At 35.4% G+C, this 286,751-nt stretch overlaps 33 protein-coding genes, 1 long non-coding RNA gene, 4 other non-coding genes and 2 pseudogenes across 42 annotated transcripts; 17 read left to right on the top strand and 23 right to left on the bottom strand.

The window, feature by feature from the left end:
* Positions 1 to 5,593: 5,593 nt before the first annotated feature.
* LOC133792819 (small nucleolar RNA R71) lies at positions 5,594 to 5,697 on the bottom strand. Its single transcript, XR_009874292.1, has one exon. It is a non-coding gene; the product is annotated as a small nucleolar RNA R71 (small nucleolar RNA).
* Positions 5,698 to 22,711: 17,014 nt separating this feature from the next.
* LOC133789680 (uncharacterized) lies at positions 22,712 to 23,749 on the bottom strand. Its single transcript, XM_062227457.1, has one exon. It carries the CDS (start codon positions 23,747 to 23,749, stop codon positions 22,712 to 22,714), a length of 1,038 nt encoding a protein of 345 aa, XP_062083441.1.
* Positions 23,750 to 34,979: 11,230 nt separating this feature from the next.
* On the bottom strand, positions 34,980 to 37,391 carry LOC133789679 (G-type lectin S-receptor-like serine/threonine-protein kinase LECRK3). The gene has a single exon (XM_062227456.1). The coding sequence runs from the start codon at positions 37,389 to 37,391 to the stop codon at positions 34,980 to 34,982; it is 2,412 nt and encodes an 803-aa protein (XP_062083440.1).
* Positions 37,392 to 48,350: 10,959 nt separating this feature from the next.
* Positions 48,351 to 48,457, bottom strand: LOC133793126 (small nucleolar RNA R71). The gene has a single exon (XR_009874586.1). It is a non-coding gene; the product is annotated as a small nucleolar RNA R71 (small nucleolar RNA).
* Positions 48,458 to 58,272: 9,815 nt separating this feature from the next.
* Positions 58,273 to 58,379, bottom strand: LOC133792890 (small nucleolar RNA R71). The gene has a single exon (XR_009874360.1). It is a non-coding gene; the product is annotated as a small nucleolar RNA R71 (small nucleolar RNA).
* An 18,612-nt stretch (positions 58,380 to 76,991) lies between these two features.
* LOC133789674 (G-type lectin S-receptor-like serine/threonine-protein kinase LECRK2) lies at positions 76,992 to 79,415 on the top strand. The gene has a single exon (XM_062227453.1). It carries the CDS (start codon positions 76,992 to 76,994, stop codon positions 79,413 to 79,415), a length of 2,424 nt encoding a protein of 807 aa, XP_062083437.1.
* A 3,753-nt stretch (positions 79,416 to 83,168) lies between these two features.
* On the bottom strand, positions 83,169 to 85,899 carry LOC133789672 (G-type lectin S-receptor-like serine/threonine-protein kinase LECRK3). Its single transcript, XM_062227452.1, has one exon. The coding sequence runs from the start codon at positions 85,897 to 85,899 to the stop codon at positions 83,422 to 83,424; it is 2,478 nt and encodes an 825-aa protein (XP_062083436.1). The 3' UTR covers positions 83,169 to 83,421.
* A 4,405-nt stretch (positions 85,900 to 90,304) lies between these two features.
* LOC133793173 (small nucleolar RNA R71) lies at positions 90,305 to 90,411 on the bottom strand. Its single transcript, XR_009874630.1, has one exon. It is a non-coding gene; the product is annotated as a small nucleolar RNA R71 (small nucleolar RNA).
* Positions 90,412 to 93,500: 3,089 nt separating this feature from the next.
* Positions 93,501 to 95,925, bottom strand: LOC133789670 (G-type lectin S-receptor-like serine/threonine-protein kinase LECRK3). Its single transcript, XM_062227450.1, has one exon. It carries the CDS (start codon positions 95,923 to 95,925, stop codon positions 93,550 to 93,552), a length of 2,376 nt encoding a protein of 791 aa, XP_062083434.1. The 3' UTR covers positions 93,501 to 93,549.
* Positions 95,926 to 102,926: 7,001 nt separating this feature from the next.
* LOC133789668 (G-type lectin S-receptor-like serine/threonine-protein kinase LECRK2) lies at positions 102,927 to 103,814 on the bottom strand. Its single transcript, XM_062227448.1, has one exon. The coding sequence runs from the start codon at positions 103,812 to 103,814 to the stop codon at positions 102,927 to 102,929; it is 888 nt and encodes a 295-aa protein (XP_062083432.1).
* A 14,970-nt stretch (positions 103,815 to 118,784) lies between these two features.
* Positions 118,785 to 121,882, bottom strand: LOC133790336 (G-type lectin S-receptor-like serine/threonine-protein kinase LECRK3). The gene has a single exon (XM_062227941.1). The coding sequence runs from the start codon at positions 121,643 to 121,645 to the stop codon at positions 119,204 to 119,206; it is 2,442 nt and encodes an 813-aa protein (XP_062083925.1). The 5' UTR covers positions 121,646 to 121,882; the 3' UTR covers positions 118,785 to 119,203.
* Positions 121,883 to 124,323: 2,441 nt separating this feature from the next.
* On the bottom strand, positions 124,324 to 127,216 carry LOC133790335 (G-type lectin S-receptor-like serine/threonine-protein kinase LECRK3). The gene has a single exon (XM_062227939.1). It carries the CDS (start codon positions 126,959 to 126,961, stop codon positions 124,541 to 124,543), a length of 2,421 nt encoding a protein of 806 aa, XP_062083923.1. The 5' UTR covers positions 126,962 to 127,216; the 3' UTR covers positions 124,324 to 124,540.
* A 1,725-nt stretch (positions 127,217 to 128,941) lies between these two features.
* On the bottom strand, positions 128,942 to 131,824 carry LOC133790334 (G-type lectin S-receptor-like serine/threonine-protein kinase LECRK3). Its single transcript, XM_062227938.1, has one exon. It carries the CDS (start codon positions 131,558 to 131,560, stop codon positions 129,161 to 129,163), a length of 2,400 nt encoding a protein of 799 aa, XP_062083922.1. The 5' UTR covers positions 131,561 to 131,824; the 3' UTR covers positions 128,942 to 129,160.
* Positions 131,825 to 132,147: 323 nt separating this feature from the next.
* Positions 132,148 to 132,525, top strand: LOC133789666 (G-type lectin S-receptor-like serine/threonine-protein kinase LECRK2). Its single transcript, XM_062227446.1, has one exon. The coding sequence runs from the start codon at positions 132,148 to 132,150 to the stop codon at positions 132,523 to 132,525; it is 378 nt and encodes a 125-aa protein (XP_062083430.1).
* Positions 132,526 to 133,042: 517 nt separating this feature from the next.
* On the bottom strand, positions 133,043 to 135,629 carry LOC133789665 (G-type lectin S-receptor-like serine/threonine-protein kinase LECRK3). The gene has a single exon (XM_062227445.1). It carries the CDS (start codon positions 135,627 to 135,629, stop codon positions 133,224 to 133,226), a length of 2,406 nt encoding a protein of 801 aa, XP_062083429.1. The 3' UTR covers positions 133,043 to 133,223.
* Positions 135,630 to 137,489: 1,860 nt separating this feature from the next.
* LOC133789664 (histone H3-like centromeric protein CENH3) lies at positions 137,490 to 141,096 on the bottom strand. The gene is made up of 2 exons (XM_062227444.1): positions 140,612 to 141,096; positions 137,490 to 138,050 (listed from the first exon to the last, which is right to left on the bottom strand). Exons 1-2 carry the CDS (start codon positions 141,017 to 141,019, stop codon positions 137,631 to 137,633), a joined length of 828 nt encoding a protein of 275 aa, XP_062083428.1. The 5' UTR covers positions 141,020 to 141,096; the 3' UTR covers positions 137,490 to 137,630.
* A 31,866-nt stretch (positions 141,097 to 172,962) lies between these two features.
* On the top strand, positions 172,963 to 173,631 carry LOC133790333 (histone H3.2). Its single transcript, XM_062227937.1, has one exon. The coding sequence runs from the start codon at positions 173,041 to 173,043 to the stop codon at positions 173,449 to 173,451; it is 411 nt and encodes a 136-aa protein (XP_062083921.1). The 5' UTR covers positions 172,963 to 173,040; the 3' UTR covers positions 173,452 to 173,631.
* Positions 173,632 to 174,269: 638 nt separating this feature from the next.
* LOC133790332 (putative pentatricopeptide repeat-containing protein At5g36300) lies at positions 174,270 to 179,311 on the top strand. Of its 2 annotated transcripts, none has more exons than XR_009873999.1 (2): positions 174,270 to 174,320; positions 177,343 to 177,633. XR_009873999.1 is itself a non-coding variant. In XM_062227936.1 (2 exons), exon 2 carries the CDS (start codon positions 178,484 to 178,486, stop codon positions 178,949 to 178,951), a length of 468 nt encoding a protein of 155 aa, XP_062083920.1. In that variant the 5' UTR covers positions 174,293 to 174,320; positions 178,348 to 178,483; the 3' UTR covers positions 178,952 to 179,311. The 2 variants fall into 2 exon arrangements, 1 of the variants encoding a protein (XP_062083920.1); XM_062227936.1 differs by lacking the exon at positions 177,343 to 177,633 and adding an exon at positions 178,348 to 179,311 and having other exon boundaries at positions 174,293 to 174,320.
* Positions 174,399 to 177,031, bottom strand: LOC133790331 (G-type lectin S-receptor-like serine/threonine-protein kinase RLK1). Its single transcript, XM_062227935.1, has one exon. It carries the CDS (start codon positions 176,974 to 176,976, stop codon positions 174,559 to 174,561), a length of 2,418 nt encoding a protein of 805 aa, XP_062083919.1. The 5' UTR covers positions 176,977 to 177,031; the 3' UTR covers positions 174,399 to 174,558.
* A 169-nt stretch (positions 179,312 to 179,480) lies between the features above and the next one.
* LOC133790330 (G-type lectin S-receptor-like serine/threonine-protein kinase RLK1) lies at positions 179,481 to 182,437 on the bottom strand. Its single transcript, XM_062227934.1, has one exon. The coding sequence runs from the start codon at positions 182,191 to 182,193 to the stop codon at positions 179,776 to 179,778; it is 2,418 nt and encodes an 805-aa protein (XP_062083918.1). The 5' UTR covers positions 182,194 to 182,437; the 3' UTR covers positions 179,481 to 179,775.
* A 4,159-nt stretch (positions 182,438 to 186,596) lies between these two features.
* Positions 186,597 to 190,439, top strand: LOC133790329 (pentatricopeptide repeat-containing protein CRP1, chloroplastic-like). The gene is made up of 4 exons (XM_062227932.1): positions 186,597 to 188,207; positions 188,602 to 188,754; positions 188,835 to 188,906; positions 189,037 to 190,439. The coding sequence occupies exons 1-4, from the start codon at positions 186,990 to 186,992 to the stop codon at positions 189,148 to 189,150; spliced, it is 1,557 nt and encodes a 518-aa protein (XP_062083916.1). The 5' UTR covers positions 186,597 to 186,989; the 3' UTR covers positions 189,151 to 190,439.
* A 217-nt stretch (positions 190,440 to 190,656) lies between these two features.
* On the bottom strand, positions 190,657 to 193,833 carry LOC133790328 (G-type lectin S-receptor-like serine/threonine-protein kinase RLK1). Its single transcript, XM_062227931.1, has 2 exons — positions 193,081 to 193,833; positions 190,657 to 192,493 (listed from the first exon to the last, which is right to left on the bottom strand). Exons 1-2 carry the CDS (start codon positions 193,778 to 193,780, stop codon positions 190,764 to 190,766), a joined length of 2,430 nt encoding a protein of 809 aa, XP_062083915.1. The 5' UTR covers positions 193,781 to 193,833; the 3' UTR covers positions 190,657 to 190,763.
* Positions 193,834 to 199,078: 5,245 nt separating this feature from the next.
* Positions 199,079 to 199,881, bottom strand: LOC133790327 (uncharacterized). The gene is made up of 2 exons (XR_009873998.1): positions 199,758 to 199,881; positions 199,079 to 199,587 (listed from the first exon to the last, which is right to left on the bottom strand). It is a non-coding gene; the product is annotated as an uncharacterized LOC133790327 (long non-coding RNA).
* Positions 199,882 to 202,799: 2,918 nt separating this feature from the next.
* On the bottom strand, positions 202,800 to 206,045 carry LOC133790326 (G-type lectin S-receptor-like serine/threonine-protein kinase RLK1). The gene has a single exon (XM_062227930.1). The coding sequence runs from the start codon at positions 205,692 to 205,694 to the stop codon at positions 203,199 to 203,201; it is 2,496 nt and encodes an 831-aa protein (XP_062083914.1). The 5' UTR covers positions 205,695 to 206,045; the 3' UTR covers positions 202,800 to 203,198.
* Positions 206,046 to 206,642: 597 nt separating this feature from the next.
* LOC133790325 (putative disease resistance protein At1g50180) lies at positions 206,643 to 210,094 on the bottom strand. 2 transcript variants are annotated; one of them, XM_062227929.1, is made up of 3 exons: positions 208,926 to 210,094; positions 206,982 to 208,724; positions 206,643 to 206,860 (listed from the first exon to the last, which is right to left on the bottom strand). In XM_062227929.1, exons 1-3 carry the CDS (start codon positions 209,971 to 209,973, stop codon positions 206,838 to 206,840), a joined length of 2,814 nt encoding a protein of 937 aa, XP_062083913.1. In that variant the 5' UTR covers positions 209,974 to 210,094; the 3' UTR covers positions 206,643 to 206,837. The 2 variants fall into 2 exon arrangements, with proteins under 2 accessions (XP_062083913.1, XP_062083912.1); XM_062227928.1 differs by having other exon boundaries at positions 208,911 to 210,093.
* Positions 210,095 to 216,292: 6,198 nt separating this feature from the next.
* Positions 216,293 to 218,710, top strand: LOC133789662 (G-type lectin S-receptor-like serine/threonine-protein kinase LECRK3). The gene has a single exon (XM_062227442.1). The coding sequence runs from the start codon at positions 216,293 to 216,295 to the stop codon at positions 218,708 to 218,710; it is 2,418 nt and encodes an 805-aa protein (XP_062083426.1).
* Positions 218,711 to 219,657: 947 nt separating this feature from the next.
* Positions 219,658 to 221,033, bottom strand: LOC133789660 (pentatricopeptide repeat-containing protein At1g77360, mitochondrial-like). The gene is made up of 2 exons (XM_062227440.1): positions 220,981 to 221,033; positions 219,658 to 220,857 (listed from the first exon to the last, which is right to left on the bottom strand). The coding sequence occupies exons 1-2, from the start codon at positions 221,031 to 221,033 to the stop codon at positions 219,666 to 219,668; spliced, it is 1,245 nt and encodes a 414-aa protein (XP_062083424.1). The 3' UTR covers positions 219,658 to 219,665.
* On the top strand, positions 220,924 to 227,474 carry LOC133790324 (putative disease resistance protein At1g50180). 2 transcript variants are annotated; one of them, XM_062227927.1, is made up of 4 exons: positions 220,924 to 221,052; positions 223,803 to 224,965; positions 225,255 to 227,030; positions 227,171 to 227,474. In XM_062227927.1, the coding sequence occupies exons 2-4, from the start codon at positions 223,906 to 223,908 to the stop codon at positions 227,191 to 227,193; spliced, it is 2,859 nt and encodes a 952-aa protein (XP_062083911.1). In that variant the 5' UTR covers positions 220,924 to 221,052; positions 223,803 to 223,905; the 3' UTR covers positions 227,194 to 227,474. The 2 variants fall into 2 exon arrangements, with proteins under 2 accessions (XP_062083911.1, XP_062083910.1); XM_062227926.1 differs by lacking the exon at positions 220,924 to 221,052 and having other exon boundaries at positions 223,140 to 224,965.
* A 10-nt stretch (positions 227,475 to 227,484) lies between these two features.
* On the bottom strand, positions 227,485 to 229,011 carry LOC133789659 (pentatricopeptide repeat-containing protein At1g77360, mitochondrial-like; annotated as a pseudogene).
* On the top strand, positions 228,553 to 240,468 carry LOC133790323 (putative disease resistance protein At1g50180). 2 transcript variants are annotated; one of them, XM_062227924.1, is made up of 4 exons: positions 228,553 to 229,030; positions 236,675 to 237,693; positions 238,036 to 239,780; positions 239,944 to 240,408. In XM_062227924.1, the coding sequence occupies exons 2-4, from the start codon at positions 236,760 to 236,762 to the stop codon at positions 240,049 to 240,051; spliced, it is 2,787 nt and encodes a 928-aa protein (XP_062083908.1). In that variant the 5' UTR covers positions 228,553 to 229,030; positions 236,675 to 236,759; the 3' UTR covers positions 240,052 to 240,408. The 2 variants fall into 2 exon arrangements, with proteins under 2 accessions (XP_062083908.1, XP_062083907.1); XM_062227923.1 differs by lacking the exon at positions 228,553 to 229,030 and having other exon boundaries at positions 236,112 to 237,693; positions 239,944 to 240,468.
* A 165-nt stretch (positions 240,469 to 240,633) lies between these two features.
* On the top strand, positions 240,634 to 242,160 carry LOC133789658 (G-type lectin S-receptor-like serine/threonine-protein kinase RLK1). The gene has a single exon (XM_062227439.1). The coding sequence runs from the start codon at positions 240,634 to 240,636 to the stop codon at positions 242,158 to 242,160; it is 1,527 nt and encodes a 508-aa protein (XP_062083423.1).
* An 8,421-nt stretch (positions 242,161 to 250,581) lies between these two features.
* Positions 250,582 to 252,830, top strand: LOC133789657 (putative disease resistance protein At1g50180). Its single transcript, XM_062227438.1, has 3 exons — positions 250,582 to 251,731; positions 251,894 to 252,687; positions 252,756 to 252,830. The coding sequence occupies exons 1-3, from the start codon at positions 250,669 to 250,671 to the stop codon at positions 252,828 to 252,830; spliced, it is 1,932 nt and encodes a 643-aa protein (XP_062083422.1). The 5' UTR covers positions 250,582 to 250,668.
* LOC133789358 (probable disease resistance RPP8-like protein 2) lies at positions 252,776 to 254,176 on the top strand. The gene is made up of 2 exons (XM_062227211.1): positions 252,776 to 253,648; positions 253,770 to 254,176. Exons 1-2 carry the CDS (start codon positions 252,847 to 252,849, stop codon positions 253,790 to 253,792), a joined length of 825 nt encoding a protein of 274 aa, XP_062083195.1. The 5' UTR covers positions 252,776 to 252,846; the 3' UTR covers positions 253,793 to 254,176.
* A 658-nt stretch (positions 254,177 to 254,834) lies between these two features.
* Positions 254,835 to 257,114, bottom strand: LOC133790321 (pentatricopeptide repeat-containing protein At1g77360, mitochondrial-like; annotated as a pseudogene).
* A 635-nt stretch (positions 257,115 to 257,749) lies between these two features.
* LOC133789654 (G-type lectin S-receptor-like serine/threonine-protein kinase RLK1) lies at positions 257,750 to 260,126 on the top strand. The gene is made up of 2 exons (XM_062227437.1): positions 257,750 to 259,173; positions 259,217 to 260,126. Exons 1-2 carry the CDS (start codon positions 257,750 to 257,752, stop codon positions 260,124 to 260,126), a joined length of 2,334 nt encoding a protein of 777 aa, XP_062083421.1.
* Positions 260,127 to 261,715: 1,589 nt separating this feature from the next.
* Positions 261,716 to 263,385, top strand: LOC133789652 (putative disease resistance protein At1g50180). The gene is made up of 3 exons (XM_062227434.1): positions 261,716 to 262,370; positions 262,660 to 263,255; positions 263,329 to 263,385. The coding sequence occupies exons 1-3, from the start codon at positions 261,716 to 261,718 to the stop codon at positions 263,383 to 263,385; spliced, it is 1,308 nt and encodes a 435-aa protein (XP_062083418.1).
* Positions 263,386 to 265,032: 1,647 nt separating this feature from the next.
* On the top strand, positions 265,033 to 267,775 carry LOC133789650 (putative disease resistance protein At1g50180). The gene is made up of 3 exons (XM_062227433.1): positions 265,033 to 266,089; positions 266,465 to 267,694; positions 267,759 to 267,775. Exons 1-3 carry the CDS (start codon positions 265,033 to 265,035, stop codon positions 267,773 to 267,775), a joined length of 2,304 nt encoding a protein of 767 aa, XP_062083417.1.
* On the top strand, positions 267,776 to 268,682 carry LOC133789357 (putative disease resistance protein At1g59780). Its single transcript, XM_062227210.1, has 2 exons — positions 267,776 to 268,222; positions 268,349 to 268,682. The coding sequence occupies exons 1-2, from the start codon at positions 267,856 to 267,858 to the stop codon at positions 268,351 to 268,353; spliced, it is 372 nt and encodes a 123-aa protein (XP_062083194.1). The 5' UTR covers positions 267,776 to 267,855; the 3' UTR covers positions 268,354 to 268,682.
* A 5,634-nt stretch (positions 268,683 to 274,316) lies between these two features.
* LOC133789356 (G-type lectin S-receptor-like serine/threonine-protein kinase LECRK4) lies at positions 274,317 to 276,147 on the top strand. Its single transcript, XM_062227209.1, has one exon. The coding sequence runs from the start codon at positions 274,753 to 274,755 to the stop codon at positions 276,046 to 276,048; it is 1,296 nt and encodes a 431-aa protein (XP_062083193.1). The 5' UTR covers positions 274,317 to 274,752; the 3' UTR covers positions 276,049 to 276,147.
* A 4,881-nt stretch (positions 276,148 to 281,028) lies between these two features.
* Positions 281,029 to 284,521, top strand: LOC133789647 (probable disease resistance RPP8-like protein 2). The gene is made up of 5 exons (XM_062227431.1): positions 281,029 to 282,091; positions 282,466 to 283,807; positions 283,951 to 284,145; positions 284,249 to 284,314; positions 284,422 to 284,521. Exons 1-5 carry the CDS (start codon positions 281,029 to 281,031, stop codon positions 284,519 to 284,521), a joined length of 2,766 nt encoding a protein of 921 aa, XP_062083415.1.
* The last annotated feature ends 2,230 nt before the right edge of the window (positions 284,522 to 286,751 follow it).

The following is a 286,751-nucleotide window of genomic DNA, read 5'->3' as shown; positions in this document are numbered from 1 at the left end:
CATTTTGTGGATTTTAGTATCTTAATAATCTTTTCTTTTAACACTTATTTTCAAATCATTATTGGTTTATTTTTATTCTCTTAAATAGCTTTATTTTTCAATCTTTTATTTTATGTTCATAACATTAAAACTCATCAATCTTTGGAGCTGGGTTAGAATTTATTACTTTTGATTTAAAATAGTTTTCTTTTTTATTTTAGACAACTCCTTTGGGCTCGATCTCGTGCTTACACGAACACTATATTCCATATACGATTCGTCCGCTTACGAGTATAAATATTTAAACATATCCGTTTTGGGTCCATCAAGTTTTTGGCGCCGTTGCCGGGGAGTTGCAAGAAAAAAGAAACGAAATTTATCTCAAGGTTAGTGAATTCTTCTACTAGTTATTTCAATTTTTTGCACTTAAGAAATCTGACATTTACCTACCAATTTCTTACCTACATATATATATTGGTAGGTAAAGTTACTTTTACCTACCAAAAATTTAATTGTCTGCACTATTGGTAGGTAAATATTGGTAATTATTAAAATTTTCTAGAATTATATTTTTTGTACCAATAATAATGGTAGGTAACGAGTTTTTCCTACGAATTTATTGGAGGGAAAATCTTCAGATTTTGGAGCTTATTTTTCCCACCAATTTTATTTAAAATTTTCTTTTTTTTTTAAGTTAAAATTAATGTTGATGTGGAGAACATTAACATTATAATACTCAATCTCTTTTCATAAAAACATAATCATATACATTTATATATAAAAAAAAAACACAAATATAATTATATAAAAATAAATATTATTTAATAAAAACATAAATAAATATTTTATAAACCTAAACCTAAAAACACTATCACTCAAAATCTCGAATCCCTCTTTCTCTTTAGCACTCGCCTCTCTTCTCTGCTATTCCCCATCGATGAACCAGGTTCATCCCAGCCGCCTCCCCATCGACGAACACTATCACTCCCAGTCGCCTCCCCATCGATGAACCCATCCGCCTCCCTATTCATCAGACCCAGTCACCTCCCTCTTTGTCGCACCCATTAACCATTGCTCTACGCCGCCTCGCTCTTCGTCAAATCCCTCTTGCTCTCTGTTGTCGCAGTTGTTGTAGTCTATGCAACAATACTTGCTATTGGTTTCGTCATCGTTCCTTGCCTTTACTTTGCTCGATGTAAGTCCATTGATTTTTTTCTTGTGATCTTCTCTGCTTCAGCCATTACCAATTTGTAAGTCCATTGATTTTATTTTTATTATGTTATCTGCCTCAAAATATTGTTGTATTTTACTATTGTTATTTTTTTTTCAGATGGTGTTGTTGCAAGAATAGGCTTACAACTGTTGGTAGCGGATTGATGAGGCTTGGTGGATTGAACAATTGGGTGGGTTGTTAGTTGAGGTATATTCATAATACTATTTATGAAAATCCCCTAAATCTGAATGATTAATGATGACTTGTAATTTTTGAGGCAATTTTTATGTGTTTGAGTATGTTTTGGTTCTGTTATTTGATCTGAGGCATATTTTTTCTATGTTTATGTACTGCCATATGTTTTGGATTTGAGATTTTTGAATTGTATTCTGATTCAGTGTTGCTCTTTAGTTGTAAGGTTTGGTTCTGTTCTGAGCAATGAATCTGTTTCAATGTCTATATATGAAGGGGTCTATTTTAGTAAGGATTTGATATAATATATTTTGTTTGGTACTTTGATTATGATATTTGTATTCAGATTTAGTGTTACTCTTTGATTTTAAGGTATGGTTCTGTTTTGAGCAATGAATATGTTTTAAATGGATCTCTTTTGAGAAAGGATTTGATTTAATTATTTTGTTTGGTACTTTGTTTATGATATTTGTATTCAAATTTATTGTGTGCAAGTGTTTGATCTGATGTAACAATTAGTTCGAGTGGTTCTGTTTACATCTTGCTATGTTGTTGGTTTTGGGCATTTTGCTTCTGACAATGGCATCACAACTTGGTACTGTTTTCTAGTGAAGCAATACTTCTTTCTCCTTAAATGTCTATTAGCTTGAATTTTTATATATGTGTGTCTATTAGCAATGCTTTATAGCTTGTGTCTTGGTTTATTTTAGATATGGTCTTTGATCTCTTTACGAGATTAAATTTTCAGTGCTTGATTATTTTTGGATATGATCTATCTTTTTTCAAAATATATTACCTTAATGTGTCATACTTTTTTAAGAACATATTACCTTCATAGTCAATGAAGTTTAAACAATATAATTAAAAGAGGACAACAAAAATTGAAACTAAGGAACATGTTTAAGGGACTTTAAATGATTTGTATTCAGATTAGGGACTCTGCTTTCTGGTTCGTATTTCTTCATTGTTGTCTTCATTTGGGCTTTGGATACTTCTTGTATTTATGAATTACAAGCTTGGTTGTGTTAAAATGAAAAGCTTTAAACGTCACAGTTTGTGGCTCTAGAATGTCTTGTATATCTTCATTTTTATCTTGTTTGAAAGCAATAGTTATTAATATTGATGAGTTTTTATTATCTGTGTAATATTGTCTACTGTGATGGTGAACATTTATCAGTTCTTTGCATTTTGTGTGATTTTGAAATTAAAAGTTTGGATTCAATGAATCAATGGGTGATATTTGTTAGTGAGAAATTAAATGTTTATTTTACTCTTATGTGGATTAATTGTTTCCTCATCCAAAGGGGGTTCAGTTAGTTTCTAATGAGAGTAACTCATTCATTACTGTCTTACTCTTTTCTCATTGTTGCTTATGATGTATTGTTTCTAATGAGAGTAGCACTATGGTTTTTTTTTAGTTTTTTCTATGGTTATTCAAATCTATTAAATGATTTATGTCAAATTATATTGTATGTTGTTGACTAATTGGCTTGAATGAAATATGAGATTTTGAGTATGGGTGAAAAATTGATTTTGGTGAGATTCTTTGATTGTAACATCATAATCTTTATGCTTGCTGAATTTGACATAATTCTGGATTTGTTTGAACTAACTTATATGCTTTCTATCTATATATGTAATTAAGAAACTTTATTTCTAATAAATATATGGCATATCCAAAGTCCAATGCCCCTTTTCAAATATGATTTAGATTTATAAAATTGGTATAGACTCAACAGCCCAATTTGGCTATGCTGATATATTAAGTACTTTAATGAGGTTTATGTGCTTTATTGGTTTGAGGTATTAAGTTGTGTTCTAGAGTTTTGTTTCATTGTCTGGATTATTGTTTCAAATGTTCGATGCATATTGCCTATTAAATGTAGTTTTGAATGCTGACTTTTTTTTTTTTTTTTCCGATTTGGATCATTATGCGACTTTGAATTTTTTTTTTTTTTTTTGCCTGTGATGTTGATAAATGATTTTATTCTATGTTGGTGATTATGGGACTTGATGTGCTCATATATTTGTTTTTTAATATATGCTGGTATATCAAGTGTCATAAATGCCCATAATAATAAGTCATATTTTCTGAAATCATTATGATGATTAAATTGGGAATAACTATTGTGTTGAGATTAATTATATTTTCCCATTGTTGCCAACCCGAACCCCACCTCCAACCATTGTCGTTGTCCACCTCACAAAGCCATCATCGACATTCACAAGTTCGAGAAAAAGGATGCTCTCGTGTAATAATCTCAAAGTGAAGAATAGACTTGTAATGGACTTGTTGATATTTTTTATGAAATGTAATTAGTTTAACACTCATCTTTAATAAGCAATGAATATTTTATAATATATGTTTATTTATTTTATTATTAATGTTAAATAATTTATTTGAGTTCGGTTCGGGAGTCACAAGATGATTGTATGGTTTTTTTCTAGTTTATTTCTAATATAGAACATTTATAAATAAATGTTATTATTTTTTACCTACACATAACCATTAAATTTGACCAAAATATAAATTGTGTAACAGACCAATAAAATCATGTTATGTGGGCTAATAAAATGACCCCACGTGGTCCAATAATATTGTGCCACGTAGACCAATAAAATGATGCCACGTGTATGCTAATATGGAAACCATGTCATCAGACACGTAGGATGACAAGTCATCAAACACGTCATCTGATGACTCATCAATTGATTTATAACTTAGTGGGGTCCACTGATTTTTTTACCTACCAGTATTAATAAGTGTAGGTAAAGACTATTTCCCCACTAACTTTTACCTACCAGTCTCTACCAATTCAATATTAGTAGGTAAACCATATTACACACCATTAGGCTAGTTTTACCTACACTTATAATTGGTAGGTAAAGACCCCATTTTCTTGTAATGTTAAAAAAAAACTAAAAAAATATATATCTATAAAAACTTTAAAAAAAAAAAAAAAGATAAAAAGAAAATTTGGGACGGTTCTACCACCCATAAAAAAAAAACTTACTTATATACATATATCTATCTTTTTAATTTTTTTTAGTCGATGGCACTTGTGCCTCCTAATTTTGTTATAATTTTGTTGTAATTTTTATTTCTTGTATATCTTTGTTAGTTGACGGTACTTGTGCCTCCTAACCTTTGTTATAATTTTCTTTATTTATCTTGTTGTAATTTTATTTTATTTTATTTCCGCAAGTTACTAGTTGATGGAAATTTTGCCTCCTAGCTAGTTGATGGCAATTTTGCCTCCTAGTCTTTTATCTTATGTTTTAGTTGATGGCATTTGTGCCTCCTAATTTTGTTATGGTTGATGGCATGTTATGCCTCCCTACTCTTGCTTAAATTTTAGTCTTATTTAATTTTGCCTTATTTTTCTTTACCTTTTATCATATTATTCTATAATTGTGAAAAAAACTTGAAAAAAAAAACCTAAATCTTGTCCTTTCACCATAAACATTTTTTTCTTAAAGGAAATTTGAAAAAAATTCTCAATCCGCCTCTACTAATTAACCTCGGGGTGTTGTTAGTAGTGCGCGAGTAAGTGGAATCAAATAGGCATGGGGACAAGTAAACCATAAGAATTATATTGTTGTGAAATCTCTAAAAATTATAAGTATGCTATGTGGTTGCGGTTTTAACTGATCTTCCACATCAGAAAATTGCTTGTTTGAGATTATCCTTGTTGCCTTGTTTGTGAAAATTGTATGCATCATTGGGAACGTAACTCTAAAAAGCGATTAGTAAAAAGAGATTTATCTTTGTTTGAAATTGAAAGTGTTAGTAAAAATTTGAGCAACATGGAACCTATTGCTAATCCTGTTGATGAAAATGTTGTGCCTGAAAAAACTTTGCTTGAATATTTTGCACCTATTTCATCTAATGCTCCTTCATGCTTTGTTTTTCCTACAACTTCTGCTACTCATTTTCAGCTTAAACCAGCAATCATTCAATTGTTTCCATATTTTTATGGGTTAGATAGAGAAGATTCTTACATGCATGTAAAAGATTTCTTAGAAATTTGCTCAACATTTAAATTTCAAAATTTTTCTGATGAGTCGGTCAAACTAAGATTGTTTCCTTTTTCATTAAAAGACAAATCAAAAGCTTGGTTAAATTCCCTTCCCACGGGGTCTATAACTACATGGGATCAACTTTATAATAAATTCTTGCTGAAATTTTTTCCTATGTCTAAAACTGATAGTCTAAGGAGAGAAATCTCCGAGTTTTTTCAAAAAGATAATGAAGAGTTTTATGAATGTTGGGAAAGATTTAAAGATTTATTATTAAAATGTCCTTGTTGAGTCTAGTTTTTGTCATGTTTAGATGGTGTTTTAAGTAGTCTTTTATCTCTTTTTTCTTTCATTTAGTGCGGGTTTATGTTGTGTTTGCTTGTCTTTGTGAATATCACGAAGAACTGAGTACTTGGAGGAAAATGTCAAAGAAAGGGAAGAAATAACCAAGTTTTATAACTTATTTCGAGAAAGGATGAATCTCAACATGATTTGGAGGTGTTGGTGAATTTTTGGGATAAAATCTTGAAGAATTGAGAAATTTCTTAAGAGCCGCGGCATGAGTAAAGTAGAGTCGCGGCTAGCTAGTGAAACAGAGCCATTGTTTTGAAGGAGAACTACGGGCTGCGGCATGGCTAAAGAGGGCCGCGGCATAGAAGGGCATCAACCCAGAAATCTTAGACACGGGCCGCGACATGGCTGAGTAGGGCCGTGGCATGAAAAGGACAAATCGCGAAGGAATTTAGACACGAGCCGCGGCATGGTGCATATAGAGCCGCGACCCGCCTCTTTAAAAACTGAATTTTAGGTTTTTATAAGGGGAAAAGAAAGAAGAAAAGGAACGTACGAATTTGGGGGTGAAGAAATTGCTTGAAGGCTGGAAGGCTTGGAGTATTCAATCTACATGTTTTTCTTCTACTTTCTGATGTTATCTTTAATTGTCTTTGTGATTAGCATTATGATTATGAACTAATTTTCTGTTTAGGATTTTTAATTGAATCACTTGAATCCCTATTATGAATTAATGCAATTTCAATTTTCTTCTTCTTCAATCTTCTTCAATCCCATATAACCTGTTCTTATTGATTGATTATCGATTGGCCATCTATAGTCATTATATATATGTTTTTAAATCAAAATCTGAGAAGTGAGATTTGAATTTGTTGTGGTTATATTGGACATAATTTTAATTTGGAACGAAAGTATCCATATTAATTGTGTAACTGTTTATTAAGTTGTCGAGATTAATGCTACCTTTGTGGTTCAATTTACCATAGAAATATAGGAAATTGTCACCTAGGTTGATTTTATAATTCATAGTATGATTATAGGCTGCTTTATCAACTTGTTAATTGAATTAGGCAGAAAGAAGAAGAATTTAGTATTTTGCATTAGGAAATGATAGGGAGGATAGTTGATGAGATTAAATATCCTAATTATTTCTTCAGTGTTTAAATCCAAGGTTTTTCTATTAGTTGTTATTTTATTTAATTTTTAATTATTGTTTCTGAATATTATAGTTTCTTTTGCTGTGTCTATAAGAATCAAGAATTCTAATTGATCAAATAGAAAGAGAAATTAACTGACTGGTAATTGAGAATTTAGTCCTTGAGGACGATACTTGGTTTTTACCATATTATTACAAATTGTGACTGTGTGCACTTGCATAGCATATAAATCCGCAACAGTCCTCATCATGGTTTTGAAAAATGGAGACTTGTAAAATATTTTTATGATGGTTTGACTCCTTCTAATCGTCAAATGATTCAATCTATGCATACTGGAAATTTTTTAAAATTTCAAGGACAAGAGGCGTGGGACGCCCTTGAAGATATATTTGTCAATTCACAACAATGGAATTATTTTAATCCTAGGTCTAGGTCAACTAATTCACCAAAAAGAGGAGGAAGGTATGAAGTAAAAGAAGAATTAGACTTAAGAACATCCTTAGACAAATTAGCGAGAAAAGTAGAAACTTTAGCCATAAGCCTAACTGTAAACTCTCCAATACAACCAAGAAAAGATGTTTGTCTTATATGTTCTAGTCCTTGCCATAATGCCCAATCATGTCCTTCCTACCAAGAAGCCTTTTCTGAGGAGGCCAATGCACTTCATGCTTATGGGAAACCAAATGATAGCCCATTTTCATCCACCTACAATCCAAATTGGAGAAACCATCCGAACTTTTCATGGAGACAAAACCAACCCCAAATGAATCAAGGGCACCAATACAACACACAAAACCAAGCTCATGCCTCACAAAATCAACCATATCCTCAACAAAGAAAACCTTCCTTAGAAGATACTTTACAACAATTTATGCAATCCACTCAACAAATCCTACAAAATCAATCTCAATCAATTACCAAACTCGAGACACAAGTAGGACAACTCGCCACTGCTTTAGCTGATAGAGAAAAAGGAACATTCCCTAGTCAACCTATCCCTAATCCAAAAGGTCAATATGAGATAGGAAAGTCTAGTCATAATGGAGAAGTCAAATCAATTTCAACTCTTAGATCCGGAAAGAACATTGTCAAACCCGATTACATACCCGAGGTTGAAAACGAAAAAGAAAAAGAAAAGAGTCAACCTTCTAGTTCTAATCCCAATGACTCTTCAAACAAGGAAACTCCAATCCATCCTTTCATTCCAAAAGCCCCATTCCCACAAAGATTACTTCCAATTAAAAAAGGCGGCCAATATAATGACATCTTAGAAGTTTTTAAACAAGTTAGTATCAGTATCCCTTTCTTAGATGCCATTAAACAAATTCCTGCCTACTCTAAATTTTTAAAGGATCTTTGTACTGTTAAAAGAAACACTAATGTTCCTAAAAATGTGTTTTTAACTGAACAAGCTAGTTCCATTATTCAATATAAGAGTCTTGTTAAATATAAAGATCCTGGGTGTCCCACAATTTCATGCATTATTGGTGATCATTTTATTAACAAGGCTTTACTTGATTTGGGTGCTAGTGTGAATTTATTGCCTTATTCTGTTTATTAGCAACTTGGTCTTGGTGAGCTAAAACCTACCTCTATAACTCTTCAATTAGTCGATTGTTCTGTGAAAATTCCTAGAGGCATTATAGAGGATGTTTTGATAAAAGTTGATCAATTTTATTTTCCTGTTGACTTCATTGTTCTTGATACTCAACCTGTGGAAAATATGCATGCTCAAATTCCTATCATTTTAGGTCGACCATTCTTAGCTACATCTAATGCAATCATAAATTGTCGTAATGGTGTTTTGAAATTATCTTTTGGAAATATGACTGTTGAATTGAATGTATTTAATGTGGTTAAATCTGTTGAGTGTGAGGAAGTGCATGAAGTTAACATGATAGATAGTATATGTGAAGATGATGGAAATGACTTACTTGATTTTTGTGAAAAATACTTTGGTATGAACTTGCATGTTGATGACTCTAATGATGATGTGAATGCTTTGCTAGAGCCTATACCCTTAAATGAAACCAAAGTTGAACCTTTTTCACCCTTAGATCATGTTCAATCAATCTCCGAGTCTCCAAAGTTAGACCTTAAACCTTTGCCAGAAAATTTAAAATATGCTTTTCAAGGAGAGTCTGAAACCTTACCTGTTATCATAGCATCCGCTTTAGATAAAGAACAAGAAGATAAATTGTTAGATGTCCTTAGAAAACATAAAGAAGCCATAGGTTGGACCATTGGAGACATTAAAGGAATTAGCCCATCCATATGTATGCATAGAATCCATCTAGAAGAGAATGCTAAAACCTCTCGGGAATGTCAAAGAAGGTTAAATACAAATATGAAAGAAGTAGTTAGAGAAGAGGTCATAAAATTGTTAGACGTAGTATCATTTACCCTATTTCTGATAGTCAATGGGTTATTCTACTTGCATGAAGAGTGCAACACCCAAATCATACACTGTGATATCAAGCCTCAAAACATCCTCCTAGATGACTCATACACAGCAAGAATTTCTGATTTTGGATTGGCCAAGATCTTGAAGACTGGCCAGACTCAAACCATGACTGGAATAAGAGGAACCAGAGGATATGTAGCCCCTGAATGGTTTAGAAACACGGCTGTAACAACAAAGGTGGATGTATACAGCTATGGCATTCTGCTGCTGGAGCTAATATGTTGCAGGAAAAATGTTGAAGAAAAGTTTGATGATGCTGCAAAAATATTGGCTGATTGGGCATGTGATTGCTATGAAGCTGGGAAAGTAGAGTTTCTCGTTGGGAATGATGAAGAGGCCATGATGGAGATGAAGATGGTTGAGAAGTATGTGATGGTTGCTATATGGTGCATCCAAGAGGACCCTTCACTACGACCGACTATGAAGAAGGTTACGCAGATGCTTGAAGGAAGTGTTAAGGTTTCCACTCCTCCACCCCCAAATTCATTTATTAGTTCATTATAGTTCTATATTTATATGCATATAGAAGACCAATCTGGGAGGAGATTTACATTGAGTGAGTGTGTATCATAAGTGGACTAATTGGTTTTGTATTGAAAATTTGAGACTAATCTTGGACTGTATTTGAGCGTAATAGTGAAGTGCTCATGATGATTCACAAATCACAAATTTCTACTTGAAGTTTGCTGTGATTGTATTAGTTTTGATTGTCATATTAGTTATCTTCAAGTGGTATTTACAATATTCTCTTCTCCGCCTCTTCTTTTAGAAATTGAATAGTTCTTATTATAGTTCATTTTGATTTTGCTCTGCTCTGCTAGAAGCACTATTGCTGATTGAATTCAAAGGAATTACATCGCTTTGTGTTCATCACTCCAAAATGGCTACCACCAAATCCAAAAAAATGGCTTCTTTCTTAACAAAAACACCTAGAATTAGAAAACCATTGTTTGGTCAGCCAACAGATATATTGTTGTCAATATAATGTGTTTGTTTCTTTTTTTTTTTAAAAATGAGAAAGAGGTCGAAGAAACCTCCTCTCAATAACAATATAAACCCTCACTTATGGCGGAGGAAAACCTTGGTAACAAGGGGAAAATGAAAACAAAGATTACAACCATAAATACACTCATTCCCTACGAAGGTCCAAAAAGAAAACATCCTCAAAATCTTTCGTTCTATACACCCACGTGGCTAACCAAAATCTTATCTTATCCCAAAGAGTATCCACTGAAGAAGAGGACGCGTCAAAGATCCTACTATTCCTCTCCAACCAGATTGCCCAAAATGTGGCTAGAACGGTACACTGGCACAAGCGCACCTGCCTCTTACCGCCCTCCATATGAGAGAGGAATAAGTGGGCGCAAGATGAGGGCAACACCAAGAGACTCTGAACTCATGTAGAACTTTACTCCAAAGAGCACTGGCAAACAAGCATCGAAGAAACAAATGACCCACTGACTCGTTATTCTTTTTACAGTTAACACACCAATTAGGCGATAAGTAATGGAAGGGTTTTCTCCTCTGCAAATTAACATGGACACTTAACTTGTCCAAGAATAATAACCATCCAAACACTTTAATTTTGGGAGGAACACCACATTTCCATAACCTCTTTGCCCACAGCCACTCTGGTCCCAACTGATCGTAAGCCAAACTATGAAAAGCCGACTGGCAACTAAAAACCTCGCTGCTATCTGGTTTCCAGATCCTTTTTGTAGAGTCCAAGAACTTTACTTAGCTAATTGTTTAGTAGTATTATAGTATGTTTAGTATTATCATTGTTACTTTGGATTTTTGGTTCAGACCGAGAGTTATTTGGACACTCATAGTAGTACTTATAGATTTTCTAAGTTTAACCTATAGTTTAAGAATATTAAGTATAACCTAAGGTTTGATTAATGTGTCTGATATTAAGGATTATATTATTATATTATAAGGTTTAGACATCAACCAATAGGATTTTAAGCACATGTTTTGAATGGTAATTAAGGATTAAGTATTTTTGAGGATTAAATTAAATAAGGGTAAAAGTTTGAATGTATAGGGTCAGTCAGCAGCTTTGAGCACGTTGAGGGCTTAGTCAAGGCTGTTTAATCCATTCAAACTTAGCTAAAAATGTGTAAATTCGTGTTTAAATATTCTGCGTATGCCGATATATCGCAGCTATAGGGGGCGATATGTCGCAGCACGTAGACACGGAAAACACGAATCGATGCACGGTCGCCTCGGGAACAAAGGTCCAGGCGATATATCGCCTATAGGGGGCGATATATCGCCTCCACCAGCATGAATTCAAATACATTTGAATTCTTTTCCCTTCAGCCATTCAAACTCCTTCAACAGTCCAGCATCTTCTGAACGAGTCTTCAGCCTCTGCTGAACGATTATTCAAATGATTTTCACCTAAAAAGCCATTATTTTTATTCAAGTGAAATCAAGATATTTTCATTCCCAAACTCTATAAATAGGACCTAGTACCCAGCCATTATTCACCATTTGCTCTAAGTTCAGAGGCTGCTAGTGTTAAGTGAGTGAGAGAGTGTAAACACTTGGTTTGGGGAAAAACTATAAGCTTAAACATCATAAGCTTATCAAACACTTGGGAAGTAAGTGAGTGCTATAGTATTTCGGTGGATGTTAGATTGATCTTGCAATCTTTGAGGTAAACCCAAAACTCTAGTCCTTTCTGTATTCTATGTTATTTCTTTTCTCAAAACCTTCTACTCAGTCCCCTAACCTTATTCTTATTTTTGGTTAGGGAATCCAAGTTCTTAAGCACTTAAGTGGTGGTAAGCATATTTTCGTTTAATGGTTTAGTCTTCCTATTCTCTTTCATTTCATCTCCTTTCTTTAGACTCACCCTTGTTCATTGTGGTTTTAGGAGTGTTCCAAAAGTCCTAACTCAGTCCATTTTGTCCCGGTAACTTTGGTAAGGAAAATAGGCTAGAATTAATATGTTATGTGCTTATGTTATCTATATGTTTATGTTATTAAAAGTGTTATGATATGTATATGTGTATGTAGGCTTGGGCATATGACCCATATGACTAACAAGACCCCAAATGGGTTATGGGCATATGACCTACTTAGCTAGTAGGACCCCATTAACCCCATGGGCATATGCTTGTTTAGTCTATGGGACCCCAAGTAATAATGGCCATTATAATAAGTGTATGTTATATGTATTATGTTAAGTCTTTATGTTTTCTTATGAAATTATGTATGTGACTTTGTGTTAGATTTTCCTTACTGGGCATTAGGCTCACTCCTTTCTGTTTATGTGCAGGAAAATAAGTTTAGAGGCGGAAAGATTCGTGACGCTTGGAGAATGTGTATCGATGATGAATGGAGTCAAGGATCCGAGCGTTATTCGATTCGAGGATATAGTCTCCTTTTATGTTTTTATGGTTTTTATGTGTATTTTCCGCATTATTATGAAATGTCTTTTATTTTAAATCTTGTTTTGTTTTAAAGACAATGGGATCCCAAAATCCTTCTTAGTATTCTGTTTCTTTGTAAATAACTCTTATTTTCAAGTTACTCAATAAATTATGGTATTTTCGTAAAAATGTAAGTTTTATGTATAGTTTCGATAATGGTCCAATTAGTCTAGATTAGTGGGTCATTACAGTTGGTATCAGAGCAAACGGTTCCTTCGCATGAAGTTCTCCTCGATACACATGCTCAAAGCTCCGAATCGGACCGCCAAGTAAGTGTTTAAGTTACAAGTTACAAGTTACTTTGTCTATGTGTATAGCTAACAACTTTAGTGTTTATGTTTCAGTTAAAAATGAATGGAGCTTTAACCTACCAAGATATCCGAGCCATTAAGGCCTTAAAAAGAATAAGGGAGCCAAGAAACACCGTAGGAGCCCTAGAAAGGATTACTCGAAGGTTGCTTTTGTTTCACCAAGCAATAGGTGGCCTTCAAGAGGCTAAACAAATAATGCTAAGATCAACGGAACAATATGTATTAGTGATTAGGTTGTTTAAAGATTTCCATCCTGTAATAGCAGCCTTAGAAGAAATATGGGAAGAAATGAATGATGAGGATGAATCACCATTAGCAATGAGATACTACTTCCTCTTAGTTAGGTTCACCGCAAAATTTGAATTTCAATTCACCAAGGAGCAAAAGAATAGGATTCTCACAAACCTTCCTAGAGGGCATTTTGATGCTCATGATAATGATGACTATGAGGCTATAGATGATGATATGTTAGATGACGGATCGGATGTAGAAGATCCCGATTTTTAGATTAGTAGTTTTTATTTGTTTTATTTACTTTTATGTTATGATTGTAATAAGTGAAATTGTTTTCCAAATGAATAAACATGCTATTTGAATATCATGTGTGAGTTTGAATTTTTTTTTTCAATCATAATAAATACTAAATAAAATGAATAATGACTGAGTTCGGTGAGGGTGGATACAAATCAATGAACCTGGTTTCCTTATTGAGAGTTAGGGGGCCTTAGTAGTGGGAACGATTTTACTGATCCCAGCCCTCCCTCAATATGGTTAACTTTGGAACAAAGATAAGTTTCGAGCCTGAGAATTAAGTCATATAGGATGATTAGAAACACACTTAGAAAATAAATATGACTTGTTTTTCTAAGTATAGAAACCCACTCTAATAATAAATAAAGACCTATATAATTTTTCATAAAAGTCATAATAAATAGGTCCGAGATATGTTTGTTTTAGAATAAGTTTTTGCCTTAGAGCCTATTAGGAAAAAGTTCTAACATGTTTCTTTTAACTGTTAGAACTCTGCTACGATGTCTCTCCGAAGATCTGCTCGCACCAACGGGAACGCTTCCAACGATGTTCCAGCGACCAATGCGGTCCCTACCGTTCGCCGAAGGAGAGTACGTGTTCCTGCTCGCCGCAACGCACCGGCACAGCCAGCTGACAACACTGCAGAGATTGCCAGACTACGACAGCGAGTCGAGGAACTTCTGCAGCAACAACGCCAACAGGCTCAATCTCAGCCTCAGCCTCCGCCACAGCCGCAGCCGCAGCCACAGCCAATGGCCCCAGCACCCCAACAAGTTGGTCCGTATGGGGGATGGCCTATGACGAACTACGCTCCTTATCCTGTTCAGCACATGGAGCCAGTGTACGAGAGGTTCCGCAAGCAGCACGCTCCGAACTTCGAAGGGACTACGGACCCCTTTGAAGCAGAAGAATGGCTAAGGAATGTGGAGCCAATCCTAGCCCACATGAACCTCAATAATGCTGACCGCATATCCTGCGTCTCATCTTTACTCAAGAAAGATGCCAGGATATGGTGGGATTTGGTCCAGCAATCCCACGATGCTGCCACTATGACGTGGACCCGATTTGTGGAGCTCTTCCACAAGAAGTACTACAATTCAGCAGTGCTTGCTACGAGAGTTGAGGAGTTCACCAATCTAAAGCAAGGGAATTTAACAGTGGCGGAATATGCTCGTCAGTTCGATCGCTTAGCGAAGTTCGCAGCAGAGTTGGTTCCAACCGACTATCTAAGGGTGAACAAGTTTGTTAGAGGACTTCGCCCGAAGATCGAGATGGGGGTTAAACTAGCAAACCCGGGAAACACTTCATATGCCGACGTTCTTGAGACGGCAATTGAAGTAGAAAGGTTGCAAGCCAACGTGAGCAAAGAAGAAGCCAGCAAGCCGGAACCTAGGCAGCAGAGCCAACCTCAGGCCAGTCGGAACAACAATCAGTCCAGCAACAGTCAGTCCAACAACAACGGTAACGGACAGAAGAGAAGGCATCCTGACAACAAGCAAGCCGACAACAATAAAAGGGCACGACCAAGTAATGGGGGAAATAGGTCGGGCTACGTGGAATACCCGCCATGTGCCAAATGTCAGAAGAAGCACCCCGGAGAATGCCGTGCCAACACCAAGGAGTGTTTCAACTGTGGTCAAGAAGGGCATCGTAAAAGAGACTGTCCTCAGCAAAAGCCGGAAGGAAAGAAGGACGAAAAGATGGTTCCTGCTCGGGTTTTTGCTTTAACCCAAGGAGAGGCGGATGCTAGCAACAAGGTGGTCACAGGTCAGGTTTCCATCCTCAATAAATTATGTCATGTATTATTTGATTCGGGAGCCACCCATTCGTATATTTCGTTAGGAATGATAGATAAACTAGACAAACCTAGTGAAAGATTTAGAACTAGGTTTGCAACCGAGTTGCCTTCGGGCAAAGTAGTTCTATCATCACGAATTGTACGAAGCGTACCAATCAAGATTGAGGACAAGGAACTAGAAGGAGACCTGATAGAGCTGGTGATCAAAGACTTCGACGTCATACTAGGCATGGATTGGCTAGCACGGCATGGCGCAACGATCGACTGCAGACGCAAGAAGGTGACATTCGATACTCCTGACGGCCAGAAACTGTGCTTCATGGGACAAGCTTCAGGACTACGCACACCGTTACTATCATCTCTCAAAGCTCAGAGAATGATGGAGAAAGGATGTCAAGCATTCTTAGCCAACATCACGAATGTGGAGAAGGAGACATCACTCAAAGTTGGAGATGTTCGAGTCATACAAGAATTTCCAAAAGTTTTCCCCGATGACTTGCCAGGATTGCCGCCAACTAGAGAAATAGACTTCACGATAGAATTAGTACCGGGCACCGAGCCTATCTCTAAGGCACCATACCGGATGGCACCTACGGAACTCAAGGAGTTAAAGACGCAGCTACAAGAACTCCTAGACTTGGGTTTCATTAGGCCAAGCCATTCACCGTGGGGAGCTCCGGTACTATTCGTGAAGAAGAAGGACGGAAGTATGCGCATGTGCATAGACTACCGTGAGCTGAATAAAGTAACAATTAAGAACAAATACCCGCTACCTCGGATTGATGATTTGTTTGATCAACTCCGAGGCGCGACTGTATTTTCTAAGATCGATCTACGGTCCGGGTATCATCAGCTCAAGGTAAAGGGAGAAGATATCCCCAAGACAGCCTTTAGGACTCGTTATGGACATTACGAGTTCTTGGTTATGTCTTTTGGTCTTACTAACGCGCCAGCCGCGTTTATGGACTTAATGAATAGGGTCTTCAAGGACTACTTGGATAAATTCGTCGTTGTGTTCATCGACGACATTTTAATTTACTCCAAGGATGAAGTGGTGCACGAGGAACACTTGAGGATGATTTTGACGCGATTGAAGGAGCACCAACTCTACGCGAAGTTCAAGAAATGCGAGTTTTGGCTCTCGCAAGTGGCGTTCCTCGGGCACATCATATCGAAAGACGGAGTTGCAGTAGATCCATCGAAGGTAGAGGCCGTGAAAGATTGGCCTAGACCAAAGAACGCGTCGGAAGTAAGAAGCTTCTTAGGGCTAGCAGGTTACTATAGAAAGTTTGTAGAGGGCTTTTCTAAAATAAGCCACTCCACTCACCAACCTGACCCGGAAGCAACAAAAGTTTAACTGGAATGATAAGTGTGAGGAAAGCTTCCAGTTGCTTAAGGATAAGCTTTGCTCAACACCAGTACTTAGTGTCCCAACACCCAACGACAAGTTCGTTGTCTACTGTGATGCATCAAAGTTAGGATTGGGATGCGTACTGATGCAAAATGACAAGGTGATAGCCTACGCGTCACGTCAGTTAAAGGAGTATGAACAACGCTATCCAACTCACGATATGGAGTTGGCAGCGGTGGTCTTTGCGTTAAAAATCTGGCGCCATTATCTTTACGGAGAACGGTGCGAGATTTATACGGACCACAAAAGTTTAAAATACTTCTTTACGCAGAAGGAGCTCAACATGAGGCAGCGCAGGTGGTTGGAATTAGTAAAGGATTACGACTGCGAAATCCTATACCACCCGGGGAAGGCAAACGTAGTTGCCGATGCACTTAGCCGAAAAAGTTATGGGAACTTAGCAGCCTTATCCGGAATAGAAAAGCCACTACAGCAGGAGCTTATCAGTGCCGGAATAGAAGTGGTTGTAGGCAAGTTGGCTAACTTGTCTATCCAATCGAATATGCTAGAAGACATACGGAATGGTCAGAGACATGATGATTCACTAGCAACGCACATGGATGCAGTCAGAGAAGGCAAGACTACAGATTTCTCAATATCCAGTCAAGGTTTATTGAGATATAAGGATCGGGTATGCGTGCCAGACGATCAAAGTATTAAGAAGACGATCCTAGAAGAAGCGCACAACACCCCATACTCGGTTCATCCAGGGTCTACCAAGATGACTCATGACATCAAGGCAGTCTATTGGTGGCCAGGGATGAAGAAGGACATAGCGGAATATGTATCTAAGTGTCTGGTATGCCAGCAAGTGAAGGCGGAGCATCAGCGGCCTGCAGGATTATTGCAACCGCTTAGCATACCGGAGTGGAAGTGGGACGATATAGCCATGGACTTCGTGACGGGTCTGCCAAAGACAAATAAGCAGCATGATTCTGCTTGGATAGTCATAGATAGACTAACCAAGTCGGCTCATTTTCTGCCTGTTAAGACTTCTTATACGGCAGACCAATATGCAGACATCTACATCCAAGAGATTGTACGATTGCATGGAATCCCCAAGACGATAGTATCAGATAGAGGATCAGTGTTTACGTCAAGATTTTGGAGAAGCTTACAGCAAGCCATGGGTACTAAGTTAAGTCTTAGTACAGCTTTCCATCCTCAGACAGATGGGCAGTCAGAGCGTACGATTCAGATTTTAGAGGATATGCTACGCGCATGTGTACTTGACTTCGGAGGATCGTGGAACAAGTACTTACCGCTGATCGAGTTCTCGTACAACAATAGCTACCAGTCGACGATCGAGATGGCACCTTATGAGTTGCTATATGGAAGAAGGTGCCGATCACCGTTGCACTGGGACGAGGTAGGAGAAAGGCAGCTTCTAGGGCCCGAAGCTGTTAGGCAAGCTCAAGAAGCAGTAACGCTTATTAGACAGCGTATGCTTGCTGCTCAAAGCCGACAGAAAAGCTATGCAGATACCAAGAGACGCGATGTGGAGTTCCAAGTTGGAGATCAAGTCTTCCTGAAGATATCTCCTATGAAGGGTGTCAAGCGGTTCGGGAAGAAAGGCAAGCTCAGTCCCCGATTCTTAGGTCCTTTTGAGATATTGGACAAAGTGGGACCAGTTGCGTATAGACTAGCCCTACCGCCAGCACTAGCCGATAGTCACAACGTCTTCCACATCTCGATGTTACGCAAGTATGTGTCAGACCCATCTCACGTCCTCAAGTACGATACCATAGCACTCCAGAAAGACTTAAGTTACGAGGAACGACCGGTTAGCATCCTAGATAGGGGGATGAAGCAGTTACGGTCCAAGAGCTTTCCTATAGTTAAAGTCCTATGGAGCAATAGTTCTGAACGCGAGGCAACGTGGGAGTTGGAAGAGGACATGCAGAGCCGGTATCCGGAGTTATTTGGTAAGTAAATTTCGAGGACGAAATTCTTTTTAGTAGGGGAGAATTGTAGAGTCCAAGAACTTTACTTAGCTAATTGTTTAGTAGTATTATAGTATGTTTAGTGTTATCATTGTTACTTTGGATTTTTGGTTCAGACCGAGAGTTATTTGGACACTCATAGTAGTACTTATAGATTTTCTAAGTTTAACCTATAGTTTAAGAATATTAAGTATAACCTAAGGTTTGATTAATGTGTCTGATATTAAGGATTATATTATTATATTATAAGGTTTAGACATCAACCAATAGGATTTTAAGCACATGTTTTGAATGGTAATTAAGGATTAAGTATTTTTGAGGATTAAATTAAATAAGGGTAAAAGTTTGAATGTATAGGGTCAGTCAGCAGCTTTGAGCACGTTGAGGGCTTAGTCAAGGCTGTTTAATCCATTCAAACTTAGCTAAAAATGTGTAAATTTGTGTTTAAATATTCTGCGTATGCCGATATATCGCAGCTATAGGGGGCGATATGTCGCAGCACGTAGATACGGAAAACACGAATCGATGCACGGTCGCCTCGGGAACAAAGGTCCAGGCGATATATCGCCTATAGGGGGCGATATATCGCCTCCACCAGCATGAATTCAAATACATTTGAATTCTTTTCCCTTCAGCCATTCAAACTCCTTCAACAGTCCAGCATCTTCTGAACGAGTCTTCAGCCTCTGCTGAACGATTATTCAAATGATTTTCACCTAAAAAGCCATTATTTTTATTCAAGTAAAATCAAGATATTTTCATTCCCAAACTCTATAAATAGGACCTAGTACCCAGCCATTATTCACCATTTGCTCTAAGTTCAGAGGCTGCTAGTGTTAAGTGAGTGAGAGAGTGTAAACACTTGGTTTGGGGAAAAACTATAAGCTTAAACATCATAAGCTTATCAAACACTTGGGAAGTAAGTGAGTGCTATAGTATTTCGGTGGATGTTAGATTGATCTTGCAATCTTTGAGGTAAACCCAAAACTCTAGTCCTTTCTGTATTCTATGTTATTTCTTTTCTCAAAACCTTCTACTCAGTCCCCTAACCTTATTCTTATTTTTGGTTAGGGAATCCAAGTTCTTAAGCACTTAAGTGGTGGTAAGCATATTTTCGTTTAATGGTTTAGTCTTCCTATTCTCTTTCATTTCATCTCCTTTCTTTAGACTCACCCTTGTTCATTGTGGTTTTAGGAGTGTTCCAAAAGTCCTAACTCAGTCCATTTTGTCCCGGTAACTTTGGTAAGGAAAATAGGCTAGAATTAATATGTTATGTGCTTATGTTATCTATATGTTTATGTTATTAAAAGTGTTATGATATGTATATGTGTATGTAGGCTTGGGCATATGACCCATATGACTAACAAGACCCCAAATGGGTTATGGGCATATGACCTACTTAGCTAGTAGGACCCCATTAACCCCATGGGCATATGCTTGTTTAGTCTATGGGACCCCAAGTAATAATGGCCATTATAATAAGTGTATGTTATATGTATTATGTTAAGTCTTTATGTTTTCTTATGAAATTATGTATGTGACTTTGTGTTAGATGTTCCTTACTGGGCATTAGGCTCACTCCTTTCTGTTTATGTGCAGGAAAATAAGTTTAGAGGCGGAAAGATTCGTGACGCTTGGAGAATGTGTATCGATGATGAATGGAGTCAAGGATCCGAGCGTTATTCGATTCGAGGATATAGTCTCCTTTTATGTTTTTATGGTTTTTATGTGTATTTTCCGCATTATTATGAAATGTCTTTTATTTTAAATCTTGTTTTGTTTTAAAGACAATGGGATCCCAAAATCCTTCTTAGTATTCTGTTTCTTTGTAAATAACTCTTATTTTCAAGTTACTCAATAAATTATGGTATTTTCGTAAAAATGTAAGTTTTATGTATAGTTTCGATAATGGTCCAATTAGTCTAGATTAGTGGGTCATTACACTTTTATCTTCCAAAATATCCGACAAATGCACATCTTTAATAAAATCTAACAATTCAATCAAGTTAGGGACCTCCCTCTGGAATAAGTTTCTTCTAAATTTGAAGTCCCAACCTTCTCCTCCTAAACTACTACCATCTTCTACCACTCTCATGTCTCTGATCGAAGCATTCAATGCCTCGGACACTCTGAATAAATCAGTGAAGCGCGACCTCAAGGAACAGTCACCAATCAACGTATCCTTCCAGAATCGAAGCCTATCACCCCTCCCTACTTTGAAGAAAACCCAGCGCCTGTACTCCTCATACAACGAAGATATGTCTTTCCACGGACCACGAACTGAAAATCTACCCCCACTATTTGTATCCCAGAAGCCTCCATCTCCACCATACCTACTTTTGACCACCCTATGCCATAGAGACAATTTTTCCAAGGGGAATCGCCACAACCACTTCATGAGGAAAGCCTTATTTCTCAAAACCAAATTTCCAATCCCCAAGCCCCCGTGATTACGAGACTTACAAACCTCGTTCCAAGAGACCAAATGATCGGCACAAGACTTGTCTGCACCTTCCCATAAAAAATCTCGCATCATCTTCTCCAATACCAAAGCCACATTCTTAGGAATACAAAAAAGCGACAAGTAGTAAACGGGAAGGGAAGACAAAACAGATTGAATCAGAGTCAACCTCCCACCTCTAGACAGAAAGGAGCTCTTCCAGGAGTCCAACTGGCTTGCACATTTAGAAATAACCGGACCTTTGGATCGAGGAGAAGCCCCCAAAGGAAGACCCAAGTACTGAACTGGCCACTAACCCACTTCACACCCAATCTCACTAGCTTTCTGATCAATCAACTCTTTCTGCAAATTGATCCCCAGAAGCTGACATTTTTGCAAATTGATAGATAACCCAGAAACTGCACCGAAAACCTTGAGAATGTCCAAGAGGATAACCAGGGACTCCTCATCATTTACAAAGAAAATCGTATCATCTGCAAACTGTAGGTGGCTCACGTCGATTTTGTCCTTGCCCACTGAAAAACCTCTCAATGCCGAGACCCTTTTTGCCTTATCTACCATTTTGCCCAAAACATCCGCTATCAAAGTGAACAATAAAGGAGACAAAGGATCCCCCTGACGAAGACCCCTATAACCTTTAAACTTTCCCCTAGGGCGCCCATTTACAAAGACAGAATAAGAAGTGGAAGATAAGCACCCACGCATCCACCTCCTCTAAACCTCACCAAATCCCTTCTTTTCCAAAACCAAATCCAAGAACCCCCAGTCCACACAATCATAAGCTTTAGTGAAATCTATTTTACGCACCCAACCTTTTCTTCCTTTACTTCTGTATTCCTCCACTGCCTCGTTTGCAATCAAAACTGTGTCCAGAATCTGTCTGCCTTCGACAAAAGCACCCTGAGTTTCTGCAATTGTGTCTGAAAGAACTCCTCGAAGTCTAAAAGCCAACACCTTAGAGATGACTTTGTACAGACTAGTGACAAGACTAATCGGCCTGTAGTCCCTAACTCGACAACTATTCAGTTTCTTCGGAATAAGGCAGATGAAAGTTTCATTGGTCATTTCGTGAATGACACCATCCTTGAAAAAATCCTTGAAGACGTCCATCAAATCCGTTTTCAAAACCTCCCAGTTCCTCTGATAAACTGCAATGGAAAATCCATCTGGCCCCGGGGCCTTAGAGCCCTCACACGCAAAAACTGCTTGTCTGATCTCGTCTTCTGTAAATGGACGCTCTAGGAAAGAAGCCATAACAGACGGAATTGGAGACCAGAAAATTCCATCCACCCCAGCCCAATCTCTCTCCATTGCCGAATACAAAGACGAATAAAAGCCCACAATAGCCCTTTCAATGTCAGGGTCTTTATCCCAAATAGTGTCATCCTCTTCCTCTATCCTAGAGATGAAATTCCTCTCTTTTCGAGCACTAAGAATGCTATGGAAAAGTTTGGAGTTAGCATCCCCTTCCTTAGCCCATCGGCATTTGACCTTAAACTAAACACTTCTTTCTTCCTCAAAAAGTATTTGTTGCCAATCCTCCTTCACCTTCGAGCGTTCCAAAAGAAGATTCTCATTCCACGAGCCCCCTTCCTCCAATCTATCCAACTCAAACAGTTTCCTTTCCAAGAAAAGTTTTCGCAGTTTCCTCTCCCCAAAGACCTGACGACTCCACTTCTTAATAAAATCGCGAGTATGAGCAAGCTTGGACATAAAATTCATGCCCGGCCAACCTTGCACCTTGGTTGAAGTCCACCACTCCTGGAAGTTACGAGAGAAATCCTTATGCTCCAACCAAGAATTATCAAATCTGAATGGAGAAGGACCCCAAGAAGGAGGGCTAGAATCCAACACTACCGGACTATGATCAGAAACTACTCGAACCCAGACTTCCTGACGAATGAAGGGATAAAAATTTGACCACGATGGAGAATGAAAAAACCTGTCCAGTCTACAGCAGATAGGCTTATGTCTAAAGTTTGACCAAGTATAGCGACCATTCTGAAGCTTTGGGTCAACCAATCTTAATTCTCTAATCAATGCGTCGAACAACTTCATGCTCCTAGTATTAGTAGTACTACTCAATTTCTCCTCAACTCTTCTGACCACATTGAAATCTCCCCCAACATACCATTTATCCTCACAAATAATACTTAACCTAGCCAATTCATCCCAAAAACTGTCTCTCTTACCATAGGCTACAGGACCGTAAACACCTGAGAACCACCAGGGGTCCTTCCCCTCAGCCTTCACGCAAATTGAAATTGAAAAATCCCCGACTAAAGAATCAATTACAGAAACACTCCTCGTATCCCAAACAACCAAGGTGCCTCCTGAACGACCTATCGGATGCTGATAAATCCACGCCTTAAACCTCGATCTCCAAATACTTCCTATGAAACTTCGGTCCACCAAGGCCCATTTTACCTCTTGAAGAACAATGATGTCTGGATTAACTTTACAGATCAATTCCTTAATCGCCTTTCGCTTGCCCTTATTGCCACAACCCCTCACATTCCAAGTAAGCATCCTCATAACTTATAACAGTGTCCCAAACCCTTCTTCTTCCTTTCATAGTCAACATTAAAACTCAGCTTGCGTAATTCTCGGTAGCTTCTCTGAGTAAGACCGACAGTGTCTCCTGAATTTTCCTTTCCCGAAACTGAATGAATCATCGAAATACCCAAGGAATCCATGGACTTAAGAAGTCTAGCTGTCTCGCTGAGCTTCTCCTCTTCCTTGCTTCTAAAAGTGTCGTGAGGCACTGGCTCTTCTTGTGGGGTACCTTCCTCTGACCACCCTTCTACACCCGCAACCCCATAACCTATCTCAGCCCGCCTACCTTCTTCAACTCTTCCTCCCTCCCACAAGTTCCTCACCTGCTCAACACATTCATCTTCGTCCACCTTTTCACCTTCACCAACCTCATCCACAAATTCATCTTCCGAACTACCTGAGTCAAGCTCTTCATCTATTGGAAGAACTAAATCCTCCTCCTCCCCTACAGAGTCAAAAGAAGTCTCACCCCCACCTTGCTCTTCTATAAACTGCTTGCTTTCTACGCCACTGTTATGTTGCCTGCGAGAATACACTTTCCATCCAGCCACCTTAACTTTAACCTCCGAGTCATTCTCCTCCAAATTCTCCAGCAGAACACTTTATTTTGAAGGGACCTCCTTCCGCTCCGCCCTATCCCAAAAGACGATAATCCCCTAAGAAAAGCAATGACGCTGCTTAGGAGAAATTTTTTTCGAATTTTTAAGCTTAGGAATTGAATCTGTCCAGCCCAAACCGTGGCCCAAATAATTTATAACACTAATTGGATTGAAGAGAGCCCTTGGCTTCACATTCAAATTAAAAAGACAAGGCCCATTTTCCAAATAAACTTAGATCCAGCCCAAATACTCTGCTGAAATAAACCAGCTTTTTTCCTTAATTTTCCACGTGATAGTGAGACATTGAATTTCCTTGTTTAAAAAAGAGCATGTGCTGGCCAGCCCACTGACTTTAGTAGATAAGTCTGACTTTATTCTATTAAAGATTATCTTTAATGGGCAGCAACAGTTACGGGACAAATACATATCCTCATTGAAGACGTTCTTGATTGGCGCTGTAACTCTCCATGCTGTCTGCAACCTCCGGCCGTGCTGGACCACCATGTCGCCGCCCCCAACTTCCTCGTCTTCCCCATACCTCTCATTCTTCTCCCCGTTGAGTCCCGATTTCTCCTCCATACCTGCTCCAGCAACGGGACCCGAAACAGTCAAAGGCTCCCTGGTTGATTTCCTCACCCACACTTTCCTGATCGGATTAAGTTTCTTCCCTCGGAGCTTAAACAGGCGCAGGGACAGCTGGTTGCCTTCATACGGGAGGCATATCAAGTTTGGAACAAAACCCGTGGCATCCCCAACCATTTTAATACAGGCACACAATAATTCCCTCCTTTCCAAAGTGTTCTTGTCAATGGCTAATAGCTCTCCACAGAGTGAACCAATCACCTTGAAAACATGGTGGTTCCAAATATTCAACGGAATTCCTTCGATACCAATCCAATCCTGTTTACAAGCTATTTTCCTATCCACTAGTTGATTTTTCCAACTCCATTTAGCAAAGGAGACTATTGACAAGCCGGGAATGGAAATTGAGCCCGTAGAGATTAACCACTCCTGCTCCCTCTCATTTGCACACCATATTAAAGCCCTATCGTCTGAAAAACTCGAAACACATAATTGTTTCCCCCACCATCTTTGAACTCCCTCATGAATAGCCGACCAAGGGGATCGGTTGTCCCTTCTAATCATGAACACAACCAACCGCCAATCGAAATGAGATTCATCCCATGTTACCAAAGATTGGCATGCCTCTAAAACCTTCTCTGGTGTGACTGCCCCTTCCTTCTCATCCATGATTACCACCTTTGAATTTCCTTTAACAATAGACGCCCAGGAGACTTTTTTATCCACCCTTCTTCCGGTTTCTCCTTGTGAGAAACAGCCTTTCTTCCTAACCAGATGATTCAAACAATCCGCTAACCCTTTCCACCCCTGAGCAAAATTCTCCTCCGGAATAATAATAGAATTGAAAGCACTGTTATTGAGGACAGAAATCTTCAAAAAGACTCCTCTAATGTTTTGAACGCAATCCAGAAACACCCTCATGGAATGATCCCTAAAAGATCTCCTCTGATGAACCCTAAGGTTAGCTTCAGCATCGATCAGCCACTCCACTTCTTCTAACAACCACCGAGATGCGTCTAAAGAGAGAGAAATCTCGTAACCGGAAAGCCTTGTTCTCTCGCAAATCCTTACTGAACCACCATCCCTAGAAAAGGTCAACATAAACACCTTGAAGGCAGTACGAAAGCTCCAATACCTCTGACCAGAGGACAAGAATGAATCCCCTGAACCAGAATTTTTTCCATATCCAGTGGGGATATGGGCATATTTCTTCCCATAACCAGTAGGGTTATGGTACGCTCTAGATCTGGACATGCACTCTCTCTCTCTCTCTCACTACACTCTCTCTCACAGGAAAATAATATTAATCATCCTTTGAGAATAGCGAATTGATACAATTAGAAGAATTGCCACATAAGGCAATTAGGCATACCAAGTACTTCAATAACATAAATAAAACAATTCGTGAAGGAAAAGCTTTAGTAGTTTCATTTGTATCATTCTCAAGGACATTTTCAAATATAATGTGTTTGTTTCAATTAATTATATATGTGAATGTGATATATATATATTTATATATATATATTTGAATTTCTAATCTATGGTAATATATGTCATCCTCCACATGAATACAGCAACAAATTCTACAATTTTCTTATCCAATCAGTCCAGGCTTGATGATTTATATATACATATAAATATATATATATATTATAAATATTGAAAAAATATACTCAAATAGAATAAAAGACAGTAAAGTACTTGTGAATTTAGACCAAAGTACAGCATGAACTAGAATTCAAAGAGCTATTTAAGAACGTTGTTAATTCAAACAGAAGGTTTTTCTTTTTCTTTTTTATCTAATTTTTTTCCCTTTCTTTACAATAGTAAAAAGTGAGAAAAAAAACTTGCAGTGCAAAACATAACAATAGAATGAACAGAACAACTTATGAAATTCCTTTTTTAGTAATTACCAAATTAATTAAACCATGAATTAATTAAAATGCGAAATGGTAATTAATTGTTTACACAGATAGAAGTTCTGTCGGAAAAGAATCCAAACTTGTCACGACAGAGTTGAACACAATAAATAGACAGTGCAAAAATTAAATAACACATCGAATTTTTACAAGATTCATAAACCCTTTCGGATAACCTACTCCTTGGGGCCACGCCCAGAGAATAAACCAATTAGTAAATAAACAAAGTGTACAAAAGCATTGACTTAAAAAATGTAAGACTCCCTCTTAAACTATTGCCGCAATCTTGTTGTACTCTTCTCTACGAATCTGGTTTGATGAAACGCTGATTCTCTTGAACTCCCTTCAAAGAACAGCGAGTGCACACTTCCTCCCGAAGTGAGACTTAGATCGAATCCTCTCCTGAAGATCCTTATGAACACGTTCACAATAGACACTATCTGATTACAATGGACTATATAGATATCCACAAGTACACTCAGCACTCTCACAAAGATTAAGGTGAACAAACTTAATCTCTACAAATAAAGACACTCTTCAAAATAACATAATGTTTACAAATATTGAAAATGGAAGAGGTGAAAATTCCAAAGGCCTTGGCAAGGTATTTATAGGCAGGGAAAACGTCCAAGGCCATCATATTCTGGTATCTTTGAAATCAATTTACGAATTCCTTTGATTAAGGAAATCAGCCAGCCAGATGCATTCTGTGTCGACGGAAAAGGAAACTGATGAGTCAGCAACGTAATCAGTTTTATCTGGCAGAACAAACATGTCATTTCTTTTGACCATGTTCATTTTCGACACCTTCTTTATTTCCAGAATAGACATAATCCCATATAATCCCTGAAAATAATCTCAAGATATTTGCACAATATATTTTTACCAAAAATTGATTATTTGAGATAAATAAGGCAACAAATATATTCACACTTAAAGATCTTTTCACATTACAAAACCAGCTGAAAATATTGCCAAATAAAATTGAAAATCAATATGGAGATATGCTACTGATTTTTCTTTAAACAATTAAAATATTTTGTCTAAATTAAAGTTTAGCCAAAAAAGGATTTTACAATCTCCCCCTTTGGCAACTTGATAGACAAGAATATTTTAAGTGTTTATTTTGAAAAGATCCTGCAAGACAAGACAGGTTAGAGCAAATAGCAAAATAGCAATGGATTGCTCCCCCTGCAAAAATTATCACAAATGTAACAAGGATAAAAAATTATAGCATGACTCCTCCTGCGAAAAACATCTCAAATGTAACAAGAATCAACAGCTTAAAACAATATAAACTGATCAAAATGAACCATCAAAATGAACCATTTACTCCCCCTTATTGTCTAGCAATAGGCCAAAGGAGTAACACCAACACAAAAAACAATCCAAAGAGTCAAACTACTACTCCCCCTCTTTGTCTATCAGAAAAAAACCAAAAGGCAATGACAACACAATTTTTCAAGCCTTTTTTGTGGTGACCGAGACGGTTGTTACCAATGGGAAATGTATGTACTCCACTACCTCGAGTTTTCACCATAGATGCAACAAGCAAAAACAAAGAGAATTTTTTTTTTTTAAAGAATGAGAAAATGAGTCTCTCTTTGACTGAATATAAAGAGAAGAAAATGACACTCAGGGATTTGATTTTATTCCTTTTCAAGACCAAATTAATGAATTGATATCCCAAAAAAAAAACTTTGCACAGATAAGGAAAATAAACCAAAAATAGAAACTTTTGATGTCAAATAATATAATAAGTGACAAAATAAAAAACAACATATTACCACAGTTTCCCTTTCTTGAACGCCACGGTCAAGTCTTTTTTTTTTAATTATTTTTTTTTTATATAATATAATATATAAACAAAAGTACCAAAAATATCCTATTCTGATTGTGCCCAATGTCTTCGTGCCTTGTCATTGGAGAAAGTAACAAACATTAATTCTCAATATATTTTTACTATAAGGTTAGAAAATATATTTAATATAAATCATGCTTTTATTTTTTTTTTAGAAAAAATCACAAAATATGTACTCCTGACACAAAAATATTTTATCCAAATTAATAAGTGTGTATGAGACTTACAAATTTTTCCAACAGTATATCTTAAGCATTTGTGTGTGATTGTGAAAGCAGAGATCATTGCCCTGTATGACAATTTTAGCCTTTTTCAGGGTCATTGCCCTATGTGGCAATTTTTAGCCTTTTTCTCAAAGAGTACCCAAATTAGACGCTTTCACACTATACTGAAGGCTGCAATTATCAATGGTAAAGTATCTTCTACATAATTTTTAGTTACATAGTTCCAACTTACTCAAAGATAGCATTTTACACAACAATGTAGGTAGCTCTATTCTAAGATGGAGCCTGAAAATACTTTTAAGGATCAAATGCTCATACACTACAAACACAGATTGATTTGGAAGAATATTAATTGGAATGACTATTTATTTTGATTATTTATTTTTTTTTAAAATGTGCATGATATATATTAACTATAAATTCTAACAAGTAGTAAAAATACATTTTGTCATAATGTTTGAGACTTTCTATTTGGACAAGAACAAGAAGACATCAAGCAACTCTTTCTAGCACATGGATATGGCACAACACAAACAATATTTAATTAGTACAAGCCCCCAAGGATTTCCTGAGGGAATAAAACCTGACCGTATCAAGGGCTTTTGTGAAAATATGCGCAATTTGTTTGTCACACTCAATATATTCTAAGACCAAAGTTTTATTTTCAACAAGATCCTCAGTGTGTCAAGACACATCATCAACACAAAAACATTTTTCATGAGAAATTTTCAAATGTTTTCCCAATCGACCTAGTTCACATTTACCAAAAGAATATTTACTTAAAATCGATAAATCATGAACATGACTCATACATCCAATTTTTCTCAAATTTTCACAATCCACATGATCATGTTTTTCATGACACAGATTAGTATCACTCCTTGTAATTGTGTGACAATTGTGTGATTGAGATAATGTGTAACAATTATCGACAGATTTATAACCCTTCAAAACACAATTTCCATCTTGGTCAAGCACAAAACAATTATCAAGAGAAAAATTTACAAACAAGTCTTGGTCACAAATTTGCCTTATACTAATTAGATTAGTATTAAGTCCATCAACCAAAATAACATTTTGCAACTTTGGTAGTCCTTCAGAATTTAGAGTGCCACTACCAAGTACCTTACAAGACTTACCATCTCCAAATGTGACTTCCCCATTTTTCAAAGTCTTGAAGTCAGTGAGTATGCTTTTGTTACCTGTCATATGCCTAGAACAACCACTATCAAAAAACCAAGAATTAGAAGCACAAGTTGTAAGACAAGAAAAGGCAGCAAGACATTTGAATTTATTTTTCTTCACCTAAACTTTCTTAGGTGGAGTCCTTTTCTTCAATGGCTTGTCTCAAATTACCATGATGATTAAAGTAATTTTTGTGAAGAAAATTCATCAAGGTAAAACATTTAGGTCGAATATGACCTTTCACTCCACAGAAATTGCAAATTGGAATAAAATGACCAGATTTTTTATTCTCGAGAACTTTGTTATTGTTTGCCATCAAACGATTATCTGAACATACTTTCAACCATTGATCATACATGTTTTTGTATGATTCTTTCAAAGAATCCTCATCCAAATCGAATTCATCTGAATCACCATGGGAACCCTCATCTGTTGAAATAGTATTATTTAAACAAACAAGGTTCTCATTCACTTGCACAGAAAGAGGTAAGTAAGAAAAAACAGAAGTTAAAGCAAGATTAGACTTTTCTTCCTCATCACTACTTTCAGAGTCCTGGTCACTCCAAGTGACTGCCATGACCTTCTTATTTTTCTTTAAGGTATTGGCACATTCAGCTTGAATATGTCCAAAACCTTCACACTCCCTGCATTGAATACCTTTTTTATTAGTAGATTCAAAAGGTTTTGAAAAATTATTACCTTTGGAGGATTTAGACATGGTTTTCTTGTTACCAATCTTTTTCATAAACTTCTTAAATTTTTCCGATAACAAGATCATTTCATCGTCATCTTCCTCATCTGAGCTTTCCATTTTCTCATTGGAAGATTTCAAGGTAATCGATTTCTCCTTCACGGCAATTGGTTTCTCTTGGCGGATCTTTTGATTAAGTTCAAAAGTTCGAAGAGATCCCATCAATTCCTAAACTTTCAAGGTGTCAAGGTTCTTTACCTCCTCAATGGCTGTGATCTTGGATTGAAACCTGTCAGGAAGAGATCTAACAATTTTCCTAACCAAAACAGAGTCAGAAAACTTTTCTCCTAAAGCAAAATATTCATTAGCAATGTCAGACAATTCTTCATAAAACTCAGTGAGGGTTTCTTTTTCAGACATGCGAAGGTTTTCAAATCTTGTGGTCAACATTACAAGCCTAGATCGCTTAACATCAGTGGTTCCTTCAAATTGAGTTCGAAGGATTTCCCAAGCATCTTTGGCAGACTCACAAGATAAAATCAATTTTATATAACTCTCACCAACACCATTAAAAATTGCATGTAAAGCTTTATTATTATAAATTGACAATTTATCTTCTTCATTAGACCATTCAAGTTCAGATTTTACCTGTGTCTTACCGGATTTTGAATTTATCTCAACAGGTGGTGTCCAACCAGATAATATTGATCTCCAAGCCCTTTCATCAAGGGATTTGATAAAAGCTTTCATCCTTACTTTCCAGTATGGATAATTTGTATCATTCAGCAAAGGAGGGCGAGTTACAGATCTACCTTCTGCAAAGATAGACATTTCACAAGGCACAAAACAAACGGAAAAATACAAGATCGCACTAAGAGTTTAGTGACCCGCTCTGATACCAATTGAAATTCCGTTTTTAGTAATTACCAAATTAATTAAAACATGAATTAATTAAAATGCGGAATGGTAATTAATTGTTCACACAAATAGAAGTTCTGTCGGAACAGAATCCGAACTTGTCACGACAGAACTGAACACAATAAATAGACAGTGCAAAAATTAAAGAACATAGCGAATTTTTACAAAGTTCAGAAACCCTTTCGGATAAACTACTCCTTGGGGCCACGCCCAGAGAATAAACCAATTAGTAAAGAAACAAAGTGTACAAAAGCATTGACTTAAACAATGTAAGACTCCCTCTTAAACTATTGCCGCAATCTTGTTGTACTCTTCTCTACGAATCTGGTTTGATGAAACGCTGATTCTCTTGAACTCCCTTCAAAGAACAGCGAGTGCACACTTCCTCCCGAAGTGAGACTTAGATCGAATCCTCTCCCGAAGATCCTTATGAACACGTTCACAATAGACACTATCTGATTACAATGGACTATATAGATATCCACAAGTACACTCAGCACTCTCACAAAGATTAAGGTGAACAAACTTAATCTCTACAAATAAAGACACTCTTCAAAATAATATAATGTTTACAAATATTGAAAATGGAAGAGGTGAAAATTCCAAAGGCCTTGGCAAGGTATTTATAGGCAGGGAAAACGTCCAAGGCCATCATATTCTGGTATCTTTGAAATCAATTTGCGAATTCCTTTGATTAAGGAAATCAGCCAGCCAGATGCATTCTGTGTCGACGGAAAAGGAAACTGATGAGTCAGCAACGTAATCATTTTATCTGGCAGAACGAACATGGTCATTTCTTTTGACCATGTTCATTTTCGACACCTTCTTTATTTCCAGAATAGACATAATCCCATATAATCCCTGAAAATAATCTCAAGATATTTGCACAATATATTTTTACCAAAAATTGATTATTTGAGATAAATAAGGCAACAAATATATTCACACTTAAAGATCTTTTCACATTACAAAACCAACTGAAAATATTGCCAAATAAAACCGAAAATCAATATGGAGATATGCTACTGATTTTTCTTTAAACAATTAAAATATTGTCTAAATTAAAGTTTAGCCAAAAAATGATTTTACAACTTATATCAGAGATCTTGCTTAAAAAGATACAAACCAAATTAAAAAGTCATTGGAACAGAGAAATTAAGAGTTTAGCTAAGTGGACTGCTGTTGTTTTGGTCTCATTGCTATTTTTGTCAAATCTAGAAGTTATATAGTATTAGTATTATTAAAATGTTTAGGTGGCTAGCTTGGAGTAAATGAAGTCTTCATTTTGAAAAAAGGCACAGGCAATGCTATACAGGTTGCCAAATGGCTGTGCTCATTCCGAGAATTGACAAACAACAAACGACTCAGGGAAATGAATGACTTAGTCAATAAGTCACAGAGTGTGACTGAACTTCAACGGTTGAGCAAGTCAATAAGAACATATTTAAAGATATAAAATGCTTCTTTGACATGATTGAGTATCAACACTGAGTTCTTCTAACACTAATCTATTGCTTGTTGCATAATTCTTTTCTTATGCATAATGACTTTATCTAGTGTTATTGTTATCTCTTCATGCCTTGTTTTGGTGATGCTGCTCTATTGCAAAACCACTCAAGCTCAAAAGAACATATCATTGGGTTCATCCCACACTGCACAAACTTATGGCACTGTCTCATGGGAATCACCATCTGGGGAATTCGCCTTTGGTTTCCAGCAAGTTCGAAAAGATGGCTTCCTTCTTGCCATCTGGTTCAACAAAATACCTCAGAAAACCATTGCTTGGTCAGCCAATGGAGATAATCTGGTGTCTTTCTCCATGGTCCAACAGGAGAAACCATATGGGACACTGAGGAAAAAACTAGCACTGAAGTTGCATACGCAGCCATACTCGACACTGGAAACTTTGTGATAGCTAAGAAGGATTCTACTATGATGTGGGAGAGTTTCAAGGTACCAAGTGACACATTGTTACCAACACAAACTTGGGATAAAGGTGTGAAACTTGTTGCTCGCTATTCTGAACACAATTTTTCATATGGAGGATTTCTTCTTAACATATCAGATCAAAATGTACAGCTTATAAAAAGAGCCTTTCCTCTTCAAATATAGATTAACTTTCAACATGTCTGGTTCTGGTTCTATTTATGTTGAAGCAGATAATGGCACTGTTCTTTTTGCTGCACAACAGACTAGTGTTTTTCCAATACAAGATTTCTACTGGAGAGCCATTCTTGAACATGATGGAGTTTTCAGGTAATATGTTTATCCCAAGAGAAATCTTTCCAGTCCCAGGCAGGAATGGGATATAGCATCATTAACATCCATACCATCCAATATTTGCTTCAATCTAACAGAAAACACAGGAAGTAGAGTTTGCAGGTTCAACAGCTACTGCAAATTGGGAGATCATCAAAGACCAAACTTTCATTGTCCAGAGGATTACACATACATTGATCCAAATGATAAAATCAAAGGCTGCAAACCTACATTTGAACCTCAAAGTTGCGATAAAGATTCGCAAGAGATGCTGAAATTTTTTAACTGTCTCCAACCGAATTAACAGTCTCATTTAGATTGGTTATGTGGTCTAATGGATACAGAGACAAGAATTGTACTTCAGTGAACTAGTTCTTTCATCAGGAAACACCTTACAAAATTTTGTATCATACAAACAAATTGTTGGGACAAGAGTTAGCTAGAGAAAAAAGCAAGAGCATCAATAGTAAGTTTAGAACCTCATAACTGTTTTTTATTTTTGTTTTACTAAGAAATAGGTGGCTTTCTGATAAGGATAGGGGAGTCATTTGGGTTCATTGTTAATATTTTTGTATGTATTCTTTTTCATTAATCTAGTTGAGGCTGAGCTAAGCAACATAGTATTTGATGCTTCTTCATATGTGATTTACACGTTTTGATCCAAGGAAATTAATAATAATAATAAAATAAAAACAATAACATTAGCCAAGCAAGCATACATAGCACTGGCGAGTACAACAAGAAACTCATTTGAACTTTATCACAATAATATGATGATAACAAAAACAACTGCATTTTGAGCTTTCTAAAAATGCTAGCTAGGGGCATTGGCCCCTTTAGTCCCTCTAGTTCTTTCATTGTAAGGACATAAGCAATATTTTTTATGTTTCAAATAAGAATAACTTATAGTCAAATACACTGTTCTTCTATGACTTTGTCATAATAAGATTTATATGAAAGTAGTGGTTGTTTCATGTGTTGGAAGAGGAAGAAGAGCAAGGAGAACTTGGGGGAGCTGAAACTACTACTATCCCTTCAAGCATCAACAAAACCTTCTTCATGGAAGGTCTTTCAGAGGGATCTTCTTGGAGGCACCAAAGAGCAACTTTCACAAACCTCTCCACCATCTCCATCTCAGCCATGGCATCTATGTCATTCTCAACAAGACCCTCAACTCTCTCATTGTTGTAACATTCATAAGCCCAGTCTATCAAAAAGCCTGTCTCTCCTCCTCCTCCACCACATTCATTCAAAACGTTGTCGTTTCTTCTACAGCTAACTATCTCAAGCAGCATTACTCCAAAGCTGTACACATCAACCTTGGCCGTGATTGGTGCTGCTGATCTAAACCACTCTGGTGCAATGTACCCTTTTGTTCCTCTTATGCTGGTATTGCAATAACTATGTGTTTGGCTTAGCCCAAGAATCTTTGCCATCCCAAAATCTGAAATTCTAGCATTGCAGCTATCATCAAGAAGTACATTTTGTGGCTTCATATCACAATGAATGATTTGGGTGCTGCAATCTTCGTGCAAGTACAACAACCCTCTGGCTATCCCAATGGCTATATCAGTCCTTCGGCTCCAACTTGGTCTAGGATTATTAGGACCCTTAAAGAGAAAGTTGGCTAAGGTGCCATTGCTCATGTACTCATACACCAGAAGCCTGTGCTTTCTCTCATTACAGTATCCAACTAACCTGACCAGATTCTTCTGATGGGTTTTGCCTATAATGTTCACTTCGACTTGGAACTCTTTGTCATTCTCTTGAAACAGTCTTTTCAGTAATTTGACAGCTACAAAACCAGAATTTATCTGGCCTTTAAAGACTACACCACAAGACCCTCTTCCTAACTCCTCTGTGAACCCATTTGTGGCCTCTGTGAGTTCTTTGTAGCTGAATTGGCGCAAATTAGCTATAACAGAATTTCCATGATATTTTCTATAACTTCTGATTAGCTTACGGCAGTTGAGTACAGAAGCCAAATACACCCTGGTCAACACAACAAAGTTGATGAGTAAAGAACCACCCAAGAGTATGAATAAAAGGGCCAGAATAATCTTATGTGCTTTGTTGGAAGATATGTGTGGTGGAGTTTTGACTATGAGAAACCCCATCAAGTGTTTGAGTTTCTTGCTCTCTCTACCATTGGATAGTGGGAGTCTCTTCTTCCAGCAACGGTTAGTGTTAAAGACAAAAGTGCCTCCTGCACAATAGCGATCAAGTAAGCAATTATTTTTGCATTCCTCAAGCCCAGAGGACTCAATAAACTCGTAATCAGATTCCGGCCAATCAGTTCTTGGAAGATCCACCACACTGATCTTCCCATCATTATTATCATCCCAGAGCTGTGGAAAATCTGGTATGCAGCCACTGTAGTTTCTAGTTTGGCTGAGTAACGAATACCCAGGTGGGCATTTGCACTGTGGAGTTCCATCTTCGAGTGTGCAGATACTGTTGTAGCCGCATGGTCCAGTTCCCATGTTTCCAGGCACAGTTAAATCATTGCAAATATCATCTGGTATGGCCTTTTTGACTTTCCATTCTGACTTTTCAGTATGCTTCTTTGGAAAATAATTCAAAACTAAAACTCCATGAAATTGGAGAGTAAGTTTGAGATAATACTTAGAAGGTGAGACTGCATCATCTGATTTTGCAATATATAGTTTTCTATGATCACTACTCGATAAGTACAAGCGGCCTTGTGCATCAAAGGTCACTTGATCAGCACCCCTAAAGCCCACTTTATAGTAGGTAATACGAGGAGAAGAATCTGGAAAATTTGTGAAATTGAGCACGACATGACCATCTTCATACAAGCCAAACTGGAATCGACCACGTGAGAAGTTGGTCGAGCTATGATGGGAATAAAGCATATCACCAATCACCATGGTCTGAGTGGGCAGTAACGTATTAGTAGGGTGTTTGAAACTCTCCCATATGGCTGTATTATTCTCATCGAGCAAAACAAAGTTACCCGTGTCCTTCATGAACCAACGGCTTGCATGGGCGTCTCCTTTTGAATCTGAACTACTCCATACTTGATCACCACCATGAGAGTTGGTAAGCACCAGGCCAGTCTGAGAGGTGAGCTCAAGGGTAGATCCTCTTGGTACACTGACTCCGTTCGCATGCCACACTATAGTTTGGTCAGCAAGTTTGTTGTACCATATGGCGAGCAAGTAAAGTTCATTATGATCATGATCATCGTTATTGAGTCTGTGAAATCCAAAGGCAAAATCTTTGGTTGGTGAAAGCCAAGCATCCTTATCCCCTGCAGTGAGAGAATCAATCACTGTCACTACTGTACCGGCTAAAACAACAGAAAAGGGTAGTAAGAGAAGAGTGATGGGTAGAAGACCCAAGTGAAAAACAACAGCCATTGCTACGTACCTACACTTGTGTGTGGAAGCTAATTAAGATCGACGTCACATATGTATACATATATATACATAAATGGACATGTACATGTATGATTATAGGTATCCACTTTTTTAACACTAGTGCAATCTTGTGTTTTCTACAGTTAGATAATTTCTTTTCTAATTGTTTTATATGACAGTATACGTTAATCATATAAGACACTTTACAAATCCAAGGTCAAAAACAAGTTCAAATAATTTGTTTTTACCTGCGTATACAAAAAAAAAAAATAAGCAAGCGTGCAACAAGCTATTGAATCTTGTTTTTGGTACTATAATTTATTTATAATTTCTTAAAAATTTATAAAATATTATAGATAGCTATAATATATCTATCTAGGTGCCGAAAATAGAAAAATGATACACCAATATTATCAAAAAATGAATGGATTCTAGTGGTTACCTGTGATTATATATTTCAATTTTGTTTGTTTTAGGATAAGGGTTTTTTTTAATAAGTTAATAATAAAGATGAGGTTGGTTGAACTCCTCGTCCACATAGATGCTAACCTCATATGATGACCATAAACATTGAGAACTAACTATATATGTTAATTGATGGTGCCTAATTTTTTGGTTTTTTTCATAGGTTCACACTTGTGTTTCCTAGGATTATGCTTTGTAAAAAAAGTTTATAGAAATACTTCGGATATTCGCAATAGCAATAAAAGTTGATTCAAAAGCATATTTTAGTTTAGTTGATTATTATTATTTGTTTTGGCACCAACTTAATACTTTATTGTTTAATCAATATCATTTCAATACCTTGCACACAGGTAAATTAGTTCAAATATCATTTCAATATCATGGCAAACTACTGTCACCAACTACAGTTTTTATTTATTAGTGGATTATTATTTGTTTTGGCATCAACTTAATACTTTATTGTTTAATCAATATCATTTTTTATATATTATTTTCACTAATTTTGGTAAATATCTTTTTCATAAAAAAGTTATAAATATGCTTAAACTTTAAAAAGAGTTTTAACAAACTATTGTCTTTAATCTCTAATAATAATATTTTGAAGGCTCTAACATACGAAAAATGCACTCTACATTTCATCTTCAAAAAACATGCGCCTGAAATTAAAATATATGCTTATATAATATATACATACATATTACTATATCAGCTATATATATCCAAGATAGCTAGCTGTATATAACTTTTCTAAACTTTGTAATAACCAAAAATGGAATATCAATATACCATTTCGTCGGCTGAGTTTATGGAAAATATCAAAGATGTCTCCTGGTTTTCATAAATATTAAAATGATACTATTTGTTTTGTTGTTTATACCAATATAGTACCCTAATCTTAATTTTAGTCAAAGTTATTTTTTTAAATACACTTTTATACCCTTCATTTATATATTTTATTAATAATTAAAATTATTTAATAAATTAAATAAACTTAGATAAAATGTAAATAATAATAATAATAAAACTTAAATAAATAATAATACTATAAATTTATTTAAGTTATAATCAAATATTAAATAATAATATTTGATTTTATTTATTTTATTATTTCTTTAAATTTATATGTTCTTAAAAACAAAGTTGAAATATTATTATTAATTTATTAAAAGAATTAAAACTAATTTTAATTATAGATAAAATGTATAGATAAGGGGTAGGGTCTTTGAAAAAATAAATTTAACTAAACAAGGTTAGGTTTTTAGTATTTGTGAAAACTGATTTGGTATTTTGTATAAACTCTGTAGACTAAAATAGTATATTCAAAACAAAAATATAGTATATTTTATTAGCAAGTTACAGTTGCTTTTGAGTAGTGGTGTTAGTGATGATTGATGTATTTATTTACCAAAAAAGGCTTCTGACAGTAGCAATAGCTATCATTGATAATTAAGGTAGTTAAAAAATAATATAGTGATAAGTGGCTCCTTTGCCACTCTAAGTACACCCTATAGAGCTTTGTACTCGGCCTCGTTGTTGGACGCTTTGAATCTGAATTATAACGCGGAGTGGAAACGATGCCCCTCCGGGGATATCAAAATGATTCCAGCTCTGGACCCATTTTCGTTAGATGAACCATCCACAAAGACTCTCCACAAGGCCTGCACCGATTCTTCTACAGGTTCCTCTTGGAATCCAGTGCATTCAGCCATGCATTCAGCCAGAGATTGGCTTTTGATTGCTGTCTGTGGTACGTACAATATTTCGAACTGGCTGAGCTCGATAGCCCATTTCAAAAGACGTCCCGATGCCTCAGGTTTTTGGAGTACCTGCCTTAAAAGTTGATCGGTCATGACGTGGATTGAGTGGGACTGGAAGTATGGCCTAAGCATTCTGGAGGTTGTGATAAGGCAGAAAGCCATCTTTTCCATTAAAGGATACCACGACTCAGCTCCGAGAAGTCTTTTGCTAATGTAATAGACTGGCTTTTGAACTCGGTCCTTTTCCCGGACCAGCATGGCACTAGCTGCCTCTTCCGTAACAGCTAAGTAGAGAAAGAGAGGCTCTCCTGCCGCTTAGACAACACTGGCAACTTGGCTAGATGCGTTTTTAGATCGAGGAAGGTTCGTTCGCACTCTTCGGTCCATTCAAACTTTTTGTTCCCTCGGAGCAGGTTGTAGAATGGCAAACACTTGTCAGTAGACTTGGAAATAAATCGATTAAGGGCTGCCACTCTTCCTGTCAAACTCTGGACGTCTTTTTGCAACCTGGGCAGTGGCATTACGACCAGGAATCTAATTTTGTCAGGGTTCGCCTCTATCCCTCTAGTGTTGACTATGAACCCCATAAATTTTCCCGATGCCACCCCGAAGGTACATTTTTGGGGATTCAGCCTCATACCATACTTCCTTAGGATCTCAAAACACTCCTTCAGATCGGGAACATGGTTATCGGTAGTTTTTTACTTGACCAACATGTCATCAACATACACTTCCATGTTTTTCCCGATCTAATTTGCGAACATTCTATTTACCAATCTCTGATATGTAGCTCCTGCGTTCTTTAGCCCGAAGGGCATGACTTTATAACAATAGACGTTGGTTGGAGTCATGAAGCTTGTATGCTCCTGGTCCGCGGGATTCATTGCAATCTGGTTGTAACCAGAGTATGCATCCATGAAGGACATGAGCTCATGTCCCGCCGTGGCATCCACCAATTGGTCAATTCTTGGCAAGGGGAAGCAATCTTTGGGACATGCTTTATTCAGGTCAGAGAAGTCAATACAGGTCCGCCACTTTTCGTTAGGTTTTGGAACTAGAACAGGATTGGCGACCCAGATCGGGTATTTTGCTTCGCGAATAAGTTCGCATTTTAAAAGTCAAGCTACTTCCTCTTCCAGGGCCGCAGCTCGGGTTGTGCCCAGACGCCTCTGTTTCTGAGACTTCACTGGCATGCTTTTGTCCAAGTTAAGGGTATGCATGATGACGCGAGGGCTTATCCCTACCATGTCTTCATGAGCCCAGGTGAAAACGGCTAGATTTTCTTGCAGAAATTTCAGCAGCTACGCCTTTCTCCCGCCTCCAAGGTTTTTCCCGAGCCTAACCACCCTTGAAGGGTCTTTAGGATCGATGTTTACCTCTTCGAGCTCTTCGATAACCTGGAGCTCGAATCTATCTTCGCCTATTCTTGGGTCGATATCATCACTCAGGATTGTACCTACGCCATCGGCTTGCTAAGGTTCTTCTATCGCAAGGATATCCCTCACTTCTTGGGATTCCTTGTTCCCATCTTGGATGGCCATCGTTTGCTGCCCGGGTTGTGACTTTCCCTTCATGGAAATGCTATAGCATTCCCTAGTAGTGAGCTAATCGCCTCGGACCATACATATCCCCGTAGATCTAGAAGAGGGGAATTTGACTACGAGGTGGTGGATAGAAGTTATGGCTTCGAATGCTATCAACGTAGGCCGACCCAAAACTGCATTGTACGCGGTGGGACAATCGATGACCACAAACTGAGAAGCTTGGAAACAGGAGCTTGGAAACAGTTCGGGGTCCCTCACCCAAGGTTATTACTAACTCGATTGTTCCTATCGCTGCTGACCCTTCGCCAGAAAACCCATACAACATCATGGAGGTGGCCTTCAGCTCGGTTATAGAGAACCCCATTTTTTCTAGCGTGGACCGAAACAACAGGTTCACCGAACTTCCATTATCAACTAGTATCCTTCTAACTCTTCGATTGGCGAGCTGGGCGGTTATGACTAGAGGATCGTTGTGCGGGAACTGGACATGACTAGCATCTTCTTCGGTAAAATTGATTGGCTGTCTCTCCAATCGCTGCTGTTTAGGCAGATGTTGCTCCGGGATAAACTCAACTCCGTTATGAGACCTCAGTTCATTGATGTATCTCTTCTGGGCACCTCTGCTCATGCCTGCCAGATGAGGGCCTCCGGAGATGGTGGTTATTTCTCCCCCCACTATGGGAGGAGAGGTATCCTGATTTACCCGGGCCCCGGGCTGGTTCATAGAAGCCTCCGGAGCTTGCTGAGTGCTTTGCCCAGCGGGCTGACTGAAAGGGACTCGATTCTGCACATACTGGGCCAAGGGCCCAACCCTGATGAGCGTCTCAATCTCATCCTTCAAATTCCTGCAATCATCTTTGTTTTGACCAATGTCGTTGTGGAATCGACAAAATTTGGAAGGGTCGCTTTTTGCGCTTTGATTTTTCAAGGGCTCTAGCTTTTTCCATGGAAGGAAACCAGAATTTGCCAGAAAAATACGCTCTCTAGTATCCCGTGAGGTCGGCATAAGTAGTGTTGACTGGTTTGAACTTGTCCACGGGTTTGTTTTTCTTAGGACCATTCTGGTCGCCCTCTCCATTTCCCTTTCTCTTGCTTCCTCCCCCCTGGTTATTCTGGGGAACAGTTTGAGTCGTAGTTACGATGTCCGTTTCCACTCCAGCGGGCTGGTCAGGGACTTGGCCGATTCCACCGACCGACACTCGTGCTTCTTCCAAGTTTATCCATCTCTGGGCCTTGTTCAGGAATTCATCCACGGTGCTGACGCCCTTCCTCTGGATTTCTTTCCATAGGTCGCCCCAACAAGGATTCCAGTTCTCATAGCCATGAGTTTGGAACTTTTGTCCGCGTCTCTAGTTCGGGCCGCAACGTTGGCAAACCTGCTCAGATAATCTTTTAAGGATTCTCCGAGCTGTTGCTTTTCATTTGCAAGGGAGTCTGCCTTGATGCGAAATGCTTGAGAGGCTCGAAATTCCCTCTTGAAATCGGCAGAGAAACTTTTCCACGAGCTGATAGAATGTTTCTTATACTGCTTAAACCATTGCCTAGCTGGTACGATCAGTGTCGAAGGGAATATCAAGCATCTCAGCTCGGGCCCGATATTATGGGCCATCATCAGGGTGTTGAACATCTCCAAGTGATCCGACGGATCTCCGTCCCCATCGAATTTGGATAAATGGGGCATTCTAAAACCCGGCAGGTATGCTGGGGGAAAAAAGCTCGAGTTCGTCCCTCGAGTCGTATTCATCTTTTCCCTTTTCTGATAGGAGCCTCTTCATTAGCTCTTCCATCTGAGCTAACCTTTTTAGGGTTTGGTCTTTGATCCCTTGGTTGTTCTGGGGCTGTTCAACAGCTCCCGTTCCATTGTACGCGTTAGGCAGGTTATTGTCCCTCCAAGCTTGAGCTTTTTTTGGTGGGACATTCCCGTTGTCACGTATTTCAGAAGGACCATCCTCTCGGTGAGCATGACTTTCATTTCTGGTCGGATCTCCCCTCTGCGAGTTGAGGCGATCTCGAAGGTCGGTCCGCGGGGCGGCTCGAGGGATTTGTGCCGAACTTAGATGATTTCTTATATCTCCACCAGATCTGCCACTTCGGTGGCTTTCGGTCCAATAACTTCCATTAGAGAAGCTTGGAGCCTGCTGCCGAGGGTGAGGATCTGGGACATTTCCGTGCGCTCGTGGGGGATGAGCAGGAATAGCGGGAGGAAGATTCCTCCTGCTGTTTCCGTATGCAGGAATGTCTCGAGCAGGATGAGGAGGAGATGGATATCTTATTGGTGAAGGAGGATGTCTGATCGGTGATGCAATTCTAGTTTCGTCAGGTCGGACCAAACTAGCACGCGGTCTCTCTGCTCCAGCGCCTCCAGCCCTCTATGTCTGGCGATCTGATCGCTGCACGGGGGGGGGGGGGGGGGGTACCTAGCCGGAGCAGGTTGACCACGCGAGCTCCCCCCAAACCTCCTTTTCGAACCATCGCGAGCTCTCCTGGGTGCATTTGAAGGTGGAGCCAAACTTGGGGTTGAAGTTCTAACTGACCAGCTGACTCATTGATAGTCCCTAGGAAAATCATCAAACATAGTTTCCTGGTGATGACGCGACAAGGGCGCAGAACTCGGGGTTGAGGTTCTAACCGATCGACTGGGCCTGGGCCGATTATCCCAGCAGGACTTGTGAATCCCACTTTGCCTCTTTCCGATGTTAACGTCAGTCGCAAGAGGGGTAGCCAAGCCAAGACTTCTTCGATTTTTTTATTCTCTTTGGCTAGATGGCTCCTCAACTGCATGTTTTCCATCTCCACCGTCGTCAGGTAACTCGGGTTCGAATTTAGCGGTAGAGGCGTTGAACTCCCGATGTCGTCATGGCCCATCGGGTGTTTCCCCGATCATTGCTGAATCTCTTGGTTTTGTTCGTTGGACATAGCGGTATGGTTAGCCTCTTGCCCACCATGTTGATCTGTTTTGTTACCATGCCTTGAACGAGTGACCACCATGATAAACTTTTCGCGATAGCACTAATCTAAATCCTCTCAATGAAAGCACCAAACTGTTGACACGGTTTTTCGCCAACAGTGAATTATATAAATAAATAGGATAGATTAGTGCTTTATGATAAAATGTACTAAGAAAATGATAATGATAATGCTCAAGGATGTTTGGCAATTAGCTGCCAAGAAAAAGATCACTCCTTTTTACGTGGTTCGGAGGTTAAAATCCCCCTAGTCCACGAGTCGATATTATTGCTATAAACTTCTCTATATTTTTACAGAGTATGTGCATTACAGAAAGAATCCAACCCCTTGCACTACTGTTGAGTCTAGTTTTTGTCATGTTTAGGTGGTGTTTTAAGTAGTCTTTTATCTCATTTTTCTTTCATTTAGTGCGGGTTTATGCTGTGTTTGTTTGTTTTTGTGAATATCAGGAAGAATTGAGTACTTGGAGGAAAATGTCCAAAAAAAGAGAAGAAATAACCAAGTTTTATAACATTTTTTGAGATAGGATGGATCTCAACATGATTTGGAGGCGTTGGTGAATTTTTTGGATTAAAATTTGAAGAGTTGAGAAATATCTTAAGGGTCGCGGCATGAGCAAAGTAGAGCCGCGGCATGGCTAAGGAGAGTCGCGGCATAGAAGGGCAACAACCCAAAAATTTCAAATACGGGCCGCGGCATGGCTAAGGAGAGTCGCGGCATGGTACATATAGAGCCACGGCCCGCTTCTTCAAAAACTGAAATTTTTTAGGTTTTATAAGAGGAAAAAGGGACGTACGAATTTTTGTGTGGGAAATTCTTGGAGGCTGGAAGGCTTGGAGTATTCAAACTGCATGTTTTTCATCTATTTTCTGATGTTATTTTTAATTGTCTTTGTGATTAGAATTATGATTAGAATTATGATTAATTGAATCACTTGAATCCCTATTATGAATTAATGAAATTTCAATTTTCTTCTTCAATCTTATTCAATTCCATATAACCTGTTCTTATTGATTGATTATTGATTGGCCATCTATAGTCATTATCTATATGTTTTTTGAATCAAAATCTGAGAAGTGCGATTTGAATATGTTTTTGTTATATTGGACATAATTCTAATTTGGAACGAGAGTATCCATATTAATTGTGTAACTATTTATTGAGTTGTTGATGATTAATCCTATCTTTGTGAGTCAATTTACCATAGAAATATAGGAAATTGTCACCTAGGTTGAATTTATAATTCATAGTATGATTATAGGCTGCTTTTATCAACTCGTTAATTGAATTAGGCAGAAAGAAGAAGAATTTAGTACTTTGTATTTGTAGAGTCCAAGAACTTTACTTAGCTAATTTTTTAGTAGTATTATAGTATGTTTAGTATTATCTTTGTTACTGTGGATTTTTGGTTCAGACCGGGAATTATTTGGACACTCATAGTAGTACTTATAGATTTTCTAAGTTTAACCTATAGTTTAAGAATATTAAGTATAACCTAAGGTTTGATTATATGACTGATATTAAGGATAATATTTGTTATACTATAAGGTTTAGATATCAACCAATAGGATTTTAAGCACATGTTATGAATGGGTGATTAAGGAATTAAGTATTTTGAGGATTTAATTTAATAAGGAGTAAAGTTTGAATGTTATAGGGTCAGTCAGCAGCTTTGAATACGTTGAGGGCTTAGTCAAGGCTGTTTACTCCATTCAAACTTAGCTAAAAATGTGTAATTTCGTGTTTAAATATTCAGCGTGTGCTGATATATCGCAGCTATAGGGGGCGATATATCGCAGCACGTAGATACGGAAAACACGAGACGATGCACGGTCGCCTCGGGCATACTGGCCCAGGCGATATATCGCCTCCTTCAGTGTATATTCAAATGTTTTTGAATTCTTTTCCCTTTCAGCCATTCAACTTCTTCATAAGTTCAGCATCTTTTAAACGAGTCTTCAGCCTCTGCTGAACGATTATTCAAATTATTTTAACCTAAAAAGCTACTATTTTTATTCAAGTAAAATTAAGATTCCTTCATTCCAAAACTCTATAAATAGGACCTAGTACCCAGCCATTATTCACCTTTTTACTCTAAGTTCAAAAGCTGCAAGTGCTAGGAGAGTGTGAGAGTTAAACACCTGGGTTTGGGAAATCATAAGCTTAAACATCATAAGCTTATCAAACACTTTGGGAAGTAAGGTTCTATAGTATTTCGGTTGTGGTGTAGATTGGTCTTACAAGTCTTTGAGGTAAACCAAAACTCTAGTTCATTTGTTTTATGTTATATTTCCTTCTCTTAGTCTTCTACTCAGTCTCCTAACCTCATTCTTATTTTGGTTAGGAAATCTAAATTCTTGAGCACATAAGTTTTGGTAAGTGTGACTTTCAATGGTTTAGTCTTTCCATCTCTTTCATTTCATCTCTTTTCTTCAAATCTACTCACCCTTTATATATGGTTTTAGGAGTGTTCCAAAAGTCCCAACTCAGTCCACATATCCCGGTAACTTTGGTAAGGAAAATAGGCTAGAATCAATATGTTATATGTTTATGTTATCTTATGTTTTATGTTATTAAATGTGTTATGATATGTATGTATATATGTTTGTAGGCTTGGGCATATGACCCATATGACTAACAAGACCCCAAATGGGTTATGGGCATATGACCTACTTAGCTAGTAGGACCCCACTAACCCCATGGGCATATGACTTGTTTAGTCTATGGGACCCCAAGTAATAATGGCCATTATAATAAGTGTATGTAATAAGTGTTATGATATGTCTTTATGTTTATCATGAAATTTTATGTTTATGATTATGTGTTAGATTTTCCTTGCTGAGCATTAGGCTCATTCCTTTTTGTTTTATGTGCAGGAAAATAGCTTTAGAGGCGGTGAGATTCGTGGACGCTTAGAGAATGTGTATCGATGGTGAATGGAGTCAAGGAGCCGAGCGTTATTCGATTCGAGGATGTAGTTTTGTTTTATGTCTTTTTACATGTATTTTCCGCACTATTTATGTAATGTCTTTTTATTTTAAATCATGTTTTGTTTTTAAAGACAATGGGATCCCATATCCTTCTTGGTATTTATTTTGTAAGTAACTCTTATTTTTACAAGTTACTTAATAAAATTATGGTATTTTTGCAAAAATATAAGTTCTATTAAGGATTGTATGTACAGTTTCGTTAATGGTCCAAAAGTCTAGATTAGTGGGTCATTACAGTATTAGGAAATGATAGGGAGGATAGTTGATGAGATTAAATATCCTAATTATTTCTTCAGTGTTTAAATCCAAGGTTTTGCTATTATTTGTTATTTTATTTAATTTTTAATTATTGTTTCTTAATATTATATTTTCTTTTGCTTTGTCTATAAGAATCGAAATTCTAATTGACCAAATAGAAAGAGAAATTAATTGACTGGTAATTGAGGATTCAGTCCTTGAGGACGATACTTGGTTTTACCAAGGTTATTACTAAATTGCGATACGTGCACTTGCGTAGCATATAAAATCCACAACAAGTTTTTGGCGCCGTTGCCGGGGACTGAAAACTATCAATATCAGTCTAATTGATTTTATTTCTAATTTGGTTATTTTTTGTCTTGTTTCTAATTTGTTTCAGTTGCATTTCTTGTTAAACTTCAGGTGGTTTGTTATATGTGTAGCAGAAGAGGGGCGGGTAGTCTTGTTCTTGTAAATCCTGAAATTGAGAAGACGTGCAAACAAAATAGAAGAAACAAGAAGTTGGCTCATCAGACAGTAGAGATGGCACAAAATGAAGGGCTGGATAGACAAAATGAGAGAAATAATTAGGTTCCTGAAGTTCTGCAACAGCCGGTTCAGAATCCTGCTGCCAGAAATCTAAGAGACTATGTACTGCCCACTATAACAGGAGTACAAAACTGTATAAAACCATCGGCGCTGGATGCCAATAATTTTGAGATTAAGCCGGCGATCTTGCAAATGGTGCAGTCCACTGTTCAATTTGGGGGTTTGCCTTCTGAAGACCCCCATATGCACTTGGCGAATTTCCTAGAGTTGTGTGCCACTTTCAAGTATAATGGGGTCAGCGATGATGCTATAAGGTTGAGACTCTTCCCATTTTCTCTGCGAGAAAGAGCTAAGAGCTGGCTTTATTCGCTTCAGGCAAACTCTATCAATACTTGGCAAGATCTTGCTTAGAAATTTTTGGCTAAGTTTTTCCCTCCTTCAAAGGCTGCTAAATTAAGGGGGGAAATTAATAATTTCTATCAGATGGATGGAGAGTCATTATATAATGCTTGGGAGCGCTTCAAGGAGTTATTGAGGAAATGTCCCCACCATGGTATAGAAAAGTGGATGCTGGTTCACAATTTTTATAACAGACTGTGTGGTACAACGAGAACGATTATCGATGATGTAGCTGGTGGGGCATTCATGAGTAAGAGTGCCAATGAAGCATATGAGCTGCTGGAGGACATGGCCACAAATAATCATCAGTGGTCTAAGGAGAGATCATCGGGGGTCAGAAAGTGTTATCCCAAAAATCAGACATGGATGACATTAAATACACGTGGCTGACATCTGGCAAAATTCATGCTCGACCATCGACCAGGAATATGTCTATTGGCGCAACGATCAATCACTACATACGACCAGTCTGGTCGTATACACGGAGGAAATCTTAGGCAGTTATGATTGAATCTGAAATTATCTCCTATGATTTCTTGAGTATCCGATTATTTAGGAAAGAATATCTGTATCAAATTAATGTAAATCTTCCCTGAGCTTATAAATAGAGGAAGAGAGCTCAAGGGAGGGGGACCTTTTTTCTTTTGGCTAGCGAATTATTTGAGATTAGAGAGATTACATTAGAATAATTGTATTTTCTTCTTCAAAGGTTAGTGAAACTCATTGAACCCTAGTTCTTTGATCACTCCTTTGAATCTCACATCAATAACAATTCAAGTGGACATAGGTCATTACCATACTTTGGGGCCGAACCACTATAAATTCCTGTGTTTTTATTGTTTTCGTCATCACATTCATTTCAATATATTTGTCCACATCAAGCGTATTCTACTCCGTGTCAGTTGACCAAAATCAGGGTCAACAGAAAGTTAGCTGGGATGAGCTGGATGCAATCACTGCTCTAACAGCACAAGTAGCCTCCTTGACAAAACAATTACAACAGAGCACTATATCTGCTAATGCGGTTCAAATGGCAGCTAGGTGTGAAATTTGTGGTGGTCCTCATTCTATTGATCAGTGTCCTGCCATAATTAATAATAACATTCCTATGGATCAAGCTCAGGTTCAAGCTGTGGGAAATTTTCAGAGGCCATTCAATAATCCATTCGCCAATATTTACAATCCTGGGTGGCGAAATCATCCTAATTTTTCTTGGAGGAACAATCAGGGCCAGCAACCTCAGTTTCAGGGTCAATTTTAGAATAATGTGCCTCAGCCACCAATGCATCAAGCCTCTTCATCACAACAGCCTAGGCCTCAACAATTAATGAATCAAGCTCCACCCGAAAGTCCTAATGAATTGCAAGCTGCACTATTGACCCTCACCAACACTCAAACTCAGTTCATGACAGAGACTAGATCTTCTATCAGAAATATGGAAACACAAGTAGGGCAGTTGGCTAATATGCTTAATAACAGACCGCAGGGAAATTTGCCTAGTAATACTGAAGTCAATCCTAAGGAGCAAGTTCAGGCAATTACTCTGAGGAGTGGGAAGCAAACTGAGCAGCCTAGATCTCCACAGTCAGTGGTTCAGAATGGAGAGATGGGTGAACAGTCTGATCTAGTAGAAGTTACTGAAGACCACCAGAGTTTAGAAAAGTGTCCGCTAGTTGTTGATGAGCAGCCAGTTCGAGTTCCATATCCTCAGAGGCTTAGAAAAACTACACTAGATAAACAGCTTTCTAAGTTTTTAGAGGTGTTTAAAAAGCTGCATATAAATATTCCTTTTGCTGAGGCCTTAGAGCAGATGCCCAGCTATGTGAAATTCATGAAGGAGATTATGTCCAAGAAAAGGAAGATGGAGGACTATGAGACGGTGCCACTCACTGAAGAGTGCAGTGCAATATTACAGAGGAAGTTACCCCAAAAGTTAAGAGATCCGGGGAGCTTTACCATACCTTGCACCATTGGCAAATTTGAATGTAAACACGCTTTATGTGATCTGGGGGCGAGTATTAATCTGATGCCTTTATCTATGTTCAGAAGACTTGGCTTGGGTGAGGCAAAACCAACAACCGTCACTCTACAACTAGCAGACCGATCGGTGACACATCCACGGGGTATTATTGAAGATGTTCTTGTGAAGGTAGATAAGTTGATATTTCCTGCTGACTTTATCGTTCTGGACATGGAGGAGGATATGGATGTACCTATTATTCTTGGTAGGCCATTTCTAGCCACAGGTCAAGCTCTTATTGATGTTCAAAAGGGAGAGCTTAAGCTTAGAGTTCAAAGAGATGAGGTGGTCTTTAATGTCTTCAAGGCCATGAAGTATCCGGTGGCTAGTGACAGTTGCTATAGTGTGGATGTGATAGAGAAGGCAGTCTCTAATAGAAGGATGAATAGTGATGCCTTAGAGGCAGTATTAATAGGTGATAAGGTCGACAATGATGATGCTGAGATAAGAGATTATGTAAACTGGATCAATTCCTACCAACCATACTGGAAGAAGTTTCAAGAATTAGCAGAAGCGCCTGATAAACCACTAACATCCATTCAGCAGCCACCACAGTTGGAATTGAAGGCTCTTCCAGATCATTTAAGATATGCATACTTGGGAGAGAATGAGACTTTACCTGTAATTGTGTCAGCTGACCTTTCAAAAATAGAATTGGAAAAATTGTTGAGGGTTTTAAGGGATCATAAATTGGCCATTGGGTGGACATTGGCGGATATTAGAGGAATAAGTCCCTCAACAGCAATGCATAAAATTTTATTGGAGGAGAATAGCAAACCATCTATAGAGGCTCAGAGAAGACTCAATCCAGCCATGAAGGAAGTTGTACTTGAGCAGATTCTTAAATGGTTGGACGTTGGAGTGATCTACCCAATTTCTGATAGCGCATGGGTGAGCCCAGTACAAGTGGTACCTAAAAAGGGTGATATAATCGTGGTAAAAAATGAAAATAATGAACTCATTCCAACAAGAACTGTAACGGGGTGGTGAATTTTTATTGATTATCGTAAGCTCAACAAGGCAACAAGGAAGGATCATTTTCCTTTGCCTTTCCTTGATCAAATGCTTGACAGATTAGCAGGCCACAGCTACTACTGTTTCTTGGATGGGTATTCAGGATACCATCAGATTGTTATTGCACCAGAGGATCAAGAGAAAACAACATTTACATGTCCCTATGGCACATTTGCTTTTAGGATAATGCCATTTGGATTATGTAATGCTCTAGCAACATTTCAACGAAGCATGATGGCTATATTTTCATATATGGTAGAAAGGTGTATTGAGATATTCATGGATGATTTCTCTGTTTTTGGCTCATCGTTTGACTTGGAAAATGTGTTGAATCGTTGTGAAAAGGCAAATCTGGTGTTGAATTGGGAGAAATGCCATTTTATGGTAAAAGAGGGGATTGTTCTGGGACACAAAATTTCTAGAAATAGTATTGAGGTGGATAAGGCAAAGAATGCAACAATTGAAAAATTACCACCTCTGGTGTCAGTAAAAGGAGTAAGAAGTTTCCTTGGCCATGTGGGATTCTATAGGCGATTCATCAAAGATTTTTCCAAAGTATCTAAGCCTCTCTCTTCACTGTTAATGAATGGTGTGGTTTTTTATTTCAATGAAGAGTGCCTTCATGCATTTAAGGTACTAAAGGAGAAACTCATATCTGCGCCTATAGTTGTGGCTCCCAACTGGGACTTACCATTTGAATTGATGTGTGATGCTAGTGACTATGCATTGGGAGCAGTTTTGGGGTAGCGTATTGATAAGGTATTCCACTCAATTTATTATGCTAGTAGAACTCTCAATGATGCACAGTTGAATTATGCCACAATAGAAAAAGAGTTGTTAGCCATAGTCTTTGCTTGTGACAAGTTCAGACCCTATCTGATTGGTAATAAGGTGATTGTGTATACTGATCACTCTGCTATTAAGTACTTGATGACTAAGAAGGACGCAAAGCCTCGTTTAATTATATGGGTTTTATTGTTACAAGAGTTTGATATGGAGATTCACGACAAAAAGGGTACTAAAAACCTTGTGGTAGATCACTAGTCTAGACTAGAAACAGAAGAGTGTCAGAATGAGAAAGCTGTGCAGATCAATGATTCCTTTCCAGATGAACAGTTGTTTGGGGTAACTAAACATTCTGTTGTGCCTTGGTTTGCAGATATTGTGAATTTCCTTGTTGCAAAGGTTGTACTGTAACGCCCTACTTCCTTAGAGCCGTTACTAAGTGAGTTTTTAAAAGAAACTTTGTGCAATGAACTCGCTAACTGAGGATTTTAAAACAAAAGTGTGACTAAGCAAAAGTTAAGGCTGTAATCTTTGAAAATGCGTTGCTTCATTGAAAACTTCTAGTATTAAACATTTGGGATCCCAAAATAAGGTTTGAAAACTGTTTACAACCTAAAATAAGTTTACAATTGCTTAATTAATAAAATCTCGGATTATTACAGCCATTTCTCAAATAAACCCCCAACCAAAGCAGTCGGGCAGGCCAAACATGTACGCGTCGCTTCATGCTCTCCGTACTCATGGCTGTTTGACTCAATCTTTGCCCTTACCTGCAACACAGAGCACCCGTGAGCCGAAGCCCAGCAAGAAAACTCATGCAGTTCATAGCATATGCAAATTATACAGTTAATCATATCAGATAGTCCACAAATAAACAAGTATTCCATTAGACTTAAGCAACCCGGCCATGCCGCCCCAGAAGTCTTACCAAAGCCTGGGGTCTCGGTCTTCACCGTAAGGATATCGCATGTATCCATGGGGTCCCACCCTGACTACAAGCACTTCACGTGCTAAGTGGTACTTCCGGCCCCACTGCCGTTCTCGGCCTTTCGCCGTTCTCGGCTCCATTGTCGTTCTCGGCTCCTCGCCGTTTCATTAAACTATAATCACAGATAGTCTAACTCAAATAACATTTGAACATATATCAATACAATCAAGTCTGCACCCTAACATGTAATGCAACATAGGGTCGTGCCCTGCAATCACACTATGGGCCCACGCCCTGTCCTATGGGTGCTATAGTTTTCTTACCTGTCAATTTGATAGCTTTCAACACTTGACTCCTTGAGCACGATCCCACACGAGCCTTAGCGCACACCTAAACACAGCCATAGGTCAAAGTCAACACCGAACCCCAAGTCCAAAGACCTAGCCTCGGGACTAATCCCGAGCCCCCCGGGAAGTCCTAGATCCACAAAACAAGATGGCGGAATCGAACCCCGAACCCTAGGTCAAAATCCCTCACAAATAGCCCAAAAACCCCTTTCTGGGAACAGGGTAGCGCTACAGCGCTCTCAGGAGGGCGCTATAGAGCTACAAGCAGAACCGGAATTCCCCCAGAAATAAGGCCTAGCGCTACAGCGCCCAAAGACTAGCACTAGTTGCAGGCAGGCAACACCAGTTCTCATTTTCTGCGATTTCTTTGAGCCAATCTCAACCCAAACTTCCCCAAATCTTTACCAAACTTAAAATCAAGCTTATAAACACTCTCCACTCATCCCAAGCATCCCCAAATCTCAAAACCCAAGCTCATGCATCCCAAATCTCAAGATTCACCATAGATGAACCCTAAACCCAGAAATTCAGTCAAACATCAAGTTAAAGGCTTACAATTCATACCGTTGCTGCAACTTCGACTTTGATTCAATTCCTAGACCTCCTTAGCTTGCTCTTCCTCAAAGCTTGCCCAAAAATCCCCTAAAATTCCCATCATCTCAGCTCAAAACACAGCTCAAACCAGCCAAACCCTTAAAACTGAAAACTCTAAAAACTTACCTCAAAAGTTGATGTGTTCTTGCTAATCCTTGCCAAATCTTCAAGTCTAACTTTAAGATCCTTGATGCTCAGCCTATACTAGCTCCCCACTGAACTTTGCTCCAAGAAAAATGGAGAGAAATGGTGCAAGAATGCACAAACCGATCCTTTTAGGAAAACCCTCTGTTTTTTTTCTCTCTTTTCTTTTTCTTCCTTTTTCTTTCTTTTCCACAGCCATTTAACTCTCTCTACCAATCCCACTAAGTATATAAAGCCTCATAAATCAATCTCTAAAAGCCAATTGACCAAAATGCCCTCCCTATTAATTCTAAACCCTTTTTGTCCAAGTAGGGACATTTTAGTCATTTTACCCAATTCTCACTAATCCTCAAGTGTCTCTAATATTTTCCCGTTGCTTTCCAATACCTGATAAATCACCAAATAAGTATTCCTCATCATCATAATTAACCTCAATATATTCATCAGATTCCTATTTATACCCCAGGCTCGCCCCAAGCCGGGTATAAATTCTCACCTGGACTTTTCCGCTAATTTGCTCTCCCTGGGATCGTCTCGAGTCACAAATCACAGACACACCCACATCACAATGTGGTCTCAACAATCATCACATATCGATACAGTTATGCCCAAAATGGCCAAAATCACAATTGTGTCCTTCTAACACAATCAGGGCCTACATGCATACTAATACACATAGTCATGCATCTCAAATAGTCAAATAGTCATACAGCATACTTTAAATCATAACCATGCATTTAACTCATTAAAGTCACACATAAATCCCATCATGCCCTCATGGCATGCTAATCAAGGCCCTTAAGCCTTATTAGCGAATTTGGGTCGTTACATGTACCTCCTGAGATGACAGGGCAGCAGTTGAAGAAATTTTACTCTGAGGTGAAGCATTACTACTGGGAGGAACCTGTTCTATATAAGCATTGTGCTGATCAAATTTCCCTCCAATTTCAAGCTATTTCCTTAATAACCACACTTAATCTTGAAAACACAATAAACACCGGTATAATATCGCACAAAACCAAATAAAAGACTAAAATTGCTTTTTAAAACACGCTATAAAAACATACCAAAACTAGTCCTAACAAAGTTCAAATGTATACCACATATATAATTAGTTGAAACTAACACACAATTTTGATAACAATATATGTCTGTTGGTTCATTAAAACTCTCACATATATATAGGGGAATTCTCCTATAGGGGCTTCACTTTAAGCCCTACCGGTAGGGCTCTCAGTGTTTACAGCCCGTGAACAGTTTTCAGCGCGATTTTTTTTATGACCGTGTATATTGTAGCTATTTAGAGCATCCTACAAATTTTTAGAAAATTCTTAATAGTTTACAGTACCGAAAACTAGGTTCAAACATGTTGTTGCACACGTGACTAATTTTTTTATGCGCGTGGAAAACAACTTGTTTGAACCTAGTTTTCAGTACTGTAAACTATTCGAAATTTTTTGAAAATTTGCAGGATGCTCTAAATAGCTACAATATACACGGTCATAAAAAAAAGTCGCGCCGAAAACTGTTCACGGGTCGAGAAACACTGAGAGCCCTACCAATAGGGCTTAAAGTGAAGCTTCTATCGAAGAATTGTCATATATATATATTTTTTAAAAAAATAAGTAAAAAAATACCATAAATTTATCTTTACGTAGATGCTAATGCAAATGTGTTTGGATGTTTCCTCAGTCGATCATTGTGATTGTTCTATCTTTTTTTTTTTTAATTTTATTTACTGGTTGTTTTTATATGACTGAAGTGTTTTCTTTGCTGTAAATATATATGCTGAAAATCCGTAGCTAAATAAAATTGGAGTGTACCAGGAAATTACTATAGAATAACAAAGGCAATATATATGGGAATTTTTTTATAGGGTCTTTATTTTAAGTCCTACCGGTAGGGCTTTCGGTGTTTACAACTCGTGAATATTTTTCAGCGCGATTTTTTTTATGACCGTGTATATTGTAGCTATTTAGAGCATCCTGCAAATTTTCAGAAAATTCCGAATAGTTTACAGTACCAAAAACTAAGTTCAAACATATTGTTGCACGCGTGACTAATTTTTTTTATGCGCGTGGAAAACAATATGTTTAAACCTAGTTTTCGGTACTGTAAACTATTCAAAATTTTCTGAAAATTTGCAAGATGCTCTAAATAGCTACAATATATACACGGTCATAAAAAAAAAATTGCGCCAAAAACTATTCACGGATTGTAAACACTGAGAGTTTTACCAGTAGAGCTTAAAATAAAGCTGATAAGCGTACAAAATATACGCTTATTGATAACATTTTCATATTGATTTGGTTGTTTTTCTCAAGATAAAGTTTCTATTTAATCTGTTTGGTGAACTTGTGCAGTTTGTCGTTATAATTCTGATTTGTTCGAGAATTTGGATAAATGTTGGTTTTAGTAGCCGAAAATTGGCCAATATGTGGAAATATGGTACAGGCGATATATCGCCTGTCTTGTGCGATATATCGGCATAAGGAGGAATTCCAAATTTTGGCTTTGCAGAAACGACATCAAAAACTTGCGTTTTTATCGAGAACATTCGCCAGGCGATATATCGCCTGTCTTGGGCGATATATCGGCACGAGGGCATTTTTGGAAATTTTCATGGAAATTCGTAGGTTTTTGGGATTTTTGTAAAAAGAATAAAAGGAAGATCAAAAAGGACAGAGAGGGGGAAGCATTCTGACGGCAAAGGGAAAGAAACAGAGAAGAATCCACGTTTATTTCGTTTGTGTTTATTTTTATGTTTTTGAATTTTAGATTGGATGATAAAGTTTAATATTATGAACTAAATTCGTATTTAGAGTATTTTAATGTAGTCACTGGATATTCTATTCGTCTTTAATGCAATTTCTATGAATCTTTGAATTTATGGTTATCTATTGTTCTTATGTTTAATGCTTGTAATTGATTGGCCATCTGTTGCATGATTATTGGTTTTAATTCAATATCTGAAAAGTGAGAATTGGAATAGCTTTAGACAATAGACATAGATTTCAATTTAGAACGAAAGTATCAAATTGGTTTGTGTAGCAATTAGGTTTTTGTTCTTAATGCGGTTTATGTGTAGAATTTATCACAGACATGTAGAAAATTTGCAGGTAAACTGAATATTTTATATCTTGAGAGAGAATAGAATTGTCATTAGTAAACTTACTATAACCATAGATCACAGAAACATATTAGTTGTATTATTGATTGAATAGAATTGAAGGTTGATGAAATTAGAATACTCTAATCTTTCGCTCATATTAAATTTCGTTAATTAAATTGTGTTTTCTTAGTTTATTGATCATTGTTAATTGTCATTAAAATATCATTAGTCAAATAGAAATAAAAGTTTGCTATTGGTAATTATTAGATCAATTCCCTGACGGAACGATAATATATTTCCACTACTATTACTTGTTTATTCGATTGCGTATACTTGCGCAGTAGTAAAAATTCGCAACAAGTTTTTGGCGCCGTTGCCGGGGAATTGATATTCTATTAATATCAAAATAGTTAATTTTTATTCTAATTTGGCTGTTTTTATTATTTGAACTAATCCAAGTTGTCGCATTCTGTTTTAATAGGTGAATCTTTTGTATGCGACGTGAAGGATCTGCAAATCTTGTTCCTGTTAATCCTAAAATCGAAAGATCCTGCAGACAAAACAGAAGGAAAAAGAGGTTGGAAGTATCAATGGCTGCCAACCAAAGAGACGGGGTTAACAACAATGATGGTCAGAATCATATCGCTCAGGACCAAAATGTGCGAGCATTAAGAGATTATGTGCTCCCCGCTGTCACAGGAGTACACTCGTGCATTAGGCCGCCTACTATTACTGCCAATAACTTTGAGATTAAGCCGGCGATGATACAAATGGTCCAGACTTCTGTTCAGTTTGGTGGTCTCCCCAATGAGGATCCTAACTTGCACATAGTGAATTTCCTTGAGCTATGTGCAACGTTTAAGTTTAATGGGGTGAGCGATGATGCAATAAGGTTGAGATTGTTCCCTTTTTCACTAAGGGACAGGGCAAAAAGTTGGCTTATTTCTCTACAGGCCAACTCAATCAACACATGGGAGGAACTAGCTCAGAAGTTTCTCTCAAAGTTCTTTCCTCCTGCAAAAGCTGCGAAGTTGAGGGGAGAAATCAATAACTTCTATCAAAATGAGGGAGAGTCATTGTACAATGCATGGGAAAGATTCAAAGACCTGCTCAGAAAATGCCCTCATCACGGTATAGAGAAGTGGATGTTAGTCCACAATTTTTATAATGGGCTTTGCGGTACTTCTCGCACTATAATAGATGCAGCAGCAGGCGGTGCTTTCATGAGTAAAGGGGCTGATGAGGCATATGAATTGTTAGAGGAGATGGCTATGAACAATTATCAGTGGCCTGCCGAACGAGACACTTCACAGAGAAAAGTAGCCGGGGTACATGAATTAGATGCTATAACTGCTTTAACTGCTCAGGTTGCTTCATTGACAAAGCAGTTGCAACAAAACAAGATCTCAGCTCAAGCCCAGGCTATACAGATGCAATCAGGGTGTGAAATATGTGGAGGGCCTCATTTATATGAACACTGTACAGCGGCCAACATGTGTGGTAATATGCCAGTTAATCAGGCTCAGGTACAGGCAGTTGGTAATTTTCAGAGGCCTTATCAGAATCCGTTCTCCAATACTTATAATCCTAGGTGGAGAAATCACCCAAATTTCTCATGGAGAAATAATCAGGGCCAACAGTCACAGTTTCAAGGGCCATACCAGCAGCACATGCCACAACAGCCTATGAATCAAGCCTCATCATCACACCAGCCTAGACCGCAAGATCAACCAGAAAAGACTAATGAGTTGCAAGCAGCCTTGTTGACCCTCACTAATACTCAGACTCAATTCATGACTGAGACCAGATCCTCTATTCGAAACCTTGAGACACAAGTGGGTCAGTTGGCCAACATGCTTAATAACAGACCGCAAGGGAATTTGCCTAGTAATACTGTGGTAAATCCTAAAGAGAACTGTCAAGCAATTTCGTTGAGGAATGGTAAGCAAGTGGAGCAGCCCAGTGTACAAAAGTCAGTGGTTCGGAATGAAGAGTTGAGTGAGAAATCAGATACTAAAGCGAATGGGGTTACTGAAGACCACCAGGGTTCAAACAAGTGTCCTCCCGTTGTTGATTGTCAGCCAGTTCAAGTTCCATATCCTCATAGGCTTAGAAAAACTACACTGGATAAACAATTTTCTAAGTTTTTAGAGGAATTCAAAAAGCTGCACATCAATGTTCCATTTGCTGAGGCATTAGAGCAGATGCCTAGTTATGTCAAATTTATGAAAGAGATTCTGTCAAAGAAAAGAAAGATGGAGGAGTATGAGACGGTGGCGCTCACTGAAGAGTGCAGTGCGATATTGCAAAGGAAGTTGCCCCAAAAGTTGAGAGATCCGGGGAGCTTTACTATACCGTGTACAATTGGGAAATTTGAATGTAAGCATGCTTTGTGTGATTTGGGGGCGAGTATAAATCTGATGTCTTTGTCTATATTCAGAAGACTTGGTTTGGGGGAGGCTAGTCCTACAACAGTCACTCTACAATTAGCAGATCGATCAGTGAAACACCCCAGAGGAATCATAGAGGATGTTCTTGTGAAGGTGGATAAGTTCATTTTTCCGGCAGATTTCATAGTTCTGGATATGGAGGAGGATATGGATGTACCAATCATTCTGGGCAGGCCATTTTTAGCTACGGGGCAGGCTTTGATTGATGTTCAGAAAGGTGAGTTGACACTGCGAGTTCAGGGTGAAGAAGTGGTATTCAACGTGTTTAAGGCCTTAAAGTTTGCAAATGTCAATGACAACTGTTTCAGAGTTGACCTGGTAGAGAAAGCGGTGGCTAAAATTAATCTTACAGAGGATTCACTTCAGAAGAGCTTGACAATTGGGGATTTAGATGCTGAGTCAGACAGTGAGGTCCAAGAGTGTGTACAGTGGTTGAATTCTAAAGGGCCAATTTATAATCGAAAATATGAAGATTTGGGCCAAGGACCTGAGAGACCATTACCATCAGTTCAGAAACCTCCAGAGCTGGAATTGAAATCATTGCCTGCACATCTTCGCTATGTTTTCCTGGGTGAGAAGGAGACTTTACCAGTTATTGTGTCTTCTTCTCTTTCTAATGAGGAGATGGAAAAATTGTTAAGGGTGTTGAGAACTCATAAGTTGGCAATTGGATGGACGTTGGCAGATATTCAGGGGATAAGTCCATCCACAGTTATGCACAAGATCTTGATGGAAGATGACAGTAAGCCCTCTATTGAAGCACAACGTCGATTAAATCCAGAAATGAAAGAGGTGGTAAGGAAGGAGATCTTGAAGTGGTTAGATGCTGGGGTGATCTATCCTATTTCAAACAGTATTTGGGTGAGTCCAGTTCAGGTAGTCCCTAAGAAAGGAGGGATTACAGTGGTGAAAAACGACAATAACGAACTTATCCCGACGCATACTGTAACTGGTTGGAGGATTTGTATAGATTATCGTAAACTGAATAAAGCAACCAGAAAAGATCACTTTCCACTGCCGTTCCTTGATCAGATGTTAGATAGATTGGCTGGACATCAGTATTACTGCTTTCTGGATGGCTATTCAGGGTACCATCAAATAGCCATTGCTCCTGAGGATCAAGAAAAGACGACCTTCACATGCCCATATGGTACTTTTGCATTCCGTCGTATGCCGTTTGGTCTGTGCAATGCCCCTGCCACTTTTCAACAGTGTATGATGGCTATCTTCTCTGATATGGTGGAACGGAGCATTGAGATCTTTATGGATGATTTCTCTGTGATGGGGTCTTCTTTTGACAATTGTTTGACGAATTTGGAGGCTATGCTGAGAAGATGTGAAGAGGCGAATCTAGTCTTGAATTGGGAAAAATGCCATTTCATGGTAAATGAAGGCATAGTACTTGGGCATAAGGTGTCTAAGAATGGTATTGAGGTTGATAGGGTTAAGATTGCTACTATTGAGAATTTGCCGCCTCCAGTTTCAGTTAAGGGAGTGAGAAGTTTCCTTGGTCATGCGGGGTTTTACAGAAGATTTATAAAGGACTTCTCCAGGATTTCTAAGCCACTCTCGGCATTGTTGATGAATGGGGTTCCATTTGAGTTTGATGAGAAGTGTCTTGAAGCTTTCAGGATACTAAAGCAGAAGTTGGTGTCGGCACCTATAGTAATTTCACCGGATTGGGACCAGCCGTTTGAGTTAATGTGCGACGCAAGTGATTTTGCAGTGGGTGTGGTTCTGGGGCAGCGTGTTGACAAAGTATTTCGGACTATTTATTATGCCAGCAGAACACTAAATGGCGCTCAGTTGAATTATGCCACTACTGAGAAGGAGCTTCTTGCCATTGTCTATGCATTCGACAAATTCAGGCCGTATTTGATGGGGAACAAAGTTATTGTGTATACTGATCATTCCGCAATCAGGCATCTTATTGCTAAGAAAGATGCTAAACCCAGGCTTATTCGTTGGGTGCTTCTTTTACAAGAGTTTGATATGGAGGTTCGGGACAAGAAGGGTACAGAGAATTTGGTGGCGGATCACTTATCAAGACTCGAGTTGGGGGATAAGTCAGAACTTGCTGCAGGAGAGATTGATGAGAGTTTCCCAGATGAACAATTATTTGCAGTGGAGGATGAGTTTGTGCCATGGTTTGCGGATTATGTGAATTATTTGGCAGCCAACGTAGTACCACCGGAATTTGTTGGGCAGAGACTGAAAAAGTTTTATCATGATGTGAAGAACTACTATTGGGATGATCCGTTTTTATTTAAACAAGGTCCGGATTTGATTATCAGAAGATGTGTGCCTGAAAGAGAAATGAAGGACATCTTGTTTCATTGCCATGCATCGCCGACTGGTGGACATTTTGGGGGAGCAAGGACTGCTGCAAAGGTCCTTGAATGTGGATTCTATTGGCCTACTTTGTATAAAGACAACTATGACTATGTGAAACGGTGTGATCGTTGTCAAAGGGTAGGTAATATCTCAAGACGTCATGAAATGCCTCTCACTAATATATTGGAGGTTGAATTATTCGATGTTTGGGGTATTGACTTTATGGGACCCTACCCACCGTCATTCGGTAATTTGTATATTTTATTGGCGGTGGATTATGTAAGTAAGTGGGTTGAAGCAGTTGCTACTTCAACTAATGATGCTCAGGTGGTAGTCAAGTTTTTGAAAAAGAATATTTTCTCTCGTTTTGGCACACCTCGAGCGATTATAAGTGATGAAGGGACTCATTTCGCCAATAAGATTTTTGATTCCTTAATGGAGAAATATGGAATTAAGCACAAGATGGCATTGGGATATCATCCGCAGTCAAATGGGCAAGCGGAAGTGTCAAATAGGGAGATTAAGCTGATTTTAGAGAAGACGGTGCAAGTTAATAGAAAGGATTGGTCGAATAAGCTTGATGATGCGTTATGGGCTTATCGGACGGATTTTAAAACGCCAATTGGTACTTCTCCCTACCGTCTTGTATATGGTAAAGCTTGTCACTTGCCATTTGAATTGGAGCATAGGGCACAGTGGGCGTTAAAGAAGTTGAATTTCAATCCGGCCGCTTCGAAAGCATTAAGGTTAGCTCAACTGAATGAGTTAGATGAATTGCGTCGTGATTCCTACGAGAATGCAAGAATCTACAAAGAGAAGACAAAGAAATGGCATGATAATAATATTGTCAATCGGACTTTTCAAGTGGGCGATAAAGTGCTGCTATTCAATTCCCGTCTCAAGTTATTTCCGGGAAAATTAAAGTCTCGATGGTCGGGGCCATTCAATGTTACAAAAGTTTTTCCATATGGGGCTTTGGAGATTCAACAAGGTGATTCTTCGCCGTTTAAAGTTAATGGACAGCGGGTGAAGCATTACTATGGAGGAGAACTTGAGACGAAGGTCAATATTACTCTGGTGGATTCTTGAAGGAAAGGAAAGCAGCGTCCGGCTAAATGACGTTAACGACAGCGCTTTTGAGAGGCACCTCATTATTTTGTAATTTATTTTCGTTTTCGTTTGACATTATTATTTTTAATTTCTTTTAGTTTAGTAGAACCGTGAAAAACATGAAAAAAAAAAAAGTTGATGAATTTGAACAGTGTTTGGGCGATATATCGCCTACACCAGGCGATATATCGCCTGGACAACCGATTTGGAGGGGATTTTTGGTTTTTAGTTGGAATTTTTTCGGTCCCAGGAGATATATCGCCTATCAATGGCGATATATCGGCTACAGCAAAATGGGAGGCGACATATCGGCGGTGCAGGTGGCGAAATATCGCCATACAAGTCAGAGAAGACGGTTTGGTATATTGCAAGAGGCGATATATCGCCTCATATATGCGATATATCGGCTCAACTGGGATAAGGCTGCGATATATCAGGGGTTTGGTAGGCGAAGTATCGGCACGCAAGTCAGAGAGGGTGTGGGCATATAGCTTGTGGCGATATATCGCCACTTACAGGCGATATATCGCCTGGATGAATTTTTTTGAAAAAAAAACAGTCACGTGTGGCGCACATGACCCACTGATATCAGTTATATCAGTCCTAAAACCCACATATTCGACCCCATCTTCCAGAACCGAAACACTCATTCAAATCCTTCCCAAATTTCACTCAATTTTCCTCTCAAGCAAAACTTCTCTCAATCATCTGCATCAAGCAATCAAGGGGCCGATTAAAGCAGTGATTCACCACCGATTTTATCATCATCATTCTCCAAGGTTTTCAAGGTACATTTTCAGTTTGGTGTGTTTGATGCTTTATTGAGAAATTTGGAGAACTTAAAGTTGTTTTGGGCTTTGGACGAATTTTTGATATCTATTGCAAGATTGGCTTCTGTGTACTGTTTTTATTATTATTGGGAGCATATTCTATACAGTTGGGGAAGATTGTGGGGTTCATTGAGTTTTGTTAGCCACTTTTTCTTGATCGCACACTAGGTGTTTGATAAAATTCCTCAGTGAACGGTTTTGGACTATTTTGGATATTCTAGTGTGTTTTTGAGTTGATTTTGGGTTCTCAGTGTATTCAGAGACTATACCTTGTATTTTTGTGCTTCAATTCCTCTATGGCTCCCAAGAAAGCAAAAACCATGTCTACCGTCCAAAGAGCCAATGTCAATATTGCCCATACCTTTGTTAATCCCACTGCGCAAAATAAATTCGAGGAATGGATAGTAAAGAATAAAACAGTGATAGTAGAGTCTCACTTTAGGCCCAGTGAATTGGATGGCATACTCCCACAAATGATTATCAATCGGAATTGGAAGCAATTATGAGAGCCAAAACTTTTGGCTAATATTAGTCTGGTAAGGGAGTTTTATGCCAACGCTTTTGTTGAGCGGGATGACCACACAGTATTAGTTCGGGGTAAGAAGGTCTGCTACTCTCCACAAGTCATAAACCAGTTCTACGGCCTAAATGATCCTTGGGATGATGATTATCGTGCAGGGGCCGCAGAAAAGGACTACGATTTGCTTCTAAGGGAAATGACGAAGCCTGGTTCCACTTACAAGATGGGGAGTGACATGATTACTCCAAGATCAATTAGGGCTACATGTTTGAGTCCATATGGGCGGTTGTGGAACAGGTTTGTCATCAGTACTCTCATGCCTTCCACTCAACAAATGGAGGTGACCACTGAACGTCTTTACTTGCTCTATTGTATCTTTTCGGGCAAGTCGATTAATGTTGGGCGGCTTATTGCTGAGAGTATCAGTTACATAGCGCGAGGGGCCACATCTGGTGGTCATGGGCATGCTTCATTAATTACCAGTCTCTGTAAGGATCAAGGCGTCCCAATGAACATTAATGAAGTATGTGAACAGTCTCCAATCATTAGTCATCAATCGGTGTTACATCAGGATGAGAATTATGGGGGTGTTCCTCGACCCACTGGTTTGGGATACGAGCCTGTTGATCCGACTCTGCTGTCCTTGCCACCGACCGATGAGCAACCTGAGACCACAAGGCCGAAGAGAAAGGGGCGGAAACCATCTACTTCTAGAGCTACTGAAGGCTCTAGTTCTCGACAGTATAGTACCATGCAACAAGACATAGAAGAGTTAAAAAGACAACAACAGTTGTTGTTGCATGGTCAGGCGGACATTCGAGATCGTCAATTCCACATGACGAATTACATGGCCGATTTTTGTGGGGCATTTGCGCGCTATACGGGCTTCAATGATTTTCCCCAATGCCCTTTAGAATTGCGCCAGCCATATCAGCCGCCTCCAGATTCAGATGATGAAGAGTAACTGTTCGGTTGTCAGGTTTTTTTCTAGTTATTTTATTTTATTTTTTTTAATTTTTTTTTTCTTTTAGTTCAGGTCCTTTGGATTTTGTGAAACAGTGAGGGCACTGTTTATTTCAAGTTTGGGGGACTATTTACTTTTCTTTTGATTTTTTTTATTTATTTTTAATTTTAATGTTGGATGACTGTACAAAACTATTATTGACTGAGACAGGTGGGCTTCAATGATGATATATGCTAATTCCTTGATGTTGTTAGACTAATGCTTTGGATATGTAGACTGTGTGCTTAACCTGTTGATAAATGATCTGAGTATTGTCATTTGTGTAGTATATGTGTTTTATTTAATTTATGCTCTACATTATATAAGTTTATAAGTATTGTGGGAATTGGTATGTATGGTGGATGTTGAAATAAACTAGAACTTGCTCAGTTGATTTGTTGAGACGAAATGCTAAATGAAGTATTGAGTAGAGATGATTTAGGCAATTTTCTTTGTAAACGTTTGAGCCTTTCTAGCTAACCCATAAAAATTTATCCTTAGTTACCCTTTTTGAGCCTAAAGCTTTGGTTTTTGTTATCGATTATACTATTGAGCCTAAATTTCCTAACTTCATCATTTTTCCTTTTCCTTTGTTATCATAAGCATATAATTTGTGGGAAAGTGGAATGGAAAATAGGAAGGTATTAGTATGATTTGAATGTAGTATGATTGTACAAAAAGAAGAGAGAGATAAGTTTTTGAGAAAATAGAAAAAAAATTCACTTTGTCACACTCCTTGATTATATATAGAAAATATTAAGTTTGGGGGAGTGTGATTTGAAAAAAAAAAAGTGATGAGTATAGAAAAAAAATGATACAAAAAGAAAAGAAGAAAAAAATGATGAAAGTATGTAATCTATCTCTCTCTCTAATTGTATAAAAGGGTGATTTTTGGTGTGGTGAAGAGAAAGTTGGCTAGTTTTGAGGTTTATATGCTTATGGTAATTTCGAGCCTAAATGACTATTTATCTACCTTTACCTAAGCCTAATGTTATGAGCCTATAAAAGTCCTTTTGATCTACTTGATACAGATTTTATATTAGTGGAGACAAGTTAATTGAGGAAGCTTATGGTGAATTTTGATGGGTTTGTGGTATGAATGAATGTTGATACTTGTAAAATTATGTTTTGTATGGTATTCGTTAAATGAAATATGTATGTGCATGAATGACAGTATTTGGAGAAATTTTTGATATGTTGAAATTCTAGTCACATGATCTGAAGCATTGGTTGAGCGATTGAAGAGGAATTGGAATTTTTGAGAAAAATTATGCCCCTTGTCTAAGTTTAAATTTTTCTGTGAAGTTAAGTCATCCAATAGTTTTTTTTAGTTTTGGATTGTTTCTTTGTTCTTTCTTTTGTTTGCTTGAGGACAAGCAATCAGTCAAGTTTGGGGGTGTGATAAGCGTACAAAATATACGCTTATTGATAACATTTTCAGATTGATTTGGTTGTTTTTCTCAAGATAAAGTTTCTATTTAATCTGTTTGGTGAACTTGTGCAGTTTGTCATTATAATTCTGATTTGTTCGAGAATTTGGATAAATGTTGGTTTTAGTAGCCGAAAATTGGCCAATATGTGGAAATATGGTAAAGGCGATATATCGCCTGTCTTGTGCGATATATCGGCATAAGGAGGAATTCCAAATTTTGGCTTTGCAGAAACGACATCAGAAACTTGCGTTTTTATCAAGAACATTCGCCAGGCGATATATCGCCTGTCTTGGGCGATATATCGGCACGAGGGCATTTTTGGAAATTTTCATGGAAATTCGTAGGTTTTTGGGATTTTTGTAAAAAGAATAAAAGGAAGATCAAAAAGGACAAAGAGGGGGAAGCATTCTGACGGCAAAGGGAAAGAAACAGAGAAGAATCCACGTTTATTTCGTTTGTGTTTATTTTTATGTTTTTGAATTTTAGATTGGATGATGAAGTTTAATATTATGAACTAAATTCGTATTTAGAGTATTTTAATGTAGTCACTGGATATTATATTCGTCTTTAATGCAATTTCTATGAATCTTTGAATTTATGGTTATCTATTGTTCTTATGTTTAATGCTTGTAATTGATTGGCCATCTGTTGCATGATTATTGGTTTTAATTCAATATCTGAAAAGTGAGAATTGGAATAGCTTTAGACAATAGACATAGATTTCAATTTAGAACGAAAGTATCAAATTGGTTTGTGTAGCAATTAGGTTTTTGTTCTTAATGCGGTTTATGTGTAGAATTTATCACAGACATGTAGAAAATTTGCAGGTAAACTGAATATTTTATATCTTGAGAGAGAATAGAATTGTCATTAGTAAACTTGCTATAACCATAGATCACAGAAACATATTAGTTGTATTATTGATTGAATAGAATTGAAGGTTGATGAAATTAGAATACTCTAATCTTTCGCTCATATTAAATTTCGTTAATTAAATTGTGTTTTCTTAGTTTATTGATCATTATTAATTGTCATTAAAATTTCATTAGTCAAATAGAAATAAAAGTTTGCTATTGGTAATTATTAGATCAATTCCCTGACGGAACGATAATATATTTCCACTACTATTACTTGTTTATTCGATTGCGTATACTTGCGCAGTAGTAAAAATTCGCAACAAAAGCCCCTACAGAAGAATTCTCATATATATATATAAATATATAATAGCTTTGGAGTTTCACTGTCTCTCTGTTATATTCTATAGAAATTTCCTGGTACACTCCAATTTTATTATTTGAAGACTAAGGATTTTCAGCACATAAATATTTAAATAATTAAGTTATATAATGTTATCCATATACCGATTAATCAGCCAAAACGCATATATAAATATATATATATGTGGCAATTCTTCTATAGGGTCTTCACTTTAAGCCCTATCGGTAGAGCTTTCAGTGTTTCTCGACATGTGAACAGTTTTCGGCATAACTTTTTTCTATGATCATGTATATTATAGCTATTTAGAGCATCCTGCAAATTTTCAGAAAATTCTGAATAGTTTACAATACCAAAAACTAGCACTACAAGAATAACTAATATCACTAACGGCACTATTACTGACGGCAAAATGTTGTTAGTAAAAGTCATAGTATCACCAACGACATTTCACTGTCGTCAGTAATACTTTTTTCTTTTGGTTAAATAAAATATCACCAACGAAAATTACAACAATGAGGACAATGTCGTCATTGATAAATTTATCAATGACGACATTGTCCTCATTGATGTTTTCTACTGTTTTTGAAAATGAACCGTTAAAGAGGCGGGCTTTTTCCCTCTAAAAAGTATTGCCAACGACTTTGTCGTCAGTAATACTCTGCCACGTCGTCAGTGATGTCCAATCACCAACGACTTTGTCCTCATTGATAGTCGTTGGTGAAAATCATTAAAAACATCTTCTTCAACCCCGAGCCCCCATTTCCCCTTAACCCATTTTCTCAGTTTTTTTTTCAGATCGAAGCTCTCTCCTCCCCTCCCGTCGAGCCCCCATTTCCCCTTAACCCATTTTCTAAGTTTTTTTCAGATCGAAGCTCTCTCCTCCCCTCCCGTCGAGCCCCCATTTCCCCTTAACCCATTTTCTCAGTTTTTTTCAGATCGAAGCTCTCTCCTCCCCTCCCGTCGAACGTCGTCCCCTCCCCTCCCGTCCCCTCCCTCTGCCGTCTCCTCCCTCTTTGCCTCACTCTCGCCTCTCTCCTCAACGAAACAGTAGCCGCTCCTCTCCATCGCTCCATCGGACCCTCGCCGCTCCTCTCCAACCACTGTGAACCCCTCACAGTCGCTCCTCCACTCGGCGCTCATCTTCGACCACCGCGAAACCCCCACAGTCGCTCCTCCACTAGCCGCTCGTCTCCGACCACCGCGAACCCCCCACAGTCGCTCCTCCAAAGAGAGCTCCAGTATATATTTTTGCCTCTGATCTTTGGTGGTTCTCAGCATATATAATATATAATATATAAATGTGTAGACCCAGATGCCTCATGCTTATATATATAACCCAGATGCCTACTGCTGTGTATTGTAGTTTACTAGTTTGGTAATCAAATTTCCAATTTGGACCTTAAACTTCTTCTTTCTCCCTTAATAAAGGAAATGCTGCTAGTTTTTACTCTATTGGTGACTTGTAATTCTGGCTTATATTCTATCATTGTTACAGGAGTTGGCTCATTAACAGCAGAGGAGTTGCAAAAAAAGTAAAGAAGGCTTCTGCTTGTCAAATAAGAGACTGCTGGTAATTATTTCACAATCAAAACCACAACTGTAATTAGACCCTCTTATATATATTTTTAGTCCAGTTATATACTATTCCAGTGTGATTGTCCATAATATTAATGGGATATGATTTTTTTTTTCTTTGAAAGGGAATGGGATAAAATTGTGAAAAGTAATTTTTTTTCGAGTCCCCTATAATTGAATTTCCATCTTTTTATTGAAAAGTTTAATTTTAAAAAGGATTATTATTTAAATAATTTGATAAAATTAATTTCAGAATTAGTAATTTAAGTAAGAAAATATTATTTCATATTTTCTATAAAAAATAATATTTAATAAAAATAAATAATTAGACAATTAATTTAATAAATCATAAATAATAATTTAAATGATTTAATATTTAATTTTAACATAATAAAATTTTGTGCTAAAAAAAGATTAATATTATTTTTTAAAATCAATAAATATATTATAAGTTTAATTATTTGAATGTTTCTTTTAGAATTATCTAAATAATATTTAAAATAAAAGTTAAAAAAAAATCATAAAACACATTTTGTTCAACTTGTACATTAATCATAAAATTTGTACCTCACAAACCAATTTGATTAAAATTAATTTATTTTAAATTTTTGGTAGATGACAATCGATAAGACTTGGGTGACCATGAGAAATCGTAAGGATCCTGCTTACTGGGAAGGTCTCCAAGTCTTTATGGCACTCGCGTCTAAACACAAAGATTGTGACGGAAGAATTTTCTGTCCTTGTGTTAGATGCAAGAATACCAGACTGCATCCTTTAGATACTGTGGAGGCACATATTTTTACCAAGGGTTTTGAAAGCAGTTATGAGAGGTGGACTTACCATGGGGAGCCAGATGAACCAATCGAGGCTAACAATGCCGATGCCGATGAGATGGTTGATGTCATTGAAGATTTCTTTCCTCCTATAAATGACGATGGAAGAGCAACCGACGATGGAATTCAGAGGGGTCAATATTATGATGAGATGTTTAAGGAGATCGAGGCAGAGTTGTACCCCGGTTGCGATTGGATATCCTCCCTCAACTTTGTAGCAAAGTTGATGCACTTAAAAAAATTGGGAAAAATACCAAATTATATCTTTGATGAATTGTTGAAATTGTTGAAGTTTGCATTTCCGAAGGAAAACAAAATCCCTCCAACATTCTATGAGGCGAAGAAGAAACTAAGTAAATTAGGCCTAGGGTATGAATCAATTCATGTGTTGTAGCAAACTAACTAAGTTGAAAAATTATGTTAGGAATAAAGCACGCCCAGAAGGATCTATTGCTGAAGGATATGTTATAGACGAGGCTTTGACATTTTGCTCCATGTACTTCAAAGGTGTGCATACAAAATTCAATTGTCCTGAGCGCAATGAAGATGCTCCTCTTCTATCTCGGTACCTAACAGTTTTCAAATCTCAATGTCGTCCACTCGGAAAACAAACAATAATACCTCTCGACGAGAAGACTCGCAAAAGAGCTGAGTGGTACATACTAGAGAATTGTACTGAGATCGATTTTTATATGAAGTAAGTTAATCAAATGATTACATGTTGCTTAATGAATAACATTGTATAATTCTTTTTAATTAAAATTATAATAATTTTTTATTTAATAGAGAGCATCTCGAAGGAATCAGACGGAGGGACCCGAACGCTAACCATAACCTTTTACATAAAAAAGAATTTCAGTCGTGGTTTCATGAGAAGGTATACAAGTGTTCCTTATCCTAATATATACTTATTCCTGATCTTCAAATCTCTCAAATCCTGATTGTTTTTTTTTTCTTCAGATTTTCAATTTGTATAAGCTCGGGTCATTAGAACATAGTGATGAATTGCTAGCTTTAGCATCTGGGTCTGATTTCGTTGTGTATTCATATCCGGCATGTATAGTTAATGGGGTACGATTTGTTGTAAACAGTCGAGACAAAGATCGCAATACTCAAAACAGTGGGGTGTCTGCTGTAGGGATAGAAGGTTTTGACTATTATGGGGAGCTTGAAGAAATATTGCATTTGACTTTTAGTGGTGCCTATTCGGTAGTATTATTTCGGTGTAAATGGTTCAATGCAGATCCGAGAAAGAAGAAATTAATTACTGAAAATAATATCACTAGCATAAATGTTAGTGGTATATGGTACAAAGATGACCCGTACATTCTTGCTAATCAAGCTAAGCAAGTTTTTTTTTGTGGATGATCTTGTTAGAGGTCGAAACTGGAGAGTTGTTCATAATGTGCATCATCGCCAAATTTGGGAAAATATTGATGCTTCTGATGAGACTAATGATGTTGATGTTGTACATGACACAAACTCATCTAATTTTACATTGTTTGTGGATTTGGGGGAATTGATTGTGCAACGAACTAATCAACCACCAAGGATTTTAGATGTCTCTCAAAGTTCCGAGATGGTGCTAGATGTTGATAATATTAGAGACGACGAAGATGAAGACATTGTAAAAGATGTGGATGATGACTTGCTAGTTGATCATCTTGAAGATGAAATTCAAGATTCGTCCCCAACAAATTTACTTTTGATTAGTGATGATGATTGTGATTAATGTATTTAGTACTATTTGTATTGATGACTATTTGTATTTAGTACATTTAATACTAATTGTTCTTATTTTATTTTGATTCGATGAACGAATATTGTATTATTACTATTATTTAATCTAAGTTGACTAAATTAAGGGTAGATATTGCTAGGATAAGGAATTGTTGTTATTTTTTTAAAATAAGGGCTCATATGATTTTATTATTCTTTTTTAGTATAAAATGTCTGCAGATGTTGCTAGTTATCATGGTGGAGATGGTGGTGGTGATGACCCGCTAGATCCTACTAGGGAACCTGCTTCGTGCGAGTCTTCTGGTATTTTTTTTTTTTAAGTAAAGTGTTTCATTTATTAACTTAAATACACTTATTTATATATTTTCGATGACAATATAGGTAGTGAATCGAAGAAAGGTCGCGGGAGGAATGTTTTAGCAAATTTGGAAGATAGAAGAAAAAAAGCTGGGGCTCCGTTGCCATTATTAGTGGATAACACCTCCAACAGAATAGTAGGGTTGGAGAGTAAAGCTTTCCCTCGTTTGGTAGGGAGGGAGATTACATTGCATGTTCCTGGACATTTTGAGAGTTGGGCAAATGTTCCGGAGCAATACGAACACCTTATCTTAACCAAACTTCGAGTAAATTTTTAAAAATTTATATCTAAATTAATAAATGTTATTATTAGTATGTTATTAACATATTTTTTTTGTCAAATGCAGTATTATTATCAGATTGACGACAATGCAACATTAATAGCATTAGCTGAGATGGCCGAAAAATACAAGACGAGAAAGAATATTAGGCTGGCACATTTCAAGGAATATTACACAAAACCAGAAGACTTCGAAAACGCTGTCAAAAACCCCCCCAATGAACTCAATGAAGAACAATGGCGACTAATATGTCAGTTGTTCACATCTCCTCAGTTTATTGCTCGTTCTAAGCAAAATTCTCTCAATCGGCAGAAGATGAAATACTCTTCAACACAAGGGTCGATAACAATGGCCGAAACCCTTCATGAAAATGTAAGTTAATGTATATATAATATATATTTAATGAAGTTTAATTTAATTATAATTTTCTTACAATTTATATTTATCAGCAAAGCAAGGGTTACATTGAGAATTGGAAGGATTGTCATACAAAGAAATGCACAAACACCTTTGTCAACGAATATGCCAAAAATGAATGGGTAAGATTATATAAATTAATTACTTTTAAATATATTCAAATAATTATAATTTGATTTTACTTTCTGACTTATTCTTAAAATAGGAACGAATGAAGAATACTTATGACAGCCGATCTAGTACTTCTGACTCTACAGAAGTTTCTGAGATTGAGATACTCCATGAGACTCTTGGAGAGAGGCGTGGCCATAACCGAGGAGTGGGTCGCAAATTGAAAGGACAATCATCAAAACGGCGTACACAACCAACAACTACTAACCAGCCCGACTTACAGCAGACAGTAGCTCAATTGCAAAGACAAGTTCAGATATTGTCTCAAAAACTGTCTCCTGAGGAACGTGCTGAAATGGATCTTGAGATGAATAATGCAGCTCCAACGCAACCAACGCATCCACGACCATCTCATTCTCATATGCCTAGAGATGGATCTGGTCCATCTTTTCAGCCAATGGGTTTTCAGCATCAGCAATCGCAACAGACTCCTCTTTCCTTTCAGCAACTACTACAACATCCTCCTATTCATTCGTCTGCATCTTTAACCCCTGAACACATGATTCAATTTCAACAATATCAGATGTTCCAGTCATTCTTCCAGATGATGTCACAGTCGCCAAACAGTTCACAAGTAATGATGCAGATGATGACACAATCGCCTCAGACGTCTCAAGTTTCTCAGTCACGGACGCCACAAATGATGCCGACACAACAAATGTCTCAGATGCCGCATACTTTTCAGATGATGCCGATACCACAAGGGCAGCAATATGGGCAGCAAACATCATCGATGATGCCTACATCACATGGCCAGCAAACATCGCCAATGATGCCTACACCACATGGCCAGCAAACATCGCCGATGATGCCAAGTTCGCAGGTGCTGCCCTACTACCCACAGATGCCAAATGTTCCTCAACAACAAATTCCGAGAAATGCTAGTGATGATGACGATGACGATGCTACTACAAACTTCTTTTAGTATTTTTATATACGTTTTATGGACTATTGATTATGTATTTATTTATGTTTTATGAACACTTTAGTATTTTATATTTCCATGTATGACTTTTTAAAATTTAATATGAACATTTTTAGTTTGTTATATGTTTTATTTTTAATTAAATTATTTTTTATATTAATTAGCTATAAAAAAATGAAATAATTAATTATTTTTATATTAATTAATAATTTAAAAATAAATAAATAACACTAACGACATAGTCGTCATTGATAATATTATCAATGACGACTAAGTCGTCATTAATAGTTAAAAGCATTAAAAAAAAAAGGTTAAATTATCACCAACGACATTGTCGTCAGTGATACTTTTTTTTACCAACGACTTGTAAAGTCGTCATTGATATTGACTTTCACCGACGAGGTATCACCAACGACTAATCACTAACGACATGTCGCCATTGATAGCTATTACTGACGAAAGAAGCACCCTTCACTGACGAAATTTGTCCTCGTTGAAGCCTATTTTTCTTGTAGTGTAGGTTCAAACATGTTGTTTTTCACGCGCATAAAAAAAATTAGTCATGCGTGCAACAACATGTTTGAACCTAGTTTTCGGTACTGTAAACTATTCGGAATTTTCTGAAAATTTGCAAGATGCTCTAAATAGCTACAATATACACGATCATAAAAAAAATCGCACCAAAACTGTTCACTGGTTGTAAACACTGAGAGTCCTACCAGTAGAGCTTAAAGTGGTAAAATAATTACCCAATATATATAATACAAACTCAATCAACAGCCAGCTATGTGTATATAGATCAACAAGAAACTTTTCTGTCTTGTGTTGATTTTTCAATTTGGGCATTATTATAATTATTATCCCACTGATCATTATATTATTTTTTAACTACCTTAATTATCAATTATAGCTAGTGCTACTGTCAGAAGTTTTTTTTGGTAAATAAATACATCAATCATCACTAACACTACTACTCAAAAGCAACTGTAACTTGCTAATAAAATGTACTATATTTTTGTTATTGAATATACTATTTTAGTCTACAGAGTTTATACAAAATACCAAATCAGTTTTCATAAATACTAAAAACCTATCCTTCTTTAGTTAAATTTATTTTTTCAAAGACCCTACCCCTTATCTATACATTTTATCTATAATTAAAACTAGTTTTAATTCTTTTAATAAATTAATAATAATACTTCAACTTTGTTTTTAAGAACATATAAATTTAAAGAAATAATAAAATAAATAAAATCAAATATTATTATTTAATATTTGATTATAACTTAAATAAATTTATAGTATTATTATTTATTTAAGTTTTATTATTATTATTATTTACATTTTATCTAAGTTTATTTAATTTATTAAATAATTTTAATTATTAATAAAATATATAAATGAAGGGTATAAAAGTGTATATAAAAAATTAACTTTGACTAAAATTAAGTTTAGGGTTTGGTATAAACAACAAAACAAATAGTATCATTTTAATATTTATGAAAACCAGGAGACATCTTTGATATTTTCCATAAACTCAGCCGACGAAATGGTATATTGATATTCCATTTTTGGTTATTACAAAGTTTAGAAAAGTTATATACAGCTAGCTATCTTGGATATATATATATATACATATAGCTGATATAGTAATATGTATGTATATATTATATAAGCATATTTTAATTTCAGGCGCATGTTTTTTGAAGATGAAATGTAGAGTGCATCTTTCGTATGTTAGAGCCTTCAAAATATTATAATTAGAGATTAAAGACAATAGTTTGTTAAAACTCTTTTTAAAGTTTAAGCATATTTATAACTTTTTTATGAAAAAGATATTTACCAAAATTAGTGAAAATATATAAATTTGAACTAATTTACCTGTGTGCAAGGTATTGAAATGATATTGATTAAACAATAAAGTATATTAAGTTGGTGCCAAAACAAATAATAATCTACTAAACTAAAATATGCTTTTGAATCAACTTTTATTACTATTGCGAATATCCGAAGTGTTTCTACGAACTTTTTTCACAAAGCATAATCCTAGGAAACACAAGTATGAACCTATAAAAAAAACCCAAAAAAATTAGGCACCATCAATTAACATATATAGTTAGTTCTCAATGTTTAAGGTCAGCATCTATGTGGACGAGGAGATCAACCACCCTCTTCTTTATTATTAACTTATTAAATAAACCCTTATCCTAAAACAAACAAAATTGAAATATATAATCATAGGGAATTATAACCTCTTACAAATTTTCAAAAAAATATGAATAAATTATAATACCGAAAATAAAGTTCAATAATTTGTTGCACGCTTATTTTTTTTTATACGCGTGTAAAATAAATTATTTAAACTTTGTTTTTGGTACTGTACGTTATTTTGAGAAAATAATTTATGGAGTTGTAGAAAACACAATGAATGCACAAGAGTTAAAATAGTGGATACCTATAATCATACATGTATATGTCCATTTATGTATATATATGTATACATATGTACGTCGATCTTAAGCTTCCACACACAAGTGTAGGTACGTAGCAATGGCTGTTGTTTTTCACTCGAGTCTCCTACCCATCACTCTTCTCTTACTACCCTTTTCTGTTGTTTTAGCTAAATTCCCCGGTCTAGTACTGACAGTGATAGATTCTCTCACTGCAGGGGATAAGGATGCTTGGCTTTCACCAACCAAAGATTTTGCCTTTGGATTTCACAGACTCAATAACGATGGTCATGATCATAATGAACTTTACTTGCTCGCCATATGGTACAACAAACTTGATGACCAAACTATAGTGTGGGATGCGAACGGAGTCAGTGTACCAAGAGGATCTACCCTTAAGGTCATCTCTCAGACTGGCCTGGTGCTTACCAACTCTCATGGTGATCAAGTATGGAGTAGTTCAGATTCAAAAGGCGACGCCCGTGTAAGCCGTTGGTTGATGAAGGACACAGGTAACTTTGTTTTGCTCGATGAGAATAATACAGCCATATGGGAGAGTTTCAAACACCCTACTAATACGTTACTGCCCACTCAGACCATGGTGATTGGTGATATGCTTTATTCCCATCAGAGCTTGACCAACTTCTCACCTGGTCGATTCCAGTTTGGCTTGTATGAAGATGGTGATGTCGTGCTCAATTTCACAAATTCTCCAGATTCTTCTCCTTGTATTACCTACTATAAAGTGGGCTTTAAAGGTGCTGATCAAGTGACCTTTGATGCACAAGGAAGCTTGTACTTATCGAGTAGTGATCATAGAAAAAAATATATTGCAAAATCAGATGATGCAGTCTCACCTTCTAAGTATTATCTCAAACTTACTCTCCAATTTCATGGAGTTTTAGTTTTGAGTTATTTTCCAAAGAAGCAAACTGAAAAGTCAAAATGGAAAGTCAAAAAGGCCATACCAGATGATATTTGCAATGATTTAACTGTGCCTGGAAACATGGGGAGTGGACCATGCGGCTACAACAGTATCTGCACACTCGAAGATGGAACTCCACAGTGCAAATGCCCACCTGGGTATTCGTTACTCAGCCAAACTAGAAACTACAGTGGCTGCATACCAGATTTTCCACAGCTCTGGGATGATAATAATGATGGGAAGATCAGTGTGGTGGAACTTCCAAGAACTGATTGGCCGGAATCTGATTATGAGTTTATTGAGTCCTCTGGGCTTGAGGAATGCAAAAATAATTGCTTACTTGATCGCTATTGTGCAGGAGGCACTTTTGTCCTTAACACTAACCATTGCTGGAAGAAGAGACTCCCACTATCCAATGGTAGAGAGAGCAAGAAACTCAAACACTTGATGGGGTTTCTCATAGTCAAAACTCCACCACACATATCTTCCAACAAAGCACATAAGATTATTCTGACCCTTTTATTCATACTCTTGGGTGGTTCTTTACTCATCAACTTTGTTGTGTTGACCAGGGTGTATTTGGCTTCTGTACTCAACTGCCGTAAGGTAATCAGAGGTTATAGAAAATATCATGGAAATTCTGTTATAGCTAATTTGCGTCAATTCAGTTACAAAGAACTCTCAGAGGCCACAAATGGATTCACAGAGGAGTTAGGAAGGGGGTCTTGTGGTGTTGTCTTTAAAGGCCAGATAAAGTCTGGTATTGTAGCTGTCAAATTACTGAAAAGACTGTTTCAAGAGAACGACAAAGAGTTCCAAGTCGAAGTGAACATTATAGGCAAAACCCATCAGAAGAATCTGGTCAGGTTAGTTGGATACTGTAATGAGAGAAAGCACAGGCTTCTGGTGTTTGAGTACATGAGCAATGGCACCTTAGCCAACTTTCTCTTTAAGGGTCCTAATAATCCTAGACCAAGTTGGAGCCGAAGGACTGATATAGCCATTGGGATAGCCAGAGGGTTGTTGTACTTGCACGAAGATTGCAGCACCCAAATCATTCATTGTGATATGAAGCCACAAAATGTACTTCTTGATGATAGCTGCAATGCTAGAATATCAGACTTTGGGATGGCAAAGATTCTTGGGCTAAGCCAAACACATAGTTATTGTAATAACAGCATAAGAGGAACAAAAGGGTACATTGCACCAGAATGGTTTAGATCAGCAGCACCAATCACGGCCAAGGTTGATGTGTACAGCTTCGGAGTAATGCTGCTTGAGATAGTTAGCTGTAGAAGAAACGACAACGTTTTGAATGAATGTGGTGGAGGAGGAGGAGGAGGAGAGACAGGCTTTTTGATAGACTGGGCTTATGAATGTTACAACAATGAGAGAGTTGAGGGTCTTGTTGAGAATGACATAGAAGCCATGGCTGAGGTGGAGATGGTGGAGAGGTTTGTGAAAGTTGCTCTTTGGTGCCTCCAAGAAGATCCCTCTCAAAGACCTTCCATGAAGAAGGTTTTGTTGATGCTTGAAGGGATAGTAGTAGTTTCAGCTCCCCCAAGTTCTCCTTGCTCTTCTTCCTCTTCCAACACATGAAACAACCACTACTTTCATATAAATCTTATTATGACAAAGTCATAGAAGAACAGTGTATTTGACTATAAGTTATTCTTATTTGAAACATAAAAAATATTGCTTATGTCCTTACAATGAAAGAACTAGAGGGACTAAAGGAGCCAATGCCCCTAGCTAGCATTTTTAGAAAGCTCAAAATGTAGTTGTTTTTGTTATCATTATATTATTGTGATCGATAACCAACATTCTGTTTAGTTGGTTAAAATGTGAGTTAGAGTTTTTTTTTTCTATCTTGTAATCAAGATTAGCTGTCTTAACAGCTTTCTATAACAGAATTGTACTCTATCTCTGCCTATAAATAAAATGCATATTCTCAGAAGTTTGCTAAGCTTTTTAGCAAAATTTCTCTGAGTTTTACATTCAAATTCTCTCAAATAGATTTGCTAGCATAAGCTTGTTCAGTGATAAAGTTCAAATGAGTTTCTTGTTGTACTCGCCAGTGCTATGTATGCTTGCTTGGCTAATGTCATTTTTTTTTTTAATTTTACTATTATTATGATTAATTTCATTAGATGAAAACGTGTGAATCACATATGATATACATGGTTCCATGTTTGAAGAAGCCTTTTTAATAACATCAAATACTATGTTGCTTAGCTCAGCCTCAACTAAATTAATGAAGAATAATACATACAAAAATATTAACAATGAACTCAAATGACTCCCCTATCCTTATCAGAAAGCCACCTATTTCTTAGTAAAACAAAAATAAAAAACAGTTATGAGGTTCTAAACTTACTATTGTTGCTCTTGCTTTTTTCTCTAGATAACTCTTGTCCCAACAATTTGTTTGTATGATACAAATTTTGTAAGGTGTTTCCTGATGAAAGAACTAGTTCACTGAAGTACAATTCTTGTCTCTGTATCCTTTAGACCACATAACCAATCTATATGTGACTGTTAATTCGGTTGGAGTCAGTTAAAACAGTTATCATCGTCTTAACTGATTAGTCCCACTACTGAGACTCCAACCATACTTGATTTGGTTCAGGGGGTGAGACTTGTATTTAGGATCTTCAACTTAAAGAATCTTAAATTTTAGAAAAATATTACATTTTACTAATACAAATAGTAACACAATTTGGAAAAATATGATTATTTACATATTAGTTAAGTTAATGTTTGAAAACCAAGAAGAGAGATTGAAAGAGAAAGCAGAGAATGAACAGAGAGAAAATAAGAGTTTGAGATTGAATGCTCAGTAATAAGCTCCCAATATTATTATTATTATTAAAGTATTTATAGAGGTTACAAGACTCAAGAAAGGGAAAACTCAATCAAGAATTGATAACTGTGGTAGCAGCAACAACTAACAAAATAACTAACAGAAGTAAAAGCTAACAATACAAAGACTAAACAGTTTCTGTTATATATGGCCATGTTTGGCTTAGTTTTTTTTTTTTTAAGTTAAGGATTTTTTAATTTAAAATGTCTTTTTGGAGAAGATAGGATTTGTAGCTTTTTTTTTAAAAGAAGTTATTTCCTGGTACACTCCAATTTTATTTATTTATTTGAAGACTTCGGATTTTCAGCATATAATTTGAATTAATTTACTGGTAGAAAGTGCTCATACTGGCTTTCAGGCCAGTCTGTTGTTTCCATTATTTGAAAGTAAAAATTTTCAGCATCTCTTGCGAATCTTCATCGCAACTTTGAGGTTCAAATGTAGGTTTGCAGCCTTTGATTTTATGATTTGGATCAATGTATGTGTAATCCTCTGGACAATGAAAGTTTGGTCTTTGATGATCTCCCAATTTGCAGTAGCTGTTGAACCTGCAAACTCTACTTCCTGTGTTTTCTGTTAGATTTAAGCAAAATATTGGATGGTATGGATGTTAATGATGCTATATCCAACTCCTGCCTGGGAATGGAAAGATTTCTCTTGGGATAAACATATTACCTGAAAACTCCATCATGTTCAAGAATGGCTCTCCAGTAGAAATCTTGTATTGGAAAAACACTAGTCTGTAATACAGCAAAAAGAACGGTGCCATTATCAGCTTCAACATGAATAGAACCAGACTTGTTGAAAGTTAATCTATAGTTTGTACACTCCAACACATTGTTACTCCTCCAGTATATAGTATTGTCGATTTGAAGAGGAAAGACTCTTTTTATAAGCTGTACATTTTGATCTGATATGTTAAGATGAAATCCTCCGTATTAAAAGTTGTGTTCAGAATAGTGAGCAACAAGCTTCACACCTTTATCCAAAGTTTTTGTTGGTAACAATGTGTCACTTGTTACCTTGAAACTCTCCCACATCACAGTAGAAAAGTTTCCAGTGTCGAGGATGGCTGCGTATGCAGCTTCAGTGCTAGTTTTTTCCTCAGTATCCCAGATGGTTTCTCCTATTGGACCATAGAGAAAGACACCAGATTATCTCCATTGGCTGACCAAGCAATGGTTTTCTGAGGTATTTTGTTGAACCAGATGGCAAGAAGGAAGCCATCTTTTCAAACTTGCTGGAAACCAAAGGCGAATTCACCAGATGGTGATTCCCATGAGACAGTGCCATTAGTTTGTAACCCAATGATATGTTCTTTTGAGCTTCAAGTGTTTTGCAATAGAGCAGCATCACAAAAACAAGGCATGAAGAGATAACAATAACACTAGATAAAGTCACTATGCATAAGAAAAGAATTATGTTCTTTAAATATGTTCTTATTGACTTGCTCAACCGTTGAAGTTCAGTCACAGTCTGTGACTTATTGACTAAGTCATTCATTTCCCTGAATAATAATAATAATATATTGTATATTTCATGTTAAATAGACAAAACTTTAAATCTCCATGTCGTTTGTTGTTTGTCATTTCCCTGAATGAGCACAGCCATTTGGCAACCTGTATAGCATTGCTTGTGCCTTTTTTCAAAATGAAGACTTCATTTACTCCAAGATAGCCACCTAAACATTTTAATAATACTAATATTATACAACTTCTAGATTTGACAAAAATAGCATTGAGACCAAAACAACAGCAGTCCACTTAGCTAAACTCTTAATTTCTCTGTTCCAATGATTTGTTAATTTGGTTTGTATCTTTTTAAGAAAGATCTCTGATATTAGTTGTTCTGTTTTGCACTGTAATTTTTTTTTCACTTTTTACTATTGTAAAGAAAGGGAAAATGTTAGATAAAAAAGAAAAAGGAAAAAAAATCTTCTGTTTGAATTAACAACGTTCTTAACTTGCTCTTTGAATTCTAGTTCATGCTGTACTTTGGTCTAAATTCACAAGTACTTTACTGTCTTCTATTCTATTTAGGTATATTTTTTCAACATTTATAATATATATATATATATTTATAAGTATATATAAATCATCAAGCCTGGACTGATTGGATAAGAAAATTGTAGAATTTGTTGCTGTATTCATGTGGAGGATGACATATATTACCATAGATTAGAGGTTCAAATATATATATATATATATAAATATCACATTCACATGTATAATTAATTGAAACAAACATATTATACTGACAACAATATGTCTGTTGGCTGACCAAACAATGGTTAAGAAAGAAGCCATTTTTTTTGGATTTGGTGGTATCCAAGCCAAGTGCAAAAATCTCCAGATGGAGATTGCCATTTTGGAGTGATGAACCCAAAGCCATGTAATTCCTTTGAATTTAATCAGCCATAGTGCTTCTAGCAGAGCAGAGCTAAATCAAAATGAACTATAATAAGAACTATTCAATTTCTAAAAGAAGAGACAGAGAAGAGAATATTGTAAATACCACTTCAAGACAACTAATATGACAATAAAAACCAATACAATCACAGCAAACTTCAAGTAGAAATTTGTGATTTGTGAATCATCATGAGCACTTCACTATTACGCTCAAATACAGTCCAAGATCAATCTCAAATTTTCAATACAAAACCAATTAGTCCCCTTATAATACACACTCACTCAATGTAAATCTCCTCCCAGATTGACCTTCTATATGCATATAAATATACAACTATAATGAACTAATGAATGAATTTGGAGATGGAGGAGTGGAAACCTTAACACTTCCTTCAAGCATCAACATAACTTTTTTCATAGTTGGTCGCAGTGAAGGGTCCTCTTGGATGCACCATAGAGCAACCATCACACACTTCTCAACCATCTTCATCTCATGAATGGCCTCATCATCATTCTCAACTAGACACTCCATTTTCCCAGCTTCATAACAATCACATGCCCAATCAGCCAATACCATTTGGGCATCTTCCTCTACATTTTCTTCAACATTCTTCCTGCAACATATCAACTCCAACAACAGAATGCCATAGCTGTATACATCCACTTTTACTGTTACAGCAATGTTTCTAAACCATTCAGGGGCTACATACCCTTTGGTTCCTCTTATTCCAGTCGTGGTTCGAGTCTGGTCAGTCTTCAAAATCTTGGCCAATCCAAAATCAGAAATTCTTGCTTTGCATGAGTCGTCTAGGAGGATGTTCTGAGGCTTGATATCACAGTGTATGATTTGGGTGCTGCACTCTTCATGCAAGTAAAATAGCCCCCTTGCAATCCCCAAAGCAATTTGCATTCTTTGGTGCCACTTCGGCTTATCTGATGGTCCAAAAAGAAAGGTTGCTAAGGATCCATTGCTCATGTACTCATAAACAAGAAGCCGATGTTGTCCCTCGTTGCAGAACCCAATAAGCTGCACCAAATTCTTATGGTTTGTACGACCAATAGACATTACTTCTGCTTTGAATTCTTGCTCACCTTCTTTCACCATGTTGTTGTTGTCCAACCTTTTCACAGCAATCGCCAAACTATCATTGTTGCCTAAATCCAGAATCCCTTTGAAAACAACTCCGAAGGCACCAACCCCCAGCTGTTCATTGAATCCATCAGTAGCCTTTTCTAGTTTTGCAAAAGTGAAATTCTGCAAATTCATTTCTTGGATGTTTTGATTTGGTTTGGTGACTGATGTTTTGCGACGAAGGCGGAAAAAGAAGACCAATGAGATTATTAGCAGTAGCATATTAAGAAAAGCAGAGCTACTTACAATTACTAATCCAATGACCATCAATGTTGTTTGGTCTTTTCTTTTTGAATATATGTTGCTGCTTGGCATGGAATCAGTGGAGTTATCATTTCTTACTTTGATTAAGGTTTTCCCATGAATACCATAGTCCATTAAACCATTTGAAAAAGGAATTTTGACTTTCATACAATTGCCATCTCCATAAACTGCAAGAGAACAAAAACAATCTTCTAAGAGGTTAGTTCTGCACCATGCTTCAGACACTGATGTGTGTATTTCATAACAACCATTCTCCCAGTTTACATTATCCATGCTGGAAATAGTGAAGTTATTGACATCTTCTGAATCTTCTTCACAACTTTGAGCTTCGAAGTTAGGTTTGCATCCTTTCATCTCATCTTTTGGATCAACGAAGCTATAACCTATAGGGCAATGGCAAATGGGTCTTCCACCTTTTTCTATACTGCAATAACTATTGTATCCGCAAGCTCCAGGTCCTTTAGAGCTATTAAAACTTAAGCATATGTTGTTAGGTATAGCTGGTGATGTTTGAGACCATTCTCCGATGGGCCATCCTACAGAATTTGGATTAGCATCGTCCTTTGGGTAGGCATAATGCCTAAAGACACCATCATAATCAAGAATCGCCCTCTGGTAGAAACCTTTCGAAAAGCTAGAGTTAGGCAATGTCAACCATGCAATTGCGGTTCCATTTTTTGCTTGTAGATATATAGAGCCAGATTGGTTAAACGTCACCTTTATGCCACCACCTTGCGTCGGGATATTTGCCTCATAAATAACACGAGAACCAGCATCTGGGAAGCCTCTGGCGTAGAATTGTATAGCACCATTTTCATCGAGTCTAAAATGGTACCTCCCTCTAGAGTAATTTGACTCGAAGTAACGAGCAACAAGCTCTTTACTTCCAGCAAAATTTTGTGTAGGCAACAGTGTGTCTGTTGGTTCATCAAAACTCTCCCACAGACTGATATGATTACGGTCACTGAGCACAAGATTCCCAGTGTTGAGCATGGCTGCGTGGGCAACTCCAGGGCCGGAGACTTCGGCAGACCATACTTCTCTTGATGTTGTTGAGTCTCTAAGAACTAATGAGCCATGTTTAGTCAATTCAACAACAGAACCTTGGTGTACAAGATCATTGCCATTGGCTGACCAAACAATGGTTTTCTGGGGTATTTTGTTGAACCAGATAGCAAGAAGGAAGCCATCTTTTTGGATTTGCTGGAAGCCAAATGCAAAATCCCCAGATGGAGATTGCCATGAAGACTGTTCATTTTGATTAAGTTGTGCAATGAGTGATGATCCCAAAGAAATGTAATTCCTTTCAGTTTGATCAGCACTACTACTACTCCTGCTAGTAGAACATAGCAGCACTAATGGAAATAAGCTAAGAAATACTATATGTGAAGTAGTAGTACTAATTCTACCATTCATTTTTTTTTTCTAAGTGAAATTAAATCATTTTATAAGAACAATATATACATATATATATATATATATTATATTTGTATTGGTAATTCTGTACTATTTCTTTTATGGAAAGTAACGCTGTGTGTTGTTAAAAATCCAATACTGTGCACTAATAGAAATATAGGCTTTTGCTTCGTTTTTTACACATAGAATATAAAAAAACTGAAGTAAAAGTCTTTCAATAGGTTTTTACTTCGCTTTTGGGAATGGTAGTACATGGAAAAAAAAAATGTTATTACTTCGGTTTCTTAAAAAACGAAGTTAAAATAGAAAATAGACAAGGGTCATGTTTGGTTTGCACACTATATTGGGGCTTTTCACTTTGGTTTTTATGAAAAAACTGAAATGAAAAGTGGAGCAAACCACACGCGGCCCTGAAAGCTTTTACTTCGGTTCTTATATAAAAACCGAAGTAGAAAGTATCATTTCTACTTCGGTTTTTATATAAGAACCAAAGTAAAAGAGTTTTAATACCCTTAATATATAGCTCCCGCCCCTCATTCGTCTCTCTGAAGCAAAAATCTCAAACGCTAAACCCAAAAAACCTCCATTGTTGTTGTACTCCCACAAGGATTTCACTAAATATACCATTTTTTATGTTTTTTTTACCATTTGAAACCATTTTTCTTACTTAAAAACAGAAATATTAGTTCCATTTTTATTTTTGATGGAGAAAATAAAGACTTTGGGTGTGGGTATTTTTAGGGTTCGAAAATGGGTATTGTTATTGGACTTTGACTGATTTTCTTACATTAAAATAAGTTCTTGTGCTTCAAAAAATGTATGAATCACTAAATCTTTGTTTGTATGATTTTTTTTTATTTTCTATATTATTTTCAGATTTTTTTTCTTATAAATATAATGTGTTTATTATATATAGATTTTAGAGTTGCTAATATTGATTTAGAGGTTATTTTGAGCATCAAAGAAGGTTTGTTACCTTAAAACTTTGTTTGTTTTAATTTTTTTATATTATTCCGAATATAATACTTATTTTTTAGTATATTTGTGTTATATTTTTTTTTTATTTTGTTATTTTATATAATGTTATTAATTATATATATATTGCTTGATATGTTGTTTGATGATTATGTAACTAGTTTAATTAATTATGTAATTGATTTTTATTTGTTTTTGTTTAAGCTTTTTAGTATGGTTGTTGATTTAGTTGCCAATTTGGTATTGATTTTGGGTGACTTTAAGAGTAATATTGGAGGTGAGTAATCTTTAAATTTTATTTATTACTATTGCAATATTTATTTATAAAATTAGAATTAAATCATGCATGTTTTACTTTAGTGAAGTAGGTTCTAGGAAATTTGTTGTTGGCGGTGATATAAGGATGGAATTATGTTTGTGTTGAATTTATATATAACTATCAAATTGGTATATGCTACAAAAACAAAGAAAAAACTCAGCCAATTTTTTATAGATTTTATTGATTGTTTTCCTTTTTCAATTCGCACACTATGTCGAGATATTTTGTGTGTTATTTATAGGTTTTTAAATTTTTGGAGATGTTAAAATGCAGTTGTTATGCTGCCGAAATTTTGTTAGACTTAGGAAAATTTAATAATTAAACTTCAATTATGTTTGATGTCCTAGAAAAAAGAACTAGGAGTGGAAGATGTAGATGGATATGAAATTTGGATAAGAGCGCGAGAAACAAAGAAGACAATTGTCGACGATAATTTGGACAACAAAATTGAAGAAAGAGTTGTAACTGTTTTAAAGCAAAGTAGGAGTTTTTTTTAAGTGTTGTTACAAGTTACTAATTTAATCTATCATTGGTTTGTTTTGTAGAATGAACTAAATGACAAAGTTACTAGTAGTCAAATTGTCGCCAAGGGTCGGGAGGACATCTTGCCAATCCAACAAGAATAGTTAAGTCGATTGATGACTTAAATTTATTAATAAGACTATTTTGTTTATACATACTTTTAGTTTTATGTGAATGTATATATAAATGTTTAGGCTATTTTACTTAATTGCAATTATGTGAATGTATATATGAATGATTAGATTATTCTACTTAACAATTACGTGAATGTATAAATATTTAATTTTATAAGAATTTTAATTTTAAGTGTATAAATTTTGTGATTTTTATTTCTGTTATAAATTAAATGAAAATAAACCAATTCCAATTATAAAAATATATATAACTATAAATTCATATAATTAGACTCTTTAAAAAAAATCAGGGCAAAAATATATATATATATATAAATAGAATTGGGCCATTTAAAAATAATTATTAAAAAAAAAAGATTTCTACTTCAGTTATTATGTAAAAACTGAAGTAGAAAGTGGGGATTCTACTTCAATTTTTACATAATAATCAAAGTAGAAAGTGAGGATTCTACTCGGTTATTATGTAAAAACCGAAGTAGAAACCCCACTTTCTACTTCGGTTTTTACATAATAACCGAAGTAGAAAGTGTTTTGCAAAGAAACGTACCCCACTTTCTACTTCGGTTATTATGTAAAAACCGAAGTAGAATCCCACTTTCTACTACGGTTTTTACATAATAACCGAAGTAGAAAGCCTATTTTTTACTTTGATTTTTAATTACTTTTTACTTTGTTTCGAACTACTGCAGTTACGAATTTTAGCGAAAACTGAAGTAAATCTAACTTAACAACTGAAGTAAAAATCATTTTTTTCTTGTTGTTGTGGTGCTTAATAAAAGAAATACAAAATGGAAGGAAAGTTTCAAATTTGTAGAAGAAATATTAACATTGCTTAAATTTTGGTGCTTTGATTTTCTAAGTTGCGTATTTTATAATTTCGGGGGAAGAGAAAATCTGCAGAGTAAAAGTGCTTTGAATTTTATTTGGTTCGCAAGTTGTTGAGTGTGTTCTGACGATTTGCCATTTATAATTAATTATATAATTTCGGTGGAAGAGTAAACAAAAGTCAAAGATAGAAAATGTGGTTTGGAACTTTGGGTCTTTATAGTCAAAATTAATTTCGGTGGAAGAGTAAACAAAAGTCAAAGATAGAAAATGTGGTTTGAAACTTTTCTATGAATTAATGCAAATTTAATGTTTTGTTATTCTTTAGATATTTTCAATTTATGTTGTGATTAACTGTCCATCTATTACATGTTATATATGAATTTGATTCAAAATTCAAAAAGTGAGATTCAAACATGCTATAATTGATTAGCGTAGATTTCAATATTGAACAAAAGTATCAATATGGTTTAAGTAGATTATAAGTTCGCATGCTAAATGCTCCGATATGTTGAATTTATCATATAAATATAGAAAATTCATACATAGGTCGAGTTTTATATATCTTAACACGAATATAGAATGCTTTTGTAACTTGCTATCTCAATTAGAAGAAAATAATATTCATTAGAAAATTGCATTAAGGAAATAGAGAGTGGAAAAAGACGACGAGATTAAATTCTCTAATTTTCATCCATTAATTAATTGTCTTTAGCATTATTTGTTTTGAGTCCATAGTTTTTAATTGTTTTTGTTTCGTAATTTTTATGTTTATGTTTTAGTTTTCTTTATTAGAAAATTTTTCATTAGCCAAATATTAGGAATTAAATATTGGTACTTGGTAATTCAGTCTTCGTGGGACGATACTCGTGCTTGTACACTTTATTACTTGAAACGATACGTATACTTGCGTTATCAATTTTTCACAACAAGTTTTTGGCGCCATTATTGGGGAATGAAAATTATTAATACCAACTCAATTAATTTTTACTCTAATTTGGTTGTTGCCTTGTTATTCTAATCTAGTTTGTGTCTGAATTTTCTGATTTCAGGAAGTATTGATTTATGCGACGTGTTAAACAACAAGAAGTACTACCAGTGAATCCTGAAATAGAAAGAACTTGCAGACAGAACAGAAAGAAGAAGAAGTTGGAGAGTACCATGGCTGAGAATCAAGGGAATGCAGTGAAAAATATTGCTAATAATGTTCAAGGGGCAGCAGCTGCTGCAGAGTTCCCAGTTGTTGCAGAGGTCCCTGTGGTACAAGGACCCTAAGAGATTATGAAATTCCCAGTGTCATGGGAGTGCATCCATGCATCAGACACCCTACAGTTTCCGCTAACAACTTTGAAATCAAGCCGACAATTTTACAAATGGTGCAGTCCACTGTTCAATTTTTGGATTACCTACTGAGGATCCAAACATGCACATAGTCAATTTCTTAGAGTTGTGTGCAACGTTTAAGATGAACGAGGTGAGTGACGATGCCATTCGACTAAGACTATTCCCATTTTCCTTAAGTGATCGAGCAAAGAGTTGGTTAATTTCGCTGCAAGCCAATTCCATCACGACATGGGAGGAACTAGCCCAAAAGTTCCTTGCTAAGTTTTTCCTTCTAGCAAAAGCTACAAAGTTGAGAGGCGAAATTAACAATTTTCATCAGAATGACGGGGATTCGTTGTATGATGCATGGGAGCTATTCAAGGAGTTGTTAAGTAAGTGTCCCCATCATGGATTTGAGAAGTAGATGCTGGTCCACAACTTTTATAATGGCTTGGGTGGTACTACTCGTACCATAATTGATGCAGCAACATGGGGTGTTTTCATGAGCAAAAATGCTAATGAAGCGTATGAATTACTGGAGGAGATGACCATGAACAACTACTAGTGGCCTACTGAGAGGGAAAATACAGAGAAGGTGGCTGGGATGATTGAATTAGATGTCATCTCAATGCTTACAACTCACGTGACATCCTTGATGAAAGAACTACAACAGAATAACCTCGCAGCTCAAGCCATGCAATTGATAAGTGTGTGTGAAATGTGTGGAATGACTAATCCACCTAACCAGTGCCCTGCAGTGGATTTAAATAATTTGTCTATGAAACAAGTTCAAGCCATAGGGAATTTGCAAAGGCCAACCAATAACCCATATTCCATGACCTACAACCAAGGGTGGAGGAACCAGCCTAACTTCTTATGCAAAAATAATCAAGGAGCACAACAACCTTTTCCACAAAACCATCTACCTTTCCCACGACCCCAACAATCTCCTCCTGGGTTCTATCAACCACAGAATAGACCATCACAGCAGCCACTTCCCATGAAGCAACTTGAATCACAACCTAATGTATTAAATCAGTTTATGACTGAAACAAGGGCATCTAATAGAAGTTTGGAGACCCAAATTGGTTAGTTGGCTACTTTAATGACAAACAAACAGGGCTCAAGGAAATCTTACTGAAGTAAATCCTAAAGAATAATGCCAAGGCATTACCTTGAGGAGTGTGACACAGTATGAAAGGCCAAGAAAGAATCAGTCAGATGAGATGAGTCAAGATCAAAAGATAGAGAGCACAACAGTAAAGAAGCCTAGCGAAGAGAAGGTTACTGATGACCTCTTAGAAAAAGAAGTGGTACCTCTAGTGAGCATTGAGCACCATATCAAGATCCCATATCCATAGAGACTCCATAAGCAAAATCTAGATAAACAGTTTGCAAAGTTTTTGGAGGTATTCAAGAAGTTGCATATTAATATTCCCTTCGCTGAAGCACTGAAACAAATGCCTAGCTATGTCAAGTTTATGAAAGAGATCCTGTCTAATAAGAGGAAGATGGGAGACTATGAAACAATAGCATTGACAGAAGAGTGTAATGCCATTCTGCAAAGGAAGCTTCCACAAAAGTTAAGAGATCCGGGGAGCTTTACCATACCTTGCACCATTGGGGACTTTGAATGCAAGCATGCTTTGTGTGATCTGGGTGCAAGTATAAATTTGATGCCACTGTCAGTATTCTGCAGACTATGGCTAGGTGAAGCAAGGCCCACAACAGTGTCATTACAGCTGGCAGATCGTTCAGTTAAGCACCCTAGGGGAATTATTGAGGATGTGTTGGTAAAAGTTGACAAGTTTATCTTTCAAGCAGATTTTGTTATTCTTGACATGGAGAAGGATGCAAATGTCACTTCTGGGTCAATTTTGCATATTTTTAATTTAGGACATTTTGGTCACTTCACGTGGGGAAAACGTAGGGTTACGTATTTTAATGCGATTTTCATCATAAAAACCTAGTTTTTCAGAGTTGGAACTTAAAGAAGACGGTTGGATTTGAATATTATGAATATGAACTAAATCTAGTTTTAGGGTTTTTAATTGAGTCTCTTGAAACTCTTCTATGAATTAATGTAAATTTTATGTTTTGTTCTCCTTTATTGAGATCTTTTCAATTTATGTTTACTGCTTGTGATTGACTGACCATCTATTACATGATCTATACGAATTTGATTCAAAATCTGAAATGTGAGATTCAAACATGCTATAATTGATTAGACATAGATTTCGATATTGAACGAAAATATCAATGTGGTTTATGTAGCTTATAAGTTTCCATGCTTAATGCTTCCTATATGTTGAGTTTATCATAGAAATATAGAAAATTCACATATAGGTCAAGTTTTATATATCTTTACACGAATATAGATTGCTTTTGTAACTTGCTATCTCAATTAGAAGAAAATATTTATGAGAATATGGCATTAAGGAAATAGAGAGTGGAAAGAAGACGAGATTAAATTCCATAATTTTCATCCATTAATTAATTTTCTTCGGTATTATTTGTTTGGAGTCCATAGTTTTAAATTATTTTTGTTTCGTACTTTTTATGTTTATGTTTTAGTGTTCTTTATTCGAAAAAATTTCGTTAAGCAAATAGATATCAGGAATTAAATATTGGTACTTTGTAATTCAGTATTCATGGGACGATACTCGTGTTTGTGCATATTATTCCTTAAAAAGATACGTATACTTGCGTTATTAATTTTTCACAACATACATTAAAACTTGATTTCGAAAGTCAAAATCAATGGTTTTATCAAAATTTGATCTTGAAAGTTAAAATATATGCAAAATTGAAGGATATGTCAAAACTTAATTTTGGAAGTAGTCAACATTGATGCAATTCGATAGTTATACATAAAATTTGATAAAAACTTGGTAACATAATTTTCACCCGATTATCTATTTTTTTTTATTTTCCTATTTTTTTTTCGAGATTTACAACTTCAAACATGTATTATTTCCATAATTTGAGCTTTCATTATGAAACGTATTAATTGATCAAGACAAATTTTGTGCTTCAACAAAAATATGTAATGTAATCTTGAAAAAACACTTCACCTTTTTTTTAATTGACTTGAAGTTTCAATTTTATCTTTGAAAACATTTAGTTTTAGGGTGATAATTTCGTTTATTTATTTTAAGACGAATTCCTCGTCATGAATGGTTGATAACAAAGAAAATTCAAAGCAATTCGCAATTAATACGTAGTAATAAAAATCTAAATTTATATATATATATATATTATATGAACTAAGAGTAGACATAGCAGTGCATTTTCAATGAAACATATGGTGTCATGCAGAGCATTGATCCTTATTTTATGGAAGAGGGTTGTTGACATAAAATTTGGTGTTTTTCTTATTGTGGAAAACAAAGCGTTGTATTTATAAGGAGTAATACTAAAAATTCAAATTAAATAAAAAAAATTCTTATATAGATTGAAATTTGAAGTTATTTTATGCTAAAGATGATGGGATGACATTACCACTGAACATTGGCACATAATAATTAAGTATATGAACTTACGAATACAAAACTATAATGAACTTATGAAGGAATTTGGGAGTGGGGGAGCTGAAACCTTAACACTTCCTTCAAGCATCAACATAACTTTCTTCATAGTTGGTCGCAGTGAAGGGTCCTCTTGGATGCACCATATAGCAACCATCACACACTTCTCAACCATCTTCATCTCCATCACAGCCTCATCATCATTCTCAACTAGACACTCCATTTTCCCAGCTTCATAACAATCACATGCCCAATCAGCCAATACCATTTGGGCATCTTCCTCTACATTTTCTTCAACATTCTTCCTGCAACATATCAACTCCAACAACAGAATGCCATAGCTGTATACATCCACTTTTACTGTCACAGCAATGTTTCTAAACCATTCAGGGGCTACATACCCTTTGGTTCCTCTTATTCCAGTCGTGGTTCGAGTCTGGTCAGTCTTCAAAATCTTGGCCAATCCAAAATCAGAAATTCTTGCTTTGCATGAGTCGTCTAGGAGGATGTTCTGAGGCTTGATATCACAGTGTATGATTTGGGTGCTGCACTCTTCATGCAAGTAAAATAGCCCCCTTGCAATCCCCAAAGCAATTTGCATTCTTTGGTGCCACTTCGGCTTATCTGATGGTCCAAAAAGAAAGGTTGCTAAGGATCCATTGCTCATGTACTCGTAAACAAGAAGCCGATGTTGTCCCTCGTTGCAGAACCCAATAAGCTGCACCAAATTCTTATGGTTTGTACGACCAATAGACATTACTTCTGCTTTGAATTCTTGCTCACCTTCTTCCACCATGTTGTTGTTGTCCAACCTTTTCACAGCAATCGCCAAACTATCATTGTTGCCTAAATCCAGAATCCCTTTGAAAACAACTCCGAAGGCACCAACCCCCAGCTGTTCATTGAATCCATCAGTAGCCTTTTCTAGCTCTGCAAAAGTGAAATTCTGCAAATTCTTTTCTGGCATGGTCTCATTTGATTTAGTGATTGATGCTTTGTGGCAGAGGCGGAAATACAAAACCAATGAGGTTATAAGTAGTAGGATATTAAGAAAAACAGAGCTACTTACAAGCACTGATCCAATGACTATCAAGGTTGTTTGGTCTTCTCTTTTCAAATGTCTGCTGCGGCTTGGCTTGGAAGTAGAGTTATCACTTCTTACTTTGATTAGTGTTTTGCCCTCAATCATATTGTTTCTTATCCCTTTTGAAAAAGGATATTTCTTCATATGGCAGTTTTGATTTTCGTAAACAACAAGAGCGCAAAAACAATCAACCAAGCAAGAATTTTTGCACGAACCCTCATTCACTGCTTCAAACAACTCATAATCACCACCAGCCCAGTTTATGTTGTCCATTCTATACATTTGAAAGTGATTGACATCATCTGAATCTTCATCACAACTTTGAGCTTTGAAGTTGGGTCTGCATCCTTTAAGCTTGTCATTTGGATCAATGAAAGTGTAGCCAGTAGGACAATTGCAGTTGAGTCTATCTTTTTCTGTATTGCAATAGCTATTGTACCCGCAATTTCCAGGTTCTGAGAAGTCCTGAAAACTAGAACAACTATTTTCAGGTGTGGATGGCGAGATGTAGGACCATTCTCCACTGGGCCATTCTTTAGAATCTGGTCCATCCTCATCTTTTGGGTAGATATAATGCCTGAAAATGCCATCATATTCAAGAATCGCCCTTTGGTAGAAGCCTTTTGAAAAATTAGAGTTTGATGATGTTGTCAACCATTTAAGTACGGTTCCATTTTGTGATTCCAGGTATATAGAGCCAGATGGGTTAAACGTTACCTGAAAGACATCGTTCTCTTTCCAGTAAGGCCAAGAACCGTAGTAGAACACTAGATCACCATCGTCCACTTTAAAATAATACTTCCCTCTTGAGTAATTTGACTCAGAGTAACGAGCAGCAAGTTCTATACTTTGACCAAAAATTTGCGCAGGCAACAATGTGTCTGTTGGCTCATCAAAACTCTCCCAAAGATTGAAAAGGCTCTGGTTAGCGAGCACAAAATTTCCAGTGTCAAGCAGGGCTGCATGGGAAACTCCAGGGCCTGAAACTGCAGTAGTATTCCATACTTGTTTTGCTGTTGAGTCTCTCAGAACTAATGAGCCAGGTTGGGTTAGTTGAACAGTGGAACCTTGTTGCACTAGATTATCTCTATTGGCTGACCAAACAATGGTTTTTTGAGGGATTTTGTTGAACCAGATAGCAAGAAGGAAGCCATCTTTTTGGATTTGTTGGAACCCAAATGCAAAATCCCCAGATGGAGACTGCCATGAAGACTGTTCATTTTGATTAAGTTGTGCAGTGAGTGATGAACCCAAAGTGATGAAATTCCTTTGAGTTTGATGGACACTACTAGTACTGCTGGTAGGGGAGAGCAGCATAATTAGAAAAAAACTAAGAAATATTGTATGTGAAGTAGTACTACTTCTTCTACTCATTTTTGTGTTCTAATTAGAATAAGAATTGTATCTACCTAGCTAAACTATATTTATATATATATATACCAGATACAAGAGAAGTGTCATATGCACATTCATTTGCTTAGTTTTATTTATAGAATTTATTAATTATTTTTATTAAATTTATATTAATGTCATATAAATTTTAAATAAATATCATATTTTAGTTAAATAATTTATTTATTTATGTTTAAGTTTATGTTTATTCTAGTTTTTAAATTTGGGAGTGACAATAACAGATTATATATTATATGTTTAATGTAATATTAAATATTATACGTGGATTTTAAATTTAAGTTTCTTACTATTTTTTTTTAAAACTAATTTGTTGTTAATTGACAATAGATTATATTATATATTTAATATGATATTATTCTAATAAATAAGTTTAAGTTTAATTAAATTTTATTTAATTTATAAAATGTATGATTTTATTAATTTTAAATAATTATTATTGTAAAATATTTCAAAAATATCTTATTTTAATTTGTTTAATTATTTATTATTTTTAAATAATTATTATTGTAAAATATCTTAAAAATATCTTATTTTAATTTTTTTAATATTTATTATTTTTAAATAATTATTATTGTAAAATATCTTAAAAATATCTTATTTTAATTTTTTTTAATATTTATTTTATTTGATTTAAGTTTAAGTGTATATAAATTACTATTAAATATAAAAATATTCTGTTAAATATATCATTAAAGTTAATATTAAAAAATAAAAAACTCTTTAAACTAAATTTTTTTTTTATACACACTAATTATATAGAAGAGATATAATAATGGGTGGACTAGATTCAATTTCAAAGTCTCATGCTTTTTATTTTCTTTCTAGAAGAAGAGGTGGCAAAGAAGAAAAGTTTATACTCATTGTCTACAAGTCAACCTGCCCCCAGTCTACACGATGATGAATACATGAATATATAATCTTTAATTTGTTTATATATGCATGAAATAATATTGTAGGATGATGTACCGTAAAAACAAAAACAAAAATAAATAAAAATAATACATTCTCATTATGTACATTCAACCCCCTTCTGTACGTTTGATTTTCATGCAAAAATAAATAAAATAAAGGAGTTTACTCATTTGTTATATGATATTTTTACGAAGTATTTTTATGGTATTATCTGTTTTTAATAGTGCTTAAATGGTACCTTGTAAATTTAAAATTATATACATTTGGTACACTAGATTTAGATTTGATAGATTAAATTTTGTCAATATGATCAAACTGTCATTTATTATATGTAGTTAAGTAATTAAATTTGTCTTTGGAACTTATATAATTGAGAGCAGTTTTATTAAACTGATAAAATTTTATTAATTAAATTTGAGTTTAAGGTACTAACTGTGTACGATTTTAAGATACACGGTATCAAATGAGCATTATTGTAAACACATAGTACCAAAATCATACTTTACGAAAACACAAGGTACTAAATAGTTACCTACCCTAAAATAAATTCTTTGTTATCTACAATTCTTAAGAAATAAATAGGGTAGGTACTCGTTCGTACCCTATGTTTTGATCGAGTACAACTTTAATACCCTCATTTATAAATAATTATCAGCGGGTACCCTGTAATTATAAAATCAGTAAAATATGGTACCATTTGCTTGAATTTGGACATAAATTCATAATACCTTAATTAATTACCCTCAATTATAAATCCTTAACTAATTAGAATATAGGGAATATGTGCACTTTGTGCCTTATGTGTTTACCAAGTATATTTTTGGTACCTTCTATTAAGAATAATTATCACCTGGTACCTTGTAATTATAAAATCAGTAAAAAAAAAAGGTACCATAGACATGAATTTACTCAAAATTGTTTTTATAATACACAAATTACTCTCAATACTAATATTTTTCTTGTTCATATTTCGAAACTATCAATGAAAATAATATACATAATTCAAATCAACAAATCAAAATGCACAATATCCATATTTAAAATTTAAGTACACAATTATACATGCATGAAATATCAAACCTGAAAGTACCCAAAATATCCATGGCTAAACTTATACCGATCTTGACCTTGTGGACTTAGTGGGTTTTAAAAGGTGTTCTTGATTTTTTGTATAGTTTGAAGCAATATTTCTTTTTTTTCCGTCCATTTTTCGTACCATTTTTTTTACTGATTTTACAATTATAGGGTACTAGAAAATAATTACCAAATAGAGAGTACTAATTTTTTTTACTAATTTTACAATTATTGATTTTTTTTACTGATTTTTCGTAATACAGAGTACTAAAGTTGTGCTCGGTCAAACATAAGTTACCAAATACGCATATTCCCATTTTTTTTAATAATAAAGTAATACAGGTTAAGTAAGGGCAAATTTGTCATTTAAAAAAATTATTGATCAAATTTGTGTCTAGGGTACTATTTTTTTTACTGATTTTACAAATACATGATACCAGAGATGATTATTATTCATAATAGGGGGTACCAAAACTGTACTTGCCCAAAACACCGGGTACCTAATGCGTGTATTCCCAAATAAATATTTTAAAAAATTTTAACACAGTAAAATAAATCATTTAAAAAATAATAATATACAATAATAGCTTATTCTCTTTTTTTCGGAATAACCGTATTAGATTAAACTTGTGGTGGGATATAATTATAGATAGGATGAGAGATCTCTTTCATCCAAGAAAGCTCATTGTCTATCCGAAGGGCATGTTTGGCCAATCCATGAGTCATACCATTAAAGTTACGAATGACATGAGAAAGATATGCTCCCAGAAAACTAGGCAATAATGCTTTTATATTAGAGAAAATAACACCTATCTCATTCCGATATACTTTTGTACTACCCAACACCAAAACCAGGGAATGTGAATCAGAGAAGAAAGCTTTGACTGGAAAACCAATATCTCGAGCTCATCTTAGTCTCATCATCAAAGCAAGCGCTTCTGCCTGAAAAGCCGATAAATTGTCAGTATCACAAAAATCAAAATACCTCTACGATACTTAATAATGTTTCATTAATATGATGTCTTTATTTGCTTTGAAACTATGTATGCTATTTAAGCATGATAATCCTATATTACGAAACTTGTTATGTACCTTGTAGTGGTTTAGAAAGATCAACCTTTACTTACTTGTCTGCTAAGAAAATAACTAATCCCATCCCAACCATATTTTTTTGTGTCGAAATTGCAGCATCCACAAAAAGAGTAAGATCATTTATTTATGGGGTTTTTTAAAAAAATATACTTTTTTTTTGGTATTTTTTAACTTTTTTACGGTCCCTAATTTTTTTTTTCAAAAATATTACCTTTAGTTTTCAGAAAATACGTTTTTAAAAGTTTTACATTTACAAAAATACGATGTCAATGAAACAACTAAAAAACAATAATACGACAACAACTAAACATTAACTCATTGCATGTTAACATGCTTTTTTTAAATCAAAATATATATATGAAAACAACTAAACAACAAATTGACATCAACTAAACAACATAACACATATATATAAACTTAAAATAACTAAAAACCAACATGAAAACAACTATACATAAAATCTAAATAACACAAAAACAACAACCCCACAACAACACAATGCAACTCATTACACTTAAAAACAACCTCACAACAACAACATTGAACAAAATCTCAGAACTTGCACCCAGCCCTCACTGCCCAACAAAACCTTGAACCCGGAACCCCTAGCCTCATCCTCTCCCAAGCCCCAAAATCGAGCTTAGGTGCACCCCATCCCAAGCTCCGAGCACCCCTGCGATACGCGACCCCGTCCAAGCTCCGAGCTCTATCGCCCATGCACGTCATAGGCGCGATTCCACTTGTGCAAGCCGGCCCAACCCAGACCTCTGCGCAAGCCCAGGAGCCCTCGCCTCTCCCCATCTTAGCTCCAAGTTGCTAGATCCCCAAGCACCCAGCCTTACTGTGCGTAAAACCAACCCTCGAGTTCCAGTCGCGAAGCCACAGACCCACCACCCAAAACGCTGATTCCGACGTCGAGCCTCTCCCACTCTTCATCGCAACCACCAACCGAGAGTCCCTTCGCGCAAGCCAAATTACCAAAATGCCCTTATAATTATAAATACACTCATATGCATGCATTTACCATCATATAATAATATAATTCACATAAACATGCATATGATCATTTAATAACATAATAAATCAATTATGGCCCTCCCGGCCTCCTAATCAAGGTCCTAAACCTTATTAGGGATTTTGGGGCATTACAGATACAAACTGTGGTACTTGGAAGAAGGGTTCAAGAAATGCATCATAAGTAGAGATGTTGTTTTCAGAGAGGATGAAAAGCCTATGAAGGTTGGAAACAAATTGACTGATAATGTAAAACAGAAAAGGACTCAGCTGGAAATTGAGACTTCTGATCAACAAGTTCAGATTCAACATGATGAAACTCAAACTGACTTGAGTAATTGTCAGCTTGCTAGGGACAGAGAAAGAAGAGAGAGGTGAAAGCACCTGAAAGACTTGGATATGCAAATTTCGTTGCCTATGCCTTATCTGTAGCAGAAGAGGAAATTAGTTTTGATCCTACTACTGTTCAAGAAGCCATCAGTAGACCTGAAAGCAAACTGTGGAAACAGGCCATGGAAGAGGAAATGAGTTCATTACTAAAAAATGAAACTTGGATTCTGGTGGACAAACCAGAGAAGAAAAAGCTGGTAGATTGTAAATGGATTTTCAAAAGAAAGGAGGGCATACCAGGAATTGAAAAGGAGAGATACAAGGCTAGACTTGTAGCCAAAGGCTTTACTCAAAAGGAAGGTGTAGATTATAATGAAATTTTCTCCAGTTGTTAGACAAACATCAATTCGGGTTATATTAGCAAAGGCTGCTAGGGACAATCTTGAGGTGGAACAAATGGATGTGAGGACTGCTTTTCTTCATGGACAGTTAGAAAAAGAAATCTTCATGAAGCAGCCTAAATGATTTGACAATGGAAATCCTAATCAAGTGTGTTTTTTGAAAAGATCTTTGCATAGTCTTAAACAGGCTCCAAGGCAATGGAACATCAGATTTGATGAATTCATTATCAAAACTAGCTTCACCAAAAGTAAGTATGATCCTTGTGTCTATTTTAATCAACATGTATACTTACTTTTATATGTTGATGATATTCTTATAGTTGGGAAAAATAGAAGTGAAATCACAAAGCTAAAAATAAAACTGAGCAGTGAATTCGAGATGAAAGATCTTGGCAAGGCAAAGAAGATACTTGGAATAGATATTGATCAAAGTGAAACTGGTGTTATCAAGCTATCTCAGGAAGGCTATTTAAAGAAAGTGCTAGAAAAATTTGGAATGGATAAGTCAAAAATTGTGTCAACACCTCTTGCTCCACATTTCAAGTTGTCTCAAACTCAATGTCCTAAAATGGATGCAGAAAGGGGACTAATGGAAAAGGTATCTTACACTAGTGCTGTGGGAAGCCTAATGTACGCAATGGTGTGTACTCGGCCTGATCTTGCTCATGCTCTAAGTGTGGTCAGTAGATATATGGCAGATCCTGGAGAAACTCACTGGACAGCAGTTAAATGGATACTCGGGTACATTAAATGATCTCTCAAACTTGGTCTTATTTTTAATGGCAATGCAGGATCAAAAGGAGAAGTTGTAGGGTATGTTGGCAGTGATTATGCTGCAAATTTGGATACAAGAAGGTCCTTAACTGGACTTGTATTCACAGTACTTGGTGGAACTGTTAGCTGGAAGTCAAATTTGCAAAAGGTAGTTGCCTTGTCAACTACTGAAGCCGAATTCATGGCTGCTACAGAAGCTTTTAAGGAAGCTTTATGGCTCAAAGGTTTGACACATGAGTTTGGTTTGAATTCAGAAAACATTGATATCTATTGTGACAATCAGAGTGCATTACATTTGATCAAAAATCCTATGCTTCATGAAAGATCTAAGCACATAGACATAAAATTTCATTTCATCCGAGACATTGTAGCAAAAGGAGAGGTCCAAGCTAAGAAAATCAGTACTGAAGAAAAACCAGCTGATATGCTAACTAAAAGTGTTAGCTTGCAAAAGTTTAGGCACTGCCTAAACTTACTCAACATTAACTAAGTGATGATGAGCCATCTTGGCTCAGGGTAGTTCAGCTTATATATATTTTTTTTCAGCTAAAGTGACTGATCTAAGGTGGATTTGTGGTGTTACTTCAGCCACTTTGTCTGATATGTTGATGTGGATTTCGGGTTCTCTTTTGTTTTCAGTTTTATTATTTTTTTTCAGTTAGTTCATTCGGTTAAGATGAATAAGCTATATATACTTGAGAACCTTAGTCTATTGAGGAGATAAGAAAAGAGTTAGAAACAGAGTGAGATTGGAGGATTGTAAAGAGTTCAAGTGTATCTGATCTTGATCTCTCATTGTGTGAGCTCTCTTTGTAATTTGAAGCAAGGTTTCTTGGTGTAATCTCTTTTACTGATCTCAAGGTTTCTGAATAAAGTTCTCAGCCATTTTTGAGGCTGTTCTACCCCTTGGATGTAGGATTACTTTGTAATCCGAACCAAGTAATTGTTTGTGTTGTTTTTGGCTCAATTCAGTTTTGTTATTCTCTGTTTTATGCTAGTTCTTTTGTTGTTGTTTTTACAACAGTAATATATATATATATTATATAGGTATAAAGCAAGTGATAAAACAATAGTGGTGTAAATCATAACGAAGAAGAACAGAGCCTCAATTGAAATATTGGTGTAACCATTTCTGATCAAATGATATTGGTGTAAATATTGGTGTGAATCATAACAAATATTTACGTATATTGAAATTTTTTAGTTGATTAGTACAGATAATGGTACGACATTAGCAACGGATTAATGACACAATTCATTTACAAAATCTTAATATATATATATATATATATAAATACGAGTACAGAACTATAAAGAGCTAAGGAATGAATTTGGGTGTGGAGGAGCTGAAAACTTAACACTTCCTTCAAGCATCAGCATAACTTTCTTCATAGTAGGTCGTAGTGAAGGGTCTTCTTGGATACACCATATAGCAATCATCACATACTTTTCAACCATCTTCAACTCCACCATGGCCTCATCATCATTCTCGACTAGACACTCCACTTTCCCAGCTCCATAGCAATCACATGCCCAATCAGCTAATATCATTTCAGCATCATCCTTAACATTTACCTCAACATTCTTTCTACAGCAAATCAGCTCCAACAATAGTATTCCATAGCTGTAAACATCTACCTTCACTGACACAGCCATGTTTCTAAACCATTCAGGGGCAACATATCCTTTGGTTCCTCTCATTCCAGTATTGGTTCGAGTCTGGTCAGTCTTCAGAATCTTGGCCAATCCAAAATCAGAAATTCTAGCTTTGTATGACTCGTCTAGGAGGATGTTCTGAGGCTTGATATCACAGTGTATGATTTGGGTGCTGCACTCTTCGTGCAAGTAAAATAGCCCCCGTGCAATCCCTAAAGCAATTTGCATTCTTTGGTGCCACCTTGGCTTATTTGATGATCCAAAAAGAAAGCTTGCCAAGGATCCATTGCTCATGTACTCGTAAACAAGTAGTTGGTGTTGTCCCTGATTACAAAACCCAATTAGCCTAATCAAATTTTTATGGTTTGTACGACCAATGGACATTACTTCTGCTTTGAATTCCTGCTCACCTTCTTTCACCATGTTATCCAACCTTTTGACAGCAACCGAATAACTACTTTTGCCCAATGCCAAAACACCTTTATCCAAAGTTTGTGTTGGTAACAATGTGTCACTTGTTACCTTGAAACTCTCCCACATCATAGTAGAATCCTTCTTAACTATCACAAAGTTTCCAGTGTCGAGTATATGGTCGCGTATGCAGCTTCAGTGCTAGTTTTTTCCTCAGTATCCCAGATGGTTTCTCCTGTTGGACCATAGAGAAAGACAGCAGATTATCTCCATTGGCTGACCAAGCAATGGTTTTCTGAGGTATTTTGTTGAACCAGATGGCAAGAAGGAAGCCATCTTTTCGAACTTGCTGGAAACCAAAGGCGAATTCACCAGATGGTGATTCCCATGAGACAGTGCCATTAGTTTGTAACCCAATGATATGTTCTTTTGAGCTTGAGTGGTTTCGCAATAGAGCAGCATCACCAAAACAAGGCATGAAGAGATAACAATAACACTAGATAAAATCACTATGCATAAGAAAAGAATTATGCAACAAGTAATAGATTAGTGTTAGAAGAACTCAGTGTTGATCTCAATCATATCAAAGAAGCATTTTATATCTTTAAATATGTTCTTATTGACTTGCTCAACCGTTGAAGTTCAGTCACAGTCTGTGACTTATTGACTAAGTCATTCATTTCCCTGAATTATAATTATAATTATTATAATATATTGTATATTTCATGTTAAATAGACAAAACTTAAAATCTCCATGTCGTTTGTTGTTTGTCATTTCCCTGAATGAATAGTTGACAAGGTATATATTCTTGATGAATAGTTTGTCTTTAGAAGCAAAATTGGCTATGCACAAAATTTGACAATATATTTAATTATATATTATTAAGTACAATCAACGTGCAATATATTTACTTAGTTTTATTAAGTTTTTATAATTTTCATAAATAAATTTTAAATAAATAAACAATATATGTATAAGAGAATGATATAATAACATACTAAAAAAAAAGTTAACAACAACATTGTTTATGATTTTAAAAAAAATATGTGATAACTTTTTATATCACAAACCACCCTATTTAACGATAAAAATATTTATGATATTATTTAAATCATATATTAATAATAATTAAAGAATAAAATTGTTTATTCTTGGTAAAAGATAAATGTTATTATAATTTATTATGTAGTTACACAGTCATATTATTTGTACGCATGACACTTAGATTAAATAATAAAAAATAACATATTTTCTCTTTAAATATTAATGATAAAAAGTTTAATAAAAATTAGGATTATATATTATTTATATTTTATAATATGTGAATTTATATTAATGTAATTAATAAATATTTATTCTTCCAAAATTTTATAAAATTAGGATTATATATAATAAATTATTGTTATTATTATAATAATATTTTATAATATTTAAATTTATATTATTATAATTATTAAATATTTAGTATTTTATTATATATTATTAATAATATTTTATAATATTTAAATTTATATTTATATAATTATTAAATATTTAGTTTTGTATTAAATATTATTATAATAATAATATTTTATAATATTTAAATTTGTATTGATATAATTAATAAATATTTATTTTTAATTAATTTTAAAATTATATTTTCGTTAAATATTAAATATATTATGTTAAAGTTAATAAATAAAAATCATTAAATACACATTTTTTATATATAAGGATATATCTCGAAATAGTTTAAGAGTAAAGTAATAAAATATATCACATCTTATAGGGCGGATCAATATATATTTATATACTACAATATGCCTAATTTTAAAGTTAAAACAAATTCACCTCTTTATTGTTTAAAATAAAATTTAAAACATCTCTAACATTCTCAATCAAAAAAATATTAATCTTTTTATGAATACAATAATAACTTAGTCAACAATTTTTATTTTATTTTTTAATAAGAACACACATATATATAAATCTTTAATTAAAAAATTATCATAATAAAATTAAACATTAAATTTTAATAATTGTAAAAAAAATTATAATATTAAAAAAAAACATCTTAATAATGGTAAATTAATTAATGTAGGCAATACATTATATGTTTTGGAGGTAAGCTAAAAAAATTCAATTTTTATTTTTTTTAATATTTAATAAAGATGTGTATGCATGTATCAATTTAATACTAAATTAATATATTTAATAATTAATTAATTAGAACGGGTGAAGAAATTAAAAAAAATGGAAGTGACAATAGTCCACCTTATAATATATTTATATATATTAATGTTACTTAATCAACAAAACATAAAATTTTAAAATTTCCGTAGAAATCAATACAAATTTATTTGTTTTTTTTAAAACAGAAGATTTGATTCCTAAAAAAGGGAGCGTTTCAAATTACAAAAAATATATATTTCAATGCATTTAATTTTTCTATTGATTTAGAATAAGAATAAATAATAAGTATATTATTGGAAAATAAATACATCATTAAATATTAAAGTATATGATGGGTCCTAAAAATCAATCAGGTAGGTGATAGACTGTCTGTAATATTTTAGTGGGTATGTTATATTATATGGATACACATTTATATTTATTCGAAAGATTTTATTAGAGAAATTGATGCAGCTTGCTTCTTTAGAAAACCTTTTAAAATTAAAGATTATACTTTGTTTTAAACTTCATTTAAATACTTTCAAAAAGTTAGATGTTGAAAGCTATGACAAATAGGCCTTTAATAATTAGTAGGGCATTTTTTTATTAGAACATTTATGAATGGTCATAATAGAATTTTTGAATGCACAAGTCAGGAATATCATGTACTAAAATAAAAAATATATATTTATAAAAACCAAGTATATATGCCTTGCTTGTGAACACAGATGATGAAGGCATATAACGATTCAGAAGTTATATTCTCAATTTTGACATATATAACATATAATAGAATTCATGCTTGTTGTTTTTCTTCTCTATCTTAAGGTAATAAGTATTTAAGTGGGATTTGTGTGTTTAAACTCATCACGCTAAATATTTTATGTTGTTTTTTTTATAGTTTGATATATAAATGAAAAATTTTCTATAAGGCATTTACTTTAAGCTTTATTGATGGGGCTCTCAGTGTTCTCGACATTTGAACAGTTTTCGGTACAATTTTTTTTTATGATCATGTATATTGTAGCTATTTAGAGCATCGGCACGATTTTTAGAAAATTCTGAATAGTTTACAGTACCGAAAACTTAGTTCAAACATGTTGTTGCACGCGTGACTAAATTTTTTTATGCATGTGGAAAGCAATATGTTTGAACCTAGTTTTCGGTACTGTAAACTATTCGGAATTTTTTGAAAATTTGCAGGATACTCTAAACAACTACAATATGCACGGTCATAAAAAAATCGCACCGAAAACTGTTCACGGGTTGAGAATACTGAAGAGTCCCACCGATAGGTTTAAAATGAAACTCCTATAAGAAAATTGTAATATATGTATATATAATACTACACCCTTAATAATACTACTGCTCGGATCGCACCTTTTAAAGAAAAAATCGATTTTTAATTAACGGGAATAAAGACGTTTTATTAAAACGTGGGAGAGGCGTGGCAGTTAGAACCCTGAAGGAAAAAATAATAAGGTGCACACCACACCAACCAGCTCAACTCGGACGGACGGTGGCGCGCACGCGTGTGGTGGTCAGGTGAGCCTTTGTGTGACTCCTCCCTCTCCCACAAAAGTGGGTACCCTTTGGGGCACAACCCCAAGGCTGAAGTCCACACTCTATATACCTTTACAAGAGAGTATTCTAAACCAATGTGGGACTCTTCCTCTATAGAGTCATTAAAGTACCTTTTCTATTTTAATAATTCATACTATAATATATTATATGTTCCAAAACTTACTCAGGAACATTATCGGCTGCTTAGCTTAATTGAATTGGGTTTAGAATTTGTTAGCTTCTAAAGTTTTAGTTGACGAAAAAAAACGAACAGATATTCTTTCCTTCGTATTCATGTTCGTGCATGCATTTACATTATTTCAGATCAGACAGAACACAACGGGTTTCATGTGTATAATAACTTGGAAAGAATACTACCAAGTTTGAAGTTCCATTTCTCTAAAATTAAATCAGTCATATAGTACTACAAACTAAGAGTTTGTCTTTGGATTTCAACAAATCTGAAATGAACCTGGTCCAAAAGGATCCCAGGTTGACTTTAGTCAACTCATTACAACCCCTCAAGGTGATCCAATTCTATGGACATCACTCAATCAAAGTAACTTTTTCAAAAAACTAAGCTATCGTGGCATAGTTTGGCTGGCTGATTTTTCCCAAGGATGATTTCAGTTCCTTTTAGTTTTATTTTGGTTGACTTGTGTTTTGCCACTGCTCCTTCCTTAAAACCCAACAAGCAATGCTGCATAATCTTCTCAGTTTACTCAACCATTGAAATTCAGCCATTGTTGCATTATGTGTGGTCCATTTATTAAATAAATATATATTTTATACAAATAGTAAAAGATCTGACTGAGAATTGTTATTCTGACAAATGTCATTTCATTAGAAATCTCCGTTAGAATGAATTATATATATAATTGGGGAAAGTTGAAATTAAACCATGACAATAACAAGAATCATGATGCTCCATCTAAAAATCAATTGGTGATTAGTGGAGTTACACATGTTCTTATTAATGGTTCAATATTCTTACACTTATTCTATGTGGGACACAATAATCTAATATCCCCCCTCAAGATGGTGGCGATTTTTCGCTCACCAATCTTGAATCACCTGATCACAAGTGGCCCGTTTTTTTTTTCAGCTCGCTTATTTTTTTGGATCTCAAGTGTCTTTTTGCACTATGCGGATCTCAGATCTCAAGTGTCTTTTTTTGCACTATGCGGATCTCTCGCGGCTTGACTCACTTTTTTTTTTAGATCGGTGTGGATCGAATGCCCGCTAGGGTATTAGCTCTTGATACCATGAAAAGCTTTTCTGAAGTAAGAACTTCTTGAGCAATCTTGAGACAGAACAGAGAAAAATGCAGAGTAAATTTTATGGAGTAAAACTTGATTTCAATATGAGATCAAGATATGTATTTATAGAGAGTAGCTGATACAAGAGTTAGTTTACAACAGAAATGCTTAACAGAAAATTAAAGCTAAACTAACTCTAACTAACTCTTGTTTATTGAGAGAAGTAATAAAACAGCTACTTAATACAACATTATCTAACTGAGACAACAGTAACTAAGTATGGTTATCATATACAAATAGTAAAAGATCTGACTGAGAATTGTTATTCTGACAAATGTCATTTCATTACAAATCTCCATTAGAATTAATTATATATATAATTGGGGAAAGTTGAAATTAAATAATAATTATTATTATTATAAAAGACAAATTAAATTGACTCTAAATCTCCATGTCGCTTGTTGTTGGTGATTTGTCGTTTCTCCTATGTCACAAGGAGGAGACATGTGTCACAGTGTCAGAGATCAAAATGTTAGAATATTTTATATGAACTAACATAATTAAGTGTTGCTCACACAGTGTCGGTATTAGCATGTAATGATAACTATATAATCGGTAATGCATGATATTACCATCGGGCCATAATAGGATGGACATAACGTACTAACATGATCGGGGCCCATGGACACGCTCTAAAACGTCTTTGGTCAGCCCATTGGGCCAAGACAACTAATTCTCTCACATTGGGCATGTAAACCCAATTGGCCCATAATTCCTTATATAAAGGGTTGTGCTCTTGATTGATGATTAAGGTGGAATGAGTGTGGCTATGGTGTAGAGAGAATGATAGATTAGTGTTCATTACTCCCAAGCTCTCCTTTTCTCTATATGTGTAGATCAAAGAAGTGTAATCAACATGATTATTAGAGATCAATGTAATAATTGGAGGTACGTATATTATTAAATTAATGCCCTAAATAAAATGTTTTGATCATGGAAATTCATGAGTATGATTTGATATTGATTATTGTTTATTTAGTGCTCATTGTGTATTAATTATAACAATTGGTATCAGAGCCAGGTCATTTGATTTTAGGGCTTATTAGAATAATTTTTTTTTTCAAATCTGATTTACATAAAAAAAAAAATCGAAATTATATATTATTGGTAGATAAAATCAGATTGGAGGATGAGTATTGAGTTTATCAATATTTTAGATTGTATTTTCCGTTTCGTTTACGTTGAAAACACCCAAAACTCCAAGCTTTTTCAAAGCTTGTTAATGGCCGAAAATGGCTATTAGATCTACGGGTTTCGGATGTTTATAAGTTTGAATGGGTACTGGAAATAGAAAGAGCATGAAAAATGGAGAAAAACCCCTCAAACGACATCAAAATCGGAGCTCTGGTGGCTAAAATCCAACGAGGTCATAATTTGGGTTCGAAATGGGTCGAACAGACCCACTGGAGGTTGAAGACAACCTCAAAACGACGTGTCGTCGTTTTTCTGATTTAGTGTCGTTTTTGGTTTTTTTGTCATTTTCAGAAATGCTGTCGTTTTTTATGATTTATGTCGTTTTCTTACAAATTACATGTAGTTTGCTGAAAAACTACATGTCGTTTTTGGGCATTTTTCAGCAAAAAAAAAAAGAAGGAAAATTTAAACTTTTTTGGGCGCGTGGGGCACGTGAAGATTCCATTTTGGACCAAATTTTCACCATTTTGCTCCTTTTAATTTTTCTCATTTGATTGTGTGATTATATTTTAGGTTTGGTCAATTTAAATTGTTAATTGACGCATAATCACATAATTAATTTGAATTAATTTTTTTTTTCTCTCACAATTTTATTTTTTATTTATTTCATTAGATGAAGACATAATTATATTCATGCCATAAAAATTATTTGATAGATGATTGACATTTTTGATAATATAATTATGTTAGTGAATAATTAATTGAGTGCTTATGTACTCACCTATCGTGAGTCTAAGCATGTCAATTTTGTTATTCATAAAATTGTGAGAATTGTGATAAATTTATCGTTAATTAATTTAATCTCATACAAGGCCATTTTTTATTTGTTTATCATTCCATAATTTTGTTATATATATGCATTTCGTGATTTTGATAATTTTTTGTGAATTTCATTGTTGTTATTATTATGAATTCTTTCGGGGCACATACTATGGAAAATGTGTAATAAGATATTGGTCATGGTTTGTGCATTTATTATAAAAATTATTGTCAATATTTAATTAATATTTTTGGTAATAAAATTTGCTAGAAATACAAAAATGCGCAATCGGCCTTATTAGATAATTATGAGATTAAATTTTTTTCAATGAATGTGTTGTGCTTACCTGTCGTAAGTTTTCACATGTCAATTGTCGAAAATTGTGATTCATGTTAAATACTTTTCTCCCGTATCAATCACAATTAAAAACTAAGATCCATGCATGCAATTTAGTCATCTTGTCGATGATTTTACTGTAAAGTAGGATGCTTAGATGGTGAAGGAAACACATTAGATATCATGAACCACACAATCTTTTCTACCCTATCGGTAGTGGATTAGCTGAATTTGGTTATGATATTTAAAGTAGTTGTCCTTACCTGCGTAAGAGTCATATGTTTTGTTTGAACGACTCTAACATGACATGATCGTTTCCGTTGATAGATCATTGAGAAAGCTAAGAAAACGAGCAGATTGCATAATCCTTGTTTTCACATAGTGTGTAACGACCCAAACTCACTAATAAGGCTTAAGGGCCTTGATTAGTGTGCCGGGAGGGCATGATGGGAATTATGTGTGATTATTATGATTAAGATGTATGATTATGATTTCAAGCATGTTAAATAACTATGTGAATTATATTATGTGATAATTATGATATATGAATTGTACTGTGAGGGTGCTGTGATACAAACGTGATGCACGTGCCAAGACGGTCCTAGGAAACTAGATAAAGGTAACTGGTGACTTGGTAACCTGTGTAACCATTAGTAACCTTTGAAAGTAACAAGTATTACAAGGAAAGTGGTAGAATTGTAAAGTTAGGGGAAGGACGAATAAGCCCTTGAGGTTTAGTTAGTAAGTGCTATTAATGGAGGGTTAAGAAGGTCTTTTGGCAGAGTTATAGAGTCTTTGGCTGAAGGAAAAAGTTAGGTACGATTTGTTTATGCAAAGTATAACTGAAGTTAAGCTTTTGGAAGGCTAGAAAGGGCAAGAAGGAAAGGGGGAATCAAGAACCTAGGAAGCAAGGTGGGAGAGGAGCTGAACTGAATTCTTTGAGGCTAAAGGGCTTAAGGGGTGTGGAATCAAGCTTATATCAAGGTTTATACTGAGGTAAGGGATTGATCTCTGTTTTGTTAAGTTTTGAATTTGGTTTTTTAAAAGAAATTGAGAAATAGCCATGGTTTTTCTTGTGTGGGATTCAGCTGGTTTGTTAAGGTGGAACTTAGCTCAAGCTTGGATTGGAGGAAGCTCAAGTCGAATTTCTGATAAAGGTAAGGGTATTAAGTGCATTTGCAATTTCATGGCTGTTATGGTTTAAGGAATTAGGGGACTGGTTTGTGCTTTTCTTAACTTTCAGTTTAGGTGTTAGAGTTTGAATTTAGGTGTGAATTCTGTGGATAAATGTGTAGATGAGTTGGGTTATAGTGTTTATAAGTTGTTGGTTGATCTATGTGGGGATTCAAACAGGTTTTGGGGCTTGGGTATGAAGTTGGGATGATTTGGAGTGAGTTAGGCTTGGGAAAAACGCGAAGGGAAACCTAGAAATCTGGGTCTGCGATGGTGTGCCGCGGCACGGCTTTTGCTTGCCGCGGCCTAGGGGTCTCTGGAGGTGGGTGCCGCGGCACAAGGAATGTGGTGCCGCGGCACAAGGCAAATTTCAGGGAGTTAAATTTTGCAATTTTTGGTCTTTGCTCTGGGGGTTCGGGGGATGCCTCCGGGGTGTTATTCTAAGGTTTTGGGGGTTCCGAGAGTGTGGATTAGGTACCGGGAAGGTAGTTTTGGATTGGTTAATGACAAAGAATATTATATTTGTGTTTTGATTAGGAATTTGGAGAGGCTCGGGGTAGAGGACCGTGCTTGTGGCTACATGGCATCGGAAATCAGTAAATTGAAAGGTAAGAACACTGCACCCGAGTGTATGATTGTGATGGGACTAAGTGCTCCCGAGAACTGTTTTGTGTCATCGTTGGTATTATGCCAAGGGACACGTATAAGCGGTCTAAGAGTACCGTTCATGATTTTTAGCGCACGGGGCGCGAATTGGCCACTGGGAGCCAGAAATAATAGGATAACAGAGGGAGCAGCTTGTGAGCGCTAGCCCTGGTTATCATTTGTGCATTGTGTTATATGAGCTGATATGCTTTGTATATGAAATACTTGACTATTGATATGCTTGAAGTTTATGAGATGCCATGTGTGAGATTGACTTGACAGCTAAATGTGCATGTTCTATTGTTGATATGTGTTCTTGCTGGGCCTTGGCTCACGGGTGCTACGTGGTGCAGGTAAAGGCAAGAGCAAGCTGGACCAGTCCTGAGGTGGAGAGCTCCGAAGTGAAATGTACATAGCCAGCCGTTCGATCACCACGATCGAGGAGTGTGTCAGGACGGAGATCACCTAACTGCTCATTTTGCCTTAGTATGGCTGTTAATGTATATAAACTTTGTAACTTTTGTAGTATGGCTTTTAAACTGTCATTTTTGGGATCCCATGTACATAAACAATGTTTAGCAATGAAAATGTATCTTTTGAGACCAAAACGATTTTAACCCTAGTTCCTCTACTATTTCAATAACACGTTTTTACTTTAATGACTTGATTAGCGAGTCTGGCACTTTATAAACACACAGTGTAGCGGTCCTGGCTATCCAGGGTGTTACATAGTGGCACTGCTCTAAGATATTTTTTTTTTAGTATTAAGCAATCCTAAAACCTCTACCGCTTAGTTATCGGATGGGACTATAATATGTCTTGTCATATCGATCTCTCATTAGAAAATTGGACTAGGCCTCGAAATTGATAAATCTTGAAATCATTTGAATTCAAAGATGCCAAGTTACTGCATGCTCAGTGGGAGTATTGCGATGGGTGTCAGTTGGTTTTAGTAAGGTATATATGTGTCGATCGATCCCTATTGACAAATTTTATGAGGGTAGAATCACTTAGGAATTTTTCTTGGGCATCTAAAGTGATATTCCTACGTTTGCTACACAATGATGAGTTCAGGAGACTAGTACGTTGGTTTTGTGCCTTGAAATAGTTTCGGTGGAACTAATGAATCAATTATTACAATACTTTTATGCTTAAGGATCAAGATAAGGCATAGATCATAAGTTGACAAGTTTTGGATCAATATTACAATGGATGTATGGTTGTCATTGTCTATTCCGAAGAGATGATTATGTTAATTGTGAATGTCTGTAAATATAGTGAATTCAAGATAATGGGTTAATGCATATGTACTCGATTTCATATCGTTGTTGCTAGTAAAATTGAGGATAGCTAAGCTATATTTAGGCAACAATTTTGGATTGATTTAAGTTTGAACAAAGTTTTCAGTATAGTGACTTTGATAACTTAGTTACAATTTTGGATGAGAAATAGAAAGAATAGAGGATATAAGTTTTTTGACTTATTCAATCTCAGTACACATATTCATCGCTAATGACTATCATAATTATTGATAATAGTTTTACAACCCAATTGTCCACAATGATTAATCTATAATGCATACAAATTTTGAGAGATATCGAGTATTTATCACTCTTTTGTTAAGATCTCTCATGCATTATTATCTTGAGCACAGTCTTCTCAAAGTTTTGACTCATCAAAGTTTGAAAGCTTTTATGTTTTAGAAAGCTTTATAGTGGAAAACACCTAAGGGATTAAACCATGCATGCATAATGATATGAAATCAATTTTTTATGTGTATTGTTTCTCGAAGTGACAAGGACACAGCAAGACTGGTAGATAGTCTTAATTGTTGTACTCCATGCATCTTGGTTTGATGGTTGTTATTATATTTGAATGTCTCTCAGGCCAAATTATGTGTAGTATACATATCCTATCGATATGATATCATACATAATTTATTTGATTGCCTATTGCATGCTGGAGATTAATATGGTGTTTGTTGATTATATTGGTCCAAGTGGGAGAGATATTTGAATCTTGTATGGACTAATATAATCACAAACATAATTCCATATTCACGACCATGTTAGTTGTTTTTCGAAAGAGACAATGTGAGATAAGTCTTTCACAGCAACACTCAAGATACTAAGACTCAATGGATCATATCGTTTTATTCTGAATAGCCTCATGAATGTTGTGGTTGAATAAGAATTTACATCTAAGGCTATTTCAGAAGTTCTAATATTATGAGGCAATATAGGACATTTCATTTGATAATCTTGGATTTTAATCATATGAGAGAAGATGAACATTTAAGTGTTTTATTGAGAATATCAAGTTTAATATGTATGGCTCTTCTAGCTATTATTTTTTATAAGTATATAAAGTTATCTATGTTGGAGTTTTAAGCTGGCATTAGACAAGGGTTAAAATTTTATTTAGGGAATAATTGGATTTATCCCTCATTTTGTTGCTTTCGCTGTTATTATTGATGACCTACAATTGGCCAGATTATTGTAAGAAACTCCATATGCGGACAAATAAAGATAAAGGATCGAGACAGTTTGATAAACGTGTGATTCCATACACGAGATAAGTTTAATTACATATACCTCTAAATTTCTAATCGATAGTCATTGGTAGTTCTTAATCCTTATTTGGAGAATTGATATGATTATTTCATGATTTCCAAGCTATGATCAAGCGTGAAAGTTTAGGCTTAATCCCATAATAATTGGGAGATTTTCTTGATGGTGGTTCTTTTTAAGAATAAGTTGTTTGATGGTTAAAGTAAGGTGAATTAAAGCCTATAGCTAGTCTCCACTATAACAATGAATTTGTTCATTACTATTATTGAGTTGTAAAGTGGTGACTATTTGGAAATCAATAAATAAGGATGCAAGAACTAAATTCTTGTTTAAAGGACACCCAAGTTCAATGCATTAAATCCATTTTGAGGCAGGACATCAAGATAGTGATTACTGTAATTCTCAAAATAGTCAATTCGAAACATTATCGTTAGTCAACACTATATGAGAGATCAGTGGGAGCAATGATATGTTTATATAGTCACTTGATATAGTACATTGCTCGTATCTTATGATTTTGATCTATTTTGGAGACAAATTAAGCCGTTATTTGATAATATCTGTCAGATGAAGAATTCTTGATAAACCTTGTATGGTCTAAAAATTTAGTTTCTTCGCGATGAGATCAACGGTAGACTGAATTGTCTCATAGTTTGCATTGACTAACTATTGTAGTGATTAATGTTTCGATTTCATTGAGAATCTTTAAATAGTCTAAACTGTGATGTGTTATGAACGGCCTAAAGTCCATGATATTAGTAATGACGAGAGATCAAGTTTGAGATTATCTCACATATATGCTTATTGAAGGCAGCCTAGGGCTTACTCAAGTATACACATTCCTATCGTGATATCTGTTACAGGCATGCTGGATTGGTACTTGAGTTGTCATCCTTATGGTACCAAGGATGTGTTAGCAATCGACAAACCAACATTGTGACATATAGTAGTTGGTTTTAGTGATATCGATTGGAAAGGCTGCATGGATGATACAATCCACTTATAAGCATTCATGATTCTAGGAGGAGCTATTTTGTAATTAAATGTCATATGAACACCTGCAACTTCCTCTCTCATACAAAGTGAGTATAATGGTAATGGAAGTTATATGTGATTAGGTGTTGCATGGACATTGACAACATCTTCGTATGTGAAGGTAGAGTGTGTGGCGTGTTACGAGGACATTGATTGTACATTACAATTGCGATATTCTGTTTCAGTGTTAAGAGTAGTTGACTCTATTGTGAACTTACTGAACTTATGTGATAAATATCGCAATGATATCTATCTCTCGGAACTTGGGGAGTAATATTGCTCCATTAATGATGATGACGTTCCATATGTAGTGAGAAAGTTGTGGAGTCCTCTATTAGTATCATAACACGCACTTACAAACAACATGCTAATGACTACACTGACACGAGTTACCTGAACGTATGTACTAAGAAGTCATTTCTTGTTTGGATTGTTGGGAGCCAAAGATGTATTTGATTAGTGGGAGTCATTGTTTTTCATGTATGATCGACATGTTAAGGATTGCTATTGGTTGTTGAATATATGCATATTCTGGATAACTCTTTGATGTTGTGTGTACACACTTGTTGATGCAAGCCAGTGGCTTAGTCTCGGTGCTATGTTCGAGTGGATCCAGATCAGTAGTTATCATCATGTTTTATGAATCTCAGATGTCTCATTATGTATTATATTTGTGTCATGTCGATACAATATGGTGCATAATTAGTTTATAGACATTATTGTTTCTTGAGATTTCTGTGTATTGATATTGTTGCTTAGTGAGCACATATTGGTGTAATTATGTAGTCCAAGTGGGAGAATGTTAGAATATTTTATATGAACTAACATAATTAAGTGTTGCTCACACAGTGTCGGTATTAGCATGTAATGATAACTATATAATCGGTAATGCATGATATTACCATCGGGCCATAATGGGATGGACATAACGTACTAACATGCTCGGGGCCCATGGACACGCTCTAAAACGTCTTTGGTCAGCCCATTGGGCCAAGACAACTAATTCTCTCACATTGGGCATGTAAGCCCAATTGGCCCATAATTCCTTATATAAAGGGTTGTGCTCTTGATTGATGATTAAGGTGGAATGAGTGTGGCTATGGTGTAGAGAGAATGATAGATTAGTGTTCATTACTCCCAAGCTCTCCTTTTCTCTATATGTGTAGATCAAAGAAGTGTAATCAACATGATTATTAGAGATCAATGTAATAATTGGAGGTACGTATATTATTAAATTAATGCCCTAAATAAAATGTTTTGATCATGGAAATTCATGAGTATGATTTGATATTGATTATTGTTTATTTAGTGCTCATTGTGATTTGTCGTTTCTCCTATGTCACAAGGAGGAGACATGTGTCACAGTGTCAGAGATCAAAAGTCTTGGCCCAAATAGACTTACTCCACAGGAGTAATCTCTTGGCTTAAAATCTCCATTTCTTCATTATTAATAGTCATCTGGTTTGAGAGAAGTAAATTTCCAAGAAAAGAAAAGCTAGTACAAGAAAACAATTACTAGTTGCTCTTTGATCAAACAATGAGTACAATTATAAAAATAACAAATATGAATATGGTCTCAGCTCTCAACTACATGTATTAACATTTACAGATAAAAAGAAAATATACATCTAAATTTTTATTATTATAATTATTTTTGGTAGCTATAGTACTGTAGCTGAAAGTATTTACCAACTAAAAAAATTGGTAGAAAATGCAAAGTGGTATAATTTTAGAGCCCAATGAATCTGCTTTACTACCAAAAAATTTGTTAGCAAATAGTCAAAATTTTAGTTAGTAAATAATAATCATAAAAGCAAAAACTGTGTACATGAAGTCTTACTCTCACAAAGCAATAACAGAGGTCTTTACATATGAAAGGTTAATAACATCATTCCCACAACAACAAATTGTTCAGTATATTTAACTATAAATATAGAAACATTTTTACTAACACTAACTTTGGGTTTTGATTAAGAGCAAAAGTATTCACATAGAATAGAAGTCTTTTTTTTTTAATTTATTTGTAATTTTTATCATTTTTATAGTTTTAGAAAGAAATTATTTTTAAAATATAATTTTTAAGCTTTTTATTTAAATATATATATATATATACTTATGTAATTGAATTTTATTGTTGGATAAGTAACAGTCACCAAATTGATAGTGGCAGCACAGTTGCATGTGGCTTTCTACTTCCAAAGATTTTGCCTTTGGATTTCAACAACTCCAAAATGATCATAAACTAACACAAGTTTTCATAGTTTGTATCCAATGTTGAACTAGCTTGAAGGTGATCTAATTCTATGGCGTTCACATCTTGAAGGTACCGCATTGAGGTATGATATGTTGAAAGAGAAAAACGTACGACTGCTTGAACTTTTACAGATTATGATTTCAGTTCCTTTGTCTGTGGTGATAAATTTAACTTCTGGGTGTTTTGAGTTTGCTTTTGTATTTGGATATTGAGAACCTACAAAAGAAAGACTTTGATATACAAGCACTGTTTACTCTTGCACACCAAGTGTTTGATAGATACATCTTCTACTCTATTGGGTATATTTTCCCAACATTTCAGGCTCTTTAAAAATATATACACCATCAAGTCTCGACTGATTGCATAACAAAGTTCTAGCATTTGTTATTGATTTCAAATATTTATGGGGGATGGACCTATAACTATAGAGGTGAAAATCTACATCACATACATAATTTGTTGAAACTAACACACTATACTATGTGAAGTACACGAACTATTTCATACAGATGTGGATCTATATTGAGCTGATAAATGAGGTTGGGTCTGGAGGAACTGAGACTTCAATAGTTCCTTCAAGCATGAGCGTAACCTTCTTCATTGTGGGTCTCAGTAGTGGATCCTCTTGGATACACCATAATGCAACCATCACATACTTCTCCATGTCTTGTGATGCTTCATCATCATTCTCAACCAGAAAATCAAGTTTCCCATCTGCATAGCAATCATATGCCCAATCAGCCAATATTATTTGGGCATCATCCTTTACATCTTCTTCAACATTCTTTCTGCAGCAAATGAGCTCTAACAACAAAATCCCATAGCTGTATACATCCACCTTGACTGTGACAGGCATGTTTCTAAACCATTCAGGAGCTACATATCCTTTGGTTCCTCTTATTCCAGTAGTGGTTCTAGTCTGGTCTGGCTTCAAAATCTTGGCTAGTCCAAAATCAGAAATTCTTGCTGTGTAGGAGTCATCCAGTAAGATGTTTTGAGGCTTGATATCACAATGTAGTATTTGGGTGCTGCATTCTTCATGCAAGTAAAATAGCCCCCTTGCAATCCCCAATGCAATATGCATTCTTTGGTGCCACTTTGGCTTTAATTGTCCAAAAAGGAAGCTTGCTAGTGATCCATTGCTCATATATTCGTAGATAAGAAGCCGGTGCATCCCCTCATTACAAAACCCAATCAGCCGTACCAAATTTTTATGATTTGTACAACCAATAGTAATTACTTCTGCCTTGAATTCTTGCTCATTTTCTTTCACCATGTGCTCCAACTTCTTGACAGCAACCAAACATTCGCAATTATCAAATGATAGAACCCCTTTGAAGACACCAGCAAAAGATCCCCTTCCTAGTAGCTCCTTGAAACCATTGGTGGCCTTTTCTAGTTTTGCATAAGTGAAAGTCTGCAAATTCATGTCTGGTAAGAATTGATTTTGCTTAATCACCTTTGATTTTTGACGAAAGCGAAAAAGAACAAAAATGGCTGCTGCAAGTAGGACATTCATAAATACTGAGCTGCTTAAAAGTACTGATCCAACAAGTACCAGTGTAGATTGATCTTTCTTTTTTGAATTTGTGCCTCCTGTTTTTAAAGTAGAATTGTTTATTCTTATTTTAATTAGAGCTTTCCCACCCAAACTCGGGTCTACCCTCCCATTTGAGAGAGGGTGTCCCTTCTTCCAACATCGACCATCTCTGAAAAAAACAAGAACACAAAAACAATCACCAAGGCAAGCCCTCCTGCAAAAGTCCTCGTTCACCATTTGAAATTTCTCGTAATCAGTCTCAGGCCAGTCTGTGTTTTCCATGCTAATAAAATCAAAATCATCAGCATCTCTTGAATCTTCATCACAACTTTGAGCTTCAAAGGCCTGTTTGCAGCCTTTCATCTTATCACTTGGATCAATGAAAGTGTAACTATTTGGGCAGTGGCAACTTGGTCTCTGATCATTTCCTAGCACACAGTAGCTGTTGTACCCACAAGCTCCACTTCCTCTTCCTTCTCGAATTGCCAAGCATATATTGGAAGGTATGGAGGTTGATGATTGAGTCCATGTCATATTCCACCCACTAGAACTTCGATCATTCTTCTTCGGGTACACATATTGCCTAAGAACACCATCGTATTCAAGAATAGCCCTTTGGTAGAAATCTTGTGCTGCATTATTGTTTGATGTTAACATGTCTAGTATGGTACCATTCTTCGCTTCAAGGTATATATAGCCTGATTGATTGAAGATAAGTTGAAAGCCACTGTTCTGAGTGCTGCTTTCTGATTGATTGAAGATAAGTTGAAAGCCACTGTTCTGAGTGCTGCTTTCCCAATAAGGAAAATTGGGGGTGTCAAGTGGAAAAGTTCTTGTGTAAAGTACTAGATTTCCATCTGATTGTAGTATAAAATGGTATCTTCCACTTGAATAATTTGTTTCCGAATAACGAGCAACAAGCTTCATGTTTTGACTCAAAGTTTGCCCCACCAACAATGTGTCTGTTGGTTTATTAAAACTCTCCCACAAATTGGCAGAGTTGTTGTTTGCCAAGACAAGATTTCCTGTGTCAAGCATGGCCCCATATGCAACATCAATTCCTGAAATACCAGAAGCCCAAATCTGATTGCCTTTGGAGTCCTCAAGGACAAGCCCAAGTTTTGTCAACTCAACTTTCGATCCTTCTTGCACAAGATTTTCTCTATTGGCTGACCAGACAATAGTTCTCTCTGGTATTTTATTGAACCAGATGGCTAGTAGGAAGCCACCTTTTCCAATTTGCTGGAAACCAAAAGCAAAATCACCAGATGGTGATTCCCAAAACAAGCCATTTTTAGCTGCGGTAAGAGGTGAGCCTAATGATATGTTTCTTTGAGTTTGGGCAGTGGAGGAGCATATCAGCATAATGAAAAGAAGAAAGAAGTAGATAATATATGGTGGTGGTGGTGGTAAAGCCATGGTTTTACAGTAAGTTTCTGAAGTAATTAGCCATATGTATGATCAAAATTCACCCATGGACTTGTTTTATCAAGTGAAAACAAAGCTAGGATAGAGCAACTTGATCTATGAACATGTTATAGTGCCTCTAAAATCATATATTTAACGAGAGGAGTTAGAATTGTATGAGCTCAAAAATCAGGGTTAGATTTCACCTTACATGTTTAGTTTTATTTTGGTTGACTTGTGTTTTGTCACTACTCGCTACTACTCCTTAAAACACCACAAGCAATGCTTCGTAATCTTCTCAGGTTTCTCAGATATGTTATTATAAGGAAATGTCACTCTTGACTTACTCAACCATTGAAGTTCAGCCATTGTTGCAGTCTGTGTGGTCAAGTATACAAATGTATTTATATATAGAGATATATAAATACCAATTGAGGGCACCATTGGATCTCTTCTTGAAAATGTTACGTTATCATTTTTAACTCAATACCCTACAAAGTCTTCATTACAATAAACTTCATTATATTATTGGAGTGGACAACATAAATAATAACAATTACTATTATTATTGTATTTAGAAAAAGGAAAATTTAATTGACTTAGAACCTTATGTCGTTTGTTGTTTGTCATTTGTGGTTTTCTCTAATGATCACAAACAAAAGACACGTGTATCAAAGGTCAAAGGTCTAAGACTAACTAGACTTATTCCAAGAAAGACTAATCTTTTGGATTAAAATCTCTTCATTATTTATAGTTATCTAATGCTGGTTTGAGTGACAACAAAAGAAAAATTAATAAAGAAACCAAATAATACCTGTTCTTTGAACGATGAATACCTTACAAAAAATCCAATTTATATCTAAAATATAACAAATAAAAATATGGTCTCAGCTTTCAACTGTATATATTAATTTTTAGGGATAAAAAATATATATGTCTAAACTATTATGATTATTATAATTTTTGTTGCATAAAATTAATATTTGGTAGCTATAATACTTTGGCTGAAAGTATTTACCAATTAAAAAAGGTTGGTAGAAAATGCAAATTGATTTAATTTTAGAGTCCAACAATCTGTTTTACTTCCAAAATTTATTAGAAGATACTTCAAATTTGTAGTTAGTAGAATAATTTTCAATACAACCAAATGTAATAGTAGGGACTAGATATTCTTGTAACAAAAAAAAAAATTGACTTTCAATTAAAAGTAGCATCATCATGTGTTTGAACATTGTTGTAAAGCAAAATCTTTGTATTTGAAATCTTATTCTCACAAAGCTATAAACTTTTAATAAAGGATTTTGCATATGAAAAAGGTTAGCATTATTCCTACAACATATTGAGAAAAGAAATAAGATCACCCAACAATAGGTATTCTACTCCATCCTTTAAAATATCTCCCTAAAACACACATTTTTTCTATTTTACCTCTAAGTTTTACATTATACCATACATCAGATTCTTTATATATTTCTTTACATCATTTAGCTAAATATTATAAAGAAAGTGTATTACAAAATACATCACCAAAACATAATTTGTTTATAATTTACCTCAAACTTTTACATTATACCATATATCAGTTTCTCTATTTTTTTTCTCTACATCATTTAAATATTATATTTTTTAAAAATATTTTATTCATTTTAAAAAATAAAATAATTAAATATAATAATATCACACTCATATATATACAAAAGTTTATAAAAAAATAATAAAATATTTATAGCTTGATAAATAGTATTTCACTACAGAGAAATATTATTCATTTAGGTAAAAAAATATAAGTTTACATCAGCCATTTTAATACTATTTAACCATTTTTTCTATAAATTATAAAGAATAAGACATTTTTATCTCCTTTATTATGAGTGCTCTAATAATGTGAACTGTGTCTACTAAGTAAACCCAATATTTTAACCAACACTCTACTATCTGTGCAATAATCCAACATTGAGGTTATGTTTAGTAGCAAGAATATTCACAAAGAAGTGTTATTTTTTTTTTTTTAAATTAAAAAATTAGGTGGTATTTGGTAACACTTAAAAAAATAGTTTTTTATTTAATTAATTAAAATTTTGACAATTAAACATAAAATTGTGTTTGGTAACTCTATTTTTATTTATTATTTTTAAAAAATTTAATTAAAATTCATTAAATTTTAAAATTAGAATTTTTTCATTTTCAAAATTTTTTTAAACAGTTTTCAAATTTTCATTTTTTTTTCTTCTTCTTTTCAAATCAATACGTCATTTTGTATTGTTAAACAAAAAAATAAAAATAAAAGTTATCAAACACATTTATTATTTTTTATTTTTAAAAATAAAAAACAAAAATAGTTACCAAACATATTTTTATTTTTAAAAAATAAAAATAATATTTCCATTTTTATGTTTAAAAAAATTCAAAAACAAAAATTTTACCAAACACAACTTTAGTTTCTTACTATTTTTTTCTTCTTACAATCTTAAACAATTTTATTTTTAAAATATAATTTTAATTTTTTTATTATAATTTTAAAAGATATATACAATCTTTAATGTGTTACTTCTATATCACCTCATTTTTTCGTTAATAGTGGCTCAACTGTCAGAGCAGGGGACAGACAAGGCTGCACGGTGAGTGCTATTGTATTTGGATATTGAGAATCTGCAAAAGAAGGAACTTCAAATACAAGAGCACACCAAGTATTTGACGAATGCATCTATTATATTAAGAGTATTTTCTCAACATTTGACTCTTTTAAAAACGTATATATCATCAAGCCAGGATTGATTGCATAAGAAAGTTATAACATTTGTAATCGTATTCAAATATTTATGGAGGATGAACCTAACCTATAACTATAGAGATGCAAATCTATATCACGTACATAATTGGCTGAAACTTATTGCATATAAAAGTAGATTATATTGAACTGATAAATGAAGTTGGATATGGGGGAACTGGGACTTCAATAGTTCCTTCAAGCATTAGCACAACTTTCTTCATGGTGGGTCTAAGTGATGGATCCTCTTGGATACACCATAATGCAACCATCACATATTTCTCCACCATTTTCATCTCTTGTGAGGCTTCACAATCATTCTCAACTAGAAAATCAAGTTTCCCACTTGCATAGCAATCATATGCCCAATCAGCCAATATCATCTGGGTATCATCCTTTACATCTTCCTCAATATTCTTTCTGCAGCAAATGAGCTCTAACAACAAAATTCCATAGCTGTATACATCCACCTTGACTGTGACAGGCATGTTTCTAAACCATTCAGGAGCTACATATCCTTTGGTTCCTCTTATTCCAGTAGTGGTTCGAGTCTGGTCCATCTTCAGAATCTTGGCTAGTCCAAAATCAGAAATTCTTGCTGTGTAAGAGTCATCTAGTAAGATGTTTTGGGGCTTGATATCACAATGTAAGATTTGGGTGCTGCACTCTTCATGCAAGTAAAATAGTCCCCTTGCAGTTCCCAAGGCAATTTGCACTCTTAAGAGCCAGTTTGGCTTTGAAGGTCCAAAAAGGAAGGTTGCTAGTGATCCATTGCTCATATATTCGTAGATAAGAAGTTTGTGTAGCCCTTCATCACAAAACCCAATTAACTGAACCAAATTCTTATGATTTGTACAGCCAATGGAAGTTACTTCTGCTTTAAATTCTTGGCCATTTTCATTCACCTTGTGCTCTAACTTCTTGACAGCAACCATAAATTGGTTGTCGTCAAATGTTAGAACCCCTTTGAAGACACTAGAAGAAGCCCCTCTTCCTAGTACCTCCTTGAAACCACTGGTGGCTGCTTCTAGTTTTGCATAAGTGAAACTATGCAAATTCATTTCTGGTAAGAACCCATTTGGCTTTATCACCTTTGCTTTCTTACAAATGCGAAAAAGAACCAAAAAATCTGCTGCAAGTAGAAGGACATTAAAAAAAACTGAGCTGCTTAAAAGTACTATTCCAGAGAGTACCAGTGTAGAATGATTAGATTGATCCTTCTTTCTAGCATTTGTGCCTCCTGCTTTTGAAGTAGAATTGTGTGTTCTTCTCTTAACTAGAGCTTTCCCACTAAGATAGGGGTCTGACATCCCATTTGAGAGAGGACTTCTCTTCTTCCAACAATCACCTTTATAAAAAGTTACAGCAGCACAAAAACAATCAACTAGGCAAGCCTTCCTGCACTTGTCCTCACTCCCACTCTCACTTGCCATCTGAAGATGCTCGTAATCAGACAGAGGCCAGTCCGTGTGTTCCATGTTCACAAAATCAAAATCATCAGCATCTCCTGAACCTTCATCACAACTTTGAGCTTCAAAAGTCTGTTTGCATCCTTTTGTATCATCATTTGGATCAATATAAGTGTAACCTTCTGGGCAGAGGCAAGTTGGTCTCAGTTCACTATTTATTATACAGTAGCTGTTGAACCCACAAGCTCCACCTCCTGTTCTTTGTATAATAACCAAGCATATATTGAAAGGTATAGTGGTTGATGACCGAGTCCACACCATATTCTCCCCATTAGAACTTTGATCACTGCTCTTCGGGCACACATATTGCCTGAAAACACCATCATATTCGAGAGTGGCCCTTTGGTAGAAATCTCGTGTTGCACCTTTTGATGGCAATGTATATACTATGCTACCATTCTTATCTTCAAGGTTTAAATAGCCAGATTGATTGAAGATAAGTTGAAAGCCATTGTTGGGAGTGTCGCTTGCCGGCCAATAAGCAGAATTGGTGGCGTCAAGTGGGGAGTTTCTTGTGTAAAGCATTAGATTTCCATCTGATTGTAGTATGAAATAGAATCTTCCGCTTGAATAATTTGTTTTCGAATACCGAGCAACAAGTCTTGTGTTTAGACTCATAGTTTGCCCCACCAACAATGTGTCTGTTGGCTCCTTAAAACTCTCCCACAAATGAGCAGAGCTGTTTGCCAGGACAAAATTGCCTGTGTCAAGCATGGCCCCATAAGCAACATCACCTCCTGAAATACCAGAAGCCCAAATCTGATTGCCTTTGGGGTCTTTGAGAACAAGCCCAAGTTTTGTCAACTCAAGTTTGGATCCTTGCTGCACAAGATTGTCTCGGTTGGCAGACCAGGCAATAGTTCTCTCAGGTATTTTATTGAACCAGATAGCTAGTAGAAACCCATCTTTTCCAATTTGCTGGAAACCGAAAGCAAAATGACCATATGGTGATTCCCAGAACAAGTTGTTGTTAGCTGCAGTAAGAGATGAGCCCAAAGATATGTTTCTTTGAGCTTGGGCAGTGGAGGAGCATAACAGCAACATGAAAAGAAGAAAGAAGCAGAGAATATATGGTGGTGCTAATGAAGCCATGGTATCACAGTAAGCTTTTGAAGTAGTTATAAATATATCTATATATGTGTGTGTGATTGATAAGATTCTCTTACTTGTATTATCAAGTGAAAACAAGCATATTGAAACTTGTACTATGGCTTAGATCACCATTTCAACAAAGCCTCTGCAATCATATACTAATGAGATGAGTTGATATGTGTGTGTCACATCTCAACTGGGTTACACTGCTCATGTGTCTGAGGTCAAGTCGAGTGTAGGATGACTTTGGAATACAACCCCTTCTATATGTTTAATTCAACTTTGGTTGGCATTGCTCATCTTATTCATTTATTCTAAAGAAAAGTCTACTTGCGTACTATTAAGGGTAGTCTTAATATGGGTGGTGGGACTATATAAATATAAGCCCTATCGGGATAGTTTTTAGTATTTTCGATTTTTGAATAGTTTTTGACGCGATTTTTGTTATGACCGTATATATTGTAGTTATTTAGAGCATCAGCGTGATTTTTAGAAAATTTTGAATAATTTACAGTACCGAAAATTTGGTTCAAACATATTGTTGTACGCATGACTAATCTTTTTTATGCGCATGGAAAGCAACATATTTAAACTTGATTTTTGGTATGGTAAACTATTTGGAATTTTATGAAAATTTACAAGATGCTCTAAATAGCTACAATATACACTATCGACAAAAATTACACCGGTAGAAAAATTATCAAATAAATATATGCGAATTTTTGCTATCGGGTGTACGAAAAGTCTTTTTTTTTTTTTTTTTTTTTATAATCTGAGACACTCATTGAATGAAAACCCCAAAGTCAAAAGTCATTTTTGCTACTCATATTTCATTTGACTTTTGATATATGGGAAATGTCTTCTTGACTTGACTTGACTTGGTCAAGGATTTTAGTGGGTCTCAAATTTATAAAATGCTATATTTATAGAATATACTTATTTGGTACATGTGTTTTTGCAAAGTATTATTTTGGTATTTTCTGTTTTCAATAATGCTCATATCGTATTCTGTATTTTAAAATCGTACATATTTGGTATCCTAAACTCAGATTTGATAGATAAAATTTTGTCAATATGATCAAACTGTCATCAGTTATATGTAATTATGTAATTAAATTTAAATTTATAACTAACATAATTGACAGCAGTTTGATTAAATTGACAAAATTTTATCTATCAAATCTGAGTTTAGGGTACCAAATATGTACGATTTTAAATTACAGGGTACCGTATGAGCATTATTGAAAACAGAAGGTACCAAAACGATACTTTACAAAAACATAAAGTACTAAATGAGTATATTCCTTTTTATAAACAAACCACCCCCAAATTCACTCATTTTTCTGATTAGTATATAGCACGGTGAAAATGCTAATTCTTTTCAAATATAGCTTTTATATTCCAACTAAAAAAAGTTGGTTGAAATTGCAAATTGATTTAATTTGAAAGCCGGATGAATCTGTTTTGCTAATAAAATTTATTATAGCAAATACTTAGAAATGTGCAATTAGTTTTAGGAATTAGATAATCTAGTATTAAAAAGTTAAATTGAAACCAGATAAATAATTATTTGTAAAGCAATAACTATTTATTTGAAACACAAGCACTGACAGCTCTTGCACACCAATTGTTTGATAATCTGTGTCTGAGAGTGGCAACCATTTGTGGTATTGTTTTATCTCCTTGATTTCTGTTTTCCTGATGTCTCACCTCACTCTTGAAATCTACCCCAAAACATAAGCAGCCCACTTAGCTAAGCTAATTTTTTATAATTTGGTTGGTAAGAGCTACTCTCTTTGGTATATTTTTTCTGCTAATTCTTTTGTTATGTTTTGCTGAAAAAGAAATAGAAAACTAAAACTTGGTGTTTAACAAAGAATGGTATATAATGATTGTACTGTAACTTTATATGAATCAAGAGCAGTGTCATGTATCTACATCTTCTACTCTTTTAAAACATATATATCATCAAGCCTCGACTGATTGGAAAAGAAAGTTGTAGCATTTGTCACTGTATTCACTTGTTTGAGCAAAAATCTATAACAATTAAAGTTCAATAGGTCATCACATATATAATTTGTTGAAACTAACACTCACTATGAACTACAAGAACTATTGCATAAGACAGTTGTAGCATTTGTAATTGGCTGAAACTAACACACAATATGAAGTACACAAATGATTGCATACAAAAGTAGATTATATTGAACTCATAAATGAAGTTGGGTTTGGAGGAACTGAGACTTCAACAGTTCCTTCAAGCATTAGCATAACTTTCTTCATGGTGGGTCTAAGTGATGGATCCTCTTGGATGCACCATAATGCAATCATCACATACTTCTCCACCTTTTTCATGTCTTGTAATGCTTCATTATCATTCTCAACTAGAAACTCAAGTTCCCGACCTGCATAGCAATCATATGCCCAATCAGCCAATATCATATGGGCCTCATCCTTTACATTTTCTTCAACATTCCTTCTGCAGCAAATGAGCTCTAGCAACAAAATTCCATAGCTGTATACATCCACCTTGGCAGTGACAGGCATGTTTCTAAACCATTCAGGAGCTACATATCCTTTGGTTCCTCTTATTCCAGTAGTGGTCCGAGTTTGCTCTGTCTTCAAAATCTTGGCTAGTCCAAAATCAGAAATTCGTGCTGTGTAAGAGTCATCTAGTAAGATGTTTTGAGGCTTGATGTCGCAATGTAAGATTTGGGTGCTGCACTCTTCATGCAAGTAAAATAGTCCCCTTGCAGTTCCTAAGGCAATTTCCACTCTCAGGTGCCAATTCGGCTTTGAAGGTCCGAAAAGGAAGCTTGAAAGTGACCCATTTCTCATATATGCATAGATAAGAAGTCTGTGCAATCCTTCATTACAGAACCCAATTAGCTGTACCAAATTCTTATGATTTGTACGGCCAATGGCAGTTACTTCTGCTTTGAATTCTTGCTCACTTTCTTTCACCGTGTGCTCTAACCTCTTTACAGCAACCAAACATTGGTTGTCATCAAATGCTAGAACCCCTTTGAAGACACTAGCAAAAGCACCCCTTCCCAGCAACTCCTTGAAACCACTGGTGGCTGCTTCTAGCTGTGCATAAGTGAAAATATGCAAATTCATCTCTGGTAAGAATTGCTTATGCTTAATCACCTTTGCTTTCTGACCAAAGCGAAAAAGAACCAAAAAAGCTGCTCCAAGTAAGGCATTCAAAAAAACTGAGCTGCTAAGTACTGATCCAAGGAGTACCATTGTAGATTGATCTTTCTTTCTGGCATCTATACCTCCTGCCTTTGAAGTCGAATTGTCTCTTCTTAATTTAATTAGAGCTTTCCCACCATCATTGGGGTCTACCTTCCCATTTGAGAGAGGACTTCTCTTCATCCAACAATCACCATCTCTAAAAACTGCAGCAACACAAAAACAATTTCCCAAGCAAGCCTTCCTGCACCAGTTCTCATCCACCTTTTGAAAATACTCGAGATCACACTCAGGCCAGTCTGCATTTAGCATGCTATTAAAAGTGAAATGATCAGCATCTTCTGAATCTACATCACAACTTTGAGCTTCAAAGGTCTGTTTGCAGCCTTTCATCTCATCATATGGATCAATGAAAGTATATCCATCTGGGCAGTGGCAACTTGGTCTCTGGTCACTTCCTAGCATACAGTAGCTGTTGTACCCACAAGCTCCACCCCCTATTTTATTTAGAATCTGCAAGCATATATTGGAAGGTATGGAGGCTGATAACTGAGTCCACGCCATATTCCACCCACTAGATCTTTGATCATTGGTCTTTGGGTACACATATTGCCTGAAAACACCATCATATTCAAGAATAGCCCTTTGGTAGAAATCTTGTGTTGCATTCGTACCATTTGATGATAACATGTGTAGTATGGTACCATTCTTAGCTTCAAGGTACATATAGCCAGACTGGTTGTAGATAAGCTGAATTCCATTGTGTGTGTTGGTTTCCCAATAAGCAAAATTGCTGGTGTTAAGTGGGAAATTTCTTGTGTAAAGCACTAGATTTCCATCTAATTGTAGTACAAAATGGTATCTCCCACTTGAATAATTTGTCTCCGAATAGCGAGCAACAAGCGTCATGTTTTGACTCAGAGTTTGCCCCACCAACAATGTGTCTGTTGGCTCCTTGAAACTCTCCCACAAATTGGCAGAGTTGTGGTTTGCCAAGACAAGATTACCTGTGTCGAGCATTGCCCCATAAGCAACATCAGTTCCTGAAAGACCAGAAGTCCAAATCTGATTGCGGTTGGGGTCTTGGAGAACAAGCCCAAGTTTTGTCAACTCAACTGTGGATCCTTCCTGCACAAGATTCTCTCCATTGGCTGACCAGACAATAGTTCTCTCAGGTATTTTATTGAACCAGACAGCTAGTAGGAACCCATCTTTCCCAATTTGCTGAAAACCGAAAGCAAAATCACTAGATGGTGATTCCCATGATGACAAGTTGTTGTTGGCTGCAGTAAGAGATGAGCCCAAAGATATGTTTCTTTGAGCTTGGGCAGTGGAGGAGCATAACAGCAACATAAAAAGAAGAAAGAAGCAGAGAATATATGGTGGTGCTGATAAAGCCATAGTAGTGTTAATGTAAGTTTCTAAAGTAGTTGTAACTTTATATATATAAATATTTGTGTGTGTTATTGATCAGATTTGCTTAGCTTGTATTATCAAGTGAAAACAAGCATATTGCAACTTCTATTATGGCTAAGATCACCATTTCAACAAAGTCTCTCAAGTCATATACTAATGAGAAGAGTTGATGTGAGTCACATCAAGACTTGGTTGCATTGCTTGTTGTGTATGAGCTCAAGTCAACTATCAGATCACCATCTCTCTATACGTGTAATTCAAATTTGGTAGACATTGCTCGTCTTATTCATTTAATACGATTGGTGTGACTTTATATATCTTGGAAATAGGTCAACCATTAAAGTTCAGTTATAGCTGCACTATGTGAATAAAACTAATCAGATTATACTGTAGTCAATTTTTTTGTGAAGGCCATAATTTCTTGCAATTTTTGCCCGTTCTTTTTCTTTTTATTTATTTTATTATTTATTATTTAATTTAATGGGTCATTTTTCTTTTAAAACGACATTTTTTTATTAAAAAGACAGTCTCTGAAAAACGACAATTTCCTTGGCAAACGACAAAATATATTGATGTATACATACAGTTTTGGTGTGTTGCTGCTTGAAATCGTTTGTTGTCAACAAAACTTGGAAGTGGAAGAAAATTTAACTGAATGGGCTTACGAATGCTACACTGATGGCAGTGTGGAATCTCTAGTTGAAGATGACATGGAGGCTATCAGTGACATGAAAATGGTGGAGAGCTTTGTGATGGTTGCCTTTCAGTGCCTGAATGAAGACCCATCTTTAAGACCCACCATGAAGAAAGTTATGCTGATGCTTCAAGGAATAGTTCAAGTTTCAGGCCCCCCACACAATCCTGCAACTTCAATTTTGTCTTTTGAAGAAACTAAAACTATAAAATATAATTATCATTACCATATTGATACAAAGAAATTGAAACCTTAATAACCCTTGAAGCATTTTTGTACAACATTCTCCATGGTGGATCTCACTGAAGGATCCTTTTGAATGCACCACAACCACATTGACTTACCATAACCTTATTTCATTGCAGGATTTCAAGTACTCTCTTTATAATCATATGCTTTTGGGGACTTGTTGCTTGTTCTTTTCTTAGCAGAAAAACACAAGAAGAACAAAACAATTACAAACCATCAACAGATCAAATAACACAAAAGCAAAAGATAGCAAAAAGAATCTGTAAGAGTGAGCTGAAACACTGTGCACATGAGCATTTTCTTGCTATTGCCAAATATGCCATCTTGTCTTGTTGTAGGGACCAATCAAAGCATATTTCTATGCTTTGTTTATGGCTCCAAATTTCAACCCATTGCCAGGCCTGCATGCTTCATTGTTTATAATTTTCAACACAATTCATCTCATTTATTATCATGCAGTTTAAAGCTGCAGAAAAAGCTACATGTCTTGCATTGATTATCATATGAATATATGATACAAAACATACAAAACTAAGGTTGTGTACATTTCATTACAAACCAATTCAGTACATTCATGAAATATTGTGCATACATTTACATTTCAGACCAGAACATCAAATCTAATAAAATGCACAGAACTTAAAATATCATTATTTATAATGAATCAGTTTACATCATTCATAAACAAGGGAATCAAACCAAGCTTCAAATAATGGAACCAAACAGAAATGGACTTGGAGGAGCAGAAACTTGAACAATACCTTCAAGCATCAACATAACCTTCTTCATGGATGGTCTTAGAGAAGGGTCTTCTTGAATGCACCAAATTGCAACTCTCAAAAACCTCTCCAAGCTCTTCATGTCTTCAATGGCCTCCATATCACTTCCAACCAATACATCAAGTGTTCCTTCTGTGTAACAATCATAAGCCCAGTACACTAAAATTGCTTTTTCTTCAGCTGCAATTTCAACATCAACATTTCTCCTACAACAGATGATCTCAAGCAGTAACACCCCAAAGCTATAAACATCTACTTTCACAGTGATTGGCATGTTGCTAAACCATTCAGGAGCAACATAACCCTTTGTTCCTCTAATGGCAGTATTAGTATGACTCTGGTTCATCAACAAATGCTTTGCCAATCCAAAGTCCGCGATTCGAGCATTGTATGACTCATCAAGAAGTATGTTTTGAGGCTTTATATCGCAGTGGATGATCTGAGTGTTGCACTCTTCATGTAAGTACAGAAGTCCTCTAGCAACTCCCATAGCTATTTGGATTCTTTGGTTCCAACTTGGTCTCATGTCACCAAAAAGAAAACCTGCTAGAGTTCCATTGCTCATGAACTCATACACCAGCAGTCTTTGCTCTCCCTCTTCACAAAAACCAAGCAATCGAACTAGATTCTTATGATGTGTATGACCAATCACATTCACTTCAGCTTTGAATTCCTTTTCACTGTCCTGAAATGCTCGATCAAGCTTCTTAACTGCAACTTGGTCATTAGTATCTTTCAAAGTTCCTTTGTAGACAATGCCAAATGAACCTCTTCCAAGTTCTTCCTTAAAGTCATCAGTTGCGTCAGTGAGATCTTTGTAAGTGAAACATCTTAAGTTGAAACGAGAAACTTCCCTGTCAGATTGAGGCCTTGTAACCCGCTTCTTGTAAATGAAAAAGAATCCCATGCTAACTCCCCCAAGCAGCAGAAAATTGACAAACAAAGAAGTACCTAAGAGGACTGAGCCTGCAATTATTATAACATTTTGGCTCTTTGTCTGTGAAGATGAAGAAGGATTCTCAAGAGGAAAATCAGATTTCCTAACTTTGATGAAAGCCCTTGCCTCAGCATTGGAGTCAAGTCTCCCATTTGTGAGAGGTAGCTTTTTCTTCCAACAAGTATTGTTCCTAAAAATTGCAACCGCACACATACAATCATTCAAACACGTTTCTTTGCATTTGTCTGTTTCATAAGGCTGAAGTACCTCATAATCACCCGTTGGCCAATCAATATCTTTGATCTCTTGAAATGTGTACAAACTATCAGCTGAACTCTTTGTCTCTTCTTCACAGCTTTGAAGAAAATTTGGTTTGCAGCCTCTATACTCATCATCAGCATCAAGTAGAGAAAACCCTCTTGGGCATTCACAAACTGGCCTTTTATCTACATTTAGTCTACATATTCTATTATAACCACAAGCCCCACTACTTCCAAACACAAAACTCTTTATGCAAATATTATCTGGTATGGACCAAACAGCAGACCAACTATTTTCCATAGTGGGATTCTTGGGGTGAGAATACTTAGTAAAAACACCATCAAAATTAAGAGTTGCTCTATAATAATAGTCTGCACCAGAAACATTCTCTGCTCCACTTAGCGTAAACATTTCATTATTCTCTCTCAATACATATAAACTACCTGATTCATTAAACACAAGTTGCTTACCAGGATTTGAAGAGTTGGTATTAGTAGTACCACTTGTGTAGTAATTCGCATTGGTAAACTCAGATGGTAAGTTTATGCTATCAAGCACAACATTCCCATCTTTCAGCAAAAAAAGCTGAAATCTTCCTCTAGAAAAGTTGGTACTTGAGTCCCTTGAAGAGACTACATCTCCCTTTTCCAATACTTGTGTTGGTAGCAAAGTGTCAGTGGGGTGACTAAAACTTTCCCATATTTTCTCCGAGTTTCTATTGACAAGAACAAAGTTACCAGTATCATTGAAAATAGCCATATCTACCTGACTTATAATGGGGTCAGAGTTCCACAGCTCTTGGTTTCGAGGGTCAGTGAGCAATAAACCACGGTCTGCAGTGAGCTTTAATTTGGACCCTTTTCGGGTTGGATTGTTGGGAGTTTCTGCACTCCATACTACTGTTCTTTCAGGCAATTTGTTGAACCATATGGCAAGCAAGAAGAGATCTTTATTGTCAGAAAGTTGCTGAAATCCCAAGGCAAAGTCACCTGAAGAAGAAAGCCATGAGAAGGCTTTATCACCAGCTGTGAGAGTGGCATCAATACTGACAGTGCCACTGTTCTTTTGAGCCAAAGTGGTAGAATGTTTGAGAATTGAGATGCTAATGATGAGATAATGAAGAAAGGAAAACATTTCTGAAGATAGTTTTTAGGCTTTGATGCATGTAACAATTAGTTATATATATGTATATGTCCAAATATTATTGACTTGAGGAAATTATTGTTTTGCAGTCTAGAGTATTAATGTGGCAAAAGATTAGAGGAAAGTGGTTGTATGATTTCAAAGGGTGGTTGTATTGAATTTGAATTTGATTGCTTGTTCTTGCCAAACATGTTATTACTTTTGAACTTATCAAAAACTTTGACTTTGCCTAACATCTGTACTGTATTGTAGAAATGGCCACTGTGAAAACACCACGTGAAGCTGAAACGAGATTAGATATATTTGGAGTGAAAATAACATTAAACAAATGTGAACTTTCTGGTCAGATAGTGAGAGTTTTGCTAATATTATATAACCCAAATCACATCATTTTTATATGGGAAGTAACAGAAAAGGAATTCAACTAAGTCTGCTACAGCCACCTTAAAAACTTGCTAATGGTGGACCATGAAAGCATGATGTAATAGGAATATTTTCATGCAATTTTGACAACTTAGTTTCTTATCTATTTTAAATAATCCGATATTGTGAAATTCATAATTTTCTAAGAAAATCAATAAATTTTTTACAGAAGACTGCTATATATGTGGAAAAGAGAACAAGGAGCAAAATACAAGAAACTAAAGAGCTAGACCAAAGTTCTTTAGTTCTAGAACAAAGATGTGGAAAGTTAGATTTCTTGCTATATGGACAACAGCTTTGTTGTCACAGAAATTATGCAAGAATTTCAAACTATGGTACATCTAAAATCTTTAAAATGGCTCACGGCTATGGTACATCGCAAATATTATATATATATATATATATATATATATAAGTATAATGGAATAACCTGAAATATGAGTCCTAGAAAGTGCCTTAACCAGAGGGCATTGTCCTCGAGAGAAAATGCAGTTAGTGTCAGAACCGCCGAGGTGTAGTAATAGAAAAGGAGCCCAAAACGCTCATGGGTTGCCGTTGTTGTTGGTTTGGGTGGTGTTGTTGGTATTGGTTAATTTGGTTTGGCTGCTTGAGATTAAGACAATGGCAAAAGCAGCAGACCAATCAGCTAGCAAATAAGTAGACCAAATAAGGGAGATTAGCCATACCTTGTTGGTTCTCATCCTCATTGGTGCAAAAAATATCAAAATTATTTGAAGTGACAGACTTAACATCATCAACATCTGGATATTCCACTCCTCCCATAACCTATTCAACCTTTCAGGAGTTAGGATGTTGCAGCTGCTGACCATTGTCGCCTCTTCCTCTTCTGACTTGGATCAACCAAAGTCCTAATTAGAGCAACTAAAGCCAATGTGCCTATAAATATATATATATTACTATATACAAAGTGGTGATGCTTTTGAGTTTAAGATTTGAAAGACCTTTGCCAATGGTGGCCCTTTATTTTGTCTTTTCCATTCAAAGAATCACTTGCAACTAAAAATATGGTCTCAGTTTTCAACTACATGTATAAATATTTTGAGATATTTTATATTTACAGTTTTCAAGGCTCCGGATTAATAATTTGTGGTGCCTAAAACTAAGTTTATGATGTTGTGGCTGAAATTATTTGACAACTAAAAGGAATTGTCGATGAATTGCTCCTTAAAATTTGAAGTTAATAGAATAATGATCATGAGCTTGAAATTGAAACCAGCATCTTCGTATGTTCATATCCCCAAATTGCTACATTCCAAGGCAGGAATTTCTTTGTTAAATCAAAGATCTTAAAAATCGAAAACAAACAAACATAATCTAAACTATTTTAGGTAGGACTACAAAACAATTTCTCAATCATCATGACCGAAATTAATTTACGAAAATCAAATATTGTACCGAAGCAAAAGATAGAGGCAATGACTACTCGTTTTCATTACTAAGAACAACAATCTTTGACAATTAAGAGAAGATAATCCAGCGAACCACTGAAGCACCACATCATTATACAAAGAAGAAATTACAGAGAGGAAACGTCATCAGCTACAAACCCTAAGCCCTCTCTCCTCTAATCCTACGAGCCAACTGAATATCCTTGGGCATGATGGTAACCCTCTTGGCGTGGATCGCGCAGAGGTTGGTGTCTTCGAAGAGACCAACCAGGTAAGCCTCGGCGGCCTCTTGAAGAGCAGACACAGCGCTGGACTGGAATCGAAGATCGGTCTTGAAGTCCTGAGCGATTTCCCTCACCAATCTCTGGAATGGGAGCTTACGGATCAAAAGCTCGGTACTCTTCTGGTACTTCCTGATCTCTCTCAAGGCCACAGTTCCGGGCCTGAAACGATGTGGCTTCTTCACTCCTCCGGTGGCCGGAGCTGACTTCCTTGCCGCCTTGGTCGCCAGCTGCTTCCTTGGAGCCTTTCCTCCGGTCGACTTTCTAGCTGTTTGCTTGGTACGAGCCATTTTGAAGATCTAGTAGAAAGAGAGGAGTTCTTGTTTGTTTCTCAGGAAGATATTGATAATCAGAAAGCGAAAATTGAGTGATGGAAAGTGTGAGATTTGAGTTAGTATTTATAGTTGGCGGGGAATGAGAGAGAAGCGGGAGTGCGTGTTTTGAGGATGAATATGGAGCGTTGATTTATTCTTAACCAACGGTGTAGATTCAATTTAGTGTAACGATACGGATCGCGATCCGTGTGTAAAATTATTAACGAATGACACCTTTTCGTTTTGGCACGTACCTTAGTGGTGGTAAAATATGAAATTGGCGGTACTTCAAATTTTGGTTTCGGAAAGTTAAAAAACAATTATATAAGTTCAAAAAAAAAGTGGGAATATGAATAAATACATTGGAAATATACAAATTTTGAAGAAAAAAAAAATCTGTATATTTTCTTTAATCAAATATGGCATTAATCAAATTTGTAAATGGTTGTTTTATTAAAGATATGTGAGAAAAAAAATAATCTATATATTTTCTTTAAGTTTTATTATAGGCATTTTATAATATTTTATTTTCTTAAATATATTTATAATGCTTTGAATTATTATAAAATTATATTAAATTTAACTTCTCTATTTTTAAAATATGTTCTCTCAAACCTTTTAATCCAAATAAAATTAGGTAATTATTTCTAATTTATTATTTTTCTTTCCTAATTTATAAATGAGTTCAATTGTAATTATAACATATTAATTGAAATTTTCAAAAATATGCTAAATTCTTGCACAATTGTAATAACATTTATTTTTGTTTTTTTTCACAAAAAATTTACAGCAACTCTTTGTTCCAAACACATAATACTATTTTAAACATTGTTTTTTATTAACTTACAGCAAAAAAATGTTGAAAGAGTGTTGAAATTTGTTCATTAAATAAGATAGTTGTGGTGATTAAATTCATCAAACAATGAAAAACTTAAGTGCGAAGAATGCATAGATATAGAGTTTTGTGCTCTAATCTATTCTACTTCACGGAAAAATAGTCAATATTGTCTTATTGAACAATAGCAATATTACAACAATGGAGATTCACTCCTTAGAGCATCAGCACTGCAAGCAACTCTTTGTATTGCCAAAAGTATATAAATCATATTAAAATATTATTAATTTTTCAAAAACAAAATAGGCAACGTTGCCTTACAGTGGCTACTTCTCTGGCCACAACAAATAAAAATCTCACTTGATAATGTCATGTTGGCATTTTATCTAACAAATATGGTCAAGTCACTTCTGTGGCTACCAACGTTGTAGATGCTCTTATAAGTCTCTAGTTCCAAGTTAAGAAACTCAAATATACATAACAAAACTCTTTCTATCGTAAAAAAACATAAGAGCAACTTTAATAGTAGCATTATTTTTAGTTGCCAAAGTATATAAAATATAAAAAAATAATAGTTTTTTTTTTAAATAAAAAGCAACGTTGTTTGACAATGATAACGTTATCAATACCTATCACAATATTTAAAACTCTTTACTAATTACTATTGCGGGGAAACTAAAGTGAATGCTATATATAGCTGACCAAATACCACATGAATAGGCCAACTAACTTAACTAACCAAAGCTATTTAAATTAAAATAAAATAACAATGAGCAAAGTTGGAAATGAACTTAAGAAACTTAATCAACCACCACAATATTCTTCTTCTATCAGTCAGAAATAAAATAATTAATTATCAAATTAATAAATGTTACAAATTCAAATTTGAAACAATTATTAAATTAGTGGCTCCCTAAAATAGTGTTTGTGAAGATGACAAGTTGTTGCTTGGAGGCAATTGGCTTCAGTTTCATCAGTCGAAGTTGGATATGGTGTTTTATAGACACAAGACTTGTTATCACAGAAAATAATGCTCAAGATTTGGCAATTATTAGTTGAATATTTTTTTTAAAAGCCATGAAATTAGAGAATCTAACTATGCATTTATATTTATCTGAAATAATTCAACGTTTAATTAAAAGGGCAATAATCAAATAATATTTGGCTAACTTAAGTTTCCATAAGCTCTTTTTTATACTTTTCACAAAACAATATTAAAAAAAAATTAATAATATAAAATCAATTTTAAAATAATAATAATAATAATTCACTAAAAATATATCTTTAATGATCTTTATATAATAATTTGCCAAACGAAGCCTTGTCTACTAACAAACAAGTGTTCCCAATCAAAAGACATTATGGCTTCAAAATTAAAATTTGGCTTCAAAATTGCCAGATCTCAACTGTCAAACTAAAACACAATCAAAAAGAAACCAAAAGGTTCAGAGCTATGGCGTTTTGCTGTTCCAGATTTGGCTTTAAATTAGGTTAATGAATCAAGAAATGCATATATTCTACCGCAACACAAGATTGAATCAATGATTACTCATATTTCATTACTAAAACTAACACTGAATACAAGAGACTTTGAAAATTAAAAGAACATTATCCGATTGGCGATTGGATTCCCACACAATTTTACAAAAATCCAATGTTAGAAAACAAGAAAATGCGGAGTAGAAATGGCATCGATCAGCTGCAAACCCTAAGCTCTCTCGCCTCTAATCCTACGAGCCAACTGAATATCCTTGGGCATGATGGTGACCCTCTTGGCGTGAATCGCGCAGAGGTTGGTGTCTTCGAAGACACCAACCAGGTAAGCCTCGGCAGCCTCTTGAAGAGCAGACACAGCGCTGGACTGGAATCGAAGATCAGTCTTGAAATCCTGAGCGATTTCCCTCACCAATCTCTGGAATGGAAGCTTTCGGATCAATAGCTCGGTACTCTTCTGGTACTTCCTGATCTCTCTCAAAGCCACTGTTCCGGGCCTGAAACGATGTGGCTTCTTCACTCCTCCGGTGGCCGGAGCTGACTTCCTTGCCGCCTTGGTCGCCAGCTGCTTCCTTGGAGCCTTTCCTCCGGTGGATTTTCTTGCTGTCTGCTTGGTACGAGCCATTTCGAAGATCTAGTTGAAAGAGAGAAGTGCTTGTTTGTTTCTCGGGAAAATATTGGCAAATGTGAAGAGATAATCGAATGATGGGAAATGTTAGTCTGAGTTGGTTATTTATAGTGGGGCGTGAAATGAGAAGCGTGATTCCGTGTTATGAGGATGAATTTGGAACGTTGATTTATTCTCAACCAACGGTCTAGATTTAATTTAGTGTCATGGTGCGGATCGCGATCCGTGTGTGGAATTATTGACGAATAAGAATCTTTTGTTTTGGCGCGTACTTTAGTTGTGGCTGTTCTTCAAATTTTGGTTTCTGAAACTAAAAAATTTAATTTTGGATGAATAAGGGGAAAAAACTCAAGGAAAGTACATTTAAATATTTAGTACTGATATTTATTTCAACAAATAAATAAAAATTTGGAAAATATAAATATAGAGAGACAAAAAAATTGTAAATGGATGTTTTATATGTTACTATATAATCTCTTAGATTTGTTTGGATCTCACTAGCAATATTGCTAGTGGAAAAAAAAATCTTAGACATTTTATATTCTTAAATATATTTATAACTGTTTTAATTTATATATAAATATATTAAGTTTAACTTTTATTTTTTTAAATATATTCTCTCAGTTTTTTAATCTAAATAAAAAGGAATAAAACTATATATAATTTATTTATTTATTTCATAAAATAAGTTAAAAATTGTGTCAAAGTTAGGGCATGTTATAAGTTATACTAATTTTGGCAAAGAATATAACATATGTCAAATAATTATAATATTGTCTTTAATAATTAATGAAAGACAATAACAAATTAATTATTTTATGTGTCAAACATGTAAAATTCTTGCACAATCGTAATTACTTTTTATTTTATCTATTTTTTGGATAAAAAATTTAAAGGTCTCTTGTAATTTTTTTTTAATAAGATAGTGTTCTTGTATCCATTAGAAGTAAAATAATTAATTATCATATTAATTAATATTATAAGGGTAGGTAACCATTTGGTACCCTGTGTTTTTGCAAAGTATCATTTTTGTAATGCCCCGATTTCCCCGATATGTTTAACTGCGTGAATAGTAGGCCGGGAGGGCCATACTTGCTTAATTATGTTATTAATTGATAAAATGCATGTATATGTTGATTATATTATAATATGATGTGAAATGCATGCATGTGAGTCCATATTTTTAATTACAGGGGTGTGATGGTAACTTGGCCATTGAGGGTAAATTGTTTATTTGGATGCATGTTGGTGATATGTCTCAAGGCCACATTATAATGTGGATTTGTTCGAGCTATTTGGCATGAGACGATCTCTAAGTGTTAAAGTAGCGGTTTAGTCATAACGGGATTAAGTTCGAGGCTCGGGGTGAGTCTCGGGATGTTTTAATGATTAGAGCGTTGCCGGGAGTAAAAAGGGTAACGAGACATGAATTATTGGTGTTTGGGGATTTTGAGAATAACGTGAATTGGGAAGCGTTAATTATGATTAACGGTATAGGTTCGAAAGTACCAACTTTGCCCTTGGGAAGGCTTTATAAACTCTTAAAGACCTAGGGGTATTTTAGTCATTTGAGTTTGGATTTATATGGCTTTGGATGGTTGTAGAAAGAACAGAGCAAAAACAGGGTTTCTCTTTCTTCTTCCCGTACATCATTCTCCTTCATCTTTCCTTTGGTGTTTTTGAGCTCAAAGTGGGGTTTTAAGCTAGGAAATCCAAGGGCTGGGTTTGTGGACTTGGTACAGCCATTGAAAAAGGTTCAAATTTGGATTTGAGGTGAGTTTTAGTCATTGGTTTCTTGTTGTGCTCTGTTTTTCCTTTAGTTTTTCAGCTTATGGATTCTTGTTGATAGTTGGATTTGAAGAGGTTTTGATTGAAGTTTAGCTTAGGTTTTGATGAGGGTGAGTTATGGGTGATGTTTAGAGGTTAAATTGAGTTTTTGGAGGAGGTTTTGAGCTAGTTAGAGGGCTTGGTTCCAAGGGAAAACGCAGGAGAAAGTTTGGTGGTGCGTGCTGTCATTTTGGCTGGTCTGGGCTGGGCACCGCGGCCCTTGGCGTCTGGCAGAGAAGGCTGCCTCTGTTAGAGGGGCGCGCCGCGGCGCAGCTGGGGAGGGCTGCGGCCCTTAGGGCAATTTTGGCCAGAATGGGGTTTTTAGCTTGGGGATTCAAGCCTAAGGCCTCGGGGTCGAACCTACTACCCGATTGAGTAGTATTTGATGTCTCGGAGGTTAGGTTTTGGTTTGGAAACCTTTTATTATTCATTTTATTGATGGAATCCCATAATTGGTTATGACCAGGTTACCGCTAAAGGACCAAAAGGTTGATCGTTCTCAGGGGTCGTTCTTTTATTCATTCTAGCTCGAACCAGAGGTAAGGAAACTGTACCCCAAGTGTGACATGCATGGAAATTCATGAGGCATGTTGGTTGTGTAAATATGGACACGGATTGAATATAGAATGTTTAGCATATGTTGCTCACTTGTGCATGGTACTGATTCATTAGTCAGATTTGGCAAAGGTGCTAGTATCAACTGTGAAGTTGTGACTTATTAGTCAGGTTCGGCAGTGGTACTGAGCACTGGTCACATTGCGCTGACTCATTAGTCAGGACGGCCTTAGCGTGTTAACGCAAGCCAACAAAGATTAGATCTAATCGACTATCAGGATTGAATGACTCAAAGAGCATTAATGCCAGACCGACCTCGAAGGTCAATGAATGAAATAAGCGCTTGGAGGCTAGTGGCTTACCTAGCAGCCACTCTTCCACTTGAAACAGTGACATACTTGTCAGTCACTCAGTATGGTTTATCAGAACCTATTGAAGGCTAGTGGCTTACCTAGCAGACACTCTTCCATTTAAATTAGTGACTTGCTTGTCAGTCACTCAGTATGGTTTATCAGGACCTCAAGTGATATTCACTCATTTGTTTGAAAGCTTTATGCTCAGTGTGATTATAATGATAATCGTTTGATAATGTTTACATATAATGTTATGTTTTCTTGCTGGGCTTTGGCTCATGGGTGCTATGTGGTGCAAGTAAGGGAAAAGAAAAGCTCACCTAGCCTTGAGTGGAGAGCTTAGGTGGTGATGTGTACATATGCGGCCGCTTGACCACCACAGCCAAGGAGTTCTCAGAGGAACTAGGGGGTTCACCCTATTTTTGCCGCTTAGGTCGGCGGGATTGTAAATTTAAAACAGTAATGACCATTTTGTACTGAGAACATCCTGTGAATGTTTTGATTAGCTCTACAGAGCATTTTGCAATGAAAATATCCATTTCCTTTTTATGAGTTGTATACCTTAACCTGTTAATTACACTTAGAGCACGTTTTTTACCAAAGGACTCGGGTAGCGAGTCAAATTTCCGGTCCACCGTTCACCGTAACTGTTCTGGGGTAACTAGGGCGTTACAATTTTGGTACCCTCTGTTTTCAATAATGCTTATATGATACCCTGTATTTTAAAATCGTACATATTTGGTACCCTAAACTCAAATTTAATTAATAAAATTTTACCAAATTAATCGAACTGTTGTCAATTATGTAAGTTACAAATTTGAATTTAATTACTTAATTACATATAACTGATAACAGTTTTATCATATTGACAAAAATTTATCTATCAAATCTGAGTTTAGGGTACCAAATATATATGATTTTAAAATACAGGGTACCATATGAGCATTATTAAAAACAGAAGGTACCAAAATGATATTTTGCAAAAATATAGGGTATCAAATGAGTAAATTCCCATATTATAAATTCAAACATGTACAAATTATTAAATTAATGCTAAGGGAGGGGTCGGTCATTGTACGTTTGGAGGAGTCTTTTATGGGGTTGGAAATATGAAAGGGTATAGATGGAGAATAAGTTATGGTGAAGATGTTCGAATATTAGATTACCCTTGTGGTTCTCAAGATCGGGATGTTAGGTTTTAGGCCCTTATAAAACCATATTTATGATGTAACACTTTTTATAATCAATAAAGATGTAGAAGTCGTTTTGTTTATCAATTGTATTGCTTGTTTATTTTATTATATGATTATTTGCTTAATACACAAACATATATAAAATCATGAACAAATTAATAGTTACACTTACAGTGACTAGGTTGTGATAGATTATAAATATAAGTATGTGTTTAAATAGATATTTCTAAAATTAAATCAGTGCATAGGATATTCATTGATTTATTAATTTAAGATATGATCTACTTACACACTATGTGCGATTTCTTGTCCATGACATTAGCCAAGTAGAAAATATCGAAAGTATTTTGTTACATTGGACTAGAACCAACACTGATTATTGATAGATAAATATGTATCATTATTGTCGAATCTAATCAGAGTCACAATGTTGATTATAAGTCAAGTTGATCTAAGTCCTAAGTGATAATATTTCTATTAATTATATTATGTGAATCTCTTAATTTTTTCATTAAAAGTTTACCCTATGACATAGCATATACGTACATCTTAGAGGTTCATTAATGTAATTGAATGAGATTATGTATCATAAATATGAATTCTATAACTTCTATATGAGAAGTGAAAAGACGACTTCCTTAATAGCTTAGTCCACATGGTTTTTCATTTCATTCTTTTGGTAAGTGAAAAGAAAAAGGAAACATATACACTCTGCACCTTGCTTGGCTGTCTATCACACTATCTTTCTCCCTTTGAAATTATGTCTTATGTGTTGGGAACTTAGCCACACTTTGTTAGACTTGATTTAGAAATTGGTTTGGAAGACTTTAGTATCATTCTAAGCAGTTTATCGTAGAGCAGGGTGTGGCCCTATTGTGTTGTATTGCAGGGCATAGCCCTATTGTCTATATTGCAGGGGTGTGGCCCTAATGTTTGTGTATAATAAATGTTTAAATATTTGTTGATATTATGCTATATGATGCATGTGTTGTGAGTGAACGGCGAAGGCCGGGAACGGCGAAGGTCAAGAACGGCAGGAAGCCAAGTACGGCAAGGGGCCGGGTTCAGCGTTGAGCACGCTGAGTGCAGGCCGCTAGGGCGAGACACTCTTAGTGGAGCCACCCTCTCGGTGAAGACCGCGGACCCAGGGCCTGGTAAAGCGCCTGAGAGGGCGTTTGTCGCTATGTGTTTAGCCCGTTGGCTATTTTGTTGTACTCTGTGGATTGTTATATATGTTATATGTTTTGTGTTGAGTTTTCTTACTGGGCTTTGGCTTACGGGTGCTCTATGGTGCAGGTAAGGGCAAAGAGAAAGTCGACCAACCATAAGTACGAAAAGCGTGGAGCGACAGGATTGTGTTTGGGAAGATGTATTGTATTGGTTGTTTTGTCGCCTAAGTCGACCTTAGTTGTATTTTTGTGTTGTAAAGTATTTTCTAAACAGCATTTTGGAATCCCATCTGTATAACTTTTCCAACATTTCAATGAATGTCCAAATTTTATAATTAATGTTGTTAAACGAGTTTTGTTTCGATTTAATTACACTTTTAACCTAAAACATCAATTAGCGAGCTAATGCACATTTTTAATTCACTTAGTAACGACTCTAAAAAATAGGGCGTTACAATACCCTTAATTAAAAATCTCTATTTTTCACATTTTTGAACATATCCTACGGCCGCAGGATGGCATTCCTGCAGCTTTTGCTCTGAAATGCTCGTTTTGTCATTTTTTCGTCTTTTTGTCAGGATTTCCACCTACTTTACATACCAAAACCTCCAACTCCTTCGACACTTGAAAACACACCAAAACAAGCGTAAAATAGAACAAAACAAACCTAAACACCTAAAACTCTACCTAAAAACACACGAATAAAAGAGTCTAAAACTTGTTTATCAACCACCTAAACCTCTTCTGTTCTGCATGCATTGTCTTTGTTCACTACCACCTAAACCTCTTTTCTACACATGTTCTCAACATACAATAAACAAAATTATATATAAAATTTAACAATTATAATAAAAAATATATTGAAAAAAGATATTAACTTTTCTTTTGGGTCAAATTGTATTAAAAAAAATCTAGAGTACTAGGCCTATATATAATATATAGGCTTAGTTAAAAAAACCATCTAAAAAAATGTGGGATAAAACCACACTCTTCAATCTTTTATAATATTTCTTAGGTACTGATATTATGATGATGCCCCAAGGCACGATCTTCTCCTTATTATTAATATTATATTGTAATGTAACATAAGCAAATTATCATCCTTCCGCAAAAGAATTAGAATCATGATCACTTATGTCGATATTTTCAGCCTAATCTTCATCACCAATAATGAATCTTCTTATTCTTATCCAAATGTTTGGATGCCAAAACCATATTAAAGTTGAAGCCATATGGAAACTTTATAAAACATCACCTTTATGAATTTTGGAGTAGCCCTTCAAGTTCTTTGTGTTATATTATTTCATATGATGTAATGTTATATTAAATAATGTGACAAAATATGATTTGTCATATGATAAACGAGTTTTAGACTCGTTTATTTATTTTTTTTCAGGTAAAGTATTAGGTGTTTTGTTATATTTTACGCTTGTTTTTGTATGTTTTTAAGTGTAGAAGGGCTTAGGAGACTTAGGTGTGGAAACATGGTGGAAAAATCGACAAAGGACAAATATTGATGGAAAACAGTGTTTCAGATGCCACTGCAAATGTATACATTTTTATTATAAATCAGAGTTTTAATACATAAAATGTACAAGTTTACAAATTTAAGAAATAGTAATGGAAAAATAGTGTTTAAAACATGATTTTATGTTATAAACGATATTAAAGAGAAAGAGAAACTTGAGTAGTCAAGTATTGGACTCAAATATCATATAATTTTAATTGGGGATTTTTATAAAATTAAGAAAGTTTTGTTAAATGACTTATTTGAAAATAATTTTAATATTTTGGGGTCCAAATATAATTTAAAAAAAAAGAAAGGCTTCAGCCTTATTTACTCGTAGCCTCTCTCTCTCTCCTCAAAAATTTTATTTTCTTTTTCTCTCATTCTCTTCCTCTTTCTTTCTCTCTCTTTTTCCTCTTTGTGTGCTATTGTTGCCGACGACGAACGACCACTTTCCGGCTGCCACATATAGTCATGCGCTGAACCGTTGGATTCAGAGGCCTTCGAACTATTGACCACGCGGGAATCTAGAGCTCACTCGCCGGTTAAGCACCTCAACCGGTCGATTTAAGTTCGGCCACCGCGCGATTTCAAAGTTGCAATTTGGCCACCTCGGGCATCCGTTTGCCGATCCATCACCACCATCGTGTTCCTCGTGTTATGGGCTTCAAAACCACCAACCCAAAACTTCATGTATTATGACTAAAGATGTTTTGAGTTATATTAGATGTGATACAATGCCCTGATTGAATACCATCAAACATGAATCATGAACATGAACATTGGCATTTCAGCATCGGCATGTATGCATGGCATGTACAGTTATGTGATACATTATTATGTGATATAAGACCATGTATATGAATATGAGAAAAGTTGTGAAATGCCTTGAAAAGTCTTATGTGAAGTTGAACATTTTAATGACAACAAGGCTTAAGCAAAGTGATAATAAGATGTTTAAAAAGGGTGCCACTGTTTCGATGAAGCAATTAAGTAAGTTCAGTAAAGAAGACGGAGGTCTATAAGACTTATAGTGGCTGCCCACTAGTGTGGGCTAGGTCAGAGTCGACCATTCATATATGTTTGCCATGTTCCCGTATTTCTCCTCCATTTATATGTGTAATAAGTATGGCAGTTATGGCAACTATGAAATGAGTGATACGATGAGCCCAGCTGCGATGATGGCATGAGATTTTATATTATATGTGTAACAAGCCCTGTAGGCATTGGCTAAATCGAACAGTGTGCACATAAGATAACGAGCCTATTACAATGTGAACGTAAAAAGAGAAAACGTACAAAAGTAATGTTTGAAATGTTAGGAGTGTGTCCTAAAAGCATGTAAAGACATTTGTTTTTTCTATGAATAAATAAATACAATGGTTTATTATTATTGTCATATTTAGATTGTTAATTATTGTTTGAATAATTTTGTAAATATCAGAAAAAATCCATATTCATTATTGAGGATGTGATCTTGTATTAGTACGAGAGAATTAAGGTCACGTGAATGAATAAAAATAGTCAACAACAACAAATTAAAGTTATGAAATTATTTAATTGGAGTTGTAAGTACGGTTTACTGAGTATCATAATGATACAAATAATCTAGATTCGGATTATTGATGTGATAAGACATCTCAGTAAAGGTGCTTTATATAATATGATTATATATGACGTGGACCGATATGAATTAAAGTCTTTATCCAAAAACCATTTAACAATAAAGACTTGTAATTCATATCATAACTGATGATCATTTATAGATCAACCTAAATCCTGAGTGTTCATGAACTCCTATTCATGTTTATTAAATCTTTTGATTCATTCGTTAAGGTCTCTTCAAAGAATGAGGCTAATGACTTTTGTTTTGGAGATTTAATATCATGGATGGCTGGGAACATGTATCAACAATACGGAATCTAATCTTTCCTAACGAATCGTATATTAGTTCCCTTAAGGGTTAATTCTGGAACTGAATGATTTTGAGTTCAAATCTATAATTAGATTATAGATTAATTATTCACTAGTGAATTAATGGGACTTAAGGAATAAGAAGTAAATTTGAAAGGTAAAATGGTAATTCTTCCATTCTAATTTATGAACTAATTAATTAGAGGGTTGAACTATTGTAAGATGGTTATATCAATGGACAACTTAGGAAAAAGATTTCTGTAAAAGTATATTTATAACATAAAGAGTGCAATTATGAATTTATAGTGGAGTAATATCAGAATTAATAAATTAACTATTATAATTAAAGAGTTTAATTATTTAGTTTCAATTTATTGGAGCTTAATGTTATAGGTCCATGGTCCCCGAAATGGCTCAAACAATCATTGTCAAAGGCAAATGCAAAAATGGGCAAAAATGACTTATGTGATAAGTAAAATATTCTTCTATGTATCAAACATAATTATTATTTAATTATGTGTAATTAATTAATTATTTGATTTAACAAAAAATATAATTAATTTTGAATTAATTTATTTTTGGGATTTTTGGTATTTAAATAATAATAAAAATTGGGAAAAATCACATGCCTGCACATGCATGTGCTACACGCATAAGAGATGGACTGAGTCTCTTGATTCCACAATTTTAGTTATTTAAATATTAAATAAATGATGAGATATTTTAATATGATTAAAATATTATTATTTAAACAAAAATCTGATAACTGATCAATTATTTTGAATTTGTTTAAAATAACAAATATTTTAATATATTGGATATTATTAAATATTGGATATCAGTTTTCACAGAACGTAAGTTTTCAGGGATAGAAAAATATCTAAGATTCTCTCAGAGAAAAGAGAACAGTGACAAAAACAAAGGTCATTGTTCTTCACAAAACCTAGGTCCAAACTTTATCAGATCTCATGTGTTGAGAACATCTGATAAATAGTTATTGCCTATTATTTGTATAGCGAGCCCACACTCGTTCTTTGTTTGCCTGAGAACATTTTGGAAGATCTTGGTGTGAGATCTCAAGGATTTAGCCAAACGAAAAGATAGCAGCAAGGAAGGACCTGACGTAATTTTTCTATTCTTGTCCTTGATTCAATATATATATGAGTGTGAAGAAGTAGATCTAGAAATCTTATGGGATTAATCTGACAATTTGATTGTTGTTCCACTGCGCATAATCTCTGATTTGATCAATAAAAACCAACATGAAAGTGCTTGATCAATAAATGAAATGTATAAATATTATAAGCCAGCATATGAGTATATGTGCACTTCAAACTCACGACATTCATGTGTATGTGTATGCATGAGATTTACTTACTGAGCGTTAGCTCATTATGTTATTTTCCAACATTTTTCCAGTTGTAGCTTTAGATGTTGAGCAACTTGTGGAGCACGGACTCGATAGCAATGCAATAGTGGTTTAGGGTTTTTCATACTGCTACATTAAACTTAAAGTATTCATACATGTAATCATTTCTATTAATAAGTTTATATAAAAGTTTAAAATTTGTATGTATTTCGTAGTATCATTTTATTTAATTCATTTGGTCAAGTGCCTAACATACTCGTAAACCATGGAATTACGGGTATGTGGCAGGCGTACCCTACCTTAGGGACGTCACAGCAAAAATATGATTTTGCGGCTGCAATTCCATAAAAGTTGGACATTTCCAGGGTATTCCTGCGACCAAAGGAATGACATCTTGCGACCGTAGGATATGTCCAGAAATGTGAAAACACACAGATTTAATGAAGGAAGTTTTGGTCATTTCATGTTTAAGAGAAACGCTAATCAGGTTTAAATCACGATTTTGGAGAGGAAAAGAGAGACTTTTTGCAGATCTAGATTGGGAAAAGAGTATTGGGATCATTTTGGAGAAGAGCTTGGATCAGCATAGAGTTCTTTTCTTTTCTTTTTATCCTTACTTTATGTTAATTTCTTGTTTATGGATTTCTTAATGATGAACATGCACTAATTTTATTTTCTAGGATTTTTAATGTAATCACTTTGATCTTTGTTATTTTCTATGAGAATTTCATGATTATTTATTCACTTATATTCTAAATTATTTGATGTGTTCTTAATGCTTATGAATGCTTGATCACCATTTGCATGATTTATGATTTTGATTCGAAATCTGAAAAGTGCGAATTGATTATGCTATGATTGAATAATCACAATTTTCATATTGGATGAAAATACCTATGAATTGTGTAGTTTTAGGATTATTGTGCTTAATTCCTTTTATGTGTTGGAATTTATCACATGAATATATAAAATTCACATGTTAATTGAGTTCTTTGTTTCTTGAAAAAGAATAAGAATCGTTTTTGTTAATCCGCTACTAGTTTAGGAAGAAGAATTGTGAAGTCTGATTAGCGAAATAATAAAGTGAAAAGTTGATGAAATTAAAATCCCTAGTTCTTTATCTTTGAAGTTTTTACAATTATTTGTTTTCTTTCATATATAGTGTTATTTTATGTTTATTGCTTTTGTTATTTTAATATTTTTGGAACCAATTTATTGTTGACCAAATAGAAATAGAAAAGTAATTTGTTAATAATTAGTAAATCAATCTCTGTGGGAACGTGTAGAGTCTAAGAACTTTACTTAGCTAATTATTTAGTAGTATTATAGTATGTATAGTATTATCTTTGTAACTGTGGATTTTTGGTTCAGACCGGGAATTATTTGGACACTCATAGTAGTACTTATAGATTTTCTAAGTTTAACCTATAGTTTAAGAATATTAATGTTAACCTAAGGTTTGATTATATGACTGATATTAAGAATAATATTTATTATACTATAAGGTTTAGATGAGGACCAATAAGATTTTAAGCACATGTTATGAATGGGTAATTAAGGATTAAGTATTTTGAGGATTAAATTTAATAAGGAGTAAAGTTTGAATGCAATAGGGTCAGTCAGCAGCTTTGAATACGTTGAGGGCTTAGTCAAGGCTGTTTACTCCATTCAAACTTAGCTAAAAATGTGTAATTTCGTGTTTAATTAATCAGCTTGTGCCGATATATCGCAGCACGTAGATACGGAAAACACGAGACGATGCACGACAGCCTCGGGCATACTGGCCCAGGCGATATATCGCCTACAGGGGCGATATATCGCCTCCTTCAGTGTATTTTCAAAAGTTTTTTAATTCTTTTCCTTTCAGCCATCCAACCTCTTGATAAGTTCAGCATCTTTTTGAACGAGTCTTTAGCCTCTGCTGAACGATTATTCAAATTATTTTCACCTAAAAAGCTATTATTTTTATTCACGTAAAATCAAGATCCTTTCATTCCTAAACTCTATAAATAGGACCTAGTACCCAGCCATTATTCATCTTTTGCTCTAAGTTCAGAGGTTGCAAGTGCTAAGTGAGTGTGAGAGTGTAAACACCTGGTTTGGGGAAATCATAAGCTTAAACATCATAAGCTTATCAAACACTTTGAGAAGTAAGGTTCTATAATATTTCGGTTTGTGGTGTAGATTGGTCTTACAAGTCTTTAAGGTAAACCAAAACTCTAGATCATTTGTTTTATGTTATTTTCTTTCTCATATCCTTCTACTCAGTCCTCTAACCTTAATCTTTATTTTGGTTAGGAAATCTAAGTTCTTGAGCACATAAGTTTCGGTAAGCATGTTTCTCAATGGTTTAGTCTTCCCATTCCTTTTCATCCCTTTTTCTTCATTAGACTCACTCTTTTTTTAATGATTATTAGGAGTGTTCCAAAGTCCCAACACTGTCCACATATCCCGGTAACTTTGGTAAGGAAAATAGGATAGAATCTATATGTTTTATGTTTATGTTATCTTATGTTTTATGTTATGAAATATGTTATGATAAGTGTTACGATATGTATGTTTGTAGGCTTGGGCATATGACCCATTTGACTAACAAGACCCCAAATAGATTATGGGCATATGACCTACTTAGCTAGTAGGACCCCACTAATCTCATGGGCATATGACTTGTTTAGTCTATGGGACCCCAAGTAATAATGGACATTATAGTATGTGTATGTATTAAGTATTATGGTATGTCTTTATGATTATTATGAAATTTATGTACATGATGTATGTGCTAGATTTTTCTTGCTGGGCATTAGGCTCATTCCTTTTTGTTTTATGTGCTGGAAAATAGCTATTAGTGGCGGTAAGGTTCGTGGATGCTTGGAGATTGTGTATCGATGGTGAATGGATTCAAGGAGTCGAGAGTTCGATCTTTCGAGGATGTAGTCTTGTTTTACCTTTTTATGGTTTTACATGTATTTTTCCGCACTTTCTATGTAACTCCTTTTCACTTTAAGTTATGTTTTGTTTTAAAGACAATGGGTACCCATATCCTACTTATTTTATGAAAGTAACTTTTGTTTCTACAAGTTTTTAATAAATTTATGGTATTTTCTCAAATGTAAGTCTTATTAAGGTTTGTATGTATAGTTTCATTAATGGTCCAAAAGTCTAGAGTAGTGGGTCATTACAGAACGATCTTTATTTATCATTGTATTACTTGTGTCGATTACGTATACTTGCGTATCAATTTTACACAACATCACACAAATGTGATTTGTCGCGCCTTGTAACATATTATTGAGAATTACAAAATTGGACACATGTGTGTGCCCAAATGTAACATATTTTGGATTTATAACTCCCAAATATTACCCAATAATGTGTAGATTGAGAGTTGCACATTTATGTTTGAATTTCATGGAGCCATTATGTAAAATGGTTGTTGGAGACATATTTTTAACTCTCATTTGGTGTATGGAGGTTACAAAATCATGTGGGAAATGATTTGGGACGTTTTGGAAAAACTGAATATTTGGATGCTAAAATTGCTTGTGACTGCGGCTTGGGGGACAGAGGCCAGTGGCCGCGACCAGGATTATCTCTAGCCATGGCCAGGGACACTGACAGCCAACTCCAACTTATTTTTTCCATCTTGAACGGTTCAACACCTAATGTAACTCCCAAAACTCATTTTTAATTCCATAAACATTCAATTAAACATTGGTAATAGCCATGGGGGTTGGTAGAATTTGAAATTCAAATGGTGTCTCAAAACTCTATAAATAGGATCATGTTGTTCACTTGTAAGACACAACATTTTCTATTCACAAAGCACTTGACTAGAAAATACACCATGGAGGTTTGATAATTCCAGAGAGTTATTTCCTTGTGAGATCTCTTAATGTTTAGAGAATAGTGGGAAATAAGTTTTGGACAAATGTTTTGAACTTTATTCGAGTTGGTGATCCCACTACTCTACACTTTGGTTGTCTGAGAGTTTGTGTTCATTCTTTTGTTATTATTGTTCTTATTTACTTGTATTATTGTAACGCCCTAAACTCCAGGGACCGTTACGGTGCACATTGCAAACAGTGCTAAACTCGCTAATCGAGTCATTTGGCCATAGACGTGTAACTAAGCATGATTAGCGGTTTAGGGATTAAAAATTTCAGTTAAGATACAACGTTTCACTAGAACGTTTACTGTATACATTGGGATCCCAAAAATATAATTTAAAGGTCTTTTACAAGAAAATATTTATAACCAGCCGATCTAAGCGGCAAAACAGGGTTTAGCCCTAGTTCTTTTCCTTCAAACCTCGGTCGTGGCGGTCGAGCAGCTGTATATGTACACATCGTCACCTAAGCTCTTCAACTGAAGGATGATCTAGCTTTCTTTAGCCTTTACCTGCACCACAATAGCACCCGTGAGCCGAAGCCCAGCAAGAAAACTCATATGCTCATAGACAGTCATATCATGATATCAAATCATATCTGGCATGCCTAGCAAACATAGCTTTGTTCAAGCATGCAAACAAGTTCAAACAATGCTGGGGTATCCAGGATAAGAAATCCTGCCCTTCTGATTGGATGACTATTGATCGCCAAAATGTAACACGCAAGTATACGCGGTCTAATCAAGTAATATATGATAAGTCAATTGTCGATCCCACGAAGACTGATATTAATTACCAATAATTAACCTCTAATTCTAATTGATTTGAATAATAATTTCAAATTGAAAAATAAAATAATTATTACTGAAATTTAAGAAAACTACTAAGCACTTAAAGAAATGCAGAGATGAAATTTGATTTAATTCAATAGATGCAAAAGTTAGGGCTTTAGTTTCATCAACCATCCACTTATGATTTCTAACAAATTCTCAAGATTTCTTAATTCTATTGTGGTAGCAGATTACAATTATATATTATAGTCTTGTTAGGATCTATAATTCTCTACAATATACTATTTCCTACATCTCTGTGGTAAATCAATATATTGCAGGCTTTAAACACATAATCCCTAAACTACACAATTCATAAAAGTACTTTCGTCTAATATAAAATTGTGATTATTTACCTATAGCATAATTATCCTTCTCTTTTCAGAGTATAGGTTAAAACCATATAAACATGTAAATGATGATCAAACATTCACAAGCATTAAGCATATGATAAATAATCCACAACAGAAGAAAGAAATTCAGGAAAATTTCATTAAGAGATCAAAAGTTTCAAGAAGAATCCACTAAAACCCTAATAACAAAATTAGTTCAAAGCAGACATAATGAAATAAATCAAATTAAATATAAACATAAACACCAGTAAGAGATTACAGAAGAAAATAAGAAATCAAACTCTAGGTCTTCAATGTTCTCCTTCTGCCTCTAATGACTTCTCTACACCTCTAATCATGAATAGAATACCCTAATTAACTCTTAAAACGTATTTTAAAAAAAAAACCTAAAATATCTAACAATTTTGACACTTCTACAGGTCATGTTCAGCCACACGCGCCGCGGCGCGCCTCTATGCTCCAGCGCAGCCCCCTTTCTCTGACTTCAGCGAGCGCCGCGGCGCTTCCCTCAGGCGCCGCGACCCTTCAAAAATCTAGAAACTTGCCTTCTCTGCTTCTCCCTTGCGCCGCAGCTCCTCATTCAAGCGCCGCGGCCCCTCTAATTTTTCCAAAAACTTGATTCCAAACTCCAAATCGACCAATTATCTCCGCAAATGAGTCTTCAACTTTCTTCTTGTCAACTTTTAGCACAAATTTCCCAATTTCAGCTGATTTTTCAGTCATTTCCCAAACTTCACTTTTTCTTCTCCTATTTCCTGCAAACATACCAAAACAAGCATAATACCGCATAACACTTCACCAAAATGACTCAAACTTACCCTAAACACATGTTAAAACTATGCTAAAAACGGACTCATCAACTATCAAGTCAATCCTAATCAGATGAGTGATTTAACACTTGAGGTTATGGTAAACCATACTGAGTGACCAACAAGCAAGTCACTACAGGGCTCAGCACCCAAAGCCATGCATATGATGATAAAAATGATCATATAGAGCTTATAGCTCTGAACAGATGAGTGAATATCACTTTGAGATTCTGTTAACCATACTGAGTGACTGACAAGCAAGTCACTATAGGGCTCGGTGCCCATATCCGTGTAACGAAATTGTTACCTGGGCTTTCCTGCAATGGCTCTAACCAGATGAGTGACTGATGGGTAGTCACTAGCTTAAACAGATGAGAGACTGATGGGTAAGTCTCACGGGCTCAACACCCACAGCCATGCGACTAAATAGTCACTATGGCTCTAAATGACTAGGCTTTGGCTACACAAGCGCTTATATTATTCATCGAACTTGAGGTCGGTCCGACATTAATGCTCTTTGAATCATCCAATGCAGATATCGATTAGATCTAATCTTTATTGGCTTGCATTGAACACGCTAAGACCGTCCTGACTTATGAGTCAGCACTGAGTGACCAGTGCCCAGTACCACTGCCGAACCTGACTAATGAGTCACAGCTTCACAGTTGATACTGACACCTTTGCTAATTCTAATTAATGAGTCAGTGCCATGCACAAGTAAGCAATGCTACCAAGTATGTGTCATATGTCGAATATTCAAACGTGGGCATTCAGCATGCTTACTTAACAGTTGCAAGCACAATAATGATCATGCACAAACACAGAGACTCAAGCTCTGATCAGTCTCACAGTCAATATTCATGGCATGCCCTAATCACATGTTTCTCGTGCATCACATGCATCACACTTAATCATCCAGCATGCCCTAATAACAACCATATGCAAATGAGCAAGATTGCTAAGCATTCAATATGCTATCAATGTTTACATTTAAACATTCAACATGCATCAAGAATAACCATGCATGTCACATATGGGGTGCAGTTTTCTTACCTTTGGTCCAAGCACGGGTTACCAATAAACGAGCCACAAGCACAATCCCGATTCCAAGCCTCTAGTGATAACCTAGTCACAACCACAAATGGTGATCCAATGAGTTCAAGTTCTAAAACTGATAACTTTACAAAATAGAGTTATTTTACCACTTTTTATGTGCTAATTGTTGCTTAAATCTTGAGTTTTTAATTGATTTATTAAGTTTTTAAGTAATTTTGAATTTATTAGTCTTATTTTGATTTTATATATTTTTATGTGTTTTTATAGTTATTTTGTTGTAAAATGTTGTAGTTAATTATTTGAATTATTGTAGTTGAATTTGAGGTAAAAAAATGTTGTATTATTGAACTTAAATGTAAAATATAAATTAAGTTATAATTAATATTTTCAAAGAATTAAATTGATTTATTTTATAGTTAAAAATATTGTATTATGATTTATTTTATATTTATTTTGTAGAGAATTTATGCTCTTGAAAAGAAAGAAAAATAAAGAAAAATTGTGGCATTTTCAAGAAAGAAAAGAAGAAAAGTGGCAAATGGCCAATGCCACCAATCCTCCATTCAACCAAGGCCCAATTCGCCAGGCCCAAGCTTATGGCCCAAGCTTCAATCCAAGCCCAATGATTTAGTTCCCTCCCAGCCGTAGCTTCCTCTTCAATCAATTCATCTTCAATCAATTCATTCAGCCATCAACACATATCACCTTCAGCAAGCATTCCACCAGCCGTGCACCACCTCCTCGGCAAAGTCTTCTCCTCAGCATCCATTGACTTCTCCAGCCATGCATCAACCAAGGCCCAAGTCAAGGCCAGCCCATTTCCGCCTGCTTCAGCTGCTCTCCACCAAATGCCAGCGCCAGCCACCAAACCTTTGCATGCTATGTTATTTTTTGAGCCCAACAAAAGCAATTTGTCCCCTTATGTCTAAAAATACCACTTTTTACCCCACTTTTTATACATTTTACCCCAAAACATAATTATTATACCCTATAATTTACCCCTATTTGCCATATTATAATTAATTAAATTAATTTAATCAATTTAATTATTTTAAATTGATTATTTTAATTCTCATTTTTTGGCTATAAATAAGGGAGTTAGGGTGTCCATTTTTAGAGGGAGAGGTTACCATACCACAAACTCTACACATTTCAAACCTCTCTATTCTCTTCATCTTCTTCTTCTTTTTTGTTATTTTTCTATGTATTTTTAGAGGAAATTTTGGGGGTTTCTCCTCCAAATTTTCCTATCTATGTTTGTAATTTCTTTGTTTGTATTTTCTGTTCTAGTTATGAGTTTCTAATCTTTTTAAGATTATTAAGGTGATGATGAAACAAGTTGTAACTAGATAGTGTTTATTTTGTATGTTGATTTCCCATTTTGTGCGACAAATTTTATGGAATTTTCTTCTTCAAATATATTCTTTCATCTTAAATATCATGTATTTTGGATTTTTAGCACATATTTACACTTTGTTCTTCATTAGTGCATAAACATAATATTCTTTGTGTAAGATGTGTCATTAAATTGTACACATCCATGCTTAGAACAAAAATATTATGTTTTGCCTTATAAATAATGCTCATTGATTTATTTGTTATTTCATTAGATTGATTTACACTAAATACTTTGAAATTATAATTTTGAAAAGTGAAGAAAAATCTTATCTTTTTGGAAGAAATTTGTGCTTAAAATTATAAATCTATTTAGAAAATGATAGTTTGATTTATCTTAACTATCACTAAAACTTGGGAATCAATGTACTTATAAATATTATTGAACTTATATTTTGTGGATTCTAATCCTTAATAATCTTATTTTACTATCTTGATTTCTACTTTTAATTTATGTTATATATATTGTCTTTAATTTCTTTATTATTATCTTTTATTTTATTTTTATTATACAAAAATCTCATCAATCTTTGAAACTATGTTAGAATTTATTAATTTTGGTTTAAAATAGTTTCTCTTTTTCGATTTTAGTCAACTCCTTTGGGTTCGATCTCGTGCTTACACGAACACTATATTCCATATACGATTCGTGCGCTTATGAGTTATAAATATTTAAAACATACCCGTTTTGGGTCTATCAAAAACCAATACCAGAACCAAAACCTAGCCTCCAAGACATCAAACGCTACCAATCCGGATAGTAGGAATGATCCCGAGGCCTAAGGTTTGAATCCCCAAGTCAAAAACACACTTTTGGCCAAGATGGCCCTCAAGCGCCGCAGCCCTTCCCCAAGTGCCGCAACCCTTCCCAAAAACAGAGGCAACTCATCTCAAGCGCTGCAGCCCTTCCCCAAGCGCCGCGACCCTTAGGCAAAATAGAACCTCCACCTGCTTCTTCAAGCCTAGGCCGTAGCGCCCAAGAACAGGGTCGCGGCCCTTCCTCGAACCAGCCATTTTCCCCCGTTTTCAACCTTTTAAAACCTCTCAAAAACATATCTAAACATCTCCAAACTCAAAAATCAAAGTTCCCAAACATCCCCATCATCCAAAACAAACAAAACCCAAGTCTCAAATCACCCAAAAACACATCAAAACACGAAATCCAATTCAAGCTTAAAAACTTTAAAAACTTAAAACTTGAATTACCTCCAATTGAGTTGTTTCCAACTAAATCCTCTGGCTAATAAGCTTCTAATCTTTCCTAGGATCGCTATGCCTTAATCCTCGATTGAATCCGAGTCCTAGAACTCAAGTTACCTTCGAAAACGCGATCGGGAGACGAAAATGGAACTTTTAGGGAGAGAGGACGTACATAACGTTCTTTTATTCTTTTAAAAGGTTACTTCAAGCTTAAGTAGCCTCAACCATATCCTAACACTCAGGGTCTCGAAAACACCCCCGGGGAAAAAATAGTCAAAACCTCCAGAATTTCCCATGATCTTACTAACTCCCAATTTATCATCAAATACTAATTCCCATTACCCAATAACCCGATAATGCTTTAAATACCCCTTGACTTACTCCAAGTCAAGAACAAATCCCGTTGTGACCTTCCCACTAGCTTACCTCCTAGGATCGTCTTGTGCTGAGTAACCCTGGCATAACCAAATAATAATAAAGCACATCACACACATATCACATATATGTCAAATATGCCCGAAATGACCAAAATATGAAAATCACCCAATTACTCAGGAATGGGTTAACATGCATATTTAATACACCTAAACATGCATATTATCATTTAATAACATAATAAAGCAATTATGGCCATCCCGGCCTCCTAATCAAGGTCTTAAACCTTATTAGGAAATTTGGGGCATTACAATTATTATTGCTTTAAATAATAATTTATTGGGATTTGTGTTCTTAAAGCATATTTCTGAATGAACAATTAGTGTTACTTAAATAAAGTTAATATTTTGTATTGATATTTGTATTTAATTGTACATGTCATTTATCATAAATATCCAATATTATTGATGTGGTCTTGAATTAAGTTTTGGAAAAATTGAGTGAATGAAAAATTGATACCTAAAATTGTAATGATTCAGCAAATCATTTTGATGATTAAAGATGAGCTTATCAAAATATTGTGTGATTTATTCTGATTGATTTTAGCAAATCACTTTAGTCAAAATTGAGATATCAGGATATTATGTGATTAATTATGATTGATTTTTTAGAAAATCACTTTGGGTAACTACTGATATTACTAGAATAAGTGTGATTAATTTTGATTGATTTTCATAAATTAAAATTCCAGTTTTGTTGGATATTTGGGCATTAATGAACTTGATTCACACACATTTTCAACTCTCCATGAAGCCTATAAAAGGAGACTTCTCCTCTCATTTTAGGACACACAGATACAGAGTATCACACACAATAGTCTTGGTATTTTTCTTTCTTCAGTCTTTGTTGTATTTTTTGGTGATAGAGAGAATATTTGTTTTGAGTCCGTCTAAGCAGACTCAGTGGTGTTTTCGTCCTGTTTGATAGCTGTTGTATCCTGGGAAGTGGTTGCTCACGAATCCTATAGCACCGTTCAAGTGGAATAGGCAAATCTGCTTTAAGAAAAACACGTTTCCCGTGCCTCGACTTTGGTTTATTCTTTCTATTGTATTTTTGCATTTTTGTACTTCAATAAAATATATTAACATATATTTCGTTCTTCTCCACTATATTATTTCTAACATTAAGTATATGTATAATGATATATATAGAAGATGATTTAGGACTAGTTTGGTATAGTTTTGTTGGGTAAAGCAGCTGCAACTGTGCTATGGGGAAAAACTGATGAGTGTTTGTATAAATTTTAAAGTATTATGAGTTGAAAAAGTTGTATGAGAGTGTTTTATAAACTATATACATATGATTAGAGTGTTGTTAAATATTAAAAGACCAAAATAAATACTATATTTATTTTATTAAAACAAATTCACACATACTAAACATACCCAATGAATTTCAATATATATATTGTAATTATTTAAACATGTTAAATTTAAAATTATTTTCTTTTTTATTTTATTTTTCTAAAACATAAAGCTTTGCAATAGGCGGCAACCACAATCCAAATAGATTATGGCCCACACATAGTTCCAATGAGATTAGAGTTAGGTCTTCTTTTGATTGTTCTATAAATGGAACATGACATCAAGTGTAAATACCGAAAAATATGCAATTTCACATTACTTTTCGAAATAGAAAAATAGAGAACGTTGATCTCTCTATTTTGTAAGAGTAACATTTGGTCATGTGTTGAGATTTAAAGTATGTTCTTTTGTATCTTTAACGCCCTACTACTCAGGGACCGTTACACTGTGTATTTTAAATACCGTTGGACTCACTAAATGAGTCATTTGGCCATAACCGTGTAACTAAACATGATTAATGGTTTAGGGTTAAAAGTTTTGGTCAAAATGTACAACCGTTTCACTAAAACGTTTACTTCCATACATGGGATCCCAAACTAACATTTAAAAAGGTTAATTACAATTGAAAAGTTACAACCAGTCGACCAAAGCGGCAAAATAGGGTTTGACCCTAGTTCCTCTGAGAAACCCCGACCGTGGTGGTCGTGCAGCCGCATATGTAAACATCGTCACCAAAGTTCTCCAACTCAAGGATGACCCAACTTTCTTTTTCTCTTACCTGCACCACAAAGCACCCGTGAGCTAAGGCCCAACAAGAAAACTTAATTATGCTTATAAGTAGTTAATAACATGTTATCAAATCATAATAAGCATGTCTAGCAGTAATAACTCTACTCATGCATGCATACCATCCATATAAATGACGACAACGTCATATGGGCCAATTGCCCTAAATAACTAATCAATGAATCATACCGGGTCCCATTGCCCAAATACATTGTTAATGAATAATACAGGGGCTCAGTACCCAAAATACATGATTAATAAATCATATTGGGGCTCAGCGCCCAAAATACATGATTAATAAATCATATCGGGGCACGTTGCCCTAGGATATGGGACTAATAAGTCCCCCCGGGGCCCACTGTCATATCCTCTGTATAACCAACCTTGGAATTGGCCCAACGTACCTGGCGCTTTAGTTTTCTCATGACCAATAGGTTGATCAAGCGTATGTCGTGCTCCTAGTTAGGCATAACCACATCGACCAACGCTCAATGCGCTATTGTTGTTCTTATCTCATAAGTCAACACTTTTCGATCAGCGCTATTGTCGTCTTTGACTTATAAGTCAATGATTTTTTACCAGTACTCAGCGTGCTAATGCCGTTCTTGACTCATGAGTCAAGTCCAGGGCCCAGCCCTAGGATATGGGACTAATAAATCACACCGAGGCCCATTGCCCTATCTTCTGTATAACCAACCTTGGAGCTCGCCCATCGTACCTGGCTGTGACGCCCCACGTCACTATGGTTGCTTTCTGGAATGACGACTGGCCCTACAAACCAACACGAGTCTTTTCAGCGTGCTTTGTCCTCACTCACATGCTTCCTAGGAAAACTTCCCAGGAGGTCACCCATCCATAGATTACCCTAGGTCAAGCACGCTTAACTTTGGAGTTCTCAAGTGATGGGCTACCGAAAAGAAGATGCATCTTGTTGATATAGGTAGTACCCATCAATCCATTTAAGCCCTCTTCAACTGTGTAGTCCCATGCTTACACAGTCTTAGAATCATCACACTTGACCTTCCCCAGGCAGTGTGGGATTGCACAGCTTACTCGGTCTTTCCCCTTACGGATCACGGGATTCTGACTGTCACAATCACCCCCCCTTACGGGCCCGACGTCCCCGTCGGCCACACTTCCGGCTAGGTCAAGGCTCTGATACCATTTGTGGCGCCCTACGTCACTATGGCTGCTTTCTAGAATGACGACTGGCCCTACAAACGAACACGAGTCTTTTCAGTGTGCTTTGTCCTCACTCACATGCTTCCTAGGAAAACTTCCCAGGAGGTCACCCATCCCTAGATTACCCCAGGTCAAGCACGCTTAACTTTGGAGTTCTCAAGTGATGGGCTACCGAAAAGAAGATGCATCTTGTTGATATAGGTTGTACCTATCAATCCATTTAAGCCCTCTTCAACTGTGTAGTCCTATACCTACACAGTCTTAGAATCATCACACTTGACCTTCCCCAGGCAGTGTGAGATTGCACAGCTTACTCGGTCTTTCCCCTTACGGATCACGGGATTCTGACTGTCACACTGGCGTTGTGTTTTCTCACGACCATTAGGTCGGACAAGTGTATGGTGCTCTCTTAGATACGCTTAACTATATCGATCAGCACTCAGTGCACTATTTTGTCCTTAACTCATAAGTCAATACTTTTCGACCAGCACTCCGCTATTGCCGTCCTTGACTCATAATTCAATGCTTTTCGACTAGCTCTTAGCGCTATTTTCGTCCTTGACTCATAAGTCAAGCCTTTCTCAATTATATAATGCCAATAGACATTCATCATATAACAATTATCCACATATACAAAGCATTCAACATGCTTAATCAATCATTCACAGGCATAATCATAATCATGCATGTTTACCCAGGCCCATTCAAGACTATATTCAACATTCGGGCAAAGCCCTAATCATGTACATCGCGTAATAGGTGCAGTTTTCTTACCTTTAGTCTAAGCACATGTTACAAATGAACGACCCTCGAGCACGATCCCGGTTTCGAGCCCCTAGCGATAACCTAGTCACAACCATAAATAATAATCTCATAAGATTCAATCCTTAAAAACAAACTCCGGGACCACACATGTGCTCTCGAGACTTCCAATCCACCCAACGGGGTGATGGAACCATCCCCCGAGCCGCCAAGCCTTAAAAATGGGCTTTGCTGAAACTGGACTAACGCTAGGGTGCCAAGGATAGTCTTGGGGCAACATCCAAGTCTGAGAGCCACCATTTGGCCTCCCCTGCCTAGCGCAGGGGCGCCAAGGACAATGCTGGGGCGCCATCCAAGTTAGAGAGCCACCATTTGGTATTTTTGGGAGATGATGTGTATTAAACCTAATTTTGTCGTCTAGTCGACTTTAATTATATTTTGAGTTGTAAATATTTCTAAACAGTATTTTGGGATCCCAAATGTATAATGCTTTATAATTTTAAAGAATGATTATATTTTCAAATTATATGACTTTTATTACAGTTTAGCTACACTTTTAACCTAAAACATCGATTAGCGAGTTAATTGCACGTTTTAAACTCACTTAGTAACAGCTCTAAGGAGGTAGGGCGTTACAACTTGGTATCAGAGTGAGACAAGGTTTATGGTTCTTGGAGATTGACCGAACATGTACGCTCGTTGTTAGTGACAAGCTCGACTCAGGGTTGGTTGGTAATGATTGAATTATATGCTTGATTATGAGTTTAAATGCCCTGTTTGCCTGATTATGTTATGTAGAGCATGATGAATGAGTTAACATATGCATGATGTTAGGCATGGCCCCTTGAGTGATGTATGTTATTTATGTTATGTGAACTACTGTTTTTGGATGGTTGATGTGAATTGGGAGGTGGTTTTTGATGTTGTTATCATGCCTGATGAGCGATGTCGTTGATTGCAGGCGTATTGTTGAGTTGCCTCGACAATCAGTTAGACTCCACGGCAGTAGGACCGAGGATGACAGCCAGAGTCAGGACTGTAATGCCCCGAATTTCCTAATAAGGGTTAAGACCTTGATTAGGAGGCCGGGAGGGCCATAATTTAATTATGATGCTATTTAATGATCATATGCATGTTTATGTGAATTATATTATTGTATGATGATAAATGTGTGCATATGGGAGTATTTATGGTTATAAGGGTATTTTGGTAATTTGACCGCTGTGGGTGTAATTGTGTATTTTGGGTGCATGTTTGTGAGTAATTAATATAGCCACATTATAAGGTGGATTGGTTCGAGCTATTCGGCGTGAGACGATCATGGAATGCAAGTGTTCGGTCTAGTCATAACGGGTTTAAGCTCGAGGCTTGGGGTAAGTCTCGGGGTGAATTTAATGACTAGAGCATTACCGGGAATAAAAGGGTAATGGGATATGATTTATTGGTATTTGAGATTATTGCGAATAGCGGGAATTAGAGAGCGTTAATTATAATTAACGTGATAGGCGGGAAATGACGGTTTTACCATTGGGAGACTTTAGAAGCCTTTATTTGACCTAGGGGCAAAATGGTCTTTTCACCCCTAGGATGTATATCAACCCAAGGCTGTAGAAACCTTTAGACCAAAACAGAGCATCATCCTCATCTCCTTCTTTCTCTCCCATACATGTTCTTCCCTTCATTTTCCTTTGAATTTTGAGAACCAAACCGAGGCAACAAGCTAGGAGAGCAAGGCTTGAGGACTTAGGACCTTGGTTCAATCAGTGAGGGGCACCTAAAGCAAGCTTGAGGTAAGTTCCAGCCATTAGTTTTATGGTATACTCTGTTTTGGGCTTTAGTTTTCAACTTGTGAATTCTTTGTGGAAAGTTGGAATTAATGGAAGCTAGGTTGGTGTTTAACTTGGGTTTTGATGAGGGTGAGTTGTAGATGAAGTTTAGTGGTTGAATTGGGTGTTAGGTTGATGTTTGGGACTGGTTTGAAGGATTGGTTTCAAGGAAAAACGCAGGGGAACTTGCGTAAAGGGCTGCGGCATGGCTATGGTGAGCCACGGCCTGTGTGGATTTCTGGGGAGGTTTTGCCTCTGTCCGAGGGTGAGCCGCGGCATGGCTAGGGAGGGTCGCGGCCCATAAGGGCATTTTTGGCCAGAAATGGGTTTTTGACTTGGGGATGCTAGCTTTAGGCCTCGGGGTCGATCCTACTACCCGGTTAAGTGTGGATTGATGTCCCGGAGGCTAGATATTGGTTTGGGAACCTATGTTGATCATTTTTATTGATGGTATCCTATATTTGGTTATAACTAGGTGACCGCTAAAGGACTAAAAGTTGATCGTTCTCAAGGGTCGTTCTTTTATTCGTTCTAGCTCGAATCTGAGGTAAGAAAACTGCACCTTGTGTATATGTGACATGCATGGCTATTCTTTATGCATGTTTGTTAATTATTAAACGTGACATGCATGGCTATTATTGGTGCATGTTGGACTGTTAAATTTAATGCATGTGATGCATGAGAAACATGTGATTAGGACATGCTTTGTATACTGAGTATGATATCGTTCAGAGCTTGAGCCTCTGTGTTCGTGCATGGTCCTAATTGTACTAGTACTTGTTAAGTAAGCATGTTGAATACCTTGTTTATGGATATTGGATGTGTGATATATGTTTGGTGGCATGGCTTACTTGTGCGTGTGGCACTGACTTATTAGTCAGAATCGGCAATGGTGTTAGATCCATCTGTGAAGCTGTGACTTACTAGTCAAGTTCACAATGAGTTGAACACTGGTCGTGTTTTACTGACCAAAGAGTCAGAAATGGCATAGCGTTATGAACGCCGAGCCAAATGAAGATTAGATCTAATCGATATCAGCGTTGAATGACTCATATGGGGTATTAATGCTAGACCGACTCTAAGGTCGATGAACTTATAAGTGCTTGGCTAGTCTTGGACTAGTTACTGAGAGCCAGGGCATATGGCCCCGGTGACTGTTGTCACATGGCTAGGGAACGCTGTTCCACAGTTATGACTCTAGAGTCAGGAGGATGGTTATGTTGGTGACTAATCACCATGCACCTATCCTATTAAAACTAGTGAGATGCTCACTTATTTGTTAAGCCCTGGTGATCCTATCATCACATGGCTAAAGGGTGCTGTCCCCATATTTGTGACTTTTGCGATGGTCACCTATCTGTTTGGACTGTTGGTCCTGAATAATTAATATGATCACTGTTGATATTATATCATGCTATATTATGTTTTCTTGTTGGGCTTCGGCTCACGGGTGCTATGTGGTGCAGGTGAAGGAAAAAGAAAGTTGGACCATCCTTGAGTTGGAGAGCTTAGGTGATGACGTGTACATATGCAGCTGCTTGTCCGCCACGGCCGAGGTTTAAAGAGGAACTAGGGTTAAACCCTGTTTTGCCGCATAGAACGACCTGTTGTAAATATTTTCTTGTAGCAGACTCTAAAATTATAAATTTGGGATCCCAACATATATATTAAACGTTCTAATGAAACGTTACACCTTAACCAAAATTTTTAATCCCTAAACCGCTAATCATACTTAGTTACACGATTTTGGCCAAATAACTCGATTATCGAGTTTAGCACTGTTTACAAGGCACACCGTAACGGTTCCTGGAGTTGGGGCGTTACAAGGACCTTCCACCTGCCCCACAGAATTGGCAACAAATGTTTGCCGAAATGGAAGCTAGACTATGTCAAACAAAGGAAGAACTTCGACAGCTGAGGCAACATGCCCCTCCTCAGGGCACTAGGTTGCAAGTTCAGCAGGCTGTGGCGCTAGTGCCAGTTCAACCTGTTATGGATAATAGGTGGGAACCTTTGTATGAGAGGTTCAGGAAGCAGCATCCTCCCATCTTCGAGGGTGGACCAGACCCACTGCGGGCAGAGCAGTGGATGAATATGACTTCCTCCATCCTGGATTTCATGAGGGTGGAAGGGAATGAGAGGGTAGCTTATGCTAGCTACATGTTCCGAGATGATGCTCGCATCTGGTGGGATGTAGTGACTCAGAGAATAAATGTTGCAGTTATGACCTGGGAAGAGTTCATAAGCATCTTTAATGAGAAATATTATAGTGTTGCAGTCCGAGTTGCGAAGGTTGATGAATTTATCAACCTGACTCAGAACCGGTTGACAGTTATTGAGTATGCTTTGAGATTTGACCGGTTTGCAAAATTCGCATTGGATTTGGTGCCAACTGATGTAGAAAGAAGAGATCGGTTTGTACGGGGGTTGAACGTCATGATCGCCTGTGATGTTAAGATTACTTTGGATCCGGAGACTACTACATATGCTCAGGTAGTGGACAAGGCCCTTACAGCTGAGGGGGCCGAGGATCAGATTTGGAGAGAGGGCGCTGTTAGGCGTGATGCCATGAGGACGGTGCCTCCTTTTACCAGATCTAGTTGAGGTAGTGGCCCTAGTGAACAGAAGAGAAAGGCCCCCAATTCTTTTGTTCCTCCTAGCTCATTTAGGAGGGCATGGGGAGCTTTTAGTGGCCGTCATGGCGGGGGTGACAACTGGAGGAGTTTTCCAGTGTGTCCTCGATGCAGACGACAACATCAGGGTGAGTGCAGGATCATGGCCTGCTTTATCTGTAGCAGTGTCAATCACTTGAAGAAGGACTACCCACAAGCCTAGAAAGAGGAGCCGAAGTAGGGCGATAGTCTCGCTCCTGCCAGAGTATTCGCCTTGACTCAGACTGAGGCTGAGGCTAACCCCTTGGTTGTGACAGGTCAGATTTCTAGTGCTGGTTCTTCTTATACTACATTGATTGATTTGGGAGCTACTCATTCGTTTGTGTCTGCTAGAGTAATAGACCAGCTATGTAGAACTAGTGATTTGTATGCTAAGGGTTTTTTAGACTTTGTTGCCAACTGGGAAACTGGTAGTCTCTAGGAGATGGTGTAGACCATTGCCAATAGAGATAGACGGTAGAGAGTTGTTTGTTGATTTGATTAAGTTAGAGATGGATAACTTCGATATGATTCTAGGGATGGGTTAGTTATCAAAGAATGGGGCGACGATTGACTGCAAGCACAGGATAGTGACTTTTGAACTAGAAGGGGAGGTACCCTTTGTATTTGTGGGGACAATTAGTGGACCGCGAGTGCCTATGATTTCAGCACTGAAGGCTAGAGACCTGATGCAGTAAGGTTGCATAGGATTCCTAGCAAACATTGTGGATACCTCTAGGGTTGTGTCGGTTGGACCGAGTGAGACCAAATTGGTATGTGAGTTTCCAGATCTATTTCCAGCAGACCTGCCAGGGTTGCCGCCTCAGCGGGAGATCGAGTTTGTTATAGAATTGGCGCTAGGGGCGGAGCAAGTATCTAGGACACCTTATAGAATGGCTCCGGCAGAGTTGAAGGAATTGAAGATTTAGTTGCAGGAGTGATTAGATTTGGGGTTCATCAGACCGAGTTTCTTGCCATGGGGTGCTCCAGTGTTGTTTGTTAAGAATAAGGATGAATCTCTTAAGATGTGTATTGACTATAGGGAGCTAAACAAGTTAATCATTAAGAACAAGTACCCACTACTTAGGATCGACGATTTATTTGACTAGCTACAAGAAAAAGACCGTGTTTTCTAACATTGATCTCCGGTCAGGTTACCATCAGTTAAGGATTAAAGAGGAGGACATACCAAAGACCGCTTTCCGCACAAGATATGGGCACTATGAATTCCTGGTTATGTTCTTTGGATTAACCAACGCCCCCACAACTTTTATGGACATGATGAATATGGTTTCCAAGGACTATTTGGACAAGTTCGTGATTGTGTTTATTGACGACATATAGATTTTTCATAAGATTAACATTGTGCTCCTAAAACAAAGAACTCTATAACTCAAATGAACTTTTGTTATAAAATAATATGGACTTTAATGTTAGATTTTCCAAATAAATGTTGGATATGAACTATTTACTTGTGTAATTTTGTAAATCAAGTAACTAAGTAAACAAATAAGCATATGGATGATTCTTGAAACCTTTCTACTTCACAACACTTGATTACACATTATTTTTATTTCACTTGTTTCATTTTATCATTTCATCAAAAAGACAACATCAAAATCTCAAATATATTTCCATTTTTATTTATTTCATGTTACTAACTTTTTGTGTTATTTTTCTACTAATATTTTGGTTTTAGGTTACCTTCTTGTAGATCGATCGCTCGATCTATACTACAACCACTGCTAAGTGGATGCACGTTTTGGGCGCTAAACATTATGCGTTTGAATCTCTTTGGTTAAAGAATGTAAGAATTGAGCGAAAAAGTCAGATACACATCAACCAATCACAAAATATCTCATTCCGTTTATTTCATGGCTCTAACTCTATAAATAATGAATTGTGAACACATTGTGACTAACTGAGACTTTTGATTCTTTTTATTACTCTGCCTGACTAAATACTCATCTGACTTAAGCATCATAGTGTTTTCTTGTAGGTAACACGTAGGCACTAAAGGTGAACATTTGACCAACAAAACTCGAAAACCCGCATAACCCGCCCGACTCGAACTTTGAGAACCTTGTTTTTCGGAAAACCCGTTCATTTCTGGCATAATCCGATCTGAACCCAACATGTGCTGGGTTGGGTTCGGGCCACTGAGTGTATTTAAAAAAAAGTTGAACCCTAAAAAAACAAAACCCTAAATTAATCCATTTTTGACTCTGGACATTAAATAATAGATAATAGGTAACTTTGGACTTTATGTTTAAGTGTTTTAGTATATTACTTTTGTAGTTTGTTTCTTGAAATGCATTAAAATCACATTTCTTTTAAAAATTTATAATTTTCTATAAACTTATGTTTCATGATTATATTTTTTTCAAAAATTTTTCCAAGGCCTAATTTGTAAAAATTCAATTGAACCAAACTAACAACAAACTTTAAAAATTAGAAAAGTGTAAAAAAAATTGTATTTTTGAAAAATTTGTACCAAGCCCCATTTTCGACCCAAAGCCTAATTGGCCAGCCCAACACGAAACCCGAATTTGAACAAAAACCCAAAAAGTTTAGATCGGATTCGGTACCACTTTTCTGCACCCGAAACCCAAACCTGATACAACTGAAACCCGAAAATCTGATCTGTGTGCACCCCTAATAGGCGCTACTGCTTACTTTAGAGATTCAAGATTCAAATCGAAAAAGGAAGCTGAGCGACTGGTCCAGAAAGAATAATTTCCAAAAGCAACAAATCAAATTTTCGACATACCAATGATTTAACAAATTTTGAAAGTATAAATTCATCAATTTACTTTGTTTGTTTTGACTGTAAATAACCAAAATATATACATATAAGTAAATCGTATTAAAATTAATGATGAACAAAAACAGAATAAAAAAATATGATAACTTTATGAACAATAATTTATTTTTAAATATAAAATGAAATAATTGATAAAAATTGAACACATATGAATTGAAAACATGGATCCAATGAACTAAAATTTATTCTTATAAAGAGATATTAAAATAAACAAATAAGAAAAGTTAAAATTTCAAAATATAAATTAGAAAATAAAAAAAAACTAATATATGTGAATTGTGAATTGTAATTTTTCTTATCTTTCAAACATATCAAGCATGGTGGTTCATAAGGCTAAGATCAAGTTTGAAGTAATGTCATAACAAGCAATTTTTTTTTTTTTTAAATAAGAAATATCAACAAAATCTAAAAAAAAAACAATATTAATGAAATAGGCTCGAAAATTCACCATTTTATACCCAAATATCATTTTTTTAAAAATATTAAAATATCACAAATTTATATATGTGAGGCGTGGACGATAGTGGCTCCTAAACGAAAATTTGGAAATTTTAGCCCCAAAACCAAAATGAGAAAACCGCCAAATCTTAATTTGAAGATCCGCATGAAGACACTAAATTGAATCTACACCGTCGGTTGAGAGTTAATCAACGATCTAAATTCATCCTCATAACGCGAAATACAAAATTTCAACATTCCCGCTTATAGTTTCACGCACCTCTACTATAAATACCAGCTCAAATCTCATATTCTCATCACTCAATTTTCGCTTTTCATTTTCCATTATTTTCCCGAGAAACAAACAAGTACTTCTCTCTTTTAGATCTTCGAAATGGCTCGTACCAAGCAGACAGCAAGAAAGTCCACCGGAGGAAAGGCTCCAAGGAAGCAGCTGGCGACCAAGGCCGCGAGGAAGTCGGCTCCGGCCACCGGAGGAGTGAAGAAGCCACATCGTTTCAGGCCCGGAACAGTGGCTTTGAGGGAGATCAGGAAGTACCAGAAGAGTACCGAGCTTTTGATCCGAAAGCTCCCATTCCAGAGATTGGTGAGGGAAATCGCTCAGGACTTCAAGACCGATCTTCGGTTCCAGTCCAGCGCTGTGTCTGCTCTTCAAGAGGCTGCCGAGGCTTACTTGGTCGGTCTCTTCGAAGACACCAACCTGTGCGCGATCCACGCAAAGAGGGTTACCATTATGCCTAAGGATATTCAGTTGGCTCGCAGGATTAGAGGCGAGAGAGCTTAGGATTTGCAGCTGATGACATTTCTCAAGTACTTTTACCTATTCCTCTTCTGTAGTTGCTTCTTTTTAACATTGGGTTTTGTAAAATGGTGTGGAAATCCAATGATTGATTGGATTATCTTCTTTTCATTGTCAAAGATTGTAGTTCTTACTATTAGTAATGAAACATGAGTGGTTATTGCATTGGTTTTGTGTTTCAGTAGAATATATGCTTTTCATGAATTGATGCTTATGATTACATAAGTTTTAATAACTTTGTGTGATTTCTTTCATGGTTGTCTGATTGAAGGGTCCTCTATAATGCACCATTTGCATTCTCTCGAAACAAGCTTAAAAGCTCAATCTGTAATAGAAAGATGCGATAACTGTAAACATTGGCCTGAATTGATTTCTGGAAAAAAATGCAATCCATTATCTTTTCTCCTTGTCTGGTACTAAATGAAAATGCCATTTCAATGAATGGCTAAAGTGCTCACTAAAATTTATTTCTTTAGTGTTAAATATTCAAGTGGTATGTACCATTTGGTTTCTTTTCAGATTGGGTTCTGGTTTGAGAGTTGGGATCTGTTCAACTTATAGATATTTGATAAACCCAAGTTTGAAAGTCTTGCAGAAGTGGAATTGTAGCAATATGTGGATGAAAAGATTGTTTACAATAGTTCTCATCTGTTTGTTGATTAAGCTCATTATTAGTACATATAACTAGAGCTCTCAACAGTGAGTTTTAACAAAATAGTGAACAACATTAGATACCATAAATGCGCTTTGACTACACATAGTTAGTTTATTACTCTTGACTTGTTTGTATTGTTCTCCTAAAACAGAACAAATGACTTCACCAATGGAAATAGAGAAGCAAGGAGTTGAGAGAGGTATGGACTTCATGCATCTATGTCAATTACTCTTTCAATATAACAAATTATTTACTTAGAAATCTCGAGTAAAACACATATCTGAATTAGCTAGGAATTAAAACATTCAATTTGAAGATACATACATGATCAATTATTTAGCAATAGCAACGGAGTACATAAAATACAAATCATTAGCCTTAGCAAAGAAGTGAAAAAAGACAAGTACAACTTAATGAAGACTAAAAACGTACTGGTTTCAATAAGTAATTGTAATGGAATAGGGAGATGGGCAAGGTGGAGCATGTACTTCAACAACTCCTTCAAGCATTTGAACAACCTTCCTCATGTTAGGTCTAAGAGATGGATTTTCTTGAATACACCACATGGACACCCTCACATACGTCTCCAATTTCTTCTTATCATCTAAAACATCAGCTTCATAATCAACAAGCACATCTAATGACCCTTCTCTGAAGCAATCATAAGCCCAGTCTGTCAATATTTCTCTTCCTTCCTCACCATTCTCCATATCTACACTTTTTCTGCAACAAATAATCTCAAGCAGTACCACTCCAAAACTATAGACATCCACTTTGGAAGTAATGGGCATGTTCCTAAACCATTCTGGTGCAACATACCCTTTTGTTCCTCTTATGGCTGTATTTGTTTGACTTTGATTCATCATCAACAGCTTTGCCAAGCCGAAATCTGATATCTTGGCATTGTTGTACTCATCAAGAAGTATGTTTTGAGGCTTTATATCACAATGGATGATCTGGGAGCTGCACTCCTCATGCAAATATAATAGTCCTTTTGCAATGTCTAAAGCAAGTCCAGTTCTTTGCTTCCAACTGGGTTTTAAGTCTCCAAACATAAAGTTTGCCAAAGTCCCATTTTGTAAGTGCTCGTAGACCAGCAAACGATTCTGTCCACCATCACAGTATCCAATTAAGCGAACTAGATTCTTGTGATGTGTTTGACCTATTACATTGACCTCATTTCTGAATTCTTTCTCAGTCTCCTGTGCCACAAAATGTAGCTTCTTAACCGCTATAACAACACCAGAACTCGTTTGTAGTGTCCCTTTGTACACGATTCCAAAAGCTCCTCTTCCCAATTCTTCTTCAAACCCATTTGTGGCTTCCTCAAGCTCTTTGTAAGGAAAGCAACGTAAATTCGACTCGGGAGTGTTTTGAGATGGTGAAAACGTTTTCCTTTTCTTTTGGTAAATCAAGAAAAATCCAAAACAAACTGCTGCAGCCAATACAACATTAACAAAAACAGAGGTACCTAAAAGAGCTGCTCCAGCCCGAATCAAAGTATCTTGATTCTTGGTCTTGTTGCTTGGGGCTTGACTGTGGCCATTAGTTCCATTAGGGAAAGTAAAACTGTCTTTACGAATTTTGATAAAGGCCCTCGAGTTAAGATTGTTGTTGAATCTCCCATTCGAGAGAGGTAGCTTCTTCTTCCAACAAGTGCCATCTCTAAAAATGGCAACAGCACACAAACAATCCTTCAAGCAAGATTCTTTACAGTTTTCTCCTTCAAAAGGCTTCAATTGAGCATAATCTGACATGGGCCAATCCGCATTGATAATCTCCTCAACTCCATACAAATCTTCTTTGGAACTAAGCTCATCTTCTTCACAGCCTTGTATGAAATCAGCTTTGCAGCTTCCATAATCATCATTTGGATCAATCAATGAATACCCTATTGGACAACCACATGATGGCCTCTGTTCTTCTTTCAGTTTACAGAGGCTGTTGTGCCCACAAACACCTGCACCTCCTTCGACCCTCATGGTCAGGCAAATATCATCTGGTATGGCCTTGAGAAAAGTCCATTTCCCATTCCCACTCTTGGGATGATAATATTGAGTAAAAACCCCATCAAAACTTAGAATAGCTCTGAAATAGTTATTCCTTGATGAGACCAAATCCCCCCCAGCCAGAATATAACTTCCACCATTTGCTCTCAAAACGTACATATTGCCTGTCTCATTGAACACCAATTGTTTTCCCGCTGTCGATGAATCAGTCCCCTCATCGGTGCCACTTGCATAATAAGGACGATTGGCAAAGTCAGTCGGCAAGTTAATGGTATTGAGCACAAGATTCCCATCTTGCTGCAGCCTCAACTGGAATCTACCTTTGGAAAAGTTGGTCTCAGTTTGACGAGATGAAAGAACACCGCCTCGGTCCAGTGTCTGAGTAGGCAACATGGTATCAGTTGGGTGGTCAAAAGTTTCCCATAGCTTTTCAGAATTTGAATTTTCAATGATGAAATTACCTTCATCGCTCATAACGCCGTGAGAAACATCTCCCAAAACGGAGTCAGATTTCCATAGCTCTTGGCCCTGAGGATTAGTCAGCACAAGGCCTCTATCTACAGTCAGGTTGAGTATGGAACCCCTCGGCGCTGTTGGAGGGTTAGCTTTTGTGTACCAAACTATGGTCTTGTCTGGGATGTTGGCGTACCAAATAGAGAGCAAGAAGAGATCTTTATTATTACCCAGTTGATGAAAGCCGAAGGCAAAATCACCTGATGCAGAAAGCCATGGAGGTGAGTCGTCTGTTGCAGAGAGAGTGGTTCCAACTTTGACACTGCCATTGGTTTGGCAAAAAGCAGAGTTAGGAAACAGGAGAAGGAGAAGAAGCCCATAGAACATAACCATTGTACTAAGGAGGAAGAAGAAGAAGATGATGATGATCTTAGTGTGGTAGAGTTGTACTTCTCGTATTCTTGTTTAGGCAAACAAACCATGGAAAATGAAATGGGCTTCCGGGATGAGATTTCTCTGTGGAAACCAAGGACTTTTATGATACATAAGAAGAACATGTACGTAATTAGTATGGTTGGCTTGACTAGTTCTGCTTTTACTTGTCATTGGACGTGTTTTTGGACAAAAATTATTCGGCTTTTCAAATCAAGTATAGATTTTTTCTTCCCTTTCTACTAATATTTTTTGTTGCAGCACCTTTTTACTAATAATTTTTGTTATTAATAATAAAAAAATATTTGATGCATGCCTGCATTGTAGATGGCGAGCGGTATTGTTTCAAGGATGACATGTACTGGTTTGACGAAGTTTTTGTTGTTTCCGCTTTCCAGGAAATGCAATAAAATTTTTTATTTCCTCCAACTAAAACGATGTTGAGAGAAATAATAATAATTTTTGTTTCGTTCACAAGGTTGTAATCTCTCTTATCCTTGGTGTTTGTCTCTCTCTGTCGAATTAGAATATCAGCAGCATATAGGCCTCTCTCTCTCCGCTTCATTTGGCTTGGCCATGTTTTTGTGGCGCCATAATATCACTCTTTTCTCTGCTTGTTTTTTTTTTATTAACTAATGCTTCTAAATTTGAAAGTTTCTTGATCTGGGTATCACCTTTTTTTAGAAATAATATACTAAAACGAAATATTAAAATATTAATATATTTAATTGAAGAAAAGAAATAAAAAAAAAATATAATAGAAAGAATAAATCAAAACGAGCATACGAAACATTTTTTTTATCACCAAAAAATAATACAGACTGTATTTGTGTCCTAAAATAAGAGCAAATACCTTCTTTTATAGTCTTCATGGAAAATTGAAAAAGATTTGAATCAAGTACATTAATACCCAAATTTCTAACAAATATGATATTTTAATATCTAAAAATCATTCCCAATTAATTATTCTTATTATGTTAATATCAACCGTTTCTCAAAATGATTTTCTGATAATTAATCAGAATGAATGACACTTTGATTATTTTTAATTAAAGTGATTGGCATCAATTTTTTTCCAACAATCTTTTCCCTTTTGGATCATATAATTCTCCATTTTAAGCTTCATTATTTTCTTCCCAGTTTTGCAGTTTGAATATAATAACCAAGGAAAACAGTTTCTACATGGCCTTGCTTTTTTCTGAGTCCTAAGAGTTTTTTTTTTTTTTAAAAAGATTCAGAGTAATAGGTTTTATGCTAGAGATGCATCCAAGGTTTATTTCATCAAAATAAGGTCAGTAATAAGTCTCAGTTCTCTTTCGCTTCCTCTGTCAGCAGTCATGATAATCCTGGAAGTGGCGAGGTGAATTATCTACGAGAGTAGGGACATGGAGCTGAACTCTGTTCTGTGCCCCAGCTCATTGTTACCACTGTCCATCTCCAGTAGTAGCCTTGTTCCAAGTTGTCCGAAATGCAGGCTGCACTGAACTTCTTCGGCTCCACGAACCACTCAAGGCAGAGCAAGGGTGTTAAAGGACCCAGTTTTGAAGTGAAATTCGATAGTGAAAGCTCCATTCTTGAGTACCCAGATCGTCTTAGAACCGGAGAAGAACTTTCAGGCGAGTCTTACAACCAATTGATTCGTGAATATTGTAGAGAAGGGAATGTAGACACGGCCATGACTCTTTTGGCTCGGTTGGACGCCATGGGCTTTCATCCTAGCTTCGTTTCTTATGCTTATTTGATTGAAGCTATTGGTAGTGTTGGTAGGACTTTAGAAGGTCATTGTCTGTTTCAAGAAATGACTTGGGTTGAGTTTGAGCCAAAAGTAAAGCTTTACAACGTTTTGCTTAGAGGGTTTTTGCTAATTAGGGACTGCGGTTGGAGTGTTGACTGTAATGGACGAAAAGGGTATTCAGAGGAATCGAGAAACTTATGAGATTCTCTTGGATTACTATGTCAAAGCCAGGAGGTTGGATGATACTTGGTCTGTAATCAATGAGATGAAGCCCTGCAAGTGTTTGGTAAATAGTATAGACACGTTTGGTAAATATGGCGACCTAGGAGAAGCCCTGCAAGTGTTTGAGAAAATGAAAGAAGAAAATGTGAAGCCTAATATAACAACTTGGGTTCTGGTTTGAGAGTTGAGACATGTTGATTTTAAAGATCTTGGATAAACCCAAGTTTGGAAGTCTTGCATAAATGGAATTGTAGCAATAGGTGGATAGGATGCCCCTGTTTACAATATTTCTCATTTGTTTGTTTGTTTTTTTTTTGATAAAGCTCATGGTCAGCACATAGACAACTAGAGCTCTCAACAGTTAGTTCTAACAAAACAGTGAATAGTATTAAATATCATAAATGCACTTTGATTACACATATTTAGCCTATTACTCTTGACTTGTTTGTACCATACAAATGACTTCACCGTTGGAACTAGAAAAGCAGGTAATTAAGAGAGGTATGACCTTCATGCATCTATGTTAATTACTCTTTTAATGTAAGAAATTAGTCACTCAGAAATCTCGAGAAAAAAACACATCTTAATTAGCTAGGAATTAAGACATTCAATTTGAAGATACATGGACATGATCAATTACTTAGTGACAGATTACACTATAAACTACAAATTACTAGCCTTAGCAAAGAAGTGAAAAGTACAAAGGGGTTTACAGTGGTCATGGAGTATGGAGGTGGGCATACTTAAATTTTCAATCGAATACTACAATACAACTTAACAAAGACTATAAAAAGGAGCTGGTTTCAATTGGTATTGGTAATGGAATAGGGAGATGGACAAGGTGGATCATCTACTTCAACAACTCCTTCAAGCATTTGAACAACCTTCCTCATGTTAGGTCTAAGAGAAGGATTTTCTTGAATACACCACATGGACACCATCACATACGTCTCCAATTTCTTCTTATCATCTAAAACATCAGCTTTATAATCAACAAGCACATCTAATGACCCTTCTCTGAAGCAATCATAAGCCCAGTCTGTCAATATCACTCCCTCTTCCCCACCATTCTCCATATCAACACTTTTTCTGCAACAAATAATCTCAAGTAGTACCACTCCAAAACTATAGACATCCACTTTGGAAGTAATGGGCATGTTCCTAAACCATTCTGGTGCAACATACCCTTTTGTTCCTCTTATGGCTGTATTTGTTTGACTTTGATTCATCATCAACAGCTTTGCCAAGCCGAAATCTGATATCTTGGCATTGTTGTACTCATCAAGAAGTATGTTTTGAGGCTTTATATCACAATGGATGATCTGGGAGCTGCACTCCTCATGCAAATATAATAGTCCTTTTGCAATGTCTAAAGCAAGTCCAGTTCTTTGCTTCCAACTGGGTTTTAAGTCTCCAAACATAAAGTTTGCCAAAGTCCCATTTTGTAAGTGCTCGTAGACCAGCAAACGATTCTGTCCATCATCACAGTATCCAATTAAGCGAACTAGATTCTTGTGATGTGTTTGACCTATTACATTGACCTCATTTCTGAATTCTTTCTCAGTCTCCTGTGCCACAAAATTTAGCTTCTTAACCGCTATAACAACACCAGAACTCGTTTGTAGTGTCCCCTTGTAAACGATTCCAAAAGATCCTCTTCCCAATTCTTCTTCAAACCCATTTGTGGCTTCCTCAAGCTCTTTATAAGGAAAGCAACGCAAATTTGATTCAGGAATTCTTTGAGATGGTGAAAACTTTATCCTTTTCTTTTGGTATATCAAGAAAAATCCAAAACAAACTGCTGCAGCCAATACAGCATTAACAAAAACAGAGGTACCTAAAAGAGCTGCTCCAGCCCGAATCAAAGTATCTTGATTCTTGGTCTTGTTGCTTGGGGCTTGATTGTGGCCATTAGTTCCATTAGGGAAAGTAGAATTGTCTGTACGAATTTTGATAAAGGCCCTCGAGTTAAGATTGTTGTTGAATCTCCCATTCGAGAGAGGTAGCTTCTTCTTCCAACAAGTGCCATCTCTAAAAATGGCAACAGCACACAAACAATCCTTCAAGCAAGACTCTTTACAGTCTTCTCCCTCAAAAGGCTTCAATTCAGCATAATCTGAAGTAGGCCAATCCGCATTGATAATCTCCTCAACTCCATACAAATCTTCTTTGGAACTAAGCTCATCTTCTTCACAGCCTTGTATGAAATCAGATTTGCAGCTTCCATAATCATCATTTGGATCAATCAATGAATACCCTATTGGACAACCACATGATGGCCTCTGTTCTTCTTTCAGTTTACAGAGACTGTTGTGCCCACAAACACCTGCACCTGCTTCGACCCTCATGGTCAGGCAAATATCATCTGGTATGGCCTTGAGAAAAGTCCATTTCCCATTCCCACTCTTGGGATGATAATATTGAGTAAAAACCCCATCAAAACTAAGAATAGCTCTAAAATAGTTATTCCTTGATGAGACCAAATCCCCCCTAGCCAGAATATAACTTTCTCCATTTGCTCTCAAAACGTACATATTACCTGTCTCATTGAACACCAATTGTTTTCCCGCTGTCGATGAATCAGTCCCCTCACTGGTGCCACTTTCATAATAAGGACTATTGGCAAAGTCAGTCGGCAAGTTTATGGTATTGAGCACAAGATTCCCATCTTGCTGCAGCCTCAACTGGAATCTACCTTTGGAAAAGTTGGTCTCAGTTTGACGAGATGAAAGAACACCGCCTCGGTCCAGTGTCTGAGTAGGCAACATGGTATCAGTTGGGTGGTCAAAAGTTTCCCATAACTTTTCAGAACTTGAATCTTCAATAATGAAGTTACCTTCATCGCTCATAACGCCGTGAGAAACATCCCCCAAAACAGAGTCAGATTTCCATAGCTCTTCGCCCTGAGGATTAGTCAGCACAAGGCCTCTATCGACAGTCAGGGTGAGTATGGAGTCCCTCGGCGCTGTTGGAGGGTTGGCGTTAGTGTACCAAACTATTGTTTTGTCTGGTATGTTAGCGTACCAGATAGAGAGCAAGAAGAGATCTTTATTATTACCCACTTGCTGAAAACCGAAGGCGAAATCACCTGATGCAGAAATCCATGGAGATGAGTTGTCTGTTGCAGAGAGAGTTGTTCCAACTTTGACGCTGCCATTGGTTTGGGAAAAAGCAGAGTTAGGAAGCAGGAGAAGGAGAAGAAGCCCAGAAAACATAGCCATTGTACTTAAGAAGAGGAAGAAGAAGACGATGATGATCTTAGTGTGATAGAGTTATACTTCTCATTCTTGTTTCGACAAACAAAACATGGAATGGGATCCAGGGATGAGATTTTTCTGTTGAAACCGAGTTTCACGATTTACCTGAAGAAGATGGACGTAATGACTATGGTCGACTTCGACTTCACTGGTGTTTTCACTAGTCATTGGACGTGTATTTTGGTTTTCTTTGACAATTTATTTTACGTTTCAAATCAACTCTATATTTTTCTTCCTTTTAAATATTAACCAATTATTTATTATTATGAATAATTAAAAAAATATTTGATTTATGGTATCACCATGTATTATATATGATGTGGAGCGAGAGCCCAAGAGAGTGGTCCGAGGAGAGCCCAAGGGACCTTGGTCCGAGGAGAACCCAAAAGAGTGGTCCGAGGAGAGTGACATGTTAGAGGAGAGATATGGCATGCTAGAGGAGAGTGGCATGCTAGAGGAAAGTGCCATGTTAGAAGAGAGAAGTGCATGTCCTAGCACTTGCATATGTTCAGCATGCATGTGTCCGACCAGCACTTGCATGTCCTATATGTCCCAGCACTTGCATGTCCTACCAGCACTTGCATGTCCTATATGTCCCAGCACTTGCATGTCCTACCAGCAAGTGTATGTCCGTGCATGTGTATGATCGACCAGAATGGAGGTGAGGTGGATCAACTAAGTAGAGGAGGACTAAGTCAAGATTCCCAGAAACGACTTCAACATGAACCGGTCTTGGCACGCGCGAGAATCTCTCATTCTTCCCACAAATTGGGGGTTTTGTTACATTTTGAATGTTTTTTGTAATTTAAATGTAATAAATATAATAAAATATCCCGATTCTAGGGGATATCAGATATATGATCCTAAGCATATAAATATGTGACTTATGGGATTAGAAATGGGCTTCTTCTTCTTTTTAGACTTTTTGGGAAAATTTGGGTCTGAGTATTCTAGGGAGAGAAAGTGCTGGTATCATAAAGAATTCTTGTATTTTTGCAATCTGTACTGAAGAAACTCAGTTGGCTCAGTTCATCTGATCTTGAGTACAGATCTATAATCACAACTCTAAGTGGATTAGGCTATTACCAACATATTGGGGCTGAACCACTATAAAAATTGCTGTATTATTTACTTTCTGTTCATAAACTGTCTGTGTCATTTTATTTCTCTTGAAGGCTATATCGTTTTTGACGTTCTCACGTCGTTGGCTAAAAACGCGGTCAACACTTTTGAAAAATGAAAAGTTTATAAGATTAAGATTTTCATTCTCAATACCTAAAATTATACATAGAAACACCGAAAAATATACAATTATAGAGAAGCCTTTACTTTCCTAGAAGAGGATCCTTGTCCATTTTTTACTTGGTTATGGTGGAACCCATTGTGGTCCATATCTCTATTATCGTCGCCAGTGATTTTTTTTCGGTTCGGAAAAATGTAACGGTCGGAGGTATTGCCGTTACAATTTTTTATTGGGGTTATTGGTGCGTCAACTAAAAAGAATAAATGAGTTTTCTTGCAAATATCATTATTAAAAATATACAAAAAATAATAATTTTTCTTTAAATTTTATTGTTTAAAGTTAAAAATAATAATAATAAGTTAAAAAAATTAGTATTTAATGGTGATTATAATACTAAAATAATAAAAATGAAATAAATATAAATAATAAAAAAATTAATAAAAATTATGATAGAAGTATTATATATCAGAAATGCTATGGTCAGCCAGAGTGTCATATTCTTTTACAGACAATTTGTCTTCTACTGCCACGTGGAGAGCAGTTCCTTTTCTATTGTTTTTTTTTTCGATTGCAAGTTTTTTTTTTAAATGCAATTCTTGTATTTATTCAGCCAGATCATTGTCATGACCAAATTAATTAAGCTTATTATATTATTTTCACATGCATTTACTTTTATTGTTGAAGCTACGTGTAAAATATTCAATAGGTAATGAAACATATTTTCTAATATTTATAATTATTTTTAGTCTATTTAGAATTAATGATATTTTAAATTATATATAAAATATTAATTTTATGTACAATGTAAATAACATGAGAGAATTGAGATAGAGTATAAAAAAAAAAAAATTTACCCTATTTCTAATTTCGTCCTATTTTTACCGAGGCAAAAACATCCCGTCGGGTCAGGGCCCAACTTCACCGCCTCATTTTGCCATGCCTAGATATCACCCTTTCAACAAAGCCTCTTAAATCATATATATACTAAATGAAAAGACATTGCTGTTGGTGTATAAATTCAAGTCAAGTCAAGTGTGGGATTGTGTCACTTTATCATTCTTGGAAATTCTTGCATATATTTAATGTATTGAATAGAAAAAAAGCTTAGTACATAAGTAAACAGTCTCTCTACGTACCATATGGATTGAAAATTTATGCCGGTAGGGTTCGTTCGAAGTTCTTTTCAATTATTAATTTAAATGGTTGAACGGTTGGTCCCTCTAAATATTGGTTGAATGGCTTAATCATATTATTCAATACTAAATAATATAAATTGAAATATTATTATTATAATTATATTAATATAAATTTAAATGTTATAAAATATTATTATTAAAATAATATATATAATGCAAGACTAAATATTTATATTAATGGCTTAACCGAAAGTGAAGTTTTCTGCTGGTGTAGCAGAGCAGCACCAAAAGAAATAAGCTAAGAAATGTTGGAAGTGAAGTACTAATATTAGTAGGAAAATTTCACTTTTTATCTCTAATAATACCTAATATTACCAAAAAATTCCAATATTAATAATATTTTCAAATTAATGCTAAACTTTCCTCCCATACCCAAAATACCCCTCCCATTATATCAAAAAATCACAAAACCTTTTCTTCCACTCTCCTCCCTCTCTCTCTCTCATTCTCACGAAATCATACACAAAACCTACAATTTTGTATAATTTTCTTGTCAAAATCATTGTTAGCCATCTCCATTGTCTCTGTGAAGTCGTTAATATCAAAGACAACATCTATTTTGAGAGTTTTTGGAGAAGAAAAACCATGGGTAATAAGATTTTATATTTTATGTATTGGGTATTATTTGTTTACATTTTGTTAGCTATTTTGAACAGATTTGAGCCTATATTGGTGTATTTTTCGGGATTTTTTGAGAGATTCCGCGATCTGTGTTTTTCTGGGTTTTCTGCAACTTTTTTGCTCGATATCAGCTCGATAACGGTTCGATATGAGCTCGATGGTATGTAGAAGAAGGTCTTGTAAGAGCTCGATGTGAGCTCGATTATAGCTCGATAGGGTTGGGTATTAGTGCTCGATTGTGCTCGATGGAAACTCGATAATGGTTCGATAAGGGTTCGATGGGACCCTACAATATTTGAGCTCGATAGGTTTAGGTTTCTCGATATGTGCTCGATATGAGCTCGATAGTAGCTCGATAGGGTTCGATGGAGGGTTTATGTTCGGTTTTGAGAAATTGTAGCTCGATAGTGTTCGATAAGAGCTCGATGCTAACTCGATAAAGCTCGATGTTAGCTCGATAAAGTTCTTTTTTAATGTATTTCTGAAAAAATGACAGTTTTCCTGACAATTTTAATGTTTTTTTTTTCCAACAGAGGCTCTATTGTCTACGTTTTTGTATCCTACAATGGTGTTTGGGAATTACAAGGGAATAAGTGGATTTTCAAGGACCCTCAATGCATGGTGATACCGATGGAGGATACTGTAAAGTACTTGCAACTTCTTGATATATTGCACAAGGAACTTAAAGTTGATAAACAGATTTATGAGTTGAAATTGGAGGTTCCTTACACTTGTGGCGACCAACCGTTTACACCAGTTCATGTTGAAAGTGATCTTGGTATCCGTGCATTCTTAGGAGTAACATCTAAAGAAAGGTTGGCCTTGTGTGTCACTCCTGTTAAAAAGATGGGGGCTCGACGGCTCGATGGAGGTGGGGGTTCGATGGTTTTTGGGGGATTTTTGTGAGACTGAGAGAGAGAGAAACCGAGATTGAGCGAGAGAAGGCTGAGGTTGAATGGGAAGGGTATTTTGGGTATGAGGGAAAAGTTTAGCATTAATTTGAAAATATTGTTAGTGTTGGAATTTTTTGGTAATATTAGGTATTATTAGACATAAATAATGAAATTTCCCTATTGTATTAAGGATGACATGTGTTTGACGAAGTTATTGTTGAAATCACTTTCCAGAAATGCCATCTAATTTATTTCTTTGAACTAAAATGATGTTTAGAGTATTGCCAAAAAAAAAAAAAAAAAATGATGTTTCGAGCAATGATATTAATGTCGTTTGTAAGAACGCCAAAAACATTAATAATTTTTTGTCGTTTACAAGGTTGTAATCTTTCTCTTATCCTTGGTGTTTGTCTCTTTCTACTCTAGAATATCAGCACATAGACCTCTCTACCTCTCCGCTTCATTTGGCTTGGTCAAGTTTTTGTGGCGCCAAAATAATACTCTTTGCTGCTTCGATTTTCATTCATTAATGCTTCTGAATCTCAATGTTTCTTGATCTGGTTGTGTACTTTTTCCCGTTTAGACCTTAGATTTCTCCATCATAAGCTTCATTATTTTTTTCCCTCTTTTTCTGAGTCGTAAGAGTTCTTTAAAAGATTCAGTGATGGGTTTTATGCTAAACATGCACCCAAGGTTTATTTCATCAAATTAAGGTCAGTAATAAGTCTCGTTTCTTTTTCTGTCCCTCTGTCGGCAACCATGATGATCCTGGAAGTGGCGAGGTGAATTATCTACGAGAGTAGGGACATGGAACTGAACTCTGTTCTGTGCCCCAACTCATTGTTACCACTGTCCATCCCCAGAAGTACCCTTGTTCCTAGTTGTCTGAAATGCCAAGCTGCACTCAACTTCTTCGGCTCCACGAACCACTCAAGGCAGAGCAAAGGTGTTAAAGGACCCAGTTTTGAAGTAAAATTCGATAGTGAAAGCTCCATTCTTGAGTGCCCAGATCGTCTTAGAACTGGAGAAGAACTTTCCGGCGAGTCTTACAACCATTTAATTCGTGAATATTGTAAAGAAGGGAATGTAGACAGGGCGATGACTCTTTTGGCTCAGCTGGACGCCATGGGCTTTCATCCTAGCTTCGTATCTTATGCTTATTTGATTGAAGCTCTTGGTAGTGTTGGTAGGACTTTAGAAGCTGATTGTTTGTTTCAAGAAATGACTTGGGTTGGGTTTGAGCCAAAAGTAAAGCTTTACAACGTTTTGCTCAGAGGGTTTTTGAAGAAAGGCCTCTTAGGGACTGCGGTTAGAGTTTTGAGTGCAATGGACGAAAAGGGTATTCAGAGGAATCGAGAAACTTATGAGATTCTCTTGGATTACTATGTCAAAGCCGGGAGGTTGGATGATACTTGGTCTGTAATCAATGAGATGAAGGTAAAAGGGCTTCGGCTAAGCTCGTTTCTGTATGGGAAGGTTATTGGCTTGTATAGGGACAATGGGATGTGGAAGAAAGCTATGGACATAGTGGAAGAGATTAGGGAGATGGGGATGTCATTAGACAGACAAATTTACAATAGTGTAATTGACACGTTTGGTAAATATGGCGAGCTAGGTGAAGCCCTCCAAGTGTTTGAGAAAATGAAAGAAGAAAATGTGAAGCCTAATATAACAACTTGGAATTCTCTGATAATGTGGCATTGCAAGGCTGGGGATATTGGTATAGTGCTTAAGCTGTTCAATGAGATGCAGGAACAGGGATTATATCCCGATCCAAAGATCTTCGTTTCGATTATTAGCTATTTAGGAGAGCAAGGGAAGTGGGATGTAATGAGAAAGATGTTTGAGAGTATGAATTTTAGAGGGTACAAGAAAAGTGGGGTGATATATGCTGTTTTGGTTGATATATATGGGCAATATGGGAAATTTCAGAACGCTGAAGAGTGTATTTCTGCTCTAAAGTCAGAAGGTCTTCCGACTTCACCCAGCATATTTTGTGTGTTGGCTAATGCCTATGCTCAGCAGGTTTGCTCCTTTCAAATGTGCAAAGTCACCACTCACCATAAATCATTAAGTCGTTTGTAAGCTTAACATGTATTTGTGTAATCTTTGGGCTTTTGTGCGAAGATATGCTTCTATGTTTGTTGGGGAGCTAGAGGTGTTAAAACTCCTGAGTTCAAAATATGCTTATTATGGCTGCTGCTTTGTCAATTTTGATTAGTCAACTATATCTTAGTGTTTTTTTTACAAATGTTTTTATGGTGTGTAAACATTCTAGTTGTGAGGTCGGTATGAATGACTTACGATTCCTGTATCAATTCCATGAGGATTTTGATTGATAGTGAAAGAAAAAGGTGGTCTTGAAAGTCCCATTCACTTCTCATTATTAACTTCTTACTATGGCGTACAATATTTGCAGGGATTATACGATCAAACACTTAAGGTGCTTCAGCTCATGGAAACAGAGGGCATCGAACCTAATGTTGTAATGCTAAATGTGTTGATCAATGCATTTGGGATTGCTGGCAAACACTTGGAGGCTCTATCAATATACCAACATATAAAAGAAAGTGTAAGCCTCATTTTTCTGAATCAAATTCTTAGTCAGGCATGACAGAGTTCTAAACATCATAATTTTCTTGTTTTGTGAAGGGTTTGAGCCCCGATGTAGTTACTTATACTACCCTCATGAAAGCTTTCAGTCGGGCAAAGAAGTATGATAAGGTGCCTTCACGTACCTTGGTTGCTTTAGTTTCAAATACAGTGCAGCCTAGTTTTAGTTTATTTTGTTATTATTTTTCAAGGAAACAATTAATTCATATATGCAGAAAATAAAATTGATTTGGTTTGGCAGGTACCAGAGATATTCATGGAAATGGAGTCTGCTGGATGTACTCCTGATAGGAAGGCTAGACAGATGTTAAAAGTTGCTATGAATGTTCTTGAGCATAGCCAAATACATGTCTAACTTATAGACAGTTCTAGAGAAATTTATTTCAGCCCCATGATTAATGTAGAAGCTCTCAGTATATTGATTCATTTGGGGCTCTGAAATGGCCATCGGCAGAGCAAAATTTGTGTTGGGACGAGTACTGTGACGTTCTTGGCATAATAACCAAGTACCTTTTCACCATCCAGCTAAGCCAATGCATGGGTTAATCGACTGAGGAAGTGAAATATTAACGACTTGAACTTGAATTCTTCCTCCTAATTATGTCTCTTAAGTACAATACTATTATGTCAACTAGAGGGAGAGAAGAGAATGGCTTGTCTTTGGCAAAGTACCGTGCTGGCAACTTTCTGGGTTATTTGGTTGGAAAGAAATAGCAAGATCATCAGTTTTTGATGCAGCAAGTAGGGGAAAACAATTCTTAATTGTTGGTGCCAAAAATAAAGCAGCTGATTCAGTAGCAGGGGCAGCAAGAAAGGCTCGGTGTCATTATGTTAATAAAAAATGGCTTGGTGGTATGTTAACGAATTGGTATACTACAGAAACGAGACTTCATAAGTTCAGAGACTTGAGAGTCCTCTTGTTCTGTTGATTACCTTTGGGATAAAATTAGATTCTGGGTGGCTACTTGGGTATATAGGTTGAAAGGATTTGAGGATGTTTTTGTAGGGAATGGATGTATTTGTGGTCGTAAACTTTCTTGTTCTGGTTTTCTCTAGGGCTTTGTTTTTGTCTTATTTTTGTTTCCACGGTTTTCCTCCGCCAAAAGTTAGGGTTATTATTGATTTTGAGTGGAGGTCTTTCTGACCTCTGACTCTTCTTTTCAAAAAAAGAGTACAATACTATTACCGTGTATTATAATCACACTCATCTATGTACGTCCTTATCTTCTTTAGTTGCATTTATAATAAAGGGATGAAGATTAAGGTCCCCATGAACAGACATCCATGGACCATGTAGGTATAATTGTTAGAGATGCTATCTTTTCTAGTGTCTATTTTCTCTTTTTGCTTTGTGCCATAGTTGCAGTTCTAGGATTTTCATGCTTTGTTTCATGGGCCAGGCTTAGAAAAGTCAAAAGGTTTTACACTAACGTTCTGCTGTCTGAAAGGTGAACTCTTGACACTATGCAAGTGGTGATTTGGCGTGCTCTCATCTATTTCTTCATGATTGTTGTCCGAATTGCCAAGGTGAACTCTAATTCTTGTGTATGATTTAGTTGATTAAATAAGGTTGGCATATGAAGATTAAAATCTTAAAGAAGAAAAATAATACTGAGATAATGATACATACAAATGAGTTATTTACATGATTTTGTGAAAATGTAGCAGAATTAGATATAGAAATTAATGTGGCTACTAGTTTACACAACTAAATTAACTAATGGGTGAATTAATATTATTATATTGGAAAAGAAGGCTATATCAGTAAGATTATTGTTTCTTTAGTGAGTTTTGAATATCTTACATTTGTTATTTTGTTTATTACTTTTCACAAAATATTAAATCTTGTTTAGCTAGATAATTATGACAATATTGTATCTAATCTACATTCAATATTGAAAGATACATAGACATAGTTAATTGTTCAAGAGACTATTACAGTACAACTTAACAAAGACTCAAAAAGAGTTAGATGTTAATGGTAACGGAATAGGGCAATGGAGAAGGTGGAGCATCTACTTCAACAACTCCTTCAAGCATTTGAACAACCTTCCTCATGTTAGGTCTAAGAGATGGATTCTCTTGAATACACCACATAGACACCATCACGTAAGTCTCCAACTTCTTCTTATCATCTAAAGCTTCAGCATCATTATCAACAAGCACACCTAATGACCCTTCTGCGAAGCATTCATAAGCCCAATCTGTCAAGATCTCTTTCCCTTCCTCACCAATCTCCATTTCTACATTTCTTCTACAACAAACAATCTCAAGTAGTACCACTCCAAAGCTATACACATCCACCTTGGAAGTAATGGGCATGCTCCTAAACCATTCTGGCGCAACATAACCTTTTGTTCCTCTAATGGCTGTATTTGTCTGGCTTTGATTCATCATCAAAAGCTTGGCCAAACCAAAATCCGATATCTTGGCACTGTTGTAATCATCAAGAAGTATGTTCTGAGGCTTTATATCACAATGGATGATCTGACTGGTGCACTCCTCATGCAAATACAGTAGTCCTTTCGCTATGTCTAAAGCAATTCTAGCTCTTTGCTTCCAGCTGGGTTTTGAGTCTCCAAACACAAATTTTGCCAGAGTCCCATTTTGAAGGTACTCATACACCAGCAAACGGTTCTGTCCATCATCACAGTAACCAAGTAACCGAACCAGGTTTTTGTGATGTGTTTGAGCTATTACACTGACTTCATTTTTGAACTCTTTCTCAGTCTCTTGTACCACAAAATTTAGCTTCTTCACTGCTATTTCAATGACACTTGAATCCACATCCAGTGCTCCTTTATAAACAGTTCCAAAAGCTCCTCTTCCCAACTCTTCTTTAAACTCATCTGTGGCTTCCACAAGCTCTTCATAAGCAAAGCTACGCAAATTCAAGTTAGGTATGTTTTTGGGTGATGAAACCTTTTTCTTACTACCCTTCTTTTGGTTTATGAAGAAGAATCCTATACAAACTGTGGCTGCCAATAAAATATTAACAAAAACAGAAGTACCCAAAAGAGCTGCACCAACTCTGTTCAAAGTGTCTTGGTTTTTCCTCTTCTCTTCTGCATAAGGGACCCTAGGTAAGGTGACATTGTCTTTACGAACTTTGATAAACGCCCTCGAGTTAAGACCGCTGTCAAATCTGCCATTTGAGAGAGGCAGCTTCTTCTTCCAACATGTTCCATCTCTGAAGATAGCAACAGCACACAAACAATCTTTCAAGCAAGACTCTTTGCACGCGTCTCCATTGTAAGGCTTTAGTTCGACATAATCTGATAAGGGCCAATCTGCATTGGTCAGCTCCTCAACTTCATAGAGTTCTTCTTTGTTGGGAGTAAGCTCGTCTTCAGCGCAGCCTTGTATGAAATCTGGTTTGCAGCTTCCATACGTGTCATTAGGATCAATAAAAGAGAATTTTTTGGGGCATTGACAAGTTGGTCTTGAATCTGCGTTGAGCATACAAATACTGTTGTGTCCACAAACACCAATACCGGCTGAGACCAGAGAGTTTTGACATATATCATCTGGTTTGGACCAAAGAACAGTCCATTTCCCATTGGAGCTCTTGGGATGATAATATTGAGTGAAAACACCATCAAAGTTCAGAGTAGCTCTTATATAGTTGTCCCTTGACGAGACCGTGTTCTGGTCTAGACTTAATCTTTCGTTATTTTCTCTCAAAAGATATAGAATCCCTGATCATGAAACATATAAACAATAATAATATTATGGCATATGAACACAATTGTTACCTTATTTTTAAATATAAACCTTCCCTTTGTGTTTCAATAAATAAAATACATATTTTTCTATGTAGAAATGAGATGATAATAGCAGAGCATCCTGACTAGGTCGGCATCAAGCTAGTAGAGAAACATTCTTTCTGACTAGCTCGACACCTAACTCTAAAAACTATTTAATGTACTCTATCTAATAAATTATGGTAAATAACTTAGGATTATAAAAATAATAATTGAACCAACTAAACACTAAAGTGCGAACACTACCTTAGGTTGATGGTTGCAATTACTAAGGGCCACCTATGAAGAAGCCTATAGTGTATATATTTTTAGGACCACACATCAACTAAATATGAGATCGGTTAGTAGATTATAAGAACTCACAAGACTAGTCTTTTGAGATTGCATTCTACCTAAGTATAAGAAAAGAGATGCACACAATTTTGTCTAAAACAAAACTACACAAACCCAATGAATGAACAATATACCATAAAAATGAAAACACTTTCATCAAAACTAACAAACTATACATATCGTTATACCTGTCTCATTGAACACCAACCGAGTTCCGGCAGTGGACGAGTTAGTCCCCTCGTCGGTGTCACTTGCATAGTACGGACTATTCGCATTCTCAGTCGGCAAGTTAATGGAATTCATCACCAGATTCCCATCTTGCTGCAGCCTCAACTGGAATCTTCCTTTCGAAAACTCAGTCTCTCTTTGACGAGACGAAAGCCCTTCTCCACGGCTCATACTCTGACCAGGCAACAGCGTATCACTCGGGTGATCAAAGCTTTCCCACAGCTTCCCAGAACCATTCTCTTCAAAGATCACCATGTTGCCATCGTCGCCCATGACGGCGTGTGAGGCGTCTCCGCCTATTATCTCCGAACTCCATAGCTCTTGGCCTTGAGGATCAGCCAGCAGCAGCCCCCGGTCAGCGGTCAGGCTGACCCGCGACCCTCTCGGCGCCGCCGGCGAATCTGTGTTGGTGTACCAGACTATGGTTTTGTCTGGTATGTTTGCGTACCATATGGAGAGTAAGAAGAGGTCGTTTTGGTTTTCTAGTTTTCGAAAGCCGAAAGCGAAGTCGCCGGAGGAAGAAGTCCACGGCGATGAGTTGTCTGTTGCAGAGAGTGTTGTCCCGACTGTGATGTTGTTGTTGGTTTGAGAAATGGCTGCGTTTGGTAGAACAAGAAGAAGAAGAAGAAGAAGGAGATGAAGCTTAGTAAAAAGAGCCATTTTTGCTGTAAAATTTTCTGAGATTTTGCTGTACTATATATTGCATGAGAGATGAGTTTTTTTTTTTTGGTTTATAGAAAAGACTTTGGAGTCAATGGAATTTGTCTTTAAATTATTGAATTAGTCAAACTGATATTATTTGAAGGGCTAATTTTTATTGGAAAAACAATCATAATCATATTAATGAATTTTTCTAAGTGGATAGGAGAAAATGGGTGAATAAAACAAGGCCACACATCATGTTAGAATGGTCTATTCCTAGTCAACAAAGTTATTTAATTTGAAGGGAAAATTAAAATAGCTGTATTCAAAATTAGAATTTTCACTGTAGAATTTTCAAAATTAAAATAGCTGTATTCAAAATTAGAATTTTCACTGTAGAATTTTCAAAATTAAAATAGCTGTATTCAAAATTATGTGCATCCAATGAGTATTTGAGTATGTAAATATTTTCATTTTTGACATATTTTTCATGTATGGGAGTGGAGTGTAATCACATAATTGAATTCTCTCACACTAAAGATTTTGATATGAACGAGTTCAACACAAGACGAGTCAGAGGAAATTGTCATATTATTCACATAATAATTGTATATATCTAATGAGAGTATTTGTTATTTGAGCAAAACGACAGCAAACGAAAATACTGAATAAAACACAATTCTTGAGTAAAAAAAGACAATGCTAAAAAAATAATAAAGTTTAATAAAGAGGACGTCAAACGACGAAAATAATAAAAAAACGACATAATTATAATAAAACGACAAAAATGAAAAACGACCTTATTTTCTAAGAACGACAAGTACAATGAAAACGACAACACCTCAGAAAACGACAAAAAGTCATCACCCCGAGAAAACGACAATATTTTCTGAAAACCAAACAATAATTACTAAAAACAAAACAACGCAGCTTTGAAAACGACAATAAATGACACCACCGATTAAAAAAAAAACAATTTTTACTCAAAACGACAATAAACTACACCACCCCGATAAAAATGAATAACAAATTTAAAATGACAAAAATTTATGATCTCCACAACATCATATGCATCTTTTCCATAACTCATTAGTTCATCTTCTTTGCATCTTTGTATGAAATCTGGTGATTGGCACTACTCTTCCTTGTGTCAGATTGAATCTTATAGTTTTAGTAACTTGATTAGAACTTTCACTAACTTGTTAACAAATAAACATATTAGAGCTTAACCAATCCCACTTTAATTTTTAAAATAAATCTAACCAATCAAAAAAAAGAGAAAGAAAAATTAAAAAATGAATAACACGAACAATGTTATTTGTTTTCTTCTAATAAATATCCTTCCACCTCATCCACGTGACAAGTATCTATTCTAGCCACTTCTGTTGGAGTTGCTCTTAGAGCATTTCACAATGGGAGCAACTCTAATAGTAGCTTAAGTGATCTTATTATAATTTTTTTAATAAATCTAACCAATCAAAGAAAAAAAAAAAAAAAGCAACGTTGCCTATGTTATTTTAATAAAATCTCATCCACCTCATCCACCTATCCCATCACCTCACAAGTTACCCACCAAACAACTCCCATTGGAGTTGTCTTGTGAGCACTAATGAATCACAAATTAGATTTAACATCAACAATTAATGTTCAATATATCAACTTTAGGACATTAATTGCACAATAAATTAATATATTTTCTAAATAAAAAAAATTATATTTATAGAAAACTATGATAGTGGTATGGAAGTGGGCATTGAGAAAAAGTGACTCAAGGTGCACAAAGTGCGAATGAGATGGTTTCTTTTATGGTCAATTATATATTTTAGGGTTTATACATTTTTGGATCCTGTGTTTTTTTCTATTACTTGTTTGGACTTTGTATTTTGACAAATTACTTTTTGAATCCTATATTTTGTAAAATGGTTAAAATGGAACTCTAAACCCGATTTTGGTCAATGTTTTCTCAACTAAAATCACAAATAATTTACTAAACTAACAATTCAGAATAAAAATAAAATCATTCTGATTAAAAATTGTGTTATTATATTCAATTTTTTCTTCATCAAAATTGAGTTTAGGGTTCTATTTTAACAATTTTACAAAACATAGGGTTCTATTTTAACAATTTTACAAAATATAGGGTTCAAAAAATAATTTATTAAAACACAAGGTCTAAACAAGTAATAGAGAAAGACACAGTGTCTAAAAAAATATAAACCCATGATGGGAAGAAATTAAACACATCACATCACGATTTTCTAATGTTGCTTTTGATAAATTTTTCATATAAGAGTCATTTGAGTTTTTCAATTATTGATTTTTTGTTTTAATTTTAATATGGAAGATCACGTGCAATCGATGTATATATGTATATTTTTTTCAAATCAATTTTTGTATGTGGTTAACTTAAAATTGACGTTGTCGTTTATTCATGTTCCTATTGTTTTACTAAGGACATGTTATTGTCGTTTACAAATTAAGTAATTATTGAGTTTATTGAATGCTTGTCGTTTTTAAGTTGTTTAAGATTATGATACATTGTCGTTTTACATTTTATGAGTTTTTTTTTTTGTCTTGGTTGGTAGATAAATTGTAGTGAAAAGTTATAAAATAATATGATGCGACAATAGGTTCAATGTCGTTTTACATAGTTGACGGTGCATTAATTGCACTTTACCTTTCTTTCAATACTTAGATAGAATAATAAAATTTGCCACGATAAAAATAAATAAATAGTCATAGAATATATAGGAGTGGACAAAAGAAAGTCAAGTATGTTTGATGACAAATGTAAATTAAATTTTATGAATTTTAATTTAGATGGTGTTGCATCGAATTTGTTTCTTTTATATAACCTAACTAATGGAAAAATACTACTTGAATCATAAATAAATAATACTTCAATAGTTATTTCTGGAAAAAAAAAACGAAAAAAGTTGTTATAATAAGATAAAATACCGGTTTGATTTCTGTAGTTTGCCCGAATAATACTTGATTGACCACTATATTTTCTTAAAAGACAAATTGGTTCTCGTATTTTGTAAAACGAATCAAGTTAATACTTTCGATTTGATTTTTGTCAATTTTTTTTAAATGACCAAAATACTTTTAGGTTTTATTAATTAATGAAGAATTAATTGCGGCATAAATACTACATGTTTCCATTTTTTTATACTTATATATCACATTTTTTTTCGACAGATTACCAAACGTTATGATTTGTGCAATTCTGTCACTACCACTCCGTTACCTGAGAAAAAAAAGACATGTGTAGGACTCTGAATAAATCTCGTTTATTTAATTTGATATTCCGTTTCAATTAGTTTAATTATTTTTAAAAAACACAATAATCAAACCCTAAAATTCTCTTTTGGAAGAAGACGAACCTGATAATTATGCAAAGACACAATCCATAAAACCCAAATGAGAGATAGCAAAAAGATGAAGAGAGAAAAGGGAGGCTAGAGTGTATTGCAAAATGGAGAGAAAATTATTCTAGGTTACAAAACTAATAAGCCAAGCCTTTTATATAAGACAAAAGATATAAAATAACAATAATTAAGAAAAGACTAAAATGCCCTCAAATAAAAACTCTAACAGAACCAAACCAAAAGGCGTACTCTCTCGTTTGTTTCCTTTGATAAATACATAATAAATACAATAAATAGTATTCCTATAAAATAGGAAACTGAGCATGAAAAACCAAATCAGGAGGATTTGATTTCTTGGCTTTTAACACCATGCCAATGAGTCTTATTATGCAACTAACATTACTGGTGAAAGCTCTAATCCAGTGATTGCAACCACACTGATAGTTTTCAATGAGTCAGGCTACTACTTGTATGTTTCCAGAAGGAAGAGTTGTGTCAACAAGGGACTACTACGTTTGAGCAACAATTAGTTTTGATGGAATTTTCACACAGTATTTTCATCCCAGAAATTTTAGTAGCAATGTGAGTTGGACACCTCTTTGGTCTATACCAGATAACATATGCATTTCAACTGTTGTTTGGGCAGGTATTGGAGTTTGTGGGTACAATACCATTTGCAGCCTCAAGGAGGACAAGGGACCAAATTGTGAATGCTTAGAAGGGTACTCTCTAATCAATCCTGATGACAGTTATGGAAGTTGTAAACCAGATTTCATTCAAGGCTGTAAGGAAGATGAGATAACTAGTTCTGGGAAAGATGCATATGATATTGTGGAGCTCAGGAATGCTGGTTGGCCCGGATCAGATTACATTAGAATAGCATCTTCCACTAAAGAAGCCTGCAAAAAATCTTGTTTGAATGGCTGTTTATGTGCTGTTGCTGTTCTAAGAGGAGGGACTTGTTGGAAGAAGAGGTTTCCCTTGTCAAATGGGAGAGTGGATAACAGCCGTCCATCTATTGCTTTGATCAAAATTCGAAAGAGTAACTCTACTATCTTATCTAAGCATCCTGTTACAAAAGTGATCAAGAAAAACCAGAGTGGTTTGATCCGAGTTACATTGGGGATATTAAGTGCCTCTTTATATGTTAACTTTATGTTACTTGGTGCAATTTGTATGGGGTTCCTGAATCAAATACAAAGAACTTGAAGAAGCCACAGACGGTTTCAAAGATGAATTGGGACCAAGGAACTTGCTTTGGGAATTGAAAAAGGGCTCTTATATTTACATGAGGAGTTCAGCAGTCAGATCATCCATTGTGATATAAAGCCTCAGAACATACTTCTTGATGAGTACAACAATGCCAAGATATCATACTTTGGTTTGGCCAAACTTTTGATGATGAATCAGAGCCGTACACACACAGCCATTAGAGGGACAAATTAAAGGGTGTGTTGCACCAGAGTGGTCTAGAAGCACGGCCATTACTTCTAAGGTGGATGATTATAGCTTTGGAGTGGTACTACTTGAGATTGTTTGTTGTAGAAGAAATGTGGATATGGAGGCTGGTGTGGAGGGGAGAGAGATATTGACAAATTGGGCTTATGATTGCTTCAGAGAAGGGATTTTGGATGTTCTTGTGGATTATGAAACTGAGGCTTTAGCTGATAAGAAGAGGTTTGAGATTTATGTGATGGTGTCCTTGTGGTGTGTCCAAGAAAATCCACCTCTTAGACCCAATATGAGAAGGGTTGTTCAGATGCTTGAAGGAGTAGTTGAAGTGAGTGCTCCACCATGTCCCTTACCATTTTAGACAACCATCATCTTATCATCTGGTACAAGGGTTGTTTATTGTGATAATATTGCACACTATCATGAGTTATATGTATAAATATATGCAATATTAGGATAATGAATTAACTATTTGTATAAAGCCAGCAATATGTAATTTATTAGATGATTTTGATCTAGTGCATGGATGTTATATGTAGCATTACATTGTTCTTTTTGGCCATTACAAAACATCATCATCATCATCGTTATTATTATTTATTTTTTTATGAAAATAGAGAAGCATCAGTCAGTAGTTGCTGACTCTAAAGAGTTTTCTACTGTTATCCAATATATAAAAATAATACAAAATACATAATTAAAAATTAAAAATAAAATATGAACTAGCTAAACACCCCCCAAAAAGGGTATACATAGATTTGTCAAAACAAAACTACTAAAATTGTGATATAGCAAAGTCTTGGTAGATTATATGCTTTTCATGAATTGGTGATGCTATTATTAACAACATAATCTTCAAGCTTGCTTTATATGACTTTTCATGAAGGGTTCACCTATTGAATGGACCATTTATCACTCTTTCCTTGTCATGGCTTTTTGTGGAGCCTGTGATTTGCTTTCAAAACAATCATATACCAGAATAGTGTTTAAACCATTCAGGTGCTATATAACATTTGGTTTTATCAGAGGATTGCTCAAATCGTGGTGGTTTCAGAATTGTACAGATCATAAATAAACATGTGTATTAATTAGTAGACATAATAGTAGAAATATATAAACGAAAAATTCAACAAAAGTACATTTGTAAGAGTTTAGATAGAATTAGAACTTACAGCAGCACACAAGCAATCAACACTTAGCCAATCAGAACTCTCAACAGTTAGATCCTAGCAACGAGCTTCATGTTGGTTGAGATTCAAGCATCTGAACAACCGTTCTCATATTTGGTCTAAGAAATGGATTTGAATATAATCATTCAAGATATTATTTTTAAATTGAAAGTTAGGCTTTTTCTGGGACCCTCACAATTAGTTCACCCTGTGGGTCCCACTAATTTGCAAGTGTCAAATTTGTGTTTTTCCTACTGTAGGTGGTAGTGAAAAATAAGGGTATTAAGGTAATTGAATGTGTATTTGACTGTATAGTTGAGGATATTATAGTAATTTTGATAAAAAGTTGTAGTTATTTACGAGATTGGCTACGTAATGGATTGAATGCTACTAAGTAATTGATAATTCAATTTGTAGAATGCTATTATAGTCGAACGTAACAAACATTGATACTTATGAAGTATTATTATATCACTGTGTTTATTAATTGTTTCAATAGTGATGTTTATTTCTTTCACTGATGGATTAGTAGAGCATGAGCAGAATATAGTATTATAATATATTAAGTAAATATTTGAATGATCAAGAGTTATTATTTGCATTTTTAAATTTTGCTTGTTATTTTCTGTTTTTACTTAAATTAGTAGGAATTAGAGTTATTTAAGAAATTGGCTATGTAATGTGTTGGGCGGCGCTGCTAAGTAATTAATACACGATTTTTCAAAAAACTGTTTTAGTGTAACATAACAAAAACTGATACCTTTGAATTATTTTTATATGAATTTGTTTATTAAGTTTTGAAGGTGCAATATCTAACTTCTTGAATGAAGAAATTAATCTACTAGAACGAAAGAGACAATTAAAGCAAAGTAAAATCACACATAGAATTTTACAAGCTTCATCTGCACTGGAACAAATTCCAGCCGACTAGTGTTTGGGTCGGGTAAGATGTAACTTTCACTAACAAATCAAATGTTAAGTACAATGACTAGTTCTGAAATGAAATCAACATCTTAACACCACTAAAATTACAGATTACCCTAAAAACTTGAGTAACCACTCAAGAACAGTTTCCAAATCCCTTGGAACTTATGAATCGAATCCCTCGATTCAAAAACGCTCAAGATCCCCTTGAGCACGCTAGTTGAATCCCTCTACTAGCCAGATCCGAACTCCCTTCGAATCAGATCAGAACTTCACACCGCTATGCAACAAGCTTCACCTCCAACAATGGTGAACCTGCGAAAACACAAGAAAGAAAGGAGAAACCAAGAGAGAAAAACAAGATTCTGTTTTCTCAACAAAATGAACAACTAACAAAAAAGGGTTAGGTTGTTAGGAACATATTATTATATTTATAGCAACCCTAACCACTAACTAATTAACAAAACGACCAGCTAAAAAGATTTAACATGTTTCTAAATATACTGACACAAGCTGACGTGTACTCATTAATCTACAGCACCCAGTAGATGTAACTCGAGACTAAGTAGTACGAACAGAGACAACATATGCAAAATTCAATTCAAAGACTGATCAACAAACTCTGTACATGAAACAACACAGACATATTTTGACAATCATAACAAAAAGGCTGTTACAAGTTTCATTGCTGAAGTTTATTTCTTTGACTAATAAATGAGCTACTTCCGGGAAGTTGCTTATGGTGGCCCACCATACCTATGCTATTGTTACATCAAAGAAGCTGTAAAAAGCTTATGGAAAGATGTTTTCTTTGAATGAAAATGTTTATTTGTTGACCATGATTTTTAATACAAGAATCTTTAAAGGCTTAATTACATGTTTTAGTCCAAATGATTCATTTAGCAAGTCCGATACAAATTTTAAATACACGTGGTAACAGATCCTAATTAGCAATGACTTAATTTCTGAATAGATGACTAAGAAGCCTACCTCTAGATAGATGACTAATAAGTCACTCTCTAAATAGATGACTAATAAGTCTATCTCTGGGGATCCGCTCCCTAAGCCATGTGACCTACCCCTAAGGGTCACGACGCGTCTCTAAGACGGCAAAATACAAAAAATGGCTCCACCAGTAGAGCAAAAAAAAGTAGCTTATATAATTTTTTGCTTTTAAAAATACCAGCCTTTTAAGTTTTTTATTTGCAAAACTTAGGTAATTTTTATGTAATTATACATGATCAGGAGAGTAGGGTATTAAACATATTATGTAATTGAGTTTTTTTTAGTAAGATATGTAATTGAAATATTAGTTATGCTATGCTATGTAAACAAAACAAGAATGTATTAGTTATGCTATGCTATCAAAATGCTCTCAATTATATGAGTTCCAAATTTATATTTAATTACTTAATTAGGTATAACTAATGGTAGTTTGGTCATATTGACAAAATTTTATTTATCAAATCAAAGTATAAGGTACCAAATATGTATGATTTTAAAATACAGGGTACCATATGATCATTATTGAAGATAGAAGGTATCAAAACGATACTTTGCAAAAATACAGGGTACTAAACGAGTAAATTCCAATTTTTTTTTATGACATAATCGTGTTGATAGTAGGCTTTCATAACGATTCAATGCCTTCTTTTAATCACCCATTTTTTCTTGTTAACTATTCTAATAATATGAAACGACTTATCAAAAATTCATTAATATGAATATGACGTTTTCCAATAAAATTTAGACCTTTACATAATATCAATTGACTTTTCTAACATAAGACAAGCTCTATTGACTCCAAAATTCAAAGAAATAAAAACAAAAACAAAAAATTCATCTCATGCAATGGTACACTTGTACTACTATTAAACTAATTAAAATAGTATTTTAATATATTTTCATTTTTAAATTAGTTATTACATATTTTTATATTTTAATTATCTTTTATTTTTAAAATTACCATAGGATTTATAAATGGAAAAAAAATGATTTTGTTAATTATTTTAATGGTTTTGTATTTAACTGTAAGTGAATATAGAATTTAAGTATTTTAGCATAAATTTTCTATTCAAAACTAAGACCTTAAATGTTGGTACCTATGGAGTGGAAGTAAAAGTAGAGTTTTTTGGTACTTCTACCGCGACCTTAAATGTTGGTATCTATGTAGTGGAAGTAAAAGTAGAGTTTTTTGGTACTTCTACCGTGAATTTTTTTTTTTTTGTTTCTCTGTGTAAGTAAATACAAAATTTAAGTATTTTAGCTGTTATTTTTCCTTAATTTTATTTGATAAATTGGTTTGTGATCATGATACTTGATAACAAAGATTATAGCTTAAGAAAGAGAGAGAATAAATGAATTTTCAAGCAAAGCCATAATTTTACTTCTAAAAATTGGAGGCTTTTAATAATAATAATAAGAAAATACATAGACATGATCAATTATTTAGTACAAATTAACTACCAATTAGTAGACATTATTTAGCAAAGACTTGAAAAAGACAAAGGGATTTCAAGTTCAAGTGGTTATGGAATATGGAGTTGGGCATGGTGGAACATGTACTTCCACAACTCCTTCAAGCATTTGAGTAACCTTTCTCATATTTGGTCTAAGAGATGGATTTTCTTGAACACACCACATAGACACCATCACATATGTCTCCAACTTCTTCTTATCTTCCAAAGCTTCAACTTCATAATCTACCAGAACATCTAATGACCCTTCTCTGAAGCAATCATAAGCCCAGTCTGTCAATATCTCTTTCCCTTCCACACTTGTCTCCATATCCAGTACATTTCTTCTACAACAAATGATCTCAAGCAACACCACACCAAAGCTATACACATCCACTTTAGAAGTAATGGCCATGTTCCTAAACCACTCTGGTGCAACATACCCTTTTGTTCCTCTAATGGCTGTATGTGTATGACTCTGATTAATCATCAAAAGTTTGGCCAAACCGAAATCAGATATCTTGGCATTGTTGTACTCATCAAGAAGTATGTTTTGAGGCTTTATATCACAATGAATGATCTGAGTGTTGCACTCCTCGTGTAAATATAAGAGCCCTTTTGCAATTCCTAAAGCAAGTTCACTTCTTTGGTTCCAACAAGGCCTTATGATGCCACCAAACAAAAAGCTTGCTAGAGTGTTATTGCTCAAGTACTCGTACACCAACAAACGATTAGCTCCATCATTACAATATCCTAGTAGGCGAACAAGATTCTTGTGATGTATCTGGCCAATGGATTTCAATTCAGCCTTGAATTCTCTTTCACCATCTTTTAGTATTGAACTCAATTTTTTCACAGCCACGGCAATGCTAGCATTAGTTTGTATGAGGTGGCCTTTGTAAACAATGCCAAAAGATCCATGTCCCAGTTCATCTTTGAAATCATCTGTGGCTTCTTCCAGTTCTTTGTAGCTATAGCATCGCAAATTCGATTCAGGATCATCTTGTGGAGATGGAGACCTTTCACTCTTCTTCTTGCGAGTGAACAAAATCCCCATACAAATTGCACCAAGTAACATAAAGTTAACACATACAGATCCACTTAATATTCCTAGTATGACATGGATCAAACCATTCTGGTTTTTCTTGATCACTTTCGGTACAAATAAAGTAGGAAAAGTAGAGTTACCCTTGCGAATTTTGATGAAAGCAATAGATGGATTAGTATTATCCACTCTCCCATTTGACAAAGGAAACCTCTTCTTCCAACAGGTACCTCCTCTGAGAACAGCAGCAACACATAAACAGTCAGTCAAGCAAGAATCTTTGCAGGTTTCTCTAGTGGAAGATGATATTTTCATGTAATCAGCTGATCCAGGCCAACCACCATTCCTGAGCTCCACAACATCATAAGCATCTTTCCCAGAACTAATTAGCTCATCTTCTTTGCAGCCTTGTATGAAATCTGGTTTACAACTTCCATAACTGTCATTAGGATTGATTAGAGAGTACCCTTCTAAGCATTCACACTTTGGTCTCTTATCTTCCTTGAGGCTGCAAATGGCATTATACCCACAAACTCCAATACCTGCTGAAACATAGGTTGAAAAGCAAATGTTATTTGGTATAGACCAAAGAGGTGTCCAACTTACATTGCTACTGAATTTCTTAGGATGAAAATATTGTGTGAAAACTCCATCAAAACTAATTGTTGCTCGAACGTAGTTGTCCCTTGGTGACACTACTCTTCCTTGTGTCAGATTGAACATCTCGCTATTCCCTATTGAAACATACAAGTAGCCTGACTCATTGAAGACTGCTTGTGTGGTTGCAGTCATTGGATTAGATCTTCCACCAGTGATGTCACTTGCATAATAAGGTTCATTGGCCAAGTCAGAAGGCAAGTTTATTGTCTTGAGCACAACATTCCCATCTTTTCGTAAACAAAACTGGAACCTTCCTTTGGAAAAGTTAGTCTCTGATTGATGAGATGAAAGGACTTGTCCAATGTCCAATACTTGACTTGGCAAAATGGTATCTGTTGGATACTTAAAGCTTTCCCATAACTTCTCTGAGTTGTTATCTTCAATAATGAAGTTGCCTTCATCACTCATGACACCACGAGCAGTGTCTCCAACAATGGACTCTGATTTCCATAGCTCTTGGCCTTGAGGATTAGTCAACAAAAGCCCATGATTGGCACTGAGGTTGAGTTGAGATCCCCTCGGCACCATGACCGGGTCTGTTTCTCCATTTGCATGCCAAACTATGGTTTTGTCAGGTATGTTGGCATACCATATGCACAGCAAGAAGAGGATATCATCATCTTGGTTTCTAAGCTGACGAAACCCGAAAGCAAAATCGCCATTCTGAGAGAGCCAAGGGGAAGAATTCTCTGCTGCAAAGAGGGAAGCTCCCAAGTTCACTTTGCCATTATTGGTTTGAGCAAAAACATAGTTTGTTGACAGAAAAAAGAGCAAGGGAATAAGAAGGAATACAAGTTGAGAAGACAGAGTCATTGATGTCCAAGCAAAGCAAATTAAGACAAGACAAGGATACATTCAACTTTGTCACTTGTTATGATTTGGGTCTCTTTATTTTTACTTTTATATTGAGTAATCGAGAGGCACATAATTAACTTAAGCGTGCATAAGAAGTTCAAATCACTGCGTGTTGTTTAGCTCAATGCATGTGTAGCTATTCAGAAATTAATAAGAGTCATGGTCGTAAATGTTGAAATTTGTGTGTCACCAATCTCAAGTTAGAATATTAAATGACATACTGGATTAAATTATTATATTAAATGGCATATTTGGTATTAAAGGTTGACTCTTATAATTGTATTTTCTAATACAAGTGACTTGAAAGTATCAGGAAATAACGCATCTGATTTAGCCAGATTATTTGACACGGTAGGATTTAAGTCTTACATACAAAGTACACCACAAACTAATACCAGCCTTAGCAAAATTTGAAAAAGAAAATGGAGTTTCAAGCATCTGAACAACCCTTCTCATATTTGGTCTAAGAAATGGATTTTCTTGAACACAGCACATGCACATGGAAACCATCACTACATACATCTCAAGCCTCTCCTTATCAGCTAAAGCATCAACTTCATAATCCACAAGAACATCCAATGACCCTTCTCTAAAACAATCATAAGCCCAATCTGTCAGTATCTTTTTTTTCCCTTCTCCACCAATCTCCATATCCACATTTTATTTTTTCTACAACAAATGATCCCAAGTTGCACCGCTCCAAAGCTATACACATCCACCTTAAAAGTAATGGCCATGTTTCTAAAGCACTCTGGTGCAACATACCCTTTTGTTCCTCTAATGGCTGGGGTGTGTATGGCTTTGACTCGTCACTTTTACCTTTTTGATTTATGGTCATGGAGGCAATATTATACAGAGTAAATAACTTCATTGAGTAGATTGGTCTTTTTAAGAGATAATGTGGAAAGTCTTATCATAGCATAGCAGCCAATTAAGTAATTAACTATATAAAAGAAATGGGCAATGAGCTATTATTATTCAATAATTACAGTAAAATAATGTTGTAATCACAACAATATTATTCAATAATTGACATAATTAAAACAAACAAAAACACAATCCAGAATTTATTCGACACACTGGTAACGAATCCTCCAAATGTTGATTTGATTGTATAGTGCAAAGATGATACCCCACTTATAATCAACTATAGTCATAAGCATAATCTGCATTCATAGTAGTGCCATTACAGAAAATGGGTAAATAAGCAATAAATATATACATGTATACAGAAGAAAGGAATGGAACAAATGAGTTGAAAACTTGTAAAACTAGATAGATATGTACCTGTATCACAGTTGATAAACACACGAGATGTGATGTGCTTGACTTTATAGAAATCCTCTCCTCCTTCTTCCATCCTTTCTTTGAATTTCTTAGGCATATGACGTAACAGCATATCATTGAGTGTAGAAATGCTTCTTAATCCATCTGGAACTCTCCTCAATCCCCTGCATCCCATAATACGCAAATGCCCAAGTCTAGACAATGCACTCTCCTCCACCTTCCACTCTTTTAAGCCTTTTAGAGCTCTAAGCTCAAGAGATTCAAGTCGATCGAAACCTCCTCTTGAGCACACCATCTCATCCCCCATAAAGCTATCACTACCAATGACAAGGACTTTTAATTTTGGTAGCTTTTCTAATGTTGGCATTGGATCATCCTCAAGTCTGAGATTAAACAATCTTAACATGACAAGATTTGGGGAGAATTGTTTGAATTGTGGTAATCTTACAACAGGCAAGGACAATCTAAGCTTATGAAGTTGAGGACAGCTTAATATCAAAGGAACAATATCTATCTTGACACCAACTTCTTTATGTACTTGTAAAGACATAAGATGAGTGAATGTGAGAGTTTGGGGATTGTGTAAGAATGCTTCAAAATTTTCATCCAAACGTATTTTTAATTTCTTGAGATTCTGCAGTTGCAGCAAATCACTCAGAACAAGAAAATATGTACCAATACCTACCAATGTCTGTAAATTTTTAGACTTAGTTGACCTCAAGAATTCACCAATTTGTGCACCACCATTTAAAGATAACATATATAGATGCCTCAACTGTCGCAACTCGTACATTGAATTTGGTATTGTACCACTCTTGGTCCTTACTCTCAAAGTCTGCAGGCATCTAAAATTGCCAAAACAAGATGGAATCTTTTCTATCTCCCTATTAGGAATACTAAACAACCTTAGGTGGATAAGATTTCCAATTTCTTTAGGCAACTTCAAGGTATTTACCTCATCCGACTTGTAATCAATGATCAGAACTCTAAGCATTAGAAAGTGATTGCATACACGTCTCAATACTCTTTGTTCCAATGCAACAATTTGCCCATGTACAATATAGCACCTAAGAGAGCCATCTATATTTTGAACAAAATCATTATCAGCACTTTGTTTATCATAATGAATGACAACTCTTCGTACATTTGTTGTTATTGGGGCAGCATACACTGATTCAATTGGCTCTTTCACTTTATTCCTCAAATCCATAAAATGTAGAAAGTTTTCATCTTGAGCTTTAGACACGCACAAGTCTCGCATGAGATCATGAATGCCAAATGATTTTATCCTCCCTGTTAAACTCGTTTCATTTACCTGAATCATGCTCCTCTCCACCAACTCACTTAAGCAATCATATGCCACATCCTCCATGGTTTCCATACAACTTCCTCTTAATGATATAAAACCTTCTGCTATGAGTATAAGACATAACTCTTTTACTTTTATCACAGCATCTTCAGCATAACGAGCCAAGTACAAAAAACAAGGCTTCAAGTGACATGGTAACTCACTGTAACTCAAACCTAACACCCACCAAACACTACGGTATTTTGAGTCTTCATGTTGTTCACCTTCACCTATGCAGCGCACTATGTTTTTTTTCATCTGCTCCCACTCATATATGGTGTGTTTCTTAGACAGAAGCCCAGCGAGCACGATGATGGCTAATGGTAAACCAGCACACTTTTTAAGCATCTCTTTCGCTAGTTCTTTCTTCCTTTCATTATCATCTGAGTCTGAATCTATACATCCAGTGAAAATGCACAAAAAAAAATATAACTAAACTGATGGAATCAACTTGGAACATGTATAGAGGCTTATATACTGGAACATTGTCATCATGTCAAACATATACATAAATAAAATGGGGTAGTAACACAGATAAAGAATATTATGATCATTGAAATAAAAAGAGTGAAATATATTACTTGATGGATGAATACCAGCACAGAAGTACTTGTTCTGAAACAAATCCCAACTCTCATTGTCACTGAGCAAATGAGGTTCATGGATGAAACCATGTCGATCCACATGCACAGCTACATCTTTATTCCGAGTGGTGAGTAAGATCTTGCTATCTGTGTCTCCTTGAGGGAATGCATGTTTTAGAAGATCCCAAGTTTTAGCGGTCCATATATCATCAAGGAGCACCAGACATTTCTTCTGTTTCTGAAAGTCATGAAGCTTCTTGGCTAATTCAACATCACTTAAGCTTTTGATATGATTTCTTTCTGCATCTGTGGAAGAAGTGAAAGCAAATAAAATTCCTTCCAAGACTTCGCGTCTATTACATTGCTGAGATATTGAAGCCCAAGCATAACAATCAAAGTGAGTCCTGACTTGGGGGTGTTGATAAACCTTTCTTGCAAGAGTGGTCTTCCCCAAACCACCCATCCCATACACAGAGACCACCTTATGCTTACAAGGGTTCTTTTGTTCCGTCAAAAGGGCTACCAACTCTTCAATATCTTTCTGGAATCCAACAACATGATTGTCTTCAACATAAGAATAAGCTTGCCTCAACTGTCTTCGCTCCCGGACATAGCTTGAAGAAGCTTCAGCTGCCTGGTCCATTGATTTCTGCACTCCATATTTTTCTAAATCTGATGTCCAAGTATCAATGTTGGATGAGATCCTCTCAATCTCTGATCCAACTTTATGAACATCAATTTTGTCTCTGAAGATGCAAATAGATCTTTTCAGTACACGTCTTATACCTCCAGCACTCTCATCCAGAGCCACTTTGAAGACATAAGTTTCAATAACATCCTCCAAGGCACAAGAATTTTCTCTAACTTGGACAACCAAGAGTCGTACTCTCTCGTCACCATTTCTTACACAAGCATCTGCGTCTTTTAAGAATGCGCTCATACATTGAAGCTTGATCTGGGCATTCTCGACTAGGTTTTCAACTCCATGCAAGAATCCAGCTTCAGAAAGTACCAAGTCTCCAAGCCTTTCAATCACAAACGAAACAATAGCATCAACCATATCTTGTTCTGTAAACGAATTCTATGACTTACAACAAAAATGGGTCTTTTAAGCATTCTATCCAAGTGGAGGTGTACAGCTAAAGCATATTCAACAATGGCGGCTCTTATTACCTCAATTTTTGTTGTTTTTTGAAAACCATTTTTGTTTTATTATAGTAATTATTCAACCCTATTTTTTTTCTAATTTTTTCAAAAAAGATTTATATGCTAAAAATCACTCAGCATTATTGGTGCGCAACTTGCAGGAAGGAACCAGCTTAAGATCACTCTGCTTTCTCTTTAAATATTCACCTCTCTAATAAAAATGGCTAGTTGGCTAGATTAAGGAATAAAAAAAATAACATGTTGTTTTTTTAAGTATAAATAATAAAAATTAAAATTATGTATTAATATTAATATTATAATAATGATATGTATAAGTTTTGAATTTATATCAATATAATTATCAATTATATAGTTTTATTATAATAATTATATTTTATAATATTTAAATTTATATTAATATAATTAATGAATATTTATTTTAGAAATTAAGATTATATGTTATTATTATAATAATAATATTTTATAACATCTAAATTTATATTAATAGAATTATTAAATGTCTAGTATAATATTATATATTATTATAATAATTATATTTTATAATATTTAAATTTATATTAATATAATTATTAAATTTATATTAATATAATTAATAAATGTTTATTTTTAATTGATTCTATATTCTATTAAAAATTTATAATATTATGTTAAAGATAAAAAAACTCTTAAAATTAAGAAAAACAGGGATATATACATTTATTTCATCATATGTGATACCAAATAAAATCTTGGGATGCCAATTTAGCATCTATTTGTATGATTATTTTTTTTTTTTTAAGCACGTAGAGAAATTATAATTCAAATTTTTTATATGACAATATATATTTGTAGCACACCAATATTTTTGTTATTATTTGTTTATGTGTTGGTTATATTGATTTTAATTAACTAAGTATTCATGGTGTGATTGTTTAAATTGAATTTATTATTTTTGTTTATTTGAATAATTGTGGGAATTGGTTGTGCATGGGTTTTGATTGTGTAGGTGCATGTGTATGGTTAGAACATGGTATACATAGTGATAGTGAGCATGCAAATGAATGCTATGCACCAAGACTAATAATAGTAGAAGTGTAAGTTTTCCCTATTTTAGAAAAACTAAGAATTTGGAAGATTTCTAAAAGTTGTGATTAACAAAGTTGTAAAAAGGGAAATAAATTTGTAAGAGAGAGATGATAGTGACTTGAGGCAATTGGAAGAGCAAAGGAAAGAAAAGTTTCTATATTTATTTTTGGTCTTCTTTTCTTTGTTTGAAATTAGAGGAAATAAAATAGGTTAAGGGAGAGAGAGAGACGAGAAGGGAGGCGTGTGGGAGAGTAGAAGACAACCTTAGTTTCCTTTTTAGTTTGTTGACATATCCCTTTGATTTGTCACTATTATCCTAATTTGATTTCAAGACAAAAATCAAGGAAATTACATATTGGGACTTTCTCTTTTTCCTATTAGCATAGGATCGACCACTAGGGCTTTTATAAAGAAAAAAAATAGAGCTTTAGAGCTCCCAATGATGGTTGCCGATAGAGGAAAGAAGGAGAAAAAGTGAAGAAAGGAAGAAGAGAAATGGAGAAGGTTTTGAAAAACCCTAAGTAAGTGTCTTGTATTGTGCTCTGAATCCTATAGCCTATGTCTTATCTTCTTATTTTTCTAAGAGGTTGTGTTTTGAGTTTCGAAAATCCTAGGTATCAAAGAGGGTTGACCATAGCTAGTGTGTTCTGAAACACTACCACTGAGGTAATGAAGAATCCTAGCCTTTTTGCTATTATGATGTTGATTTATTGTTATTCTTGTTTATGGTTTTGAAATGTTGTTTGTTGTTTTGAGAAGGCATGCCTATGGTGTATGTTGGTGTATTAATATTTGTAGTCTTTGATGGGCTTGTCTTGATGCTAGATTTCGGCTAAGCATGTGTATATGTTCTAGGTATATATATATATTTTATATAATGTTGCTATGATGATGATTAGAGGTGAAAAATACACATTTGTTGATTTTAATTGTCAAAATAAATTAAGTTTTAATTAATATTTTCACGGAATTAATATGATATATTTTATAAATAAAAATATTTAATTATGATTTAATTTATTGTTATTTTGTAGGAATTAAAACTGTATTTTGACATTTGGTAACAAAGAAAAAAAAGAAGAAAAGCAAGAAGGAAAGAATTGGAATTGAAAATATAGTGGAAATTGTGGCATTTTTGAATAAAATTGGCCCACAATTTCGGCCCAAATAGCCCAGGCCCACCTGGTATCCTTCTCTCCCAGCGCCAGGTGGCGTGCCAGCATTGCGCCACGTGTCCGAAAGCTTCAGCACAACAGCTGCTTCGGCCCGCTTGTGGCCCAGTCTCCAGCAGACCAAACGAAGGCCCAATCTCCAGCCCAACACCTCACTCCATCCTCTCTTTCCTTCAGCCAACGTCTCAAACCAAGCCATCTCCCTTCAACAACAAAGCTGAAGCCCAAATGCCCAACACAACTCCCTTCAGCCTCACTCCAGGCCCAACTCAGCTGAAGCCCACCTGAAGCAGCCCAATCCTCTCCCAGTCAGTGTGACGTGGCGTGTCCTCATTGGCTGGGAATGGGTCAAAACTCACTTCTGCCACAACCACCTTCAACCAATATTTTGTGGGTATTGGGATTGCAAAATTACTATTTTGAGCTTTAAAACTCATCTTTTTTGGTGCTTTTGAAAAAGAGTACTTTGACCATACACCAAAATCATATTTTATTATTAATATTTCAGATTTATTTTGTAAACCCCATTTTGTTGTTTAATTTATTTTTAGTCATTTTCTCCCTCTATAAATAGAGACTCTTCTTTCACATTTTCTATGTAATTTTTAGGTAGCAAAACTTTACCAAATTTTAGTCTCATCTCTCATATTTTCTCTCTAGAATTTCATGAGGATGTCTAGCATAATAAGCTAACATTCTTAGGAAGGATAGGATGATTCTATATGCACTATGACTTTGTTTGATATTTTTTATTCACCATGTGCTTAAAGTTTATATATTTGAGTGATTTATTTTCTTTCATCTCTAATTCTTCATCTTGTTATCTATATTTATGTTTACTAATAGTATATAGATTTTGTCAAGCACTTTCTATGTATTATCAAATTAGTAAAAATAATATTGATAATATCTTTATCATTTTCTCCATCTCATTCATATATATTTACTTTTGCTAAAATCTATATAGAATTAGTCATGCTCTTTTTATGTATTTTATAAATAGTAAAAGTAATATTTGTGTTAGGTTTTATGTCCAATCTTTTATTGCATTATTGCCAATGATATAATGTCATTTTTAGATTTCTCATAAGATTTATCTCATCCTTCCATGATAAAGAATATTAATCACTTGAATGCATTTTTGTGAAATATATTTGTGCTTTAATGTTAAATCTTCCGAATGAATAGTTGGGATGTGAACTATCCATTTGTGTAATTTTTGTGAATAAAATATCCAAATAAATAAGTATGCATATTGGTGACTCTTGATCCTTCCTATTTGTTACCTATTGTTACACCATACTTTATTCTATTTTCATTTATAATCTTTAAATTTTAAAAAAAAACAACAAAAATATCACTTGTTCTATTTTCTTCATATTATTTATCTCTAACATTTATTTATTGATTAACTTTATTCATTTGCCTCCTTGTGGAATCGACTGCTCGATCTATACTACAATCACCGCTAAGTGGAAGTCACGTTTGGGCATTAAACAGATGAATACATGTGTTAGTATGATATTTTCAATAGAAGCATGTTGGGTTTTTAATTTAATAATGGAAATAAGAATGTGTTTTGATGTATGTTTTGGCATAGTGCATGTTTTAGGGTTTAAATTGTGTCTTTTGAATTTTGATAAACATGCTTATTGATTTGAGTATATTGTGTAAATTTTGAGCATGATATCTATGATGGTTATGTTGAATATTTGTCATTAGGAAGTATGATGGGTATGAGTTTGGTATATGATGACGAGCTATGTGGAATTTGTGGTTCATGGTTTCGTTATGGTGGTTTAGGGTTTCAGCTATGGCATGCATTAGACTTTAGGTTCCTCTGTCTTATTTTATTATGAGCATGAAAAGTTTGGCGTGATATTATTGTAATAAGGAGCATGTTAGAATTTTCAGTTCTATATAGCACGTGTCATATATTATAATTTTATTATTTCTTTTGTCTTAGGAGCAGGCGGTCATGGTTGCTTGATACAGGCCATGAAATAAATGCTTGATTTTGGATTGGACTTTGTTTTCTATCTACTATTTTGAACTTGATTTGTGTTGTAGTCGATCAAGACTTAGATTTAATTTGTGTTGTAATGGATAATGGACTTTGGACTTTAAATTTAAACTTTAACCATGTGTTGTGATTTGTGGTTGTAGACTTTTGGTTTTAATTGTGTTGTGTCTTGGATTGGACAATAGACACTGGACTTGTGATTTGGGGTTATGGTTATGGGCTTTTAATTATGTTTCAAACTTTCAAATTTATGAATGTAATTATGTTCTCTGTATTTATGTTTTGAATCTTCAAGTTAACAAGTTAAATGAATAATTTTCATATTAAAAAAAAAAACAAAAATAGATTCCAACAATCTAGATTTTTTAGTTTTTTTTAACTTATATTTTCTAAAAAATTATGAAAAAAAATAAAATAAACAGAAGTTTGGTCGGGTAACCGACTAAACCCCAATCCACAACAATCAGTTTTTTTTTTAATAAGTTTGGTCGTTTGAATTTTGGATTACACCAATCCGGATCAAATTCTGGATTTAAGAATGTGAAAAAACCGCAAAAAGCGACCGATCCTCGATCCTAGTAATTAATCCATTTATTTCATAAAGCATATACTGTATAAATCTTAATTTCTCCAAAGGAGTGATGGAATATTAGGAATATATTAGTCTCAGCATAATTTTCAGTAATTTTGTCCATCCATTGTTTTTCGAACAAGCTTCATTCAGCAAAGCCTCAATAAATGAAAATACTGAAAAAATGACATTAAACGACACAACTTCTGTTAAACGAAAATAACATAAGAAAACGACATAAATGATAGCATATATGATAAACGATAATAAAACAATAAAACGACACTAATTGACAAAAAGGCGTACAACGACAATAAGTAATAAAAACGACAACATTTGACAAAACGAAATGTAACGACCGTAAGTAAAAAATGACAATATACTAAGAAAACATCAACATTTGACAAAAACGACAATATTTGAAAAACGACAGCATTTGGGAAAACGATACTACATGACTAAAACGACAACAAATCACCATTTTTATTTTGGGAATTAAACGGATATAAACTACAAAACGGAAGAAAGATGACCCCAAATGACATTTCATGGATGAAACGACAATATTTGAGTAGAATAACATTAGAGAAAAACGACATGAAACTGAGGGAAAAGTAAAGACAACAACTATGAAAACAACACTAAACGACAATGCTTGGGAAAATCAACATAAACAAAGAATCTATTCTGCAGATGGTTCAGAATAGAGATTGAGAGAGAGAGGAAAAAAATACTTAAAAAAAAGATCTGTTTTTATATTTATATTTATCTAATAACTTATTGCTGGTATTTTACCAATGATTATTAATCCATTATTCTTACATGACCAAACGACATGTTATATTTGGAGAGTTTTCTCTTTAAGGAGTAATGGTATGCATATATAAGTATGCTTTACACCTGTAAATAATGATAATAATAATAATAATATAATAACCTGTTTAACTTATGGATTAATCCATTCAATATAATAAATAAAACCAATCACAGAACTTGTCTTATTCATATACACTACTAGAATTTTCTCCAATATGTGACTACTTATTATCTAAAAAAATTAAGATTAGTGAGACAAAAAAGTTCAACCTTACTTTATGACCACTTCCACACATTGAGCAGAAAACACGTGTTTAGTAATTTGAAATTGAATGCAGTAGCATAGTGTAGCATTTAAATATTCTCTTCACTTAGATTTGTATTTGGATCAACAAAGTCTAACAGAGAAAGAAAGTGAATTTTTACAAAACAAAAAAGTCTTATGCGCGTGTTAGTTATGTTCTTCTTGATTTGATTACATTATCACCAAGTTACTCCACCCTGCTTGAGTTTGGTCTATGATTAGTTGTAGAACAAAATAAGAGACCAAGATGTAAAGACAACAATGGCTCTATCTTCTCAACATGTTCTTCTTCCCTTGTTCTTTTTTCTATCAGCAAACCAAGTTCTTCCTCAGACCAGTAATGGCAGAGTGAGCTTAGGAGCTTCCCTTTTCGCAACAGAGAACTCTTCCTCTTGGCTCTCTCAGAATGGCGAGTTTGCTTTCGGCTTTCGCAAGCTTAGAAACCAAGATGATATCTTCTTCTTGCTATGCATATGGTATGTCAAGATACCTGACAAAACCATAATTTGGTGTGCCAATGGAGATAAGCCAGCCGAAGCGAGATCAAATATGGTGCTAACTCCTGAAATAGGACTTGCTCTAACTACTCCTCTAGGCGAAGAGCTATGGAAGTCTGAGTCAGTTGATGAAAGTGTTGCCAATGGTGTCATGAGTGATGAAGGAAACTTTGTCCTTGAAGGTTCCAATTCAAACAAGTTATGGGAAAGCTTTAAGAATCCAACTGATACTATTTTGCCAAGCCAAGTATTGGACATGGGACAAGTCCTTTCATCTCATCAATCTAAGACTAACTATTCCAAAGGAAGGTTCCAATTTCGTTTGCGAGAAGATGGGAATGTTGTGCTCAACACAGTAAACTTGCCTTCTAACTATGCCAATGAGCCTTATTATGCAACTAACATCTCTGGTGAAAGCTCTAATCCAATGATTGCAACCACACATATAGTTTTCAATGAGTCAGGTTACTTGTATGTTTCCAGAGGGAATGGTGAAATATTCAATCTGACACAAGGAAGAGTTGTGCCGACAAGAAACTACTACGTTCGAGCAACAATTAGTTTTGATGGAATTTTCACACAGTACTTTCATCCCAGAAATTTTAGTAGCAATGTGAGTTGGACACCTCTTTGGTCTATACCAGATAACATATGCATTTCAACTGTTGTTTGGGCAGGTATTGGAGTTTGTGGGTACAATACCATTTGCAGCCTCAAGGAGGACAAGGGGCCAAAGTGTGAATGCTTAGAAGGGTACTCTCTAATCAATCCTGATGACAGTTATGGAAGTTGCAAACCAGATTTCATTCAAGGCTGTAAGGAAGATGAGATAACTAGTTCTGGGAAAGATGCATATGATATTGTGGAACTCAGGAATGCTGGTTGGCCCGGATCAGATTACATTAGAATAGCATCTTCCACTAAAGAAACCTGCAAAAAATCTTGTTTGAATGACTGTTTATGTGCTGTTGCTGTTCTGAGAGGAGGGACTTGTTGGAAGAAGAGGTTTCCCTTATCAAATGGGAGAGTGGATAACAGCCGTCCATCTATTCCTTTGATCAAAATTCGAAAGGGTAACTCTACTATCTTATCTAATCATCCTGTTACAAAAGTGATCAAGAAAAACCAGAGCGGTTTGATTCGAGTTACATTGGGGATATTAAGTGCCTCTGTATGTGTTAACTTTATGTTTCTTGGTGCAATTTGTATGGGATTTTTCTTCATTCACAAGAAGAAGAATGAAAGGTCTCATTCTCCACAAGAAGTTCCTGAATCAAATTTGCGTTGCTTTAGCTACAAGGAACTTGAAGAAGCCACAGACGGTTTCAAAGATGAACTGGGACGTGGAGCTTTTGGCATTGTTTACAAAGGCTTTGTGATACAAACTAATGCTAGCACTGCCGTGGCTGTGAAGAAATTGAGTCCAGTACTAAGAGATGGTGAAAGAGAATTCAAGGCAGAATTGAAATCCATTGGCCAAACACATCACAAGAATCTTGTTCACCTACTTGGATACTGTGATGATGGACAAAATCGTTTGTTGGTATACGAGTTCTTGTGCAATGGGACTCTAGCAAACTTTCTGTTTGGTGACATAAAGCCTAGTTGGAACCAAAGATGTGAACTTGCTTTAGGAATTGCAAAAGGGCTCTTATATTTACATGAGGAGTGCTATAGTCAGATCATCCATTGTGATATAAAGCCTCAGAACATACTTCTTGATGAGTACAACAATGCAAAGATATCAGACTTTGGTTTGGCCAAACTTTTGATGATGAATCAGAGCCGTACACACACATCCATTAGAGGGACAAAAGGGTATGTTGCACCAGAGTGGTTCAGGAACATGGCCATTACTTCTAAGGTGGATGTGTATAGCTTTGGAGTGGTACTACTTGAGATTGTTTGTTGTAGAAGAAATGTGGATATGGAGACTGGTGTGGAAGGGGGAGAGATATTGACAGATTGGGCTTATGATTGCTTTAGAGAAGGGTCTTTGGATGTTCTTGTGGATTATGAAGTTGATGCTTTATCTGATAAGAAAAGGTTTGAGATTTATGTGATGGTGTCCTTGTGGTGTGTCCAAGAAAATCCATCTCTTAGACCCAATATGAGAAGGGTTGTTCAGATGCTTGAAGGAGTTGTTGAAGTGAGTGCTCCACCATGCCCTTCACCATTTTAGACCTGTTATAAGGGTTGTTTATTGTGATAATTTTGCACTCTCATGCGTTATATGTTTATATATATATATATATATGCAATATTTGAATAATGGATTAACTATTTGTATAAAGCCAGCAATATGTAATTTATTAAATGATTTTATCTACGATTTAAAACAAGACCAGATATTTAACAACTATATTAATATAAATTTAAATATTATATTAATATTTAACAAAAAGATCCCTTTTTATTGTAAGTCATAGAATTCATTTACTGAACAAGATATGGTTGAAACAATACAATTGACAACTTGTAACAATACAATTGAGAAACAATACAATTGACAACTTGCTCAAAAACTTATCCAAATGTCAAGTCCGCCTGTGTGGCCCTAAAAAATTGAGAAAATAAAATTCTATTTTCCATTGTAGATATTAGAGGAAATATTCAACTGATCAGTAGTTCTTAGACAAAGTTGACTTAGAAAGCTTAAAAGATCCCTTTTTGTACTAAGATCATAGAATTCATTTACAGAACAAGATATGGTTGATGCTATTGTTTCGTTTGTCATTGAAAGGCTTGGAGACTTGCTAATTAATGAAGCCAAGTTCTTGCATGGAGTTGAAGACCGAGTCGGGAATGCACAGATCAAGCTTCAATGTATGAGCGCTTTCTTAAAAGACGCAGATGCTCGTGTTAGAAATGGTGACGAGAGAGTTCGCCTTTTGGTTGCTCAAGTTAGAGAAAATTCTTGTGCCTTGGAGGATGTTATTGAAAATTATGTCTTCAAAGTGGCTCTGGATGAGAGTGCTGGAGGTATAAGACGTGTACTGAAATGGTCAGCTCGCATTATTGATGTCTACAAAGTTGGATCAAAGATAAAGGAGATCTCATCAAACATTGATACTTGGACATCAGATTTAGAACAATATGGAGTACAGAGATCAATGGACAAGGCAGCTGAAGCTTCTTCAAGCTATGTCGAGGAGCGAAGACAGTTGAGGCAAGCTCATTCTCATGTTGAAGACAACCATGTTGTTGGATTCGACAAAGACATCGAAGAATTGGTAAACCTTTTGACTGAACAAAAGAGGCTCTTTAACCATAAGATTCATCTTCTGCTGAAGAAATTTGAGAACATCATCTCTTCCCTCCTTTATCAACAACTGTCTCAACCTCCCTAAAGTTACCCCTGAAGGTCGAATTCCCTTCTCTATCATCTCCTCCATTAGAACACAGGCCTGTGTAGCATCACCCTTCTCACACAACCCATTTATTAGAACCGAAAAAGTATGCATACTCGGAACAAATCGCTTCAACTTCATGTATTTCCACACTTTCAGAGCCATCTCAACCTCATCCTTCTCACAAAACATCTTTATCATCATCGTGTAGGTGTCTGAATCCGCCTCGCATACCTTAACCATCCTCCGAAACACCTTAAATGCCTCCTCTGTCTTCCCTCTGCCAATCAAGCCATTTAACATCACATTACAAGTCCTTGAATTAGGCATTATCCCTTTTGAATCCATGTCATTTAACACCCTATAAGCATTCTTGAACCTGTCCACCTTAATGAAAGCACCAATCAAAGCATTATACACAACCACATCTGCTTCAACACCCCTGCTTTCCATTTCCATAAAGGCATCCACAGCATCTTCAGTCCTGTTCTCCACCCCATATGTGTGAACCAAAACACTGTAAATAAACGAAGTCGGTTTGCAACCATTGGAATCCATTGTTCTCACAATTCCAATAGCTTCATCAACTCTCCCAGCCTTACAGAGAACATCAACCATTATACCAATATCAACCATGTCTCTGAAAACTTCTCTGGCTTTAGGCAAATTGGGTTCTTTCCCCCACCCATCTATCAAAATGCTATAAGTTTTCGAATCTGGTTCAAACCGAGCCTTCATAGCATCAAAAACCTCCTGAGCTTTTCTCACATTCTTGGATTTGCACAAAGCACTCAGAAGCCCATTAAAAGCTGTTAGATTGGGTTCAACACCATACTTCTCCATGACATTAAAGGTATAAAGAGCTTCCTCTACTTTCTGAGCTCTGGTGTACTTTCTCATAATGATACAGAATGTTTCAACGTTGATCAATTCCTTTGACCTCATGCTACTCACCACGTTGTAATCCCAAGTTGGACTACTTCAACTTGGGATTCTCTAAAAGCTGCATTCCCTCAAGATGGAACTGACAGCAAGATTTTACTCACTACTCGGATAAGGAGTGTAGCTTTGCATGCAGATCGAGATGGTATGATTCATGAACTTAAGTGTCTCGACGAGAATGAGAGCTGGGAGTTGTTTCAGAACAAGTCCCATTTTGGAAACGATCCAACAAGTAATATACTTTACCCTCTTCTCTTCTCTTCTCTCCTCTTATCTCCTCTCTTTATATATATATATATATATTTTATATATTTCAATTATGCTATCTTATCTTTTTTGTCTTCACTGTCACTTTGTTACATTATACATGTCAATCTAGTATTATATATTAATTTAGTACTTGATAAATATTTTTTTGGTAATCAAGTCCTTAAGTTTCAAAAACAGCAACTATTAAGTCACTTTAGTTAATTTTTAACTAAAATCTAAGTTTTTTTTTATAGATAATTTTGATATTTTTACACATTATATGGTATATGAAAATAAATAAAAAATCATTTAAAAGCTAAGAGTTTTGTAAAAAAAAAAAAAAAGAATAAGGAAATAATTGCCAAGTTTTTGTTCTTAGGAACTAAATTGCCAAATAAAGTAAAACTTAGGACGCATTTATGCTAAGAAATACTCACTCACACGTTTTAATCAACTAGAATAAAGAGAATAAATATACTAAGAAATAGTGTAATACTGTTAGAAATGACCCAAAATTTATGCAAAAACTTTACACATAATAATTGGATTATAATTGTTAATAGATTAATTATATTAGTTTTTTTTATTATATATTATGTGATTTTAGTTAATGATAATTGTTAATGCATTTATAACAATAGCATTAATCAAATAAACAACAAATAATAATTAAAATAAAAAAATGTGCTTTAATGTAATTATCTATGTGAGTATATAAGTATATTACAATTTATATTTTACAATAATATATATAAGTATATAAAATGTGCACAAAATGCCAAATAACCTATGAATGAATAGTAAGAAAAAAATACAAAATAACTTGATCAAATTTTTTTTGTATAAGTTGACCAAATTTATACACACTTTTTTACATGCTAGGTGGAGCACCTGCTCCGCACTTGTAAGAAAATAGTTTTTTTTTTCAATTAAAATATCATTTAATTAAAGAAGAGTTGCATTTTTTTTAACATAATAAATTAAAGAAAACTTAAATAAAGAAAATAAATGCATTATTTTCTAAAAACATAACATCATATAATAAAGTTGAGAAAAGAATTAAATAAAATAAATATCTATCAATATTAAAAGTAAAATTAAAACTTTTCAAAAATATATAATTTGGATTTGGAATATAAAATAATAAAGAGAAAATACCAATTTGACATTTGTATTTTTTTTAATATGCGATCGGTCCTTGTATTTTGTTAAATGGTAATTCAGACCTTGTATTTTGCAAAATAGATCAAAAGAGTACCTTAGACCTGGGTTTGGTCAAAATATTTTCAAATATATTATTTCTTTCTCAGTTTTTCGACCACATTCTTCGTTTCTCTAAACTCATTGCATTACCAACTACCAATAAATTGATCTTATAATTGAAAATATTTAGATAAAAAAATTATTAAAATTATTAAAACCAAATCATCCTAATAACTTCAATAAAAAAAAATTAGCTTTCAAATGTGAAACTTTAAACAAAATAAAAAGAGTAAAAAAATCCAATGCATATTGTAAAAGAAAAAGGGCCTCACAAATCTCTTTAAATAAATACCAAAAGTATAAAGATAAAATAGAAAAGTGAGAAATGATATATAGAGAAAAAATATGAAAGATAGGGTATAGGGTAATAATTGATTAAATATTTTTTTTTATCAAGTGTAATTAATAATATTAAAAAATATTAAAAAGAGATATATAAGTAAAATATATTCTCTACTACATAATTTAATAATAATTTGAACACACTAGAAAATAAAATAAGTCATAGATTTTAAATAAATTTATAATAGAATAATAAGGAAATATAGTAATAAGCTTAGAGATTGGGTGAATTTTTAACATTTTTTATGTATGATTTTTAGTCTTTTAAAAATATCAGGAACCGTAAAAAAGTAAAAAAATACAAAAGAAAATTTCAAAAAAAATATTATTTAACAATAACTTCTAATTTAAAAAGAGTTTATATATTTTTAGACCTTATGTTTTTTTTTATTGTTTATTTGGATTCTGTGTTTTAAAAAAATTATTTTTGGACTTTATATTTTGTAAAATAGTTCAAATACCTTTAAATTCAATTTTGATAAATAAAAAATTGAATATAATACCACAGTTTTAAAGCAGAATGATTTTATTTTTGTTCTGAATTATTAATTTGGTAAATTATTTATAATTTCAGTTGAGAAAACTCATAACTATTGCTATGAGTTATGAGTTTCCAACTAAGTGTTGACTTGAACCAAAATCCACATAGAAAGCAGAGAATATTTAATCTTAAGCTGGTTCCTTCCTGGAAGTTGCTTATTATGGTGGCCCGCCAATAATGCTGAGTGATTTAAAGAGAAGGAAGTTGCTTTTTGAAAAAATTAGAAAGAAAAAATAGGGTTCAATAATTACTATAATAAAACAAAACTGCTTTTCAAAAACCAATAAAAATTGAGGTAATATGAGCCGCCATTGTTGAATATGCTTTAGCTGTACACCACTTGGATAGAAAGCTTAAAAGATTCCTTTTTGTTGTAAGTCATAGAATTCATTTACAGAACAAGATATGGTTGATGCTATTGTTTCGTTTGTGATTGAAAGGCTTGGAGACTTGGTAAATATAAAATATAAAATGATAATATTAGAAAACAATACAACTGACAACTTGCTCAAAAACATATCCAAATGTCAAGTCCACCTGTGTGGCCCTAAAAAATTGAGAAAATAAAATTCTATTTTCCATTGTAGATATTAGAGGAAATATTCAACTGATCAGTAGCTCTTAGACAAAGTTGACTTAGAAAGCTTGGAATAGAGTTACTTACGATTCATTTACTAAAGAAGAAGAGCTATGGCATTGGAAGAGGCTGTTGTTTCGTTTGTGATTGAAAGACTTGGAGACCTGCTAATTAATGAAGCCAAGTTCTTGTATGGAGTCAAAGGCCAAGTCGAGAATGCAAAGATCAAGCTGCAATGTATGAGGGCTTTCTTAAAAGACGCTGATGCTCAAATCAGAGAAAATGGTAACGAGACAGTTCGCCTTTTGGTTGCTCAAGTTAGAGAAAATTCTTGCGCCTTGGAGGATGTTATTGAAACTTATGTCTTCAAAGTGGCTTTGAATGAGAGTGCTGAAGGTATAAGACGTGTACTGAAATGGTCAGCTCGCATTATTGATGTCTACAAAGTTGGATCAAAGATAAAGGAGATCTCATCAAACATTGATGCTTGGACGTCAGAATTAGAAAAATATGGAGTACAGAGATCAATGGACCAGGCAGCTGAAACTTCTTCAAGCTATGTCCAAGAGCGAAGACAGTTGAGGCAAGCTTATTCTCATGTTGAAGACAACCATGTTGTTGGATTCGACAAAGACATCGAAGAGTTGGTAGCCCTTTTGACTGAACAAAAGAACCCTTGTAAGCATAAGGTGATCTCTGTGTATGGGATGGGTGGTTTGGGGAAGACCACTCTTGCAAGAAAGGTTTATCAACATCCCCAAGTCAGGACTCACTTTGATTGTTATGCTTGGGCTTCAATATCTCAGCAATGTAATGCTCGCGAAGTCTTGGAAGGAATTTTATTTGCTTTCACTTCTCCAACCAAGGAAAGAAGAGAAGAAATCAAAACCACAAGTGATGTTGAATTAGCCAAGCAGCTTCTCGACTTTCAGAAACAGAAGAAATGTCTGGTGCTCCTTGATGATATATGGACCACTACAACTTGGGATCTTCTAAAACATGCATTCCCTCAAGGAGACACAGATAGCAAGATCTTACTCACCACTCGGAATAAGGATGTAGCTTTGCATGTGGATCGACATGGTTTCATCCATGAACCTCATTTGCTCAGTGACAATGAGAGTTGGGAGTTGTTTCAGAACAAGTACTTCTGTGTTGGAATGGATCCATCAAGTAATATATTTCACTCTTTTTATTTCAATGATCATAATATTCTTTTTGAATTTGGTAATACAGAGGCTCTGTATATGTTGGTAGTGTGTTTAACAGAGAAATGTTTAGTTTTCCAAAAGTTTGATAGGAATATTGTTGCTACCTATTTCGATGTTTATATTAGTGCCTCCTTTTATCTATAGAGAAATAACTGGTAGCATTAGTGTGATAACTTTTTTCTTAATTGAGAATATTCATTTGTCTTACTACCCCATTTTATTTATAATTCTTTTTGTGCATGGATATATAGATTCAGACTCGGATGATAATGAAAGGAAGAAAGAACTAGCGGTTGAGATGCTTAAAAAGTGCGCTGGTTTGCCATTAGCCATCATCGTGCTTGCTGGGCTTCTGTCTAAGAAACACACCATATATGAGTGGGAGCAGATGAAAAGAAACATTGTGTGCTGCATAGGTCAAGGTGAACAACATGAAGACTCAAAATACCATAGTGTTTGGTGGGTGTTAGGTTTGAGTTATAGCGAGTTACCATGTCACTTGAAACCTTGTTTTTTGTACTTGGCTCGCTACGCTGAAGATGATGTGATAAGAGTAAAAGTGTTATGCCTTATACTCATAGCAGAAGGTTTTATATCATTAAGAGGAAGTTGTATGGAGGATGTGGCATATGATTGCTTAAGTGAGTTGGTGGAGAGGAGCATGATTCAGGTCAAAGATATGAGTTCAACAGGAAGGATAAAATCATTTTGCATTCATGATCTCATGCGAGATTTGTGTGTGTCTAAAGCTCGAGATGAAAACTTTCTACATTTTATGGATTTGAGGAATAAAGTGGAAGAGTCAATTGAATCAGTGTCTACTGTCCCGACAACAAATGTACGAAGAGTTGCCATTTATTGTGATCGTGAAAGTACTTATAATGATTTTGATCATATGGTTCGAAATATAGATGGCTCTCTTAGGTACCTTTCTGTACATGACCGAAGCATTCCGTTCCAAGTTGATGACATCTCGGATTTTGAACGTAACCTTTCTGAAGGAGTATTCAGACATGTGTGCAATCGCTTTCTGATGCTTAGAGTTCTGATCATTGATGATATGCCGGATTTTGAATGTACCACGTTCCCTAAAAAAATTGGAAATCTTATCCACCTAAGGTTATTTAGTATGCCTAAAAGGGAAATAAAAATGATTCCTTCTTATTTTGGGAATTGGAGATGCCTGCAAACTTTGAGAGTGTGTACCGTAATTGATAAAATACCAAATTCAATGTGCAAGTTGGAACAGTTGAGGCATCTATATTTTTATTGTGAATCTACTGGCGTAGGAATTGGTGAATTCCTGAGGTCAACTAAGTCTAGAAATTTATTACAGACATTGGTAGGTATTCATTCCAAGCATCTTGTTCTGACTGATTTGCTACAGCTGAAGAATCTCAAGAAATTAGCAATTGTTGTGGATGGAAATTTTGACTCATTCTTACACAATCCCCAAACTCTCACATTCACTCGTCTTTTGTCTTTACAAGTAAAAAAGAGAGACTTCGGCAAGATAGATATTGTTCCTTTGATTTTAAGTTGTCCTCAAATTTATAAGCTTACACTGCACTCGCCTATAGTAAGATTACCACAAGTCAACCAATTCTCCCCAAATCTTATCAAGTTAAGATTGTTTAATCTGAGACTTAAGGATGATCCAATGCCAACATTAGAAAAGCTACCAAAATTAAGAGTCCTTGTCATTGGTTGGTGTAGCTTTATGGGGGATGAGATGGTGTGCTCAAGAGGAGGTTTCAATCGACTTGAATCTCTTGAGCTTAGTGGTCTAGAAGGATTAAAAGAGTGGAAGGTGGAGGAGGGTGCATTGTCTAGACTTGGCTATTTGCGTATTAAAGAATGCAGGGGATTGAGGAGAGTTCCAGATGGATTAAGAAACATTCTTACACTCAATCATATGGTGATAGAAAGGATGCCTAAGAAATTCAAACAAAGGATGGAGGAAGGAGGAGAGGATTTCTATATAGTCAACCACGTCACATCTCGTGTATTTATCGATTGTAATAAAGGTACATCTCTATCTATCTATCTTGTTCACAAGTTTTGAACTCATTTGTTCCATTCCTTTCTAATGTATATATAGATATATATATATATATATATATTGCTTATTTACCCATTTTCTGTAATGGCACTACCATGAATGCAGAATATGCGTCTGACTATAGATGAATATAAGTGGGGGTAACGTCTTTGCACTATGTACAATCAAAGCAACATTTGGAGGATTGGTTTACCAGCGTGTTCAATAAAATCTGGATTGTGTTTTTGTTTGTTTTAATTATGTGTGTATTTTCTCCTCGCAAAACTAGTTGTTGAATAGGTTTGGGCTTATGATTGTTTTAGAGAAGGGTCATTGGATGTTCTTGTGGATTATGAAGTTGATGCTTTAGCTGATAAGGTGAGGCTAGAGATGTATGTAGTGTTCAAGAAAATCCATTTCTTAGACCAAATATGAGAAGGGTTGTTCTGATGCTTGACACTCCATTATCTTTTTCAATTTTTTTGCTAAGGCTGGTATTAGTTTGTGGTGTACTTTGTTTCTAATTTTCCTCAAACTTAGAGTAGGTATAAGAGATACTCCAAGTTTGTGTCTCAAAAGGAAAAATCTGGCAGCAGATATAGGTTTTGTGAAGACAACAGAAGAAGGAAAAAAAATGAAATATGGACACTAATATAATTTTGTTAATTAAATTTTTGGCCTAAAACTAAAACTACAATCTTAATTTCCAAAAATAAAAAAAAGTTTGAAATGTGTCATGTTTGGCCTTAATCTTTCAGAAGCAATTGAAATTTATTTTATTGAGAGAAATGCACACTCCTGTATTTGAAATGTGTCATCTCCTCCATTAGAACACAGGCCTGTGTAGCATCACCCTTCTCACACAACCCATTTATTAGAACCGAAAAAGTATGCATACTCGGAACAAATCGCTTCAACTTCATGTATTTCCACACTTTCAGAGCCATCTCAACCTCATCCTTCTCACAAAACATTTTTATCATCATCGTGTAAGTGTCTGAATCCGCCTCGCATACCTTAACCATCCTCCGAAACACCTTAAATGCCTCCTCTGTCTTCCCTCTGCCAATCAAGCCATTTAACATCACATTACAAGTCCTTGAATTAGGCATTATCCCTTTTGAATCCATGTCATTTAACACCCTATAAGCATTCTTGAACCTGTCCACCTTAATGAAAGCACCAATCAAAGCATTATACACAACCACATCTGCTTCAACACCCCTGCTTTCCATTTCCATAAAGGCATCCACAGCATCTTCAATCCTGTTCTCCACCCCATATGTGTGAACCAAAACACTGTAAATAAACGAAGTCGGTTTGCAACCATTGGAATCCATTGTTCTCACAATTCCAATGGCTTCATCAACTCTCCCAGCCTTACAGAGAACATCAACCATTATACCATAAGTAACAATATCAGGACTGATACCAATATCAACCATATCTCTGAAAACTTCTCTGGCTTTAGGCAAATTGTGTTCTTTCCCCCACCCATCTATCAAAATGCTATAAGTTTTCGAATCTGGTTCAAACCCAGCCTTCATAGCATCAAAATCCTCCTGAGCTTTTCTCACATTCTTGGATTTTCACAAAGCACTCAGAAGCCCATTAAAAGCTGTTAGATTGGGTTCAACACCATACTTCTCCATGACATTAAAGGTATAAAGAGCTTCCTCTACTATCTGAGCTCTGGTGTACTTTCTCATAATGATACAGAATGTTTCAACGTTGATCAATTCCTTTGACCTCATGCTACTGATCACCACGTTGTAATCCCAAGTTGGACTACTTCAACTTGGGATTCTCTAAAAGCTGCATTCCCTCAAGATGGAACTGACAGCAAGATTTTACTCACTACTCGGATAAGGAGTGTAGCTTTGCATGCTGATCGAGATGGTATGATTCATGAACTTAAGTGTCTCGACGAGAATGAGAGCTTGGAGCTGTTTCAGAACAAGTTCCATTTTGGAAACGATCCAACAAGTAATATACTTTACCCTCTTCTCTCCTCTCTTTATATATATATATTTATATATTTCAATTATGCTATCTTATCTTTTTTGTCTTCACTGTCACTTTGTTACATTATACATGTCAATCTACTATTATATATTAATTTAGTACTTGATAAATATTTTTTTTTGGTAATCAAGTCCTTACGTTTCAAAAATAGCAACTATTAAGTCACTTTAGTTCATTTTTAACTAAAATCTAAGTTTTTTTTAATAGATAATTTTGATATTTTTACACATTATATTGTATATGAAAATAAATAAAAAATCATTTAAAAACTAAGAGTTTTGTAAAAAAATAAATAAATAAGAATAAGGACTTAATTGCCAAGTTTTTGTTCTTAGGAACTAAATTGCCAAATAAAGTAAAACTTAGGACGCATTTATGCTAAGAAATACTCACTCATACGTTTTAATCAACTTGAATAAAGAGAATAAATATACTAAGAAATAGTGTAATACTGTTAGAAATGACACAAAATTTATGCAAAAACTTTACACATAATAATTGGATTATAATTGTTAATAGATTAATTATATTAGTTTTTTTTTATTATATATTATGTGATTTTAGTTAATGATAATTGTTAATGCATTTATAATAATAGCATTAATCAAATAAACAACAAATAATAATTAAAATAAAAAAAATGTACTTTAATGTAATTATCTATGAGTATATAAGTATATTACAATTTATATTTTACAATAATATATATAAGTATATAAAATGTGCACAAAATGCCAAATAACCTATGAATGAATAGTAAGAAAGAAAAAAACAAAATAACTTGATCAATTTTTTTTTGTATAAGTTGACCAAATTTATACTCACACTTTTTTACATACCACCTGCTCAGCACTTGTAAGAAAATAGTTTTTTTTTCAATTAAAATATCATTTAATTAAAGAAGAGTTGCATTTTTTTAACATAATAAATTAAAGAAAACTTAAATAACGAAAATAAATACATTATTTTCTAAAAACATAACATCATATAATAAGGTTGAGAAATGAATTAAATAAAATAAATATCTATCAATATTAAAAGTTGTTATACCCAAAAAATAGGAAGGTGCATTCTAGAAGAGTTAAGGGGAATGGTCCTAGGAGACCCCAAGGAGGGTGTGGTCCTAGGAGACCCCAAGGGTGTGTAGGAGGGAAGCCTCCCACGGTTTTCTAAGTGTTGGCTCGAACGTGTCCAAGGTAAATAGCTAAGGAGGAGGAGTCTCATGCAAGAGAATGGAGACTTAGACTTTCATAAGGAAAGTCTATACAATGTTCGATCGGACATGTTTGGGAGATGCTAAAGGAGGTTGCCTCAATGTTGTCCAAGGTGAGGTTGCCTCAATGTTGTCCAAGGTGAGGTTGCCTCAATGTTGTCCAAGGTGAGGTTGCCTCAATGTTGTCCAAGGTGAGGTTGCCTCAATGTTGTTCAAGGTGAGGTGCCAAGGAGGTTGCCTCGGACCACCTTGGTCCGAGGAGAAGCCAAGGAGATTGGTTCAAGGAGGAACATGGCATGCTAGAGGAGAGTGCATGTTAGAGGAGAGAAGTGCATCTCCTACCACCATGCACGTTCAACCCACCAAAAACATGTCCTACCACCATGCATGTTCAACCAGCACTTGCATGGGTAGTGAGTAAGAGGTGGACCAACTAGCTAGAGGAGACTAAGTCAGACACAACTTCAACAACATACGCGGGAATCTCTCATTCTTCCCACAAAAGGGGAGTTTGTTATATTTCGAATTTTGAATGTTTATTTGTAATATAAATGTAATAAATATAATAAAATATCCCTATGATAAGGGGATATCAGTTGAGGATCCCAGGCCTATAAATAGGGATCTTATGGGATGAGAGAAATGGCTTCTTCTGCTTCTTCTTTCTAGAGAGAGAAAATTGGGTCTGTCTATTCTAGAGAGAGAAAGTGCTGAAATTAGAGAGAATTCTTGTATTTTCACAATTTATACTGAAGAAACTCAGTTGGCATAGTCCATCTGATCTTGAGTATAGATTTATAAATCACAACTCTAAGTGGATTAGGCTATTACCGACAATCGGAGCTGAACCACTATAAAAATCTCCTGTGTTATTTACTTTTCTTGTTTATATCGTTTGTTGTCGTTTTGATTTCTCTTGAAGGCTTGTCGTTATTGACGTGCTCACGTCGTTGGCTAAAAACGCAGTCAACAAAAGTAAAATTAAAACTTTTAAAAAATATATAATTTGGATTTGGAATATAAAATATTAAAGGGAAAATATCAATTTGACCTTTGTATTTTTTTTTGAATATGCGATCGGCCCCTGTGTTTTGTTAAATGGTAATTCAGATCTTGCATTTTGCAAAATGGATCAAAAGAGTACCTTAGACCTGAGTTTGGTCAAAATATTTTCAAATATATTATTTCTTTCTCAGTTTTTCGACCACATTCTTCGTTTTTCTAAACTCATTCCATTACTAACTACCAATAAATTAATTATTGACGCCATTTTTCGTCAAACAGTGAAAGAAGAGCACATAAACAATAAATGAAATAAAACAATAAAAACACACGATTTTTACGTGGTTCAGCAATTAAATCTGCCTAGTCCACGAGTCTCTTGTTATTAATCTCAAGATTATCTCTGAAAATTCTTTAAGCATGAATTCTTCAAAGTTTTCTCTCCAGGTTCAGAATTTCGGTCTTTTACAATGGTGCATAGCCTCTCTATTTATAGAGAAGGTTGCTGAATACTATCCTACATATTTTGGGTAGTTACTCTTTTTGTATAAATAAAATAAATGGCTTTGAATGCCAATAATCAGATAAAAAAGGAAACGTCTCCTGAAGATCAGGAGGCGTATAACTGATTAAATGATATCCCACGATTCTAGAGGATTTACAATAATAAATGTGGACCACGTCTCTTGTGGACAACACTTGTAGATATTCAAGACTTTTATCATATATTCTCCTAGGCCTTAGCTTCCCAGGTTTCTCGTCATCTTTCGAACTAGAGACATCTCTCGAGGTCATATGGCTTTCGAGATTGCATGTGCGCCGAGCTCAGTCCCCCTGATCCGAGGTCATTCCTGAAGATAGATGTATTAAGGGAGCTACCTTTCGAGATCGTGAACATTTCGAGGTCGTCCCATTCGAGGTCGCATCGAACCTTGCAGGCTCGATATTCAATCCTGGAGCATACTTTAAACCTTCTGACTACATTGTTGCGAGTCCAACTTTCGAGGTCATATTTAGCATAGCTCGAAATCTGGGTATAACATTAATCTTATAATTGAAAATATTTTGATAAAAAAAATTTATTAAAACCAAATCATCCTAATAACTTCAATAAAAAAATTAGCTTTCAAATGTGAAGCTTTAAACAAAATAAAAAGAGTAAAAAAAATCCAATGCATATTTTAAAAGAAAAAGGGCCAACAAATCTCTTTAAATAAATACCAAAAGTAGAAAGATAAAATAGAAAAGTGAGAAATGATATATAGAGAAAAAATATGAAAGATAGAGTATAGGGTAATAAATGATTAAATATTTTTTTTTATCAAGTGTAATTAATAATATTAAAAAAAATTAAAAAGAGATATATAAGTAAAATATATTCTCTACTACAAAATTTAATAATAATTTGAACACACTAGAAGATAAAATAAGTCATAGATTTTAAAAAAATTTAGAATAGAATAATAAGAAAATATAGTAATAAGCTTAGAGATTGGGTGAATTTTTAACATTTTTGATGTATGAGTTTTAGTCTTTTAAAAAAATCAGGAACTGTAAAAAGGTAAAAAGAAATACAAAAAAAAAAAAATCTATATTTTTTAAAAAACCTCAAAAAAAAATATTATTTAACGATAACTTTCAATTTAAAAATGGTTTATACATTTTTAAACCCGATGTTTTTTCTGATTACTTGTTTGGATCCTATGTTTTAAAAAATTTATTTTTGGATCTTATGTGATTACCAAAAAATTTATTTTTGGATCTTACCTGTTGGGCATTTTACCAGAGGTTTCTATTGTATCGATCTACCCTTGTGTGATTCCTGTTGAAGCATATACTCGGGGGGTGGGTGCAGGGCGGACGATTTCAAAGCGGACTCCCCATTCATTAGATAGAGAAGATCACCAAGATTTCGTGATCCGCTGCCGAACTTATTCCAATTCAATGAGCATTCTCAATATTCAATATTATGCCTTGAAGAGGACTCGAACCTCCATGCTCTTTAGCACGAGATTTTGAGTCTCGCGTGTCTATCATTTCACCACCAAGGCATCTTGAAAGTGAATCGTATTCCATGAATATGATATTTATCCAGTGTGATGTATGGAATATATGACAAATGTGGAGTGTTAGAGTATTTCTATTGATCGGTCATGTGGTTTTATTGAAAATATGAGGAAACATCAGGAGAACAACAAATACTTTTTGGTTTTAACCCTACAACATAGAAGGAATAGGAAAGGGCCATCTAGAACTGTTTTAAATTTAAAACGTATCAATCGACCTGGTCTACGAATCTATTCTAACTATCAACGAATCCCTAGAATTTTAGGCGGGATGGGGATTGTAATTATTTCTACTTCACGGGGTATATTTTGTAAAATAGTTCAAATAGACCCTTAAATTCAATTTCAATGAACAAAAAATTGAATATAATACCACAGTTTTAAAGCAGAATGATTTTATTTTTGTTCTGAATTATTAGTTTGGTGAATTATTTGTGATTTCAGTTGAGAAAACTTTGATCAAAATCGGGTTTAGGGTTCTATTTGAACCATTTTACAAAATATAAGATCCAAAAAGTAATTTATCAAAATACATGATCCAAATAAATAATAAGACAAAACACATGTCTAAATGTATAGACCCATTTAAAAATAATACTATATACAACCAACGTGCAATATGCATGTTTTGTTAGTTTTATTTATAAAATTTATTAATTATTTTTATTAAATTTATATTAATGTCATAAATTTTAAAATAAATATCTTATTTTAATTAAATAATTTATTTATTTTTGTTTAAATTTATGTTTGTTGTAGTTTTTGAAATTGACAGTGACAACAATAAGTTATATATTATATGTTTAATGTAATATTAAAAATTATACGTGAATTTTAAATTTAAGTTTAAAAAAAAAACAATTTGTTGCTAATTCACAGTAGATTATTTATATGTTTAATATGATATTATTCGTGAGTTTAAGCTTTTAAAATCATTTAAAATACTAATTGATTACCTTTTGATATGTGACTAAACTTTTAAGTATGCTACAAATTTAAAGCAACCAACAAACTTAGTGAGTTATCAAACAATATATTCTAAAGAATCTATTTTTAAAAAGTTACTTGAAATGTTTCTAAAATAGATTTAAAGTCGTTTAAAATATTATATGGTATATTTTAAATGTAAAATAAGAATACAAATTTTGGCATATTAAATTTTGTTTAAGTTTACAATTTAGTTACTTTTTGGTTAACATAATATGAAAAAGATACTAAAATGTTGTTTTTTATTTTAGTCATCTTCTCCGGTGACTGCGAAAAAATATATGATTCTTACATATCAAAATGATTACTTTGAAGAGTAGGCCGTGATAGTACCATTTTTGAGCCCAACCAACTAGCGGTGTGGCCGAAAAAAAAAATTAAGTTAAAAAGAAAAGAAAGAAAGAAATAAAGTTGAAAAAGAAAAAAAAAAAAAAAAAAGCTGACAATAAAGATACCTAAAAAAACCAAAAAAGCTTATAAAAATGGTATTATTGTAAATTAAATTAAAGACATTATTTTTGTAATTAACTTATAAAAAACGGAGTGTCAATTTCTTTTATTATAATAATATTTAATATAAGATTACATAATTAATATTTATATTAATATAAATTCAAATTCAAATTCAAATTCAAATGTTATAAAATATTATTATTATAATAATATATAATACTGTTGACTGCCTTTTTCGCAATCAACCCTAAGAAGAGAGATTAAAGAAATAAGTGAATAGAACACAAGGATTTTTACGTGGTTCATGTTATAAAAGAACCCTAGTCCACGAGTCTTTGGTATTAAAATGTTTGTAAGCTTGTGAGGGCAAGCTTCAATGGAGTATTCTCAGACAGTGTTTAGGTTGCTCTGAGTACCAGGTCTTTTTCTCTCTAAAAAACTGAACCATTTACAATGAGCCTCCCAGCTCTATTTATAGAGACTGGGATAATTAATACTAATCTAATCATCAGAAATAAATACACATTCTTCCCATTATTGGGCGATTAATACATATTCAATGCATTGGGCTGCATTGAATAGACCACGGCCCAAGCAAGATTTTTGGGGCCCACTGCAGAAAGGTACCTACTTTATGGGGAACATGCCCCTGGTACTGTCAGGGCAAGCTGTAAGTACCTCCATGTCAGACGGCGTAGTGGGAGTGCGAATTGTGGAGTCGTACACTCGACAACACTGTTGACGGATCGCCTATGAATGTTGTCAGACGATCCTCTGGCTCTGCAAACCCGCATTTGCTGACACGTTGCGCCCTATCTGAGGTCCGAGAACCAGAACCTCGGACATGGGAGATGATTGGGGGACGAGAGCCTTCGCCTTAACTATCCGAGCTGGAGAACCTCCAGCTCCGAGGACGAACCTCGGGAAGTAATCTACTAAGGCACCCACTGTCAAAGGCAAAGTCTCACCTAGGAGGACCCTTGCTCCGACTAGAGGCCTTGGGCAGTAACATGCCCCGACGATGTCTATGAACGTTCGAGCCAGTCATTAGGGGTTGCCACGTATCGGAGGTGAAAATACGGACAACAAATATAATACTAAATATTTAATAATTATATTAATATAAACTCAAATATTATAAAATATTGTTATGATAATAATGTATAATATATAATCTTAATTTTTTACAATTAAATATTTATATTAATATAAATTCAAATATTATAAAATATTATTATTAATATTTAATGCAAGAATAGATATTTAATAATTATATTTATATAAATTTAAATATTGCCATTAATTAAAAATAATAAAGGAAGATGTCCAGAAATTTCGTGTGCTCAAAAAATAAAATAAGAAAATAAAAAGTCATACAAAAAAAATAAAAGTACACGTCATTTTTTGGAAATAAAATACAAAAGAATATTACCATATCTAAATTTCCCTATATATTAATCTAGAAGAAGATATTCTTTGGTGTTGGGAAAGATAAATTTCTATAATAACGACATTGTCTTCGTTTCTTAGATGAAAAAATGTATTAAGCCATTGTTGAATAATAATAATAATAATTAGAAGTAACCATAAACAAATCACCACTTGCTTTAAACAATTTAAAGTCAATTAGTTTTGATGTAACTCAAGTAAAAAAATACAGTTTTGACGTAATATGAGTTTGTCAACCTTTAGCTACACCTATATACCAACCACGAACAAAAGCAAACGACAAATTGCTTAATTTTTTTTAAAGCCATTTGCACCGATGATCGAAATTAGAGAGAGGAAATATATGCTTAAAAGATCCCTTTTTGTTGTAAGATCATAGAATTCATTTACAGAACAAGATATGGTTGATGCTATTGTTTCGTTTGTGATTAAAAGGCTTGGAGACTTGCAAATTAATGAAGCCAAGTTCTTGTATGGAGTCAAAGGCCAAGTCGAGAATGCAAAGATCAAGCTGCAATGTATGAGGGCTTTCTTAAAAGACGCAGATGCTTGTGTTAGAAATGGTGATGAGAGGGTTAGCGTTTTGGTTGTCCAAATCAGAGAAAATTCTTATGCCTTGGAGGATGTTATTGAAACTTACGTCTTCAGAGTGGCTAATAATGAGGGTGTTGGAGCTATCAGACGTGTACTGAAATGGTCAGCTCGCATTATTGATGTCTACAAAGTTGGATCAAAGATAAAGGGGATCTCATCAAACATTGATACTTGGACGTCAGAATTAGAAAAATATGGAGTGCAGAAATCAATGGACCAGGCAGCAGAAGCTTCTTCAAGCAATGTCCAAGAGCGAAGACAGTTGAGGCAAGCTTATTCTCATGTTGAAGACAACCATGTTGTTGGATTCGACAAAGACATCGAAGAGTTGGTAGCCCTTTTGACTGAACAAAAGAACCCTCATAAGCCTTATAAGGTGATCTCTGTGTGTGGGATGGGTGGTTTGGGGAAGACCACTCTTGCAAGAAAGGTTTATCAACATCCCCAAGTCAGGACTCACTTTGATTGTTATGCTTGGGCTTCAATATCTCAGCAATGTAATACTCGTGAAGTCTTGGAAGGAATTTTATTTGCTTTCACTTCTACAAACAAGGAAAGAAGAGAAGAAATCAGAACCACAAGTGATGTTGAATTAGCCAAGCAGCTTCACGACTTTCAGAAACAGAAGAAATGTCTGGTGCTCCTTGATGATATATGGACCACTAAAACTTGGGATCTTCTAAAACATGCATTCCCTCAAGGAGACACAGATAGCAAGATCTTACTCACCACTCGGAATAAGGATGTAGCTTTGCATGTGGATCAAGGTGGTTTCATCCATGAACCTCATTTTCTCAGTGACAAGGAGAGCTGGGAGCTGTTTCAGAAAAAGTACTTCTGTGCTGGAATGGATCCATCAAGTAATATATTTCACTCTTTTTATTTCAATGATCATAATATTCTTTTTGAATTTGGTAATACATAGGCTCTGTATATGTTGGTAGTGTGTTTAACAGAGAAATGTTTAGTTTTCCAAAAGTTTGATAGGAATATTGTTGCTACCTATTTCGATGATTATATTAGTACCTCCTTTTATCTATAGAGAAATAACTGGTAGCATTAGTGTGATAACTTTTTTCTTAATTGAGAATATTCATTTGTCTTAATGACAATCTTGCAGTATATAAGCCTCTATACATGCCCCAAGTTAACTCCGTTAGTTTAATTATAATTCTTTTTGTGCATTTTCACTGGATATATAGATTCAGACTCGGATGATAATGAAAGGAAGAAAGAACTAGCGGTTGAGATGCTTAAAAAGTGCGCTGGTTTGCCATTAGCCATCATCGTGCTCGCTGGGCTTCTGTCTAAGAAACACACCATATATGAGTGGGAGCAGATGAAAAGAAACATAGTGCGCTGCATAGGTGAAGGTGAACAACATGAAGACTCAAAATACCGTAGTGTTTGGGGGGTGTTAGGTTTGAGTTACAGTGAGTTACCATGTCACTTGAAGCCTTGTTTTTTGTACTTGTCTCGCTACGCTGAAGATGCTGTGATAAGAGTAAAAGAGTTATGCCTTATACTCATAGCAGAAGGTTTTATATCATTAAGAGGAAGTTGTATGGAAACCATGGAGGATGAGGCATATGATTGCTTAAGTGAGTTGGTGGAGAGGAGCATGATTCAGGTCAAAGAAATGAGTTCAACAGGAAGGATAAAATCATTTTGCATTCATGATCTCATGAGAGATTTGTGCGTGTCTAAAGCTCGAGATGAAAACTTTCTACATTTTATGGATTTGAGGAATAAAGTGGAAGAGCCAATTGAATCAGTGTCTACTGTCCCGATAACAAATGTACGAAGACTTGCCATTTATTGTGTTCGTGAAAGTACTGATAATGTTTTTGTTCATATGGTTCGAAATATAGATGGCTCTCTGAGGTACCTTTTTGTACCTGTTTGCAATCGCATTGCGTTCGAAGGAGTATTGAGACTTGTCTGCAATCGCTTTCTGATGCTTAGAGTTCTGATCATTGATGACATCCCGTATTTTATACAAACCACCACGTTGCCTAAAGAAATTGGAAATCTTATCCACCTAAGGTTATTTAGTATGCCTAACAGCCTAATAAAAATGATTCCTTCTTATTTTGGGAATTGGAGATGCCTGCAAACTTTGAGAGTGTGTACCGTATATGATAAAATACCAAATTCAATGTGCAAGTTGGAACAGTTGAGGCATCTATATTTTTATAGTGAATCTACGGTCGTAGGAATTGGTGAATTCTTGAGGTCAACTAAGTCTAGAAATTTATTACAGACATTGGTAGGTATTCGTACCAAGCATCTTGTTCTGAGTGATTTGCTACAGCTGAAGAATCTCAAGAAATTAGCAATTCATGTGGATGGAAATTTTGACTCATTCTTACACAATCCCCAAACTCTCACATTCACTCGTCTTGTGTCTTTACGATTACGACTGACAGATATTTTTAATGACGTGAAGATAGATATTGTTCCTTTGATTTTAAGCTGTCCTCAAATTTATAAGCTTAGACTGGACTCGTCTGTAGTAAGATTACCACAAGTCAACCAATTCTCCCCAAATCTTATAAAGTTAAGATTGTTTAATCTGAGACTTGAGGATGATCCAATGCCAACATTAGAAAAGCTACCAAAATTAAGAGTCCTTGTCATTGGTAGGTTTAGCTTTATGGGGGATGAGATGGTGTGCTCAAGAGGAGGTTTCAATCGACTTGAATCTCTTGAGCTTAATAATCTATATCGCTTAAAAGAGTGGAAGGTGGAGGAGAGTGCATTGTCTAGACTTGGCTATTTGCGTATTGAAGAATGCAGGGGATTGAGGAGAGTTCCAGATGGATTAAGAAACATTCTTACACGTCACATATGCCTAAGAAATTCAAAAAAGGGATGGAGGAAGGAGGAGAGGATTTCAATAAAGTCAAGCACGTCACATCTCGTGTGTTTATCAACTGTTATAGAGGTACATCTCTATCTAGTTTTACAAGTTTTGAACTCATTTGTTCCAGTCCTTTCTTCTGTATATATATATATATATATAAATATATATATATATATAAATATATATATATATATATTTATTGCTTATTTACCCATTTTCTGTAATGGCACTACTATGAATGCAGATTGGGTGTAATGGTATCGTCTTTGAACTATACAATCAAATCAACATTTGGAGGATTGGTTTACCAGCGTGTTCAATAAAATCTGGATTGTGTTTTTGTTTGTTTTAATTATGTGTGTATTTTCTCCTCGCAAAACTAGTTGTTGAATAAGTTTGGGCTTATGATTGTTTTAGAGAAGGGTCATTGGATGTTCTTGTGGATTATGAAGTTGATGCTTTAGCTGATAAGAAGAGGCTAAAGATATATGTGGTGTCCATGTACATGTGGTGTACTTTGTATGTAAGTCTTAAATCCTACCGTGTCAAATAATCTGGCTAAATCAGATACGTTATTTCCTGATACTTTCAAGTCACTTGTATTAGAAAATACAATTATAAGAGTCAACCTTTAATACCTAATATGCCATTTAATATAATAATTTAATCCAGTATGTCATTTAATATTCTAACTTGAGATTGGTGACACACAAATTTCAACCTTTACGACCATGACTCTAATTAATTTCTGAATAGCTACACATGCATTGAGCTAAACAACACGCAGTGATTTGAACTTCTTATGCACGCTTAAGTTAATTATGTTCCTCTCGATTACTCAATATAAAAGTAAAAATAAAGAGACCCAAATCATAACAAGTGACAAAGTTGAATGTATCCTTGTCTTGTCTTAATTTGCTTTGCTTGGACATCAATGACTCTGTCTTCTCAACTTGTATCATTCCTTCTTATTCCCTTGCTCTTTTTTCTGTCAACAAACTATGTTTTTGCTCAAACCAATAATGGCAAAGTGAACTTGGGAGCTTCCCTCTTTGCAGCAGAGAATTCTTCCCCTTGGCTCTCTCAGAATGGCGATTTTGCTTTCGGGTTTCGTCAGCTTAGAAACCAAGATCATGATATCCTCTTCTTGGTGTGCATATGGTATGCCAACATACCTGACAAAACCATAGTTTGGCATGCAAATGGGCTTTTGTTGACTAATCCTCAAGGCCAAGAGCTATGGAAATCAGAGTCCATTGTTGGAGACACTGCTCGTGGGGTCATGAGTGATGAAGGCAACTTCATTATTGAAGATAACTACTCAGAGAAGTTATGGGAAAGCTTTAAGTATCCAACTGATACCGTTTTGCCAAGTCAAGTATTGGACATTGGACAAGTCCTTTCATCTCATCAATCAGAGACTAACTTTTCCAAAGGAAGGTTCCAGTTTTGTTTACGAAAAGATGGGAATGTTGTGCTCAAGACAATAAACTTGCCTTCTGACTTGGCCAATGAACCTTATTATGCAAGTAACATCACTGGTGGAAGATCTAATCCAATGACTGCAACCACACAGGCAGTCTTCAATGAGTCAGGTTACTTGTATGTTTCAATAGGGAATAGCGAGATGTTCAATCTGACACAAGGAAGAGTAGTGTCACCAAGGGACAACTACATTCGAGCAACAGTTAGTTTTGATGGAGTTTTCACACAATGTTTTCATCCTAAGAAATTCAGTAGCAATGTAAGTTGGACACCTCTTTGGTCTATACCAAATAACATTTGCCTTTCAACCTATGTTTCAGCGGGTATTGGAGTTTGTGGGTATAATGCCATTTGCAGCCTCAAGGAAGATAAGAGACCAAAGTGTGAATGCTTAGAAGGGTACTCTCTAATCAATCCTAATGACAGTTATGGAAGTTGTAAACCAGATTTTATACAAGGCTGCAAAGAAGATGAGCTAATTAGTTCTGGGAAAGATGCATATGATGTTGTGGAGCTCAGGAATGGTGGTTGGCCGGGATCAGCTGATTACATGAAAATATCATCTTCCACTAGAGAAACCTGCAAAGATTCTTGCTTGAATGACTGTTTATGTGTTGCTGCTGTTCTCAGAGGAGGTACCTGTTGGAAGAAGAGGTTTCCTTTGTCAAATGGGAGAGTGGATAATACTAATCCATCTATTGCTTTCATCAAAATTCTCAAGGTTAACTCTACTTTTCCAACTTTATTTGTACCGAAAGTGATCAAGAAAAACCAGAATGGTTTGATCCATGTTATACTAGGAATATTAAGTGGATCTGTATGTGTTAACTTAATGTTACTTGGTGCAATTTGTATGGGGATTTTGTTCACTCGCAAGAAGAAGAGTGAAAGGTCTCCATCTCCACAAGATGATCCTGCATCGAATTTGCAATGCTATAGCTACAAAGTGATAATTATGCAAAGACACAATCCATAAAACCCAAATGAGAGATAGCAAAAAGATGAAGAGAGAAAAGGGAGGCTAGAGTGTATTGCAAAAATAGAGAGAATGTATTCTATGTTACAAAACTTATAAGCCAAGCCTTTTATATAAGGCAAAAGATATAAAATAGCAATAATTAAGAAAAGACTAAAATACCTTCAAATAATAACTCTAACACCCCCCCTCAAACTCACGATGCAGCAACAATAAGCATCGAGAGTTTGCCAACTAGAAATTGAAAACGAGAAATAGAATGAGACTTAGTAAAAAAGTCAGCAATCTGTAAAGAAGAAGGAACAAAAGGCAAAGTGATAGTGCCAAGCTTCAGGTGGTGACGAGTGAAGTGACAATCAATCTCAATGTGCTTGGTGCGTTCATGAAAAACTGAGTTGTGAGCAATCTGGATGGCACTCTGATTGTCACAATACATAGGAGTGGGTTGAGAATGACATGCACCCATATCTACAAGCAGCCATCTTAACCAAACAATTTCTTTGGTAGTAGATGACATAGCGCGGTACTCTGCTTCAGTGGAAGATTGGGAGACAACAGTTTGTTTCTTACTTTTCCAAGAAATAAGAGAATCACCCAAAAAGATACAGAAACCAGTAACAGACTTCCGATCCGTGGGATCACGACCATGATCAGCATCAGAGTATGCACGCAGCTCCAAGGAAGAAGTGGAGGGAAACAAAAGGCTTTGAAAGATAGTACCCCGAAGATACCTCAAAATGCGAAGAACAGCTGCCCAGTGAACAGTAGTAGGAGAGGCAACAAATTGACTAACAATGTGAACAGCATATGCAATGTCGGGGCGAGTGATAGTGAGATAAACCAAACTGCCAACAATAGTGCGATACAAAGTAGGATCATGCAAGGGAGTGCCATCAGAAGGAGAATACTGAACATTGAGCTCAAAAGGAGTGGGAACTACTTTTGTATCTGTAAGACGAGCACGGTCAATAATGTCAGAAGTGTATTTTGACTGAGAAAGAAGATAGCCTTTTGGGGAGAAGGCAACTTCAATACCCAGAAAATACCGAAGAGGCCCCAAATCCTTCATCTCAAACTGAGAAGCTAATTGAGACTTTAACACTGCAATTCCATCTAAATCATCACCAGTAATGATCATATCATCAACATATAAGGAAAGGAGAATACGACCTGCATTGGTACACTTAACAAATAGTGCTGAGTCATGATTACTTGAGAGAAACCCAAGAGAAGTAACAACATTGGAGAACTTCTCAAACCATGCTCGAGGAGCCTGTTTGAGACCATACAGAGCTTTCTTAAGCTTACAAACTTCTCCATGATTGTGAGGGACCCCAGGAGGAGGAACCATGTAGACCTCTTCATGTAAATCGCCATTCAAGAAAGCATTCTTAACATCCAACTGAGATATATTCCACTGACGAGCAGATGCAACTGCTATAAGAGCACGGACAGTAGTCATTTTTGCAACAGGAGCAAAAGTTTCCTCAAAATCCATACCATACTGTTGAGAAAATCCCTTAGCTACCAATCTAGCTTTGTAGCGTTCAACAGACCCATCAGACTTGGTCTTGATTTTATAAACCCAACGAGAACCAATTGTATGTTTACCAGGAGGTAAAGATACCAAATCCCAAGTATCTGTCTTGTGCAAAGCTGAAAGTTCCTCATTCATAGCATGCTGCCAAAGAGGGTCAGTAACTGCTTCTTTATAAGATAAAGGCTCAGAGAGACAATGAATAGATGCTAAAAACGAAGTGAAAGGGATAGAATAAGCCGAATAAACAAAATGTGGTAGTTTAGTAGACTTACGAGTGCGCTGAGGATAGCGAGGAGGATCTACAGTATCAGAAGGATCTAGAACAGCTGTAGGCGGAGGTGTTTCAGAAATGTCAGCCTGCGAAATACCAGTATCAATAGCTCGAGACCTGCGAGAGTAATGACGTGGAAAAGGGACTATAGGAGCAGGAGAAGATTCAGACTCTACAATTTGAGGAACTTGAGGAGAAGAGGTACTTGTATGCTCGCAAAAAGGATCAATATGAATAAGATCTGATTTGGTCAAGTTGTGAGTAGTGCCAGGAATAGAAAAGAATGGTATATGCTCAAGAAAAACAACATGGCGAGATACATATAATTTTTGAGAAGTTGGATCAAAACAACGATATCCTTTTTGGCCATCACCATAACCAAGGAACACACAAAGTGCAGAGCGTGATGACAGTTTTGTACGCTCTACACTAGGATGAAGAACAAAGCAAGTAGAACCAAAGACTCTCAAAGAAGAATAATCAGGAATATGTCCATATAGTTTTTCAAAAGGGGACAAACCTGAAGTGATTGAAGATGGAATCTTATTAATAAGATTGACTGCAGTGAGAACTGCTTCTCCCCAAAACTGACTAGGCACAGATGAGGACAACAAAAGAGAACGAGCAGTTTTGTAAACAAGTGTACCATTGCATGAGATGAATTTTTTGTTTTTGTTTTTGTTTTTTTTTTCTTTGAATTTTGGAGTCAATAGAGTTTGTCTTATGTTAGAAAAGTCAATTAATATTATGTAAAGGTCTAAATTTTATTGGAAAACATCATATTCATATTAATGAATTTTGATAAGTCGTTTCATATTATTAAAATAGTTAACAATAAAAAATGGGTGATTAAAAGAAGGCCTTGAATCGTTACGAAAGCCTACTATCACATGATTATTTCATTAAAATAAAAAATTTGTAAATGTAAGCAGTAGGGGTGTGCACAGTGTGGTTTGGGCGGTTTGAACACTTTTTAATACACCACGCCACAAGTGCGGTGTAATAACTAGAACACACTGTGCGGTGTGATTTCGTTGCACCAAACCAACCAAGCCAAACCATTTTTTGCGGTGTGGTTTGGGTGGTTTTCCACGGTGTAAGTGTGTTAAAAAATGTGTGAGATAGAGATGGTGATAGGGAGGAGGCACAAATGAGATGAGAGAGGAAGGAGTTGTTGTGTATGATGTGTTAGAGAATAAGGTTATACATTAATTTAAGTGGGCTCCTAGTTTCATATTGGGTTACTAAAAAATAGTATACATGTAAAGTTTAATTTTTTTTTAACATATTTGTAAGTATACGGTGCAGTGTGGTGCAAACCAAAATTTCACACCGCCAAACCGCACACCGCACCGCGCGGTTTAGCTAAGATACAAACCATACTGAACCATTCCACTTTGGCACTGCGGTTTGCCAGTTTAGATTCTCACCCCTAGTAAGCAGGGAAGGAGTTGAGAATCGGAGAGAGGCCAAAAGAGGAAAACCAAGTTGGGAGGGATCAAAATGTACAAAAAAATATTATTAGGAGCCAAAATCTAAATTTTGAAATAAAAAAAAAATTGGTGGCCAGGCCGCACTTTTTGCTCCTTGATAGATCCATCTAAAGCTGTAAATGTGGGCCGCACATTTTCGTACCTTCGAATAATTTGGTCCGGGCCGGGCCCATATTTCAATTCGTGCTAGGCCGGGTCGACCGCTTTTCTTATTTGGACCCATTTTATTATGTGGAAATTAGATCTTGTACCCATTTTAAATGATACACTTTAATTTTTACCCACTATTTTTAACTTTTATTTTAGTACCCAAATTTTTAATTGATGTACCCATTATACCCCTTTAATTATATGTTTTTTTTTCTTCTTAAACATACTACAATTAGAATGTATTTCCAATTTAACTCTAATATGACACATATAATACACATTACAACAACACTTAAAATCATGTGCTCAAATAAGGGTAATTTGGGAAATCTCATGATAATAATGGGTAAAATTCAACTAAATATATTTAGTGTCTAATTTTAGTTAACTACCCCTAAAAATGGGTACTTCTCAACTTTTCCCTTTTATTATTGTCGAAAAATGTGAGGATGAGAAATAGAACCCCTCCGTCTAGAGCTGTAAATGTGGGCCGCACATTTTCATATCTCCGAATAATTTTGGTCGGGCCGGACCCATATTTCAATTCGTGCTAGGTCGAGTCGACCCACTTTTCTTATTTGAGTCCATCTTATTATTGCCAAAAAATGTGAGGATGAGAAATAGAACCCTCCACTTCCTCTTTAACAATCAATAGACTCACCACCAATCCAAATATATTTCTTTGTTTAAAGTATAGTTTTAGATATTTGTATATACTTTTTAACAATATTTTACACAAAATTATATCAAAGATAATTATTAAAATTTGAATACCTACTAATAAATACTAAAAATTTTTACTCACAAATCTTAAAACAAATTAATATAATTATAAAAATATAAGCATTGAGAAAAATAATAGATTTTTATTATCATTTTAATTTATAGATAATTGACAAATAAAAATTTATTATCATTATTAATGTCAAAATATCGGGCTTTTTATCATGTCGTGCTTTCGGACTAGTTTGTTCGTGCTTTCGTGTCGTGTCTTCGGGCTTCTCGTGTCGTGCTCAGGCTCATGTCGTGACATGCGGTGCGGTGCCAAATTTCAATTTGTGTCGTGTCTGGCCCAAGCCCATATTTTTTCATGTAGTGTCGTGCTCATGCCAGTTTCATGTCGTGCTAGAAAGTTCGGCCCGTATTTACAGCTCTAGATCCGTCTATGATCCTGGAAGGGAAATTTGAGCTTTTATGCTTAATGAGGTGTCCTAAATAAAAAAAAATGACAGGTCTTCTAATCATTTCAAAAAAATGTCAAATCTTTTGACAATACCCAAAATACTCCTCCCATAATTTTTCTCATCCACTTATTCTTTTCTCTTCCCTCTCTCCCTCAACCCATTCTTCTAAACTCTCTCTCTAGAAAAAAAATCGATGGGTAAGGTAAAATATAAGAGAACTTGATGTAATAGCAAGTATTCTTTACTTAGGACACTAAAATACTGCATTTCGAACAGATCTAGGCATGATTTTTTGGTTTTTTTTGCGATTTTTTTTCAGATCTAAAACTTTGAAATCTGTAGAAAATCGACGTGGTTCGATAGTGCTCGATGCCAGCTCAATGGGGCATTCAAAATCAAGATTTTTTTAAAAAATCGATGGTGGTTTGATGGTGTTTGATACGATTCTTGCAAGATACGTAATTTTTCACTCAGGTGTTCGTTTGGGGTGATTTTTTTTTTATTTTGGGTATTTTTTTAAGATATACACGCTTGAGATGTGTATATACACATTTGAGAAATGTAAATCTTGAAAAAAACTGCAAAATGAAAAATATACCTCATGTTCAAAATATGTTTTGGTATGTTTTCAAGTTCTAAACTTTGAAAATGTGTATGTGAACATCTAAAACGTGTAGATCTAAAAAAAATACCCAAAATAAAAAAAATCATCCAAAACAAACACCCGAGTGAAAAATGATGACTCTTACAAGAATTACATTGAACCATCATCGAGCAACCATCGAACCACCATCGAGTAACGTCGATTTTTTCATGAAAATCTTGATTTTCATGATTATTTGTTTAATATAAACTTCTATTAAATCTCAAGCATATAAGTAATCGTATTTATAGTGACGTAATCACAATGGAATATAAATATGATTATATTTTCAAAATAAGTTAGTTCTAAGATTAGTCAGTGCACAGGATTTACATTGACTTGCCAATCTACGATATGATCTACTTACACATTGTAGTGTTATGTTCTTTCCAGAACACTAGCAAAGTAGATAATATCGGATGTATTTGTTACATTGGACTGGACCGATATTGATAGTTGATAGGATAAGTAAACATACCGTTATTATCAATTCTAGTCATATCATGTAGTTGACCGTAGATCAATTCAATCTCAATTACGAGTGGTTAGTATTTTAACTGATTGTATTATTTGAGTTCTTTGACTTGTTCGTTACCAGCTTACCCTACGGACTAGCCCATACTTACATCTTGGGAACTTGGTAGTATAATTGAGTGAGAGTGTTAATCATAGATATGAACATCTATAACTTCGAGTGAAGAAGTGAAACGATGGTTTCCTTTTAGTTCGGTTCAAGGTGCTAAATGAAAGAGATCTCATTTCAATAATTAATATTAGTTTACTGAAATATCATTTACAAGGAACTAAGTGTTTTAAGAATAAAATACAATGAAGGATAAAACGATATTTTAGTCCCATCTCATTGTAGACCGTCTATAGAGGATTAAGTGACAATTATGTTTGTAACAATGGATAATTAATAACGTATATATATTTGTTATAAAGCTATCTATAAATTAAAGAGTACAATTCTGAGTTTTTAGTGGAGTCACGAGGAATTAATAAATTAGTAAATTTATTTGTTAGATTTATGATAACTTATTGGAGCTTGATTTCATAGGTCCAAGGTCCTCGCTGTACCTGAGATAGAATCATCTAGATAGTCTCAATTAATTGATTTAATTATCAATTACAATTATCAAAGTTAATCAAGTCAATTTTGGATAGTTTCACAGAGTTATACAATTTAGAGAAGAAAAGAAAAATTAGGACAGATTTATTAATTAAGATAAATTAGTATTTAAATTAATAAATAAGTTTAAATCAAGTTTCAAATTATAAATAGTTAATTTGATAAATGATTTAAATAATTATTTAATTAATTAAATCAATAGAAAATAATACAGGTCTTGATTTTAAATCCAACAGACTTATAATCAAATGGGAAATTTCACGGGCCTAAAGCTCATGATAATTTCGACCTAGGGCTGTTAATTAGTTATTATTTTATTTATTTTTTAATTAAATAAATGACATAATTGAGTCTATAAAAGGAATGTTAAGAGAGAGTTGAAATTAGAAGTCATAAGATGACAGACATTGGTTTTCTGATAGGTTTTAGATTCTCTTCTTTTCTCTGTATCTATCTCATGTGTTGAGAATTGTCCACTCTAGTCTAGGTGATCCTAAGGATACTTTGGAAGACTGTGAAGAAAATTGAAGATCAGTTCAATTTCTTAGTAATACTCTGCAACAGAAAGGATACAGAGGTTAGAGAAACTGAATGAATGACTCATTCATTTCGTTGCGTGTAATGTAAGTATTCTTATCATTATTTTTCTTTGAATTCAATTTTAGAAACATGTTTTAGGTTCTCATAAAGATCATGTATAAAGTTTTCCAAATATATGTCAACAAACTAAAAAGGAAACTAAGGTTGTCTGGTACTCTCTCACTCTCTTCTCTTCTCCTCTCTCTCTTACCCTAATTTATTTCCTCTAATTTCAAACAAAGAAAAGAAGACCAAAAATACATAAAGATTCTTAGTTTTTCTAAAATAGGGAAAACTTACACTTCCACTATTTAGTCTGGGTGCATGGCATTCATTTGGATAATCACTATGTATACCATGTTCGTACACACACTAAATCAAACAAACCTATCACTACTAACCATGCACATGCACGCACACAATCAAACCTCATGCACAACAAATTCCCACAATTATTCAAATAAACAAAAATAATAAATTCAATTTAAACAATCACACCCTAAAGACTTAGTTAAAATCAAAATAATCAACACATAAACAAATAATAACAAAAAAAAATTGTGCTACAAATATACATTTCCATATAAAAAATTTGGGTTATAATTTCTCTACGTGTTGAAAAGAGACATCCCTACCAAATAAGGGCTAAATTGGCATCCCTATTATAGAATTTGCCTAAATATATATATATATATATATATTAATTAATTAAGTGGATGTGTCCTAGGAATACTTCAATAATAATAATAATATAGTTTTTATAAAATGATGATATGATGAAGATTTTATTTGGTAATAGGTACGATGAAATAAATGTATATATCTTCGATATGAAATGAGTGTATTCAACTGTTTTTCTTAATTTTAAAAAAAAATTTGTTAACTTTAATATAATATTATAAATATTTAATAGAATATACATTTAGAATCAATTAAAAATAAATATTTATTAATTATATTAATATTAATATAAATTCAATTATTATATTATATCATTATTATAATAACATTTAAGACAATACCAAATATTTAACAATTATATGAATGTAAATTCAAATATTATAAAATATCATTATAATAATAAAACTATATATTTAATAATTATATTGATATAAATTTAAATGTTCTATATCATTATTATAATATTAATATTAATACATAATTTTTATTTTTATTATTTATACTTAAAAAAACATGTTTTTTTTATTCCTTAATCTAGCCAACTAGCCATTTTTTATTAGAGAGGTGAATATTTCAAGAGAAAGCATAGTGATCTTAAGCTGGTTCCTTCCTGGAAGTTGCTGATTATGCTGAGTGATTTTTTAACATATAAATCTTTTTTGAAAAAATAGGGTACAATAATTACTATAATAAAACAAAACTGGTTTTCAAAAAACAATAAAAATTGAGGTAATATGAGCTGCCATTGTTGAATATGCTTTAGCTGTACTTGGATAGAATGCTTAAAAGATCCCTTTTTGTTGTAAGATCATAGAATTCATTAACAGAACAAGATATGGTTGATGCTATTGTTTCGTTTGTGATTGAAAGGCTTGGAGACTTGGTACTTTCTGAAGCTGAATTCTTGCATGGAGTTGAAGGCCGAGTCGAAAATGCACAGATCAAGCTTCAATGTATGAGCGCATTCTTAAATGACGCAGATGCTTGTGTAAGAAATGGTGACGAGAGAGTTCGCCTTTTGGTTGCTCAAGTTAGAGAAAATTCTTGTGCCTTGGAGGATGTTATTGAAACTTATGTCTTCAAAGTGGCTCTGAATGAGAGTGCTGGAGGTATAAGACGTGTACTGAAAAGATTTATTTGCATCTTCAGAGAGGGAATTGATGTCCATGAAGTTGGATCAGAGATTGAGAGGATCTCATCCAACATTGATACTTGGACATCAGATTTAGAAAAATATGGAGTGCAGAAATCAATGGACAAGGCAGCTGAAGCTTCTTCAAGCTATGTCCAGGAGCGAAGACAGTTGAGGCAAGCTTATTCTTATGTTGAAGACAATCATGTTGTTGGATTCGACAAAGACATCAAAGATTTGGTAGCCCTTTTGACTGAACAAAAGGACCCTCGTAAGCATAAGGTGATCTCTGTGTATGGGATGGGTGGTTTGGGGAAGACCACTCTTGCAAGAAAGGTATATCAACACCCCCAAGTCAGGACTCACTTTGATTGTTGTGCTTGGGCCTCAATATCTCAGCAATGTAACACACGTGCTGTCTTGGAAGGAATTTTATTTGCTTTCACTTCTCCCACAGATGCACAAAGAAATCATATCAAAAGCTTAAGTGATGTTGAATTAGCCAAGCAGCTTCACAACTTTCAGAAACAGAAGAAATGTCTGGTGCTCCTTGATGATATATGGACCACTACAACTTGGGATCTTCTAAAACATGCATTCCCTCAAGGAGACACAGATAGCAAGATCTTACTCACCACTCGGAATAAGGATGTAGCTTTGCATGTGGATCAACATGGTTTCATCCATGAACCTCATTTGCTCAGTGACAATGAGAGTTGGGAGTTGTTTCAGAACAAGTACTTCTGTTTTGGAATTGATCCATCAAGTAATATATTTCACTCTTTTTATTTCAACGATCATAGTATTCTTCATTTTATTTATGTATATGTTTGACATGATGACAATCTTGCAGTATATAAGCCTCTATACAAGTTAATTCCATCAGTTTAATTATATTTCTTTTTGTGCATTTTCACTGGATATATAGATTCAGACTCAGATGATAATGAAAGGAAGAAAGAACTAGCCATAGAGATGCTTAAAAAGTGTGCTGGTTTGCCATTAGCCATCATTGTGCTCGCTGGGCTTCTGTATAAGAAACACACCATACATGAGTGGGAGCAGATGAAAAGAAACATAGTCCGCTGCATAAGTCAAGGTGAACAACATGAAGACTCAAAATACCGTAGTGTTTGGTGGGTGTTAGGTTTGAGTTACAGTGAGTTACCATGTCACTTGAAGCCTTGTTTTTTGTACTTGTCTCGCTACGCTGAAGATGCTGTGATAAGAGTAAAAGAGTTATGCCTTATACTCATAGCAGAAGGTTTTATATCATTAAGAGGAAGTTGTATGGAAACCATGGAAGATTTGGCATATGATTGCTTAAGTGAGTTGGTGGAGAGAAGCATGATTCAGGTAAAAGAAACAAGTTTAACAGGAAGGATAAAATCATTTTGCATTCATGATCTCATGCGAGACTTGTGCGTGTCTAAAGCTCGAGATGAAAACTTTCTACATTTAATGGATTTGAGGAATAAAGTGGAAGAGCCAATTGAATCAGTGTCTACTGTCCCGGCAACAAATGTAAGAAGAGTTGTCATTTATTATGATAATGCAAGTGTTGATAATGATTTTGTTCATATGGTTCGAAATATAGATGGCTCTCTTAGGTACCTTTCTGTACATGAGCGACGCATTGCGTTTGAAGAAGGAGTATTCAGACATGTCTGCAATCGCTTTCTGATGCTTAGAGTTCTGATCATTGATGACATGCCGGATTTGGCATGTAACATGTTGCCTAAAGAAATTGGAAATCTTATCCACCTAAGGTTATTTAGTATGCCTAATAGCCTAATAAAAAGGATTCCTTCTTATTTTGGGAATTGGAGATGCCTGCAAACTTTGAGAGTGCTTACCAAATATGATAAAATACCAAATTCAATGTGCAAGTTGGAACAGTTGAGGCATCTATATTTTTTAAATCATTCTACTGGCGTAGGAATTGGTGAATTCTTGAGGTCAACTAAGTCTAGAAATTTATTACAGACATTGGTAGGTATTCATTCCAAGCATCTTGTTCTGAGTGATTTGCTACAGCTGAAGAATCTCAAGAAATTAGCAATTGATGTGGATGGAAATTTTGACTCATTCTTACACAATCCCCAAACTCTCATCACATTCACTCGTCTTTTGTCTTTACGAGTAATAGCTTATGGTAATAACGTCAAGATAGATATTGTTCCTTTGATTTTACGCTGTCCTCAAATTTATAAGCTTACACTGAGGTTGCCTATAGTAAGATTACCACAAGTCAACCAAATCTCTCCAAATCTTATCAAGTTAACGTTGTGTTTTCTCAGACTTCAGGATGATCCAATGCCAACATTAGAAAAGCTACCAAAATTAAGAGTCCTTGTCATTGGTAGTGATAGCTTTATGGGGGATGAGATGGTGTGCTCAAGAGGAGGTTTCGATCGACTTGAATCTCTTGAGCTTATTGTTCTACGAGGCTTAAAAGAGTGGAAGGTGGAGGAGAGTGCATTGTCTAGACTTGGGCATTTGCGTATTTTGGGATGCAGGGGATTGAGGAGAGTTCCAGATGGATTAAGAAGCATTTCTACACTCCATGATATGCTGATACGTCAAATGCCTAAGAAATTCAAAAAAAGGATGGAAGAAGGAGGAGAGGATTTCGATAAAGTCAACCACGTCACATCTCGTGTATTTATCGAATGTAATGAAGGTACATATCTATCTAGTTTTACAAGTTTTGAAATCATTTGTTCCATTCCTTTCTGATGTATATATATATATATTTATTGCTTATTTACCCATTTTCTGTAATGGCACTACCATGAATGCAGATTATGCGTCTGACTATAGATGAATATAAGTGGGGGTATCGTCTTTGCACTATACAATCAAATCAACATTTGGAGGATTTGTTTACCAGTGTGTTGAATAATGTTTGATTCTGTGTATTTTCTCCTAGCAAAACTAATTGTTGAATAAGATTGGCTTATGATTGTTTTAGCGAAGGGTCATTGGATATTCTTGTGGATTATGGAGTTGATGCTTTAGCTGATAATGAGAGGCTTGAGATGTATGTAGTGATAGTTTCCATGTGGTGTGTTCAAGAAAATCCATTTCTTAGACCAAATATGAGAAGGGTTGTTCAGATACTTGAAACTCCATTATCTTTTTCAAATTTTTTGCAAAGGCTGGTATTAGTTTGTGGTGTACTTTGTTTCTAATTATATATAGTTGATCATGTCTGTCTATCTTCAAATTGAATGAAAGTCTTAAATCCTACCATGTCAAATAATCTGGCTAAATCAGATACGTTATTTCCTGATACTTTCTAATCACTTGTATTAGAAAAGTAAATGAGAGTGAAAATTATACTGATTCTCATCAAGACAAAGATAGATTACAATGGTATATATACAAGCATTAGTTAGGGAATGAGCTGTACAATTAACTAATCAATAACTGTCTAACTAACCATAACAGAATGCTAATCAAGTGTTGACTAATCCTAATATTCCCTCAAACTTAGAGTAGGTATAAGAGATACTCTAAGTTTGTGTCTCAAAAGGAAAAATCTGGCAGCAGATAAAGGTTTTGTGAAGACATCAGAAGAAGGAAAAAAATGTAATATGGACACTAATATAATTTTGTTAATTAAATTTTTGGCCTAAAACTAAAACTACAATCTTAATTTCCAAAAAAAAAAAAGTTTGAAATGTGTCATGTTTGGCCTTAATCTTTCAGATGCAATTGAAATTTATTTTATTGAGAGAAATGCATACTCCTATATTTAAAGGTGGAAATAGTATGTTTGAAAGTTCATGAACTAAAATTGAGCCAGAAACATAGCTGGGAATAGCAAAATCAACACATTTCAAAATAAAGTGTCAAAGCAGTCATTACCTTATAATCTGGAGACTGATATCTTATTACGTAAGAAGCTAAGTGCTGTACCATCCATCAATGAGAAAAGATGAACATAAAGCTGTTACAGAGTAATATCAGATAAAACAAGATGATGATTCAATTCAATCAATGTACAAGAAAGCTTTAGTTGGTTTCAGAAAATGAGGACTGGCAAGGTGGAATATCTAATTCAATTTCAAATCACTAACCCACATGAAGAACAATCTTAAAATTTTCTTGTTATTTGTCACCTTATCTAAAAAAAAAAGTCCTTTTTTGGCTTTTCAAAATATGTCACTGCAGGCCTAGAGTTCTGAACTCAAGATTAGGATTCATATTATTAAAAAAATTATATACAAAAAGATAGGAAATTTTCAGCTTACTCAATCACAAAGAGGCTCTTTAACCATAAGATTCATCTTCTGCTGAAGAAATTTGAGAACATCATCTCTTCCTTCCTTTATCAACAACTGTCTCAACCTCCCTAAAGTTACCCCTGAAGGTCGAATTCCCTTCTCTATCATCTCCTCCATTAGAACACAGGCCTGTGTAGCATCACCCTTCTCACACAACCCATTTATTAGAACCGAAAAAGTATGCATACTCGGAACAAATTGCTTCAACTTCATGTATTTCCACACTTTCAGAGCCATCTCAACCTCATCCTTCTCACAAAACATCTTTATCATCATCGTGTAAGTGTCTGAATCCGCTTCGCATACCTTAACCATCCTCCGAAACACCTTAAATGCCTCCTCTGTCTTCCCTCTGCCAATCAAGCCATTTAACATCACATTGCAAGTCCTTGAATTAGGCATTATCCCTTTTGAATCCATGTCATTTAACACCCTATAAGCATTCTTGAACCTGTCCACCTTAATGAAAGCACCAATCAAAGCATTATACACAACCACATCTGCTTCAACACCCTTGCTTTCCATTTCCACAAAGGCATCCACAGCATCTTCAATCCTGTTCTCCACCCCATATGTGTGAACCAAAACACTGTAAATAAACGAAGTCGGTTTGCAACCATTGGAATCCATTGTTCTCACAATTCCAATAGCTTCATCAACTCTCCCAGCCTTACAGAGAACATCAACCATTATACCATAAGTAACAATATCAGGACTGATACCAATATCAACCATATCTCTGAAAACTTCTCTGGCTGTAGGCAAATTGGGTTCTTTCCCCCACCCATCTATTAAAATGCTGTAAGTTTTCGAATCTGGTTCAAACCGAGCCTTCATAGCATCAAAAACCTCCTGAGCTTTTCTCACATTCTTGGATTTGCACAAAGCACTCAGAAGCCCATTCAAAGCTGTTAGATTGGGTTCAACACCATACTTCTCCATGACATTAAAGGTATAAAGAGCTTCCTCTACTTTCTGAGCTCTGGTGTACTTTCTCATAATGATACAGAATGTTTCAACGTTGATCAATTCCTTTGACCTCATGCTACTCACCAGCTCCCACATCAGCTGGTACTGACGTATCTTTGCCAGTGACCCAATCATGGCGTGGTATGCTCGGACACTGTGGTCATAGCCCCGCTGGTTCGCTGCCCACTCAAAAAACCGGTATGTGAGCATTAATTCCAGCGTTCTGGAATCGGACAAGGACGTGCTCAACCATCTCTGGCGAAACCTTAACCCCAGTGTAGTCGAGTGCCGTGTGGACTGCTGCCACTGGATTGGACATCATCACTTTGCAGATTCTTTCAGTTGGGTCTGAGATTTCCCTCTTGGGTTTTGTGGAACTGTACCTTTTCCCCAGGTTTAGCTTGGTGCATAGTTTTCCAACTTTGTTGTAGATCATTGCTTGTTGACGTAATTCTTAGAAAGGAAGTAACCTTTCACTTCGAGGCTATGACGTTACAAGTGAAGGCATATATAAAAGGTAGAAAAAGGTTTCAGCGACCATTTATCGAACACATGGACTTCACTCCATATGGCTGATGGCAACTAACGCCGTCGGTGGAGACTCAACGCTCCGCTGATGACTGCTGAGTTGCCGAAACCGAGTTGACTGGGTGAGTTGGGTGGGGCGGCCAGTCAAGTAAAGGTTGAAACTTTTGTCTCACTAATCTTGATTTCGATATTAAATCACATATTGGAGAAATTTCAACATTTGGTGCAGTAAAGAGAAAAGTAGTTAGTAGTTAGTTGTTAGCTATTACAGACTATAATTTCTGTTATCCTTAAAATGCATAATACTTGGGAAAATCAACTTAAACAAAGAATCTATTCTGCAGATGGTTCAGAATAGAGATTGAGAGAGAGAGAGAGAGGAAAGAAATACTTAAAAAAATATCTGTTTTTATATTTATATTTATCTAATAACTTATTGCTGGTATTTTACCAATGATTATTAATCCATTATTCTTACATGACCAAAGGATAATAAGTATTCATATATAAGTATGCTTTACACCTGTAAATAATGATAATAATAATAATAATATAATAAACTGTTTAACTTATGTATTAATCCATTCAATATAATAAATAAAACCAATCACAGAACTTGTCTTATAAATATACACTACTAGAATTTTCTCCAATATGTGACTACTTGTTATCTAAATTAATTAAGATTAGTGAGACAAAAAAGTTCAACCTTACTTTATGACCACTGCCACACATTGAGAAAACACGTGTTTAGTAATTTGAAATTGAATGCAGTAGCATAGTGTAGCAGTTAAATATTCTCTTCACTTAGATTTGTATTTGGATCAACAAAGTCTAACAGAGAGAAAGTGAATTTTTACAATACAAAAAGACTTATGCGCGTGTTAGTTATGTTCTTGATTTGATTACATTATCACCAAGTTACTCTACCCTGCTTGAATTTGGTCTATGATTAGTTGTAGAACAAAATAAGAGACCAAGATGTAAAGACAACAATGGCTCTATCTTCTCAACTTGTTCTTCTTCCCCTGCTCTTTTTTCTATCAGCAAACCAAGTTCTTCCTCAAACCAGTAATGGCAGAGTGAGCTTAGGAGCTTCCCTTTTCGCAACAGAGAACTCTTCCTCTTGGCTCTCTCAGAATGGCGAGTTTGCTTTCGGCTTTCGCAAGCTTAGAAACCAAGACGATATCTTCTTCTTGCTATGCATATGGTATGTCAAGATACCTGACAAAACCATAATTTGGTGTGCCAATGGAGATAAGCCGGCTGAAGCGAGATCAAATGTGGTGCTAACTCCTGAAATAGGACTTGCTCTAACTACTCCTCTAGGCGAAGAGCTATGGAAGTCTGAGTCAGTTGATGAAAGTGTTGCCAATGGTGTCATGAGTGATGAAGGAAACTTTGTCCTTGAAGGTTCCAATTCAAACAAGTTATGGGAAAGCTATAAGAATCCAACTGATACCATTTTGCCAAGCCAGGTATTGGACATGGGACAAGTCCTTTCATCTCATCAATCTGAGACTAACTATTCCAAAGGAAGGTTCCAATTTCGTTTGCGAGAAGATGGGAATGTTGTGCTCAACACAGTAAACTTGCCTTCTAACTATGCCAATGAGCCTTATTATGCAACTAACATCTCTGGTGAAAGCTCTAATTCAGTGACTGCAACCACACATATAGTTTTCAATGAATCAGGCTACTTGTATGTTTCCAGAGGGAATGGTGAAAGATTCAATCTGACACACGGAAGAGTTGTGTCGACAAGAGACTACTACGTTCGAGCAACAATTAGTTTTGATGGAATTTTCACACAGTACTTTCATCCCAGAAATTTTAGTAGCAATGTGAGTTGGACACCTCTTTGGTCTATACCAGATAACATATGCATTTCAACTGTTGTTTGGGCAGGTATTGGAGTTTGTGGGTACAATACCATTTGCAGCCTCAAGGAGGACAAGGGGCCAAAGTGTGAATGCATAGAAGGGTACTCTCTAATCAATCCTGATGACAGTTATGGAAGTTGTAAACCAGATTTCATTCAAGGCTGTAAGGAAGATGAGATAACTAGCTCTGGGAAAGATGCATATGATATTGTGGAGCTCAGGAATGCTGGTTGGCCCGGATCAGATTACATTAGAATAGCTTCTTCCACTAAAGAAACCTGCACAAAATCTTGTTTGAATGACTGTTTATGTGCTGTTGCTGTTCTGAGAGGAGGGACTTGTTGGAAGAAGAGGTTTCCCTTATCAAATGGGAGAGTGGATAACAGCCGTCCATCTATTGCTTTGATCAAAATTCGAAAGGGTAACTCTACTATCTTATCTAATCATCCTGTTACAAAAGTGATCAAGAAAAACCAGAGTGGTTTGATTCGAGTTACATTGGGGATATTAAGTGCCTCTGTATGTGTTAACTTTATGTTTCTTGGTGCAATTTGTATGGGATTTTTCTTCATTCACAAGAAGAAGAATGAAAGGTCTCATTCTCCACAAGAAGTTCCTGAATCAAGATGGTTTCAAAGATGAACTGGGACGTGGAGCTTTTGGCATTGTTTACAAAGGCTTTCTGATACAAACTAATGCTAGCACTGCCGTGGCTGTGAAGAAATTGAGTACAGTACTAAGAGATGGTGAAAGAGAATTCAAGGCAGAATTGAAATCCATTGGCCAAACACATCACAAGAATCTTGTTCACCTACTTGGATACTGTGATGATGGACAAAATCGTTTGTTGGTATACGAGTTCTTGTGCAATGGGACTCTAGCAAACTTTCTGTTTGGTGACATAAAGCCTAGTTGGAACCAAAGATGTGAACTTGCTTTAGGAATTGCAAAAGGGCTCTTATATTTACATGAGGAGTGCTATAGTCAGATCATCCATTGTGATATAAAGCCTCAGAACATACTTCTTGATGAGTACAACAATGCAAAGATATCAGACTTTGGTTTGGCCAAACTTTTGATGATGAATCAGAGCCGTACACACACATCCATTAGAGGGACAAAAGGGTATGTTGCACCAGAGTGGTTCAGGAACATGGCCATTACTTCTAAGGTGGATGTGTATAGCTTTGGAGTGGTACTACTTGAGATTGTTTGTTGTAGAAGAAATGTGGATATGGAGACTGGTGTGGAAGGGGGAGAGATATTGACAGATTGGGCTTATGATTGCTTTAGAGAAGGGCCTTTGGATGTTCTTGTGGATTATGAAGTTGATGCTTTATCTGATAAGAAGAGGTTTGAGATTTATGTGATGGTGTCTTTGTGGTGTGTCCAAGAAAATCCATCTCTTAGACCCAATATGAGAAGGGTTGTTCAGATGCTTGAAGGAGTTGTTGAAGTGAGTGCTCCACCATGCCCTTCACCATTTTAGACCTGTTATAAAAGTTGTTTATTGTGATAATATTGCACTCTATCATGAGTTATATGTTTATATATATATATATATATGCAATATTTGAATAATGGATTAACTATTTGTATAAAGCCAGCAATATGTAATTTATTAAATGATTTTGATCTAGTACATGCATGTGAGTAATGAGTAAACATACACCCAAACAACTTTACACACAATGAGTAATGACGTGGCATTATGAGTAATGATATATGCACCTAAAATCTGCACCCAAACATTACACACAATGACGTGGCAGTGTTTTTTAAAACAGTGGGTCCTAGTTTTAATAAGAGTAATGATATATGCACCTAAAATATATACTCAAACTTTACATACAGTGATGTGGCAGTTTGGCCTAGCCAATCATATTTATTAAAACTGGGACTCACTATTTTAAAAAGCAGTGACACGTCACTATGTGTAATGTTTGAACTTGAAGTTAATCAAGTAATAGGTTTCTCCAAATAATCCATTATATTTTATTATATGATGTATTAGAATTTTTCAAACAGAATTAGAAGGGTACTAATACTATAAAGAATTACCTTGTAATTGTCCCATCCACATCTGAGATTACAATACGAGTATTCCATTTCCATTTATATATTCTGGCATCAACCTATGCTGCAATATAGTTATACGAAAGCAATAAGAATCTACGTGTATATTTCAAGCAAAGCTAATATTACTTCAAAAATATTTATATATTTTTATATAAAAATATTAATTAAATGGATGTGTCCTAGGGATACTTAAATAATCATATGATAAAGATTTTATTTGGTATTAGGTATGATGAAATAAATGTATATATGTCTTCTATATGACAAGAGTGTATTTAACTGTTTTTTTAATTTTATTGATTTTTTTTGTTAACTTTAATATAATATTATAAACATTTAATAGAATATATATTTAGAATTTTCTCCAAATAATCCATTATATTTTATTATATGATGTATTAGAATTTTTCAAACAGAATTAGAAGGCTACTAATACTATAAAGAATTACCTTGTAATTGTCCCATCCACATCTGAGATTACAATACGAGTATTCTGGCATCAACCTATGCTACAATATTCAACTGATCGGTAGTTCTTAGACAAAGTTGACTTAGAAAGCTTGGAATAGAGTTACTTACGATTCATTTACTGAAGAAGAAGAGCTATGGCATTGGAAGAGGCTGTTGTTTCGTTTGTGATTAAAAGGCTTGGAGACCTGCTAATTAATGAAGCCAAGTTCTTGTATGGAGTCAAAGGCCAAGTCGAGAATGCAAAGATCAAGCTGCAATGTATGAGGGCTTTCTTAAAAGACGCTGATGCTTCTATAAGAAATGGTGACGAGAGGGTTCGCCTTTTGGTTGTCCAAATCAGAGAAAATTCTTACGCCTTGGAGGATGTTATTGAAACTTACGTCTTCAAAGTGGCTCTGAATGAGAGTGCTGGAGGTATAAGACGTGTACTGAAATGGTCAGCTCGCATTATTGATGTCTACAAAGTTGGATCAAAGATAAAGGAGATCTCATCAAACATTGATGCTTGGACGTCAGAATTAGAAAAATATGGAGTACAAGGCAGCTGAAACTTCTTCAAGCTACGTCCAGGAGCGAAGACAGTTGAGGCAAGCTTATTCTCATGTTGAAGACAACCATGTTGTTGGATTCGACAAAGACATCGAAGAGTTGGTAGCCCTCTTGACTGAACAAAAGAACCCTCGTAAGCATAAGGTGATCTCTGTATGTGGGATGGGTGGTTTGGGGAAGACCACTCTTGCAAGAAAGGTATACCAACACCCCCAAGTCAGGACTCACTTTGATTGTTATGCTTGGGCCTCAATATCTCAGCAATGCAATACACGGGAAGTCTTGGAAGGAATTTTATTTGCTTTCACTTCTCCCACAGATGCACAAAGAAACCATATCAAAAGCTTAAGTGATGTTGAATTAGCCAAGAAGCTTCACGACTTTCAGAAAGAGTGGAAATGTTTGGTGCTCCTTGATGATATATGGACCACTAAAACTTGGGATCCTCTAAAACATGCATTCCCTCAAGGAGACACAGATAGCAAGATCTTAATCACCACTCGGAATAAGGATGTAGCTGTGAATGTGGATCAAGGTGGTTTCATCCATGAACCTCATTTGCTCAGTGACAATGAGAGTTGGGAGCTGTTTCAGAACAAGAACAAGTACTCCTGTGTTGGAATGGATCCATCAAGTAATATATTTCACTCTTTTTATTTCAGTGATCATAATATTCTTTTTGAATTTGGTAATACATAGGCTCTGTATATGTTGGTAGTGTGTTTAACAGAGAAATGTTTAGTTTTCCAAAAGTTTGATAGGAATATTGTTGCTACCTATTTAGATGATTATATTAGTGCCTCCTTTTATCTATAGAGAAATAACTGGTAGCATTAGTGTGATAACTTTTTTCTTAATTGAGAATAGTCATTTGTCTTACTACCCCATTTTATTTATAATTCTTTTTGTGCATGGATATATAGATTCAGACTCGGATGATAATGAAAGGAAGAAAGAACTAGCGGTTGAGATGCTTAAAAAGTGCGCTGGTTTGCCATTGGCCATCATCGTGCTCGCTGGGCTTCTGTCTAAGAAACACACCATATATGAGTGGGAGCAGATGAAAAGAAACATTGTGCGCTACATAGGTCAAGGTGAACAACACGATGACTCAAAATACCGTAGTGTTTGGTGGGTGTTAGGTTTGAGTTACAGTGAGTTACCATGTCACTTGAAGCCTTGTTTTTTGTATTTGGCTCGCTACGCTGAACATGCTGTGATAAGAGTAAAAGAGTTATGCCTTATACTCATAGCAGAAGGATTTATATCATTAAGAGGAAGTTGTATGGAAAACATGGAGGATTTGGCATATGATTGCTTAAGTGAGTTGGTGGAGAGGAGCATGATTCAGGTCAAAGATATGAGTTTAAGAGGAAGGATAAAATCATTTTGCATTCATGATCTCATGCGAGATTTGTGCATGTCTAAAGCTCGAGATGAAAACTTTCTACATTTTATGGATTTGAGGAATAAAGTGGAAGAGCCAATTGAATCAGTGTCTACTGTCCCGATAACAAATGTACGAAGACTTACCATTTATTGTGATCGTGAAAGTACTGATAATGTTTTTGTTCATACGGTTCGAAATGTAGATGGCTCTCTTAGGTACCTTTCTGTACTTGTGGGACGCATTGCGTTTGAAGGAGTAAATTTCTTTTATTATAATAATATTTAATATAAAATTACATAATTAATATTTATATTAATATAAACTCAAATTCAAATGTTATAAAATATCATTATTATAATAATATATAATACTGTTGACTGTCGTTTTCGCAATCAACCCTAAGAAGAGAGATTAAATAAATAAGTGAATAGAACATAATGATTTTTACGTGGTTCATGTTATTCAAGAACCCTAGCTAGTCCACGAGTCTGTAGTATTAAAATGTTTGTAAGCTTGTGAGGGCAAGCTTCAATGGAGTAATCTTAGACAATGTTTAGGTTGCTCTGAGTACAAGGTATTTTTCTCTCTAAAAAACTGAACCATTTACAATGAGACTCCCAGCTTTATTTATAGAGACTGGGGTAATTAATATTAATCATCAGAAATTAATACACATTCTTCCCATTATTGGGGTATAAATGCCTATTCAATGCATTGGGCTGCATTGAATAGAGACCACGGCCCAAGCGAGATTTTTGGGGCCCACTGCAGAAAGGTACCTACTTTATGGGGAACATGCCCCTGGTACTGTCAGGGCATGCTGTAAGTACCTCAATGTCAGACAGCGTAGTGGGAGTGCGAATTGTGGAGTCGTACACTCGACAACAATGTTGACGGATCGCCTATAAAGGTTGTTAGACGTTCCTCTGGCTCTGCAAACCTGCATTTGCTGACACATTACGCCCTATCTGAGGTCCAAGAACCAGACCCTCGGACTTGAGAGATGACTGGGGGACGAGAGCCTTCGCCTTAATTGTCCGAGCTGGAGAACCTCCAGCTCCGAGGACGAACCTCTGGAAGTAATCTACTAAGGCACACCTACTGTCAAAGGCAAAGTCTCACCTAGGAGGACCCTTGCTCCGACTAGAGGCCTTGGGCAGTAACATGCCCCGACGATGTCTATGAACGTCTGAGCCGGTCATTAGGGGTTGTCACGTGTCGGAGGTGAAAATACGGACAACAAATATAATACTAAATATTTAATAATTATATTAATATAAACTCAAATATTATAAAATATTATTATGATAATAATGTATAATATATAATCTTAATTTTTTACAATTAAATATTTATATTAATATAAATTCAAATATTATAAAATATTATTATTATTATAATATTTAATGCAAGAATAGATATTTAATAATTATATTAATATAAATTTAAGTATTACTATTAATTAAAAATAATAAAGGAAGATGTCCAGAAATTTCGTGTGCTCAAAAAATAAAATAAGAAAATAAAAAGTCATACAAATAAATAAAAGTACACGTCATTTTTTGGAAATAAAATACAAAAAAAAATATTACCATATGTAAATTTCCCTATATATTAATCTAGAAGATGATATTCTTTGGTGTTGGGAAAGATAAAAAAAAAATACAGTTTTGACGTAATTTGAGTTTGTCAACCTTTAGCTACTCCTATATACCAACCACGAAACAAAAGCAAACGACAAATTGCTTAAATTTTTTTAAAGCCATTTGCACCGATGAAGCCAAGTTCTATTTTCCATTGTAGATATTAGAGGAAATATTCAACTGATCAGTAGTTCTTAGACAAAGTTGACTTAGAAAGCTTGGAATAGAGTTACTTACGATTCATTTACTAAAGAAGAAGAGCTATGGCATTGGAAGAGGCTGTTGTTTCGTTTGTGATTGAAAGGCTTGGAGACCTGCTAATTAATGAAGCCAAGTTCTTGTATGGAGTCAAAGGCCAAGTCGAGAATGCAAAGATCAAGCTGCAATGTATGAGGGCTTTCTTAAAAGATGCAGATGCTTGTGTAAGAAATGGTGATGAGAGGGTTCGCCTTTTGGTTGTCCAAATCAGAGAAAATTCTTACACCTTGGAGGATGTTATTGCAACTTACGTCTTCAGAGTGGCTTCTAATAACGAGAGTGTTGGAGCTATCAGACGTGTACTGAAATGGTCAGCTCGCATTATTGATGTCTACAAAGTTGGATCAAAGATAAAGGAGATCTCATCAAACATTGATGCTTGGACGTCAGATTTAGAAAAATATGGAGTGCAGAAATCAATGGACCAGGCAGCTGAAGCTTCTTCAAGCTATGTCCAGGTGCAAAGACAGTTGAGGCAAGCTTATTCTTATGTTGAAGACAATCATGTTGTTGGATTCCAGAAAGATATTGAAGAGTTGGTAGCCCTTTTGACTGAACAAAAGGACCCTCGTAAGCATAAGGTGATCTCTGTATGTGGGATGGGTGGTTTGGGGAAGACCACTCTTGCAAGAAAGGTTTATCAACACCCCAAAGTCAGGACTCACTTTGATTGTTATGCTTGGGCTTCAATATCTCAGCAATGTAATACTCGCGTAGTCTTGGAAAAAATTTTATTTGCTTTCACTTCTCCAACCAAGGAAAGAAGAGAAGAAATCAAAACCACAAGTGAAGATGAATTAGCCAAGCAGCTTCACAACTTTCAGAAACAGAAGAAATGTCTGGTGCTCCTTGATGATATATGGACCACTACAACTTGGGATCTTCTAAAACATGCATTCCCTCAAGGAGACACTGATAGCAAGATCTTACTCACCACTCGGAATAAAGATGTAGCTGTGCATGTGGATCGACATGGTTTCGTCCATGAACCTCATTTGCTCGATGACAAGGAGAGTTGGGAGCTGCTTCAGATGTACTCCTCTGCTGGAGTGGAATCAACGGGTAATATATTTCACTCTTTTATTTCAATGATCATAATATTCTTTTTGAATTTGGTAATACATAGGCTCTGTATATGTTGGTAGTGTGTTTAACAGAGAAATGTTTAGTTTTCCACAAGTTTGATAGGAATATTGTTGCTACCTATTTCGATGATTATATTAGTGCCTCCTTTTATCTATAGAGAAATAACTGGTAGCATTAGTGTGATAACTTTTTTCTTAATTGAGAATAGTCATTTGTCTTACTACCCCATTTTATTTATGTATATATTTGTCGTGATGACAATCTTGCAGTATATAAGCCTCTATACATGCCCCAAGTTAACTCCATCAGTTTAATTATAATTCTTTTTGTGCATTTTCACTGAATATATAGATTCAGACTCGGATGATAATGAAAGGAAGAAAGAACTAGCGGTTGAGATGCTTAAAAAGTGCGCTGGTTTGCCATTAGCCATCATCGTGCTCGCTGGGCTTCTGTCTAAGAAACACACCATATATGAGTGGGAGCAGATGAAAAGAAACATAGTGCACTGCATAGGTCAAGGTGAACAACATGAAGACTCAAAATACCGTAGTGTTTGGGGGGTGTTAGGTTTGAGTTACAGTGAGTTACCATGCCACTTGAAGCCTTGTTTTTTGTACTTGTCTCGCTACGCTGAAGATGCTGTGATAAGAGTAAAAGAGTTGTGCCTTATACTCATAGCAGAAGGTTTTATATCATTAAGAGGAAGTTGTATGGAAACCATGGAGGATGAGGCATCTGATTGCTTAAGTGAGTTGGTGGAGAGGAGCATGATTCAGGTCAAAGAAATGAGTTCAACAGGAAGGATAAAATCATTTTGCATTCATGATCTCATGCGAGATTTGTGCGTGTCTAAAGCTCGAGATGAAAACTTTTTACATTTTATGGATTTGAGGAATAAAGTGGAAGAGCCAATTGAATCAGTGTCTATTGTCCCGATAACAAATGTACGAAGACTTGCCATTTATTGTGATCGTGAAAGTACTGATAATGATTTTGTTCATACGGTTCGAAATATAGATGGCTCTCTTAGGTACCTTTCTGTACATAAGGGACGCATTGCGTTCAAAGAAGAAGTATTCAGACATGCCTGCAATCGCTTTCTGATGCTTAGAGTTCTGATCATTGATGACATTCTGAAAATTGGACGTACCGCCACGTTGCCTAAAGAAATTGGAAATCTTATCCACCTAAGGTTATTTAGTATGCCTAGAAGCCGAATAAAAATGATTCCTTCTTATTTTGGGAATTGGAGATGCCTGCAAACTTTGAAAGTACGGATCAAAAGTGGAATTGAAATACCAAATTCAATGTGCAAGTTGGAGCAGTTGAGGCATCTATATATTTTAAATCATTTTACTGGCGTAGGAATTGGTGAATTCTTGAGGTCAACTAAGTCTAGAAATTTATTACAGACATTGGTAGGTATTGGTACCAAGCATCTTGTTCTGAGTGATTTGCTACAGCTGAAGAATCTCAAGAAATTAGCAATTCTTGTGGATGGAAATTTTAACTCATTCTTACACAATCCCCAAACTCTCACATTCACTCGTCTTTTGTCTTTACGATTACGAGTGAATGGTAATAACGTCAAGATAGATATTGTTCCTTTGATTTTAAGCTGTCCTCAAATTTATAAACTTAGACTGGACACGCCTATAGTAAGATTACCACAAGTCAACCAATTCTCCCCAAATCTTATCAAGTTAAGATTGTTTAATCTGAGACTTGAGGATGATCCAATGCCAACATTAGAAAAGCTACCAAAATTAAGAGTCCTTGCCATTGGTACTAATAGCTTTATGAGGGATGAGATGGTGTGCTCAAGAGGAGGTTTCAATCGACTTGAATCTCTTGAGCTTATTGATCTGGAAGGATTAAAAGAGTGGAAGGGGGAGGAGAGTGCATTGTCTAGACTTGGTTATTTGCGTATTAAAGAATGCAGGGGATTGAGGAGAGTTCCAGATGGATTAAGAAACATTCTTACACTCAATCATATGGACATACGTGATATGCCTAAGAAATTCAAACAAAGGATGGAGGAAGGAGGAGAGGATTTCTATAAAGTCAACCACGTCACATCTCGTGTGTTTATCGAGTGTGATAAAGGTACATCTCTATCTATCTATCTTGTTCACAAGTTTTGAACTCATTTGTTCCATTCCTTACTTCTGTATATATATATATTTATTGCTTATTTACCCATTTTCTGTAATGGCACTACTATGAATGCAGATTAGGTGTAATGGTATCGTCTTTGCACTATTCTATCAAATCAACATTTGGAGGATTCGTTTACCAGCATGTTCAATAAAATCTGGATTGTGTTTTTGTTTGTTTTAATTATGTGTGTATTTTCTCCTTGCAAAACTAGTTGTTGAATAAGTTTGGGCTTATGATTGTTTTAGAGAAGGGTCATTGGATGTTCTTGTGGATTATGAAGTTGATGCTTTAGCTGATAAGGAGAGGCTTGAGATGTATGTAGTGATGGTTTCCATGTACATGTGCTGTGTTCAAGAAAATCCATTTCTTAGACCATATATGAGAAGGGTTGTTCAGATGCTTGAAACTCCATTATCTTTTTCAAATTTTCCTAAGGCTGGTATTAGTTTGTGGTGTACTTTGTATGTAAGTCTTAAATCCTACCATGTCAAATAATCTGGCTAAATCAGATACGTTATCTCCGTCACTTGTATTAGAAAATACAATTATAAGAGTCAACCTTTAATACCTAATATGCCATTTAATATAATAATTTAATCCAGTATGTCATTTAATATTCTAACTTGAGATTGGTGACACACAAATTTCAACCTTTACGACCATGACTCTTATTAATTTCTGAATAGCTACACATGCATTGAGCTAAACAACACGCAGTGATTTGAACTTCTTGTTAAGACTAGTTATAACTGATTGTAAATACTTGTACATTCTGTTATTTTACAGCTTACAGTTAGTTATTTATACTTAGTGTTAGCTGCAATTTGGTTAGATAGTTAGTTATGATTTCTCCTGCTGTAATCTCTATATATACTCTTGTATATTCATTCATTTAATTCAATTGAGAGATTACACAATTCATAGCCTTTGTCAAAACCTTTACATGGTATCAGTGCCCATACGATTCTGTTTTTCGTTGAGTTCTTGATCTTCATCTCCTTTTCTGTTCATCCATGGCTTCTGCTGTTCCATCATCTATGGCTTCCTCTTCGTTTGCACCTGTTGTCTTTTCTCACAATCTTTCTGTAAAGCTGGACAATCACAATTTTCTTCTCTGGAGGCCTCAGGTTCTTGCCGCCATCAGAGGCCATATGCTTGAAGATTACATCGATCTTGACTACACGCCTCCATTGAAATTTCTCACGGATGCTGATCGTGCAGCTGGTCACATCAATTCGGCGTATACTCAGTGGAAGCAACAAGACAATCTTCTGTTTTCATGGCTCCTATCCTCCATGTCTGAAAGTATTCTTACTCGAGTTGTTGGTTCTGACACCTCGGCTCAGGTTTGGTCTGTTCTTGATACTTACTTCACTACTCAAACTAATGCTAAGATCGATCAATTTCACACTCAATTGCGAAATCTAAAGAAAGGATCCCTATCTTTGAATGATTACTTACTCAAGATTAAGTTTCTAGTTGATCAGCTCAGCTCTGTAGGTCACACTACCACTGCGAAAGACCACATCACTGCGATTTTTAATGGTCTTCCGCCTGAATACGATGTTTTTGTCATCTCCATCAATTCTCGTCAATCGACTTATACTGTTACTGAAATTGAATCTCTTCTTCTCTCTCAAGAAAGCTGTTTGGAGAAACATAATCGCGATCTTGATTCCAGTCCTCAGGTCAATGCCGCGTACAGACGAGGTGGTTCGGCTTCATTCTCTAACCCTGGGTATGGTCGATTCTCTCCATCGCCTCACTCTCAAGGTTCCTTACCTTCTGTTGGCCGTGGTAATTTCTGGAATCCCTATGCTGGTGGTCGTGGCCGTGTTTCTAATCCTGGTAGATCGTACAATGAAGGTTCCCCCAATTCTGCGACTCCTCAACCAAATCGTCCAATTTGTCAGCTGTGCTCCCGTCCAGGCCACTACGCATCGCGGTGTTATCAACGTTTTAACATTGATTTTCCAGGTTTTGGAGCTCAACCTGCAGACAAATCGACCTCTTCCATGAATGCTCTCATAGCTTCTTCAGACATGGTTAATGATTCCTCGTGGTATCCTGACTCGGGAGCAACGAATCACTGCACAAATAATGATCAGAATCTCTTGAGCAAGAGTCCATATTCTGGATCTGACCAATTGCATGTTGGTCGGGTCTATCTATCTCCAACATTGGTAAGTCTGCTATACAGTCTCTCTGCCCTTCCAAACCTCTATTCTTGAATCAACTTTTGCATGTTCCTACTATCAAGAAAAACCTTATCAGTGTTTCCCAATTAACTAAGGATAATCATGTCTACTGTGAATTTCATTCTGATTTTTGCCTTGTGAAAGATCAGGTCACCAATCAAACTCTGATGCGAGGGACTCTTAACAATGGTCTCTATGCATTTCCATCGTCTGCAGTCCAGCTTGTTCATCCTAGCTCAGTGCCTTCCCCCTCCATGCCTACCAATTTGAATAAATCATCACCTCAGTCTCTGTCACATTGTTTTTCTGCTGATGTATCTAGCTCTAAGTCCCAATGTAATTCTGAATTTTTGTTATGGAACAACAGATTGGGTCACCCATCTGCTAAGATTGTAAAGTCCATTCTCTCTGCATGTAATCTTCCCCACATTAATAAAACACAGTTTGATTTTTGCTCATCCTGTTGTCAAGGAAAAATACACAAATTCCCATTTCTTACTTCTACATCTGAGTATACTACTCCACTAGAGCTTATTCATTCTGACCTATGGGGGCCAGCTCCCATTGTGTCTTCAAATGGCTACAGATATTACATACATTTTATAGATTCTTTTTCAAGGTATACCTGGATATATCTACTTAAAAACAAATCTGAAGCCATACAAACTTTTCGAAACTTTAAGACTCAGATTGAAAATGAACTTGGCTATAAGATAAAATCAATCCAAACGGATTGGGGAGGTGAGTACCAGGCTTTTACTCAATACCTCCTAGAGAATGGCATCACTCATCGTGTCTCCTGTCCCAAAACTTCTGAGCAAAATGGTCTTGCTGAGCGCAAGCACCGGCATATTATTGAGATGTCCCTCACTCTTCTTGCAAATGCTTCATTGCCTCTAAAATTCTGGGATGAAGCTGTTCGAACCTCTGTCTACCTAATCAATCGTTTGCCCTCTCCTGTTATTTCTAATACATCTCCTCTTTTTCGTTTGTTCCAAAAACAACCAGATTACTCTAAGCTCAAAACATTTGGTTGTGAGTGTTTCCCTAATATCAAACCCTACAATTCTCATAAGCTTCAATTCAGATCTGAGTCCTGCACTTTTCTTGGATATAGCTACAATCATAAAGGCTATAAATGCCTTTCCAAATCAGGTAGGATCTATATCTCTCGTGATGTTATTTTCAATGAGCATAAGTTCCCTTATTCATTACCTATTTTACCAGTGCAGCCTCATACTCAGATATCATCTCCTTCCACTACTTCAATTCCTTTGTTATCCAAGATTCGTACCACTGTTCCTATATCATCCACGCCTCAAACATCTGCATCTCTTCATGCTCCTCTTCATTCATTGTCTCCTTCTTCACCATCTAATTCCCCTTCTCGGTCCTCTCCCTCTTCATCCCCTTTCCAGCCACTTAATCCACCTCTTCCACCTCCTTCTCACCTTTCCGCTGCCTCTTCTCCATTGCCTCATGATCCACCTTCCACTTGTCCATCCCCACCCGAGACTGTACAAGCAGATGATCCTTTGTTACCTATTTCAAGATCTAACCAGAACCAACATCAAATGGTAACTCGTTCTAAAGCAGGGGTTTATAAACCGAAGGTGTTCATCACCTCTAGAGAGCCTTTGACCCTTAATGATGCTTTGACTAGTCCTCATTGGAAATCTGCTATGGATGCTGAGTTCAGAGCTTTAGAACAAAATGATACTTGGACTCTAGTGGAGCTGCCACCAAACCGAAGAGCCATTGGGTGTAAATGGGTTTTTAAGGTAAAAGAGAATCCTGATGGTTCAGTTCAAAAGCACAAGGCGAGATTGGTGGCTAAGGGTTTTAATCAGCAATATGGTTTTGATTTTACTGAGACATTTAGTCCAGTAATCAAACCAACAACTATTCGGGTCATTTTCTCCTTAGCTCTCTCTTATGGCTGGCCTATCAAACAACCAGACATCAATAATGCTTTTTTGAATGGCCAGCTACAAGATGAAGTTTTTATGACCCAACCTCCTGGTTTTGAGACTCAACATAATCCTCCACTGGTTTGCAAGTTGAAAAAGGCTCTCTATGGCTTGAAACAAGCCCCTCGAGCATGGTTTGAAAAGCTTCGAGCAACTTTACTTTCTCTGCATTTTCATAACTCTCAAGCTGATCAATCTCTCTTTTTAAGGTTTGACAATGGCTCACCTCTCTTTGTTCTAGTATATGTAGATGACATATTGGTGACAGGTCGATCAGCTACTGAAATGCATCATTTGATCTCTCATCTGAATTCTGTGTTTGCTCTCAAGGATCTTGGTGATGTTCATTACTTTCTTGGCATCCAAGTGGCCAAAACATCTCAAGGATATCACTTATCTCAATCTAAGTATATCACAGATTTACTATGCAGATCAAAAATGCAGTTTGCTAATGGTCTCCCTACTCCTATGGTTGGTGGCGAAAAACTTTCTGCTTCGGGTAGTGATCCTATTCAGGATCCAAAGCTTTATCGCAGTTTGGTGGGGGCTCTTCAGTATGCAACTATTACACGTCCAGAGATCTCCTTTGCTGTAAGCAAAGTTTCTCAATTTATGCATAATCCACTTGAGTCTCACTGGAAAACTGTCAAGCGTCTTCTTAGATATCTGAAGCACACTCTGGACTATGGCCTTCATTTTCGGGTTAGCTCTTCCCTTAATCTGGTTGGCTTCTGTGATGCTGATTGGGCATCGGATCCCGATGACCGTCGATCTACCTCTGGCATGTGCGTTTATCTTGGTCCAAATCTGGTATCCTGGTCATCTAAGAAGCAAGCCACTGTTTCCAGGTCTAGCACGGAGGCAGAGTACCGAAGTTTGGCTACTCTTACTACTGAAATTACTTGGCTTCAAGCTCTACTTACTGAACTGAAGATTGCCCAACCTCATCCTCCTGTGCTTTGGTGTGATAACCTTAGCACTGTCCTCCTCTCAGCCAATCCAATTCAACATGCTCGGACCAAGCATATTGAGCTGGACTTATACTTTGTCAGGGAAAAAGTGCAGAGAAAGCAAATTGTCATTTGTCATGTTCCTGCTCAAGATCAGACTGCTGACATTCTAACCAAAGCCCTCTCACATTCTCGGTTCTTCTACTTGCGGTCCAAACTAAGAGTTGAATCCTTATCCACTCTTAGTTTGAGCGGGGGTGTTAAGACTAGTTATAACTGATTGTAAATACTTGTACATTCTGTTATTTTACAGCTTACAGTTAGTTATTTATACTTAGTGTTAGCTGCAATTCGGTTAGATAGTTAGTTATGATTTCTCCTGCTGTAATCTCTATATATACTCTTGTATATTCATTCATTTAATTCAATTGAGAGATTACACAATTCATAGCCTTTGTCAAAACCTTTACACTTCTTATGTACACTTAAGTTAATTATGTACCTCTCGATTACTCAATATAAAAGTAAAAATAAAGAGACCCAAATCATAACAAGTGACAAAGTTGAATGTATCCTTGTCTTGTCTTAATTTGCTTTGCTTGAACATCAATGACTGTGTCTTCTCAACTTGTATTCCTTCTTATTCCCTTGCTCTTTTTTCTGTCAACAAACTATGTTTTTGCTCAAACCAATAATGGCAAAGTGAACTTGGGAGCTTCCCTCTTTGCAGCAGATAATTCTTCCCCTTGGCTCTCTCAGAATGGCAATTTTGCTTTTGGGTTTCGTCAGCTTAGAAACCAAGATCATGATATCCTCTTCTTGCTGTGCATATGGTATGCCAACATACCTGAAAAAACCATAGTTTGGCATGCAAATGGAGAAACAGACCCGATCATGGTGCCGAGGGGATCTAAACTCAACCTCAGTGCCAATCATGGGCTTTTGTTGACTAATCCTCAAGGCCAAGAGCTATGGAAATCAGAGTCCATTGTTGGCGACACTGCCCGTGGTGTCATGAGTGATGAAGGCAACTTCATTATTGAAGATAACAACTCAGAGAAGTTATGGGAAAGCTTTAAGTATCCAACAGATACCGTTTTGCCAAGTCAAGTATTGGACATTGGACAAGTCCTTTCATCTCATCAATCAGAGACTAACTTTGCAGCCTCAAGGAAGATAAGAGACCAAAGTGTGAATGCTTAGAAGGGTACTCTCTAATCAATCCTAATGACAGTTATGGAAGTTGTAAACCAGATTTCATACAAGCCTGCAAAGAAGATGAGCTAATTAGTTCTGGGAAAGATGCTTATGATGTTGTGGAGCTCAGGAATGGTGGTTGGCCTGGATCAGCTGATTACATGAAAATATCATCTTCCACTAGAGAAACCTGCAAAGATTCTTGCTTGAATGACTGTTTATGTGTTGCTGCTGTTCTCAGAGGAGGTACCTGTTCTAAGAAGAGGTTTCCTTTGTCAAATGGGAGAGTGGATAATACTAATCCATCTATTGCTTTCATCAAAATTCACAAGGGTAACTCTACTTTTCCTACTTTATTTGTACCGAAAGTGATCAAGAAAAACCAGAATGGTTTGATCCATGTTATACTAGGAATATTAAGTGGATCTGTATGTGTTAACTTTATGTTACTTGGTGCAATTTGTATGGGGATTTTACTCGCTCGCAAGAAGAAGAGTGAAAGGTCTCCTTCTCCACAAGATGATCCTGCATCGAATTTGCGATGCTATAGCTACAAAGAACTTGAAGAAGCCACAGATGATTTCAAAGATGAACTGGGACATGGATCTTTTGGCATTGTTTACAAAGGCCACCTCATACAAACTAATGCTAGCATTGCCGTGGCTGTGAAAAAATTGAGTTCAATACTAAAAGATGGTGAAAGAGAATTCAAGGCTGAATTGAAATCCATTGGCCAGATACATCACAAGAATCTTGTTCGCCTACTAGGATATTGTAATGATGGACCTAATCGTTTGTTGGTGTACGAGTACTTGAGCAATAACACTCTAGCAAGCTTTTTGTTTGGTGGCATCATAAGGCCTTGTTGGAACCAAAGAAGTGAACTTGCTTTAGGAATTGCAAAAGGGCTCTTATATTTACACGAGGAGTGCAACACTCAGATCATTCACTGTGATATAAAGCCTCAAAACATACTTCTTGATGAGTACAACAATGCCAAGATATCTGATTTCGGTTTGGCCAAACTTTTGATGATTAATCAGAGTCATACACATACAGCCATTAGAGGAACAAAAGGGTATGTTGCACCAGAGTGGTTTAGGAACATGGCCATTACTTCTAAAGTGGATGTGTATAGCTTTGGTGTGGTGTTGCTTGAGATCATTTGTTGTAGAAGAAATGTACTGGATATGGAGACAACTGTGGATGGGAAAGAGATATTGACAGACTGGGCTTATGATTGCTTCAGAGAAGGCTCATTAGATGTTCTGGTAGATTATGAAGTTGAAGCTTTGGAAGATAAGAAGAAGTTGGAGACATATGTGATGGTGTCTATGTGGTGTGTTCAAGAAAATCCATCTCTTAGACCAAATATGAGAAAGGTTGCTCAAATGCTTGAAGGAGTTGTGGAAGTACATGTTCCACCATGCCCAACTCCATACTCCATAACCACTTGAAACCCCTTTGTCTTTTTCAAATCTTTGCTAAATAATGTCTACTAATTGGTAGTTAATTTGTACTAAATAATTGATCATGTCTATGTATTTTCTTATTATTATTATTAAAAGCCTCTAATTTTTAGGATCTAGGACATTTCGCTAGATCAAAAAAAGAAAAAGTGATTTTTTTGCTGATGATTTTTTTTGGCCTTGTGCAATATTACATACAAGCTTGCAATGTTTGTCATGATATAACATTGTACATCATTTAATTATTTAGATGCAAGCTTTAATCTTATAATTTAGAAGTAAAGTTATGGCTTTGCTTGAATATTCATTTATTCTCTCTCTTTCTTAAGCTATAATCTTTGTTATCAAGTATCATGATCACAAACCAATTTATCAAATAAAATTAAGGAAAAATAACAGCTAAAATACTTAAATTTTGTATTTACTTACACAAAGAAACCAAAAAAAAAAAAAATTCACGGTAGAACTACCAAAAAACTCTCCTTTTACTTCCACTCCATAGGTACCAACATTTAAGGTCTTACTTTTGAGTAGAAAATTTATGCTAAAATACTTAAATTCTATACTTACTTTCAGTTAAATACAAAACCATTAAAATAATTAACAAAATCATTTTTTTTCTATTTATAAATCCTATGGTAATTTTAAAAATAAAAGATAATTAAAATATAAAAATATGTAATAACTAATTTAAAAATGAAAATATATTAAAATACTATTTTAATTAGTTTAATAGTAGTACAAGTGTACCATTGCATGAGATGAATTTTTTGTTTTTGTTTTTATTTCTTTGAATTTTGGAGTCAATAGAGCTTGTCTCATTTTAGAAAAGTCAATTGATATTATGTAAAGGTCTAAATTTTATTGGAAAACGTCATATTCATATTAATGAATTTTGATAAGTCATTTCATATTATTAGAATAGTTAACAAGAAAAAATGGGTGATTAAAAGAAGGCATTGAATCGTTACGAAAGCCTACTATCAATGCGATTATGTCATAAAAAAAAAAGTGAAAATTACATATTATATGAGAATTTTAATAAATTGTGCAAAAATATGGCTTTTTTCAAGAAAAGTTAATCTATGACTTTTTTTGTTTTAATTTCACTTTTATGGGTTTAGTTTCCTATATTTTTATATAAAAGTTTGTTTATGCCATATTTTCACTCTTAATCAAGTTTTATGGATTTGATAGGGTGTGTTTGTAATTTGATTATTTTTTTTAGCTTATTTGATTATTATTTTTTATATTAATTTTATATAACTATTTTTATATTAATTTTTTCCATGGTTTTTTTGCAAAAAATTTTTTTTTTTTGTAATATGAATTGTGTTTATTATTATTTTTATTTATTGTAAACATTTTTTTTCTTTTTTTTTTAGGTTGTACGTTTTTTTTTAAAACCTGGGTAAGGTAACCAGTTACTTAATTAATTTTTCAAAGTTATGTAAAAAAAAATCCTACAGCTAGCTTAAATAACATTTATCTAGAGGGGTAACCAGTTACTTGTTTGTGTTTTTTCATATTTATGTAAAAAATAATCTTAGAATTTAAATAACATGTATCAGGAGGGGTAACCAGTTGCAGTGCGATTAGTAACTTACTGCCATAAGAGGGGTAACCAGTTATCATAAGAGGTTGACGAGTCACTCATATTAGAAATGAAAAAAAAAACATCACATTTGAAGGAAAAAAAGAAGAAGAGTAAGTATGATTTAGTAACCTAGGTAACCAGTTACCATATAGAACCCAGAAATATACACACATCAGAATGTGAAGGTAACCAGTTACCTCCTAAAATATACAAACAACCAGTTACCACAGATCTGAAGACAGAAAAAAAAAATCAGATCTGACCACGAACCAACCTCCTCCCTCGCCTCCGACCACCACCAGAAACCCCCATCCCCTACGCGCAAAACCCTACACACAAAAAACGTGTTAGCATCCTTTAAATTTGTAACTTTATTCTGGCCTGTCCTTGCATTTATATGCCATTACTTTGTAAAACTAAGCAACAAACCATATGCATAAAAAGCATCACATTCACATGATTATCATATTACACTCCATAATTTTTTATTTAAGAGTGAAAAAATAGTATTTGCATACATACCCTTACGGCTCGCCAATGATCCAAACATTCCCGGTGCACGTACTTTGATTTGCCCTTGCACTTACAAGGAGCTATAAAGTCCCTACCTGAGAAATAAATACAAACACTAATTACAGTCTAAATAGCTTTACTCCACATATCATCCCTAAAAGAAAGATAGAAAAAAGGACTAAATCCTTTTCTCCACCCTAGGAGCCTCAATTCAACTATTACATAAAAAACAATTTTTTTTTCAAAAGTCACATGAGCTGGTTCAGCTTAGTTGTTTCCGCAGCCAAAGCAGACCCAATAAATTGGCTTAGTTGACTAATTCTTCATCGGCACTATCCAAACAAACCAGCAGCACCAATAAAATTGTATACTACACTTTCCCTTAAATCTTCATCAGCTATTCTTTCAAGCACCAATTATTCCAATTAAGTATCAAATTTCAAAAACACCAAAATGAGAAAGGGAGAGACTTAAAACAAATTGAATAGAAGAAGAGGACAAAGAAAGAATATTTGGCAGCAAAAAGAAAAATCACCATCTGTTTCAAGACAAATTCGGCACTGGATTTGTTCGCCGAGGCCTGCCTCGAGGTCGATCTCGTTGGGATCAGTGATCGGAGAAGGTGGGATGAGAGGCGAGTCGTCGGAGTGGTCCGCCATAAAAGTGCGATGAAGGAGAAGATTAAAAGTAACAGAGAATTGAAAGAAATGGGCTCTCTTTGCTTGAGAACGATGAAGTGGAATGGGATTCTGAAAATGTCAACGTATTTCAATTTCTTTTTTCGTACCAAACGCCATATTGTTAATTACCATAGTACCAAAATGAAAGAGAAGATGGACTTAGCTGAAGGAGTTTTTGTTATGTTAATTACCATAGTACTCCTCCTTTTGCTCATTTGTTTTGATTAATTTTGATTTCCAATATGGGATTAGTTTTCCCATAAACTAAATTTTTCTTAATTAAATTTTCCCATATAAATTAAAGAAAGTTTAACTCCCATATTTTTGCACATTGATGGCTAAAAAGCCATATTTTTGAAAAATTCCCTAAAAAAAAATGGGAATTTACTCGTTTGGTATCCTGTATTTTTGCAAAATATCGTTTTGGTATCATCTATCTTCAATAATGATCATATGGTACTTTGTATTTTAAAATCATACATATTTTGTACCTTATACTTTGATTTGATAAATAAAATTTTGTCAATATGACCAAACTACCATTAGTTATACGTAATTAAGTAATTAAATATAAATTTGGAACTCATATAATTGAGAGCATTTTGATAACATAACATAACTAATATTTTTAACATTCTTGTTTTGTTTACATAGCACAACATAACTAATATTTCAATTACATATCTTACTAAAAAAACTCAATTACATAATATGTTTAATACCCTACTCTCCTGATCATGTATAATTACATAAAAATTACCTAAGTTTTGCAAATAAAAAACTTAAAAGGCTGGTATTTTTAAAAGCAAAAAATTATATAAGCTACTTTTTTTTGCTCTACTGGTGGAGCCATTTTTTGTATTTTGCTGTCTTAGAGACGCACTGTGACCCTTAGAGGTAGGTCACATGGCTTAGGGAGCGAATCCCCAGAGATAGATTTATTAGTCATCTATTTAGAGAGTGAGTTATTAGTCATCTATCTAGAGGTAGGCTTATTAGTCACCTATTCAGAGATTAAGTCATTGCTAATTAGGGTTTGTTACCACGTGTATTTAAAATTTGTATCGGACTTGCTAAATGAGTCATTTGGACTAAAACATGTAAGTAAGCCATTAAAGATTCTGTATTAAAAATCATGATCAACAAATAAACATTTTCATTAAAAGAAAACATCTTTCCATAAGCATTTTACAGCTTCTTTGATGTAACAATAGCATAGGTATGGTGGCCCACCATAAGCAACTTCCCGGAAGTAGCTCATTTATTAGTCAAAGAAATAAACTTCAGCAATGAAACTTAATAAACAAATTCATATAAAAATAATTCAAAGGTATCAGTTTTTGATATGTTACACTAAAACAGTTTTTTGAAAAATCGTGTATTAATTACTTAGCAGCGCCCAACACATTACATAGCCAATTTCTTAAATAACTCTAATTTCTACTAATTTAAGTAAAAATTGAAAATGACAAGCAAAATTTAAAAATGCAAATAATGACTCTTGATCATTCAATGATTTACTTAATATATTATAATACTATATTCTCTACTAATCCATCATTGAAAGAAATAAACATTACTATTGAAACACTTAATAAACACAATGATATAATAATACTTCATAAATATCAATGTTTGTTTCGTTCGACTATAATAGCATTCCACAAATTGAATTATCAATTACTTAGTAGCGTTCAATCCATTACGTAACCAATCTCATAAATAACTACAACTTCTTACCAAAATTACTATAATATCCTCAACTATACAGTGAAATACACATTCAATTTCCTTAATACCTTTATTTTTCACTGCCACCTACTCACACATTTTTCTCTCGATTAACATCACCGCTACAGTGGGACCCACTTGCAAATTAGTGGGACCCACAGGGTGAACTAAGTCTTGCGAGGGACCCAGAAAAAGCCTCTAACTTTCAAATCAAAAATAATATCTTGAATGATTATATTCAAATCCACATGTGCATACAATTGACAACTTGCTCAAAAACATGTCCAAATGTCAAAGTCCACCTGTATGGCCCTAAAAAATTGAGAAAATAAAATTCTATTTTCCACTATAGATATTAGAGGAAATATTCAACTGATCAGTAGTTCTTAGACTTAGAAAGCTTGGAATAGAGTTACTTACGATTCATTTACTAAAGAAGAAGTAGCTATGGCATTGGAAGAGGCTGTTGTTTCGTTTGTGATTGAAAGGCTTGGAGACCTGCTAATTAATGAAGCCAAGTTCTTGTATGGAGTCAAAGGTCAAGTCAAGAATGCAAAGATCAAGCTGCAATGTATGAGGGCTTTCTTAAAAGACGCTGATGCTTCTGTAAGAAATGGTGATGAGAGGGTTTGCCTTTTGGTTGTCCAAATCAGAGAAAATTCTTACACCTTGGAGGATGTTATTGCAACTTACGTCTTCAGAGTGGCTTCTAATAACGAGAGTGTTGGAGCTATCAGACGTGTACTGAAATGGTCAGCTAGCATTATTGATGTCTATAAAGTTGGATCAGAGATTGAGAGGATCTCATCAAACATTGATACTTGGACATCAGAATTAGAAAAATATGGAGTACAGAGATCAATGGAGAAGGCAGCTGAAACTTCTTCAAGTTATGTCCAGGAGCGAAGACAGTTGAGGCAAGCTTATTCTCATGTTGAAGACAACCATGTTGTTGGATTCGACAAAGACATCGAAGAGTTGGTAGCCCTTTTGACTGAACAAAATAACCCTCATAAGCCTTATAAGGTGATCTCTGTGTATGGGATGGGTGGTTTGGGGAAGACCACTCTTGCAAGAAAGGTATATCAACATCCCCAAGTCAGGACTCACTTTGATTGTTGTGCTTGGGCCTCAATATCTCAGCAATGTAATACACGCGCTGTCTTGGAAGGAATTTTATTAGCTTTCACTTCTACAAACAAGGAAAGAAGAGAAGAAATCAGAATCACAAGTAAAGATGAATTAGCCAAGCAGCTTCACAACTTTCAGAAACAGAAGAAATGTCTGGTGCTCCTTGATGATATATGGACCACTAAAACTTGGGATCTTCTAAAATATGCATTCCCTCAAGGAGACACAGATAGCAAGATCTTACTCACCACTCGGAATAAAGATGTAGCTGAGCATGTGGATCGACATGGTTTCATCCATGAACCTCATTTGCTCGATGACAAGGAGAGTTGGGAGCTGTTTCAGAACAAGTACTCCTCTGCTGGAATGGAATCAACGGGTAATATATTTCACTCTTTTTATTTCAATGATCATAATATTCTTTTTGAATTTGGTAATACATAGGCTCTGTATATATTGGTAGTGTGTTTAACAGAGAAATGCTTAGTTTTCCAAAAGTTTGATAGGAATATTGTTGCTACCTATTTCGATGATTATATTAGTGCCTCCTTTTATCTATAGAGAAATAACTGGTAGCATTAGTGTGATAACTTTTTTCTTAATTGAGAGTATTCATTTGTCTTACTACCCCATTTTATTTATGCATGGTTGTCGTGATGACAATCTTGCAGTATATAAGCCTCTATACATGCCCCAAGTTAGCTCCATCAATTTAATTATAATTCTTTTTGTGCATTTTCACTGGATATATAGATTCAAACTCGGATGATAATGAAAGGAAGAAAGATCTAGCGGTTGAGATGCTTAAAAAGTGCGCTGGTTTGCCATTAGCCATCATCGTGCTCGCTGGGCTTCTGTCTAAGAAGCACACCATATATGAGTGGGAGCAGATGAAAAGAAACATTGTGCGCTGCATAGGTCAAGGTGAACAACATGAAGACTCAAAATACCGTAGTGTTTGGTGGGTGTTAGGTTTGAGTTACAGTGAGTTACCATGTCACTTGAAGCCTTGTTTTTTGTACTTGTCTCGCTACGCTGAAGATGCCACCATAAGAGTAAAAGAGTTATGCCTTGTACTCATAGCAGAAGGTTTTATATCATTAAGAGGAAGTTGTATGGTAACCATGGAGGATGTGGCATATGATTACTTAAGTGAGTTGGTGGAGAGGAGCATGATTCAGGTAAATGAAACGAGTTTAACAGGAAGGATAAAATCATTTGGCATTCATGATCTCATGCGAGACTTGTGCATGTCTAAATCTCGAGATGAAAACTTTCTACATTTTATGGATTTGAGGACAATTGAATCAGTGTCTACTGTCCCGATAACAAATGTACGAAGACTTGCCATTTATTGTGATCGTGAAAGTACTGATAATGATTTTGTTCATATGGTTCGAAATATAGATGGCTCTCTTAGGTACCTTTCTGTACATGAGCGACGCATTGCGTTCGAAGAAGGAGTATTCAGACATGTCTGCAATCGCTTTCTGATGCTTAGAGTTCTGATCATTGATGACATGCCGGATTTTGAACATACCACCACGTTGCCTAAAGAAATTGGAAATCTTATCCACCTAAGGCTATTTATTACGCCTAATAGCCAAATAAAAATGATTCCTTCTTATTTTGGGAATTGGAGATGCCTGCAAACTTTGAGAGTACGGACCGATAGTGATAAAATACCAAATTCAATGTGCAAGTTGGAACAGTTGAGGCATCTATATTTTTTAAATCATTCTACTGGCGTAGGAATTGGTGAATTCTTGAGGTCAACTAAGTCTAGAAATTTATTACAGACATTGGTAGGTATTGGTACCAAGCATCTTGTTCTGAGTGATTTGCTACAGCTGGAGAATCTCAAGAAATTAGCAATTGTTGTGGATGGAAATTTTGACTCATTCTTACACAATCCCCAAACTCTCACATTCACTCGTCTTTTGTCTTTACAATTAAGAGTAACTGCTCTTGATAATGACGTCAAGATAGATATTGTTCCTTTGATTTTAAGCTGTCCTCAAATTTATAAGCTTAAACTGGACTCGCCTATAGTAAGATTACCACAAGTCAACCAATTCTCCCCAAATCTTATCAAGTTAAGATTGTTTTGTCTGAGACTTGAGGAGGTTTCAATCGACTTGAATCTCTTGAGCTTAGTTTTCTAAAACGATTAAAAGAGTGGAAGGTGGAAGAGAGTGCATTGTCTAGACTTGGGCATTTGCGTATTATGGGATGCAGGGGATTGAGGAGAGTTCCAGATGGATTAAGAAGCATTTCTACACTCAAACATATGGAGATATCATGGATGCCTTGGAAATTCAAAGAAAGGATGGAGGAAGGAGGAGAGGATTTCTATAAAGTCAAGCACGTCCCATCTCGTGTGTTTATCAAGTGTGATACAGGTACATCTCTATCTATCTATCTTGTTCACAAGTTTTGAGCTCATTTGTTCCATTCCTTTCTTCTGTATACATATATATATATATATTTATTGCTTATTTACCCATTTTCTGAAATGGCACTACTATGAATGCAGATTGGGTGTAATGGTATCGTCTATGCACTATACAATCAAATCAACATTTGGAGGATTCGTTTACCAGTGTGTTCAATAAAATCTGGATTGTGTTTTTGTTTGTTTTAATTATGTGTGTATTTTCTCCTCGCAAAACTAGTTGTTGAATAAGTTTGGGCTTATGATTGTTTTAGAGAAGGGTCATTGGATGTTCTTGTGGATTATGGAGTTGATGCTTTAGCTGATAAGGAGAGGCTAGAGATGTATGTAGTGATGGTTTCCATGTACATGTGATGTGTGTTCAGGGGTTCTAACTGAACATTTAATAATAATGCAAACAATATAATAAACTATTGATTATATGTGCTCATGATGAATAAATAAAAATAAAAATAAAATAAAACAACACACATTTACGTGGTTCAGCAATATATATGTGATTATTGCCTACATCCACAGTAGCAAGAATTGTCTTCTTATTATTAATAGAAGATTACAACAAGGGAGCATAGCCCATCATCTTTATCGCTTAAAGAGCTTAGAGAGATTTGTGGTATAGATTGCTCTTCGTATCTTAGGACGTTTATTTTACTGGATGTAGCTAGCCTGTAGTAAATTTGTAACAAGCTAGGTTATGCAAGGTTGGAGGATGCATATATATATATATTTATTTTTGCTGGCTAGATTATGCAAGGTTAGAAATATATACGATCTTATAGTAAGCTAGGCTATGCAAGGTTGGAAATATAAGCAAGTTGGATTATGCAAGGTTGGCAACACATATGAATTTGTAGCAAGCTAGGTTATGCAAGGTTGGAAATATATTGGTAATCGAGTTTGCAGTCAGGCTTGAGCGAGGGTTGGAAATATATCTATATGTGTAAGGGTGAGAAGGCGTGGTGTAGGTTATGATGATCAACCTAGTCTGCTTGAGAAAAGCTGGCTTAGGCTAAGAAGAGCTAGTTTATGGAGAGGCACGCTAATGATGAGTATGGATGCTATCTTCCCTTCTCTCTGTCCCATTGCTTCTGTTAGCCGTCCTTTTATAGGCCAGGGCTGCTTGCTAGAGAAGCTAAAATGTAACTTGCAGGAAAAGGCTAGAATGCAACACGTAGCTTGCAAGAAAAGGTTAAAATGCTACACGTGTTATCTACCAAAGCTTGTCTATTTCTGCAAGCTTCCTTCATGGCATTCTTGTAATAAAGGCTATGTATCATGGACATTCTCATTATTGCACAATTCCCTTTTTAACCCTGTCTATTATTTTACGCTTCAACATTAGCCCCCTTGCATGTGTGAAAATACTCGTAGCATTTTTATACATGCAAAGACTCTTCTTGATAGCTTACGTTTGTCGAGTGTCTCACCACGTTATACCTTGCTAGATGTCCCTAAAAAATTTATCTATAAATAGGACATTGTATTAGTCTTGAATCACATCTTTCAAGCATTTCCCAATTCTTGTTGTGGTCATGTCTTCGGGAAGTAGTCCTTCTCAACCTTCAAACCTTGAATTCACTCATGACTTGAAGGATCTTCCTCCTAATGCCTTATCTTACACCAATGACTTGCGTAGACGTGTTCATTCCTTAGAACGTTCTTTAGCAAACACTAATGATGCTACTCGTGTTAGGGAGTCTGAATGTCGTAACCATTGTCGACAGCTTGATGATTTCAATGATCGCTTAGAAGAAATGTCTTTTCGAATGGTTTCTCTAAAAACTGAGCTTCTCCAAGCTTATGCTACACTTTCTAGGAAAGATTCTGAACTGAGATCCATTCACGCAGAACGTGATAGGGAGATAGAGCTTCTTCGCTCTCAATTTGATAAGGATGTAGAATTTTTGAAGAATGAAGTTCAAGTATGGTTCCGACATTACCTTGATGTGAAGCATCCTGTCTCACTCGTTACTCCTAGCCCTTCTCAGTATTCTCCTATTAACAACATGTTTGAAATCCCCATGTCAGGATTAGATTTTCCTTCGTCTTCTCAGGGTGTTGGTCTTCCTCGCCCTTGAAATTTTTGTTCTGCTTGGAGGCACACATGGCTACGTAGTTTATAACCTTGCATGGGTACTATGCTTATGATAAGCTTCTGACAATCTTTCAGCAAGCTCCTTTGTAATGAGCCTATGCTCTTTTAATATTTATGAATAAAATAATAATGTGCCTCTGAGACTTTGTTCATTTATTTATATATATATATTAAACAAAAGAAAAACTAGTACCCCAAGCATGCTCCACCTATTTTCTTAGGTTATTCGCCTCGATTATAGATTTGTAATCATAACTTAGCAGCCATGCATACTTTTTCCATGTTTTAAATACCTACATATAGTAGTACGCTCATAACAGTATCCTTGTATCTTTTTTTTTTCGTTCCCACAACAGTGCTTCTCCAAATTCTTTCCCTCTTTTGTCTCTCTTTTTTATTATGTCTTCTTCTTCTTCTCCAGGGAAAAATCAACCAACTAATGGGGCCACTATTCCCATTCCTCCAAAAAAAAGACGTTCATGCCATGAC

The sequence above is a fragment of the Humulus lupulus genome, chromosome 7 (genome assembly GCF_963169125.1).
Source record: "Humulus lupulus chromosome 7, drHumLupu1.1, whole genome shotgun sequence".
Classification (NCBI taxonomy): domain Eukaryota; kingdom Viridiplantae; phylum Streptophyta; class Magnoliopsida; order Rosales; family Cannabaceae; genus Humulus; species Humulus lupulus.
This window is presented reverse-complemented; position numbering and strand designations above follow the sequence as displayed.

What these genes read in the sequence shown, in the direction of transcription:
- LOC133789680 (XM_062227457.1), bottom strand. Translation starts at nt 23,749, where the DNA reads ATGAGGATGCTTACTTGGAATGTGAGGGGTTGTGGCAATAAGGGCAAG.
- LOC133789679 (XM_062227456.1), bottom strand. Translation starts at nt 37,391, where the DNA reads ATGGCTGTTGTTTTTCACTTGGGTCTTCTACCCATCACTCTTCTCTTA.
- LOC133789674 (XM_062227453.1), top strand. Translation starts at nt 76,992, where the DNA reads ATGGCTGTTGTTTTTCACTCGAGTCTCCTACCCATCACTCTTCTCTTA.
- LOC133789672 (XM_062227452.1), bottom strand. Translation starts at nt 85,899, where the DNA reads ATGAATGGTAGAATTAGTACTACTACTTCACATATAGTATTTCTTAGC.
- LOC133789670 (XM_062227450.1), bottom strand. Translation starts at nt 95,925, where the DNA reads ATGCTGCTCTCCCCTACCAGCAGTACTAGTAGTGTCCATCAAACTCAA.
- LOC133789668 (XM_062227448.1), bottom strand. Translation starts at nt 103,814, where the DNA reads ATGTGGGAGAGTTTCAAGGTAACAAGTGACACATTGTTACCAACACAA.
- LOC133790336 (XM_062227941.1), bottom strand. Translation starts at nt 121,645, where the DNA reads ATGGCTTTACCACCACCACCACCATATATTATCTACTTCTTTCTTCTT.
- LOC133790335 (XM_062227939.1), bottom strand. Translation starts at nt 126,961, where the DNA reads ATGGCTTCATTAGCACCACCATATATTCTCTGCTTCTTTCTTCTTTTC.
- LOC133790334 (XM_062227938.1), bottom strand. Translation starts at nt 131,560, where the DNA reads ATGGCTTTATCAGCACCACCATATATTCTCTGCTTCTTTCTTCTTTTT.
- LOC133789666 (XM_062227446.1), top strand. Translation starts at nt 132,148, where the DNA reads ATGTATACATACAGTTTTGGTGTGTTGCTGCTTGAAATCGTTTGTTGT.
- LOC133789665 (XM_062227445.1), bottom strand. Translation starts at nt 135,629, where the DNA reads ATGTTTTCCTTTCTTCATTATCTCATCATTAGCATCTCAATTCTCAAA.
- LOC133789664 (XM_062227444.1), bottom strand. Translation starts at nt 141,019, where the DNA reads ATGGCTCGTACCAAGCAGACAGCAAGAAAATCCACCGGAGGAAAGGCT. An exon ending in GGATTAGAGGCGAGAGAGCT is followed by an intron (nt 138,051 to 140,611) that starts TAGGGTTTGCAG and finishes TCTTTCTACTAG; the next exon opens with ATCTTCAAAATGGCTCGTAC.
- LOC133790333 (XM_062227937.1), top strand. Translation starts at nt 173,041, where the DNA reads ATGGCTCGTACCAAGCAGACAGCAAGAAAGTCCACCGGAGGAAAGGCT.
- LOC133790331 (XM_062227935.1), bottom strand. Translation starts at nt 176,976, where the DNA reads ATGGTTATGTTCTATGGGCTTCTTCTCCTTCTCCTGTTTCCTAACTCT.
- LOC133790332 (XM_062227936.1), top strand. Translation starts at nt 178,484, where the DNA reads ATGCAGGCTGCACTGAACTTCTTCGGCTCCACGAACCACTCAAGGCAG.
- LOC133790330 (XM_062227934.1), bottom strand. Translation starts at nt 182,193, where the DNA reads ATGGCTATGTTTTCTGGGCTTCTTCTCCTTCTCCTGCTTCCTAACTCT.
- LOC133790329 (XM_062227932.1), top strand. Translation starts at nt 186,990, where the DNA reads ATGGAACTGAACTCTGTTCTGTGCCCCAACTCATTGTTACCACTGTCC. An exon ending in CTAATGCCTATGCTCAGCAG is followed by an intron (nt 188,208 to 188,601) that starts GTTTGCTCCTTT and finishes CAATATTTGCAG; the next exon opens with GGATTATACGATCAAACACT. An exon ending in GGGCAAAGAAGTATGATAAG is followed by an intron (nt 188,907 to 189,036) that starts GTGCCTTCACGT and finishes TTGGTTTGGCAG; the next exon opens with GTACCAGAGATATTCATGGA.
- LOC133790328 (XM_062227931.1), bottom strand. Translation starts at nt 193,780, where the DNA reads ATGGCTCTTTTTACTAAGCTTCATCTCCTTCTTCTTCTTCTTCTTCTT. An exon ending in GTTGGTGTTCAATGAGACAG is followed by an intron (nt 192,494 to 193,080) that starts GTATAACGATAT and finishes TTTCATGATCAG; the next exon opens with GGATTCTATATCTTTTGAGA.
- LOC133790326 (XM_062227930.1), bottom strand. Translation starts at nt 205,694, where the DNA reads ATGTATCCTTGTCTTGTCTTAATTTGCTTTGCTTGGACATCAATGACT.
- LOC133790325 (XM_062227928.1), bottom strand. Translation starts at nt 209,973, where the DNA reads ATGGTTGATGCTATTGTTTCGTTTGTGATTGAAAGGCTTGGAGACTTG. An exon ending in TGCTGGTATTCATCCATCAA is followed by an intron (nt 208,725 to 208,910) that starts GTAATATATTTC and finishes CTGGATGTATAG; the next exon opens with ATTCAGACTCAGATGATAAT. An exon ending in GTTTATCAACTGTGATACAG is followed by an intron (nt 206,861 to 206,981) that starts GTACATATCTAT and finishes CTATGAATGCAG; the next exon opens with ATTATGCTTATGACTATAGT.
- LOC133789662 (XM_062227442.1), top strand. Translation starts at nt 216,293, where the DNA reads ATGGCTCTATCTTCTCAACATGTTCTTCTTCCCTTGTTCTTTTTTCTA.
- LOC133789660 (XM_062227440.1), bottom strand. Translation starts at nt 221,033, where the DNA reads ATGGGACTTGTTCTGAAACAACTCCCAGCTCTCATTCTCGTCGAGACA. An exon ending in ATTCTCGTCGAGACACTTAA is followed by an intron (nt 220,858 to 220,980) that starts GTTCATGAATCA and finishes CCCAAGTTGAAG; the next exon opens with TAGTCCAACTTGGGATTACA.
- LOC133790324 (XM_062227927.1), top strand. Translation starts at nt 223,906, where the DNA reads ATGGCATTGGAAGAGGCTGTTGTTTCGTTTGTGATTGAAAGACTTGGA. An exon ending in TGTTGGAATGGATCCATCAA is followed by an intron (nt 224,966 to 225,254) that starts GTAATATATTTC and finishes ATGGATATATAG; the next exon opens with ATTCAGACTCGGATGATAAT. An exon ending in ATTTATCGATTGTAATAAAG is followed by an intron (nt 227,031 to 227,170) that starts GTACATCTCTAT and finishes CCATGAATGCAG; the next exon opens with AATATGCGTCTGACTATAGA.
- LOC133790323 (XM_062227923.1), top strand. Translation starts at nt 236,640, where the DNA reads ATGGTTGATGCTATTGTTTCGTTTGTGATTAAAAGGCTTGGAGACTTG. An exon ending in TGCTGGAATGGATCCATCAA is followed by an intron (nt 237,694 to 238,035) that starts GTAATATATTTC and finishes CTGGATATATAG; the next exon opens with ATTCAGACTCGGATGATAAT. An exon ending in GTTTATCAACTGTTATAGAG is followed by an intron (nt 239,781 to 239,943) that starts GTACATCTCTAT and finishes CTATGAATGCAG; the next exon opens with ATTGGGTGTAATGGTATCGT.
- LOC133789658 (XM_062227439.1), top strand. Translation starts at nt 240,634, where the DNA reads ATGACTCTGTCTTCTCAACTTGTATCATTCCTTCTTATTCCCTTGCTC.
- LOC133789657 (XM_062227438.1), top strand. Translation starts at nt 250,669, where the DNA reads ATGGTTGATGCTATTGTTTCGTTTGTGATTGAAAGGCTTGGAGACTTG. An exon ending in TTTTGGAATTGATCCATCAA is followed by an intron (nt 251,732 to 251,893) that starts GTAATATATTTC and finishes CTGGATATATAG; the next exon opens with ATTCAGACTCAGATGATAAT. An exon ending in TTGATGACATGCCGGATTTG is followed by an intron (nt 252,688 to 252,755) that starts GCATGTAACATG and finishes TATGCCTAATAG; the next exon opens with CCTAATAAAAAGGATTCCTT.
- LOC133789358 (XM_062227211.1), top strand. Translation starts at nt 252,847, where the DNA reads ATGTGCAAGTTGGAACAGTTGAGGCATCTATATTTTTTAAATCATTCT. An exon ending in ATTTATCGAATGTAATGAAG is followed by an intron (nt 253,649 to 253,769) that starts GTACATATCTAT and finishes CCATGAATGCAG; the next exon opens with ATTATGCGTCTGACTATAGA.
- LOC133789654 (XM_062227437.1), top strand. Translation starts at nt 257,750, where the DNA reads ATGGCTCTATCTTCTCAACTTGTTCTTCTTCCCCTGCTCTTTTTTCTA. An exon ending in TCTGTATGTGTTAACTTTAT is followed by an intron (nt 259,174 to 259,216) that starts GTTTCTTGGTGC and finishes TTCATTCACAAG; the next exon opens with AAGAAGAATGAAAGGTCTCA.
- LOC133789652 (XM_062227434.1), top strand. Translation starts at nt 261,716, where the DNA reads ATGGAGTACAAGGCAGCTGAAACTTCTTCAAGCTACGTCCAGGAGCGA. An exon ending in TGTTGGAATGGATCCATCAA is followed by an intron (nt 262,371 to 262,659) that starts GTAATATATTTC and finishes ATGGATATATAG; the next exon opens with ATTCAGACTCGGATGATAAT. An exon ending in CTACTGTCCCGATAACAAAT is followed by an intron (nt 263,256 to 263,328) that starts GTACGAAGACTT and finishes TTCGAAATGTAG; the next exon opens with ATGGCTCTCTTAGGTACCTT.
- LOC133789650 (XM_062227433.1), top strand. Translation starts at nt 265,033, where the DNA reads ATGGCATTGGAAGAGGCTGTTGTTTCGTTTGTGATTGAAAGGCTTGGA. An exon ending in TGCTGGAGTGGAATCAACGG is followed by an intron (nt 266,090 to 266,464) that starts GTAATATATTTC and finishes CTGAATATATAG; the next exon opens with ATTCAGACTCGGATGATAAT.
- LOC133789357 (XM_062227210.1), top strand. Translation starts at nt 267,856, where the DNA reads ATGCCAACATTAGAAAAGCTACCAAAATTAAGAGTCCTTGCCATTGGT.
- LOC133789356 (XM_062227209.1), top strand. Translation starts at nt 274,753, where the DNA reads ATGAAAATATCATCTTCCACTAGAGAAACCTGCAAAGATTCTTGCTTG.
- LOC133789647 (XM_062227431.1), top strand. Translation starts at nt 281,029, where the DNA reads ATGGCATTGGAAGAGGCTGTTGTTTCGTTTGTGATTGAAAGGCTTGGA. An exon ending in TTCTCCCCAAATCTTATCAA is followed by an intron (nt 283,808 to 283,950) that starts GTTAAGATTGTT and finishes TATGGGATGCAG; the next exon opens with GGGATTGAGGAGAGTTCCAG. An exon ending in TTTGGAGGATTCGTTTACCA is followed by an intron (nt 284,315 to 284,421) that starts GTGTGTTCAATA and finishes TGATTGTTTTAG; the next exon opens with AGAAGGGTCATTGGATGTTC.